This window comes from Doryrhamphus excisus, linkage group LG7 (assembly GCF_037039965.1).
Source record: "Doryrhamphus excisus strain RoL-2023G ecotype Guam linkage group LG7, RoL_Dexc_Guam_v1.1, whole genome shotgun sequence".
Taxonomy (NCBI): Eukaryota; Metazoa; Chordata; class Actinopteri; order Syngnathiformes; family Syngnathidae; genus Doryrhamphus; species Doryrhamphus excisus.
The window spans coordinates 9,285,020-9,573,377 of NC_136363.1; the positions used below are offsets into that span (position 1 = coordinate 9,285,020).

A 288,358-nucleotide genomic window follows, 5' to 3' on the forward strand; every position below is an offset into this window, starting at 1 on the left:
GTACAGCCGTCCCTTGACACATCACAGTTTGAATTTCCCAGCTTCACTTTTTCACAGTTTCTCAAAAATCTATAAATTAATAAATCAGGCTGTTTTGTGGTTGAATACAGTCACAATATATTCACATTTAAGCACAACACATGAGCATGATTTGTATTTATGGAATAAATTATTTATTTTCTGTGATTGCCTATTGTAGTAAGTAACACAGGTGTAAAGGTGACTATGGGGTGCTATTTCATGTTTAGAGGGCTCTAATGTGAAAAACTGTATTTAGAAGGTCATAAACAGGTTTTCTATGCTTTTAACTATGAAAATAAATTGTTTTATAAATAAGCAATCCTGCTTCATTCAAATGTAGTTATCACAGATCAGGTTTGTAATAAAATAACTATAATAAACGAGGGATTGTCGTAGTCAACAAAGCTACTAATATGTCACGTCTTGAAGCAACTTAGGCAAAATGGCGCAAACTCCTTGGCGGAAACCACAGGGGGCGCTGTTGATTCAGTCTGAACTTGTGTATTTTATTGATTAAAAGATCTCTGTTATCCAAAAGTGACTTTTTAATGGTCTTGTAACAGTCATATGTGCCCCGAGAGCCTGTTTATGAGCACCAACCATGTGAAGAATCTCCCTCGCTTGTTTGCGCCACTTTTTGAGACAAGAAGGTAGAAGGTGCTCAGTCACTTTTAAAGTTACGGAATTTCATGATGCCATAAAGGGAAAAACTTCCTTCCTTCTGAATATGATTCCACTTTTGGCCCAACGTATGTGTACGCCCACCGATTCACACTTTAGCGTTAAAAATAACAGGCTTCACTACACATCTTAAAATAAAGCTTGCATCTTATTCAAATTGTAAAATAATCTAAAGATGTTAGATTGCCTATCAACAATATGCATAACTACCATGAATTGTGTCAATGTAGGAATTTCTTTCTGATAGTGCTGGCACAAATGTCTTTTATGCATGAAAAGTAGCCCTCATTATTTGCCTGCTTAAAAACATGCATGCGCACGCCTCAACCAGCCGTTTAATGAAGAGGCTCCGTACTGAATTAAATGAGAAGCTTCACGTAATTGGCTCGAAAATTCATTGACATGCAGCACGTGTGTACCCAAGTCGCACGTGGGGTTCACGCAGATTGTTGCGGTCGGGACCAAAACACACACACTTAATTCTTTGCTCATATTGCAGCAACTCACACTTGAATCTTTAATGACATGGTGATGATGGAGTATTCTTCACCTCTCGGCTGGCGGACTCACACACTCACGCAGCTTAAATCACCGTCCAGTGCGTCTTTTAACTTCTGGGCGCTCCTACAGATTGGTAACTTCCCTGGTTGGGCTCGTGGACAATAGGCAGGACCTACCCGAGGCTGGGGAAAGCTGGGCCGCCATTGTCTGATCTGAAAGGCCAGTTATTCATTGGCCGTGAGTTAAAGAGCTGACCCCGGTGTAACACTGATGGAGCTGCCTAACAACACTGAGGTCCTTTGTCTTGCCCGGCCCGCTCTCTGATCACCCTGTAATGAACTGGGGGGCTCTGTTGAAAATTTACAGCACGGTCGTTGCCATCAGCCTTCCTTTCCCCTTTCTTCCAGCCTTTCTGCCGCGTCCTCATTTTTAGTGCTCTTTTCTCAACGGACATCATCTTAAAGGGTGGCCCTCCCTCCAGACACCCTCACACAATAACAATGCAGACAATGTCAATGGGTCATTAATTTCCTCTCAATAGGTGCCAGTTGTTTTGCACTATTCTGCTTGTATTCTCTCTCTTTCTGTGGCTGAGCTGTGCTTTGTGTACGCTCTTCAATGCTAAAAGGTGCATGCTGGGGTTGCTTCATCCTGTAGGGGTCCAATTGTCACACAAAGCGTCTCATAGGGTGAAAGGATGATGGGATGTCCACACCATAAAGGTGGGACGTGAAGACACAAACACAAGCGCATACACAGTTAGAGTATACGGTACCGCTCACAAGTTTGATTGCATTTTTGCAGCAGGTCCTTAAAAACAGCACGGTGCTCCTGTCGTATTGGAAATCTTTGACTAGTAGTAGGTCCTTAAAAGCAGTGGAACATTCCTGACTGTAGAGCATCTTTCACCAATGTTTTTGAAATAAGTCCAGAGCACTTAGAGGAGCTTTGAAGGACTATTTTTCAGTAGGTCCTTAAAAACAGCAGAGCACTGTTGTCGTATCAAGGATCTTTGACCAATGTTTTTGAAGTATGTCTAGAGCACTCCTGTCGTATAGAGAATCTTTGAATAGTGTTTTTGGTGGAGGTCCTTAAAAAGAGTAGAGCACTCCTGTCGTATAGATGATCTTTGAATAGTGTTATTGGTGGGGGTCCTTAAAAACAGCAGAGTACTCTTGTCGTATCAAGGATCTTTGACCAATGTTTTTGAAGTATGTCTAGAGCACTCCTGTCATATAGAGAATCTTTGAATAGTGTTTTTGGTGGAGGTCCTTAAAAACAGTAGAGCACTCCTGTCGTGTAGAGGATCTTTGAATAGTGTTATTGGTGGAGGTCCTTAAAAACAGCAGAGCACTCCTGTCGTATAGAGGATCTTTGAATAGTGTTATTGGTGGAGGCCCTTAAAAACAGCAGAGCACTCCTGTCGTATAGAGGATCTTTGACCAATGTTTTTGAAGTATGTCTACAGCACTCCTGTTGTATAGAGAATCTTTGAATAGTGTTTTTGGTGGATGTCCTTAAAAACAGTAGAGCACTCCTGTCGTATAGAGGATCTTTGAATAGTGTTATTGGTGGAGGTCCTTAAAAACAGCAGAGCACTCCTGTCGTATAGAGGATCTTTGACCAATGTTTTTGAAGTATGTCTACAGCACTCCTGTCGTATAGAGAATCTTTCAATAGTGTTATTGGTGGAGGTCCTTAAAAACAGCAAAGCACTCCAGTCGTATAGAGGATCTTTGACCAATGTTTTTGAAGTATGTCTAGCGCACTCCTGTCGTATAGAGGATCTTTGAATAGTGTTATTGGTGGAGGTCCTTAAAAACAGCAGAGCACTCCTATCAAATAGAGGATCTTTGACCAATGTTTTTGAAGTACGTATGTCTAGAGCACTCCTGTCATGTAGAGGATCTTTGAAAAGTGTTTTTGGTGGGGTTCCTAAAAAACAGCAGACCACTCCTGTCGTATAGAGGATCTTTGAATAGTGTTTTTTGGTGGGGGTCCTTAAAAACAGCATAACACTCCTGACATTGTAGAGGATATTTCACTAGAGTTTTTGCAGTATAGGTTTTTCAAACCAGCAGAGTAATTCTGTCATATGTGTAGAGGAAATTGACTGGTGTTTTTGCAGTAGCTCCAGAGCACCTCTGTTATATAAAGTATCTTTGACCGTAAATTGTGCCTATAATTTTTCTGGTCCTTAAAACCAGCTAACCATTCCTGTTATATAGATGATCGTTGATGAGGATGTATTACGTTACATTGCGTTGTAATGTAGTAGATCTAACCTACAGAGTCCATTGTGGAGAGACAAAGTCATCATAGTATTTTTCCTGTATGGTCAAGCCTTTAAGAAATGTCTCCATACATTAAAGGTGGGATGTCAAACAGCTGTGTCACAAGAGCACACACACAGAGTCCTAAATAAATCACTTCCAACTCTTCCTATAATGGGTAGTTAAACGCTTTAAATGTTTTATGACATGTAATCATCACTTTACACCCCCTCCTCTTCAGCTTTCACTCTCTCGCACACACACACACACACACACACACACACACACAAACTGTCTCCAACGCCTTATCTGTATAATACATTCACAATATATGCAAAACTATTCCGAGTTCTCAGCGCCTCACAAAATATTTCTTGGTTTTTCCTAACATCTTATTTTTCCTCCCTGAAATATTTTCTCAGTCTGAAATTGGTGATGGGTTTCTGTGAACTGCTGCTGTAATAAATCCGCTCCTTGAAGTTTGTGCGTGTGCGTGCTCGTGTGTGTGTGTGTGTGTGAGTGTGTGTGAGTGTGTGTGAGTGTGTGATATCCCGGGGTAAATTGTTTCCTCCAGGCTTTGAGAGGTGGGCATTCAGTAGCCTGCCAAAAGAGCTATAGGCAATAATTAAATGATTCCACGCTTGAAAGGAGAAAGAAAAAGAGGCAGGGAGAGAGAGAGGCGGGCGAGTGAAGGAGAGAGAGAGAGACCTGGATGGAAAGCAAGGATGTGAATGGGAAACAGAGAAAGACATATTTAGAAAGAGAGGGAGTGAGAATAGGCCAACATGCTGGAGTGTGTCAAGCCAGTGATGGTCATTAATCAACCATGTTGGATGCGTTTAAGCCATGATGGCTCCTATCAAATGCCAAATCATCACATTGGACACACTGAATTTTTACCTTTTTTTGTGCTGCACCGCTCTCAACATTACAATCAATTTTTAGACTAGCATTTCAGTGATATGTCCATCATTAGCAATTCCTCCAATAGCATGAATTGCTATTATTTACAAGGTCGGAGAGCAAAAATGCAGTACTCTCTCTTCATGTCTTAACCTGTTTTGACGTCACACAGAAAAAAAATCATGTGCAATTCATTCTTCAACTTCTTGGGTGAAATTTGAGTAAGGTAACCACAGCCACTTGTCAGTAGGGAAACCTCATAAGGCGCTAATAAGGCTAATAAACTATTGGCTTTTGTCTTATATTCGGGGTGAAGCACTTAATACATGCAAACAAACAGGTAGTCCCAAACATTTTTTTTAAAAAGTCAGAGCTTTTTTTCCTGTCACTCACACACACCAGTGACGTAGTGAACCGCTGCAAAAAAACTTTGGTCAGAGACGCATCAAACAACTGTTGAGCAGCTGATATCTTTTCAGTTCTTATAACACTGATTTTTTTTGTTCTGTGTCTTGTAGTCAGGGTCACCTCATATTCAGGCCAATACCATAATTGAGCCACATTCAGCACGTGTTGTTGGGCAGATTTAACAGGGCTCAATCATAACTACCCCAGTTGCCCAATAACAAAATGTCCAGATGTCCACTCTGCAAAATGGGGGCTGTATAAATCTGATTTATACACCTACATTACAGAGTTCAATCACTGCTTTGTATGGCTCTATTTACATAGCAGCTATAGGACACTTGTATTTGCATATATGTAAATACATGTGTCCTATAGCTTTGTCTATACCATTGTCTATACCATTGTCTGAAAGCTATAGCTTTGACAATGGTGCTTTAAAAGAAGTCGCAGGATGGGAAGCAATTAGAAGCAGAAGAAGTAAATGTGTTTAAAACATAATGCAATAATTCAACACAATGATAACTACTAGTTGTACTTAATCCAGCTATTTATTGTCTCAATGTAAACCGTAGACCTGCTTTTATAGCAATATTGCACACCCTGTGTGTAAAAGAACTGACTGATAAGATGATTGGCAAGAAGAATAAAGCGGTTTCATGCACAATTTGAATATAAATATGTAAATAAACCTATCAGACCTGCCACAGTCAAGCCTCTTTCTGAAGCTTTGGGGCTCCTTTCCCGGAGATTAAATTCCAGGTGCTGATGGACGCCTGCTAGATGATGATTAGCTACCTTTTACATGATGATATTTACAGGATAGCACTACCTTGTGTGTATTGTCGAGAAAGATAATACACTTTGTCTCCTGTATGCAAATCGCATCATGCACTCAGATGCACCTGAAGCATTTGACGGGCAGGTGCATGCACAAAAACAATTATTTGGAGATGATTGGAAATGGGGACACATACACACACAAGCAGCTGTCTGCAGGCTGGGTCAAACGATGGTTAATTAGTCCCGTCACCCGCTCAGGTCATCACACCTTCAGCTCTGCTCCAATGAATAATAATCCTGCAATATTAACACTGTCAGCCTGGCAGGGTTTGCTGGAGTGAACCTGTTGTTGGTATAATGCGTTACACCTCGCTCCCCTGACACACGCGCACGCACACACCGACTGAGAGGCCAGCCCAAGCTGTCACTTAGCGCTAATGACTGTCACAATGATATGTGTGGCAGGACTCCTTCCTCTTCATCCTCGCTTCGCAGCGTGCATGTGATTCCCATCGTATTAGTCGCCGCCGCCCTCTAAATGAAAAGTGTGAGTCCTCATTAGCTCAACCTGTCTGCCATGATTATATCCCCGTGTTGGGAAAGCTAAAATTCAACAGCACTGCCTGTGTGTGGAGTCTGTTTTGTGTTTGTTTCCAAGGGAGAGTTCCCCATCCTGGAAAACCGACAGGTGCTTCAGGGACAAGAGGGAAATGTGGGAATGATTTCCCCATCTGGTCGCTCCATGAAGAGCTACAGGGAATGTCCAGTCCGAGGTGGGATGCATATCCCTGCAAAAAGGAACATTTTAATGGAGCGGAAAACCTGATTTCCACTCTTGGAATTCTCATTTCCAGTGGTGCATCACTACCTGTGTTTCCGCAGTAGTTTTCCCATCGGACTGTACCAATCACAGCATTAATTTGCCTACCCATTTAACAAGGCTTTCTTTGTTAACGGTTATTTCTAAAGCAGGTAAATATAGTATTGACACACCGGGGGATGGAGGGATGGATAAATGCCAGCCAAGCCTCATTAGCTTCTCGCTGCTTTTTCTGGAAAGACAGGAGCAAGACAGGCCAGGGGAGGTAGGTGGGAGGTGGAAGGGAAAGTGGGAGGTTAGATAAGCAGAGGGGGGGTACTTGAAAGCAAGTGAAGGGGGGGGGGGATCCAGCCCCAGTATGGTGACCTGTTGGATTAAGACTATTAGAAACCCATCTGGGGCTGTTTGACCACTTCACTGGCTGATCCTCCCCCAGCAGCCGCTCAGATGACCCCCCACTCATTCACACACACACACTCCCTGATGGAAGAGAATTACATCCATCTTGAAATGCTGCATGTTAGCACCTATGACAGATGGAGGGTTGACCCACGAGTCAATCATGGCTCAATTTGCTATTCAACACTCAGGTCTTGTTGCAAAAAATCCAACCAAGAGGTCGAGTTCAACTCCTGCTTGATTAATTAACTGATTAGAACACGCGTCTATGTACTTTTGTCTATACAGTGTCTTAAAACGTGATACAATGCTATAGCAATTTAAATCCATTTTAGAGTAGTCAGTGTACAGCTTGTATAGCAGTGGAGATTTACTTAAAATTCATTCATTTTCTACCGCTTTTCCTCACGAGGGTTGCTGGGGTGCTGGACCCTCTCCCAGAGGCGGGGTACACCCTGGACTGGTGGCCAGCCAATCACAGGGCACATATAGACAAACAACCATTCACACTCACATTCATACCTATGGACAATTTGGACTCGCCAATTAACCTAGCATGTTTTTGGAATGTGGGAGGAAACCGGAGTACCCGGAGAAAACCCACGCATGCACGGGGAGAACATGCAAACTCCACACAGAGATGGCCGAGGGTGGAATTGAACCATGATCTCCTAGCTGTGAGGTCTGCGCGCTAGCCATTCAACCGCCGTGCCGCCCTACTTAAAATTACTCCTAAAAAAAAAAAAATTACTCAACAACCGCCATTGTCTACCGTAAGTAGTGATTACATCCCACAGTGTGAATGCACTACTTCAATCGTCTTGTGCATGGAACTCACCAGAGCTTTACGGGTAATAATTAGAATCATCTTCCACCTGTCAGTGACGATATCACTGGTGGGGCTGGTGGATGTTGGAAATCTTGTGCTCCTCCACCTTCCTTCTGTTTAAGTATGAACCACAGATGCTCAGTTTGGTTCGGGTCTATAGGTGGCTTGTCCACTCCATCACCTTCACCTTCAGCTTCCTCGGTGGGGTGTACAGGACAACTGCCACACAAATCAGTTTCCAGTCATCCAGTGTCTCCCAAATGAAAATAAGACCAGCGTGACACAAAACGAGTGCTCACACATCATTAGTCAGTGCACAAAAATGTAATACACACAATTGTTGTTCTTAACCCTGATTGGACATTAACAGATGCATTCAAAAAGGCAAAATATTTGGGGAAATGTGATATTCTTGCTGTAAAGACGTATAATAACAATCATGTTCTTTGAGTACTTAGAATTGTACTCAACACATTCGCTGAAAATCTAGAATATTTTCAAGTCATAAGGCTAAAGTTCGAGTCAAGTCCCGAGTCATTGATGTCAAAGTCCAAAACGAGTTAAAGTTCTTTGGTGATATTGTCAAGTCCTGTTCCAAAGTCATCAAAATTGTGATTCGAGGCTGACTCAAGTCCAATTCGCTTCACACCTCGGAATCAGTTGTCATCATTTTTGACTGTCAATTCTCAATTTGCATTCACCTCATTAGCTAATCATCCCTTGTTGTGAGTGGTTGAGCCAGTATGAGTGTGCTTTTCCTGGGCTCTAGAAATGACTTTGGCTCACTTCACCGCATTCTAAGAGAGCGAGAGAAGCTCAGCTCAGCTCAGTTCAGTGCAGACAGACGAGCTCCCAGCTGAATCATTTCACATCAAACCCTTCAATCACTCGCCATTTACCGGGCTAAGCACACATGAGAGGGCTTCCTGTTTCAGTATACAAAAAACACACACACAAAAAAAAAAAAACCCTCCCGCACAGCGTACTTCTGCACGAGTGCCAGATTTGGGCTACGTCCATGCGTGTGCAGACAAGGGGAACGAGCAGCTTGTTAAATATGCAGCATATCTTTGAAAAACAAAGGCAAAAGAGAAATATTTATTAGGTTTATATCACCGCTTCTGTGTGTGTGTGTGTCCCTATGGTGTCACCAATGAGGTGATTAGTGATTTATACAAGGCAAATCATTAGCATACGCCCCTTCCCCTCCCTTTCCCTCTCCTCTCATCTGCGTTGCTCGCCGGGTTGCTCCCAGGGCTCCTTAAGTGTTTTAACGTGTTAATAATCATCAGGCGCCGCGTCGCGTCGTCAAGTGGGAGAAGAATTGGGGAGGGGGCGGGCCTGATGAGAAGGGTGGGCTTGCACTGATCGACTCACCTCCGACCTCTGACCTTGGGCTCTCTTCCTTCTGTGTTTGAGCGGCCGGCCTCTCATCTCGGGGGTCCATCAGGGACCCATTAAGGGCTGTCTCACACTCTGCCACCTCACTTAACTCCGTCTTGTCAATATGTTACACTGTGTGTGTGTGTTTATATTCACTTCCCCGTCCATCATGCTTATTTTTTCCCATTTTCCTTTCTCTGTCTCTACACTTCTTACTGTCTCTCTCCCCTTCTTCTTCTCTCCCTCCATCCTGCTGGCTGGGTCTGTCTTTGGAGATGCTAATTCCCGGTCCGGGGAGACCACATGAAACAGAGCTGAGTTTCTCTCATTAGCTGACACAGATGCCGAGGCGTGTGGACCTGAATAACAACGCTCTTGGCAGGCGGCGCACTTCCTCCTCTTCCTCTTCCACACGCTCCAGTGACGAGCCCACATTCCGACCATATTCCTCACAAAGCCAGGCCGCGTGTGTCCTCTTCTTCTGGGCATTGCAACTTTTCCAGGATAGGTTGCATGTGTTGAAATGTCATTTTTCAAGGAGATCTTGGGAGATTCCTTCAGGGGGAACAAAGTCATTTTTTTGTGCACCTCGGGTCCACATCTCAGCATCAATCAGCATGTTTGTAGTTTTTTCCAATTGAGACATTCTTGGAAGATTGACAGGCTTAAGAGAGCGTGCAGTATTTTGTCTAGGCAAAAACAAAATATAATATCCACTATTGAGGTGTGTAATAATACAATTTAACTTGCAACCGTATTTCCATATTTTAGCCCTCCTGAGCTTCCATATTAAAGTCAACAAAGCATGAAACATCTACTCATTGGGAACCATGTGACACTGCAAGTCAGGTCAAACACAGCTTTTTTTTTTGCACCAGTTGTGACATCTGTCATTTGGAGCCTTTGACTTCAGCTCCAGAAGTACAAAAAGTACAATAAAAAAATAATACTATACAATACTATACAATAACAATATTAAACTTCAAAAATAGTTAACATTAAGGGAAATTGTGCATGTCTACATGTCCTTCCCCTTTAAATCTCTATAAATTGTATCCCTGATCCAGAGATTTATGACTATTAAATCCTCAAAATACACATTTGAAGTTAATTTTCTCATGCATGACTGGAGCTAAACACTTCAATTTTCATAAAGTGTTGGGGGGAAAACAATTTCCTTTATTTGGTTAGAAAGAAAAACTTTTAGATCAATCAGGAAATAAGTCCAAACGCCGTGTCGGGGCTCTGCGACAGACAGTAATCCCATTCTAAACCAGATCCACATGTTGACCACATGATGCTCTCTCTCAGTCAGACATGACTTCACCACGCCAGGCAGGATGTCACCGTGCACTTCTACACTCAATCATGCATGAAGGCCTACATCATGACTTCTATATTCACGCACACACTGAAAGACTGGTCAGAAGTGACAGTAATGTAATATTAATAGCCGGGGGGAGGATGACAGTCTGCCCACGTCACGTTGATACCCTCAGGCTTGACAGAGCTTTGGTCACACATGCCACTGGTGGAAATCTGCTAACATTTGCCGCAATTAGTCGCAGATCTCTCTCTAGCTGTCTGACTGGGCTCTCATTTGCCGGTTTGTTCCCATTCAGTGCATTTCAGTTTGCTTCTGATGGGTAGTAAACAATCACCAGGGTCTCCAATGAGTCAAATGTGGACATGGACATGTGGCTGTAGGCGACTTCCTGTTTGTTTGTGCTGCTTAACTGGCTCCTTACCGCTATTACAATATTGGTTCTGTTGCTGCTGTATTGTGAAGTGCGGCTGTCTCTTGCCACTTTTGCGGCTCATATTTTGTGGCTTCACTTTATCACCATGAAAATTCATTGCGTTTGTTTTTTTATTGATGTATTTTTGGTCTAAATCGAGCTTTGTCAAGCATAAAAATGGCAAAATGGACTCAAATCCGGCATTCAGAAGACGCATTCAAAGACATTGGGATGATATGTCCTATTTTACACTGGTCACTAGGTGTCAGTAATATTACATTGATGACACTCTAGTCACCGTATTGCAGTACTGTACAGAAGCCATCATATTATGTCTCCTAATTAAGAAATACAAGTGTGAAGGTGGCTGTAGGGGTGTTATTTCATGTCTAGAGGGCTCTAATAATGTTAATACTTGTATTTAGAAGGTCATAAACAGGTTTTCTATGTTCTAACTACAAAAATATTCAATTTATAAACAAGGAATCCTACTTTGCGGAAACCAATTAACCTCTGAAACCTTAAATTTGCCTTTATTGAGTTATTCTGAATTTTATATTAATATATGACATTTGCTGCTGACTTTTGCCAAGATGATGAACACACTTTATGTTAATAAGAGTGTCAGCTGCACTTTGACTTAAGAGTTTTGGTTTCTGAGCCATTTAGAGGCTTCAATCAAACAAGTGCCAGCCAGAAAGAAATCAAATATCCCCCAACTGAGTCACACAGGCAAGCAAAGATGGCGGGAGGTGGTTGTTGGCGGTGTATCGAGGGAGAGCAGCAGGGGAAGTCATTATCACTTCCCAACCTCACTCACTGTCTAATGTAGTCGAGGCCAAACAGTTGGATTTGCTCCCCTTTGGCTGCAAAATGCAAACAAATCGATTAGAATGGACGAGATACAAGGCGTTTATTGTGGCATCACTTTCTCGTGCTGTGTGTGTGTGTGTGTGTGTCATCAACATACACTGACATGTATGGAAACAACATTATGCACGCTCACTGTTTGTCTTTTTTGCCTTGACAGAAAGAGGACCTTATTCACAAGCTTATGACAAAAGTTCTGTTTTGAGACTGGTTTAATTGAAAGTTCCAACAGTCTCCTCTTTTGCGGAGGGAGATTATGGTCATGACTTGAGCGTGTGTGTGTGTGTGTGTGTGTGTGTGGGCCTTGTTGAGTGAAGGTTCAACAGCTCCAGGTAGACGGGGGGCTTTAGCAGTCAAACATCCGCACAGGGCGCCACTTGTCCCAATTTGATTTTGGACATATTTGGGGGGGCGATCGCTCTCTGAGCTGATGAAAGGAAAATATGGAGCTAATCCTTGTTAAATTTGGGAGGTATTGCAATACCCACACACCCTGTAGGACATGTGTAACCGAAGTCTGTTGTGATTCTTTTCCTGGGGAGGCCAGGAGGAGAAGTCTGGGAGAGGTTAAAGCAACAGCGTGCAGTGTGAAAACACATTGAGAGGCGTGCGACACACACACACACACACACACACACACACACACACATATATGAACACAGGGCTTTGATTAATTGGCTGTCTGTGTTTGCCATTGGAACAGTATTCATCCAGGTTTGGCTCAATGGGGCGGCCATTTTGGGGATTAATATTCAACGTGGCCTCACTCACTCTGCAGTTCAGAGGTGAGGGTTATGAACTCTGAAGGGAGGTTGGGGGGGTTCTTACAGCATGTTGTGTTTTATAAGTAATGATGAACAAATGACTCTGATAAGAGGAGGTATTAATGTAGCAATATGTTTACTGTCGTTTTTATTGCATTGCATCTAAATACACTGCACAAACTGAAGCTTAAATCAAAGCCGAAGATACTTATTTTTCATTTTAGACCAATGAATATTAGACCATCTTGTATATTTTAAATAATATATACTAAAATCTAAAATATGACTTCATATTAATAAACAATTTATTGCTTTTTTGTTTTGATAGCAGATTATTTAGCAGAAGTATATGTCACATTTTACAACAGTAAAAATTTGGTATAACATAGAAAGTGTCTGAAAATATCTTTTGAACGGAAAGTGTACTGTAAGTGTGTGTAGTGAGACAAGCTCCTATAATCTTTCAGAAAATCACACACGCTCACACTAGGATGGCTGCTGCAAATGTTACTTCTCAATTATTAATCCGCTTTAAATGGCAATCTGCGGGGCTGGAGGTGGGAACAGCAGACCTATTAGTGCACCATACCTTCATTATTATATATAGTCACACACACACACATAAAGAGAATAAAGACAGTTGACTCCTTTGCAGTAACACTATGAAACAATGTCATGTTACTGAGTGACAGTGAATGGCGCTCTTTAGCATGTGTATTCTTTTGTTCATGGCCACATGTTTGCTTAGCATGATACACAATACAAATCCAGCGAGCTGAATAGTGATGAGGTCAGGGTAAATATTGGACATGTGCTGATAGACGAGAGGGAATTAAGGCACACACACGCTGGCATTGAGTACAGTAGATTGTCCCCGCTAACTGTGGCGACACGTTTACATCATATAGTGTTTCATTTCATGTCTGAATTAAGACTTTTGTTTGGGAATCTTTTATATATTGAGTTTTCAAGTATCACCACCGTCATTATCATCATCATCATCTATGAGTTGTTTATGTCTACAAATCCCAACAAGAGTTTAATGGCGGATTTGGGCTGTGCAGGTTTAACTCAAAGTGCCGAAGTATACAACTGGTTTGCCGAGTGTGCCTGGGAAAAGATACATAATGATGTGTCATTGTGCATGAAAGGATATGAAATGGGGAAACGTTTACGTCTGTTGGAAAGCAGCATGGATGCTGTCTGACCGGCCCTTTTTTTTTTTATTTAATGCACTGGTGATGGCATCATCTTCCCACTTAAAGATGCCCCTTATCACATCCATATATATATATTTACACACACACATACATACATGTCGGGACATCTAAGGCCCGGGTCTGTGTGTTTGAGCTGCAATCTCACAGAAGCAGCTGTAGCCTACAGCCCATATGGAGATGGCGAGGACCCAGTCACCCTGACCCGGTCACCCTGCTCAGTTCTTGTAGACTGGTGTGGGGGTGTACTTCAAACAGTTCACTATTCGGGCTTAAATCATGCTATCTGATGGCAGTGGTGGTGAGATGGTGATGGCGAGGCAGGGAGGAGAATATGGTGGACGGTTTTTGATTCGGATTGGCTGTTGAACACATTTGATGCAGCAATGTGTTCGAATGAGGTGGCTTTTTAGCTCAGGAAAGCATGTCAGAATTCACATGCCATATTTATTTCATTTCTATTATGTGTGATTGCTCATTATTATTATTATTATTTCTCTTCTTCTGTCACATTCTGTTTTTGTGGCTCCATTTTACAGATGCACTGTTTTAATCCTTGCTTGTGTTTTAAATGCAGAGGTCAAATTATGGTATGTATTCAAGATTGTGATTTTTGTCATGTAAAAGCAAATAACCAAAGCTTCAAAATTAATTTGCACACCTATAAGAGCAGATCATTTTGAATAGTTTTGGCACTATGTACATATTTCTTCAAACCCCTGTAGTGCAATCTTACACAAAACATTAATTATGCCCAGTATGCAGTAGATATGCTTATTAATCCATTTAAGGCTACCAAATCACCCCAGGCGAGTGTGTGTGTGTGTGTGTGTGTGTGTGTGTGTGTGTGTGTATAAACACCCCCCACTTCCCATTATGCCTCATTATTTGCAAATTCATCAACCTTTTAGCCTCATTTATGAGCATAACATCACACTCTCGCTTATTGATGTGCAAATAATAGTCAGCATCCATAACTGAGGAACACTGAATGAATAATCACAGCAATTATTTCCATAATAAAGAGCAGAGAAGGAGGGGTGTCCTAATATGAGCAGAGGTTAGGTCTTTGCTGCCACCTACGGGCTGTGGTAGAAAATGACAGCTCTTTTAACCATAAAGCCTGGATGTAACTCTTGTAACTGTAAGTTGCAAGTACAACCAGAAGAGGTCGCTCACGTTGTATCTTTTAACTGAAATTGAATTCATTCTCAAGGGCATGTGACCATTCCAGCATTGTCTCTTCCAAGCAAATAGAAAAGACCTCAGATCAGTCACATCAGGGTATCATTGGCTCACCTTTTCCCGCTTTTCTTATCTATTTTTTCCGGCCCCTCATAAGACAGATAAAATCCTTGTCCACTCTCGAGTCAATATGACCTCTGGGGCTCAGTTGTTGATTTGATTTCGCTATGCAAACAGCTCCACGGAGTGTACACACGCAGGGAAGACTTCCTTTGTGTATACATGTGCACAATGGCCTGACAAATAGGCTGTTTACTTCTAATGACAACCTGTCACTGTGATTCTCCACACTCTTCCTCGTGGATTAGCATGCCGGCATGGACCTGGCGTCCTCATAACACGGCTGAAAATGACATGCCAGATAATGGCGGTGCAAGTCAGTTCCTGAATGATGAATGACGTCTGCATTAGCGCACACTTTTTTCCAAATATTCACACAATCATGCAGCGTAGGCAAAGTTTCCCCAGCCTAATCAAGCATGTCACAAAGGGGGGTTGTCCATCACCTGTCAAAGTCAAAACACCCACTGGGACATCACTGATTAGACAGCAGCCTGCTGCTTTATGTATATGTATTTTAATATTTCTAGCTGCACCTGAGTTCAAGTGTTATTCCTCCATGTCAAAGCAAGAGCCCTGCTAAAATAGCCAAAGGTTATGTTGGCTGTCTTCCTCTGCTAATACAGCTAATATGTCACACCGTGGCAATGGCAGAGGGCAAATGAGTTAATGTGTTCAACCCTTCAGAGTGCATTGTGGACCAGGGAACATCAGCTGAGACTCTAAGACCGTGATTCATGCCGAGCCTTTACCTCAAAGTGGCTCGCAATCCCTGCGCCCTTGGGCTCACTATTAATAAATGGGCCTGCAATGCATTATGGTCCGCAGAGATCAGGCTAACCTTCATTATGTGCTTGCCGCGGGGGCAGTCATCAAGGTTGGGAAGAGTACTAAGGTATTAAGGTGCAGGTTTCAAACACGCAGGTATCTATTATTGTACTATTGTTTGCTTCTTGATACTCACTCGTCGTGATTTTTAGTGCCACCAAAACTGTATTTTATCTACTCTTTTTTTTCATTTGCCAAACGCTGCGGTCATCCAAAGGTCAGTGAATCTTGAAATGAATACTCGGCTTGAAAGCTGAGAACCTCCTCATTCCATATCGGGTCAAGACATGGAGCTTCAAGGCTACACTTAACAAATATTCTTCCTTGGCAGTTCAAGCCACGTCGCCATGGCAGTGCAGGCAACTACAACATGGAGCATGGAGCATGTCTCCTTTCCATGCCGTCTCAACATTGCTTCTTCCTTTCCTTGGTCTCATCCTCCTTTGGGCTCCTTCTCCCAGACACGCCGCAGACACGAGTGTTGATCCCGTAGACATGGTAGATCAATGGCGCTGATAAGCACGCCCCATAAAGGAAATGACACGGCTGAGGCTGCACTGCCTGCAGATATTTTATTTCCGAAAGCCTCTCATCTCTCATCTAGGCACTCTGATTAGTGTCGCTGATGTTCACTTAAAAGCAAAACCAAAAGTGTTTATTCTCTTGTCTTTAAAGAGGCCTCCGCTGACTGAAAAGCCTGAAAAGTGCATCTTTTGATGAGTTGAGCAGCCATATTGTTGTAGCCTTACCCCGGGTGTGTGTGTGTGTGTTTTGGATGAGAGACAGAAGAGAGCATCTGTCACAGAAACACACGAGCAGCAGACAGCTCATGCATTATTCAGTAAATGAAGGTATCATACAAGCGAGAGGCGTATACATGCAGTACATACACGTGTGGTGGAGTGTGTGTGTGTGTGTGCTTTAGGCCGTATGTTTACACTTTGTAACTTAAATGGGATATGAGGCGTATGAATGAACCGGCAAGAATGATGCAAAATGGATGCTTTATGGCACTGCAGTCTATCATTCATCATGTTTTCTTCAGCATCCATCAGCCTTTGTGTTAAGGTCATAGTAACATTGTGACACTGCTCTTTGACCCCCCCAACCTGTCACCGAACACTCACCCTGTGCACCCAGTCTACTCACGGCCCCCTCCAAATCCAGCGTTTCCACTGGATTGTTTACGTGTACCTAATGTTACGGCCAATTTCCGCAGGAAATGTCCAGTTATGCTGTACAAATTTTAAGGTGACGGTTTCACGTCCAGTAACGATGGATGGATGGATTGACAGATAGATAGACTTTCTTTATTGTCATTGCACAATAACACAGCAGTGAAATTGCCAACGAAATGTTGTTGCCTGGCTCCCGTACAATAATAATAATAATAATAATAATAATGTGGTGAATAAATAGATGACATCAAATATGAACAACAATGTACAGCGTAAACGTAAAATGTAAAACGTAAAAATGCAGATGACAAATTGGTTTGATTTAGGTTGAGTCACGGTATGGATTCATTGACATCCAGGACGCTTATTGTTAAATGATTACCCAAAATGAAATAACCTGCCTGTGCAGAGGGTGTATTTAAATAGTTGTATTCCACTGGGCTTTGTCACACATGCTAATCACATTTTCCTTTCCCTGTTTTGTTAAGTAATCAATTCTTGCCTGTCCGCTACATGTAGTGGTAAACAACACAAGAGTGTAAATGTGCTCTGAGGGAAACTATATGCGAATCAGGGTAAACGTCCACAGAGCAGGGATTGTCAAACTGTGGTACAAGTACGACTGGTGGTACGCATACAAAATTTAGTGGTACACCAAAGTTTTTTTTCCCCCAATAAAACATACAAATAACAATTGTGATCACTCGTTTTCTATGCCACAAGCAAGTCACTTGTGAGTACAAACCACAGAGCTAAACTTGGTGTAAAATGTTTAATTACCATAGTAATTCTGTAACTGGCCTCCTACTGATTATTGGGGCGTTTCGGTCCTATTTGTCGCCTCACATACTGTTTAGGAGCAACATACATACGTGCGTGTGTTTAAACCCTGATCCAGTCGTGTGGAGCCATCTGAGTATCAGCAGGATAGAAGCTACAATACAAAGATGAGGCACACAGCCTGCAGAGAGCCATGTTAGATGACAGATAACAGCCCTTCCATCTCTTTGGAGGGATGTGAGAGGGGTCAAAGGGAGGGAGTCAAGGGAGACGAGCAAGATTGGAGGCAGGATGGAGGATGGAGATAGAGCGGGAGCATGAGAGAAAGAGATGTGGCCGCTTTGCCATGCTGCTGCTTTGACTATTGATCTGCTGTCAGATGCTGGAAGACGGATGGAGGAGCTTCCCGCTGTCTTCTTCTTTCCTCCATCCTCCACCCCCCCCCTCCCCACCCACCCGGCCTATTTGCTCTTTACAAGGCTGACAGCGGTAGTGTCGTTTGCCTATAGTCCCTGACCTCTTCAAATCACAACATCCATGTGATCCTTCTCTCCTTTTTTATATCACAACCCTGTGTGTCATCATTGCAAGCAATATGTGGCTTTTCTGTTGCCGCGACAACCCCATGGAACTCTGCTTTGATACACACAACAGTGCCTCTTAGTGGATGCATTTGCATCCTACCGCTTGTTATTTGTCAACGTTTTTCCAAAGTGCAGCCTGTGGCTAAAGTCACAATATTAAGAATATTAATGAAATATTTCAATATTTTTAGCCCCCCTCATTCTTGCCGTCCCTCCTGTGGCCCATAGCTAAAACCGCCACTGCACAGGATATCCTGTACCTCATTTTACGACAAGTGGCCTGCACACACAACCTCAAGAAAGGTGTTCACAATCGACTTTAAACGTGTGATCTATACGAATTGAAGCAAAGAACACTCATTTGCAATGTATACAGAATAAACACACTTTGACTGCAAATCAATAATGTGAAGTCAACCTGACCAAGTCTTGTATCCCACAGGGTGAGCGCCGCGGGAGGGCCAGCTCAGCTCCAGATGTCCCGTGGAGATGGATAGACGGATGGCAAATGGAAAGGTACTGCTCACGGTGACTTTCTATAGAGTATGATATATAAATGAATGCAAATCAGGCAGCATATGGCGTCACATTCACTAAACGCTGAAATGGCATGTCTATTTTTCAATGTAAAATGCTCCCTGGTACCTCACTGAGGATTCATTTCATATGGAAAATGCTTTTATCGGTCGATGCAAGTGATTTTACAAAGAATGGAGGCATTTGTTTCTCTCCCTCCTAATCGTCCTCATCCATCTTGCTCACATTAAGACAGGAAATTAATTATGAAGCCAACTTCCTGTTTAATGAAGCTCAAAAGACATAAACACACAGGAGCCACAGCACCGAAAATACAGCCTAATTTGGAGTGTCAGGCATAATGCATAAACAAAAACTTTAGTTATTACCGTTACTCGGTTGGGATTGATGGTGGCAGAGAGGTCATTCATTTTGATGTATTCATTAGAGAGGCATTTACAATACATATATGTTTGTCTATATGTGCCCTGTGATTGGCTGGGGACCCGTCCAGGGTGTACCCCGCCTCTCACCCAAAGACAGTTGGGATAGGCTTTAGCATGCCCGCTGCATAGAAAATGGATGCCATCTACTTCCTGTAGTAGTGACATTAGGGGTGTTATTTCACAGGGTCCGAAATGCTTTATGCTTTAACCACAAAAGATATTCAACTTATAAATAAGGAATCCTGCTTTATGGAAATTCACTTATAACGATTGGGTATAGAACCAATTAACGGCAAAAAAAAGATTACTGGATTTGTCGTCTCGGATTGACCATAGAAGTGACTGGTCATATGAAATAGTCCATAAAGCCCATCACCAATGCACAGAAATGCATGTTGGATCTTATTTATGAAAAAAAATTGTAGTTGGATGAGTTTGGTGCGGAAGAGCCTCACTGCATTGACTTTAACCCCATAAAACAACATTGGGATCTTTTCCTATAGGGATAATGGCGGGGTGTCCCAATAGTTTTGGCCACCTAGTGTAAATATGAAATGCACAGATGCTCAGCCGCCCACACACACAACAACAGACGTGCAAAAAAGACCACCGTAGGGGGGGGTTCATAAAAAAAAAGCAGAGTGCTGCTCATCCATCTGGGCCACAGACTGCTGCGTGTCAGAATTAATCACTAGAGGACGACACAGGCGCCCAGGGAGAGGCGGATCATCAGAACCTGCCGAAAAACAAAAACACAAGCGCAGAGGCGAGTAAGTGGATATGTTGTTTGTTTCAGAGCGGGTTTGATCTGCCCCTCGGCAGGTGCAAAAGGTAGAGTCCCATTTTGAATGCCTTTTGTTTTATTCCTGCTCTTCTTTTCCTTTGTTTTTACATTATTTCTCTCAAAGCAAAGACATTTCTCAAGCGTTATTTTGCTCCAGTCTGCTTCGGCAGCCGTTCCCTACCCGAAGGCGTGTGATGATGAGCTCAGCCATGCAAAGTAAAGCACACAAACAATGCATGACCTTTACGTGCCCCCCCCCCCCCCCCCCCCCACACCACCACCACCACCACCAAAACCCCTTCAATGACAGTGTGCAATGCAGATGGAGGTTCCTTATCATGGTGCATGGTGCACACTGGTTGTCCTCTCCATTCAAAATGTCCAGCTGAGAAATCACCATATGTCAACCAACCCCTCCCCCACCCTTGATAATGTACTTTAATAGTAAGAATAACATCAATAATGAACATGTCGCTGTACTGAAGCAACACCAAGTCATTTCCCCACTCGGCTTTCTCCAGCTGTTCCCAAATGTGGTGACATCATCTCCCCCCACTGCAACCTGACACGGCATGACTTCATTAGTGACCCAATTGCCTGGATGTCCTGTCTGCAGCCCTGGCACAAAAAAAAACAGATAAAAAGTCATGATGCTGTGACTCAGCAGCCCATGTAGTCATGCTTTTAGTCATGAAAGGAGGAGGTAGCACCAAATAAAGTACAGTGTACAGTTTCACTAAATTTCACTTTAACGATTTGTGTTCTCATTCTTGTAATATATAGTGGCTACCTCATCTATTCTATTTTATTTTTTCAGTATTATTTGGTTTATTTTTCCCATGCATAAAAATAAATCCTGATATTGTACTCAAATAGAAGCATACATTACAGTGGCAGTTGCATTATGACGTCACCAGACTTCATCATCATCATCATTTACAGCGGGTTATCAAACACCAAGTGTATTTCCCGCAGCGCATTCTCCCATGGCTGTGACTACTTCCACCTTTTTGTTGTGTTTTTTTTTTAAATCTTGATCCCCACTCCCCCCAACACACCTTATGGAGATTGGCGCTGCTAAAACAAAAAATGTTTGGGAACCACTGGGTTGATTAGACAGTCTAAATCAGGGGTCTCAAACCCACGGCCCGCTAGTTTGAGGCCCCCACCTTGATACCAAAGTTTAATGTTGAAATGACAGTTAAAAGCTGTGTGCACACCGGACACAATTAACATGATTTTGCCCCGCCCATACTGTTACCCTACCCTGTTACCCCGCCCTGTTTTGCTTTGGATTAGCAATGAAGCTAAAGGCTTATGACGCTAGGTACAAATAAATGCAGGAAATGATTTGGAATAAAAGGGAAAATACACGTCAAGATAAAGCATCTCATCAAACATGTTGTTAAAGTTACGACGCTGCTCCCAGATGGAACTGAGTACGATGCTAACTAAATTATTAAGTTTCATTAATGTTCATGTTAAAGGTTAAATAACTGTTAATACTGTACATTTGAATCTGGTTTCTTACGTTTTTCTTATTTGCTGTTTTATTATTATTTTACTTATTTATTACTGATTGATTGATTTATTATCTTTATTCTTAATTTGTTTATTTTTTTATCTTATTTTGTGTATAGAAAAATAAAAGATATTTGAGAACAGTGGAATGTTTTATCAGATATTTTGGTGTGGAAAACCGGAACCAAAGTACTGAAAAAGTGTAGGGTATAGCAGACGCAAAAGCATTGAAGATGTTTTTTTTTTAATTGATTTTTTTTCCAGTTTTTAATAAATGCGTTTTGGGTTCTTTTTGAAAACCTGATGCGGCCCGGCTTCACCCAGAACCTAGCTCTGGTGGCCCCCAGGTCAATTGAGTTTGAGACCCTTGGTCTAAATTGTCCATATAGTTATGAACGCTTGTTTGTCTATACTGTATCTGCCCTGTGATTGGCTGGTGACCATTCCATGGTGTGTCCCGCCTCTCCCCTCTAGAAGTCAGCTGGGTGATTTATTGTGATGCGGTGCCAGATAAACCAGCCTGTACAGAAACCTCTGATAGGTTAAAAATGACATCAGTGTGTCAGTCTTTTAGTCGTAAATGACATTGACGAGCTGCTACCACAAAACAAAAGGACAAAGCGGAGCTAAATGTGGGTTCATGATTTGTCATTCGAGAAGACCGTGGCTTTACGTTATAGAATAATAAAGTGCATGCCGATGAAAGTTAATGAATGAAGCACTTTTAATTATTTGGAAACAATTTTTGCAACAGAACCCTCATTATGGAGCACTTATTGCATCTTATTACAACACTGTCGCAGGATAATGAGAGCCCCAGGAGTTTTAATGAGATTGCCAGAGTAAATAGTATAAAACACAACATGAGGCTAAAAAACATCACATTTAATCTAAATATTGCCATTCTACCAGAAGATGTATTTTGCAGGAAATAGCCGTGAATGTACAAACAGGCAGACATTCGACAATACGGCAGTAAGAGCAACACTAGAATAATGCAATCACCAGAATCCCTGCATTGATGGGATGAGAGGTATTATAGAAAAGTACACACATGTCATTTGAAGACCTGTTTGGTAAGCTAATGGAAAAGGTTGTAGTAATTAAGCCAAGGATTGTGGAGTGTTCCGCTGATGAGGGCTGGAGTGAGCATTTAGGAGAAGAGGGCAGCTTCCAACTGGAGTGCCGTACTCGCTCTCATCCCTCTTTTGCTCCATTTATGAGCCACAATAGATTTCTTAGCATCACTATGGAAACAGAGAGGTTGTAATCAGCCAGCGACATTCTAAGTGGGGCTTGAACAAAACCCACCATAATGACGGTGGGAGCTGGTGGAAAAACATGTTGATTTGAGAACGACGGGAGGAAAAACAATGGATGATTTTAGCATTGTTCACATCGTTTAAGCCCTGTGATTGATGTTTCTCCATCATTAAGGAGGTATAATAAGAAAGTGGCCATCAGTCAACCATAATGGGGATGTGATTGGAGCACGCCACAAAAAAAGTTCAAACTCCTCGACAACGCTAATTGTACAGCCGAGGGTGGGTCTGTGATTGGAAACAGCTTGTCACTAAGAATCCCCTTGCCCGTGCACAAGAATATGTGAAGGGGAATTGTTTGTATGATTTAATGGTTAATGCTGAGTACACTCGCACATTTCAAGAGCAACTTACAGTCTGGAATATCTTCTCAAGCGGCTATGCTATAGAAATGAAACTTAGATATACTTCACAGTAGTCAATCCTTGTCTAAATGAAGGCATACATATTGAATTATATTAAATATAAATATGGAAGGATGGCTGTATTATAATTAGGGATGTCCGATATCGGTATAAAAATGAGATATCGGTCGATATCGGTATGCTGTATACAAGAGTGGTGTGTCGGTCATGAACAAACGGGTCAAAAGAACTAGTTCTTTTTTTGTGAATGCTATGAACGAGGTCACCGCACCTAAAATACCCGTTCAGTCAGTTCAGTTGCAAATGCTTTTTTTTGATTGGCTGGAGAGTCAGTTTACTGTTCCTTATGCAGGATGGGACTATCTGAGTGCTTGTCTCCATTATCCTATTGTCACGCCTCGCTCTGTGGATGGGTGGGGTTAGTCATCACGTGTTGTTGCGCTGTTCAGTCGGAACGAACGTGAACATAGAATGAATGAACTGTGAATGGGCTGACCGGGTCTATGCACAGGGGGCGATCACAGGCTAACGACCAATTGACCAAAATGAACGGATCTTTTTACTGGATGAACCGGAATGATCCGGTTCACTGAAATGAACGGTTTTGCCCACCACTAGTATACAACACATGTGTTTATTCCACCAAAGGAGATATGTCATCTTACACATATCGGTATCACTGTATGTATATTATTAAACTATGTATCATTACTGCATAAGATTTATGCATAACACTTTTGCAAATCACACTAAAAGCACTATTTAATGGGGGGAAAGACCCCGTAAAACATGTAATAAAATTGATTATACATAAATATTTTATTTACCACATCAAATCTTCAGCCCAAACTAAAAATGTAACATTTTGTATATTTTTTTCTTATTTTGTTCGCATTCCACATTTCCTCGTGCCCCTTTTTTAGTAATAAGAAAGTGGTGTCCAAAGTGCAGCCCGGGGTCCATTTGTGGCCCACAGTCTGTTTGTCATTGACCCACGGTACGCTGTAGAGATAAAATTATGGGGAAAGAAAATGGGAAAAACAGAGCAAAATGAAACACACAAGATATGTAATATTAGGTAATATATATACGTATATATATATATCCTTGGGAAAACATTATATGTCTGGATTACAGTAAATTATCCTCAATATGTGGTAAAATGGGACCAAATCAGTCTTAAGAGTAGAGAGTGTAGGCAAATATGAAAGTCTCCTCGTGGAGTTTTATTGAATAAGAAAAAATAATCCTGTAAATTCCATACAAATAGTCAGACTTTTGTATTGAGCATCAAAACAACCTCCAAGGTGCCTGAAGAGAACGAGAAGCTCCTAATCATTGTTGTTTGGATCAGGATGCGTCACATCTGCCGTTATAAGACACACTCAAGCCTTTAATACATCCTCCTTTCCTGTTGGACCTGGTTCAAATGAGAATGCATGTTAATTATTAATTAAGACAAAAGAGGTGGTAGTGGTGGTGGGGGGGGGGGGGGGGGGGTCACTACACTAACAAAAATGGCAACCGGGCCCACAGTAACCACAATTTCACCCCCTTTCAGATGAGTGGGCAGCATGATGAGATACAGACAGAAGCCCCCTCACCTTGGTGAGCAGATCGCTTCCACAGTGGGACAGTCTGATGCCTCACCGTCCCCTGGGGCGGTGTGTGGGTGTGTGTTGTAACATATACATATACTGTATCTGTGTGTGTGTGTGTGTGTGTGTGAGAGAGAGAGAGAGAGCTGAAGCTTTCCAGACTGGCAGCCTTCAGCCGCCCACAGAGAAGGAAAAGAAAAATAAAGGTGGGTGAGGGGCTTTTCTTTGTCCTACACTTCACTTGTGATGCACCTGAAGATGTAAGGAGGGGTGAAAATGGCGGCGGGAGGCGGAGGTGCGGGGGGGTGATCCTGGTAATCAAAGCCTGGAGTGGAAAAAAAAAATCCGAAAACATAATTAAGGCATAAGGTGAGAGATGAAAAAGAACTGATGGGGAGGGGGTGATGTGAGTAGATGGGGCATAATAGCCTAGCTTCTTGAAGATGACACCCCCTCCTCGCCCCATCTGTGTTATTTTACTGTGTTAAAGCACTAAAAAAAATCATAAAACCAGAACCAAAACTTCTCTTTCTCCAGGTTTCAATTCAGCATAGTCCTGATTTGTCACACAATAAAAACATTGCCAAAGTTGGGAATTGTGACACATTTTCTGGAAGACCGTTCCAGATTTTGGCAGCATAAAACTGAAATGCAGCCTCGCTGTGTTTAGAAGTGTCTCTGATGTTTATTTTCACACATAACAAGGATAGGATTGTCTTTGGCTTGGTAAAAATGTGCATTGGTTCTCCTTCAGTATGCAGGTGTACCTAATGATGTTGCCAGTTAGTCCCATCCTTCCCTTCCTAACGTTTAGCATTTTATGACGGCAGGGGAACATGGGTGTATTGTTACTCTCACTCACAACTCAAGGGCTCATGTTGACTTACAAACCGTGAAGGCCACTCCAAATACATCCACCCGCGTACATGTGGAATGATGGGATGACCTCACATTGCATGACAGCCCTTTTACTGCGCTTCCCCTTCTTCCCAAGCTCGCCTAATGGTCTTATCTAACAGAAATCACCACTGGGAAGAAGAAGAGGAGGTGGAGGAGCGAGGATGATGGAGCCACTCTGTGTGTGTGTGTGTGTGTGTGTGTGCTGTCGTCACAAGGTCGAGTCTGCTTTGACTGCTCTGATCAATAATGCAACAAGGAGGGAGGCAGTAGTGGGGGGGGGGGGTGCACAGAGAATGGTCTTTGATTCGGATGACTCACAGGGATACAGTGGAGCGGGCGGAGAGACGCAAAAGGAGGGCGAGATCAAACGGGAGAGGAGAGAGCAGACAGAAGATAGTCTCTTGTGTGGCCCGTGCAATGAAACACGGAGGGAAATCCGTACTATATAGGCTTCTTCATCAGCAATGTATACACGAGCCTAACGATGGGACATTTAGTGTACGCAGCTAGTATAGGGTGATGGGCACCCCCGGTCTATGTTGTGTACATCTACCTTTACAGCTTAATGTCTATAGGATTTGTACGCACTCTTCTAACCAGTTACGTCCATGTTCAAACAGCCAAAACTCTTGTGAGTCACGCTCCTCTTTCACTGTCTGCCTCTCAGCCTGACCCAGATACCCAAGTACAGCGGGAGGGGCCACACAAAAGCAAGTTGGGGAATCAGCATGTTTTTTTTATAATTAGCTACATTAATATTGCCATTGTCTGCATTTTATGATGTAATTAGGCAATGCCTTGTGTATACCGCATGTGTGTGTTTAGAAGCTCACGCCTTCCGCTATGTTAGCTCCTTAGTGAGGTTGAAACAACCAAATCGTGAGATTACCCGTCGAGTCACGATTACCCTCGCTATATCCGCATCCTCACTGGCCCCGGTGGTCAGAAGTCAGCGGTAAGCCGTAACGCCATCCTGACACCTCATTGCTCCTTCTCTCCCCCCCACATATTCTCTTGATGCCTGCTGCCTTCTCGCCAGGCTGGGTCGTCATGGCAACAACAGAATGCTTATCTGGATGCTGAGAGAATCCCTAGCGCGTGCAATGGAACATATGGTGTGGTGGCTCCTCTGCATCCCACAGTGATGGAGGTGTCCCGAATAATGATGCCAAAAATCAGTGCTCAGGTACTTCATCGTCATCTTGGAGGTGCGTTTAGGCTCCTCATCACGTAGGAAAACAACCATGCAGTCCAGTTTCCCCAGGGTGGTGCTTCACAATGTCACACAACACGTTGGAATTCATGTTTCCTCTCACTGAACCGCAGCGCTCATGCGTCCCATGACAATGAAGCTAGCACCGCTACCATACAGTTATCTTGCTACTCAGGCAATAATGGTGGCGTGTTTGAATCGTTTTAATTTAGTAGGACTGCTAAACAAACTGTACACTAATTACTCTAAAGTACATCCAAGTCATTTTGATAGCATTGTCTATTGAAAAATAAAAATGGCTGCTAAAATGCTCGGAGTGACTTGTAGAATACTGTATCTGTCATTAATGTTGTTGTTAATTGTTAATCAGTGTGAATTGTGCACTCATTGGACGAACTCTCACTATTTATGAAGCATTAGGTTTAAAAAAAAAAAACAAATTGATAAAGAAATATGAACTTGCAATGATTCTCTGTTCCGTTTTTGCCCGAAAAGCTCCAAGTTTTTATTTCCCAGTCTCCTCAAATGCATCACACAAAGGGATGGTTGTACAGGACACCCCATTTGCAAATGTTTGAGTTATCATGCTCAGGTATCACCCACTGGGCCTAAAAAGGGTCTTTCGGTGACCAATGCAATAAGTGTAATGTGATTAAATCTCCATTAGAGAACAGGATTTTATGAGACTAATTGAGTTGCCATGGATTTGTACCGTTCACTCAGCTATGACATGAATTTTGTTGTCTTTTTCGAAGAACATTCTGAGTCAAACACAATGCAATTTGGAGCCAATTACAAGGAAGCGAGTTGTGAAAAGGCGCAGCCTCACAATTGGATATGGATTGGTCAGAAAGTGTGAAAGACAGCTGTTGGTGCAACTTGTTGAAGTTGTGTTGGCATCAGTGGGTGCTGAGGTTGTTGTACTGCCGCTCACTGTGCAAAGTACAAAGATGTACAAAGTACAAAGACTGGTTGTAAAAGTACAATAATGATTTCTTTTCATGGCACGCTTATCCCAAAAGGTCACCTGCGATGTCAACAGCTTGGCGAGATAGAGATCTTTTATTAACCTTTCTTTTCTTTGCTGTACTACTTCGAGTGTACCTCAGTGGGGAAATGAAAGCAAACAAAGCAGATGAGAAGAGTTGTTTAGTTTTGCTTGGAGGTCAGCAGAGTGGTGCTGCTGAGTACAACAAATTGATGCATTTCATCTTCCTTTAGTTATGTCTGCACGGCGAATGGGCACTACAGCCATGTCTTTCCAAGGTCGGTGTCATTGGAAAGAAACCAAAAGGGGATGTACTCGTGGGTGCTGCGGCAAAGCATCTTAAATTGTTGATATGTTTTCAGTGTGCGAATCCATCACGGAGTGCGGCAAGGGCGGATGTCATTTGTTACTACACTCTCCCTTGATTTCCACAGAGGTTTGACTCATGCTCGGAAATAAACTTGGGGCTGTGTCCAGTGCAAGCTATGAAATATAAACTCTGATATATATATATATATATATATATATATATATATATATATATATATATATATACATATATAGGTTTAGAAGGGTCATATAATAACAATGCAGGTAATGCTTGGGTTACTATAGGGTGCACTCACTAACTTTAGTAAGAGAACCACACCAAGTCGCAGGTGTCCATATTGGAACATGGAATATTCATTCATTCATTCATTCATTCATTTTCTGCCGCTTATTCTCACAAGGGTCGCGGGGGTCTCCTAGCTATGAGGGCTGCATGCTAACCAGTCGGCCGCTGTTCAGCCCTGGAATATTTAGTACATAGAAATATACCAAACAGTTAATGTGAAATGGCAAGTAAAACAGGAAGAGTCGTTCATCGCTGTCCTCATCCTCCTCCTAGGAAGTAAAAGTCATCCTCTTCAAGTTTTGGAACTAAACATCCCCACAATGCCCTCAGCTTCCACGCTGACGGTGTCTGTCCTGCTTTCATTGTCGCTACTAGCATCACCCCCGCCCCCAGGCAAATCAGCCCCCAAGGTCGTGCTGTCCTCCACAACACACAGCGCATCAGAGGATTTCCCAACACAATTTCATGCTGTCATGATCCACCGGTAGACACGAGCAAAAGCGGCCCAAACTTCTACTTGAAAGCCGCTTCTGTGTTGAAATAAAAAAATGTCACCAAATGAAGAATTTGTTTTGGATCCATGCACCAACCACTGGAACCCACAAAAGTAGAGATAACGCTATTCTATGTGCAGTAGTAAAGACGACAGAACTAATCCACCTCCCCAGCTCACTTGTTCCATGTGCATGTGCAGCAGATGAGTAATGAATGAGTCAGTATTCTTGTTACGTCACCGCCTCAGCACAGAGGCGTGCGTTCATGTGCCGCTTTGTTTGAGACTGGGGTGTGCATGCATGTGTGATTAAAACTCAACGAGCAGAGAGTGGCATGCATTTGCTCCTGGTGGTCAGACTCAGATGTTTACCACCGAGATATATGACCTCTAATGTGGTATGATAGCGACTAATTGTTGTTTTATTTTTCAAAGTGTGATATAATGAGCCTCTGTTCAGAGAACACAAAATGCCCCCCCCCCTTCCGAAAAACTGACTTCACGGGGTCTATTTTGTGACTCTTTTTTTCTTCATTTTTTCAAGCCTTCATTTATGAAGTCTTCAGGTGCCTTTTTGTGTCCAACATGCATAATGGTGTTTCTGTTGGTCAACTTAATTGGATGATGTGAAATGATCCAGGGAAGTTTGAATTGGATTCAGAGTGAGGATCTAGTGTTTATGTAAACCAGGGGTCTCAAACACGCAGCCCGCGGGCCAAATGTGGCCCGCAGGACACTAGTTTGAGGCCCCCGCCTTGATATGAAAGTTTAATGTTAGTGCGGCCCGCGCAAGTTTGATATGGATGCTGTATGGTATCATGTACCCAGAAAAAATTATTACGTTTGATTAATGTTCATGTTAAAGGTTAAATAACTGTTAATAGCTATCCTCCCTATCCGTGTGGAAGTGGTAAGTTTTTGGCTATTTAAGTTTAAAGGAAATAACTTGAAGGCTACCGTTTAGGTCGCTAGCTCTCTAGTTTGCGAGTTAGCATGTGTCTCGAGACCCTGCAGTTGCGCAATATGTTGTAAATAAAAAAAGTATAAATGTGACTATAGTTGTCTACAGGGCTGTGACTATCATGTCTACAGGGCTCTAATAATGCTTTGTTAATTTTAATCTGAAAAAAATAATTTGTCTACCCACCAACTATATGTGGTTTCTTAAGTTTTTATTATTTGCCGTTTTATTATTATTACATTTATTTATTTATTACTGATTGATTTTCTTTATTCTTGATTTGTTTATTTATTTTTCATCTTATTTTGTGTAGAAAAATAAAAAGTAAGATATTTGAGAATAGTGGAATGTTTTATCAGAGCTTTTCTTGTAGAAAATTGGAACCAAAGCGAAATTTTTTTGGTTTTAATAAATGCGTTTTTTTGGTTTTTTTTTTTGGAAAACCTGATGCGGCCCAGTCTCACCCAGAGCCTAGCTCCAGTGGCCCCCCAAGTAAATTGAGTTTGAGCCCCCTGATGTAAACTGTAAAAAGTTTGAGAACCACTACTCCACAGCTTACATCTTTGAAGTTCATTCATAGAGAAAGAAATAGATTTTCTAGTAAGACTCCCCCAGAGTGCGGCATCGACCAAATTGACTACGTTGCAAGTGGCTAGTAGCGGGACTATGGTAATGCTATGCTAATGAGGTGTGAAACCGGGTTAAAAGTGAACACATGCGTCTGGCTGCGTAATCACTCAGGAGTCTGGCTGTTTGAGCCGATGTATGCTAATTCAAGAAATGTGTCGCATGGTAATTTGATAGCGTTCGACACTGTCTCAGCACCCCCCCGGACACCGCCATTTTCACCTTTCTTTTCGGCTTGCCTCAGCACCGCTGAGATGTGTGTGGTAGACTCAAGATTGTGCATTAAAACAAAGGTGATTGTCCTCTGTACGAATACATTATTTAGCATTACCGGGACATCTGACCATCATTCAGCCAACAGGAAGTACAGTCGAAGGTCACTGATGTTGGACAGGGCCTGTCCTCACAGGCATTATACTGTGATTATACTATTTTTCAACAAGTTTAGTCTCAGGGATCCCGTAATAGTGCACTGGAACTGTACTGGTTGGTGTATTATGTGTTTGTCCACACCATACCAACCCATGTAGATATGCTGAGATGTTTTTTTTTTAAGAAAACCCAGCCTGCATCTTAGTTTTGTGTTATTGGTGACGGGCATTTTTGTCACGGTTGCGCTTGGCGGTGTTGCGATACGACCCCAGGATGCAGAGAGCAGGACCAAAAGTGCAAATAAAAGGTAGTTTAATGCAAAAAATGGCAGCAGCAGGAAAACACAACAACCACTACAAAGCAAAGACAATTCCCAATGAAACCACAACAGAAAGAGCACGCAGCTGAACTAAATAGGGATAATGAAATTAGAAGCAGGTGTGTGAAAAGAGCAGGGGTAAGGAAAACGGAAGAGAACAACAAAGGAAGTGGTTAACAAAATAAGGGCATGGAAACCAGAACAGAGGCAAAGAAGGAAACTAAGAGAGCTGTCACGAGGGGGTGAAGCCCGCTCGTGACAGTACCCCCCCCTCAAGGACGGATCCCAGACGTCCCAAAAGTTCCACAGGCAAAGAGGGATGGGAGGCGGGGGGACCGGAGGTGGGTTGCTGGCCGGAGATCTCCGGAGGTCGGCCAGGGTGGCAGGGCCACGCAGGGGGGCGGCCTGAAGGGTGAGCAGCCCGAAGGGAACCGGGCTCCTCTGGAGGACGCCCATGACGGCAGGCCCAGCAGAAGCCATGGATGGACCCCTCTGGGGGGCGGCCAGGGTGGTGGGCCTGGCAGGGGAGGCCAGCCCGCCGTGGAAGAGGTGGCGCCGGAGGAGGTGGCGGTGGTGGCGTGGCGTCCCGCCGTGGAAGAGGTGGCACCGGAGGAGGCAGCGGCGGTGGCGTGGCGTCCCGCCGTGGAAGAGGTGGCACCGGAGGAGGCGGCGGCGGTGGCGTGGCGTCCCGCCGTGGAAGAGGTGGCACCGGAACATGAGGAATGGACCCTCGGTCTTGGCTGGACTGTGGAGCAGAGGAACAGCAAAGTGAGTCTTGGACGAGAGAGAACCTACCGGACAGCACATCCCGGTCAGCTGGCAGAACCGGTTGCGCTGGCGGTCCGGCGGGCTGTTCCTCCTCAGGCGACCAGCTGAGGGCATCATCCCCACACTCCTCGGACAGGGTGTGATGTGCGTCCTCCGACGCACTGCTGGTCGCACTAGCCCTCCCTTCTGAAGGCGGATTCCAGATGCCGTATGCCGCTGGACGTGGAACCGAGGAAGGGAGGAGGGGGACCTGGAGGAGGGTCTTTAGTTCCGCCTGCTCAGCTGCCCGGACCAGGTCTACAAGGGACCTCAGGCGGGGTTTGGGCACAGGAGGAATCCGGGCTGTTATGCTGCTTGGCACGGGAGCCAGGGTTTGGGAACCCTTGGGGCTGCGCGGTTTGGGCACAGGAGGAATCTGGGCCGTCACGCAGCTGGGCACGGGAGCCAGGGTTTGGGAACCCTTGAGGCTGCGCGGTTTGGGCACAGGAGGAATCTGGGCCGACACGCAGCTTGGCACGGGAGCCGGGGTTTGGGAACCCTTTAGGCTGCGTGGCTTGGGCACAGGAGGAATCTGGGCCGTCACGCAGCTTGGCACGGGAGCCGGGGTTTGGGAACCCTTGAGGCTGCGTGGCTTGGGCACAGGAGGGGAACGTGCGCCGCGGTCCTCTTTGTGTTGCATGGGAGGCAACGGGGATTCCGAAGAGGTGGGCAGCTGGGGCTCGGCGGGCAGTTGTGACGTGGGAGTCATCGGCAGCTGCGAGATGGGCCAGCTCTCAGTGTCGGCGTAGGCTGAGGGTTGCGCCCTGGCTTGGCATGGCGAGGAGGAAATGAGCGGCTTCACCTTTCGACGCCGTGGAGCCCTGGCTGGAGGCGGCCGAGACGTACGTCGTTGTCGCGGCCAGGCCGGTGTGTCGTCCACGGGGCCCGGATAAACCCACGCCATGGGTACGAGCGTACCATCCGGCCCCCACACCATGTCCTCCAGTTCCTCCGGAGTGAATCTTGTGCACTCCGCTTCCATTGCCTTCAGGATCTGCCAGGTCCAAAAGTCGCTCTCCGCGAGGTCGTCGTTTGGGTGGTTTCATTCTGTCACGGTTGCGCTTGGCGGTGTTGCGATACGACCCCAGGATGCAGAGAGCAGGACCAAAAGTGCAAATAAAAGGTAGTTTAATGCAAAAAATGGCAGCAGCAGGAAAACACAACAACCACTACAAAGCAAAGACAATTCACAATGAAACCACAACAGAAAGAGCACGCAGCTGAATTAAATAGGGATAATGAAATTAGAAGCAGGTGTGTGAAAAGAGCAGGGGTAAGGAAAACGGAAGAGAACAACAAAGGAAGTGGTTAACAAAATAAGGGCATGGAAACCAGAACAGAGGCAAAGAAGGAAACTAAGAGAGCTGAGAGAACTAAGAGACACATTTTGTTCTGAATATTCAAAATGTATTCTTTTCCAGTATTTGAGAGTGTGCCGAGGGCCAAACAAAAAACAGCCGTGAGCCTTAAATGGTCCCCGGGCCGCACTTTGGACACCCCTGTCTAGAGATGCATATTACTGTTCGAACATCATTAGATAAGTCTGTTTTGCAGAGCAGGGTAGCTATAAATGATGTTGTGCTATAATAGGTCTATATAAACAAGCAGCGTTTGTACCTGTGAATATATGCCAATCAACACATACGTACTGACTTCGCAGTGCCAAGTGTCATTCCAAAATAACCACGGCACTGACACGGCAGAGCCCGCTTCTGCTGAGTCATGCTCAGCCCTTTTTTTTTCCCCAAATAGCCGAGTCACCAAGCAGCTCATGTGGCCTGATAATGTCCCCTTATGTAAGAGCTGTCCTCGCCGAGACGGGTCATACAACAATTTAGTCTCTTTTGTGCAGACGACAACACTGTAATAGAATTAAATTGTGTGAAAGCTGTTTTATTGCCTTTGGATTACTTGGACACAACATGATGGTACTAAATCCTGAAGCGTTCATTCAGGCTTAGCTCCATTGAAAATGTGTGTGTAAGCCCCTTATTAGCTCTATTCCTGTCTGCGCCTACTGTAGTGCACAGGTGCTTACATAGACTTAAGGAGATGACTGACTTTGCGCCGTGTGTGTGTGTGTATGTGTGTGTGTCTTCTCACACAGTGACTGAAACACAGCAGATGACATGAGTGGCATCATGACCTCACACACGTCACACACACCATGCATACCTGCTCATTAGGTGATCATTATCCGATAGTAAAGGCTTCAAATGCGCAGATGGAGTGCCAAGTCAACACGGAATAATTATCAAGTTGAGCATGCTTGCCAATCAGCACGCAAATGGCCCCCCCGATGTCACATTTCCTGGAGGGAACGTGGGATTTACAGCACCACCACCACCACATATATAGCATATATCATCTTGTTCCCAGAGGTATAATTCTTTTTACCTCCATTAAAGAGCAAAATCCCAGTGGTGGGTTTATACACCAGTTGGTCCATAAACCTTGTTCTGAGTCCAGTCACGATCTCCCAAGCTGGTGGTAAATTTTTATCATATATGTATTCATTTAGGGCTGCACGGCGGTCGAGTGGTTAGCGCGCAGACCTCACAGCTAATAGACTAGGGTTCAATTCCACCCTCGGCCATCTCTGTGTGGAGTTTGCATGTTCTCCCCGTGCATGCGTGGGTTTTCTCCGGGTACTCTGATTTCTTCCCACATTCCAAAAACATGCTAGGTTAATTGGCGACTCCAAATTGTCCATAGGTATGAATGTGAGTGTGAATGGTTGAAAATGAATGAATGAATGAATGTATTCATTTATTTACCTTTTCTACAGAGAGTCTGTTGACTGTAGGACACACAAAGTAGCTTTCAATTCTCAGTTACTTCATGTGAACAAAATAACTGTTTTTTGGTGACTTTACATGTCATTTCCATTATTTTTCTACCGCATTATTACCGTGTTTTTTTGTTAGATTTGTTACTAGCATCAGGCACAAATGTGGATGAAATTTAGTGTGGAGCTGTAATCTAACATCTACAAAAAATGGTGTTACATTCAGGTTTGTCCTATATTTGGGTGAAATGGTAGTTTGGGCCCAGTTATGGTTTTCTATGAAATTTTACACCAAAATGTTTCCTGTTTTCTTACATTGTCACGGTTATTGCCCATATGTTTGCCCTGTACTGTATCAGTCTGTGAAATTGAGTGCCCCTGCATGTTCTTGACACACTGATTGTAGATTTTATATGAAGTGCAACTGCTATGTATCTGCATGGCCAGGATGTACGAGAAGTCCACATCGAGTTCCATCCGAAGACAGAGAAAGGAAGGATGCTAATGTTGTCAAGGGGGTCTTTTGTTGGGAAGTTGTTGTTAGTTAGGGCTAAAAACTGAATTTTGAGTGTCTGGGATGGATGACTTGGATTTACATTCACAATTAATAACAAAAAGTGTGCGACATAGTGAATGCTATCTAGCGCTGCAGCATCCTCTCCCATTCTAATCATGCTGTCATCATTCTTTATGCATGGAGGTGCCACATAAATGGGAAGTTGCATCAGTAGCCTGCAGTAAAAAAGGAGGCAGGAAATCGTTGTTTAAACTCCCCCGATACACTTTGCGAAAGTGAGGGGGGGGGGGTGAATAGTGGAATGACGCAATAGCGATACAGAGCTGCAAATGAGAGCCTGAGAGTAAATATGAGTATTCCTCTCTGGAGAGTTGTCCATCCTTGGCAAAGGAATCTGGTTCCTAACAACAACAACAACACAGCAGTGCTTATTTAGCTGCACTCAGCGCCAAAAGTGCTGGAATGAGATCATGCCAGATTTGGTTTAATTAAATTTCGATTAGTCCAATTTTCTTCTCACTGAGGTGTAATTCCTCTTCACTTTCATCCAGCTTGCCCTCGAAGCCGCTGTGACGCACACCTCAGCACAGGATGACATTTTCCTCCCGTGTAGATTCATGACATCACTCATGTAATCCATCTTTATCCCGCCCTCTTCTTGTCAGGTGAACGCCACAGTGCAAAAGAGTGAGGGTGACCTCGGCTTCTATATATAGACGCGGAACCTTTGGCAAGTCTTTACATAGACGCCTACGCTCTAATAGTCGCTTCGTCTTAACACCACTTGTCTGACGTTGTTTTCAGGGAAGGTGAATGATGGCGACGACCCATAAGGAACGGACCATAGCACCATTTAACACTCTTGCTGGGGGGAAAATCATCTGATGAGAACCAAAAATGGTTCCAGGAACACTGATGTTGAGCGTTTTCTTTGTGTGAAGGCAGGCAGGGGGTGAAAGTGGGTTCATGGAAAAGAATCAATGAGAAAGTAGAAGGGAGGGGGTGAAAGATAAAATGCAAAGCTGCTGCTGCAGTCTTTGAGAAGGGATTATGTCCTTCCTACGGCGGATGCTGTTTCTCTGTACTACTGTGTTGTGTATCTTATGGCTGGCTGTGACCTAATTTGCTTCACTTGGATGTCACCTAATGCTGTAAAAGGACATTATGTTTCTTTTTTTACTTACTATGTACCTGTAGCAAATACTCTCAATTGCTGGAGGGTTATTTTTGTGTATTTTTAGTATTATTGTAAATTGTCTTTTCCGTTTTACAGCGCAAATTCTCAGTGACAGACAAATGTCAAGTCGCATGCTGGCATTCTTAACTATCCTACAAGTGTAAAAACAAGTTAATTATTCTTCAATTCAACATTTTTGGTTAGAATTTTTTTTTATCCATCTAAATATTGGTCTTTTTTGCAGGAAACACGCATCAATCCGCCTGCTGCAGTCACCGGCTTCATAGTCTATAATCACAAATAACTGCTGTGGTCTGTAGGTAAAATACATAGCAAAACATTAACAACTGTGGCTGTAGGCAACCTCCGGATGTACACTAACGCACTTCCTCGTGCCATTTAATCAGGAAGTGTGTCCAAACTTGTCAATGGCAAATCATGATACTTCAAATGCTAGCTCCATTCAGCGTCCAGCAACTTTATCTACCTCTGTATGCGCTGGAAAATGTTTGTTGTTGGTGTGGAACTCGTGCATGCTACACTCCTTTGCATTTAATTGTTGCCCCCAAAATTTTTGTCTCTCTCCCATTTCATTTTTGTTCTAGGTGCCATACTTGTACATTCCGAACTACAATCCATCTAAATGACAAAAAAAATATCTTATTTATAAGGATGACTTGAGTGCGTTCTTGCACTTGAAAGGGGAAAATAGTCCAGCTCACATGCAAAAAAATATAATAATATATAATATAAATATTCCATGACCTTTTATTGTAGTCGTGTCTTCTCAGCTTGAATGACTTCACTGGTGAGTCACCCTAAACAGTCAGTGCCCAAAGGGGTTCCTTGAGGACACCATCGCTGGCTGAACATTCTCCAATTATCTCTGAAAAAGATGCTCATGGAGCCACCCAGCTGTGGGTGAGTTTAAAAGTCCACTTCTCCGCCGCTCCATGACGTAGTCTTACATAATGTCTAAGCCAGTGTTGCCACTGGTGGTCACTGATGGCTAAGCTGCTCAGACAGTGAACTCAACTTAACTGGGTCTGCATTGGACAGATACGTTGCACTGAGTGAGGGATGACTCCACTGTGTGTTTGTGGAGCAGCCAGGAATACGGAGAAAAAGAAGCATCCTTTTGGAGAAAAGGCATCATAAAAGCAGACAGAACGACACTTAAATTTAATATTTAATACAAAGTTGGCCTGTCTGTGCGGCTTCTGCTTTCCTAGTAAGATTTTGAGTCCCATTTATGATTGCTCATTCTTCCAGAAGAGCATTTGTGAGAACATTTTTCAGGGCTCTCATCCAACCTGTATAAGAACAGAACAAGGCCTTCTCAATGACAGGAAGTGTCATTGTGGGAGTTATCATAGTGAACCGCAATTCCGTGAATAAATAATAGGAACTTTTAACATTATTAACATTCATTCATTCATTTTCTACCGCTTTTCCTCACAAGGGTCGCGGGGGTGCTGGAGCCTATCCCAGCTGTCTTCGGGCGAGAGGCGGGGTACACCCTGGACTGGTGGCTAGCCAATCGCAGGGCACATATAGACAAACAACCATTCACACTCACATTCATACCTATGGACAATTTGGAGTCGCTAATTAACCTAGCATGTTTTTGGAATGTGGGAGGAAACCGGAGTACCCGGATTAAACCCACGCATGCACGGGGAGAACATGCAAACTCCACACAGGAATTGAACCCTGGTCTCCCAGCTGTGAGGTCTGCGCGCTAACCACTCGACCGCCGTGCCGCCCCATTATTAACATTGACCCCCAAAATCTGGTCATCCAACTCACTTGGGTTTAGTTAATTTAGGTAACGATTCATGGCATTTTCGGTGGATTGTAACGCTGACCAGGCTAAAATGTATGCAACATTTATTTATGTAGTATTGTCCCTTTGGGAAGTTGGTGTACTGTTGGTGTACTTGTGTTTGTGAAAGTAATCATTGCTTAGTGTGCACGGTTGCCATACTAGCATTATATTATCCTCACTTTCACTGCAGAGATGAATGTCATCCATTCAAGGCCGATCACGAAGACCTCCTCCGAGTCATTAGACAAAATGTGGGCAAACACGTTTTTTTGTGTTTCCTCCCACGCCTTCACTTCATTTTCTCAATAGGACAAACTTGACTCTTCCTGCAGATGAACACACAAGTTGTGTGCGGGACGGGTGGGCACCAAGGGGGAAGGGGGGAGGATGATTCAATGCTGCATTTGTCGATTTACTACTTTTGAGAAGGCAAGTGTAGGTTGGGTTTAGTCATCCTTTGGTGTTTGTGTGTGTGTGGTGGTGGGGGTGGGGGCGACTTCGCCAAACACCTACACAATCACACACAAACACACACACACACACACACACTGCATTTGACTGGAGTGAATAGCTCATACCATTTTTTTCCAAGATGGATGTCAACTCCTAAAAAGTTGGGTTCCTAGCTAGCAGCACAAACTGGAAGTCCTTAGCACTTGTGAGTGTGACCAACCACAGTGGAGTGGGTGTGCCTGGAGGCGGGCCGTGGTTGGCATACATTACCCATTAGATCGTTTTCACAGGAAGCACAAAATCCAAAGAAATACTGCTGAATTAGGTGCAGATTCTGGAAGGACTCGAAAGCTTTGTGTGCTGTTTATTGTGTGTAGCTGCTCTATAGAAGTCCACAACTCAATACAAAGGGCCAAAAATTAGCACTATAGGTCCCCTTTAAAATATAAGATAATAGAAGATTCCTGCAATTTGTGTCACCACTTGACATTGAGTGGCGATGGTGAGTCCTGGGGCCAACTCAGTTCAATATACTCCTCAATTCATTGCATTTCTGACCAGCGACAACATCTCTCAATCATTCTCAATTCTCAATAATCCTACACAGTTCATTTAGCATTTATGTTTATGATAGTGTTACCTTCTACACTGTTTTTATAATGAATGTGAATATTTGTCTGTGATTAATATACATGAGGAAAAGGCATTCATGCACACTGCACATAACACACAAGGAGAATCAGACAAACGTGTTGACGCAAAACCACCTGGCAGACTGTATTGCATACACACATAAACACACACACACACACACATCCTCCTTGACAGAGATTAATGAGCTTTTCTTGTTGTTGTTGCGGTGCGGCTCCACATCTGCCTCCGTGGGCGACCACGTCAGCACGAGCCACAAGCCGTATGGCCTGCATGGTCAATTATATCCAGTGACCACTCCATCTAAACACACTCTTACGTCTTATATTTGACCCCAAGCAGCATCCAGCACCCTTAAACCCGTTAAGAGTCCATCAGTCCCCCCGGTCCACAACAACATCCAAAATGTATGTATTTTTTTTTAGCTGGAACCTGGAAAAGAGTGGTTACCATGCATATGAAGTATGAGCAGCACTTAAATGGGGTCAAAGAATGAAAAGGGGGTAGGGAGCGGGTGTCGGCTTGGCATTTATGTGTTGACCTCTGCAGGGGGTCACGTAGGAAAGCAGAAGTTAAAGCCAAATGGTGAAACAAAGGCAGGGTGTGGTGGAGAGTTTTATAGTGTGTGTGTGTGTCTGTGCGTCCCCACTGGGATATAAGACATCTTGTGTGACAATGGGGGTTATGGGTAGCAGCTGACTATAGGCTAAAATATTCAACAAGCAAATTAACATTTGACTCCACCACTTGGGGCATCACCTATTAATGTCACACAGTCTTATTTAATTGGGATTTAAACTCCATCCGCAATTATATTTTGTATTTTGAGGGCATGTGGGGGAACATTCTGGACCTTTGTGGTCACATGATGGAAAGGATATGATTTACTGAATGGATGTATTTTGTGTATTTTGAGTGTCAAAAACCTTCTATTATTTTTTAGTTGCATTTGCATAGCTAGATACCGTTGGCCAAATAAACAACACTATAATCACACCTCTCTCATGGTGTTAATCACAACTAGGCATTATTATGTTTATAAGAATTGGCGCCCCCATTTGTGTTCATCTAAATCATTTGTTTAATATTGTACTTGTTAGCAGTGGGAATGGTGCTTTAATTAAGTTCCCCCGCTCAGCTCTAATACTCATTTCCCAGCAACCCCCTTTCAAAACGCCTCAAGCAAAAAAAAAAAACCCCTCTGGCAAAAACCGCGACATGACAATGACCACACTGTGAGAAGATCCACTTATGTTCTTCCCGTGCACCTTTTAAACGGATGCCATCACTGTCTTAGACGTTTTACAGTACATTAATATGGCGGCTAATTGGCTTTTTGGATCTTCTAGAGTTGACTAATGAGAGACGAGGGTTCAACTCGACAGCGAGACGACATCAGTCGCCGGGCTGTGTCAGAAATGTCACACTCAGGGCTCACAATGTCACCTTTTAACATCGCAGCACTTGAGGCACAGAATGTGCGGGCTTAATTAGAACCAAAGGGAAATGACGGCCTGTTTTGCTCTGCAAATTACACATTCAGTGATGCAGATGAGCAACAAAAGCATCAACGCAAACTGTTATTTTCTACCTATTCATGCCCATCTGTGGTGCTTTTTAAACAACGTCAGTCAATCGCCGCTATCGACGGGGTCCTTAGCGCTGGGCAGGTGCGAGCGAACATCAGGCGGCATATGCCGTCGCTCTGATTTATGGTTTTCATTTAACGCCTTCATCATCCCATTATTGGCACCCTCACGAGCACAGACGCACCCAATCTGTTCTTACTCCCGTTGCATCGATTGCTGACACTCGTGGGTCAGTGGCTCACTGCTTCAAAATATGACGCAGGAAGACAGTGGGGGAGATGATTGCGGGCAGATGGATTGTAAAGATGGCGCATGAAGTGTGCGTCAGTGACAAGCTACGGCTATTTCTCAGAAAGATGAATTACAATTAGAAAACCAGAATAGCAGTCAGTCGTCAAGTTTGGATAGGACCGCTAACGAGTGGGTTAGCATGTTGGCCACACAGTCAGGAGATCAGGAAAACCTGGGTTTGATTCTCCGTTTAGGAATCTCTGTGTGGAGTTTCCGTGTTCTCCCCGTGCATGCGTGGGTTTTCTCCGGGTACTCCGGTTTCCTCCCACATTCCAAAAACATGCTAGGTTAATTAGCGACTCCAAATTGTCCATAGGTATGAATGTGAGTGTGAATGGTTGTTTGTCTATATGTGCCCTGTGATTGGCTGGCCACCAGTCCAGGGTGTACAGTCAGCTTGGATAGGCTCCAGCATAGCCATGACGCACGCGACTGCATGTGAGGAAGGCTCCAGTGAAGAAGGCGGCATAATTTTGACTTTATATCTCACAATCTTGAGTTTTTATCTCCTAGTTATGACTGTCTTATCTCATAATTATGGGTTTTTATCTCATAATTATGGGTTTTTATCTCATAATTTTCAGTTCAATTATAAAAAAAAGAGAACAATATTCCGCAAACATAAGTAGAAAGGTTTGATGGAGTGATTGGATGTTATTAGGATACTTCAGGATGACATAAAATGTCAGCAAACTGTCAGCTACTGTATGGCCCAGATGCAAGTGGACTACAATTTGGACAAACGGCGAAGAAAAAGTCGACCGAGTTTACTTGTAAGTGATTACTTAGTTTATGGGTGAACCAACTAACCAAAACCACGCACACTATTAATGTAAAAAGGCATTCTAGTTGCATCATAGTTTGACTCGTTGATGTTCTGGCATCCATATGGATCAATGAACGTACCATAATGCCATAATTAAGATTCAGATATGCCTTTATTCGTCCCTCAGTGGGGAAATATGTAGGAATGCTGGTGTTACTCATCATTATCAGCAATATCATTCGTATTGTTTTATGTCTGTGTGCAGCCCCAATGAGCCCACTCAAAGAGCGACGTGGAATAGGGCGGAGTGTTGCCGTGGTGACGAATGCAACAGAAGGAAGATGGGGTTCCGCCTCCTGACCCTCACAGAGACGGTGAATGACAGCCACGGAGCCGAAGCGAGACGGGCGCTGGTCACAAAGCAAAGAAAAGACATGGGGGGTAGAGGTCGACCAGCACCCGTGCAAACAAATCGCGTGGGTTTCAGCGACTACTCTCAGCCATTTAGCATTAGCATCCAAAAGACATTATGCTAATCGCATCAAAGGCAGCTAAATGCTGCTTTTGTGTCCCTGGTAGCAAACCAAGGGTACAAGAAGGCCAGGAGGGGGAGATTCAAATAGTGGTTTCCCTGACCTGATGCTGCACCACACTCTTCCAATTTAGATCCAATCCCAAAAGTGGCTAATTTAGCAAAAATTAGAAAAAAGGAGAAAAGCGTGTGTTGGCTAAACTTGTGTCCTTCTGTGTGTTCAAGCACCCTTCAAGCTTGTGGGCGCTGGGGTACCTGCGCATCAATCATTCCAACGAGACGTCACATACAACGCTGACAAAAAGATGCGGAGGAAGAAGGACAGAAAGACGACCTTAACACATCACTGGCGACATCACGCATCCACACGCTGCCAAACAAACGTGTGCGCCACATAAAGTGGATACAAACAGCAGCTAATTCAATTTTGCATCGCTCGCTCTTATTGGATTGGAGGGGAAAAAAGCGTCCTTGACCGCCGTCGCCTGCGTCATTCGCCATAGTGCGAATACTTGTCTTCTCCGGAAGGACTCGCGGGGTCAAAGGGCGATTGTCTGATTTATGGTGCCTTTATGGGCTTATGAGGAAGCACAGGAATATTGATGGCACCGTTACTTAAACATTCGTAATATATATATACAGTGAAGAAAATAAGTATTTGAACACCCTGCTATTTTGCTATTTCTCCCACTTAGAAATCATGGAGGGGTCTGAAATTTTCATCGTAGGTGCATGTCCACTGTGAGAGAGATAAACTAAAAAGAAAAATCCAGAAATCACAATGCATGATTTTTTAACAATTTATTTGTGTGATACAGCTGCAAATAAGTATTTGAACACCTGTGTATCATCTAGAATTCTGACCCTGAAAGACCTGTTAGTCTGCCCATTAGAAGTCCACCTGCACTCCATGTATCATCCTGAATCAGATGCACCTGTTTGAGGTCGTTAGCTGCATAAAGACACCTGTCCACCCCATACAATCAGTAAGACTTTAACTTGTAACATGGCGAAGACCAAAGAGCTGTCCAAAGACACCAGAGACAAAATTGTACACCTCCACAAGGCTGGAAAGGGCTACGGAGCAATTACCAAGCAGCTTGGTGAAAAAAGGTCCACTGTTGGAGCTATCATTAGAAAATGGAAGAAGCTAAACATGACGGTCAATCTCAATCGGAGTGGAGCCCCATGCAAGATATCACCTCGTGGGGTCTCAATGATTCTAAGAAAGGTGAGGAATCAGCCCAGAACTACACGACAGGACTTGGTCAATGACCTGAAAAGAGCTGGGACCACCGTTTCCAAGGTTACTGTAGGTAATACACTAAGACGTCATGATGTGAAATCATGCATGGCACGAAAGGTTCCCCTGCTTAAACCAGCACATGTCAAGGCCCGTCTTAAGTTTGCATATGACCATTTGGATGATACAGAGGAGTCATGGGAGAAAGTTTTATGGTCAGATGAGACCAAAATAGAACTTTTTGGTCATAATTCCAATAAGCGTGTTTGGAGGAAGAAGAATGAAGAGTACAATCCGAAGAACACCATCCCTACTGTGAAGCATGGGGGTGGTAGCATCATGCTTTGGGGGTGTTTTTCTGCACATGGGACAGGACGAGTGCACTGCATTAAAGAGAGGATGACTGGGGCCGTGTATTGTGAGATTTTGGGGAACAACCTCCTTCCCTCTGTCAGAGCATTGAAGATGGGTCGTGGCTGGGTCTTCCAACACGACAACGACCCGAAGCACACAGCCAGGAAAACCAAGGAGTGGCTCCGTAAGAAGCATATCAAGGTTCTAGCATGGCCCAGCCAGTCTCCAGACCTGAACCCAATCGAAAATCTTTGGAGGGAGCTCAAACTCCGTGTTTCTCAGCGACAGCCCAGAAACCTGACTGATCTAGAGAAGATCTGTGTGGAGGAGTGGGCCAAGATCCCTCCTGCAGTGTGTGCAAACCTGGTGAAAAACTACAGGAAACGTTTGACCTCTGTAATAGCAAACAAAGGCTACTGTACCAAATATTAACATTCATTTTCTCAGGTGTTCAAATACTTATTTGCAGCTGTATCACACAAATAAATTGTTAAAAAATCATGCATTGTGATTTCTGGATTTTTCTTTTTAGTTTATCTCTCTCACAGTGGACATGCACCTACGATGAAAATTTCAGACCCCTCCATGATTTCTAAGTGGGAGAAATAGCAAAATAGCAGGGTGTTCAAATACTTATTTTCTTCACTGTATATATACGTATATATATATATATATATATATATATATATATATATATACATATATATACGTATATACGTGTATATATATATATATATATATATATATATATATATATATATATATATATATATGCATGTTGATGTATTACATGCACTCAAAGGACACTTCTTTAAGTACGCCTAATATAATACAGCTGTTTGGTTGTGTCGCTGGGGCTGCTGGCCGCAACATTAGGTACACCGTATACAAAATATTGTGGATGCAGTTAAAAAAAACGCCACACTATCACATGTATTGCTAAATATCTGCAGGAACTAAAATCTAATGTCTTTGGCCTTTAAACATAACTAAAGTCTACATATCAGGTTTGAAAAGGGTGTTTTTCTCAGACAGGAAAGAGTCAGCATCGCTCTGAGCTGTCTTGATGTGACAGGAGACACCTAAGATCACCGCTGCTTGGGATTGATGGCGCTCCCGCTCTAGTTGCATCTCACCACCAACCAGAGAAGTGTCACACAAGCTGCTGTGCATACATATATATGATGCTTAAAGTGTTTACTACCAATAATGTATCACAGTAACAGTGGAAGTCATCTTCAGACTGGAGGAGTACACCGCTATTGTCTTCATGAAACATCACTCAGCCTGCCGAGGCCAAACAAGGTGTGTCCAGGGGTCCTCAAAAGGGCTGCCTTGATTACCAGCCTGCATATAATCACAAACCAATAACAAGCCTGTCTTCTTCCTCCAGCGGAGAGGCGGGCACGATATGGTGGTGAACCCTCAGCGGGAGGATCCATGCCAGGTGTTATGATGGTGGCGGTCCTCCACAGCATCACAGTCCCCAGTTGGCACATCAGGTCAGATTTAGTTACCGTTCAAGTCGTGCGACACTGGAGCCGGATGATGCGATGTGACCCATGCAGGTGTCCTACTAACACACGTACTCATGTTACTGTCTTTACTTCTTTACATCCTAATATTTTGCTCCTTTTATATAGCAACACTATGTAACCAAAATAACTCAGCATGACAGCATTGAGTAGTGCAATACATTACCAAAAGGCATAATCAAAAAACTAATAAATGAGTCCATCGTTTACTTACAAAACTTTTAATACAAACTGGATACAAATGCAGAGCACAGGTCAGAACAAACAACGCCTGCATTCATAGGGTTACAATGGCTGTCAGAAACCTGAGCAATAATGTACTGTAAAAGGTGTAGGAATCGGTACAAAAGATATAAATAAATACAACCGCTTCATGGCAAATCAGGAAAGACCTGCTGCTAATACACGTCCATGCAACTCTGCAACAATTATGTGCATACATTTTCCTAGCCATTTAAATAAACTCGTAGGAGAAAGAACAAGAATGTTGGCTCAGTTAGGTTGCAATCACGGGAGGATCCTCCTTGGGCCAACCTCTTTAAGCAAGGCTTAAAATTGTAAAGGTCACAAGTGTGGAAGGGTCAGGAGTCACTAAGAAGGGCCGTCATCGCCGTGTATGGCCTTGTATTTAGCCATCTCCTCCGGAAAGACTTTACCAAGCTCAGAGATGAGAAGACTCTTGAATTTCTGTCATGGGACAAAAACGAATAAATACTTGGCATCATTATATCGTCATAAAAGACACACAGCATCATTTCTTACCGTCAGGGTGTCGATCTTTCCTTTAACCTGCTCGTTCCTTGCCAAGGCTCTCTCCAAACACTCCTTCGTGTACAGCTGAGGGTTTTTGCCCTGGTCGATATATCTGCAGAAAAATCAAATGTTTTAGACTTGACGCAAATAATGTAAACAACAAGCATGCCTTGTATTGCATACTGTGTTGTGTACAGATGGTAAACAATGTTTTGTTTATGCTGAAAAGAAACCGGAAGCTAAAGTATGATCCGGTTTGATTTCACAATGGGGTCTGATATAAGTATAGCTGTGCTTAAACTATAAGAAGAATAAACGTAACAAGGTATATATGCATGAACGAAAGACAAGTAGACGTTCGTTGTCCGGACTCACTCGAAGACCTCAAGGGGCACGTTGATCTCATGAAGCTGTTGGCGACATTTCTCGATGTCTTGCAGTCCGGTTATCATTAAATTTCTGCAAATCAACAAACCACATCGTTATAACTTCTATTCGTTGGTAAAATACTTTGTTTTCAAGGTGCAACATCGAATATGACTCACAGCTTTTGGTTAAGTCCCGCCTGGCTGCTCGACTGGAAGTCGCTGACAATAATCCCAAGCTGTCGTATATTTTCCACAAACTTCTCCAAATGTTCCTCCAGGTTTTCATTTTTCTCTGCCATTTTCAGCTGAATGTTATTCCGAAGCGGTGAATGGCTTAAAGTGGTCCAGAACGTCACAAATAATCGCCGGCTCAGCGTTAGCCACCGATGCTACAAAAGCTAAAGTGCAATGGTGCTTTACGGCAACGAACCAGCCAATCGCTGCTGTTTTAGGGTTGTTACCATGGTGATGCCCGACTGGAGGATGTCGTTTCCTGTCGTATTAAGCGATAAAATGTCGTTCTGTCCAAAAGAAAATTGTTTCTTTGCAAGAGCACAATTTAAAGCAAATGCGTACACTTTTGCACAATAGCTATTGTGATCATTAGCCATTTGTCAGAATTTAGAAAAGGTTATTTATAATCGGTAAATGTATTTAAGCATCATCATTAGAAACGTTCCAAAAGGTATCAAAATACCACTTTCGACACTGTTTACGCGTTTTTCTGTGAATAATACAAATTGTTGCGTAAATAAGGTAAATCATATGTGTAATTCATCTGAATTATAAATGCCCATAATACAGAATTGCAATCAATACATCACCCACTTGACACTCACGATACTATTATCACTAAACACCTCTCTGCAAGGAAAAATAAATAATTTCCGTAGATAAAAGGAAAGAAAAGCAATTTCCCATTGTCAATCATTTTGTCAAAAGACGGGAAATTACACCACTTTCATTTCGCAATAAAAGCAGAACATTGTACGTGTCAATAAAGACATGAAACACTAACGTGCCACTATACACATTTTTAGGTTTTAATTTTAAGATACTTAAGATACTCGTTTGTGTGATCTCTTTTTTATATCGTGTGTTTTTTTAATATATTGGCATATTTGTTGGCCATTTTGATGAATCTTTTGTTTTTTTTATAATTCTTCTAAATGGCATGGCCTACTTTTGCTACGCTGCGAAAAAAAGTGAAAAAAAACGTCGCTCGATGCAAAGACCTTTACTTTGAAATGTCTGCAGCGTTCCTCTGGTTGGCGTAGGACTGGCTGAGCCTTTAACTGGGGCTGCTTGCTGGTCCTCCCCTGCATTAATACTGGAGCTGCTGCAGCTGTACACACATACAAAGACACGCACACACAAACTAAGGCGCTCCTGCAGCTCACATCGGTGCTGGATCTCCTGGATCTGCTGGATTGTGTCCTCATTTTTACGCACAAGGGATCGCTATTAGAGGACAACACGCTGGATTTTGCACATTTGGTAAGTGTTGAATCTTTGTTTTTGGTATCACTTGTGCTTTGAGCCAGGGAAAATAATGCAGGTAGAAAATATGACCTCTCCATCTTTTATGACAAGAGCGTTGATGATGTCATTATCGCAATTTCGTGGCATTCTTCACAAATTCGCAAGGCATTTCGATGTAATGGCGTACATTGCACGTTTATTCCAACAACCTCAACTCCTGTATGTGACAACTTTGAAAGGGTTTCTCCTTAATGTTGTTTGATCGCTGTTTTCTCGCGTAGTGACAACGTTCTGGGATGATGCAGTGAGGAAAAAGGCGCACAGCATCGTGGGCTGTGATCATCCCTCAAAGCTGCAGTGAAGGAGAGATTGTGGTGCAGCAACACGAATCAGTATCATCAGGGAAACCCATTTTGAAAGGGTGAAGAATCTCGACCCTCTACGTGGGGGGATCGGTGGAGAGAGAGAGAAAAAAATAGAGCTGCAAACTAAATTATGGCCACTTTACTGCGGAAGATCGGTCTAATCCGTCTGCACGACCGAGACACCGAGGACCCCAAACACCATCAAGGCTCTTTAAAAGGAACCAAAGGGAACCAGAAAAACAACAAACACTGTCAGACGGCCAACGAAGCCAACATCCTCAGCACCCCGGAGATTAAAGCGAGGAAGCTGGACCAGAACGCCAAGGACAAAACGCCCGGGAAGGAGAAGCCGAGCAAGGATGCGAGCAAGGAGAAGCAGCAGCAGCAGCAGCAGACCGGCGGAGGCGGAAATAAAAGCACCGGAGCCTCCTCCATACCTCCACTGGCGCCCCACCGGCAACACTGCACCCAAGTGCGGACGCGGAGGCTGATGAAGGAGCTGCAGGAGATCCGGAGGTTAGGGGACAACTTCATCACGGTGGAGCTGGTGGAGGACAACCTGTACGACTGGAACGTCAAGCTGCACCAAGTGGACAAGGACTCTGCGCTGTGGCAGGACATGAAGGAGACGAGCACCGAGTTCATACTCCTCAACGTTACCTTCCCCGATAATTTCCCCTTCTCGCCGCCGTTCATGCGGGTGCTGACGCCCCGCTTGGAGAACGGCTACGTGCTGGACGGCGGCGCCATTTGCATGGAGCTGCTGACCCCCCGCGGATGGTCCAGTGCCTACACGGTGGAGGCGGTCATGAGGCAGTTTGCGGCCAGCCTCGTAAAAGGACAGGTGAGGTGGAGGCGGGGTTTTTTTTCCGGATGGGGATGTCGCCAACCACATCCATTACGCATTAACGCATTGACGCATTAATGTGCGTATATACATATCTTCCCCGCCCCCTGTAGCAATTTTATTAATCTTTGCATCCTTTGACAACAATGAAGGTCACGCCGGCTTCCGTGACCCCCCCCCCTTCCCATATTGGGGAAAATCATCATAATTACACCATCAGGGGGTGGAAAATCAAGCAGTGGGGAGCCACTATTGCAGGCCTCTCTGTTTTAGATCGACTGGATTATGTAATCCTGTCAAATCCCAACTTCCGATGGAAATGGATGCATCCTCAAATGCACTCCAGGATATAATCTGGGGAGAGAGGAAAGGGAATTGGGGGGGGGGGGGTTGCTTTAGGTTAAAAATACTCTCTGACGTCAGCAGGATGACAGATGTGATCAAAAGTTGACCCACATATGACCCCATATTGTTGCAAAGTTATGGGAAATGCAGATTAAGAGCTGTATTGCTAACTAATAATGGTGCAGTGTCTTATTGTGTCTAATAGAAACAGTATTGATCGTAGTGGATGTACAGTGTGTGTGTGTGTGTGTGTGTGTGTGTGTCCTACATCCTAGACACTCACAATGTATTCACGCATCCTCGTCTGGATGGTGTTCTGTGACAGCAGTGTAGTGATGTGCCTTGTTTAGAAGCTCTATTTTTAGCGTGAGGCGGGATACATGGGCTGAGATGAAAGTCAGTAGACATTACCTGCTGAGATGAGCGTACACGGTATGTGGGTCACAGGTTTGATCCTCACGTGTGATGGTTTTATGTGAAAATGCATAGCAGGGGAAAAAAAAACTACGGACACAGAAAAACTACAGCAATTTCTCCTCTAAGGGCCATTGTTATCATGCATTCACAAGTCAAATTAGGACGATTATTTTTATAGGCAATTGATCTGAAGCTTGTTTTGATTAATCAAGTAATCAGTTAGGCCCTAGATGAGCTAAAATAAGAACCAAAGACTAACATTTAGCGGTTTGGTTCTGTGCATGGCTGTTTTCCACTGATGTGAATATCTTGTTTTGCCTAAAACAAAGACGACAGGTCTGCTTTCATAAATGACAACAATGTAACAATACACATTTGAGAGGCTCAAAGCAAAACATATATACATTTTTAAATTAAAAAAATAATAAAATACCAAAAAAGATGTTGATTAATTGATCAACATCTATCATCAGTCATCGATTAATCATTGCAGGTATAGTTAAGATTTGCTAATTAGTTAAATGTATTTAAAGAAAAAAGATTGTCGACTGCAAATAGCCCGACTTTAACTTAAGACATCGTTTGTTTATGTCAGGCGTATCCAAGCTTTTTCCACCGTGGGCCTTTTTGCGGCGTTTCCCTTTTTTGTTGCTTATCTTCATTTCTCCAGTGTGCCGTGGGTCAATAGACATCGTGCCGCAAATGGCCGCCGACATGGCCCCCTTCAACCTAAAGACTGAAATACATGTCATTGTTGCCCAGCCGCATCGATCAACAGACTGGCTAGTGTTCGTTTTCCCGCTCTCGTTATGCGTGTGCACATCCTCTTGTTGCTAGGCAGGATTGGTTGAGTACATTTATTTGCACGGCCAATGCTCGCTCGGTTGTTTCTTTGCATCACGCAGCATTGAAAGCACAGGCAAGTCGAGACACGGAAGTATAGTTAAGTTTATATGCAGCCATTTTGCGTTTGCATCACTACTATGTTGCGTATGAAATCTATGTTTGGAAGAACAACAAGTTTTGTTCCTCCTCTACTGCCCAGAATCAGTTTACTCTGTCAACATTGCGACAAAAAAACAGTTTAGGAAATAAATGTTAGTCAGCTGACAGTCGAACAGAATCAATCGCTTGTTTGCGTGGCACAGTTCCACCGTTGTCTGACTTCCCATTCCTGCCAGCTCTCCCTGTCCTTTAGTTGCTGTGGAAGTGATGTACCTAAGAAATGTACCCCGGTATTGTGGTATTCCACTAAGATTGATGTGAGTGATTGCATTATCACACACATCACCACAAGCCCACATTGTATCTTTAAACCGACACGCTGCTGTGATGCAGTTTGATTCAGTTCATAAGTCGCGTTCAGTCTGACCTTTTTCGAGATACGTCGACCTTTTTGCTTCTTACTATGTCAATATCTGGTGACATTTATATCCCATAGTGCATCAAATCACATATTCTCCTGTTTTTTTATGATGGCAGGCAGATTCCAAACAAGGATGTTGATATCACTTTTGTGTTTTAAGTGATGAATTGTACCTTTCATCCTTTCTGTGGCGTAGGAGCCAATTTCTCCACTGATTCTAAATGAATGCTGACCAATGCGATTGAAATGATGGCTAACCTCCCTTAAATTATGTTTTATCCTTTGGTGACCCTGCTGTCAGTCCCAGAGGGGCTCGGTGATCTGCTGCCATCGATCTCATGTTTGTTTATCCCAAACTCCTGAAGCACATGTGTTATGCAACACAACACACACACACACACACACACACACACACTGCTCCCTAGAGCTGATTCCCAGCATGCACCACAGCCCTGCATTTACTTCCTTGTCCTGTTCTGTCCATTGACTGATTCCCATTCATGCAATTAGCCAGCAGCCACTCTGCAAGTAAAACAGATAAACACCAACATGGGACTGAATAAGCCTCTGGTGCTCACTTAGGAAGACTCCTCTTTCACTTTTTATTTCTTTTGCTTTGCATCCTTTTACCAAGACAAATGCATGCATAATTTACCCCCCACCCCCATATCAGGGTTGTAAAACAGTTTAATCTCTATAGTCTTTTGCACACACATGTGACCACTAAGGGGGTGACAACAGAGGTATGTTCCTTGACCACGGTGATCGCCATGGCAGCAAAGTCTTTAACAATAGCTGATAACAACAAGGCAGCAGGCTGTCTGGCAAGCAGGCGCCATTTTGAGGTGTCGAGAGCAACCGTATGTGGTGTGGAAGATATGCATGGCTAATAAGAGGCGATGTGACGGGGAGCCGAGCTAGCGAGCAACTCGACAACTCGGTGACATAACAGGCCGTTAGATCATTGTCCTCTCACAAGCGATGGGTGGAAAAACTCAATACGAGTTTGAATGGCGGTCAGGGTGGACAGTGGTTGTGAGCGATTGATTTCACATTAACTGGAAAGAGGAGGACAAAACCATTTGAAAATGGTTGAAATAGGGCGGCCTGCATGGAAAGAGCAAAACACAGTTGGACTAGAATCCTTCATTTACAACTGATTCAAGACTTTATTTGATGCATAGAACTTTGTGGGAAAAGTTAAGGATCCAACTCCTGTTATGGCTGCGGGCCCATTACAAAATGTCAAATGTCACAAATACCCCCCAGGCCACACTTTGGACACCCTGTCCTCGATGGACCATATCAATGAACCAAGCACAGGCAGTGGTTCATATTGGCATATGTACAACATATCAAAATATCATATATGAGTCAATATCTCGTTTTGCCTAATAGGTCTGTTTTCATTGATGACTGAGGAAGGTACAAAAAAATCACTTTTGAGAGGCTGAAATCAGAGGATATTTCATTTTTTTGTGTTAATTAAGTAATCCATAGATTAATTGTTGCATCTCTTAATGGTAGCTAACATAAACAAGGTCCCTCAAGGCATGCTTGTACGAGTTTAGTGTGTAAGAACTAGATTATGGAACAAACTAAATCAACTTCCTATGCCTCACTGGAAATGGCTTCCAAATTGGGAATTAGGACAGCGCTTTGATTGGGTGCGTATTCATATTCTCTACGTGCCATGAGATGAGATTTGGTCTACGAGATAACAAAAGTACAATGAAAAAAAATCAGGCAATATATTACCTTACGATCTGCACTCTGTATGCTAGCAGTCCCGCCTCCACAAAGAGACTATATGACTGACAAAAGGGTGCACTCCTTTCATGCTGTTGTGCACGGAGTGAACCTTCTTCCTGCTTATTTTGAAGACAGGAGACGAGGAAAACAAACACGCGAGCAGATGGCAATATATGAAGGCCAGCAAAATGATCCATTTCATTTAATCATGCGGTTAATTCATTTATTATTATGACAAGGTCGAACATGAATCGCTGAGATTAAAACAAAACACTGTTGCATTGAATCATTCTTATTTTCTGTGTGCCGTAGCTCTGCTGTGGGAATTAACGCTTGAAAAGAAATGAATAATATTGCAGCCTGCTGGTATACGATGGATTGAAACTAATAAATGTACGTAAGTTACGGTAAGGGCGGCACGGCGGACGAGTGGTTAGCGCGCAGACCTCACAGCTAGGAGACCAGGGTTCAATTCCACCCTCGGCCATCTCTGTGGAGTTTGCATGTTCTCCCCGTGCATGCGTGGGTTTTCTCCGGGTACTCCGGTTTCCTCCCACATTCCAAAAACATGCTAGGTTAATTTGCCACTCCAAATTGTCCATAGGTATGAATGTGAGTGTGAATGGTTGTTTGTCTATATGTGCCCTGTGATTGGCTGGCCACCAGTCCAGGGTGTACCCCACCTCTCGCTGGGATAGGCTCCAGCACCCCCGCGACCCTCATGAGGAAAAAGCGGTAGAAAATGAATGAATGAATGAAGTTACGGTAACATAACATACCGCAACAGTAATGGAATAAAACAATAACAAAAGGGTTGTTGGAAGATTTGTTGTTTGCACGAAGGATGATAATAAATAAAATAAATTACACAATAAATGGAAATAAACTGGCTAATTTTGCCGGCATCGGTATATTGCCATGTGCATGTGTCTGTTTTCCTCCTCCAAACAGCCAGGAGGTTTCAGACCTGGGTGTGTTAGTTCCATAGAACAATGGCATGAACAGAGTGAGCCCTTCTGTCAGTCATGCTAGGACAATAGCATACATGCAAGGTATCATGTCATTCTCGTTGACCCGTCTCCGTGTCACAGCACTTCCAAATAGTTTGTTCCCTTGCTCTGCTGTACCAGAACAAACGAGTACAGAAGCTGTAGCATGTGACTTGGGGGTGGGGGGGCAACACATTAATAAGATTACTGTAGAGCCTGAATCTAAATGACTTTTTCCATTTTTAATTTCACTTCCTATCTGTTTTTTTTTAATCTTGGCAATAATGAACTTTTGTCGTTCGTCCTTGTGTCCTTCATGCAGGGGCGTATATGTCGGAAAGCCGGCAAGTCCAAGAAGGCCTTCAGCCGCAAAGAAGCCGAGGCCACCTTCAAGTCTTTGGTGAAGACCCACGAGAAGTACGGCTGGGTGTCTCCGCCCGTGTCGGACGGCTGAGCTCTGACTGGACGACCCGTCCCCCCTAGTGCTGGCCATCCGGGACTAGCCTCGACACGCAAAATGACACACCACGCTAACTCAACAATCTTGTCACGCTCACCTTTTTTTGCTGTAGCTTTCTTTTCTACGTGTGTGTGTGTTATTTAATTTTATTTTTTTAATACGCAGACAAGTCATCATCATCATGGCTCCTCCGCCAGGAAGTGACTTTTTGTTGTCCTCGCTCTCACCCAGGGAGGTTCGTTGCCCCGTTTTGGGACATGCCCGAGAGTGAGGAGTGTGTGCATTCGAGAATGCATTTGTTGCCCCCCCCCCCTAAAAAAAAAAAAGCAGTTGGACGCAGTGTGCAGCCACGTGAAAGACTAACTCCTGTTTCCTCACCATCTCCATGCTTTCCCGCCTTCATCGTCTGCGTGGCTGTGGGTTCATTTACATATAAATGAAGCTGTTAATGTTTAATAGATGGGGCAGCGCACCGACTCCTTCACTCCTGTCATTTCAGCCATTTTTTTTCCCTGCGCTCACACTTGGATGCAACATGACGATTGTATTGTACATGGAGTTCGCTCGTTCACACTCTCTCTCTTTTTCGTCTCCCGTGGCTATATTTAGAGCTCTCGCGTAGATGGCTATGATTTCTAATGACGAAAAAAGCAGTCACGTGTTGCATTATGCAGAGACTTTGTATCATATGTAGAATTGTCTGTGTGTGTATGTGTGTGAGAGGAAGACTAGATGTAGATGAAGGCCAAGTGTTTGTGTGTGTGTGTGTGTGTGTGTGTGTTTGTATGCGTGAAAGGGTGCACAACCCTTTAAAACAGAAAAATATGATTAACTGTGAATGACACAAAGGCCTAAAGGAGTTACTGTAAACACCAGTGTGTGTTCTTAAAAGGAAAATGTGTGTAAAAGAACTAAAGCAGAAAAAAATCCACTGTGCTAGTACGCACACCTTCTGTACCTGCATGGCTTGACAGGAGCACGCAATTTCCAAATGAATGTACGCTCCAGAGCACCACATGATTGCCCAGGAAGAGACAGGAATGGGTTCTTGGAAATGTCAGCCATGGCCGTGAAATGGTAGGAACCCGCTTTGGCTTCTTAATGGATGCAGAAGGATGAAATGCGGTTATAAAGGCAGAAAAATGGTGGACTTTGGCAGCTGTGACACCTTCCACTCTTCTGGGAAGACTTTCCAGAGATTTTCCAAACGAAAACACGCTGCTTTGGACAAAAGCATTGGGACACCAGGTCGTTACACAATGTTCATTTTGCACTTGCAGGTGGCAGTTCAGTGCAAAAGTAAACATGGCAGAATATTCTTCCTTCTGGAGTAGCAGCAGAGGCGGAGTGGTGCCCGTGTCAAAGGGAATGCCGGAAAACTGGGGGAGTTTTCTGCCGGAAAACCTGTAGTGTTGGAAGCCATTGTCACGAAGACAAGATTAGTTTTTTTTAGAAGGTTCCAAAATCAGTTGTTTTCAATGACTTAGTATGATGATTTGTGTGTGACAGGAAGAAAAGCTCTGACTCCCGCCCCCTTTTGCTGCTATTAATGGGAAGACTTTGTAGAAGACGTGCAACGTAACCTAACTACTGCACCATGTCTGCATACAAATACCCCCACAAAGTACACCCATATAGTCCTGCCGCAATGGATGCTGGGTAGCCTATGGTACATTTTGCTGCATTTTTGCTTATGTTGAGGTCAACATTGGTTAACATACTTTTATAGCAAATGTCTTATGACTGGGCGGCACGGCGGCGGTCGAGTGGACCTCACAGCTAGAAGACCAGGGTTCAATTCCACCCTCGGCCATCTCTGTGTGGAGTTTGCATGTTCTTCCCGTGCATGCATGGGTGGCGACCAGGCCAGGGTGTACCCCGCCTCTCGCCCGAAGACAGCGGGGATAGGCTCCAGCACCCCCCGCGACCCTCATGAGGAAAGCGGTAGAAAATGAATGAATGAATGTCTTATGACTCGTGTTGCTGATGGACTACCCAGCATGCCGTGCGGCACTTGCTAATAACTTATAACACTTAGCTGTTATCACCCAAGTAGAAGCAGCAGTTGATTTACATGATGTGGTAAACTTTGTGTTTTCATTTTGTTGCACCGTGAGTACGTTTTAATTTAACAAGTGGACCCCATTGTGTGGCATCCATTTCTCATCCCATTCCCACACCAAATTCATACAAGAATAGGTGATGTAAAAACTAAGCCTAATGGAGAGGAATTGTCCCAATACTTTTATCCCACGGTGTTACGTCAGGCATGTCCGCCCTGTCTGCGTGCGTGTAACTTCTGCTACCTGCCAGTTAAATGTCACGAGCAAAGCTGCTAATTGCTCTGACATTTCCGCCAAGCGTCATTATAGCGGTGAGAGCAGAAGGATGGAGGATGTCAAAGCGCTGACATTTGGTCCACGTTGCCTGCTGTGTTGTTTTATGAGTGAAGGGCAGAAGACGAGGTGTGTGTTGTGTGTGTGTTTGTGTGTGTGAGTGTGTTTGGAGCACCGTGACCACAAAAGACGAGATGTAACAACAGTGTCATTTCAGGGTTGATTGTATAGTCCTCTCTCGAGTGCAGAAATACTGTAAATTCATATTATACCACAAGATATCTCCAAGCTGAGTGTTTGCTGGGTTCAAGCCAATCATTTTGTGATGTATAGTTTTAGACTGGTAGTTTGCAGACACTAACTGAGCTGGTTATGTTGTATTATATTTGCATGTCAACTGTGATTGGTAGCTAGCTACTGTATATCTTTTTTTTTTTTCAAGAAAAGTGAGAAAAACACGGAGGAAAAACAAAAATGCAAACGCTTCTCTTGTTTTTGTTTGCTTTTTGGGGGGGTTTAAGGGAGCGTCTGTGCTTTTCTTTTTACACGTTCTCAAAAGTCATATTGTCTATGAATGTGTGTGTTTTAATTTATTTGTGTTTTGCCAAAATGACGATTTGAAGCATGATGCAGGTATTGTCACAAGAAAGTTACGAAGAATGATCTTTATTTGGAGGACTGAAGAAGTTGCAAAGCCTCAACACTTTAAAGGGAGTTTTCCCTTGAACACCTTTCATGAAGTCACACCATCCCCCATTGGTCCTGCAGTGATTAGGATTTGTGCAATTAACACCACAATATGGATAGTTCCCCCCTATAGGATCAGTATGACCTCCCTGCAGTGTTTCATAGTGGGCATGTGCACATCTGACCTGAGATCAGCTACTGCGGGTTATTCCACTCTCCCCTCCTCCTGACTTGAGTGTTTGGTCAAAAAAATAAATAAGCGAAGAGGAGTCCATTGCAAGACCAAACAAGAATGTGCAATAAAAGTTCCAGCATATTCAAAGTGATTGGATTGTGGTGTTTTTTTATTTCTATGTAATGTGAACCAGCCTGCACACATTTGGGAAACTCGTTTCAGGAAGTGTCCGCCCTCTGACCCCTGTTCCAATCAAGACCAACACCAGGACGCATGTGAGTATACAAAACGTAAGAATATTTAAAGCAATTTTGCATAATTCGATTATTTAATTTGTTTTCTTTTGATGAAAGGTTTTTTTTGTGGTATCTTTCTGTATTCTAATGTTAAGCAATCAGCAGACCGCATTGTGTCGCCACCTTCTAAGTCCCACAGCCCGCTGAGATGTAGCAATAACAGCCAAGTGCCAACAAGTGCTACAGTTGGGATTTGCTTCATTCACCTTCACAGTTTTTGATGCTTGACTCCGATCTGTGGGGTAATGGAAGAAAACTAGTAGTACTCGCTACTTTGGAACCTTTGACCATTTTTGACAATAGTGACAAAACGTACTAGCATAAGCATGTGTTTGGGCAGTGTTGCAACTCATTCATTTTCTACCGCTTTTCCTCACGAGGGTCGCGGGGGTTGCTGGAGCCTATCCCAGCTGTCTTTGGGCGAGAGGCGGGGTACACCCTGGACTGGTGGCCAGCCAATCACAGGGCACATATAGACAAACAACCATTCACACTCGCATTCATTCCTATGGACAATTTGGAGTCACCAATTAACCTAGCATGTTTTTGGAATGTGGAAGGAAACCGGAGGACCCGGATTAAACCCACGCATGCACGGGAAGAACATGCAAACTCCACACAGACAGATGGGCGAGGGTGGCTGTGAGGTCTGCGCGCTAACCACTCAACTACCGTGCCGCCAGTGTTGCAACTATTAAATGTTAATAGTGTTAATGCATGCATATCAAACCTTGCAAGAGGGCTTCATAGTCGAAATAGGTATGGATAGGTGTAATGCACAGAAAAGGGAAATAAATATGTGTTCATGTTTCTTATAATGATTGTGAATGATGGGCAAAATTCCCCTTTAAGGTAACTTAGGCAACTCACGTCATTTTTGCACCATGTAACATGTTCCATTTCTTATAGTGGAACTGCACGACTGGAGTCTTATCGTCAACTCCGGGTTTTAATGGTAAACTGTCTTTAAATTTCATTGATATAAAATATCATTTAAAAAATATATGAATCATTCATTTTCCTTGCTGCTTCATCCTCATCAGGGTCACCAGGGTAAAGCCCATCCAAGTTGACTTTGGCCAAGAGGCGGGGTTCACCCTTGACTGGTCACCAACCAATCACAGGACACGTGGAGACAACCATTCACACTCACATTCATACCTGTATGGTAGGACAAACACGGAATCAGATTTATTTTTAAAAATAACTTGTTTATCACGGCATTGTTAAGACTAACTAAGTACACAACTTGGTGTACACTTTGCACATTTTGTGCAAAGGTTTACAAAAATACACCCCCACCATCACCAGTAAAAAAAAACAAAAAACTATTCCATCCTAGTCAGCACATGATCAGCAGGTTCGAACACTGCTGCAGTATACAAATTTGCAAGTGCTAAATGACACGCCACCACCTTTATAAACACACACACACACACAGGCACGCGTCCTAATTAATGGATCCCCCAAGCGCTCCTTGTTTTTGTGTTGCTGATGATGTTCCTCACTGCTCATTAGTGCAGGACAGCCCAAGCAGCGTATGGATCAGTGAGTTAGTCAGCCAAATATTCATAACAACACCGAACGGACGCCTGGAGGTGGAAAGCTGCAAAATATTAGTCAATAGAGTAAAATTAAAAAATGAGCAGATAAGATTTCACATCATTAATCACTTTTTGATTAGGATATAGATGAGATGTATCGTTATTATTAGGTCCAATATCGGCTTTTTTGCAGAACTCTTAATTTCCGATATGTGTAACATGTTGTGTCTTCTGTGGTGGAATGACCACATCGGTTTTCATGATATCAACCGATATGGCATTTTTATGCTGATATCGGGCCGATTATTATCGTACATCCCTAGTTGTTACGTATGTATTGTGATCTAATATTTTGTATTCAACTATTTTATTTTATTCCATCCTTTTAAATTGTATATTTTGTACTTTTGCATGAAAAGTTTGTTGATTTTAACACATTTTTATATACATTTATTCATATATGAGCCACAGTATATAGGCTAATGTATTGGACTAAATATTTTTGATGTGTGTTCAGGACTAATTATCATGGCTATTATAATTATTATTAATCATATTATTAAATCATAAATATTTAATTTTATTGTCAAACATAAATATTTCTTTCATCATTATTTAATAAATACTAAATTAATATGTGCGTTTTTAATAAATATGACTACTATTTTATTTAGACCAATTTTTGACATTATTGTTTATTAATAATATGTCTGTAAAATTATTTAATGTTGTGTTTCTTAAGGACTAATTATAATTAATTGTTATAACTGTTATTATTCGTTATTAAATTGTAATAAATTCACAAATACTCTATTTTTTATTTGTCAAACATAACGTATAAGGACATAATATTATAATCCTTACAAAATAAATACTTTAATAAATATTTGACTTGAATAGTATTGACATTTTCAATGAAATAGTTATAACTTTGTGATGAAATACATTTGATTGTATTTGATTTAACGTTGATTTAACATACTAGGGATAATAGGGAGCATTCAACAAACCAAAATAGGAAGTGACATTGACTTATAAGGCCACAAAGCTTACAGTATTAGCTCATCTCCATCCGAATAATATGAATATTATTAGATAAGATATGGGATTTGTGCCTGTAATATTTCCTCTTTCTAATACGCACACACACACACACACACAGGAGATTTGCCACACTGACACACGCATGCATCCAAATCTCACCCACAAACACTTCCTGATCCATGGAGACAAAATGCGGCCATAAAAGGTGCGTAGCTGCGACATGTCCTGTATGTTACTATATGATCCCCTCCAGTGTGGTATACCGTGGTTTAGCGTGGTGCTTTACGGTGAAGGCAGATTCAATTCTATGCAGTCGCATGTATAATGCAGCCATGGATCAGTTTACTTGGAAACGTTAAATAATGGATTTGCTTTTCCCCTGCCTGATATTTCAATGTATGGAATGAGACAGATTGCTCATAGATAATGAATGGTTTGGCTGTTCCTTGTGTTCCCACCCTCCACCCGGTCACTGTCGTCGTGTCCCTGGGCGAGACACTTCACCCATCTCCAGTACCGCCCACACTGGTGTGTGAATCTTTGCGGGTATACGGATGGGCTGTAGGTGTGAATTAGAAACAGACAGCTGTTTCTACAGATATAGATAACCACCATTGCGAAGCGCTTTGAGTGCCTCGAAAATCGCGATATAAAATCTACCCGGTTATTATATTCAACTAAAGGACCTGATAGTTGACTCTGAGGTGTCCATCTTTGCAGTTTTGCTAAAAAAATGTGTATACTGAAGACAACACTGATGCCTGGTTGCTATTGGGGTTGAGTGTGTGTTAACTGCAGTTGCAGTGTGTCAAGCTGCACTTAGCTCTTATGTAAGCGCTGGCACTGGGATGGAGGCTTCAGTCAGCTTTGGCAGGCCACCCCCGCCGTCCCCTCCCCGCCTTTTCAGCTTCAGCATCCATGCCATTCTTAGCCGACTAAAGCTCACTATAAATATTGGATATGGCACAGTGCACGTGGGAAAAAAGTATTTTTAGACACCATGCAGAGCTGCCATGCATCGGAATGGTTTTGTTTAGGATGTTTTATTATGGGGCTTGTGGGAATGTGGGAATAACTGAACAGCAACAGAGGAAAAAAAAGGCCACTGAAGACATCTGTAAGCAAAGGTTGAGTCATTAAAATGCAAAGCACACGCCCGAGGCCTGCTAGGAAATGTATGCATGACTATAAGCGACACAGTGGGATGGAAAAAAAACTAAACAAAAACAGGATATTTAGAATGAAATCATCCTTCTTTCTGGTACATTGTGTATTTGTTCCACTCCCACACACCAAGTGCCCTCCATCTCACCTTGATCAGCGGTGTGGAGGACCACATGATTGCATGTGAGATCCATTAAGCTGATTTATTGAGCCCCCTCTCTCGTAAGAGCCGTAACATGCGCAGGTATCTTTTAACGATTCAATAGCGGCTAAGTGTAACGAAGCAACAAACGCTATGGCAACAACCTCTGCGGATGTTGTTCTCCCTCCCTCTTGCCCTCCTTTCCTTGTCTCCTCTCCTGGCTGGCTGCATGCAGGATGGCAACCATGCTGACTGCTAATGAGGAATGGTCCCTCCTGCTGCCAAATATGTGTGAGAATGAGAGTGCGGGTCTCGATTTGTGTGTCGGCATGACTTTGCAGTTTTTTTTGGGGGGGGAAGGAAAAATAAGGCCAGGAGTGGAGAAGAAAAAGGTTGCTAAGTGGCGGGAGGGATAAAGAGAGGGATGTTCTTCAGCTTCTCTTCTCTCACTTTCTGTTACTAGGCAACACCTGCAGGCATGCACTAAATAAAGCCTTGTGTCCGCCGCTCGCCCCCCCTTCCTCATTCCCAACCTCCAACTTTTCATTCACCTAATCCATCTTTTTTCCCCTCTGGTAAGCCATTGCTGAGAACATTTGAAAATAATGACTTTGGGACGCACATTTCACCCATGACATTTCTGCAAACTTTTTATTCTATTCTTTAATGGGACAGCACTAAAGGAAGTGGACCAGCACAAAATATGCTGGTCATGCTGGCAGCTGGTCTCCACACCAGCATACTAGCACTAAAACACAACATATGCAGGTCCTCCAGACCAGCATAGACCAGCTACCAGCACTAAAACACAACATAAGCAGGTCCTCCAGACCAGCTACCAGCACGAAAACACAACATATGCAGGTCCTCCAGACCAGCATAGACCAGCTACCAGCACAAAAACACAACATATGCAGGTCCTCCACACCAGCATAGACCAGCTACCAGCACAAAAACACAACATATGCAGGTCCTCCAGACCAGCATAGACCAGCTACCAGCACTAAAACACAACATAAGCAGGTCCTCCAGACCAGTTACCAGCACGAAAACACAACATATGCAGGTCCTCCACACCAGCATAGACCAGCTACCAGCACAAAAACACAACATATGCAGGTCCTCCACACCAGCATAGACCAGCTACCACCACAAAATATGCTGGTCATGGTGGCAGCTAGTCTGCATACCAGCATACCAGCACAAAAACACAACATATGCAGGTCCTCCAGACCAGCATAGACCAGCTACCAGCACAAAATATGCTGGTCATGCTGGCAGCTGGTCTCCACACCAGCATACTAGCACTTAAACACAACATATGCAGGTCCTCCACACCAGCATAGACCAGCTACCAGCACGAAAACACAACATATGCAGGTCCTCCACACCAGCATAGACCAGCTACCAGCACGAAAACACAACATATGCAGGTCCTCCAGACCAGCATAGACCAGCTACCAGCACAAAATATGCTGGTCATGCTGGCAGCTGGTCTCCACACCAGCATACTAGCACTTAAACACAACATATGCAGGTCCTCCACACCAGCATAGACCAGCTACCAGCACGAAAACACAACATATGCAGGTCCTCCACACCAGCATAGACCAGCTACCAGCACGAAAACACAACATATGCAGGTCCTCCACACCAGCATAGACCAGCTACCAGCACAAAATATGCTGGTCATGCTGGCAGCTGGTCTCCACACCAGCATACTAGCACTTAAACACAACATATGCAGGTCCTCCACACCAACATAGACCAGCTACCAGCACGAAAACACAACATATGCAGGTCCTCCACACCAGCATAGACCAGCTACCAGCACGAAAACACAACATATGCAGGTCCTCCAGACCAGCATAGACCAGCTACCAGCACAAAATATGCTGGTCATGCTGGCAGCTGGTCTCCACACCAGCATACTAGCACTTAAACACAACATATGCAGGTCCTCCACACCAGCATAGACCAGCTACCAGCACGAAAACACAACATATGCAGGTCCTCCACACCAGCATAGACCAGCTACCAGCACGAAAACACAACATATGCAGGTCCTCCACACCAGCATAGACCAGCTACCAGCACAAAATATGCTGGTCATGCTGGCAGCTGGTCTCCACACCAGCATACTAGCACTTAAACACAACATATGCAGGTCCTCCACACCAACATAGACCAGCTACCAGCACGAAAACACAACATATGCAGGTCCTCCACACCAGCATAGACCAGCTACCAGCACGAAAACACAACATATGCAGGTCCTCCAGACCAGCATAGACCAGCTACCAGCACAAAATATGCTGGTCATGCTGGCAGCTGGTCTCCACACCAGCATACTAGCACTTAAACACAACATATGCAGGTCCTCCACACCAGCATAGACCAGCTACCAGCACGAAAACACAACATATGCAGGTCCTCCACACCAGCATAGACCAGCTACCAGCACGAAAACACAACATATGCAGGTCCTCCACACCAGCATAGACCAGCTACCAGCACGAAAACACAACATGTTGGCAACTGGTCACCAGACCAGCATACCAGCACAAACCACAACGTATACTGGCCTATGCTGGTCATGATAGAACAGTAGCTGGTCTATGCTGGTTTTTCTAGCAGGGTAAAGCTGTTTTTCTGCTATTGTGATAGGTCTGCAGTTGTCTAAATGCGGGGTTTTTAAATTGTAGCACGTGAGCCTCCCCTTAGAGAATGTAACACACTCCCCGAAAAACGTTTTCTGTTCACGCTATTCTTTACTCAGTCACTGTAGGAACTACAAATCTGTTCATTTTGCCCTTAAAAAGAACTGAAACTGGCTTAGCATGTTTTTTTATGTTTTTTCTTTCAGTCCATACGCCCTAGGCTTTACTACACGTCTTGAAATAGCCTGAAGTTTTGCCAACCCTCCGCAGGGAGTACAGTGGTCCACTGGCGGAATCAAACACAGACCAGCCCACACATCCCCGCTGACTGAGAGGTAAATCGAGCAGCGCTAGCCGGCGAGCCAAAATCCCCCAGCAGTCAATCCACTGCCCAGCACAGCTCTTAAGGCATCAGGGAGTGAAGTTGTACACAGCAAACTACCAAACAGCCACACAAGCTGGCATGTTGTTACAGCAGACAAGCACTGCATGGGAAAACACTGTTTGTGCTATTATGGGATGCAGCGATGATGATTAATAAGAGAACAGGCGGTGGCAGATGGCAGCCATGGCATCAATGATGATGCATTATTGTTATTTCACGCCATTAGTATTTGCCGTGAAATCCTAATTGTGATTCATATTCAACTTCTGATGCCATTTGGTGACGTTCGTAGTGAACGTGTCCAAAGGAATAATGTGGGATAACGGCTTGTCCACTCTTGTCCTTTTCTTCAAAGACATCAAGATGAGTCTTTGCACTCCCAGACAGGTGAAAGTGACCCCAAACTGTCTGCGTCTTTCCCTCGACGTGTGCCGAGCGACATAAATCTTTGAAGTGTGCAATCAGTCAAAGTGACAGGCAGCCATTCCTACACGTTGTAAGCAATGACCCTGCTGCACTTTTTTATGCTTTGTGCCCTGCAATGCTGGCGTTTCTACTCGAGTTTATAGGCTTCTGTTATTGTCATGACCAGCAAGGAAAGGAAACTAATTACATCATGTAAAATGTTACATTAGTAAATATATTCATATTGATTTTATATTCATAATTAAATACATTCAATTCATTTATATATTTTATTAGGATTTTGAAAAATATTTTCTATAAAATAACAAATATTATTACTACAATTAAAATTTTCAACAAAAATACAGCTGTTAAAATACGGACATGTCAGATGTTAAGGACAAATTATAACTAATAATTATTATAAATCATTATAAAATTTTAATAAATCAACAAGTAATTATTAAAATTAATTCTAATTATTATCATAATTTTTATTTCTCAAACATAAATACATATTTTGTCATTATTTAAATGAATACATGCATTTTTAATAATACTTTTGTAAAAATATTTTATTTTGTCAATCAATCATAAAGACCTATTTTCTATGTTATTGTTTTTAAGTACAAATATTAATAATAATAATAAATTATTAAAACTGTTATTCATTCTTAAACTATAATGAATTCACAAATACTATAATAATTCATTTTTTAGTTGTCAAACATAACTTAAATCCTCCAAAATAAGGACCTGCCATTGCCATTTTTAATTAGAAAATATTAATGATGTAATCAAAATATATTGTATTTTCGGGCTCGTCTAAACAAAGGAAAATAATACTGTCATACATAAAAACCTGTCACACAAAATAAAAGCAATAATACGGCAGTCCACCTCTTGGCTAACCGAGTGTACACATGTTCAGATTCAATAGAGGAGGGGAGAGAAAAGGATGAAATGCTGGACAAGCTGCAGCTTCACTAGCTAAAGCACATTGATGGGTGGGGGGGTAGGGGTGGGGGGGCTGGTGTCTGCATCCTTGGCATTGTTTTACTTTGCAGGAGGAGGAGTGCACACAGGATGAGAGAAGAGGCTTTGCGCCATTATCAGACAAAGCCTGCAGCCATAGCCAGAGATTTAACAACAGATTTTAAAGGCCTTGCAGTGATTGGTTTAATCCAAACATTCTCCATCCTGTGTGTGTGTGTGTGTGCGAGAGAGAGAATTTGCCTCACTCAGTCTCTTCTAGCGTTGCGTAACTGCTTGATTACATAATCCCCAAACATATATGCAAGTGGACGAGGCTTAGCAGGCGAGTGGGCATAAAGTGTCTCATCGACAGGACGAGGAGGAAGGAAAAGGAGGAAGGAAGGTTCTGGTTCACTTTATGTTGAACTCTTCCAGAGGCAAGAAGTACATGTTAATACTGTTAAACCATATATTCTCTTGATATTATTACATACATCTGGTCACTGCACCCATGCAGAAGTAGTTTTTCAAGCACAGGTTACATGAATGTGCCATAGCAAACAGCAGAGGAGGTGTTATGATGCAGATTTTAGGATAATTGGCATCAATGAGTCTTCTTCCAAAAAAAAAAAAGATGGACATTGAACTTTGCATCACCTTGCTGTCTATCTCATGTAGGATGCTGAGGTGCCTCTGTCCAATGTTTCCTGCCACCAACGGAGCAAACAGGTAAGATTCCTTGTTGTCATAACAGCGGTTGTCGTGGTAACGCCAACAGGGCAGTAAACACTGTCCATCCATTCATTAGTTCAGCCGGTGCTGTGATGCTGACACCGCCGATATAGCACTGCCCTCAGCATACGCTCGTTGTCATGTTGTGTTTGGATGTATGGACTTCACCCCACACCCACCCCCACCCCTCTGTAATCTTCTAGACCAAAACCTGCACGTATGCTTTAACAGTTCACACCTCAAAACCATGGCATAACCACAAGAGTAGTTTGGAAGTGTATGTAATAAATATAAATATGAATCATAATCATCATACTGTACATAGGTGCCTGCTGTAGCATTCTTAAAATATATATAAGATTAAGATATGCCTTTATTCGTCCCTCAGTGGGGAAATTTGTATTGCACAGCAGCAAGAGTACAGAGTACAAATACAAATTAAAACTGCAAGCAGTGATGAGCGGGCTCGAGCACCCCGACGCGCTCGGGGGTACGCGGGGGTCGGGGGTACGCGCGGGTCGGGGTCGCGCGCGCGACCGGACGGGCGCGCGGACGCGCCGCACGAAAAACCGCGGCGAGCGGATAAGCGGTAAGGGAGTCACGGCACTTGCAATTTTCCGCCAGGAGGGGGCGACAGCGGCGGCGAGGCGGGTGCGCGGTCACGTCCCGTCCGACGCCGCGAACCGCCATAAAAAAATTCACGACGATCGGACCGCGCGGTAGGTCCTTGCGGCGGATATACATTTCCGCCTGTGGGTGGCGCTATAGAGTGGTTGGCCCACACGGTAACGGACCGGAGGGTACCCCGAACCAACAGAAAAAATTAGGGGCCGATCCGACCGTGCGTAAGGAAGTTACGGCAGATATACCTTTCCACCAGTTGGTGGCGCTATAGCGTATGTACACACACTGTCATAGACCAGAGGGTACCCCAGACCACCAGAAAAAATTTGGGCCTGATCCGACCATGTGGAAGGAAGTTACGGCTAAATACATTTCCACCAGTTGGTGGCGCTATACAGTCGATGTACACACACAGTCATAGACCAGAGGGTACCCCAGACCACCCGAAAAAATTTGGGCCTGATCCGACCATGTGGAAGGAAGTTACGGCTATATACATTTCCACCAGTTGGTGGCGCTATACAGTCTATGTACACACACAGTCATAGACCAGAGGGTACCCCAAACCACTAGAAAAAATTTGGGCTTGATCCGACCATGTGGAAGGAAGTTACGGCTATATACATTTCCACCAGTTGGTGGCGCTATAGAGTCTATGTACACACACAGTCATAGACCAGAGGGTACCCCAGACCACCAGAAAAATTTGTGGCCTGATCCGACCATGTGGAAGGAAGTTACGGCTATATACATTTCCACCAGTTGGTGGCGCTATACAGTGTATGTACACACACAGTCATAGACCAGAGGGTACCCCAAACCACCAGAAAAAAATTGGGCTTGATCCGACCATGTGGAAGGAAGTTACGGCTATATACATTTCCACCAGTTGGTGGCGCTATACAGTCTATGTACACACAGCATAACAGACCAGAGATTGACCCAACACACCAAAAAAAAATTTCAAGACAATCTGACCATGAATCAGGAAGTTACGGCAGATATACATTTCCACCAGTTGGTGGCGCTGTGTTTTGAACATGGCTTCTGGAGCGTTAGGTGCGTCCTGTCATGATAGACGTCTCCACCGAAAATCATAGTGATACGTGTAACGGGTGGCGAGGGATAATGAATTGAAACTTCTAGGTGGCGCTAGTGTGTCAATTTAGATTGGTGTCACATGGGAGCACCACCAGGGCGCTCAGGCCTGGATTAAGGCCTGACGTGTAAGATTTCAGCAGCATGTGACCTTCTGCGGGCAAAATATGAGCCTTCGATGGTCAATGGCGAAGGATGACCATTCGCCGTGGCCACGCCCCCACATGTGCTTTCCACACATCACAGTCCATCGACTGACTTCATCAGTCTGTCAGTCAAACTGTGTATTGACTTTGATGTACATTGCTTCAAGGCAAGGCCAGACACCAGGCAGGGCCAGATATGAAAAAGGTAAAAGTTTGATGGCGTGCCACGCCCACATCCTAAGGAGCAGCCCAAAATCCTTCGCAATTTAACGTGGGCCATCCGTCTAGTGTTCGTTGATGCAACAACGGACTCATTCGGTCAAACCCCCTAGGAGGAGTTCGTCGAGATACGACCCCTACATCCTCCCCCAAATGGCCGCCGCCACCTAAAATGGCCGACTTCCTGTTGGTTTTTGAACATGGGTTCTTGAGACTTTTTTGTGCGTCCTGTCACGAGTGATGTCTCCTCCGAAAATCATGCCGATACGTGCAACGGGAGGCGAGGGATAATTATTTTAAAACTTCTAGGTGGCGCTAGTGAGTCAATTTGGCTTGGTTTCATATGGGGGCCACACCAGGCCGCTCAGGCCTGGATTCTGACCCCCCCTATGAGTTTTCAAGCCCATGCGACCTTTTGCGGGCGAATGATGACCTTTTCTATGTAAATGGCGAGGCCTGAGCATTCGCCGCCAGGCCACGCCCACCACGTGCGCTTTTCCTGCATCATGGTCCATCAACAGGCTTCACCAGGCTGTCAGGCAGTGACCTTGTGACCCTGATGTTCATCTGATGAATCTCCTGGCAGAAAAGGCCTCATGTAGATGACACGCCTTTAGCCTGTCGCCAATAGGTGGCGCTGCGACGAAATCAGGAAGTGACCTACGGGGACCTTCGGGGCGGGGCCATGATCACATGTACCAAGTATGATGAAGATCTGACCACGTGGAGCCAAGTTATTCACGTCTACAGTTACGCTCAGCGTGCAAGGCCGGGGCAGATGAACAAGGGCAAAATTTGGGGGCGTGCCACGCCCACATCGTATGGAATATCCCAAAATCCTTCGCAATTTAACGTCGGCCATCCGTCTAGTGTCCGTTGATGCAACAACGGACTCATTTGGTCAAACCCCCTAGGAGGAGTTCGTCGAGATACGACCCCAACTTCTGGCCCAAAAACGGCCGCCGCCATCCAAAATGGCTGACTTCCTGTTCGTTTTCCAATATGGGTTCTTGAGACTTTTTGGTCCGTCCTGTCACGACAGACGTCTCCACCAAGTTTCGTGACGATAGGTGAAACTGGTGGCGGGGGCCAATTTTTTCAAAAATTAAAGGTGGCGCTAGAGAGTCAATTTTGGAACATTGTTTTCGGGACCCCCACCAGATCGAAATTTTCGGCAGACCTGACGCGCTTGGAAAATTTGGTGAGTTTTCGGGCATGTTCAGGCCCTCAAAATGGCCGTCCTTTCGTCAGAATAATAATAATAATAATAATAATAATTAAAACTGCAAGCAGTGATGAGCGGGCTCGAGCACCCCGACGCGCTCGGGGGTACGCGCGGGTCGGGGTCGCGCGCGCGACCGGACGGGCGCGCGGACGCGCCGTACGAAAAACCGCGGCGAGCGGATAAGCGGTAAGGGAGTCACGGCACTTGCAATTTTCCGCCAGGAGGGGGCGACAGCGGCGGCGAGGCGGGTGCGCGGTCACGTCCCGTCCGACACCGCGAACCGCCATAAAAAAATTCACGACGATCGGACCACGCGGTAGGTCCTTGCGGCGGATATACGTTTCCGCCTGTGGGTGGCGCTATAGAGTGGTTGGCCCACACGGTAACGGACCGGAGGGTACCCCGAACCAACAGAAAAAATTAGGGGCCGATCCGACCGTGCGTAAGGAAGTTCCGGCAGATATACATTTCCACCAGTTGGTGGCGCTATAGCGTATGTACACACACAGTCATAGACCAGAGGGTACCCCAGACCACCAGAAAAAATTTGGGCCTGATCCGACCATGTGGAAGGAAGTTACGGCTATATACATTTCCACCAGTTGGTGGCGCTATACAGTCGATGTACACACACAGTCATAGACCAGAGGGTACCCCAGACCACCAGAAAAAATTTGGGCCTGATCCGACCATGTGGAAGGAAGTTACGGCTATATACATTTCCACCAGTTGGTGGCGCTATACAGTCTATGTACACACACAGACATAGACCAGAGGGTACCCCAAACCACCAGAAAAAATTTGGGCTTGATCCAACCATGTGGATGGAAGTTACGGCTATATACATTTCCACCAGTTGGTGGCGCTATACAGTGTATGTACACACACAGTCATAGACCAGAGGGTACCCCAGACCACCAGAAAAAATTTGGGCCTGATCCGACCATGTGGAAGGAAGTTACGGCTATATACATTTCCACCAGTTGGTGGCGCTATACAGTCTATGTACACACACAGTCATAGACCAGAGGGTACCCCAAACCACCAGAAAAAATTTGGGCTTGATCCGACCATGTGGAAGGAAGTTACGGCTATATACATTTCCACCAGTTGGTGGCGCTATAGAGTCTATGTACACACAGTATAACAGACCAGAGATTGACCCAACACACCAAAAAAAATTTCAAGACAATCTGACCATGAATCAGGAAGTTACGGCAGATATACATTTCCACCAGTTGGTGGCGCTGTGTTTTGAACATGGCTTCTGGAGCATTAGGTGCGTCCTGTCATGATAGACGTCTCCACCAAAAATCATAGTGATACGTGTAACGGGTGGCGAGGGATAATGAATTGAAACTTCTAGGTGGCGCTAGTGTGTCAATTTAGATTGGTGTCACATGGGAGCACCACCAGGGCGCTCAGGCCTGGATTAAGGCCTCACGTTTAAGATTTCAGCAGCCTGTGACCTTCTGCAGGCAAATGATGACCTTTTGATGGTCAATGGCGAAGGCTGACCATTCGCCGTGGCCACGCCCCCCACATGTGCTTTACACACATCATAGTCCATCGACTGACATCATCAGTCTGTCAGTCAAACTGTGTATTGACTTTGATGTACATTGCTTCAAGGCAAGGCCAGACACCAGGCAGGGCCAGATATGAAATGGTCAAAGTTTGGTGGCGTGCCACGCCCACATCCTATGGAGCGGCCCAAAATCCTTCGCAATTTAACGTGGGCCATCCGTCTAGTGTCCGTTGATGCAACAACGGACTCATTCGGTCAAACCCCCTAGGAGGAGTTCGTCAAGATACGACCCATACATCCGCCCCCAAATGGCCGCCGCCACCTAAAATGGCCGACTTCCTGTTGGTTTTAGAACATGGGTTATTGAGACTTTTTTGTGCGTCCTGTCACGAGTGATGTCTCCTCCGAAAATCATGCCGATACGTGCAACGGGAGGCGAGGGATAATTATTTTAAAACTTCTAGGTGGCGCTAGTGAGTCAATTTGGCTTGGTTTCATATGGGGGCCACACCAGGCCGCTCAGGCCTGGATTCTGACCCCCCCTATGAGTTTTCAAGCCCATGCGACCTTTTGCGGGCGAATGATGACCTTTTCTATGTAAATGGCGAGGCCTGAGCATTCGCCGCCAGGCCACGCCCACCACGTGCGCTTTTCCTGCATCATGGTCCATCAACAGGCTTCACCAGGCTGTCAGGCAGTGACCTTGTGACCCCGATGTTCATCTGATGAATCTCCTGGCAGAAAAGGCCTCATGTAGATGACACGCCTTTAGCCTGTCGCCAATAGGTGGCGCTGCGACGAAATCAGGAAGTGACCTACGGGGACCTTCGGGGCGGGGCCATGATCACATGTACCAAGTATGATGAAGATCTGACCACGTGGAGCCAAGTTATTCACGTCTACAGTTACGCTCAGCGTGCAAGGCCCGGACATATGAAAATGGGCAAAATTTGGGGGCGTGCCACGCCCACATCGTATGGAATATCCCAAAATCCTTCGCAATTTAACGTCGGCCATCCGTCTAGTGTCCGTTGATGCAACAACGGACTCATTTGGTCAAACCCCCTAGGAGGAGTTCGTCGAGATACGACCCCAACTTCTGGCACGAAAAAGGCCGCCGCCATCCAAAATGGCCGACTTCCTGTTCGTTTTCCAATATGGGTTCTTGAGACTTTTTGGTCCGTCCTGTCACGATAGACGTCTCCACCAAGTTTCGTGACGATAGGTGAAACTGGTGGCGGGGGCCAATTTTTTCAAAAATTAAAGGTGGCGCTAGAGAGTCAATTTTGGAACATTGTTTTCGGGACCCCCACCAGATCGAAATTTTCGCCAGACCTGACGCGCTTGCAAAATTTGGTGAGTTTTCGGGCATGTTAAGGCCCTCAAAATGGCCGTCCTTTTGTCAGAATAAAAAACGGAACGATTACAATAGGGCTTTCGCACTGGTCAGTGCTCGAGCCCTAATAATTAAAACTGCAAGCAGTGATGAGCGGGCTCGAGCACCCCGACGCGCTCGGGGGTACGCGCGGGTCGGGGGTACGCGCGGGTCGGGGTCGCGCGCGCGACCGGACGGGCGCGCGGACGCGCCGTACGAAAAACCGCGGCGAGCGGATAAGCGGTAAGGGAGTCACGGCACTTGCAATTTTCCGCCAGGAGGGGGTGACAGCGGCGGCGAGGCGGGTGCGCGGTCACGTCCCGTCCGACGCCGCGAACCGCCATAAAAAAATTCACGACGATCGGACCGCGCGGTAGGTCCTTGCGGCGGATATACGTTTCCGCCTGTGGGTGGCGCTATAGAGTGGTTGGCCCACACGGTAACGGACCGGAGGGTACCCCGAACCAACAGAAAAAATTAGGGGCCGATCCGACCGTGCGTAAGGAAGTTACGGCAGATATACATTTCCACCAGTTGGTGGCGCTATAGCGTATGTACACACACAGTCATAGACCAGAGGGTACCCCAGACCACCAGAAAAAATTTGGGCCTGATCCGACCATGTGGAAGGAAGTTACGGCTATATACATTTCCACCAGTTGGTGGCGCTATACAGTCGATGTACACACACAGTCATAGACCAGAGGGTACCCCAGACCACCAGAAAAAATTTGGGCCTGATCCGACCATGTGGAAGGAAGTTACGGCTATACACATTTCCACCAGTTGGTGGCGCTATACAGTCTATGTACACACACAGTCATAGACCAGAGGGTACCCCAAACCACCAGAAAAAATTTGGGCTTGATCCGACCATGTGGATGGAAGTTACGGCTATATACATTTCCACCAGTTGGTGGCGCTATACAGTGTATGTACACACACAGTCATAGACCAGAGGGTACCCCAGACCACCAGAAAAAATTTGGGCCTGATCCGACTATGTGGAAGGAAGTTACGGCTATATACATTTCCACCAGTTGGTGGCGCTATACAGTCTATGTACACACACAGTCATAGACCAGAGGGTACCCCAAACCACCAGAAAAAATTTGGGCTTGATCCGACCATGTGGAAGGAAGTTAAGGCTATATACATTTCCACCAGTTGGTGGCGCTATACTGTCTATGTACACACACAGACATATACCAGAGGGTACCCCAGACCAGCAGAAAATTTTGTGGCCTGATCCGACCATGTGGAAGGAAGTTACGGCTATATACATTTCCACCAGTTGGTGGCGCTATAGAGTCTATGTACACACACAGTCATAGACCAGAGGGTACCCCAAACCACCAGAAAAAATTTGGGCTTGATCCGACCATGTGGAAGGAAGTTACGGCTATATACCTTTCCACCAGTTGGTGGCGCTATAGAGTCTATGTACACACACAGTCATAGACCAGAGGGTACCCCAAACCACCAGAAAAAATTTGGGCTTGATCCGACCATGTGGAAGGAAGTTACGGCTATATACCTTTCCACCAGTTGGTGGCGCTATAGAGTCTATGTACACACACAGTCATAGACCAGAGGGTACCCCAAACCACCAGAAAAAATTTGGGCTTGATCCGACCATGTGGAAGGAAGTTACAGCTATATACATTTCCACCAGTTGGTGGCGCTATAGAGTCTATGTACACACACAGTCATAGACCAGAGGGTACCCCAAACCACCAGAAAAAATTTGGGCTTGATCCGACCATGTGGAAGGAAGTTACGGCTATATACATTTCCACCAGTTGGTGGCGCTATAGAGTCTATGTACACCCAGTATAACAAACCAGAGATTGACCCAACACACCAAAAAAAATTCCAAGACAATCTGACCATGAATCAGGAAGTTACGGCAGATATACATTTCCACCAGTTGGTGGCGCTGTGTTTTGAACATGGCTTCTGGAGCGTTAAGTGCGTCCTGTCATGATAGACGTCTCCACCGAAAATCATAGTGATACGTGTAACGGGTGGCGAGGGATAATGAATTGAAACTTCTAGGTGGCGCTAGTGTGTCAATTTAGATTGGTGTCACATGGGAGCACCACCAGGGCGCTCAGGCCTGGATTAAGGCCTCACGTTTAAGATTTCAGCAGCCTGTGACCTTCTGCAGGCAAATGATGACCTTTTGATGGTCAATGGCGAAGGCTGACCATTCGCCGTGGCCACGCCCCCCACATGTGCTTTACACACATCATAGTCCATCAACTGACATCATCAGTCTGTCAGTCAAACTGTGTATTGACTTTGATGTACATTGCTTCAAGGCAAGGCCAGACACCAGGCAGGGCCAGATATGAAATGGTCAAAGTTTGGTGGCGTGCCACGCCCACATCCTATGGAGCGGCCCAAAATCCTTCGCAATTTAACGTGGGCCATCCGTCTAGTGTCCGTTGATGCAACAACGGACTCATTCAGTCAAACCCCCTAGGAGGAGTTCGTCGAGATACGACCCCTACATCCTCCCCCAAATGGCCGCCGCCACCTAAAATGGCCGACTTCCTGTTGGTTTTTGAACATGGGTTCTTGAGACTTTTTTGTGCGTCCTGTCACGAGTGATGTCTCCTCCGAAAATCATGCCGATACGTGCAACGGGAGGCGAGGGATAATTATTTTAAAACTTCTAGGTGGCGCTAGTGAGTCAATTTGGCTTGGTTTCATATGGGGGCCACACCAGGCCGCTCAGGCCTGGATTCTGACCCCCCCTATGAGTTTTCAAGCCCATGCGACCTTTTGCGGGCGAATGATGAGCTTTTCTATGTAAATGGCGAGGCCTGAGCATTCGCCGCCAGGCCACGCCCACCACGTGCGCTTTTCCTGCATCATGGTCCATCAACAGGCTTCACCAGGCTGTCAGGCAGTGACCTTGTGACCCTGATGTTCATCTGATGAATCTCCTGGCAGAAAAGGCCTCATGTAGATGACACGCCTTTAGCCTGTCGCCAATAGGTGGCGCTGCGACGAAATCAGGAAGTGACCTACGGGGACCTTCGGGGCGGGGCCATGATCACATGTACCAAGTATGATGAAGGTCTGACCACGTGGAGCCAAGTTATTCACGTCTACAGTTACGCTCAGCGTGCAAGGCCCGGACATATGAAAATGGGCAAAATTTGGGGGCGTGCCACGCCCACATCGTATGGAATATCCCAAAATCCTTCGCAATTTAACGTCGGCCATCCGTCTAGTGTCCGTTGATGCAACAACGGACTCATTTGGTCAAACCCCCTAGGAGGAGTTCGTCGAGATACGACCCCAACTTCTGGCACGAAAAAGGCCGCCGCCATCCAAAATGGCCGACTTCCTGTTCGTTTTCCAATATGGGTTCTTGAGACTTTTTGGTCCGTCCTGTCACGATAGACGTCTCCACCAAGTTTCGTGACGATAGGTGAAACTGGTGGCGGGGGCCAATTTTTTCAAAAATTAAAGGTGGCGCTAGAGAGTCAATTTTGGAACATTGTTTTCGGGACCCCCACCAGATCGAAATTTTCGCCAGACCTGACGCGCTTGCAAAATTTGGTGAGTTTTCGGGCATGTTAAGGCCCTCAAAATGGCCGTCCTTTCGTCGGAATAATAATAATAATAATTAAAACTGCAAGCAGTGATGAGCGGGCTCGAGCACCCCGACGCGCTCGGGGGTATGCGCGGGTCGGGGGTACGCGCGGGTCGGGGTTGCGCGCGCGACCGGACGGGCGCGCGGACGCGCCGTACGAAAAACCGCGGCGAGCGGATAAGCGGTAAGGGAGTCACGGCACTTGCAATTTTCCGCCAAGAGGGGGCGACAGCGGCGGCGAGGCGGGTGCGCGGTCACGTCCCGTCCGACGCCGCGAACCGCCATAAAAAAATTCACGACGATCGGACCGCACGGTAGGTCCTTGCGGCGGATATACGTTTCCGCCTGTGGGTGGCGCTATAGAGTGTATGCGCCCACACGGTAACGGACCGGAGGGTACCCCGAACCAACAGAAAAAATTAGGGGCCGATCCGACCGTGCGTAAGGAAGTTACGGCAGATATACATTTCCACCAGTTGGTGGCGCTATAGCGTATGTACACACACTGTCATAGACCAGAGGGTACCCCAGACCACCAGAAAAAATTTGGGCCTGATCCGACCATGTGGAAGGAAGTTACGGCTATATACATTTCCACCAGTTGGTGGCGCTATACAGTCTATGTACACACACAGTCATAGACCAGAGGGTACCCCAAACCACTAGAAAAAATTTGGGCTTGATCCGACCATGTGGAAGGAAGTTACGGCTATATACATTTCCACCAGTTGGTGGCGCTATAGAGTCTATGTACACACACAGTCATAGACCAGAGGGTACCCCAGACCACCAGAAAAATTTGTGGCCTGATCCGACCATGTGGAAGGAAGTTACGGCTATATACATTTCCACCAGTTGGTGGCGCTATACTGTCTATGTACACACACAGACATAGACCAGAGGGTACCCCAGACCAGCAGAAAATTTTGTGGCCTGATCCGACCATGTGGAAGGAAGTTACGGCTATATACATTTCCACCAGTTGGTGGCGCTATAGAGTCTATGTACACACACAGTCATAGACCAGAGGGTACCCCAAACCACCAGAAAAAATTTGGGCTTGATCCGACCATGTGGAAGGAAGTTACGGCTATATACATTTCCACCAGTTGGTGGCGCTATACTGTCTATGTACACACACAGACATAGACCAGAGGGTACCCCAGACCACCAGAAAATTTTGTGGGCTGATCCGACCATGTGGAAGGAAGTTACGGCTATATACATTTCCACCAGTTGGTGGCGCTATAGAGTCTATGTACACACACAGTCATAGACCAGAGGGTACCCCAGACCACCAGAAAAAATTTGGGCTTGATCCGACCATGTGGAAGGAAGTTACAGCTATATACATTTCCACCAGTTGGTGGCGCTATACAGTCTATGTACACACACAGTCATAGACCAGAGGGTACCCCAAACCACCAGAAAAAATTTGGGCTTGATCCGACCATGTGGAAGGAAGTTTCGGCTATATACATTTCCGCCAGTTGGTGGCGCTATAGAGTCTATGTACACACACAGTCATAGACCAGAGGGTACCCCAAACCACCAGAAAAAATTTGGGCTTGATCCGACCATGTGGAAGGAAGTTATGGCTATATACATTTCCACCAGTTGGTGGCGCTATAGAGTCTATGTACACACACAGTCATAAACCAGAGGGTACCCCAAACCACCAGAAAAAATTTGGGCTTGATCCGACCATGTGGAAGGAAGTTTCGGCTATATACATTTCCGCCAGTTGGTGGCGCTATAGAGTCTATGTACACACACAGTCATAGACCAGAGGGTACCCCAAACCACCAGAAAAAATTTGGGCTTGATCCGACCATGTGGAAGGAAGTTACGGCTATATACATTTCCACCAGTTGGTGGCGCTATAGAGTCTATGTACACCCAGTATAACAAACCAGAGATTGACCCAACACACCAAAAAATATTTCAAGACAATCTGACCATGAATCAGGAAGTTACGGCAGATATACATTTCCACCAGTTGGTGGCGCTGTGTTTTGAACATGGCTTCTGGAGCGTTAAGTGCGTCCTGTCATGATAGACGTCTCCACCAAAAATCATAGTCATACGTGTAACGGGTGGCGAGGGATAATGAATTGAAACTTCTAGGTGGCGCTAGTGTGTCAATTTAGATTGGTGTCACATGGGAGCACCACCAGGGCGCTCAGGCCTGGATTAAGGCCTCACGTTTAAGATTTCAGCAGCCTGTGACCTTCTGCAGGCAAATGATGACCTTTTGATGGTCAATGGCGAAGGCTGACCATTCGCCGTGGCCACGCCCCCCACATGTGCTTTACACACATCATAGTCCATCAACTGACTTCAGCAGTCTGTCAGTCAAACTGTGTATTGACTTTGATGTACATTGCTTCAAGGCAAGGCCAGACACCAGGCAGGGCCAGATATGAAATGGTCAAAGTTTGGTGGCGTGCCACGCCCACATCCTATGGAGCGGCCCAAAATCCTTCGCAATTTAACGTGGGCCATCCGTCTAGTGTCCGTTGATGCAACAACGGACTCATTCAGTCAAACCCCCTAGGAGGAGTTCGTCGAGATACGACCCCTACATCCTCCCCCAAATGGCCGCCGCCACCTAAAATGGCCGACTTCCTGTTGGTTTTTGAACATGGGTTCTTGAGACTTTTTTGTGCGTCCTGTCACGAGCGATGTCTCCTCCGAAAATCATGCCGATACGTGCAACGGGAGGCGAGGGATAATTATTTTAAAACTTGTAGGTGGCGCTAGTGAGTCAATTTGGCTTGGTTTCATATGGGGGCCACACCAGGCCGCTCAGGCCTGGATTCTGACCCCCCCTATGAGTTTTCAAGCCCATGCGACCTTTTGCGGGCGAATGATGAGCTTTTCTATGTAAATGGCGAGGCCTGAGCATTCGCCGCCAGGCCACGCCCACCACGTGCGCTTTTCCTGCATCATGGTCCATCAACAGGCTTCACCAGGCTGTCAGGCAGTGACCTTGTGACCCTGATGTTCATCTGATGAATCTCCTGGCAGAAAAGGCCTCATGTAGATGACACGCCTTTAGCCTGTCGCCAATAGGTGGCGCTGCAACGAAATCAGGAAGTGACCTACGGGGACCTTCGGGGCGGGGCCATGATCACATGTACCAAGTATGATGAAGATCTGACCACGTGGAGCCAAGTTATTCACGTCTACAGTTACGCTCAGCGTGCAAGGCCCGGACATATGAAAATGGGCAAAATTTGGGGGCGTGCCACGCCCACATCGTATGGAATATCCCAAAATCCTTCGCAATTTAACGTCGGCCATCCGTCTAGTGTCCGTTGATGCAACAACGGACTCATTTGGTCAAACCCCCTAGGAGGAGTTCGTCGAGATACGACCCCAACTTCTGGCACGAAAAAGGCCGCCGCCATCCAAAATGGCCGACTTCCTGTTCGTTTTCCAATATGGGTTCTTGAGACTTTTTGGTCCGTCCTGTCACGATAGACGTCTCCACCAAGTTTCGTGACGATAGGTGAAACTGGTGGCGGGGGCCAATTTTTTCAAAAATTAAAGGTGGCGCTAGAGAGTCAATTTTGGAACATTGTTTTCGGGACCCCCACCAGATCGAAATTTTCGCCAGACCTGACGCGCTTGCAAAATTTGGTGAGTTTTCGGGCATGTTAAGGCCCTCAAAATGGCCGTCCTTTCGTCAGAATAATAATAAAAAAAAAAATAATAATAATAATAAAAAACGGAACGATTACAATAGGGCTTTCGCACTGGTCAGTGCTCGAGCCCTAATAAAAAACGGAACGATTACAATAGGGCTTTCGCACTGGTCAGTGCTCGAGCCCTAATAATAAACATTACGATTACAATAGGGCTTTCGCACTGGTCAGTGCTCGAGCCCTAAATATTATAATTTAAAGACTAGCAGTTCTAACATAAGGACCTGCTTGACATTATTTACGATTATACTTTTAAAAAATAGTAATTTAGTCTCACAAATGACCTACAGTATTATCACAACTGGCTTTTAAAAATAATGTAGTATCGTAATAATTACTGTATTTCAATGCATCTACTATAAATCCTGTATATTATATTATTTATAATAGTATATAACAGTATATATGTATATAATATACTGTACTATATATGTATACATTTCTCTAGCATGTGTTATTGCAAGTCAATACAATTCAATTAAGTCTTAATTATAAAAATATTTCCTTTCAACACTAATACTAAAATAAATTCTATAATAAACATTATATATTTTCTTAAATTTAGTACTAGTTAATCAACAGACCCATTATATTGGACTCAAATATGACAAGTGAATATTTGTCACACCTTTATTGATTTCTCCATTTCTGATCATACAGGTGTAGAAAATGAGATAAGACTGATATAAAACTTTTTAAAAAATGCACAACTGAAGGAAATGTTATGCCGCTGTGTGGTAATACCAAGACTAAAGAAAATAACAGAAGCCATTTCATGAACTCAAAACATCATCCTCCTAGAGGAATCAAAACCAGAATTTCCAGCTCGGTGCTGGTCTGGCAGGGATTGCTTCTGTAAACAAAGTCCTCTCCTGCAGATTGTGTTTTTTTTAATCCAGCTGCTTTGAGCTTCAATGCACTTTCATCGAGTCCTCCTCCTCTCAGCCGCTCGTCCCATCCATCTTTGTTTGTGATGATGCATTCTCACTTCCATTGTCCAAGTCCCTCTCATCCTCCACTGCTGCCTCTTCTCCATCTTCCTTTCTTTTGTTCTCCTGTTCTGTTGCTTTCTGACCCACGCCCTGCTTGTCCCTAAAGACCTCCACACCCAGCATACGCAGGTAGTGGTACCGCTCGTTTCGGGCGACGAAGGCTCGAATGGACGTCTTTCCTCGCCAGCCGCACAGCTGGATGGGACACTGAGGCTCTTTGGGCTTGCTGTCAAATAGAAGGTAAACACATTAAAACAAAAAAAATATTTTAAACCAGCTGGAAGACACTTACTCTGGGTTGGGAATGTACTTCAACACAATGCTGCCCATTTCTATAAACAAAATGTAAATCAAGATATTAGCTCATTTCTAAAGCTTGATAACATTTAATAAAGTGCACTGTACCTATTTTATTGGCTTGAGCTTGGGCGTCGTCCTCCAGTTTGCTGAGGAAGGGGTTCTCCTGGGTGAGCAGCACCTTGATGTCCTCCACACTCACCGTGATGATCCTGGAGCGAATGTATGGCTGCAGAGTGTAGATACCCTGAAGAGGAGGAGGCACAGTTAGAAGGGTGTTGACTTAAATACATGTACATGCTTTTTAAAATATCCCAAAAATACATAAAACCTCCTAACACTCACCTCTTGAGCCACTCTAAAGGCACACCCAAACTCCTCACCATCACTGTTGCGAGACCACACTTTCACCCCTGTGTTTATGACCTAGAATGGAGATGAAAAGACAAAAAAAATCACAGTAGTCAGCACATCTCTGTAGAAGTCTGCTATTTTTAACATGACCGGCGTCTTTCATGAATTCTAACAAGGGATTCCACTATAAATTAGGCTGTTTGACTTGAACAAGGGCGCAGTGTGTTTTTTTCCCCCTCTCCTCCTTGCTTAAGGCTGTGTAAACAAAAGTGAAGCCGCTCTCTTGAGTCCCAGCAGGAGTGGGAGGCATCGCTTTGTGCTTGGCAGAGTCCACATCACAACAGGAGGTAAATAGTCGCATTTACAATTAGGATGTACCTGGCTTAACATGACACAAGAATTACAAATCACAAATTGTGTTGTTGGGCAAACCAGGGGAGCCTTTTTGGTCCGCAAATTTTTTTATTTTTTTTTTATCTCCGAAAGCAAAGCTAAAATGGTAATGTTTTCTACATGTAGCTTAGCATACGCTGTCCAACATTGGCCACTTCAATTGTTCTAGAGAGAGTTTGGATGGCAGGGGTTTGGGATTGAGGACAAAAAGAAGGCATTACGCAGACACGCACCTTCATGCGTTCGCTGTTGTTGATCAGCACGTTCCGCAGCTCTTTGGACACCATGTATAAGTGTCTCTTCTTGCCCTCGTGGGTTCTGGTCAGGACGTTCAGTTTGGGGAAGTTTGGGGACAAATCATAGAAGGATCTGGCGAGTAGAGCACGTAATATGATGTAATGGAATGTGGAAACGGCGCCACAAATAGTTCTCTCGCTCACTGCATGGTGGTGAAGATGGGGTCATCTTCACTGAGAAAGACAAAGGGATCTTCCTTATAGCCAAACAGTTTCAACTTCTTTGAAGGTGGAGGCCTAGAGAAGAAGGGAAGGGAAGGTAATTAGTATTACCTTAGTAATCAGTATATTCGGTGAGAGTGACTCACCCACACACGCCATCTTGTTTGTTACTCTTCTCCTGATCTCCTTTGGGTTCTCCATCCAGGGCCTCCCCATCAACTGCGCCGTCAGCACCATCCTCCTGCCTCTCCTCTGCCTCTACAGCGCCGCTCTCAGGGAGACGGGAAGTCTCTGCAGGGGCCACTGGAGAGCTCTGTGTTTTGGCTTCCATGCCAGATGTGGCCTCTCTCCTCAGCTAGAGGCAATCAGGGCAAGTAAATGTGATTAGTTACCAGCTGTGATAAGAAAAACCCAACGGATGAGAGACTTAGTATCTAATGATGCATGTTTAGCATGAGATGTATGAGAACGTACTTTGGGATACCGTCTGTTCCAGGGCATGGTGGATTTCTTCATCAACACGGCCACAAAGAAACCTCCAGTGTTCTGGTGATGTGGCAAAATTCTCATACTGAAAAGAAAGAGCTTAAAATCAAGTCCCTGCATTTACAGAATCAAACACATGGCTAACGGTGCCACCGAGAAATGAAAACTTGTTCCAGGGTTCTATGAGCTGAAGCACGTGACAACAGCGCCCTCTGCTGGACAACAGTTATACTCGCCCTTCCATGTACATTCAATTCATTCATTCATTCATTCATTCACTACCGCTTTTTCCTCACGAGGGTCGCGGGGGGTGCTGGAGCCTATCCCAGCTGTCTTCGGGCGAGAGGCAGGGTACACCCTGGACTGGTCGCCAGCCAATCACAGGGCACATATAGACAAACAACCATTCACACTCACATTCATAACAATGGACAATTTGGAGTCGCCAATTAACCTAGCATGTTTTTGGAATGTGGGAGAAAACCGACGCATGCACGGGGAGATCATGCAAACTCCACACAGAGATGGCCGAGGGTGGAACTGAACCCTGGTCTCCTCGCTGTGAGGTCTGCGCGCTAACCACTTGACCGCCATGCCGCCCACATTCAATTCAACAACTATCAAATAATAATGACAAGCTTTATTTTTTTGACGTGTATACGTACCATCTCTCCAGATGCATGCCAGCCAGTTTCTCCGCGTCATCCGGCGGGAACATGGTGGGTCGGATTTGAGTGTGACGGCTGCTCGGAACAGACGACCAGTCAGGATACCACTTGCCTTCTTTGGTCATCAGCTACACAGAAACAAGAATAGTGTTTCACATCCAAATGATGTATATCATGAGATTTATGTTGCATTACCTTCCAGGAAGTGACCCCAGGCATCCACTTCAAGCCAGGCAGGTCAGAAGAACAGTCAACAAGCTCCAGTGCTCCTAGATGGGGAAAAAGAAAGTAAGACCGCACTTATACTATATACTAAATACTATAAAGATGACACTTGGATATACTTTAGAGTAGTCAGCTTGTGCAGCATTTGTTAGTGTAAATAGTTGGGTAGTGCACCAGTCCAAACTGTGGGAAGTGTGTTTGCGAGCACCATTTTTTTATCTGGCCTCACTGTGTTGGCTACCTTCACTCTTCTCCAGCAGCGCCGCGATGACAGCTTCATCTTCAATAGGGTTAAGCGAACAGGTGGAGTAGACCATCCTCCCACCCACAGATAGCTGCTCAACACCATGCACAGCTATACGCAGCTGCAGGCTGGTAGGCGGGCACACACAAAATATCACCAACTTTATAAGCACTAAAGGCCACTTCTTCATTGCTACTTCAGCCAAAAATTTATTCTCCACAAAGACTACTTAGGTGGCTCCTTAAAGCACACAATCACTACTTCTGCTCACCCGTGAAGGTGCAGGCTGTTGCTCGTCGTCCACTTCTTCCACACGTCAATGTTCTTCCTCATGGTGCCATCCCCGCTGTGTGCCGACAGCAGCAGTTACATTCAAGCACACTGGGAAACTTGGCCAACAGTAATCTGATTATTATGAAGGTGCCTTGTCCTTAGATATTCCACTGTTGATGTAAATAGCAAAGCGGAAGGCATAAAAGGCATCATCTGACCTGCAGGGCACGTCACACAAGATACGATCATAGAAGAGGATGTCCTTCTTTCCATCAGCCTGGATCTGCAGCGTGGGGATGCAGGAGGCGTCATGGTTGACCACGACAATGCAGGGGCTATTGAGACGCTTGGTCTGGTGCACCAGCAGGTAGCAGCGTTTGTTGTCCACATCGTTTGCGATGACGAAGCCCTCTGAAAGGAAATTAGATGGCAGTACATCAGCTATGTATATTGTATACAGTATGGAATCTCTCATGCATCAGCTCGTGTTATTCTTACCTGGAAAAGGCACTTCCATGTCAGCGTGCAGCATCTCAATAAGCTGGGCTGTCTTGGACCCAGGGGCTGCACACATGTCCAATATCTAAAACACACACAGCTGTTTTATTATTTTCACAAAAATAGATACCCCCAAACTAAAAGGACTGCTCTCTGACTTTGTGATGAGGCTCAATCTTCAGTAGAAGAGGAGGGATCATACTGACTGCTTCCTGGCGGCTGATGTTACCCTGTAAAGGTAAACACAAGAAGGGAGTTCATCTCCCTTCCACAGAATTCCTGCAGGGATCTTCCAGGGATTTTCCAATGCGTGGCACAGTCAGGCTTCCTTCAGAGAACATAATACGGCAGTTCCACTCTCTTGCATATTTGTTTGTATCCACTCACAGATTCTGTCTCGCTCACAAGAAACTGGTGGAATTTCTCCAGCAGAGGGGACTTCCTAATGATCTTCCGGCTCAGGTTGGTGTGCCAGGCTTGCTCATCGGGATACCTGGAAAAGTGGGCAAAGCGAGTGAGGAATTCCTTATGTGGTGTGACTTTACATGCATTCTCATATTTGGTTTACCAGCTGAGAGGCTGTGGCGCCTCAATCTTCTGCCCATCAATCTCCAACTCCTTAAAGTATTTGTCCTTCAGACAGTGAAGGATCTCTTTGGCGTGGCTGGAAGCAGAAATGTAGGAGGAGGACATATTTACTTGGTCATACACAACATGCTGTGCCAACCTTACCTCTTGTACCCAGTGATACGTATAGTTACTGGCAATGGTTCCCTCATTGCGTCCATAAACTGTTCAAACTCTCCCTCTGGAACTAAGCCTTGCTCCTTGTAGTAGTGCTCAAACAACTTGTTTTCTTTAACAATGTCAGCATAACCAGCACCCCAGCCCTGTAACATATTGAATTCACTTCAATTAATCACATTTAGTTTATTTAGTTATTCTGTGAGTTCGACAACTGGTATGGCTTTGACAATAGCTCTTTCAGGACTATACAACACTGCAGATGTTGTCTCGGTCATTGTTAGCATGTTAAAAACACTACAAAACCTTCAAGTACAAAAGTGACTCTTACAGGGATATCTCTGTGGTCTCTGCCTGCTGCCGGCTGGTTTTTCTGTCTTTGTCTGCTTCTTTTCCCCATTTTGAAGACCAGTGAACCTCTGGAGGAACTTAAACGGGTGATCGTGTTTCGAGGACACAACATAAAGTGTTGTAGAACTCGGCTAAAACGTTAGCAGTGAGCCGCTATCCTATGTTGTATCCCTGAAGCATGTAGCCGCACTTACGCGTGTAAATTAAGACCCTTGTAAGCTGCCCCTGCGTTTGCCTGTAAGAAATACAGTGCAGACATTGTGAGGAAAAAAAGCATTATTTTTACCCAAATAAATGTCTGGTGTTGGGACAAGACGCTAAACGATTGGCTCAGTTCGTGAAGTATTTCTATTTAACACGGGGTATTGATTGGTATTTATGGACAGGCAGATCCTTGGACACACGGCACTCGCAGAACTACAGTTTATTGAACGTTTTCAGAAGTGTTTTCTCCTGCCATTATGAAACGTAACACGAGTCCCTTAATTGATTTAATTAAGTGTAACAACATAATCTGATTAGCTAATAAAATTGGTAGTAATTGGTAGTACCACTGATTTTCTTTTGATACACCCATCCATCCATTTCTATCCCACTTAGCCTCATGAGGGTCGCGGAGGTAGGCTGGAAACTACTACAGCTGACCTCCGGCGAGAGGCTTAGTACATCCTGTCTGGTCGCCAGCCAATCGCAGGCAAACATGCTGACAAACAACCATACCTATGGACTAGAGTCATGCATGTTTTTGTCAAGCTAACATAAAACAAGAGGGAAAAAACTAAATCATATAAAATCAAAATTGTGTTTTAAACAATAAAAAAGACAGCCAGTAAAGTAATAAAACCATTCCAACACATGAATAACTACTATACAAATTAAAACGTATTTAAAATATATTTATTTCAATATTTACATACGCCCATGTGCTCCTTGTCAAAGATGTACATTCCTCAAATAACTAAAGTATGAAAGTAGCGATATTTTAATTACAGAACTCTAAAGCGTAAATGACCGGTATCAGAAATATCGAAGTATCAATTTCCGTATCGACCCACACATCACTTGGCATTTGGCACCGTGTGGCCAAGTGATTTCCCATTTACCCAGCGCAACACCACCCTGTCCGACAATGAGGCTTCTCTCGACTTCAAACTTCCATTACACCGTACTTTCAGCTTGAGGTTCTATTGTCATTGTTCGCCTCCCCTCGCCGTCAAAATGGACATTCTTCTTTCGGCGATCTTTTCTTCCGAAGAGGAAGAGCAGTATGTCTTGGACTGCATGGCGTACTTGATGTTATTAATGGCAGCATGGACATTTTTTTGTTTGCTGTCTACCAATGTACCCTACGGCCGATATGCCATGTATGGACACGGATTTCCAGTGAATGCGAAGTTCGCTTGGTGCGTCCAGGAGCTGCCCGCGTTTCTGGTGCCCGTGGGTCTGCTAGTGTGGACTTCTGCGGCCAAAACATCACTGCTCACTAATCAGTTGATCATTGCTATGTATCTCTTCCACTACGCACAGAGGTAGGTCTTATTCCCCATTCGTGCTTGTACACGTGAATGCACCATAGTTGAGTTGTGTACAGTGGACACTATCAGGTGATGCTTTTTTTTGTGTGTTACAGATCGCTTGTTTATCCATTGTTAATTCGTGGAGGGAAACCAACACCGTTCATGTCGTTTGCTTTGGCGACTCTTTTCTGCCTCTACAATGGCTTCATGCAGATCAGATACCTGAGCCACTATGCCCAGTACCCTGCAGACTGGATTACACGACCGTGCTTCATCACAGGTAAGTGCACTGTTTTTTCTTCCAGATGGCCATTAAATGCATTAACATGAGACTTACAGTACACTCAAAGAAATCATTTATTGGGTGAACGTAATAAAATTATGGAAAGAATTTCCACCCAGGGCAGAACGGCGGTCTCGTGATTAGCGCGCAGACCTCACAGCTAGGAGACCAGGGTTCAATTCCACCCTCAGCCATCTCTGTGTGGAGTTTGCATGCGTGGGTTTTCTCCGGGTACTCCGGTTTCCTCCCACATTCCAAAAACATGCTAGGTTAATTGGCCACTCCAAATTGTCCATAGGTATGAATGTGAGTGTGAATGGTTGTTTGTCTATATGTGCCCTGTGATTGGCCGGCGACCAGTCCAGGGTGTATACCCCACCTCTCGCCCGAAGACAGCTGGGATAGGCTCCAGCACCCCTGCGACCCTCGAGAGGAAAAGCGGTAGAAAATGAATGAATGAATGAATTTCCACCCAATTAAAATGCTGTCATTTAATGAGATACAATTTTGTTAAACCAACTAATTGCAAATATGTTGAGTGAACATGTCTGTATTAAGTATTGGTGTCACCATTACAATGTTTAAATCCAACTTAATTTGTATGGGTTGTTTTAACATATTTACTAAGGTAGAAGCTGACTTATTTTCCTTTGGTTCCATTAATTTCTATATGATTATGGGGTATTTTACAGGGTAGGTACAGCTACAATTTTAAAAGGTAAAATATCACTGGACTTGACAAAACTTCAGTCAAACAGCCAGTCAAACTCTTTGGTTTGATGAAGCTGAAGAACCAGTCCCTTTCAGGTTCTTCAGATGTGCAGATGTAGGCGAACTTGAACAGGAGACCCTTTTAGTTTGTGACACAGGACATCTTCATAGTATCAAGTTCCTGGGATAAATTGAGACAAGAGTGAGAAGGACAGGTCAGCTTAGTTTAGTGACTAACAATCAAAGCAACACGTCAAAGGTTAATAAAAAGCTGAATTAATACATAATCATGCGTTTTTTATTAGTTATGAACTTTTCCTCACAGTTTGACATATTTCTTAAATAAAAACATGAACGCTGTTCTATAAAAATTTAAATATAAATGTTAAGTAACAGTACTTGAAAAATGAGCTTTGAGCTGCTTTGAAAAATATCATATTTGTTGCAATAATTGGGATTATACAAATAACTGCCTAAAGAAAGATCACCATAAAATTATTTGTTCAGAAAATACATAGAGGAACACACCATTCATACACCCACACAAATTAACATTAATATTTGATGACACATTTTTGGGGATGAAAAAAACCTTATAAGGACCTGGGATTGTCTTAATTTTGTATATCTGGCTTGCTGCTCTATCAAGAAAATTGTGATGTATGTCCCGCTTTGTGAAATAATATCAATAAATATGTCCATAAACTACTATTTTATCATATACCTGCACATACGTTTGGGAGGACAAAATGATCATCTCTGTGCACTTCAGCCTAACATGACCACCACATACTTTTTTTATTTACAACATATTGCACAACTGCAGGGTCTGGAGACACATGCTAACTCGCAAACTAGAGAGCTAGCGACTTATTTCCTTTAAACTTAAATAGCCAAAAACTAGGGAGGATAACTATTAACAGTTATTTAAGCTTTAACATGAACATTAATCAAATGTAATAATTTTTTCTGGGTACACGATACCATACAGCATCCATATCAAACTTGCGCGGGCCGCACTAACATTAAACTTTCATATAAAGGCGGGGGCCTCAAACTAGTGTTTGAGACCCCTGCATTAGGTTGTGCTGACATAAAGCGATGAAGTAGTTTTAAGGATTTTGCTTGTCATGTTAAAACTACATGATTGAAAAATGTCCAACCACTAAACATGAATAAATATAGCAGAAACTACATGTTAAATTTTTGTTGATAAAGCAGACACCCATGTTGCTTTTTTTGAGTGTACATGCAAAGGTCAATACGGTGAAAAGCTCAGCGTTCCAGCTTTTTATCATGCCTGTGTTTTATTGAAGCAACTATTGGTTTATCTCTTTCTAGGATCAGCGCTGTGGTTCCTTGGTTTGCTGGTGAATTTGCATTCTGACCACATTCTGAGGAACCTGAGGAAGCCTGGAGAGACTGGTTATAAAATCCCTAAAGGTTTGGCATGGAATATGATCTTTCATCAGCTAATAACATGCAGGCGGCAGACAACAACATGGACTTGATTGCAATTGCAGGTGGAATGTTTGAGTACGTGTCTGGTGCCAACTTTTTAGGGGAGATAACCGAATGGGTGGGCTTCGCTGTGGCAAGCCAATCTGTACACAGCGCAGCCTTTGCCGTCTTCACCATCGTGATTCTCAGGAGCAGGGCTGTGGGCCACCACAAGTAAGGAGATAAGCACTCCATGGTTTCCATTCAGTAGCAGTAATAATTCATGGATTGTATCTTTGCTCTATGCAGGTGGTACCTTGCTAAATTTGAAGACTACCCCAAAACACGGAAGGCATTAATCCCGTTTTTGTATTAGAATATACTGCCGTTTTTTCCCTACAGGCAGGTTATTTTTTTAATTCCAAAACTATCCTATATACTTTTTTAGGAGGATTTTAAAAAACTATAGGGCTGCACAAAAAATGGGAAAAATTCCATCGGCAACACAAACATGCAAACTAATGTGGAAATTGTTTTAGAAAACACAAACTTCCTTCTCTCTCGCCCCTATTTGCCATCTTGAAGGACATTACATTCATTCATTTGTTGGGAAACGACTTTGTTAGCGCCACCTTCAGGACATGAATCAATCTTCGGCAACAGCAACATAGGGTTTTTTTGTTTTTTGGTTTGTTTTTAATATTCCAAGAGTTCCACTGCTGCACTACCTTTGTTTGTTATAGTTATAGGTCATCACTGGTAGAGTTTTTTTTAGGGCTTTTTCTTATTATGCATGAATATTTACTCAATATTTTTGATAAACAGACTCTGAGTTTGAAGTGGAAGCAAAGCCAACATGCTTTGCTCTCTAAAGAACCATAAAAAAGAATTGCAAAGCAGGCTTTTCATATTTTTGTATCTCAAGAGTCATCAGTTCTATTTAACAACCACTTGACTGGAATGGATAAGTAAGGGACCTCCTGTTCATTTTTTTTCCACCTCATCCTCTCAAATGCAGTACATAAAAAGACATAAAATGTAACCGCACCTCCAGCCTGTAACTGTAGCAGGGCTGTCCTTGACATTTGGACCTGCTTGGAGCAAGTATGGCGCTCAATCATACTCAGCTATGTCTGAAATGGCCGGTGTCCCCTGAACACATCACTACTGTCAGGATCTAAAGAGACCGGATCCCTGGATGAGACTACAGAATAAGAAATATTCATTTATATCATGACTAGAGTATTTACAATCAAAAGCCATCAAACGTCCAACGCTAGGCTGTTTGTTCCTGTGTGTGTCGTCTGCATACCACATTCTTGTGAAATCCAATATTCATATTTCTACAGGGTTGAATGGGAAAGCTTCTACCGCTTTTGCTTGATGAGGTTTTACACTGCATGGGAACCATCCAAACAATTGTGTCTTCTTCGTAGCTGGCGTTCTTATCTTGCATCTTTGCATAAATGAAACATTTTAACATTCCTGTTATACATGTTTAAAGAGGAGGGGAGCACGGTATAATACAACTAAAATAACATGTGTCATTTACGAGTGGTAATACAATGGTTAGCGCGCAGACCTCACAGCTAGGAGACCCAAGTTCAATCCCACCCTCGGCCATCTTTGTGTGGAGTTTGCATGTTCTCCCCGGGTTTTCTCCGGGGACTCCGGTTTCCTCCCACATTCCAAAAAACATGCTAGGTTAATTGGCCACTCCAAATTGTCCATAGGTATGAATGTGAGTGTGAATGGTTGTTTGTCTATATGTGCCCTGTGATTGGCTGGCCACCAGTCCAGGGTGTAACCCGCCTCTTGCCCGAAGACAGCTGGGATAGGCTCCAGCACCCTGTGCGACCCTCGTGAGGATAAGCTGGAGAAAATGAATGATGAATTGAATGAATAGTATGAATTTTTGCTAGTCCAACTCAAGCTTGTTCATACTCTCCTGGACTCGACAAGAGACTGAGCATTTTTCTGCATTTTTGGGTTATTTCTTGACGGCAGTGGGAAAAAATCAGTGTTTTATACGTCTCAATTAAAGATGTCCCAAGTCGGGCCAAGTCTGAAGTCCATGGGCTTGAAATTTTTGAGTCCTTACAAGTCATAAGCAGCGTGTCCAATGTCACGGTCTTTTAAATCCAATTGATTGTGTTTTTCTAATAAAATAAGACATGTGACAAGACTTGGTCACAGAAAAAGATGTCTGACACAACATTCAGGATTTAGTCTGTTAACAGAAAATTCAGTGAGGCAGATTCTGTTGGACAATATACTGGAAATGACATATTCATGATTGGTTAAATACTTTGAACAGACACATTTTATTAACATCACTAAAAGGTCATTGGACCAGGCGGCACGGCGGTCGAGTGCTTAGCGCGCAGATCCTCACAACTAGGAGACCAGGGTTCAATTCCACCCTCGGCCATCTCTGTGTGGAGTTTGCATGTTTTGCAAACATGGGTTTTCCCCAGGTACTCCGGTTTCCTCCCACATTCCAAAAACATGCTAGGTTAATTGGCGACTCCAAATTGTCCATAGGTATGAATGTGAGTGTGAATTTGTCTATATGTGCCCTGTGATTGGCTGGCAACCAGTTTAGGGTGTACCCTGCCTCTCGCCCGAAGACAGCTGGGATAGGCTCCAGCACCCCCGCGACCCTCATGAGGAAAAGCGGTAGAAAATGAATGAATGAATGAATGGACTAAAGTCCGAATCAAGTCGGAATTCACCAAAATTGTGACTCCAGTCCACACCTGTTTGTTGAATGGACTATCTACCCACGTGCAAAAACAACAGAAGTACTGAATGCAGCATTTCGCTCTGGCTTCACTTGACACCAAGCTGCTAATAGACTTGTTTGCCCCTCATCTGCTTGACTACAACCTGACGCCACGTCATGTTACTCACAGCAATAGTCCGGTGTCGTGGGTGGGCGGGATTGTGTTCCAATGTGTGTAATCACATAAACGATGACAGTGAGGCAAAGCAGCCATGAAAACGCACGCTACAAAGCCTCATAACCTGCTGTTGTTGTTGTGCGTGTGCTTGCAGCGTGTGCCAAGCTGATGCTTATGTTTCCTGCACTGAGAGATGAAGATAAGGATACGGCTTGGATTTTTTTTTTACACAGGCAGTGGGAGTGAGCAGCTGTGTGCATGTCTGCATGGGTGTTTTGTGAGGGAGAGGGAGCTGCATATCCTTTTCTGACACATAGTTTGCTCTGGGGGGCTTTCCTTGACTCTGTCACATGCTACACGTGAGCAGCCGGGGGTCGGGGCAAAGCATTATGCAAGAGGCGTTCCCCCTCCCTCACTCTCTTTTATAATGTATACTCATCCCACAAGGTGCTGGTTATGTCGTAGCCTGTCTTCCTCTGCTTCATGATGGATGCATAATGGGCAGGCTGGGATATGGCCGCCACTGATGCAGAACACCACCTGCTGTTATGTGGGAAACTGCAAATACAGTATTACAAATACTATATAGAAAGGGTATGGTTCAGTATGTGAGAAGCATGAAAAGATGTTTGCCTTGTGAGTATTTTATATGGCAGATGATCTCTACTGGGTTATAATTCATGTTTTGCTGGATAGATAGCACATTCTGCACACATGTTTTCAGTCCTTATTCCCCCACCAATACAGTAATAGAAGAGACAAAGTTACGTATCAGTATATGTACAGGTGATAATATGATGTGGGAAATGAATGACATTGACAATTGTTTGGTTTATTTTAAACATGCTTACCAAAGTTACAATAGTAAACATGAACATAATCAGAACCTATTTGTGAGTTTCATTTTTGTTAAATAAAAAGTCAACAAATGTGGATGCAGTACCTCAGCCGACCGCTAGAGCGGTATTGAAGAAGTGGGCGGGGTGAGGGGGCGTAGTCGTTCTTTCAGGATCCCCTCGTTAGCGCGCATGCGCTAGGATTTGACGAGACTCCGCCATATTGAATCCCCGTAGAAAACGGCTAGCGTTTTCTCCCCATCTAGCGGCGTAGAGGGGGCCGCTTTATCCATGGTCCCAAGTCGTTCTAACGGTTAAATATTTGCCCTCTCGTCTCCCTGTACGTCTCTCTGGTCCCGGGGATCCGTACGGCATCACGACGGACTCGTTGGCGTTAGTTCGATACTTAACAGGGGGGTGACCGGAGAAAGAAGTTGAATGGATCCGAGGGTAGCTTGGATTCAGCCCGAACAGAAAGGACCTGCTAACGCCTTATGGATGCACGTCTGGGAAACCTCTCAGGGAGTACGGACACTCTCCGCTCAGCAGCTCCACAACCAGAACCACAACCAGTGTGTGAGTTACGCCGCGTTTGACGTTTTGAAAAATGCGAGCAAGAGCTTTACGGGCAGCCATCACAGCATCATGAACGCTTGCGGTAAGGACGCCACTGCGTCCTCCTCGCTGGGGATGACGCTGTCCAACTGGAACGTACAAAGCCTTTTCACCTCCGAGACAGATGTGGGGAAGGGAATAACGCCCCCCAAATCGGGATCTATCGCTTCTTCGTCGCCGTCGCAGGAAACCGGGGCGGACAGTCCCCCAGCCGTCTGCTCAAAGGAGAGAACTGGTTATGTATCTGTCAATAAAAACGTCGGCGGTGCCAGCTTGCTCTTCAGTTTGGGGGACACCATGGACAACAACCGCTACCACCATCTTCATCACAACCTACAGGACATGCAGCACATTTTTACTTTGCAGCAGCTGTGCGCTAAACGTCAGCAGGTCCCCCCCTCGGTACCTTCAGTGAACCACTCTCACCATCACCACCACCCTGGCCGAAGGAAAAGTGACAACAAGGCCAGCACTTTTGGGGTGAATTACTTGCTTTCTAACTGCACTAATGGCAACTTTGCGAGCACTTGGACGCCCTGGAAGACGAGGAATTACAATCCCGGTGTCCTCGGGTGAGTGTTAAATAATGTGTTTTGGGGGGGGGCTGTTACAAAATTTACGTTACAAGCGTGGACATGTACTGCTTTCCAGTTTGAATACACCCGTACGTATGTAAAGTGGCGTAAGGCCCTTCCCTGAATAGCATCTGTGTCTTACGTAAAAGCACCAATCCACTGTCTGAGTAGGAGTTTTTAACATTTAAAAGTATATAAAATATTTTTTTCCCAACACACAAACTTTATATTTTAAGCTCTAATTTCTAAATAGTATTGTCTTGAAATTGTTTGCTAGTTTCCACCGGAAGTGGAGCTATCGCTCTCTAGCGAGCTTGACTAAGGAGCTAACTCGCACTCAAGTTATTTTCACATTGCGGTTATTTAATTAGTTAAATATTTTCGACATTTCATGCAAGTCATCATCATGTTAACTCTGATATACTTATGGTAACTTTCCTCAAACTACTGGAATTTTAAGTAAGTCACGGTTCTCCTTGAACACATTTTTGAAAATTTTTGCACTGAAAATAACTGCAAAAAATAGTGTTGTGCTTTTGTTTTGAGGTGCAGTGGGACTACGTTAGTGGGTGTTCCAGCGATACTTGTGGTTCTTTGACTACTGGCATGGACGTGTGTCTTGCAGGCTATCTGGCTGGCTGGCAGAGGGCTTTCACCAAGGCGTGGGCACATGGGCTGACTGAATAGTCCCGCAGGCCTTTAGTAATTGATTGTGACAGTCCCCCTGTTCTGTATTTCACACTGACACCATAGCATGCATTCCTCGAAAAATGAGCGGCCACAGGGTTGAACAGAGCGCCACTGTTCTTTGGCATTTGACAGCTAAGAAATATTCTCGTTATATGTAATAATGTAAGGGTTTTCTCGGGGTCACCTACACTATATACCATCTGCACGCATAAAGATATATGCAACAAGGCTCTCATTCTCCTTAAAGTAATTTTTTTGCTCGTCATCCATCGATGACTTCAAAATTCATAAAACAAACTGTCAAATGTCAGACAAGATTACTTTTCAGTTCAATGTCCCCGGTTCAACTCACACGGCTGCAACAGTACATGCAGATCAAATGTTAGTATTACACGGTCTGCAACGCTGACATCATGCCTAAACACATAAACATTAGCCTTTAAGCGTGGTTACACTCGAGGAATCACGTTTCACAGTGCATACCGACTGGTTTTGCTTGCCAATGTTTGGGATTTAAACCCACTTTACGAACATGTGTCAAGCATTTGAGTTGTGATATAACTGGAAATGTATTTGCATTATACCTCTTGCGTTTTGCAAGCATGTAAATGTATCATTTGGATCCAGAACATGTGTGCACAGGGCTTGGGCTATGAAATGAGTCACTGCTGCACAGCGTGACCATCAAGGTGCAATATGCCGGGGGTAAAAATGATGTAAAATGCATATGAGCTGGCTATGAATCTATGTTAATGCGCACATTTCATGCAGGCAGAAAATTTATTGTCCTTGCATTGTTCCCGTCTTGCTCAGGCTCCATGAGGAGGTGATGGACTTCTACAACTTTATGTCTCCACGGCCGGAAGAGGCCGCTATGAGGAAGGAGGTGGTCAACCGAATAGAGAGGATCATCAAGGAACTGTGGCCCACTGCAGATGTAAGTTTGGTTCTATTTCATTGTAAAGCGCACATTCACATACTTAGCTGTGTCAGGCAAAGCTCTTCATCAATCGCACGCTGTCTTTTGTGCCATTATCGCCTGGTCGTATTTCCCAGACGCAAAAGGACCACCTCCACTCCAGTCTCCCATTTGGAGAGCCGTTTCTTGCAGCCCTGAAACACGCAGCGTTCTCTATTTGGCAGTCGGCCCGCTCTGAAGTGGAACCCGGAAATGCATTGTCCAGCAGTGTGTGGATGCTTCAATTCAATATTATAGACTGTAAATCACTGACGCATATGGGATGTTATGCAACTTAGGAGTTGAAACGTGGAGTCGTAGTAGTGTGTTTGAATGGTATTGGCCAAAATCTAGCCTTGAAGCTGGAATTTAAACACGTTTAAAAGTGCTTTTAGTTACTCCTGGGAGCACGTCGTTTTGTGCATCCGCAGCTTTAATGCTAATGAACTGTTGTCCTCGTCTGTCACATACAACAAGGTAACATCAGGTACAAGTAGGTACAAGGTAACATTAAGAAGTAGGATAGGAGGATACAAATGTTAGGAACACTAGCATAGCTGGGAACACATATTACTGTTATAACATCAATAAAATGTCAATTTTAGGCTATGAAAGTTGCATGTTCTCCGTATGCTTTGCTGTGTTTTCTTGCAGGTTAGATTAATGCAGTGCTTCTCAGATAGTGGGGCATGTTCTGTTGAGGTGTCGGGGGCTGCATAAGAGGGAGGAGCATCGGTGGCATCATGCATTGCTTGCATGCATGGTATTTATTCTTGAACAATACACACAGGCCTCCGGCTAGGTAGCAGCAGTGTTCAAACTAATCAACAGGCTGCCTGTTCAACCCAGTAGAAGTGTGCCGAGCTGACAGAGGAGGAGTGATGGAGTGGTTTCTGACAGAAATGCAAAGAAAAACAAAGGAGACGTCAGATGAAAGGAAAGCAAGTGACGATAACTGGAATTAAAAGACCAGGAAATAGGAGGAATCATGCATAGACCTTGGGTTTACTGTGGAAACGGTTGGGAATGAAGTGTGTGTGTGTGTGTGTGTGTGTGTGTGTGTGCATGTGTTGATGCAGATGTTATTCCAGCTCTGATTTGACAATCAGGTGACTATATGCAGAATTCTGCTGCCAGCAAATCATTCAGTGGTTTGTACAGATGTATAAACACATATCAGGTTGTCAATAGTATTTCTATTTGGGTTTCTGTCCCTTAGCGGCTGCTTGACAGAAAATACGTGGGAACCTTTGGATTAATGATGCACTAATCCATGACGCATCTGTTGTCCTACCGTCTGAATGTGTGCGGCGACAACCGTGTTCGTCGATACTCTTCTTGCTGCATCCTTTTGCCATGGTTGCGGCCGAAACTAACCTGTTTTGTTCAATAAAGCAATTGTTGATTGACCCCCGTCCTCTTCATTGTTATAATAGCATCAGTGGATGCTACAACAATAACTGTAATATTGAAGCAAAAAGAGCTCCAGTAGGACAATAGGATCGGGAGTGGCAAAAATGTGAAATGTGCATCCTGGTACGTGACCAGTGGAATAAATGTTTCTTGGTTTTGCTTTTCTAGGTCCAAATATTTGGCAGCTTCAGCACAGGACTGTACCTTCCAACAAGGCAAGAGGCCAACGACTCAATCAATGAGCTGTGTATACTTTGTGATTTGCCAGACATTATTTTGACGTGATATTTGTGTGCCCCCCCCCCCCCCTTACAGTGACATTGACCTGGTGGTGTTTGGAAAATGGGAGCGGCCCCCGCTGCAAGAGTTGGAGCAGGCTCTTCGCAAGCACAACGTTGCAGAGCCGTTTTCCATCAAAGTGCTGGACAAAGCTACTGTGAGTATTCTGTGATTTGGCTATTATTCCCATGATCATGTGATTCAAATTTGATCCTGAAATCAACTTATTTGATGGCATCGTTGAAGTGTGAGAAGCTCCCTTAATGAGAAACAGTGCAGGGAACTGGATGAAGCTCTGCCAAATCACAACTTGGCAGCACTATTTAAGCAATGGGGGGGGGGCGTTTTTTAGACTTCAAGTGGTCAGCCAGAAATCTAAAGCTTTGGCTCACTTTATCTTTTTAAGAGAAGCTAGTGGAGAAGAGGTGCACTAAACTATCAAACACAATTAGCATCATCCATCTGTTTGCGGATATCTTTGAGAGTGTCTGCAAAGCTGGGCCACTGGTGTCAAGACTGCCTTGGAAGAAGTGTGAGAAGAAGGAAGTGACCCTCACCTAACACTAAAGTGCCGAGTGCTCTCGATTTTGTCGCTCCCCAGGTGCCAATCATCAAGCTTACTGACCAGGAGACTGAGGTGAAAGTGGACATCAGCTTCAACGTAGAGACTGGTGTCAAGGCAGCCAGCTTCATCAAAGATTATGTTCAGGTGAGACACACATCATAGGAAGACAGAACGGGAGAGAGAGTGACAAAAAAGGGTCATGAGACATACTTAACTAAAACTGCCCTCTAGAAGAGTCGCATAATTACTGTTTTACAGTGGCATCCAAATATAGAACTTTGGAAATTCCCTCTGTGAATTGTGGCCGGCCAGCATTTCAAAGCATTACTTGCTTTGCCCCATCCCAAGATGGAAGCATGCTGGCGATGCTGCTACTCGATTACACTAGCAATGCCTCTCCCGCCGATGCTGAAGTTATGCTTGTTTTAACTTTAACACAGCACAGGAATTCCAGGCGCTAATCTTCCGGTAAGATGTCATCATTTGGGTTTTGTCCTTTTGTTTATGTTGCGTCGTGGTTCTCTGGGGCTGCATGCCACGGCTTGACAGCCCACTGCTGACAACCACACTCAGTCAACCCCGGTGTAAGTGTCAGTGTTGTTAATGTGTGAGAGAGCAACACTGTGGTGCAGTCTTGTCATTGGGAGGATAGTGTGTCTTCTTTTCACCTCTTTGAAGCCTCTTTGAAAAGTCAGCCAAGCCTTCCAGCACCGATTGTGCTTACCCATTTTCCACTGCTGAGCTTTTCCATTGTCAAGGCCCCCACAGGGGTGCTGAACTGGAGGTGTTTTTTGGGTTCACACCTGGCTCCAAAAGCTTTTGAACTGTTTGCATAATGAAGTGGGGGAGGTTTTACCTCAAGTAAATACCCCCTGTTACCTCCATTTATATATCACAGTTAAAGCAGACTTCATGTTAGTCAGCAAATCTCATGGGCCAACCAAGAGGCTCAACCACCGAGGGGCCAGAGCTCAAATCAGCCACAGGTAGGGAACATGGCCCACTCGGACGCTGTGTCTGCCTCAGATGGATCATGGTTGAAGCTCTCCCAGGGTTTGGAGTCGAAACGCCTTCTGATCAGAGACTCTGCCAGACGTTCCTAGCAGACCCTCACAATGTATTTGGCCCTGGCACCTCCCCCCACCTTTGGAGCCAACTCACCCCCAAGTGAGAATGGTTGACAGTTCCGCCCCTCTCTTCAGCTAAGTGTCCAAAGCCATGATGACACAACCTCAAAGTCCACCATTGAATTGCGGCCCAAGGTGTGCTGGTGCCAAGTGTACATGTGGACTCCCTTATGCTTGAACATCCTATGTACAATCTATTACCCAGCTGCCATCCATCTCATACTGTACTAGACCCCCTTTGGGCCTGAAAATGTAGCCCCCAGAACAACTTAAGTGCCATACACTCACGCCATATGTGCTGTATCGCCTTGCCTGCTTTCAGAAGTATCCAGTGCTGCCTTACCTGATCTTTGTGCTGAAGCAGTTTCTGCTGCAGAGAGATCTGAATGAAGTCTTCACAGGGGGAATCAGTTCCTACAGCCTCATCCTCATGGTCATCAGCTTCTTGCAGGTGTGTATGCATCATTTTTTTTTAAGGAAGTTGCCCCAGTACAGACTTTGCGGTAACAGTTGTCTATCATTATTTGTTAATTCCCCTTCCTTTCACTCTCCGTCCTCAGCTTCATCCTCGTATCGACACCAGAAACCCCAACGAGAACCTAGGTGTCTTGCTGATCGAGTTTTTTGAGCTGTACGGCCGCCATTTTAACTACTTGAAAACAGGGATACGCATAAAAAATGGAGGTGCCTACATTGCCAAAGACGAGATGGCCATGACCAACGGTTACAGGCCGTCCACGCTCTGCATCGAAGATCCACTGCTTCCAGGTATGTCCCCCTTTTATTCTGGCTTCTATATACAGTGCATCCGGAAAGTATTCACAGCGCTTCACTTTTTCTACATTTTGTCATGTTACAGCCTCATTCCAAACTGTATTAAATTAATCTCTTACCTCAAAATTCTACACAAAATACTCCATTATGACAATGTGAAAAAAGTTTTTTTTGACATGTTTTGAATTTATTAAAAATAGAAAACAAAAAAATGACATTTACATAAGTATTCACAGCCTTTGCTTAATACTTTGTTGATCCACCTTTGGCAGCAATTACAGCCTCAAGTCTTTTTGAATATGATCCCACAAGTTTAGCACACCTATCTTTAGGCAGTTTTGCCCATTCTTCTTTGCAATAAGTCTCAAGCTCCATCAGGTTGGATGGGAGACGTCTGTGCACAGCCATTTTCAGATCTCTCCAGAGATGTTCGATCGGATTCAAGTCTGGACTCTGGCTGGACCACTGCAGGACATTCACGGAGTGGTTCTGAAGCCAATCTTTTGAGATCTTGGCTGTGTGCTTCGGGTCGTTGACCTCAGGCTGGGGCGAAGGTTCATTTTTCAGCAGGACAAGAGTGCTCTGGAGCAGGTTTTCATCCAGGATATCTCTATATATTGCTGCATTCATTTTTCCTTCTATCCTGACTAGTCTGCCAGTTCCTGCTGCTGAAAAACATCCCCACAGCATGATGCTGCCACCATCATGCTTCACTGTAGGGATGGTATTGGCCTGGTGATGAGCAGTGCCTGGTTTCCTCCAAACATGGCGCCTGGCATTCACACCAAAAAGTTCAATCTTTGTCTCATCAGACCAGAGAATTTTGTTTCTCATGGTCTGAGAGTCATTCAGGTGCTTTTTGGCATATTCCAGACGGGCTGCCATGTTCCTTTTACTAAGGAGTGGCTTTCGTCTGGCCACTCTACCATACAGGCCTGATTGGTGGATTGCTGCAGAGATGGTTGTCCTTCTGGAAGGCTCTCCTCTCTCCACAGAGGAACGCTGGAGCTCTGACAGAGTGACCATCGGGGCCTTGGTCACCTCCCTGACTAAGGCCCTTCTTCCCCGATCGCTCAGTTTAGAAGGCCGGCCAGCTCTAGGAAGAGTCCTGGTGGTTCCAAACGTCTTCCATTTACGAATAATGGAGGCCACTGTGCTCATTGGGACCTTCAAAGCAGCAGAAATTTTTCTGTATCCTTCCCCAGATTTGTGCCTCAAGACAATCCTGTCTCGCAGGTCTACAGACAGTTCTTTTGACTTCATGCTTGGTGTTTGTGCTCTGACATGCACAGTCAACTGTGGGACCTTATATAGACAGTTATTATATTTCCAAATCATGTCCAATCAGCTGAATTTACTGCAGGTGGACTCCAATTAAGCTGTAGAAAGATCTCAAGGATGATCAGAGGAAAAAAGATGCACCTGAGCTCAATTTTGAGCTTCATGGCAAAGGCTGTGAATACTTATGTAAATGTGATTTTTTTTGTTTTCTATTTTTAATAAATTCAAAAAAAGTAAAAAAAAAAACTTTTTCACATTGTCATAATGGAGTATTTTGTGTAGAATTTTGAGGTAAGAGATTAAATTAATACAATTTGGAATGAGGCTGTAACATGACAAAATGTGGAAAAAGTGAAGCGCTGTGAATACTTTCCGGATGCACTGTAGGGATCTCTGTGCTGTCCACATACATTTGAACACTTAGAGAGGAAGCTCAGACCAAACACTAAAGCATTAGGATAACTGTTCTCTGGCTGACGTTCATTTTTGTGCAGGTAACGACGTCGGCAGGGGTTCTTATGGCGCCATGCGTGTCAGAGAGGTGTTTGACTACGCCTACACGGTTCTCAGTCATGCCGTATCGCCGCTTGCTCGCTCGTATCCCAACAAAGACTCTGAAAGGTTAGAACACAGAAGAGAGTCTGGATTAAAACGGTACTCAACTGAGACTGAATTTCTTTCCTCCTCGCAGCACCTTAGGAAGAATAATCAGGTTGACCCAGAAAGTGATCAACTACAGAGAGTGGATCATCAAAAAGTGGGGGGTCAGGGATCTGGCACGAACTGATAACAGAGGTACAAATCTTTTATTTATTCTTATTCTTATTTATTTTGTCTTCATACTTCAGCAGCTAAAGTCTTTGCGGTAAATCACCGTGCATTATTAAATTCTGACGGACATGTCTAGTGCCAACACCCAAGGGGGTGGTGTCTGAGGAGGATCCCAGCTGCGTGCTCGACAGCGGCGTGTCCTCAGAGGAGCAGCAGAGGGACTCGGTATCCCCCCAGAGCGCAGACTCCCCTATGTCCATCTCTAGTCCCCAGCAGCACTCGTCCTCCTCCTCTGTCTCCTCGCTCTCCGGTTCAGATAATGTCAGTAAAATTACTAAACTTTATTTATTAATTTTGATTAGAAAACACATTCTGGATACTACAACTTTTACCACAGCGCCCCTGCTTCAGTCCCCTACTTCATCTTTTCTTTTGGGTGTCTTTTTGTCAGGATTCTGATTCAGCACCACCATGTCCTGTGCCTCCACCTCCTCTGCCACCATACCCGTCATTCCCGCCACTGGGCCTCGCTTTTCCACCGGGATTTAGTCTCGGCACCGGCAAGCCCGCAATGGGAGGGCCCCAACTGCTGTTGCCTCCTGGCTCACAGGTAAACACGCTGCAACACCATGAACACATTTCCAGTGTTTCCCACAGGACTGCAGTCTGTCTGAGGGGATGGCATAGTCATATAACTTGCACAATTGGTCATCTCTGTACTAATCTTTTAAATCACATTTTTGTATGTGTTTTGGCCTCTCGTCCACACATGAAAAAACTTAGCTTGGGGGAAAAAACATTTGTGTCGGGCCACCACAAAATGAATATATGTAAATGTACTATTTTATTCTCCTGTTTGCCAGACTCGTGTCCCACTTCCTGGGGGTTTGACAATGCACTCCATACATGGCAGACAGGTGTGTATCGACACCGGTCTCCCTGCCTTCTTCCACATGCACCACTCAGCCCATGCCCCCACCCCTTCCAGTCCCCAGCCTCCGCCTAGCCCCCACTCCAGCCACACTCACAAGGTAGGACTCTCTCACACACACACACACACACACACACCCGTTTTCTCCATCACATACCACCTATTTCTTATTATCTGTTTCTTTTTATCACCCTTATTGTCTTCAGACTAGATATGGAGTCAATATAAATGCCACCAGTAATCAGTTACATATCTCAGTGTTGACGGGGAACAAAGATCCATCACAAGTTAATACTCACTTGGCAGCTACGTGACCCGGTTATTTATCTTTGGACTTCAGTGTTTCCTTAGTGGGTTTGAAGCTGTCCTCAACGCCAGTTCACAGGGAGACCCTTGAGTGGAAATGTTTGCCTTGTTTTACATGCAGGAAACTATGCAAAAGAATTAGAAATGACAAATAGATCGAACTTCTTGTTGATGCAGACTTCCCGTTTATCGGACAGGGTCAAATTCAATAGTGTTTTTCACCATCTTTATCAAATCGGTGGCACTCTGAACTTTATTTGGCCGCATAGGGGGTTATTTAGCCGTCACTGTCATTTATCGCAGTTGGGTCTGGAGCCAAGTAACCGCTGTAAACGAAGGAAGGCTGGACTCGCTTTGTTCACCACTGGCATTTTCATGCTGGTTTGCATTCACGTCGTTAATTCCATGTTGAATACACTGACTCCCCCATTGTCTAATAATGAGGAGATAAAATATGAGAAGACGAATTTGAAGTCACTTGCGTCAAAGTTTTCTGGGGTTCACCTTCCGGCTTCAGTCCCTCGCGCGCGGCAACTGGGATCAATCAGTTGACATGTATTAGAAAGGTGCCATTTCAGATGGAATGCAAATGTCTCTATCCTTAAAACGCACTGACCCATCCATTCTCTCCATCCAACCAATCGTCTACCCCTTGTCCTCTTCAGAATGGACCCAAGTTCAACGTGAAGGCCTTCCACAACCCGCCACTCATCACCAACCAAGTTGTGACCAACCGCGGACACATGCACACGCACACGCACACACAGTACCACCGCAACACTTGGCGGCGCAGAAAGAGGGACAGCCTCCCGGTTAGCCCCAGCAGATAGAGACGACTCCCTCCCTTCTATTATCGCCCTTCCCCCTCACAGAGACCAGCAGTTTTCACTCGACTGGGGCAACCGCTACATGGAGCAGCCGACAGCTCTGCTTGACTTTTGTTCACTGCCTTGTAGCTTTTCAGTATTATGTTGCTGTCAGTATTTTGTCTTCCCTCAGTTACGGCTCTTCTCGGTGTTCTCTCTCTCTCTCTCTCTTTCTCTCTCTCTCTCTCTCTCTCTCTGTGTTTTGTTTGACTGGTGCTGCTGGGAGCTTCCATTCACCTCTCCAACCTTGTTGTGACCCGAGCAGCAAAGCTGTTCAAGGCTCAGCGCTACAGTTTATTCACTTACTTTATTTTGTGCAATATTTTTGGGGGGAGGGGGAGACTAAACTAAATGCTTATTTAATTTTGTGTGTTTATACGGTATGTCAAAAGCATTTTTATACAGTTTATTTTATTTTTGTAGTAGAGTTTAAATTTTTTTTTTTTTACGGAGCCTTTGGGCATCATCTCTGGATAGGAACCAAGAGATGGAGATCCCGCCTCTGCCCTTCGGAAAGGGATAAGGAGCGCTTATCTTAAATAATCCTCACGCTTTCCCTCCTCCAGCCGTCTCGTGAACGTCGACAAGGGGAGCCCGAGGATGTCGGGTTCCCCCCTCGCTCCGAGGCATCCGGGAGGGAAGAGGCAGGAAAACTGCAGGCTGCGATATCCCGCTGGGAAGTGAGGCGAGAAGTTGCAATTGTATTTTGCCATTTGCAACCACAAGATTGTTGCCATATTTCATTCGTCACTGCCTTTTTTTTGTCTTTCTCCACACTGGAGGTGTCAGCATTGTGGAAAGAGTCACTTGGGTTTTATGCTCAGTGTTTGGAAAGAGGCCAGCGATGACTTGCTTGCACTAAATCTGAGCGCAACTGTGCCGTGAAGCTGTAAATCAGCATAGGCCAACACTATAAGGTGCTCAGCGATAAGGGGCTTCCCTTTATGGGTGGGGGTGGGAAGGTTGTACTCCTAAACCAAGGACTTGAGTCAAAGGGATTTATATTTTTTGATTCTATTCAGGAATCTTGTGTATATTTGATTGCCAGGTACTTCCGCTAATTGTTTGCGATGCCTTTCTTTGTGTTTACTTGGTGTGTGTGTGTTGTTTCCCACCACACAGCGCTCACACACTTGTGACTGTGACGCGCCAACAACACTACCATGCACCCCAGTGTTATTTCTATGCAAGTGGGTTACTCTTGATTGTCTCTGGTTGGTTCTTTTTTTTTCCTTCTCCCACCCCCACACCCAAATGACGACAGACTTTGCTCCTTTGGAAAGGACTGGACTCATTCTACCTGTGTTTGTGTGTGTGAATGAACCACAGCCCTGCCCATCAGTCCTCTTATATTAGTATGAAGCCGGTGACTAGTTTTTTACATCTATCCGCCAAATGTAAGGAGTTGGGGATTTTATCGTCCATGGTTGGGGTCAGAGTTTGTGTAGTGTGTGTGTCTGTGTGTGCGAGACATAGTCAGGAAAAGCTTTGGAATCAGACAGGCTGCACCCAGAGAGCGTCTTGCACTCGTGCACCTCCCCCAGACAAGCTTCTTTACATAATGTTCAATGCTGTTACACTATTTATCTTTTTTTTTTTTGTTTGCCCCCCCACCCCTCACCCCCTGGTCATAAACTACATGCAACTCTGACTCAGTCTGTAAAAAAAAAAGCAGCAGCGAAGGTAGATCATGAGCTAATCGCCACCATTGACGCCATAAAATGACTGGAATCATTCTACTCAAACCGTCACCTTTTTAATCTTGATGATTGTATTAGCAGATCGTACTCTTGATGTCTTCATGGGACATGAAATGCTCCATTCCAAGCTCCAAAAATGGATTAGGCAATGTAAAAGAAAAACACAACGCATCCTTCAAATGACAATGAAATTGCTGATGGGCTGGGTCAGAGTTACCAGACGTGTTCGTACGGTGTCTTACCACCTCCAACGTCGCTCGCTCCTTGCTTCATTCTTCATTCTCATTGGTATTTTTAGTCATGCTCTGCCTTCAATACATTACAAGTGAAGCAACAAGAGAGCACCACAGTGTCGTTGAGGTGCAATGTAGTATCCTGTCCCCCCACACCCCCTTGTGATGATGAGGGCTTTTAAACTGTGGCTGCTGTTTTGTGAAAGGTGCCCCCCCCCCTTTTTTTTTTTTGTCCTCTTCGGCTGATTCATGTGAGCGAATGGCCAGAGGGAAACCATTTGGCCAGCTTTTGTTTCGGGGCTGTTTTTTTATGTCTTTTTTTCTATTTTATTTTTTAATAAACATTTTAAAACTGTCACTCACAGTGTACATTTTTAAAGGTCACCTATCATGCAAAATGTGTCCCGCAGCAACCATGTCAAAAATCTCTCATCTCCGGATGATACGAGACATTACTTTGAAGAAAAGTATAATGAAAAAATATTTAAAAATACATTGCAATCTACTAATTCATACTATGTCACACTCTTCTGCAGTCTGTGTGTATGCTATCCACCACTCACCAAGACAGACAGTATGATTGACAATGGGGCTCACTCCGTTCATGCCATTGTTCTATGCATGTGGCAATATTAAGGCAGATAAAGCTATCAAGTTCATTTTCACTTATCGTGTGGTTAATTAATTTATTTTCATTATCCCAGGCCTAGTACCCACAAGACATTTTTCATTCTGAACAAGAATCTTAACATGTTTTAATCTTGTGACACCCCTAGTTGCTGATTTTCATGACCCCATATGTGGGGCGGAAAAAACTAATATCTTCCTGCAGGGACCTGATGATTGAGCCAGGTTTGGGGAAAATATACTACTACAGTGCAGGCTTTGCTGCACATCTTAAAATGCAGCCTGAAGATGTCCCAACCATCCGGCAGCTGTAAGCTGTACCATTTTGTTTTCCTTCAGCATTAGGCTAAACTAGCATGTTTTTTTAAGGTAGCATGTTAAAATGTAATAGTAATGTTATGCTACTTTTGCTAATGCTTGTTTCCTCCTGTTCCTGTTCCTCTTCAATGTTATTTGTGATATATGGCATCGATTACATTAAAATATTAGTTTAAGTGGATAACGCTTATAATAGCATCATTAGCATTCAAGCTAAAGCTAGCCAAACTGCTGTTCCCGGTATCAATTACCAAGAACACTTACACTGTAGACATTCCAGTTCCAAAGCAGAATTTGGGATAACGCTCTTTCAATAGTCTGTTGGGGGACCGATGAGACTTATTTAAAATAGTTTGAAAACAATAACATATAGGATGTACGTACTCCTTACAGCAACTCGGTTGCACGTGTGTACAGAAAACCGACATTGGAGACGAATACGAAGATGGCTACTGAGGGGTATGTGTTACGAATATAAACTGTATGTGTTGCTACTTCAGTACTGCAAAAGTCAAACAACTTGTAAACGGGTTACCATTTCCGCTGTCTTTTAACCAATTTTCCTAGGTTTTTATTTTGTTTGTACTGTACTGACATTGTCAGAAAGCAGATGCACTGCAAATGATCATCAAATGTAGTCCCCATATAAACCACTAGATGGGGCACTTGCACTTGTTTGACTCTGGGCCATTGGCTGCCTACACATGGATTTTACCCCTATAGCTGGTGTACAGTGTATTGTAGATTACACTTAAAAGCACAACGTGCAGGTCTTATCTAGAATGCAAATAAATAAAAATGCATTGCTTTGAACCAATAGTAAATATGTTATATTATGGTTCATGCATTGCATGTGAATGACGCTGTACCTATGTAGGGAAGTTGGTCAAGACACTGATTTTGAGGAGCTCTATTATCTTTCCCTCCCTGAATATTTCCCATGCAAGAAGGGGCGGGTTAGAAGAAGCTTATGTAAGAGCCAAGCAAAATTGGCCTGAACATACCGTACAGTTTATATCATTACATTCAGTGGAGGATACTATCAGTTTGTTATCCGTTAATGATTTCCTGAGTGTCAATTGGTAACTGCGCCTTGTCTTGATTGCTGCATATTTAGGTCACCTCCGTGTGCTTTTAATCACCGAGATGGAGGCACATTTTGCCCTCATCAAGGTGGGCTTGTTTTCGAGCTCATCAGTCATTCCGTATTCAACAAGTTGCCTTGCAAAGATCACCATATCTTAGGACCATTTTGTTATGACCCTTTGTATTGATATGGATTTGTCAATTATAGTACATATTGTGTATTATATATATATATATATATATATATATATATATATATAGTGTACCTCTGAGCCTTATTATTCTTGTGTTGTTGGTTTATGACAACTTTCCAATTGGATGAGTTACGTAATTAGTTACCCTTTTTTGTGTTGGGAACCAGTATACCATTGTTCTTTTGGAGATAATTGTGTGTTTCAAAGCTTTTAGTTCATCTTATTGCTCTTGTGCAAACACCACTCTCCCTCATCAGTTTCAGTGCTTACCAAAAAAACAAAAAAAACAAGCCTTAATAGGCCTGCCGCATGTCTAGTCCGGTTATTAACTAGCATAGAGAGCAAAGCGGAGCAACGGGGCAGCTTAAGAGTCCGTTATTGGACTCAGGAACAGGAATAATAATAGGAGGTAAAATTGGTGTGCAATTTCACATTGATCAGACTGTCAGTATAATTCATGTTTCTGGGAAATCTGAGAGGTTGCTGATGCATTCTTGAAATTGTATGCAATTACTGTATAAAAAACCTGTAGAGATTCAATTTGTCAGCATGGAAAAGAGTGGGTGGATGAGTGTGGCACTTTCTGGTTTAAAGATAGTTATTCATATAATAATAAAAAGGTTTTGTACATCATTAATGGGCATTTAACAGTACACGGGGCCCCACAAGACATATACAGTATCGGTCTCTAAACCTTTGACTGGGGCTGTACTGTATATATTAAGTACAAATAAAAAATAAAAAGTTTGGATTATTAGATTATTTGTATTATTTTTAATGTTTTTTATGACCTTCCCAAAAATGCATGAGAGTCAAGTGCATGTGTCCTAATACTTTTGTCCACATTATGTTGCAGCCGTCGTCAAATTGTACACTGTGAAGTACTCGTCAAAAGTTTAGACACACTTTGCCATGCTATTGAATGAGCCAGTGTCTCTAAACTTTTGAAACTAGAGTTAATATATAATAAAAAGTTTGGGGAATTATATACATATATCTATTTTAACATTATATTTCATAACCCCTCCCGATAAAACCTTTTTAAAAATGTTTTTCAATGAGCTTCATGTGTATGTGTCCCAATACTTTTGTGCATATAATGCAGCAAACACACATTGAAATTATGCAACAATAATCCATATAAGATGTATGGACAACGTGTTACTGGCCACCACTTGAGTATCCCAATTTCCCACTGTACTGGAAGGCAACATGGTCCTTTCCCTGGCCCCTCCATAGGGCCGCGTCCACCATCCTGACGCAGTGAACATTGAGGCTGTTGGTTCAGGATTAGTGTGTTAAGACCACTCTTCCTCCATGTGCTCCCATTCTGTCACCGCTTTGTCTGTGTGTGCGTGTGTGTGTGTGTGTGTGTGTGTCTGCGGGGGAAGGGGGAAGGGGGTCGGCTAGCCCACACCTGTTTTTGAATGTGACAGGGTTTCCGAAGCTTATATAGTCTTCTCGGGTCCGTTTATAGCAACAACGCACATTCAGTACCTCGGAGAAATGTAGTGCACATCATCACCTCCCCCAAGGAGAATGTTTACAATCTTGGAAGAGGTTTGCCGAGCTAGTTTGTTCCTCTCCTTTGCTGGGGCGATGATTTTCGAGCGGTACCTTTCCGGATACCTCCAAAAGTCTAATTCGGGGGTCCTGCCTTTTTACCTGTGTGTGTGTTTCATTTGAGTAAGATGGCTCAATGGCCCATGAAAGGAGACAAGGAATAAAGGAACACGAGTCACAGTTCAATGTCTCACACTTGCACTCGCTGACACGTTCACCTATGAACTGTTACTGCGTGTGCGTCGGAGTGCGCCCACTGGAGGAAACCAGTTCATTAACGTGGTCTCTGTTGCATCAAGGCAGGTCTAATTAGATTGCCTCACATGTGCCTAGTCAAGTAAATCCAGCAGGGAGAGTATGATATGTTCCAATATGGCATGTATGCAGACGGGAACTCGTTTAATTAGATTCAAACAAGACTCACACTGCTTTTTTTTTCTGGGAGAATCCATCAGCACGCTCTCACTGTCACAAAATGCCGAATGAGCAACAGTGAGATGCTGTGAACGCATCGCACTTCCGTGCAGCACGTCCACAGATTCTGCTTTTCGTATGTTGCTTGTTGTCTTTCCAAGTTATTGATATTAAATATATTATTTTTTTTTATACATGTACAATATAGTGTCTGAGATTTTGAGAAAAGAGTTCTAGATAGGGATGTCCAATATTGGCTTTTTTTTTCAGAAAACCAATGTGCCAATATTGTCCAACTCTCAATATCCGATAACGATATCAGCTGATACCGATATGTGTAACATGACATATCCCCTGTGGTGGAATGAACACATATGTGTTGTATATAGCATTTTTTTTAGTATTGTTTTTTTATGATCTGGAAAAAAATCTGATCCCGATATTGCATTTTTATGCTAATATCAGGTCCATAATTATTGGTACCGCTAATTATCAGACATCCCTAGTTCTAGAATAAATTCATGACCTTGTAAATTTACCACTTCATTCTTGCAAATTTACGACTAAGTGAATTTATGACAAAAAGACATTAATCTCAGAGGGAAAAAAAGCACAAATTTACGAGAATAAAGTCGGAATATCACTAGAATAAAGTTGAAAATTTACAAACATAGAATTTCCGACTTTGTTTTACATATATTTTATGAAAATGCTTGTTCAGTGTACGACCGAGTATTGGGGCAAATTGACAAAATATATCATTTGAGATTTTGAGAATAAAGTTGTAAATTCCTGAGAATTAAGTCATAAATTTAGAGAATGAAGTGTTTAATTTACATAAAAAGCTGTAAATTTACAAGAAAAAAAAGTAATAAATTTACAAGAATAAAGTCAGAATATTACGTGTCAGAGGGAAAATAGATTATAAATATAGTATTGGGGTCACATCGGGGTATACTTTTTTGTTTCATGAGTTATACAACTTTTTAGCCTAAGTCTATTTGTGTGTGGCCCTCAGAAGTTAACAGGGTAGCAAATAGGCAATTAGATATTAGTAGCCCGACTTGCAGCCCTGCACCGTATGCACACAGGCATGCTGTGAAAGTAATCAAGGCGGGGTTAAATGAATTTGGTGTGATCCCGTGGCGTCACAGTGTCCTCTGCGCCGTGGAGAAGTAGGACAACATCTGTCTTTTTCAGTCAAATCAGCACAAATAGATTATAGGCCATTATGGTCATTTGAAGGCCCAGCTGGGTGAAGATCACTTAAAGGACCACAAACTCAGACCATTATTGAAGTTCGTTCAGGTTAAACATGCATGTATTATTCATGTCATCTTTGAAAGCCTAAAGATACTAAATAGGATGTCATACGTGCCATCAAGCAATAGCCAATAACGCCATGTCGTCATTTTTCCTGTTGACGTTAAAATCTCCTGATTCCTCCGCCACCACCCCCAGCCGTTTGACATTTTTGTTTCCAGTGTTTCAACATCTATTGGATGGATTACCATGGAATTTGATATAGATATCCTCAGCACCCCCCTCCACCCCCACCCCAGCCAAGGCAATGGATGCTAATTACTTTAGCAAATGCCAGACTTTTCATCAGCCTCAGAAGGTCAAAGTTTTTATGTTTCCAGTGAAATATTTGATTGTGGATTGGCATGAAAATAATTGCCCTACAAAATTTGGATTGATCCGATTCAAAACAAAATGAATATGGTTTTACTAGCTGTGATGTACTAATTTTAGGTTGTTTTTTGCTAATGCTAGAGTTCACTGTGGCCAGTCCTAACATGAACCCACGTCATTCTTCATGAACTCGTAGGTTCAGACCAACACATACAGTAACAGTATACAGTACAGTGGAAACTTGGTTAAGATCCGCCCCACTTGGCCTCAAAAATGTATGCTACGTTTCTGCCTCGGTGTGCATGCATTCGCTGGTTAGCGTACAATATGGCGTCCATCTTGTGCCAATACACAGTGTGAGTCTGTGTGCTGTGTTTGCATCCGCTGGTTTAGCGTACAATATGGCGTCCATCTTGTGTCATTAATACACAGTGTGAGTCTGTGTGCTGTGTTTGTAATGTATTTTTTTTAATCGCAAAATGGCCTTACGTGTTAGCATCCTATTAGTTAGCTAATCAATATGGCCACCGAAACCGTGAGCTATGTTATGTTGCCCGTCTATGAGCGGTTGACTGGCAAAAATGATTGCACAAAACACGTTTTTATAGCTTTACAATTAGTTCCTTCCATCCTCCATTATGACCCCTCGCTTGAGTCCAGCTTTTTTTTACCTTTTTTCAGATAAAATTGTGGTACAATCCACTTCATGTTGTTTTCTGCTTGAACTAGGAGCCTAGTTAGCTTTTCCAACTTCATTTGACCTTTTTGCCGCTTGAGTGACGATAGAAGGGTTCCTCTCACCCCATAGTCCAAAATGGTACGACCCAATCCATTTTATTAAATCATTCATTCAAAAATACAAATAGTAAAGCCCCGTCTTTGTGAATCAGGAAGTGGCCTGCTGTGCTAGCTAACGATTGGGCAAACAGATACAACGCTTCAAAGTTTTGTTTAGATTAATTCCTTTGATGGAGCCCTTCCCTCCTGCCTAAGAATGCAAATGGTTGAGTGCTGTCAGTTTATACCTAACCTCATTCTCCACGAACCAGAGAGTAGCCTGCTATGCTAGTTAACACACAAGCATTTATTATTTATTACAAGCATTTACAATGGGATTATTTTAATCCCATTCTAGTTTTTGACACAAGCTATCATTGCATGCTTAACTTTTTCTTCATTATCAGCGTCTAAAGCTCTCTCTCCCAAAGGCTTTTTTTTTGGTTTAACCTTCCTGACTTTGTTTCCCCTTCCTTTTCCTCCCCATTCTCCCCCTTAAACCCCCACTCACTCTTAACCCACCTGTTTAATCTTATCCCAGACTGCTATTAGTTGACATTTTATTCCCTTTTCTCGCCACACTAGTCCTGCTGCTACAACCCTTCTCACACACCAGTCACTTTCAATGGGCTTTTTACACACACAGTCATTTTTCTATTCCCTCCTCTTCCAACTTCACACCATCTTCTGTTTCTGTGCCCCCCCCCCCACACACACACACACACTATCTCTCCCCAGCACATTTGTACACACCCTCTCTCCTTTCACACACTCCCTCCCCGCTCTACACATTCACTGCCTCCCAGTCCTCATCTGCACTTCGTCCGATCGGCATGCTGCCTCCCAGAGCTGAGCCACTTTAGACGCAAAACAACCCCCGCCCCCCCCTCTCCAAAAAAAAGACCCTTATGATGCTGACCTGAGAAGATGTGAGGTGAGCCTGCATGGGGAGGAAGTGCTGGCATCTTCCACTCAGCCATCCATCCGTCACATTTCAGCAAACTTTTTCTGGAAGGAGAGCAGTCTACCCATGTGGGAGGAGGCTCTGTGGACCCGCGGACGCTACCTGCTGGAGAAGAGCGATGGAGGTGAGAGCGGCGAGGGGCCGGACAGCCTCGGGGGAGAGGGCTGCCCGGGCTTCCAAGGGGAGGCATGCATGGAAGGGGAGAAGCCCCAGGACTGGCTGTACGAGTCCTACTACAGGATGAGCCAGCAGCATCCGCTCATCGTCTTCCTGCTGCTCATCGTCATGGGAACCTGCCTGGCGCTGCTGGTGGTCTTCTTCGCCTCGGGACTGGTGAGTGAGCGTGGCTGCTGGCGCCAGACAGGAAATGTTTTGGCATGCATACTTTTCATTTGGAAGTCTTAGTGGCAACTTTTCACTATTCCTGCCTCCACTTGGTTGCCTTCACCATCGCCAGTTAATTTCATTTTTGTTGGATTGTTTGTTCTTCTTGATGTTTACTGTTGATGACTTTCAGCTATTTCAAATATCAGCAATTTAAAAAATATGTTTCTTACACTTGATTGTTGTGCTTTGAGACTTGCACAAACAAAAAACATGATAATTTATTTTTAAATTAATGAAGTACAACAAAAATAATGTAAAATAAAATATTTGCTGTATGGATTATATAATAATATAATACATCTAATGTTTTCTTTTCCCCACTTCCGCTGTTTCCCTGTCAGGGGAGCGAGGCTTAGGCTCAGGAATTGCATCCTGACGCAAGCCTAAGCCTGGCCCGGAATCAAACCCGTGCCCTGAAGAGCGCACTACATTGTTTTAATTATTGATTTCTTACTCAGTTATTTATTATTCAGTGATATTTCAGTGACAATAATATGGGTTCTCTCTTTTTGAGCAAGAATGTTTTGAAGGAAACGCTGTATTGTATATATTTGTAGTATATACTTAATACAGAGCAGAGTAGTGCCCTGTGATTGGCGGGCGATCCGTCCAGGGTGTACCCCGCCTTTTGCTCAAAGTCAGCTGGGATAGACTCCAGCATACCCAAATGAGGACAAGCGGCATAGAAAATAGATGGTTGGATGAATGAATATTTATGAATGCAATATTTTTGGAGTTACAGCACAGAAAACCTTTATAACCTTTGACATATATATATTTAACATTATTAGAGCCCACTAGACATGAAATAACACCCCTATAGTCACCTTTACAGTCACATTACCCAATATAGTAGACATAAGAGAGAATACGATATATTAGCATTGAGTGAGCTCCTTGTTGTTTTTTCATTTCCTGTCGTAACTATTGTCATCATTAATGTAACATTACTGAAACCTTGTGACCAAAGTACAATACTACATATCATCACATGTTTTCTTAATGCCTTGTATTTTTATTTTAGTTCATTTAGCCTTTTTGGGGGTTTTGAAAATGCTGACTCTAGGCAAGAAATATGTATAATTTGCTTAAATATTCACATTTCTTGACTAAAAGGCTGTAGTCAACCATGAAAATTTGATGATTATTCATTAATATATTTTGTAAAACCACAATATTTGAAGCGCCAAGTGGCAAGAGATGACTATAATCGTGCTTGGCAGTCCCCTGAAGGTGTGTGCCAAACTTTGTGGTGATTGGCCGAAACGGCATCAAGTTACAGTGGCTGCTTTGTAGAGTGCACTGTGCTGTGTGAGAAATTTCAAGTCAAGACGACATCTGGGGTGGAACTTTGGAAATCGGCGCCACCATGTGGTGTATTTGAAAAGAAAAATAACAGCACCGGCAACACAGTTAGTGTGCACGTTTTCACAAATTTGCACCTTTTAGTGTGGAGCCGTTCAGGAGTAGCAGCGATAGGATAGCTTACACAAACACATCCCTTAATTACATTCAGTTCATTAAAAGCCCATTAAAAACAAGAAAAAAACAGCAGCAAAATGTATAAGAATAAAGATACTCTCCAGATGTGGGCAAGCTCTCTGTATGCACATAGCCTACATAGGCGATTCATGTTCTATTGTTTTTCTTTGTAATGTTATTTTTTGCGTTTAATTATATGCGGCAACATAAGAGGGTGTGAAGCGCCACTTTAAAAATCACAACGGTGGGTTCGCCAAGTGGATCAAGAGCGGGATGAGAGTGCAGTTCAGGGTTGCGCAGGCGGCGGTGCTTTTGTCAAGTGAAGACTATTGTTTGGACCATAAACACACGCCATTGTAAGTGAAGTGCTGCTGTTTTTTGATTTCATAAATGGCACACAAAGGCATGTGTACTTGTTATTATTTATGATCATTTGGTTTCTTCAGCGTCATCATGGAGGTATTCTTCCTTTCATTTCGCCATAATCGTTGTGTTCCTTGAAAGCCGCAATCAATCACCTTGCTTGTATTTAAGACCAATCAATAGATTCCATGGCCTCCCCTTGTCAGTCAATTTATTTCCCCTGCACGTGTACAGGGTTACTCATTACTTTTCCAATTTGTTGCCATCCAAAGACATATGCAAGAACCATATGCAAGTGTCGCCAGCCAGGCGTGTATTTTATTGGGACAAAGAAGAATAGCAGGAATAAATGCAGTGGCGCATTGGAGGGGACGAGGATGTTGTTGTAAGCGTTGGGCTCACCAAAGCAGCACTAAGGCTCCTAAAATGAAGGAACGCCTTTATCTTTCCCAGCAGATTAGAGCTGTGAGTGACTGAATGTGGACTTGATGGTGATGGAGGGTCCTCCACCCACACTGTACAAAGTCTTGTACGGGTTTGTTACTGTTTGGGTGTGTTTGTCTGAGGAAGTCTCTCGTTTCCTTCTTAAGCTTATCTACAGTTTTCAGGGGGGGTAAAAATGGAATTTAGATTTCTTTAGGTGGGGTTAAGCAAGCTTATTTACGCTTGTGGCTTCTATAGCAGACTTCATGGAGATCAATATATGATTCAATACAACACTGCAACGCTGCATTTTCACCATTGATTATTACAGCACGATGTTGCGTTATTGGCTGCAGGTTCATATTTCAAATGGTTTGCGATCATTAGCAAGCTTAAAGATTTTGTTAATATTGATTTACAGCATCCACATATGATTTCATTCCATCTTGGCGACATTTTCATGAACACAGTGAATAAAATGACATTTGTGGCGTCCCCTATCCTTTGGGAGACATCCATGTGATCACAGATATCCGAAGCATCTTAGAATCGTACACATGTGCTTGTCAGTCCCCAAAAGGTGTGTACCAAATTTCCATGATAGTTTTGTGTGAGGTATACAGTATAATATATATTTTTAAAATTTTGTATTTTTATTAGTATTAACATTTCAGCTTCTTCTCCTGACAGTTTGTCTTTTTATTCAATTTTTCCCATTTGTCGTTTTGCTGTATTTCTGTGCCGCTTGCCAATAATGCCGCAAATGGCCCCTGGTCAGCACTTTGGACCCGCCCTGTCCTAGGTTGTCTTTGTTGGTGGTACCTTATTTCACTTCTCTGACAATACATGCAATCAACGTCATAGAAAACCAGAACAGTACCCTTACTATACTAGTTACTGTAACCTGGGACCCCTGCAGCCTAATAATGATGGCATGCCTAGATTTTCACACATTGTGTTCATAATATCATCATTTTGTCTTATTGCCGCTCTTGGAACTGATGTACAAGTCTGATGTCCCAGTTGAAATGATCCCCTGAGGTGGTGCCGGCATAGCATTTGCAGAAAAACAAAAAGCGAGCACTGTCACAAAGACGTTGTTGTCCATTTTGGTGACATTTGGGGACGAAGTCGCTAGAGGATAGTTCATGCAGCCATCAACACTGGTACTTGATAGTGATGGTCTTTCAACCTCTTTCGCAATTGTCAACAAAAGCACTCAAGTTAACACCAAGGAGATTTTGGTATTAAAGTTTGTTTTTAATGCTTTCAAAGCCTGTTCACAAAACCAAAATTTCAAAAGTGCAAAGATGGCGCCTTCTGACACAGCGCATTTGCTATATTTGTGTGGACTAACTGTGAATAATAATCGCATTAGTCGCACATCTTTTCATCCCATCATGCGGCTGCAGTATAATAGCTGCATAAGGCAGAGTGGGTTAAAAAGGGAGTTAATTGTTCTGGCTGGGAACACAATATATTATAACAGACAGGCAATTTCATCCCTCTCTGCCACACTGGGAAGGAAAATGGCTTTTTAAAAGCTCCTATTGGCTTGAGTGTGAAACATACAAAGTGAACATGTTACCACAAATAGCTGATTTTTTTGTGCAAGCATGCAGCCTTACTTACATCCTTATCAGGGCTCTATTGTGCACTGCTGTGGCGTCGGCCGTCGTATCCCACAGGACCCCCGTGCCAGACCGTGACTCACACTACCTCAGCTACACTTTATACTCTCTCTTTGGCCCAGGATGCTCTGCTTTTCTCAACAAGCCGGTCCATTCTCAAATGAGTCATTAGAGGCGTACCAGACGTCTCCTTGACCGAGACCTTCTAATTGCGGACATGCAATTGCTTATTTTAAGGGACGATTCAGTGCATTAATTGGACGCGTGTGCATGTGTGCCTGTGTGTGTGTGTGTGTGTGTGTGTGTGTGTGTGTGTTGACAGTGTCAAAACGCTGACTTTGACCATGCCAGCGTAGAAGTGATGCTGTAGCACATTCTCTAGGCTCAGACGCTCTGTGTGTTTGCCGATCTGCACGCCGTCTGTTCATCTGTTTGTGTCATATTGTGCCTCCGTCCCTGCGAGGACCGACTGTCCTCGTTAGCATGCAAAGATAGCGAGCGCTGCCCCACTAAAGTATATGGATAAGGCTTTTAGTTCGGCATTGGTTGTCAGGATTAAGGTGAACAAGCTGCAGTGAAAGTGTGTGGAAAGACAATTTAGTGGGATGGAGTTTGAACGCCGTCTGTTTTTGAACACCCAATAGGATGTACCGGCATCCCACTGAATTGAATGAGAACAAAAGTCATAACATGCCAACTGTAGTACACAGATTTAAAAAAAACTTTTCATTTAATAAAAGCATTTTTCCAATCAGCAGCAAACAGTCCATGTAACATGACTAGCTAAACAGTAGTCTACCAGAAACATATTAATCGCCATCCTCTTCACAATTGGCTCATAATTCCTTCATCACACACCTTGTCGGTCTCTCTCCTGATTTGTTGTTGTCTCTATCGACGTCACGTCTGAGCTGTAGGGCATCTGAAGTCACTCTTGGACGACACAAAAACTTCAGTCATACGTAACACCTGCTCCTTCTTTCGGAATAAGCCAAAGAAAAAGCAGAACACTCTAGCATGTTATGCATGTTGATGAGGCTTCAGGAGGTAAATGAAGCTTGTTTGCATATGGGTCATCTTTGGTGGTGAAGGGGAACAAAAATCAAATGAATGTTATGATTGAAAAGCATTCAACCTGTAACCTTTGCCATCCTTCTCAGAATACGGAGGACCACCTGACCTTTCTCATCACCGTGCCCACGGCCCTTTTCCTCTTCCTGTCCATCTTCATCCTGGTCTGCATCGAGTCTGTCTTCAAGCGGATGCTCCGACTCTTCTCTCTCCTAATATGGGCGTGTCTGGTCACCATGGGTTACCTGTTCATGTTCTCAGGAGGGATACTCAGCCCCTGGGACCAGGTACGCACACAACAAGAGCAATTTCAATACATGACCGATAAGAGCAACAGCAAAGGCAAGTTGCGATAAAACTGTCAGCTGTCATTATATAGACATCTTTATGCTTCTTAGACACCTGCCTACTAAATAAGCCCATCACACACGTCACGCTTTTTACGCAGCAGTCTGATGCCACATGTGTGTGTGTTGGTCGACGTAAATAAATTACACACGTGACAAGTGTTAATTAGGTCTGATGCACGCAGTCAGACACATTTGTCCTCAGTGCCTGACTCCTCCTCGCTCCACGTCTCAGGAATCCTATTTTCTCCATGTAGCGCCTTGTCTCCACGTATTCATCAAATCCCATTCTCTCCCCACCTGCCTCGTCCTCGCGAGTCGCCCACCACCCCGACAGCCCCGCCCTTCCTCCCCTCCCCACATGACAATTCCTTCCTCCCTCCCTCTTAGACGGGGGATATTTTTGTCATCAGCCACCTGTGAGAGCATAATCAATTTGAATTATTAAGCACCCCATAGCTGCTTCATACCTCTCTCTCTCGCTCTCTCTCTCTCTCGCTCTCTCTCTCCCCCACGATCCATTGATATTGCATGAGCAAAAGTATCGGGACACCTGGTCGGCGTGAGAATATGGAGCGTCCACTTTTCTGGGAAGCCAAATGTCACTGCCGATCATCCGATGAAAAAAAGAAAAAGGACTGGAGTGAGGGAGTACAGAAAGTGAAATTGCAGCTCCCTCTCAGCGGTTTGCCAGGATTGTGATGAGTGGAGCCCACAGAGCTAATAACAGCAAAGGTTTGAAGGGGGTGGGGGAGTAAAAGAGAGCCTTACCATCCCATACACACACATGCAGACAAGCCTGTCAGACTCAGGAGTCAGAGGAATGCCAGAGTTCGTCATTGTCCACTTGCAAGCCCCCATTGAGATGCGTTAACCTTTTAGCCTGGGCTTTATTCAATTTCTCCAAAGGCCCTGTGTCTCTCTCAAAGGAGCGTGACTCCATGTTGTCACAATTACCTGGCCCGATTTTAAATGTAGCCTCACTCCCACGCAAGTTTGGAAAGCACACAGAATTATTAATTGGTTTATGCCGTACCACTGGCAACCCTCTGTTTTGGGTACCATCTACGAAATAATCCATAATGCCCACTTGTGTGGGTTACTGGCTCGGGATATGTAGATACTTTACTCATCTCCAAGAGAAGGTCCGTTTTAGACCGTAAGTCCAGTATTGGTGGAAGTTGGACTCAAGTCATTCATTCATTTTCTACCGCTTTTTCCTCACGAGGGTCGCGGGGGTGCTGGAGCCTATCCCAGCTGTCTTTGGGCAAGAGGCGGGGTACACCCTGGACTGGTGGCCAGCCAATCACAGGGCACATATAGACAAACAACCATTCACACTCACATTCATACCTATGGACAATTTGGAGTGGCCAGTTAACCTAGCATGTTTTTGGAATGTGGGAGGAAACCGGAGTACCCGGAGAAAACCCACGCATGCACGGGGAGAACATGCAAACTCCACACAGAGATGGCCGAGGGTGGAATTGAACCCTGGTCTCCTAGCTGTGAGGTCTGCGCGCTAACCACTCGACTGCCGTGCCGCCCGGAAGTTGGACTTTATATTTAAATTAAATTAATAACATTTGTTGAGGGTGCTACCTGCAATGTGATCCATACCCTGTGATGTTCTGAGTTGTTATAAGGTTCTCCATTGTTGTTCTTTTGTGACCCTTATAAATACCAAATTTACCATCCCAAGCATGCCACTTTGTGGAAACAGGGTTTTAGTAAGGGAATTTGTTCCCACATCATTCTGTTTGTGCATATCCCTGTTGTGGAGGTAGGAGAGCAGTACTGAATGAATGAAACCTCAGCCCGGGTTTGTGTGATCAGAGGAGTTGAGAGCGGAGGCGGTAGTAATCAAGGCAGCTGAAGCCAGGTGATGGCTGCTGCAGCTCCCATCTCGAGGTGTTTGAGGGAGTATTAGCATTCAGGTCGGGTGTGCGGCAGAGATGAAGTACGCCTGGCTAGCCAGCGCGGCTGACGGAGGCAGGTGACGCACCTGAAATTGGCCTGCCAATGTCAATTCCACTGAAATGACTGGACACCACACTCTCAATCTGCAGGAACCCCCCCACCCTCCCCACCCCAAACACCACCGCTGCTCTCATGTCAGCCTTCTCAGCGGTGCCGGTTCCCTTGGTAACAAAGTCTGAGCCTGCACGTAACACCGCTTTCTCTCGATATGTGTTGGAGAAGCAGTTCAGTCAATCAAACACTTATCTTTGGTATCGGAGGATTGATAAAACACAACACAGTCAAAGTAGGAGCAATCACTTCTACTCCCTTTCACAGACAAAAATACTTCAGAGGGATGCAACAACGGGGGTCCTGCCCTGTCGCTCTTCAGCAAGACTCTTTTTTTCTGAGATGCTGAAAGACACAGGAAAGCAACAGACAGGCAGGAAGGTCGGAGTTCATCTGGTGTGCACAGTTGAAACTGTCATGTTTGGGTGTGCAACCAGCACAACAGGAAGTGTCGAGGTCACGACAGAGGAAGTCGGCAAGGACAATGTCACAAGTCACACTTTGATAGCACGCCCCAAATATTTACACAATCCGAGATTTGAATGCAACAAATATTTCAGAAATGTATTTAGTTTAATTTAAGACATTTCATAATCATTATCCTGATGATTTATTGACTTGATTTGTATTGTGAATCTATTTGATATGTATTGCATTGTATTAATTTTAGACTGAATTTATCAATTAATCAATCTCTCTATTCTCAGGTCTCCTTCTTCCTCTTCATCGTTTTCGTGGTGTACACCATGCTGCCCTTCTCCATGAGAGCGGCCATTATCGCCAGTGCCATCACCTGCTTGTCACACACTGTCACCCTCAGCGTCTGCTTGGCCTCGGCCGCCACGGACTTGGAGCCTCTGGTCTGGCAGGTGAGATGCTAATTGCACACGCTGACCCTCCCGTGCAGGTCAATTGGAGATGATGCGATTATAAAGGCCATTTTCAGTTGAACGTGTTTGCAAGACTGAGGATGAAGTCAGGACTCTAAACCACACCTTAATTGAATAATTAATGAGTGTGACATTTTGGACTGTACGTATTGTGCAGCTTCAGGCACTTTGTATAACATAGTTGCAAATTATGTCCGCTTCAGCTTCGCCACAGACAAAGGGCGTGCGGGTAAATGGTGTAATTGTCCCTATAAATACACGACATGCCACATAAAGGATCTGAAGTTAGACGTCACGCACGGAAAGACTTGCACAATGATGCTCACACACTCACAATAAAACATGTCCAAAGAAGCCTTTGGGTAGAGAAGCAAAAGACAAGCTATTGATATGCAAGGCCACATTTTAAAGAGCCTGAGGTTGACACAGTGGTGGAAAAGCACGGCTGAAGTGCACGCTCTTATCTGGTTTTACAAGGTAATAATGTAGGCGTAAATGGCAGGCGCTCGATAGCGGGAAAACACGCGTCACCTTCGTACGCATTTTTAAATGCCATGTTCTCCATGTGGGCAATATACTGGATGCAGATCCTCGCCAATGTGATCATCTTCACCTGTGGTAATCTCGCGGGGGCGTACCACAAGCACCTGATGGACCTGGCCCTCAGGCAGACCTACCAGGACACCTGTAACTGCATCAAGTCCCCCATTAAACTGGAATTTGAGAAGCACCAACAGGTAAAAAAACACACTTCTCCACACTTTCTTACACATATAATTTAGAGTAGTATAGATTATGCCACTGTTGTGTCCAAAGTGTCATTAAATACTGCATGTCAATATATACTCTTGGGCATGGGCTCCACCAGATGCACAGGTTGTTAGTGAAATCCTCTTCCATCCTCCATGATGATCGCCGGTGGATGTTAGACATGTTGCGCACCTGTGCGGCCACACAGCTGCTCATTTGGGTTCAAATCTGGAGATGTACTTGGTCGCTCCATCAACTTCACCTCCTCAGAGTGTCAGCTCTCGTCTGGGCTCGTGATGATGTTACAAAACTGCCATGCAGCCCAGTTTTTCCCAAGAGAGGGTATCAACAATTCAGAATCTCAATGAACCGCAGCTCCACATTACTGGCAGCACTCACGTATTATTGCTATTATTGCTATCATGCTATTTCTGTGTGTTGTGTATACTGCTACACAGGCTCCCATGTACTGTACACTGACCACTCTAAAGTCTATCCAAGTTTCATCCCCGAGAAGACATAATGAAACGGCGACTGAAATGGTGGGGGGGGGGGTACTGTTTAATTCTAACCCATTCTGCTTCATTTCTAAAATATTTCCCAGCTCCCGGCTGCTGAGTTGGCAACACATAGTCTGTGCATTATGCAGTGACATTTGCTTGACATTAATATCTTGACATTCGCCATTCATTTCAGCCCGGGAAATAACAAATAACAGCTTGGATTATTAATTGAGTCTTCAGTCAATTGGGATTAGCTATGAATATTTGTATGAATGCTGTTTGAGTATTTATCTGTTGGGGTGATGATAATCGGTCGTGAATATTGCAAATGAATGAAATCAGTGAAGGAGGTGAGCCCTGAGACTGAATAAATACCACTTGGCTTCATTTATCAAACGTGTTGGGCACTCAGCGGAGTGGAGTGGAGCAGGGTGCTGAAGTTTTCTATTTTTGGTGCAGCCCAGCGCCCCACGACCTCTCCATCTTGTTAATTTTCTGCTGTGTTTTAGGAAATGAGTCCACAGTGTGTGAACAGTGTAATGACCCTCTGTGCTCTGAGCTGCATTTATGAGTCACACCCCCTCAGGCGGCTACTCCGTCTCTGTAACACACACACACACACACACTCCCACACGTGTTGGAAAATCAGCCTGAAACACCTAATGTGCATGGAAAAAAATAGCGCTTTTAGTGATTACACAATAGGTATGAGGCAGTGTCCCCCTCCCAAAAAAGTGCAAAGTGGGGTGTTGGATGCCTGTAATTTAGCTAAGCTTGTCCAAACTGTAAAACACAATTATGTGATATGCTTTCCCTTCCTTACTCACTGTTCCTCTCCAGGAGCGTTTGCTCTTGTCTCTGTTACCGTCTCACATCGCCCGAGTCATGAAAGCCGAGATCATCCAGCGTCTCCAGGGACCAAACTTTGGTCGAACGGAGAGCACCAACAACTTCCACAACCTCTACGTGCAGCGGCACACCAACGTCAGGTGACTTTCTTTTTGTGACGTTCTACCTCCCCCTCATTGCTCCTCATCCTCAACCTCCTCTCATCTTCTATGGTGTCGTTTATTTCTTCTCTTTCTGCCTCTCTTCCCTGCACTCCCCGCATCCAATCTTCTTATTTCTATTGTTGGCGTGGGCAATTTCAATTCAGAGTTAATCCTTCTCCGTTGTACTCTGAGGTCACTTTGTAAAATGACACCCCCCTACCTCCTCATCACCGGTCGATGGAAGAAAGCCGAGCCGAGTACAGTAATTTGTTTGGGCTTATCACGAGTGGCACTCCAAGGAATGTCCTCTAGAAACCTGATGTTCAAAACAATAAGACAATATCCTGAAGTGGTCTTCAAGTCAGGTTAGATGTGCAGTGTCTTGGGGAAAAAAACAAAACATTCAAAACAGCCTTTTACAACCACAGTTGCATAAGGCATAGCAGTTGTAGTGTGATAATTTGAGGCTACATGAGTGCTACCCGCACTGGGGACCTGCAGTTCATTGAGGGGAAACATTAATTTTAAATGTTACTGTGATGTTCTGAATCAGAGCATGATGCCCTCCCTTGTTAACTTGTTAACTTTGGTGCTTATTCCCGCAGTATTCTGTACGCTGACATCGTGGGCTTCACCAGGCTGGCCAGCGACTGTGCTCCAGGGGAGCTTGTGCACATGCTGAATGAACTCTTTGGCAAGTTTGACCAGATAGCAAAGGTAAAGTCATAAAAATCATGCTCGCCGATCCTTATGGATCTTTGCACTATTTTTCTCAATTTTTTTATTTTTTTTGACGAACACAGTCATTCAGATGGGTAGGTAGTCTTTTATACAAAATAGAGGCCACCACATACATTTTAAATTATGTTCTGGCAATGCAGGCCATTTTTTAAAACTAGCTGTAAACCAAGAAAACAACACAAATTCCCCCAGGTCAGACATTGTACACCACTGATTGATGTCCAAATCAAGTTTTACCCAAAGTGAACATATGTATATATTTCTGTTCAATCTTGTCAAATCAGGTTTTCATGTATTTTAGAATTAAAAGGAAGTAGAAATGTTCTCCAAAGGCACATCGCATTTACTATGTTGCTCCCCGTGTGCCCTTGTTAGGAAATAAAACACCAGTAAGGCAAGAAGTTCTGTGTTGCTGTTCCTGTGAGAACAATCTGGGTAATTATAAATAACAAGGAGAATGTCTGTCTTGCGCTGTCCATCAAATGAAGGTCAATCAATAACTCTTCACCCTGTCCTGCGGTCTTTCTCGGACCCCCAAAGACTCGAAGTTTGGCAGCGTATCCGCTGGTTCTTGTGGCTCTTTTTTACTCTCAAGTCCGGCTTTGTGCCCGCTGGTGGACGGAGCTGTGCTGTTATATAAACCAGTCCAGCCACGAGCTGTTACACATCCCACATGTGGAACGCGGACTAATGTGTTATGTGAGTGGGTGCATGATGTTGGCCTTGATGCTGTACTTGTGTCCAGAGGAGGAGAAAAATAATCGACATTTACTGTATCTCGAACAAACCATTCTTACATATTCTCTCTCTCCTCTAGGAAAACGAGTGCATGCGAATTAAGATCCTGGGAGATTGTTATTATTGTGTGTCGGGCCTGCCGGAATCACTGCCTCACCACGCCAGGAACTGTGTGAAGATGGGCCTGGATATGTGTGAGGCAATCAAGTAAAATACCAAATCTCTCTCTCATCAGTTTCTCTCTCTCTCGCTTCCTCTCTGACACACACACACACACAAACACACACAAACACATGCTCGTCAGAGTAGGAAGAAAGCCAAAGTTAGTTTTAGTTGTGTTTGAACTCTCCAGTAAACAAAATGTGAATACATTATGATAAGCCTCACTGCTCTAAACAATTTAGAAACAACAACTTAGAAAACATTCTGTGGCATTCACGCACACACACACACACACACAAACAAGTGTTTTTGACCACAATCTGATTACCCAAATCATGCCTTACATACAGCACAAAATGCTTGGGGAAACATGCAAGCATGCAAAAGTTTTATAACGATCAGACAATTCATCACTGATTTATGGCAAATTGCTCAGCCGGTTTTGCTTAATGGCGGCCATGATTTTCCCAATTGATCTTGCTCAAATTCTACATGCATGTGCTTGTCGGTCTCCTACAGATGTGTAAAAAATTTTGTGGCGGTTCAGCTAAACATCCTAAAGTTACAGTAGGTGTTTGGGGAGCCGTGGCTCAGAGGGTTCAATAACAGCGCCATCACCATCCGTGGGAAAAGCAATAGCACAGGCAACACAGTTGCAGGTGCATGTTTTGGGAAATGTTCACCCTTTTGTGTTTAGCGGTTCATGAGTAGACAACTTTTCACATGACTTTAAATGAAACGCATCAATCATGAAGTTGAACTGTACCTTTTAAATGTGTTTCTTGCTTTGTACAGGAAGGTTCGAGACGCCACAGGCGTTGACATTAACATGCGCGTCGGCGTTCACTCTGGGAACGTCCTGTGTGGTGTGATCGGCCTCCGCAAGTGGCAATATGATGTGTGGTCACATGACGTGACACTGGCCAATCACATGGAGGCGGGAGGTGTTCCAGGGTGAGGCGCTTAGGCATATGGAAGAACTTGGTTCTGTAGTTAAACACAGACATGCTACCATTATACACCCAGTGCCAGCCTATTGTCTCACTGGGCCCCGCTGTCAGGAGTTTGAAAAATATCAGCTGGAATAGCATTGGCATCACCATCCATCATTGTTTTAAGGAAAACAATACCACAACATGTGCTTACATAAGCTAGAAATTACAATTCTATGCGAGCTAAAGTGTGCTTTCTCTTCCACAGGAGGGTCCACATCTCATCAGTCACTCTGGAGCATTTGAAGGGCTCCTATAAGGTGGAGCCTGGAGACGGACAGAGTCGAGATTCTTACTTGAAAGAACATGGAGTGGTTACCTACCTGGTCGTCAACCCCAAGGTAGGATCCCTGCAGGTGTCATCAACTGGATGTCTCTAACCTGACCTGACCTGAGCTGCTGGGGACGACAATACCCAATTCTTATTGCATATCATCTCCTTACATAATGTGACGAGCCTTCTACTTTGCACTCCTTCATTCACATTTATGAGGATCGCCTTTCAATATCCTGTCAGATATTACCAAAAAAGGCCGGGGGTGTTTGATGACATTTTCAAGAAGCTCTGAATGGATAAAGGCTATATATGCGGGGCACTGGCTGTCAGGATGTGTCGTCTCCACAGTCATTGTTATCGAATGTCACTGTCAATGCGCCCTGCTGGCATTAGCGCAACCATTTCCATTCCTATAGGAATGTGTTTCATAGTAGGCCTGTCACACCAACCATTTATCTTCTGTCAAAATAAACCACCAGGGACCCTCCAGGAAGGCTTCTCTGATTCTATTATTAAGTAGGACAAACTAAACCACAAGGCTTTAATTTTTATCTTTTATAGGAATTTTTTGTATGGCAGTTGAGCTCTCTGTCACAAACAGCAGGTGAAGGACAGGGAGATGCGACTAAGCATAGACAAAGCCAGATACAGAGAAGAATATAACGGGTGCCAGCCATTATGGATGCGTGGAGGTAAGGCGGTAAAACCTCGCTCCCTGACACCTTAGGAGTCGCACTGGCGATTGAGTTGACATCTCCGGCTTTTTAGGCTCATTATGAAGACCCTGGTTTGAGAACGAGGGGCTGGTAGGACCAGTAGGGTTACACAAGCAATTTCAGGATTTTGTTGTTTATATACACTGATTTTCTACTTTGTTTTAATCTTTTTAATCAATCTTTTGGTGCTTTTTTTGTTGCTCAGACTGAGAGACACAGCCCACTGCTGGGTTTGCGCTCTCGCCCGTCTCTGGATGGCGGCAAGATGAGGGCGTCGGTGAGGATGACTCGCTACCTGGAGTCCTGGGGCGCCGCCAAGCCATTCGCCAACCTCCACCACCGCGACAGCATGAGCACAGACAACGGCAAGATCACCACTACCGTCAGTACAGTGCGGCCCACCGCTACTATTAAATACCATAAATGCTCTAATGAACGCCCCATACTAATTGTCATTAACATCTGTGGCTGTAGGAAACCTCCTGATGTTTTTATTCCAATTCATACAAATAAAGGCCGCAGCGATAATTTGAGCATTTATGATACTCTGTATAAGACTGATTCAGATGTTAGCAGTGAACGTATTATTCCTGTTGTCAGGATGTTCCGATGGGGCACTACCACTTTCAGCGACGGGAGAGGTGAGCTACAATCTTCGGTGCGCTCTTTTCAGTTTCTACGTCTAACCGAGCCCCCCCCTTTTTTCCAGGTCCAAGTCCCAGCGGAGGAGGTTTGAGGAAGAACTGAATGAGCGGATGATTCGCACCATCGATGGCATCAACTCACAGAAGTAAGCGCCTTCTTACATCATCATCATTTAAAATAAATACCACCCGCTTACCTGCATATTGCGGTTGATTCCAAAATTGGTTTGAAAACTGCATCACTAGATGTTATATAAGCATGTTGATATGCCAACCTGCAGAAGTTTCTGTGCAGTGGCTCTCGTAAGAACTCTTCTGCTCTCCAGACAGTGGCTGAAGTCAGAGGACATCCAGAGGATCTCGTTGTTTTTTCACAACAAAGCTCTGGAGACCGAGGTAAGGCCAGTGCATATAAAACAGCCTTTGTCATTGTTTTCAGGGGGAGCCAATCAATTGCAATGCATTGGTAGCTGCGTAAGTCATGAAAGAGGCTGTTCAGTGTGGCACTCTCTCGTATGTGTGGGACCATATTTGGTCACTGAAATGTAATGGGTTTTGATTGAACTGTAGAATTTCAATGAGGTCCCCTGGAAATGGTTTGGCCTCATGTTTCACATTTACGTCCCTGTTCACGGTCACATGAATGCAACAGCTGTGCGGAAAATTAAAACCAAAAGAAGCAATTGATGTTGAATCTGTTTTCGGGTGATGTGGCAGATGTGCCCAGTTGTAATTAAATGGACAGAAGAATTGGGAGCGAAATTGTCACAGAACTCAAGTGATGTATGCGAATATGACCCAGTCATAATAGCATAATAATACATGAGATTTTACATTCATTGATAGAGTTTTTAAGTATCGTACATGAGTCAAGGTCTAGTTTTGCTTCACATGCCGTCTGGGTTTTATTCAGTCCTTAATTTACAATCTTGGTCTTCTCCCCACAGTACAGATCCACCACCTTACCAGCCTTCAAGTACTACATCACGTGTGCCTGCCTCATATTCTCCTGCATATTCATAGTGCAAGTCCTCGTCTTGCCCAAGTGAGTTCACGCCCCATCACCGCCGTCGCCATAGTGTCGCCAAGCTTCAGCTGTGGCAGCAGATTGATGTGAGAAAGCTATTTGACGCCAGTCGACTCATTAAAGAGCATTAGGCAGGATGTTCAAATACAGACCCCAGGATGAAATGACTCCATGCCTGCTGGTGATTATAGATCAGGTGAATCAAAGTGTGGCAGGGCTGTAACGGCACAGGAGAGGGAGTCATGCTAATTTGCTGCCTGGGCGGGCCAAAGGGGTAATTCAGCATCTGAGAGTCTATTGATTTTCTAATTCAGCCCTCCTTCGCTCTTATTTTTTGAAACCTCTGGTCTGTTTGTGGCAGGATGGAGCCGTGACATCATCCACTTTATGACAGACATCCTTAAATCAGGCTCGCTGATGCGTTCAAGTAAATCCATTATAGAAACACAGAGCGCTCCCCAATACATTCTGATAAATGCTTACTTACATCGATTGCAGGACTCAGGCAGAATACATTAGGAATCTTCATTACATTTATTGCTGTGTGTGTGTGTTGCAGAACTGCAGTGCTGGGGATATCCTTTGGCTTGGCCTTCTTGCTGTTGGCTCTGATCCTGGTGCTTTGTTTTGCTGGTCACGTTCTGGTGGGTGAGCATGGATTTATCCGCAAAACGCACACAATCGTACTTAAACAGAGAATGTAAAGTGACCACGCTGCTATTTTCCTGTCTTGTTTGTGGCGCCTCCTGTGGGCTGTGGTTAAAATTTTAACATGCATGTCCAATAAATGCCCAATGACAGATGGAGTTAGTTGCTAAGACATTCCTAAATGGCCGCCATTGTTTGTGAAACTGTATGTATTATACTGTATATAATTACAGCTATTAAAATAAATGAAATAGGAGAGTTCAACATTTATGACATATGTAGCCAAATATATCTGAAGCATCAGTTTACACTGATATTATAATGATGCTTATTTACCTAATATTTTGTTTGTTAAACACTTTTTACATGTATATACGTTTTAGAGGTATAACAGCCTCCAAATTGTCCATAGGTATGAATGTGAGTGTGAATGATTATTTATCTATATGTGCCCTGTGATTGGCTGGAGACCAGTCCAGGGTGTACCCTGCTATTTTATCAGATGTCCTACCATGTTTTACATGCTGGTTTAATCTTGACCATCTCATTCTCATTATCCCGATTTGGTCATTTGAAGTTCCAAGCTGGTACCTGTCTTGCATGTTTTATGACCAATCCAAACACCCTCTTCCCCCTTAAGACCTCATCACTCTTCTGGCTGCTTCTCCGAAGAGCCGATAGTCCACCTGTAAGTGGGTCGCTCTCGAATCCACAAATGGTTATCAATAACCTTGGGGTTTGACCTAGATGTCACTATGAATGAGTGTCGAGAGCAGGCGAGAGGGATCGTTTTTAATGGGTTTGCAAAGGGCATTGATTCAACACCTGGCGTGTTTCTCAATAAAAGCAGTGCTCGTTGAGCTTGCAGTAGAAGTAACCGATGCATCGTTGTTGATTTTTATGTGTCCCTAGCAAGGAAGGAAGGGATCGGCGTGCTCTTTCCCCTGGTTGAACACTTCCTCCCGCATCATCGTCACCAACAATCCCTGGCTGCGCCTGGTCCTCACCATGACGACCACCGCTCTAATTCTGGTGATGGCTGTCTTCAATATGGTGAGACGTCCTTCACAAGTACAAATCTGACCGATCTCAGCCATTTTCCATGATTTTGACAGATTTTTCAAGGCACACAGAATATTGTGTTCTTGGGCTATATAGACATCGTTTATACACCAAAAGAAAGATTAGACGCTGATCAGAAAAAAAAGTTTGTTTCTACCTTTTTTCATTGTTTAGTAATCAGCAGTAGAACATAAGTAAGTCCAATAAGTAAGAAAAAAAAACGGTGAAAAGATACACAAGCATAACTTTCACTTTGATACAAATTTTGCCAAAATGTCAATGATGCCACAACATTAACAAAATTTTTCTGTTAGTTGTATTTCCACAATGTGCCACAAATGGCCCCGGGACCACAGTTCTTCTGTATGCATCCCTAAGTGAAATGTTGGACATCCTTCCTCCTATAATGTGTCCAGTTAGTGTGTGTTGTATACAATAAGTGCAATTAATGACAAAATATTTACTAATATTTGTATACATCAGTCCCTGGACTCATTATTTATTCTAATTGCTTCTAGTTCTTTGTGGAGGAGCCTGGGAGATCCATTCAGGAAGCCTTGCCGTCAGCCGCACCTGAACTGAACATGACCAATGACACCATGCTGGACTTCCAGGTTGAACCCACAGGAGAAAGGCGGTTTTATCTCCCAGTGAGTTCACCATAGATTCCATACATGGATAACGTCGAGTGATGTTCTCCACAAAAGGTCATCAGGACACCAAGTTCTCTGTATAGTATGCTGGCAGGCATGTGCCTCACATGCAGGGGAATTCTTATAGTTCAAAGCTTTGGTTTCAATGACTGATGAATTTTAAATGTGCACACAAGAGGCCTTCTCCCTTGAATCACGTCTTTGTTGCTTACAAAGTTGCATCCGTGTCAACAGATAGCTTTGATGATTACTTGATTGACAGTTGATTTATAGAGCTATTTTGGTCATTTCCACTTCAGCATTATTTTTGCTTGCTTTTTATAGCTACTGTATATGAAAGAGCTCTCAGTATCATGCATAGCAGTTCTACACCACTGCAAACTACAAACACCATAAAAGGTTTTGTCTGTCTGGTCGTCTTATATGTTGTCAGAATGGCAATCCACATTGGCATAGATACCGTGTTTGTGTACTTTACAGTACTTTATCTACTGCTGTATCCTGGGCCTTGTGTCGTGCTCTGTGTTCCTGAGGATCAACTACGAGCTCAAGATGGTGGTGATGCTGGTTGCCGTGGTGATCTACAACATCATCATCCTCCAGACGCACGCCTCCCTGCTGGACGGCTTTAGCAAAGCTCTTTACCCCACGGAAACACTGGATAGGTAACATGCAACCGACCCGCGTGCAAAGCCAATACTCAATGATGACTTTTGCATCTAAGTAACTTCCGCACGTAAGTCTGCTCAACGTGATTTTCTCTGGCTGCCTGACTAGACCCGGAGTCCTGAAGGACCTGAAGACAATGGGCTCTGTGTCTCTCTTCATCTTCTTCATCACACTTCTGGTGTTAGCCAGACAGGTCAGCAGTTCTTTGTAGTCCTTTGACATCATAAAGGTATCTAGAGGGGCTGAGGGAACGTCCAACCCAAACTTTCATCAAGTTGCACATCCCCGGTTGATTAATGGGATGAAAAAAACTGTTGTTCATAGAGTGCATTGTGTATTGCTTGACTGGCAGATCATCTTACTACTAAATGTGCCAGTGTGGCGTGCCTTCCTCCATCTTTGGCGAGGGAAAGATTCTCATCTGACACAGATTTACATGCGCATGTTTTATTTATCCTTTATTTTGGGCATACTATCCATCAGCTCTGGCCACAGAGCAGATGTTACAGATGGAGAGGACTCCCTCCAGAGGATCCGTAACCAGAAATGTACGCTCTCTCCGGAGAGCTGCAGTTGGTCCAAACAGCTTTGAATGTCCTCATTTTGGGTCACTATGAACAGATGGGAGGGGGAAGGTTTTGTCTTTTTGTTTGTCCTACCTGGAATTGAGGTGAAATACACTGTGGGAATAGATGACAAACAGCCATTCCGGATGGTGCTAGATTGCTTTTTGTTAGCTTAGCACAGGTGTGTCCAAACAACAGCCCGCGGGCAAATTTAAGCCAGTCATCCATTTTTAACTTGCCCATATCAAACTGTAAAATATGATTTACTATGGCCTACACACAATATGTGCTTAACTGTTTTGTACGTCTTAGATTAAACACTAGGTGGAGCTAATTAGCACAGTAAGCTTATGTTTCCATGTCAGTCTGAACAGTACAATTAGGAATTTTTAAAATGCGAGCCATATCTTATTTGTATGTGTATGACATCATGTGTATGACATGGGTGTGTTTTACTGGGATGGGTCCTCGTAGGTGTAGACAACAGTGTCATTCAGAAATTATTTTTAAATTCTGTCAGTCGCACGGCTCACGTCAATGTCCCAGCACTCCTGGCTCCGACATCCACCCACATGTTCCTCGGAACAGACGTCGCAGCCAGTTTCATTATGAACTTCTAAATCAAACGTTGACTCCGGTTGCACAAAAATCCTGACAGGAGAATCCTGTGATTGTATTCTCTTCATTGATGACGAAGGCTTGTAAAGCTTGATGCTCCATGAATGCACCCCCCTTGTGCCAAATAGACCCCAACATTCCCCAGTATTCCGGGCCCCTACGCACAGCACGTGTTGTGTGTCTAGCAAGTTAATTACCGTAGTTACCAAGGTAGAGCATAAATAAAAAAAGAAATAAAAGGCTGTCAATCGGCCCATTATTGATCGTCCCAGTGGGAAAACTCCTGGTACTCCCGATGGCCAATCTGCCCGTGTTGGACAAATGGTCGATGCCTTACGGACAGTTGGTTAACTTAGACCGCTAAGTTCCACCTTCTTCACAACACATGGATTGTGCTTGTCAGACCCCAGTCAAGTTACAGTGGATCTTTTGTCGAGCACATTGAGCTGTGCGAGAAATTTCAAGTCAATCCATTGACAAGGTCACAATTTGGGGTTTACTAACCGCGTCATCATGTGGTGTATTTTTGTAACACAGTCGGGCTGCATGTTTTGACAAATGTGCGTGTAGCGGTTCAGAGGTAGTAGAGTGACTTCATGGGCTGTCATCATTTTTTCACTGTTTATAGCGATATATGAAACTGGCGCCATTCGCCAAACCCAAGGGAAAAATATGCTCTGCTCACATATATCATGTTGGCTTTTAACACACACACACACACACTGCGGAGACCTGCCCACAGGTAGCCTGGAGCTCTCAGAGATGTGAGGAAAATGATGGTGGGGGTTGAGGAACCCAGCACAAACACTCCAGAGAGGTTTTGATCCGGATAGGCGACGCTTGCTGACATGCACAAATGTGTTCAAAACTCCCCCAAGCATGAAGGAGACCAAGAAATCTTTGCTGTCGTTTATGCAAAATAGTTTCCGTTTCCATGAGCAGTGAAAGCGGCGCCTCTGTATCCTTTCTCTTTGGGGCGTTGGTTTTAATCATGAATATTTATTTTCATCCTGGTGTGTAGCTGTTTGGGAATGACGCAGGTGTCTCTTTACTCTGTGTCCTCCTGTAACAGAATGAATATTACTGTAGGTTGGACTTCCTGTGGAGGGACAAGTTCAAGCGGGAGTGTGAGGAGATCGAAACCATGGAGAACCTCAACAGGGTCCTACTGGAGAACGTGCTGCCCGCCCACGTGGCCGAACACTTTCTGGGACGCAACTGGAAGAATGAGGTCTTCTTCTATGAGGCCGTCTTCTAGATTGAAAGCACCCGTGTCTTACCTTCCGATCTGTCATCAGGATCTTTACCACCAGTCGTACGACTCTGTGTGCGTGATGTTCGCTTCCATCCCGGACTTCAAAGAGTTCTACACCGAATCGGACGTCAACAAGGAAGGACTGGAATGCCTCCGTCTTCTCAATGAGATCATAGCGGATTTTGATGAAGTAACCTGGCAACTGCTGTGACTTCCTGTTTCTGTTCATGTCACGTAATACCCTTTGCTCCCCCTCGCCGTCTGTCCTTGCCAGTTGCTGTCCAAGCCAAAGTTCAGTGGAGTGGAGAAGATTAAGACCATCGGGAGCACCTACATGGCGGCCACCGGACTCAACGTGACACCAGGACCAGAGTGCACACAGGTGTTTTTTTTTACACATGTGCACATGGAAAATTATAGCTTCACACATGGATGTATGGCTCAAATCACTTTGGAAGCCCCCCCTTGTCAATCAAATAAAATAGGATTTTATTAATCTAAACTGTGAACTGTACAAATAAATACATAAAATTAACATACTGGGAATAAGGCTGCACAGCGTCGTGTGGTTAGCGCGCAGACCTCACAGCTAGGAGACCCGGGTTCAATTCCACCCTTGGCCATCTCTGTGTGGACTTTGCATGTTCTCCCCGTGCATGCATGGGTTTTCTCCGGGTACTCCGGTTTCTTCCCACATTCCAGAAACATGCTAGGTTAATTGCAGACTCCAAATTGTTCATAGGTATGAATGTGAGTGTGAATGGTTGTTTGTCTATATGTGCCCTGTGATTGGCTGGCCACCAGTCCAGGGTGTACGCCTTGGGATAGGCTCCAGCACCCCCCGCAACCCTCGTGAGGATAAGCGGTGGAAAATGAATGAATGAATGAATACTTGGAATAAATCTTTTATTCGGTCGGTGCTGTACTGTAAAATGTATTTACTGTATTTTGTATCCCTATAGGAACATGACAGGCAGTACATGCACATAGGCACTATGGTGGAGTTTGCCTTTGCACTAGTTGGCAAGTTAGACGTCATCAACAAACATTCCTTCAATGACTTCCGACTGAGAATCGGTGAGGACACTTTGTCTGTGCATTTTCCATTTCCTCAAATCTGACTTGTGTGTTTTTTTTTCTTGAGGGATAAATCATGGACCAGTCATTGCGGGGGTCATTGGGGCCCAGAAGCCTCAGTACGACATCTGGGGGAACAGCGTGAACGTGGCCAGCAGGATGGAGACGACAGGCGTTCTCGGGAAAATCCAGGTTAGGAAATATAAGCGGGTGTCACAGACCCCTTCTGGGGGGTGGTCAACAAGGCAAAAAAATATATTAAAAAGGTAGTTGAAAGTGGGGGTGCATGATTATTATCAGAATTATGACCCATTAATCTGATAACATTAAAAATAGCTCAGATAATGAAAATGAAGGGCTCCTTTTTTGGCCTGTCTATGATGTTAACGGCCTGTTGTAACTTCCTCTGACCTCACTTATAAACAAACATTTACATTTTGCGTGGTAGTTGTACCAAAATCACACACCTTATCAGCCGCCTGAAATGCCAGCGCCGCAGTGTTTGGAAGGGACAAAAGGTTTTGCAGAGACCTCTGTGGCGTCACACCGGCTGCTCAGAGCGTGTGCCTGAATACAGTGCACCTTGCTGGGGCACATCAGGTGCTTTCCTCCACTCTATACTCTGGTTCTCCGGATAGTAGTGCTGCTGTAGTAGTAATGCCATGATGTTTGATTAGCAGGTACAGTTTGTTCAAGTCCTTCTTAAATCCAGGTGCTGTTTAACTACAGTTAAATCTAAATTTAAAGGGTAGATATCAAAAAAAGATTGATACCTTATCGATTCGGTTTGAGACAAAGATAGGGTACATCTCCTGTTCCGTGCCTGCTTTGCCGTCCATCCAGGTGACAGAGGAGACCAGTGAGATCTTATCCATGCTGGGCTATATGTGCTCGTGTCGAGGCATCATCAACGTAAAGGGCAAAGGGGAGCTGAAGACCTACTTTGTTCACACCGAGATGACCCGATCGCTGTCACAAGGGACCGTCATGCCTTGAGAGAAAAAAAAAAAACAGACTCAAGTGTGAATACACAAAAGTGGCATCAGCACTGATTGGTCATGCTCTGTATGTTGAAGTCATTACCAGAGGCCACATCGGACTGTGAAGACACACAGTAAACCCCAGCCAGGCGGACACCGGATCTTGCTCTGTGGGTGTTTTTTTTCACCTCTCAAGTGTAAAAGACCTGCTGAGGAGTGTCGAGTGCCTAACCAGAGAGTTGTTGGCTAAATGGCTGCAGCTCTCAAGGAGCGCAGTCAAGCGTTTGTACAGAAGTGCACAGCTAATTAGCCGAGTCAGTCTTGCAGTGCTTCGGAGCAGACTGTAGATATACACTATATGGACAAAAGTAAGGAGACTCACTTCTTTATCCTTTTTCTATCTAGCTTCACATCCTTAAGTTGAGCGAATGAGATGGAGCCGGGATACACCCTGGAGCCGATGCCAGCCAACCACAGGGCACATACAGTATAGATGAAAGAGTCTCCGATTTAGCCGAATATGCATGGGAGATGTTCCAACAGAGATTCAAACCCAAATCTTCAGTCTGTGAGGCAGACATGTTAACCACTATCTAAGCTCCCTGACTGGTACGTTTTCATCTAAGCAGGACGTTTTGGACTATGAAGACACAGTTGGGTGAGTTTGCTGTGGAAGAGCTGACTTTGTGTGTCCAGCATCACAATTGCTCTGTCAAGCCGTATTTGGTACTGCAGATGACAACGGTGACAGTATCTCCAAGGACAATGGTGCAGTGCATTGGCTGTAATTTCAGCCTGCTTTAATTCATTTTGGAATGTAATTTATTTACTGAAATGCATTACATTTACTCGACTAAGCTGCTGGACACGTCTATGTCGCAATAAGTTCAATTTCTGGTTCTATGGTTATCATCACACTTTTTCCTCTTTGCAATCAGGGGCGATCCTGACAGAAGGATCGGGTTCTGTGCGGAAATTGTGCTGCTTTTGGCGTGTTTGACATTGGAGGTTTCACAAATGCACAAATAGGTGAGAACCAACCGTTTTCTCTCATCCTGCCCCCCCACCTCACCCCCAATACTTTTGTCTATATCCTGTATATGCATATATACATATATACAGTATATTTGCCTAGTTGGCGCTGTGGGACACTTTGCTCCTGTTTATTCCAAGCAGATGTTGAAATAAGAGTGACAAAGGACAGTTAGTGCCAACAACTACCTAGCTTGATAGGTAGTTTTGAATGTGAATTGTATTAATAGAAGCTTTTAAAGCAGCATTCCTCTGGAGAGCAGATGGATCATGTCGATGATTGCTTTCTACCTGGAAACTAGCCAACTGCAGTATGTATTTAAATGTGCCCCTTGCTACCATCCTTTTTGCTATTCATTAAACATTCGTATATAACTTGACATGCTTGGTAGCTGTGTGTGTGTGTGTGTGTGTGTGTGTGTGTGTGTGTGTGTGTGTGTGTGTGTGTGTGTGTGTGTGTGTGTGCGCGCGTGCGCGTGCGCGTGCGCGTGTGCGTGTGCGTGTGCGTGTGTTCTAATTTCACCATTGAAGTGCTATTTATGATAACATGGTGGCCTATTTTAGATCTGGAAGTCTGGAAGAGTCATGCAAGCATTCTTTATGGCACATTTGATGACAATAAAAACAAATAAATATGCAATTTCTCCAATTAACATCACTTACAGTCACCAGGTTTTTGTGTCACACTGATCCTTGTTTATCGTGGTTCTAGGTATAGTTCTAGGCCCGACCACGATAAGCGAAGTTTTGCCAAGTAGGATTCAATATTAATAAATGGAATATGTTCCTACAGAAAAGCCATTTATGACTTTCCAAATACAATTTTACCATAATTAGAGATCTGCAGACATAAAATAACACCCCTATAGTCACCTTTACATTCCTATTCTTTGTTTACACCACTGCGGGGATCACTGCAGGGACACAGATGGCCACCACTTCAAGCATAGCAAGCTAGTTCGCTTCATTCATTTTCTACCGCTTTTCCTCACGAGGGTCACGAGGGGGCTGGAGCCTATCCCAGCTGTCCCGAGAGGCGGGGTACATCCTGGACTGGTCGCCAGCCAATCACAGGGCACATATAGACAAACAACCATTCAAACTCACATTCATACTTATGGACAATTTGGAGTGGCCAATTAACCTAGCATGTTTTTGGAATGTGGGAGGAAACCGGAGTACCCGGAGAAAACCGCGCGCTAACCACTTTTCACCATGCAGCCGCTACTTAGCTTCCAATTAGTTTATTCTAAACTTAAGAAAGTGTTTCAAACGGAGTGGGGAAGAAGGACAAAGAAAAAACAAAAACATACCACTTCCACACGGAAGACCTTTTTTGCACTATGTTGGACATGCCATGGCTGACTTCATGCAGCGTTAAGGTAATGTACTGGGAGGTAACGTCTCAACACTGTAACATTACTGATACCTAGTGGCCAGAATACTACATAGAAGTTGTCTTTCAATGTCTATAATATCCATCCATCATCCTGATCAAGGATCAAGAAGAAGTAAACAGCGCATTCCTCTCCTACTCTTCACCTCAGCTTTCATTTACTGTCTTCACTTGCAAAGGTTGTGTTGTGTGTGTGTGTGTGTGTGTGTGTGTGTGTGTGTGTGTGTGTTTGCAGCTGTTGCGTTCAAAAGCAACAGTTGTGGACAATAGACAAAATATGTTGTTGTATGTTTGTTAAAGCCATGAGCAGCAGCATTGTGCGTCTGTAGAACAGACTGTGCCTGTGCCTGGCAGTGACACATTCACAGGTGGGTTTATTTACCATGGCTATTTTCCAGGAACAAAAATAACACATTGTGGCTGTTGTCCTGCATGGGTACACTTTATGCAACCAAATTAAAAATAAAAAATCTAATTCCCGATTAAAATGTGTGGCGAAAGAAAGATGCTAATTTGATTAATTCCTTCTCTGTGTGTGTGTGTGTGTGTGTGTGTGTGTGTGTGTGTGTGTGTGTGTGTGTGTGTGTGTGTGTGTGTGTGTGTGTGTGTGTGTGTGTGTGTGTCTGTGTGTGTGTGTGTGTGTGACCCAGAAAGTCAGTATGAGCTACTTTTCTTGATGTGAAGAATCACCCCAAGGGGACTACTCGTCTTCAGAAGGAGGTACAAACAAGCTCACAGAAAAATAGACTTCAATAAAGTAAAAAGGTTTAATGTCTCACTCTTTAAAATGTTTGACTGTCGTGTTGAGGCAATTCCAATAATTAACTGTGCACTTAGGCGGCACAGCGGTCGAGCGGTTAGCGCGCAGACCTCACAGCTAGGAGACTAGGGTTCAATTCCACCCTCGGTGGAGTTTGCATGTTCTCCCCGTGCATGCATGGGTTTTCTCCGGGTACTCCGGTTTCCTCCCACATTCCAAAAACATGCTAGCTTAATTGGCGACTCCAAATTGTCCATAGGTATGAATGTGAGTGTGAATGGTTGTTTGTCTGTATGTGCCCTGTGTACCCTGACTCTTGCCCGAAGACAGCTGGGCTAGGCTCCAGCAGTAGAAAATGAATGAATGAACTGTGCACTTCCACTGGCTCAGAAGCAAGTAAAATGCATATGCGGATATTTTACAATATTCCATTTTGATATGATTCACAAGCAACTTTATTGCCTGGAATTTTGCATGAATGCTGTTTTGAGGCCTTGGAGTTGGGATATACACATGAGTTGCCTCTGAATCTTACTCATTTATGGCAACAAGACATTTTGGATCATTGCAGGCCCATAAAGCCATGCTTGGGTGGGTTTGGTGTGCAGGTCCTATCAGGTCCCATATCAGTGATCTCTGACCTTACAAAAAATATCAAAATCTTGTTGAAAGTCTTCCCAGAAGAGCATTTCTCTTTCTTTTTTGCTTCCTGCGGGTATAATGGACAAGTGTCCTAATGCTTTCAGGCATATAAAAGCAAAATCTCATTATTTTTCATGAGCCACAATAAAGTAAAACTACACCATTGAAAGTATTGCCGAGATATCAAAATTGTGGATATTGGGGGGGAAAAGTGTCTTTACTGTCATGTGAAAACACTTATCCCATGGAGGCCTTTCCTGCCTGGTCTCTCGCCGCTATATCTTGTCGTGCAACACTGGCAACGGAATCAATTTAGAACACTAGACAGAGTGTGCCTGCCCGGAGCGCTGTGAGGAATATGTGCTTCAGTAATGGGCGACAAGAAAGTCCAAATTGCCTCGGCTTGGGATATAAATAACCTCCCAGTTCGTCACTGGGCTAAAAACGGTGCACCTGGGTCTCGGCAAATTGAGTCCAATGGGGGGGACAAACGGCCCAGAAGAATAGAAGATTTCAAATAACAGACAAAGCTCAGTGGAAAGTAAATACAACAGGCCGTGCACAAAATGTCAGTCAGATTGTGATCGGGTCAGATTTTTCCCACCCCTATTCTCAATGTGGGATTATTATTATTACATGAACACAAACATTTGAGAGAATAATCTAAAATATATATATATATAAAATCAATCACATAAAATGTAAATATCTAATAATTTTTAAAATAAATAATTATTTTCTAAAATAGTTTTTGTAGCATGAAAGTCACTATTGTAAACAAACTACAAACTATTTTAGAAAGTAGTTTTTTATTTTTTATATTTAAATTAATCTGTCAAATGTTTGACTTGTGATGTTGCTTTTAGTATATGAAGACAAATAATTGCAAAAAGAACATTTGTGTAGTGTATATACACACATACACACATACACACATACACACACACAATTTGATTTTTTTTTAAAAAAAAAACGAGAAGTCTGTGTTTGTAAAGTGAATCGGCTTCCCTCTAGTGTCAATGTAATGAAGTGCAACAACATGATATTCGTAAACAGGGCAATTACGAAATATATTGTCCACAATAAAAACATTTCCAAATTATTACTGTGACTTGAAAAATATTAATTTCCTAGTTAGAAGTGTGTCCCGATACTGTTGTTTTTCGAGCACACGTAATCAGTCTCTATTGGGAGACTTGCAATCGTTAGTAGTTCCATATGCAACCAGCAGATGGCAGCAAAAGCCCACATGACATTAAAAATGCAGCGAGAAAGAATACCAACATAGACAAATGTGAGTCAAAACATTTGACCTTTATCCTCCCTCGTTGTGTTTTTCAAAACATATACTTTTCCCATAAATGGCGTTTCATTTTACTGTCAATATGACCAATTCGTATATAATGTATTGTCCAGTTGACATTTGAATGTCACGGTAACCGTCGATCCTGGATGAGCCACCACCGGCCGGCCCCTCCCGTTCCCTCTTTCCATCCTCCGCGACTCTCCGCTCTTCACTCCGTAGGAGAACCCGGTGCCACCCGTACCGGTTCATGTATGATTCTATGCTAAGATGGAGGCTCTCCGATGGCAAGATTAGCGTTTAAAATACAACTACACCTTCCGCGTGTCTTCGATGACGCCTTGGTTGGCAGCAGGAGGGATTTAGAGACATCTTTTTGTCGATTTTGAGGGGATCTAATCATCGGGAGCTGTTTGGGTAGTGTGCAGCCATGAGCTCCGGGGAAGGAGCAGAGGAGACGACGAAGGACGCCGGCGACATAGCGGCGTTTTTTAAGACAGGTAAGCCCTACAATGACGGAGATGGTCGGCTAAATCATGATGGATACTTTGTACCACTGTGTTGTTGCGTTTGGGGGGTGGTGGACTCTGAACGACTGGGGCATAGAGGCTACAGTGTTTTTCATTATGATTTCACCTCATTACTATTGTTTAAATTGCTTACATTATAAAACATTGCTTTTAATGGATAATACACAGCAGTGTGTTAGCACGCTGTGTGGCTAGGCGACGTTAGCTTGAATGCTAGTGTTTCCAATCTTTTCCCAGATGTGCAACCATTTGTCAATAAATATACATTATAATACACTCGTTAACGTTTTTGCCGTAACTCCAACCACATGCACACCGTTTGCAAATGTAAAATAGACGTCATGCAATATAAGTTTTAACCCCAGCTGAAGTTGGAAGGCGTACACCAACCGCGTGTAGACATCTTCCAACACCACAATTTAAAGGAAAAAGAGCACCTGCACTAAATATTAGGTTTAGATTTACATATTTTGAGCTTTAAACCCTGTCAACTGTACAAGCAGCGACCAGACAGAGCGATAATATACTGAGCCTGCAACATTAGCTTCCCGTAATAAGCTGCCTTGCTTGCTAACAAATGCTAAAGTAGCACCGCTAGCATCGCCGCTGAGTTGACAAAAGCCTGTGTGTTTGTCAATCCGTGTGTGCGTGTATCTCAAAAAGATCACATCGAGGACAACCGTGGATAAAATGTTTAATTAGGTCAATTCAACGCGACGCGAACCAAACACAGTATGTGGTGTTTTGTGTGCGATCGTGTGAAGTATGTAAACAATACATGGCGTGGCACATCTCGCCAGCCTGGGTGTGCACGGTTTTAAGCTAAGCTAAGTGTGCTACAAAAAATAACCAGGGCTGGGTCCTGATGATATCACAATTTTTATTTTTTATATTCACTGGCTGTATTAATGAGTATTGACACCACCGGTAAGTTTGACAGGACTACAGTGATAGAAAAGACAACAACAAAGGGTCATAAACTGCCAATTCCAGCATGTCTTATTATTTTACACATGCAGTTTTTTGGTAGCAAGGTTTTCCCCTGCCCCACCTATCCTCCCTACACACTCTATAGGATGCTATTGTGAATTTGTGCCTGTGGGCTCCCTTTGGCACATACAGTATGTGCCAAGTCACCCTCTGGATCCGTGCACTCTGCAGGCATCCACTTGCACCTGATGTCATATCTGCTTGTGTCATCATCCTCAAAGCGATTGTAAAATCACTATCATGGCACTAACAAGCACTAGAAAGCTGACCTTAAAAGCAGCTTCCTGTAGTTTCATGTCTCTCGTGTGATTAGAAACCACACCAGCGTCCCTATTATCTGATGGCTTCCTCTTTAAGAGAGCTCACATCCTGAAAGTCACAGCAAACCACACACTGGTTTGATGCCGCACAGCTGCTGCCATTCTATTGCCTTGTCAAACAGATCCCTTGCTAATTTGTCTTATAATTAGACATTGTCACACGTGGGTGGCTACTTTTAAGAAAACTACACTGACAAATTATAGGACTGGACAAACAGACTTTTATTTAACTGAATCAAAGAACAGTGCACGTACATTTTGAAATGCATGCATGCATGCATGACCTAAGCATCGCGCTTTAAGTTGCACTGCTTTCCACAAACAAAAACAAAAACAGAAACAAGTAGCTTTACTACTAATCATTTATGTTTGTGTATAGATGTAAATATCATGTAATATAAAGTTTATGTAGTTTATGTTTACCCTGGGAACGCCGAGTGTAGGGAGCATTGCAAGATTTACAGTGTGGTACTTCCAATCCTGTGTCATTCACAGTAACATTGCCGTAGTTTACAGTCTGTGTGGTTGCTTGGCCAGCCTATATGGATGCCTATGGCTTTCTACACTTAGCACAAAGCTACATGGAAGAGCATAGACTGTCACATACAAGCTCTCCTACTGCAACTCCTTCCTCCATACTTGGAATCTTGTTCGGACATGCACACTTTGAGTGTCTCGCCGCAGGCTTTCCCCACCCCCGCCCCCACCTCCTCTACATCGCCATGTTCATACTCTTGTTTTCGTTTGTCAGTGCAAACTTTTCATGTGTTTCCTTTCCTCTCTCGTTCTTGTTGCATCGTGTCGTGGCCATTCCATGCTGATGCACAGTGACAATTAGAAAACACTGCCTCCTCACCTCGTCTTGCCCGCCCCCCCACTTCCTCTGTCTTCCAGACTGGAATTAATACCTTGGCTTTGCAGCACAGAGACGAGGAGGTTTGTTGTGGCATGTTGTCAATCATCAACTTATTCCACACCACAAACGTCTCTCTCTGTGAAGACGACATTGTGCATTGATTCCAAGCACATATTACACATTGCTAATGCGTTTACAGTTAAAGGTCGGACTTTGTGAATGAACATTTTCTAGCTCGTATGTTTGAATGAGCATGGCTGCGTGTGTGTGTGTGTGCGCCCCTGCAAGACATGGTAATTTGATCTTGAGCTTACATTTATGACTCAGGCCGATTCACCCAGGAAGAGGTTTGCTCAGCCAGACGCACAAACACACAACTCATGCATGCACGCCCGCACTCGCAACACTAATGGATATTGATCCCCAAGATGGAGACTGATTGAGGTTTCCCTTCAGGCTCAACCTTGTCAGGAAAAAAACAGACATGGAATTACGCAATTAGTCAAGCTTCCTTGTGCAAGTTCTGGTTAAAAAGTATCTCTGCTAGGCCTGATATGACACAATGGATGGTCACCAAGGGGTCAAGTTTACTCTGCAGTGACGTATTTCAGTGTCTATATTTGTTTGCTCAGCTTTGGGAATATTCTGTGAGTTTAATGTTGAAATGGCTTTTAGGGGCCATCCATACTTTTCAACATTTTCACGAACGTACAAACCGTACTCTTTTGAGCAACCCCCCCCCCCCCCCCCCTAAAAAGAGTACAATCCCAAATGAAAAATGTTGATAGGTCCATGACCAACTGACCCAATACAGCCAGGAAATTCGAACATATCCAATCCAATAGTGTTCTCTGTATTTTGGGATTCTGGTCAATCAGTCACTGCCCATCAACATTGTATTGAACATGAACAAGATAAAAAATTATATCAAATGCCTCTTTTTTTGTACAGTAAACCTCAGATATATCGGACTCGGATATATCAGAAATTCACTCACAACGGACAGATAAAAAAGAACCAATTTTTCTGTAATGCATTTCCAATAAAAATTCATTGCATATATCGGATTTTTTATAACGGATTTCGCCTATTTCGGACAAAATCTCCAGTCTCGTTCCAATTTCCCTCGCATAGTATATCGGATGGCCTTTGATCCATCTTTGATCCATGTTCACAGCCAAAGCTGAAGATTTTAACATCTTTTATATGTAGCTTTGGCTGTGAACATGGATCAAAGAAAGTTCCCCCATGGCATTGCGCATCCGTGTAATGAATGTGGCGGACATTTTCCGGTATACGCTTATAACGGATTTCGCTTATATCGGACAAAACCAGTGGGAACAATTGAATCCGATATATCCGAGGTTTACTGTATTTTTCGTTCAAGAAAATACAAATGTATTACAAATTTGGTCTTTTTGTATTGTTCTTTCTATCAAATGATACATGTAGAAAAGTCCCAACAGTTGCATCAGGATTAGGATCTTGGGAATCAAGGGAATACTTCTTGTATACACACATGATTACTCAAGGAGCAGAAGAGTTGCCCCTGGTTTCCAAAAGCCTGCGGAGATAAAATCTTCTTTGAAATGATGGACACAACCCTTGAACTCAACTCTATGCGAAGTATGCAATAAAGATGCCACAACTGTTTTGAAAAGGCTTAACAATCACACCTATAGTCTAGTCAGTGTATCACAGAAAGTGAAAATCACATTGATTGTTACTGCACTGTCCACAAAGTCAAATTCACCACCACAGCCAGGTCCATGCCCAAATATAGAAAATAAACACAGAGCTGGCGAATAGATTCAGGATGGTCGGTTTAGTTTTGATCTTCTCCATTTTCGCAACGGCACTTCGGAACAAATCCGCCCTGCTCGATTCCTTCGATTTGGAACCTTTCCCAGCCGCGACAGCGTCCTTCCACTTTCTTTCCGAACGCACAAAGTAGTAAACATTGATGTATTGTTCATATGCATTGCTCGGTGAGCGATGAATGGCAGCAATTCTCTTTTTGATGAACGAAAATAGGTAATCGAAATCACCGGGGTCGGCCATTGTCTGATTGTTGTGTTGGAATGCGAAGCACGCAGAGCTACGTGGAGTATCGCGTGGACTGGTACGCTCTCGCGCGAGCATGCGAAGACAGGGGACCAGTCTATTCGCGCTAAAATTTGACTGCGTCCCGCGGTTCGAACATACAGACATCGACATTTTCTGGTTTTCAAAAAAGCGTACGTTGATGTCTTAACCCCCTCCCCCCCTCGTACGGTTTGTACGCTCGTGAAAATGTTGAAAATTATGGATGGCCCCTTAGGACATCCTAGTCTTAGGACATGCCTTCCAATTAATCAGAGTTTGGGTTACAAAGGAGCTTTCCCTGTTCCTGTTAACTGTGACAAGCCCAAAAGCTTCTGTCCATAGAGCGTACGTCATAAGGTAAACCAAGAGATGCCTTTCTAATCTCTACAGCAGCCCAGTAATAGTTTCCTGTGTGAAGAAGCACTCAACATTTTAGTGGTTGGAGCCAATCTGGCAGGAAATTGTATTGGGTCCTGTGAAGATGATAAGCAGTGTTGAATTATGTCTGTCTGTAAATGGTGACATTGTCATTGTATGCGCATGTATGATGGTGATGCAAAGACTTAGTGCCGTGGTAACCGGCAAGCAAATAGGGGAAATATGTTGTGACCTCACAGATTGGGTTCCACTGCAACAAGAAAAAAAAACTGTTGGAAAATCTTGTCCCACATGCTTTGGCAGCGCTGAACACTGTAATTATTCAATAGGAACACGACGAGCGGAGAAGAACGGGCAGTGGAGTTACAGTCGTTCACATGACGTCAGCGTGAATCTTTAGCAGCACCACAACAATACACCCCGAAAGTAGAACAAGGGATTAAATTACAGAGCTCACGTTCTCCACATTCACATGCCTGCTAACAATTCTGTCTTTGTTGGGTGTTGAAAGATGTGTGATCAAGACAGTGGAGGAGTGTTGGGCCTGTTAAGGTGAGAGTTCACTGGATTACACGCTAACCCAATCCAGACTGTGTTGTGTTTTGTTTTGCTTTGCTTGTGTTTTTCTGGTTTGAAGGAACAAAGCGCACAAGGTTTGTTGTAGCTTTTGGGGAAGTAGAAATCCGTGACTGCTTTTCTGGATGTGTTTCTCAATAAAAACTTCCATATTTGGGAATATGTGCTTTGTTGCCACAAGTATTTCACTGCAACATGTAAAGACTTCTTTCCGGTACAACTAGCTGTACCTTACACATTTTATTGTGTTTCCATTGTTAAGGGCCCCAAAATATTTGGCAGACACAGTCCCACTTAGCAGCACCAGCCCGCCTTCACAGCCTGATCAGGGTTTGCCTCTTCCATTGTTTGGCTTTTTGGCTACATCTTGGCTTTTGTAACAGTTGAGAAAATAAAGAACATAGAAAAAACTGTCTACATTACAAGAAGCCAACGATTTCCAGACAAGCTATTTGTAGGATTATTTCTTGTCCAATGACTTTGTAGGTCTATCGTAGTAGACTGTGGCCCGATTATACCACATCCATAATACTACATGTCCACGTTGGACGTTGTAGTCATACTACAAGAAACGGTAGCTTCTAGTAGCTTCTAGCTTCCTAGTACAATTACGTGTATACTTAAGAGACTAAAAAGGTTTTTTCCGACTCAAAACCCACTTTAGTGCTGACATTTAAAAATGTGACGACCCTGAAGTTCACAACCATGACATTCTAAAACATACCTGAGTGCCATTATCAGCGTACTAACTGACTGTTTTACTAACCAGTCAATAGTACAAACCAGGTCAGTAAAACGTCTGTGCACTCAGAAACACATCAGAGGTTAGGCGCGGACCAGATAAGTCTAAAGGTCAGCTGATAAAGATGTTTAGCAAACAGTGCTTGTGTCATTCTGTGCCAGTGGGTTTAGGATTAGGTCAACTGGACATATTTATATACAAGTCTCATACACAAGAAACTAGATATCACTCCACTATTGTACAAACCTCTTGTCTCTCTGTGGGTTTATTAGGAGCTGTCCCACTTTTGTCCCCCCCACCCCCTCCTCATATGCCGTGCTCTCGTTCAGTAATGTCTTCGGCGTGATATCTAATTGTAGCAACCTCGGGGTAAAATGATTTGCTGCCAAAAGCTGTTGCCTTCTGGGAATGAGAGAGGGAACGGTGTCAATGCGCTAAAGAGCAAACAGGACAGGAGTCGGGGACGGAGTGGACAGGAGTCGGGGACGGAGTGGACAGGAGTCGGGGACGGAGTGGGCAGGAGTCGGGGACGGAGTGGGCAGGAGTCGGGGACGGAGTGGACAGGAGTCGGGGACGGAGTGGACAGGAGTCGGGGACGGAGTGGACATGAGTCGGGGACGGAGTGGACATGAGTCGGGGACGGAGTGGACATGAGTCGGGGACGGAGTGGACATGAGTCGGGGACGGAGTGGACAGGAGTCGGGGACGGAGAGGACAGGAGTCGGGGACGGAGAGGACAGGAGTCGGGGACGGAGAGGACAGGAGTCGGGGACGGAGAGGACAGGAGACAGTTTGTGGGCGATGGTGGCCGCTGTTCGGGAGAGGGCGACTGGAGATGATCATCTGTCAGTGCATCTGGAGGACCTAAAAGGCTCTTCAGTGGAAGTAGAAAGTGGCAGTCTTAGGTGTTTAATTTTCCTTGGATCTAACTGGACGGGTCTTTGTTCCGGTTTCCAGGGTAGAAAAAGACAGTGAGGCAGTTAACCAAACTAGGACAGGTCCTGAAAGACCATTGTACTCCTTTTTCTTGTGCTCTCTAGAGCATTCAAAACTGCTATCTCACTGTTGCCCTTCCTTTTTTTCTGACTTTCACTTTTTATCTCTCGCACTGACTACCTCTACACTTGATTTATCTTCAGCTTTGGGCTGGACGTATGAAGTCTGATGTACCCAAATAGAAATTCTGGTACCAAAGGATACAAGCTAAATTATCCATTCTGCATTACTTTTTGGCACCCCTCCATTTGGGTATCATCTACAGTGGTAGGGCACCTAAAGGGTGGAATAATCAGCACTGCAGCACTACAATAGAAAGAAAACAAGGTGCTACTTTTCATACCTAGGCAGTCGAGTCTATGCCATATGGGTGACGTGAACCACAACAGCAAACAGGAAAATTAGCTCACTGTGTTGCTGTGCTTTAGCTCTGAATGCTACAGTGTTATACTCCATAGTCTCATCTTCGCTGCAGTGCTCAGTTTTCTTACTGCTCCAACCATGCTGCGAAGTAAACACAGGACACCCTCGTCGTCGTCCATTGTTGTTGCCATGTCTCATTCCGACTGTTGCATTCGACACCCGAATGGGCTCGGAGTCAATAAAATGAAAGTTCAACACTTCTAATTTAGTTGAGCGTTTATTTGCTTGTAAACACGCACAGCAACATATTTAATGTTGGAAGCATGCTTGCGATGAGGAAGGACTAGCTTGCTAGATAGCTAGTAGTAGAATGATTCATCTGTTTATGTGGCTGACAGCGACCTTCGGAAATGCTGTAATTATAACCGCGGTGTTCATTCACCTGCACCACAAAGAGGAAAGTAGGGCTAACTGGAGAGAGATTGTTCTCTCTGAAATTTGAAAAAAATGTACGTCACCCAATGTGTCTTGTGTGTTTTTAGTGACGTTACAAAAGTTAAATATGAACTAGTTTTTTCACACCATGATGCATGTTAAAACTTCACTTGACACCTTTGCATCCCAATTCCATGGCCCTAGTGTGTGCTATGCATACAATATATACATACAATATACCACCATGTCATACCCAGCTCTGCAAGGCTGCCTCTACTTGCCTCATTTGAATCAGTGTGACCAAGACAATAGGTATTCTTAAATGAGGGAGGCCGCTCTTGTCTGCCAATGAGTCAAGCGATGAGTGTGTCTGCCGAGAAGGGGCCCCATAGCAAGGGTGGTCTCGAGTTCATGTGGGCCGAGAAGCAGAAACTAGCGAGCACTGGGGCAACAGGGGAGCTGTTTTTATTTTTTTGCACAGGTCTATGTGAGTTGACTGTATCTATAAAGTACATATCACAGACGAAACGTCCGGTCGTTTTATGGGATCCAGCCTGGTTGGATTTTTATTTCTGCCCTGTCATTTCCTCAGTAGTTCTTATAGTGTGTCTATGCGTGTGTGTGTGTGTGATCTGTTACATTTTTTCCAAGCAGTTGGCTCGGTGTTAATGCATGTAACGTGCGTGTGTGTGTGTGCGTGCGGCTGAGTTCCACTTTAACTGCTGCAGGGAAAGTTTCAATACTTGAGTCTTTGTGCGCACTCTATATGTTTGATCTAGCTTCTGTCTAGCTTACAAGTCATTGTTTATACAGTCATTCAATTTGGGAAGCTGTATTATGTTTTGCACGCTGTGGCATTACAAATATTTCAAGTATGTTTGGTCTGTTCTCCTGCGTGCCGTCCCATTAATTCTCTGAAGTTAACCTGAGAACCATTTGCCCATCTTGACTGCTTCCCATACAGCGGACACCATGTGCTGTTTAGCTTTAAGGTAAACCAGCAGGAGCCGAATGCTGAGCTGCTTGTCGGATTACTCAAGCAGGAAGAAAATCCCTGCAGATATACATGTGTTGTAGAGATAAATTATGCTGTTTGGAACGGGAAACCGCTGGAAACTTGCCACGGGGATCAGAGGTCATGCATTGTTATTACATAAGAGATCGTTATATTGGTCTTTTGGCTGAATAAATACATGGGTTTTTAGTGGGTTTGTTGGTTTTCCATGATGTATGCTAAGCATATTGTCACTGTCAAATGCTTACCGCGCTTTTGTGCATCATATAACTGTTATATACTACAGCAAAATATATATGTATGGCTTGTAATGAGCCAAAAATCATAATCATTGTATTAAATGACCATACAATGTAATCTATCATTGTGGCTAACTTTTAGTGTGTGTAGCAAAGCATTTTAATATTTTACAATCTACTATCATTTGTGCTATGGTGCACTCTTCTGCACTCTGTATGCTTGCGGTCCCGCCTCCTCCCACCAAGATCTTGTGACACCCTATTATTTACTTAGACAATTGCAACGATACACCTCATTAGTAAAAGTCAAAGTTGCCAATGAGAACTGAAACTCTTAAGAGTCTCCGATTTGCATCCCTGTATGTACTTATCACATGATGATCATAAGTGGTGTATGTCTCATGTTGACTTGATGTTTACGTATGTAAGAAACCAGATCCTACTCTCCAAAGCCAAACAGGAAGCAGTCAGGCTGAGTCACCTCGGCCGGAGAGCGTGTGTGCGTGTCACTGAGTCAACCAGTTGACCCGTTGACCATTCACCATGTTTACATTTAGATGGCGCGTGACTTTTCGGCGTGTCTTTGCTTCGGTCGCAGCAGCAACAGCGCGCTTTTAATAAACTGCATGAATGGGGTGATTGTAGCACTCTGTCATGAGTTATAATGTAGGAAAAGTACATGATCTAAGAGGCAGGGATGGGTGTAATAAATCAGTTGTGCAGCTTGATGGGTCCAATGTTTATCAACAAGGCTAGCTTGTTTTGCTGCTTCGTCGTGGTAGTAAATTGATGTGGCTACTTAGCAGCAACCAGCAGAGGGCCCCCATCATGTTGTTTGCTGCCTAAACGGGTTGTAGTTGAATTTGACACAAGATTTGGTGCCGTCTGTGTTCAAGTATATTTAGCTGCCGGTTGCTCATTTATCTTTTCTTGTGTCTTTCCTACAGATGGAGCCCTCCCGAAAGAGCCCAGAGGAGATGTATCAAGTCAGATTGCAGGTAAAAAAAATGGTTTTATGATGGTTCCCACTGCCATCCATCAATTTGTCTGGGTGTGTGCTGTAAGAGTGTGTATTTTATTAGTCTACTGGATGAGGTCACAGCAATTTCTCACCATCACACTCACCTTGACTCTCTCTCGCTCCACTTATTGTCGCATCCTTCTACTGATTGGTTGTCCTGCGCCTGTCTCCGTAGAGACGGCAGCCTCTCTGGGTTGATTTGAGATGGATGTGTGTCACCTTCGCTCATTTTCCTGTCTGTGTGTTTGCCATTGGGTATAAACAATAGGGTTTGCTTACAAGGGTTACTTTAATATCTTTTGGGAATACAGGTCATCTCTCGTTTATTCCAGTTAATTGGTTCCAGACCCGATTGCAAAAAGTGAATTTCTGCGAAACAGACTTTCTGAATATGGTTGTTAGCATTATTAGAGCCCTCTAGACATGAAATAACACCCCTATAGTCACCTTCACACTCGTATTACCTAATACAGTTGACTCACACATCAGCATTGTCAGGATACTCGGTGGCTATTATCGCATAGATGGATGGATAGATAGACTTCCTTTATTGTCATTGTACAAAAACAGAGCAGTGAAATTGCCAACAAAATGTCGTTGCCTGGCCTCATCTATCTAATATCCTGGACACCTAGTGGCCAATGTAGTAGAATGCTACTGCAATGGCGCAGTAAAAATTCACACAGGAGCTGCTGTCAGCCACAACTCACGCCAGTCGCTGACATACTGCACACTGCCAATCATGCTAACGCTCAGCAACTGCACAGTAGCTAGCTGACGTCACAGACACTTCCAAGGCCCCACCTCTTAAGATATTAAGATATTACACTACATATTTCAAATTTCTTATTTGTATTTCTGTTCATTTTGCCATTTGTATGATTGAAAATGTGCCAAGAATGTATGCAATTTACTTATGCTGTATGTGCATATGTTTTGACTAATAATAGGCCTTATTCAACCACGAAAAATGTATCATTTATTCATTTTTGAAATATCGCAATAGAGTGAGGGGGCAATGTTCTAACAGCGTAGAATGTAGCAAGGAACAGCTGTACAGTAATCATCAACATTAGGTTATTATGCTCTGGGTAGGGTCAGGCTTTGTAGTCCTTCAAGGAGGATCACGTAGTCACTGTTAAGTGATGGTACATTTTGACGAAATCCGCTCCCCCTAAAACCTACATATAAAGGAGGACAGTGACTTGGCAGGTTGCACCAAGGCCTGAGGGGACAATGCTGGAAACGACTCCCATTGAAAAGAAAAAGTCAATTGAGACACAGCACCGCTAACTACATAGTATTTTTCTTAAGACTTTGTGCTTTCTAGTCATTACTAGAGATTTGTCGGGGATTAAAATGGCCCCATCTGTTGGCTTCCTCGGCCACTGGTCTGACTGGGCCAGGAGTGGGGGGGCAGAAAGTTTATGTAATAGCGTTTTAGTTGGACATTCAAATCTTACAAGATGTGATGAGAATCACTCTCTCTTGATTAGGAACAGTAGAGCTGCTCTAAAATGGAATCCATAGAATAGGATTAGAGTGCATGTACTGTAAGTCTCATTTCAGTGGTAATGCCAACTCCACCTCCAGGTGGCGTATGTGTGCGTCTTACAGCAGAGGGACGCTGCATTGACTCTCGAGCAGTCGTTAAAAGGGAGAAACCCGCCACATTTAAAGATGCAGTGAGAGCATATGTATTGTAGAATGACAGTGTTAAAAGTGATGTCTTATTATAGTCTGCTAAATGTTTACCTCCCTCAATAAGATACGCACTTTAGCCATCCTTTCTCACTGTCCCCATTTTCTTTCTTCTCCTGGTCACTGGAGCAACCTTGGCCTGCTTCTTGCTCAGTAATCCTACCCTGCTATTAGAGGTCTGGACGAATGGGAGAACTGAAAGAGAGGCGTCTCTTGTCCTTTCTGCATCAAAGGCCAAATATTCAGATTTGGGGCCAAAGAGTGGATTGGAAGTGAGATTCGGTACTGTCGAGTGCATGCTAATTGGTCAAACTTTGTGCTTGCCGTTTCCAGACGTAAATGCATTCTTGCAGCATGATTTGTCGACACTTTCTCTGATCTGAGGGAAATTATTATAAAGATGTCCAGGGACTTTAAGTGTCTCATCATACCCATAGCAGAACAGCTCTGAAGTGATAAATGAATCAGTTTGGAGGAGAACTAGGTCCTTTTGTCCCATTTTAGTCTTAAATCTAGTGCTTCAATATAAATTTTATGCCTCAGTTCCAGCATGATGGTGACATCAACGTAAGGTCCATATGGGGCATGCTTGGATGAGTTAAGTGTAGGAGAGCCTGCACACAGCCCTGATCTCAGCCTTATCAAACACCTCCTGGTTCTGCAGGATTCATTTAGTTCTGGAAAGTCCCACCGACTCACTCCAAAGTATTGCTGAAAGTCTTCCCAGAGAGTGGAAGCAATTTCCATGTTATAGCCAAGCGTCCAATCGCTTTTGTCCATTAGTAAAAATAGTGGGTGCATATTATTTATGTTCTTTGAATTGCCAGTATTGTCCCATTGTGTTTCACATCCCAACAACCAATCAGAGAAGCTCTTCCTGTGAACGGCCCAATCCAGTCGTCTCTGAGAGGGGAATGGAATGGATGCAGTCATTGGAATCTGGAGTTTTAATGCAAACCATATTTCTGTAGCATACATGGACAATCTGTGAACTCTATAAATGACTTGGAAAAAGACATTGGGTAGTATACTCTATCTGTCCAGTGTTCTAAAGACTCAATGACCTTAAAGGCAGCGGTCAATGATAGACTACTACCCTGCAGTGTTTACAACATGACCATTGGCCTTTCCTAAACATGTTTTAAACCGGATTTACAGACCCCTTGCTGTACAATAGGAGTAGAAACGTCACAGTCAACATTGGATTATGCATTTCCCATTGAGTCAATCAGGATGTAGGTTAGGGTTCCAGGTCATGGACGCCCTATTCCTGGCCACTCAACCCCACCTCAAAGAATTCCTGCTATTCCCCACGCATCACTTGGCCCAGGAATTTCTGGCACGTGTTCAATGCGGTAAGTTCGCAGCTACAGTATGTGGCGACACACATGTGCATGGTTCTGGTTTCCCTTGCCCTGCAACAGCTGGCCTGTAGACGCTGCACTCCAATTTGATAACGATGCCAGACTAGACAGGAGTGTTTGTTTTGTGGTATGATGGGAACTGTGACCCTCCCTCTACTGACCCGGCCCATCTGTCCCGGCCCAGGCAGCCGTCGCCTTCTGTCTTTCTCCCATCAAGGCAAAAAACACTTAGGAGGTATTTGTCACACAGTCTTTGTGTTGTGGTGTTGTTGACTAATCTGCTTTGTTGTATCAAGCCTGTCTAATGCCCACTTGACCTCCACAAGCCTTTGAAGTGCGTGTCGGCAGCTGATGTTTCTCGACACACGACTCCATGACACTCCTGGCCTGGAATGGTCACTGACTTTTGGAAAAGATGTCTCTAGAATTTCACTCCTACATCCTTTTGCCCTTCTCCATGAGGGGTGTAGTCGCATATTATCCGCAGCTCCATTTCGCCACCACCCACTTTGTGCATTCACTCAGGAGATAAATCAATTCAAGGATAGGATGGACACACACGCACACACATATGTCCCAAGGAACATTTGTGGAATAACTAATGGATCTGCCTTCAAATCTCTGCAACAATGTCACAATAAATCTAGTCAGGTGTGTTATTTACTGTAAATTAGATTACTTACCCCTTACTATACTGGAAAGAATGAATAAAATATCAATCCTTTCAATCGTAATGATGACAACATTCATTCATTCATTCATTTTCTACCGCTTTTTCCTCACGAGGGTCGCGGGGGGTGCTGGAGCCTATCCCAGCTTTCTTCGGGCGAGAGGCGGGGTACACCCTGGACTGGTCGCCAGCCAATCACAGGGCATGATGACAACATATTTTAATGAATTATTTTCTAATGGTGTGATGATTATATCCTGCTCTTAAGAAATCACATTAGTCTCTATGGATAATTTAGCCTCATATTCCTGTCATATTCAGTTGCTAGGCAGTTCTTTACAATAATCTAGGGCTCACCACAGCTGCTGGTCGCCTCGCATGTGCAGGGTTTGCTATGCGTTGGCGATGAGTTCCTCCAAATCCCGTCGTTTGTCACCTCCTTGTGTGACGCCCATTAGTTGACACTGAATCAACAGCACCTCTGCTGGTTGCAGCTAAGTAGTGCGCTCTGCCGGGGGTTTGTATAACAGCGTATTGACGCAAATCCATGTGTCCGCCATAGTCTGTTGACTTTTGAGTGCATGGGAGGAATGTTTTCCAAGCTCCCATATATAGGTTTTCCCTGTCAGCCTCAAATCTTCATGCTAAGCAGCTTGTCAAGAAGTATAAATGCAGTGCAGGCATATTATAATTGCACCCCCTCCCACACGGCCAGGATTACCTCCCTCAACCTGGGCTGGTGTATCCGACACCTAACAGCTCTGCGTCTGCGTTGGAAATGTTTGCCCCGGCTTTTCCATAGGAATGGTAGACAAAGTAACAGCAAAGGGTGTACTTTTCTCCCGGATTGGAATATCAACACCAAGGAATGCCAGGATTAGGCGCTGCTGCTTGCGGCTCTGCCGGCAGCTGGAATGGAATGGGCCCTTCATCGGAACCTAATTTGAAGTGTTTCTGGATGAATTGATGAAGATGGCTTGCTGGGCAGCTAATCACATGTGGTTGGATGCCCCAAAAGGCTCCACAGTGATTTGTCTTACAGGTACAAACTTAATTTACCACCACTTCATTCCCAATTAGCCTCTGCGTGCTTTTGTGCATGCGTATGTGTGACTGTGACCAGGCCACTCTATATTTAGCTGCTGTGCCACTTTCTCACATCCCACAGCACCTTAAACACACATAAGTGGCATGTATGGGTGTCTGTAAATGTTTCGGAAGTCTTCTGCATCCCATACCGTTCTTTTTCCACTGATATTGGCCGATACTGTGACCGATGGATCGGAGCACCCCTGGTTGAAACAATAATTCATCAAGTGCCCTAAATACAGGAGATAGAAGATCTTGAATAGTGCTGTAGTCAACTTAGTGTTTGTCCTTTAGCAATAGAGGGGGATGTGTGTGTGTGTGTGTGTGTGTGTGTGTGCGCTGAAAAAAGCGAGGCCTGTAAACGCTCTGTTTACGCTCGCACACCGTGTTTTACCGCTTGTCATCTTGTCAGTAGTGAACGTCTCACTGACCTTTCGATAATACCCGTGCTTGGTGGCAGGCTGCCAGTCAGACCACACATCAAAGATGCTCTTTCTTCAGAAGATGAGTCACTCGGCGCGGAAAAGACGCTGACGTTGGTTACATCCATCGATGCCCTTTACCCTTATTATGCGTTACTTCACCCCCCCCCCACCCCCCTTAATATGTGTGCCTCTTAACTGCTGCCAATTTAGCTTTACTCAGCAATGGAGAAAGTAGTTGGCTTTCAGGGACGTTAATGACTTCATGACGTCAGTTAATGGATCGACTTCTGTCATCAGTAAAGGAACTTATCTGGGCCGTTATCTGCTGTTGACTCTCTGTCACAGTCATGAGATGATGATCAGAGGGGCTGCTTGTGTAAGTTGTTGCCGTCGGAGGGCATTTGCAGCACATTGCTTCTAAATAAAGCAACATGTGATACGCATCGTTCCTTGTATGGGTTTCTTTGAAGACCAGAAGAAGACATTTACAATGCCTGCACATTATTTATGTATTCTGTCACTGATCTCATAGTATGTTATGTATGCCGGTCTCAAATTGACTTAACTGTGAATGAAGCAGACGGAAAGAGGCACCGGATTGTCTGTTTAAAAGACGTCGCCTTCATTTTGTCTTTCCTTTCTTCTTTTTCTCTCCAGGTTTTAGGAGAAATGAGGACATGAGAGCGATGGAGGTGCTTCCCATCCTGAAAGAAAAAGTAGCGTTTTTGTCAGGTAATGCTTTATAAGGCAACTTATCTTGCACAAATGTTTCAAGACGTGCTCCTCACGCCACTCAAGATGTGTACCAAATTTCATGGTGACTGTGCTAAAGTTACAGTGGGCCACCATAGTGAGCTCACATAAATAAATACATCCAGATGTATGTATCTGATGAGACAATATGTATGTATAGTTCTCTGACATTATAATAAGGTTGAGCCACTTGTCTCTGCAGGGCTGCACGGTGTATTTGCAACACACACAAGCACATACTCAACTCTCACCAGGGTAAAATGGCAGCAGCCTTTAGCTGACTGTTCACATTCATCTCACCCTATCAAATAAGTAACACATAGAAATTGGGGGTATGGGGGGAGCTTTGGGAAGGTCAAACAGAATAGCAATGACAGTCGTGATGACTCAGGCAAACACATTTACATCAGGAGACAGAGAGACAGGGTGGTGTTTCCATAGCGACAATGCATTGTCAGAAACGGCATCCCCGAGTCGTCGCTGGCTGAGTAATTGGCTTTGAATTGAAGAAAGCAAGGCTGGTGAGACAAACAAGGGGAAACGGGGTGCACGAGCAAAGCCTATTACTTTGAGCATGCACATAATAATAAACAAGCTTTGTTCGTCTTTCCCCTTGTTAGTCACATTTAGTATTTTCATTTTCGCCCTCAAGAGCCGGCGGGGCGAGCCTACGTGCTCGCTGCAAGCCCTCTCATCTGACTAATTTGTGGGCTGAGCACATTGAGCATGTGTTTACGAGCGTGTACACCAGCACAGCAGCACTTCTCGCTGGCGAAATGCTCATCATCGTAGCTGAAATACAGAAGCCATGCATTTGACTGAGATCTTTAATTATTGTGATGTAATAGCATCAAAGACACAGCTTCTGCTTCCGAGTGGTTTTAACATGCTGCATATGGCGTAAGACTGAAAGCAGCGGGAAGTCCGTTACCACACTGAGAAGTTACAGCCGGTTGACCGCAGCTCAGTGTGATGGCTCTTGTTGTTTTATTACTCCCAGCAAAACTCATTTACTGTCAACAGCAATGCAAGCACCATTTATCAAATAGATGCTACCTGAAATGCTGTCATGGACGCCTGGAATGAATTAACTGCAGATGGTGCCGGGATGGACAAAAGCTTCATGATGACACTACCTGCAACAGCTGTGTGACTAAAGTGTAAAAAAGTATTAATTTTGGATTTGTTTTTAAGCGTGAAGACAGATGTGCACGAGTGTCATTAAACGTAGATTACCGTGTCCGAAATGCAACACATGAGTCCCACTGCTGCAATAAACCACTTCCGAATGATCGCCACACATTTTATTGCAGCATACAAGCATTTCCTTCTGTGATACATCTGTGTGTTTTGTCTTAGGCGGCAGGGACCGACGCGGCGGTCCAGTGTTGACCTTCCCGTCACGCAGCAACCACGACCGAATACGAACGGACGACCTGAGGAGACTGATCGCCTACCTGGCCGGCATCCCCAGGTTAGATGTTATTTCATAGCCCCCTCTTGTAAAAATACATGAGAGTGAAGCATGCAGTCCAAGCACGTGAAAGTGCTGAGTGGAGCATGTGATGGGCGAGAGAGGCAAGAGGGAGAGGGAATTATTCAAGAGCAGTTAGCTTGCCGCAGCCTTTTTTTTTGGCTGGCAAAAATCACTTCTCGAGTGACGAAAAGGGACGTGAGGGAAAGCCTGGATGAATAACGGAGAACAAGTGAGGAACGGAAAGCGGGATCCACAGGGAAGAGATAAGGGGGCGGGGGGGCGGAAGATTAAAACCCACAGAGATGAAGCGCGCATGTGTGAGCTTGCGCGCATGTGTGTGTGTGCATGTATGTGTGTGAGGAAGCAAAACAAAACGTCGCAGTAGCTGAGGCAGTGCAGCAGCAGCGGTACTAGTTATTGTGGACTGCTTGGCTTCTCACCTCGCAGGTAAATTCTCCACCTTCTCCATGCTTGTCTCCATCCATCTCTTATTTCATCACTGCAAGATTTCATATCAGACATTTCCTGTAAATCCCATCTGGTATTCTATAAGCAGTCCTGTTATGATTTTGCATGATATACTGTATATACATATATATCATTTTGTGTGCACTTTGTGGGGATCTATTTTAGGAAAGCACATTTGTCAGTTTCTGACAGGCTCCTGTGATGGAAGGATTTAAAAATGTCAAATTGCAAGGAAAGTGTTCAGAAATAGTTTGGAGGATGATAATCCTAGAGAGCTGCTGCCCAAATGTGCTGATTTATAATTTTGTGTGTGTGTGTATTTCAACATTTGTTAGTCATTGTCACAGGTTTTTGAGTGCGTGGTCGGCTGTTTGAGTGTGTGGGCGTGTGGGATCCATGTTTGCTGCGTAGGCTTCTGACGCTATAGAAAAATGCGTCATCTCACAGATTTTTTATTCTTTTCTGTTTTTTTAACCCCCCTCCCTCTTCCACTCTTTCCCATGTCTGTCATCCATCCCCTCTTTTCTGGATTATCTCCAATCTCCCCCGCCTTTCTCTCTACATCCCTCCCTCCATCCATCCCTCCCTCACCCTCCCTCTAGCGAGGAGGTTTGTAAACATGGCTTCACTGTCATCGTTGACATGCGTGGCTCCAAGTGGGACAGCATCAAGCCTCTGCTGAAGATCCTGCAGGAGTCGTTCCCGTCGTGCATCCACGTCGCGCTCATCATCAAACCTGACAACTTCTGGCAAAAGCAGAGGACCAATTTCGGAAGCTCCAAGTTTGAGTTTGAGGTAACAATTTGGGTTGATGGAAGTCGTGGTTGCGTGCTTCATCTTTTTACCCTGACGGCCTACTTCCGCTTCCATACTGGATGTGCTGCTGGTTTAGAGATGCATTAGCCATCATCTCAATGCATTCATTAGCTTGATTGATTGTTTGCTGGGTTACGCTACAGGTAAATGAAGATGCACAATTTGGTGCAGTTCGGAATTATAATTGTTAGGCCTTGGCGGAGACCTGTGATTAGAATGTCCTCATTTTTTTACAGGCATTCTGTAATTCGGTAATTCCGTGTTTAAAAATGAGCCGTTTGCTTTCCAAAGTTATGCCTCTTATTATTCACAGCCATACTCCCCATTTGTCACTGTTGCTGCACATCCGTATTGATTATTTGGGCAGAACACAAGCTTTGTCACACTGATTGACTTCATGTACTGCTAGCTGACCTTCTTGCATGTGCATATCAAAGTGAACTGTTTATAAATTAATTGCATGCGTCTGCGTACACAACATATGCTGAATTTCTCCCTGACATGCATGCAAATCAATGAGCCAACACAATAGCATCAGCATTCCTTTCACCCTATGCAGTGTGTTGTGCTGCGTTGGTCGGGTCGGCCTTCAGCGAGCTTCTTCTCTGGCCATGTGTGTGGGGGTGTTTTGCGGAGGAGGCTGCGTGGAAAACGGCGCTGAGATGCCGAAGGCTTCTCCATCGCTCAACAAATTTGATATTGTCAGATGCGATTGTTGCATGCTATGCTGTTATATTGTATTTGTCATCGGTGCTAAGTGGAGGGTGCACTGTGCCGCCTGACATGATTGGAGGAAGCGGAAACGTGTTCACTACTAAATGCTGCAGAGATTAGTCGAGAAGCTCAGCTATTTGGCTCCATTAAGGTCTCATGTCGGTTGTTTTAGGGAAGTAAAGAATGAGCTGGATTGCGCTAATTAAAAACTTCTCAACAGAGAAAATTAGAGGAAGCAATTTATACCCATTTGACGGAAAGCGTTGTAAAGCCACACACACTCTGCTTCAATCCCTTAATGCTTTTTTCCTCCAGACCACCATGGTGTCATTAGAAGGCCTGACCAAGGTGGTGGACCCCTCCCAGCTGACAGCAGACTTTGATGGCAGTCTGGACTACAACCACGAAGAATGGATAGAGGTGAGATGACCTGTCTTATAAAAGCCTCCAGTGACTTTTCAAGAAGGCTTTCGCTGCTTCAGACCGGTATTCTTCATTTCCCCCCCAGGTCCGAGTGGCCTTCGAGGAGTTCTCTGGTCATGCTACACAGATGCTGGCCCGACTAGAAGAGATGCAGGAGACTGTTTCACGTAAAGACTTCCCCCAAGACCTGGAGGGAGCCCGGAGAATGATAGACGAACACGCCACATTAAAGAAGAAGGTCATCAAAGCACCGATAGAAGAGCTGGACACTGAGGGACAAAGGTAACAACACAAAGCCAGTTGGGAGGCCATCCATCCACTTGCACCAGATGCATTGTGTTTGTATACAATGACAACCATGCATTTCTAATTTCTACAAGTCTTCTACTCCTGAACCGCTGCACACGAAAGGACATAAATTTGCCAGAACATGCACTCCTACTGTGTTGCCTGTGCTGTTGTTTTTCTGACAAATACACCACATGGTGGCGCTGTTATAAACCCAACAAGTTGGCTTGGCACGTAACTTTGTGTTATGCAGAATCACCACAAAATTGGGTACACACCTTTTAGGGATTAGTGTAAAATTTCAGAAAGATTGGTAGCAAGACTGACCGCCACAATTTCAAGCATTTTGGGCACAAGGAATGTCATATCATGTAATTTACATCTGATACCAAACTCCTTCCAGGTTATTACAGAGGATCCAGAGCAGCGAGTCCTCCTCCAACCGCAATGGCGGCAGTAGCGGAGGCAGCGGCGGGAGCAGCACGAGCAGCAACGCCGACACCCAGGGCCTGGTGCCGCGCATCACCCAGCTGCTTGACAAGCTGCACTCCACCCGCCAGCACCTCCACCAGGCATGGCACGTCCGCAAGCTCCAGCTTGACCAATGCTTCCAGCTCCGCCTCTTCGAGCAGGACGCGGAGAAGGTCGGTGGCCGTGGGGAGTCCGTGGGGTGGGGGTGCTGTCACTCAGTGAGGGCGGTGATGCGATGGTAATCTGTAACAACAGTGGCTGATCCACTTCGGGGCATGCAATATAAACACAACCTAATTATGGCCACAGAGAAACATTGATCTGGGCTGTGTGTGCAGAGCTCATCAATCCATGCCCATCTTCTTTTGGCTGGCAAACTTTTTTTCCCCCCCTGCACATATTGTTTGCACTTGAGTTGCACATGATAAGACAGAATGAGGCAAAATTTAGAGATTCATCTCAGAGTGAGCGGAATGAAATAGCAGGTTGCTGCAACACAGATCGCTGCTGTCTTGGATACACTGCAGTAGCAGGAGCTTGTTGCTAGGACACCACAGGCCACCAGTTGTTCTCTGGAAGAGAGCAAGAGGCTACATTTAATGGATTCATTTCTCTGCATGCTGACCTGGAAAAATGACAGCTCCGCACACTGCAGCAGTTTGCAAAAAAAAACACCACCTGCACGGCTTGTTTGCACCTTGCTTCACAATGTCGCGTCCATTGAGTTGATGATGAATTTGGATTGGTTTGCTCTCTACCTCAGATGTTTGACTGGATCATGCACAACAAGGGCTTGTTCCTGGCAGGCTACACTGAGATCGGCAACAACCATCCGCACGCCGTGGAGCTTCAAACACAGCACAACCACTTCGCCATGAACTGCATGGTAAGACGCACATGCACGCTGAGCCAAGTACAATCACCTATTAAAGAAGCCTGGGTGTCAAAACCGAGCTGCTAACACACTCCTTGTCTTATCCACACTCTGCATTATATAACTGCCCAAGGAAGGAAGCCTCAAGAGATTCTCTCCTCTCATGCAAAAAAACGCTTGGTTTCACCTCACAGAATGTCTACGTGAACATCAACCGCATCATGTCGGTGGGCAATCGGCTCCTGGAGTCGGGTCACTACGCCTCCCATCAGATCAAGCAGATCTCAGGCCAGTTGGAGCAGGAGTGGAAAGCCTTTGCCGCCGCATTGGATGAACGCAGCACACTGCTAGAGATGTCGGCCAGCTTCCACCAGAAGTGTGACCAGGTTGGTGCTATTATAGACAGATTATATTCTGTTTTTTTGTTGTTGTTTTGTGTGTTTTTTTTACTCGGGCAGGCAAAGTAGTCTTGCAACACTACATGCTTTATATAAATGTGAGGGTGGCATCTTTTTGTTCTCCTCTAACTCAAAGACAGTGTGAACCAGGGCATCTCCCTACTGGTTAGATTCAGCACCTTGGGTTTAAAAAAAAAAACATTAGTCTTTATTAAACCTACAAAGCCTAACATCTTTGCCACATTTGCATGCATTTACATACAATCAATGCACTCTTTATGTTATCTGCCATTGTTTCTGCTCATTCGTTGGACACTACAGAATGATGCATGGCCCAAATGGGAACATGCATATTTCAGCTTCACCGACAGGGAACACCGTTGTAATGCTTCATGTTTATTAGTGGAAATAGAGGCATTTCCCCCGTTTGAAGATTCACTCATGCACCTTAACATACTTATCATGGAAATGAGTGCATTGCACTAATGAGGTCACTTGTTGGTATTTATTGTTGTTTTCATCCGCTCTCACATGATGCTTTAAGCTCTTAGAAGTCACCACAAGCCATCCCCAAATGATTGATAAGCATACTGTTTTTTAGTCCAGTAAACGAAAAGCATTACTGTGTGACCAGCATGTGACTGCAAGTATGTGCTCCTCTTTCCTTGCAGTACATGAGTAATGTGGACACATGGTGTAAGGCGTGCGGCGAGGTGGACTTACCCTCTGAACTTCAGGACCTTGAAGACGGCATTCACCATCACCAAGGCTTATACGAACACATCACCTCTGCCTACTCGGAGGTAATGTCATCCTTTTCCAAGTATCTTTTTAACTCTTGGGGTTATTAATAGAATATTACAAAATCGTCTTCAACACCCAGGTAAGCCAGGATGGCAAAGCCCTCTTGGACAAACTGCAACGACCTCTGACCCCAGGCAGTGCTGACTCGCTGACGGCTTCAGCCAACTACTCCAAGGCGGTCCATCACGTCTTGGACATCATCCACGAGGTGCTGCATCACCAAAGGCAGCTGGAGAACATCTGGCAGCACCGTAAGGTCCGGCTGCACCAACGTCTGCAGCTCTGCGTCTTTCAACAGGATGTCCAGCAGGTACACACGCACACACACACACGCCACAATGTAGCGTTACATTTGGCCTCTGCATTATAATGAGCATGATAATATCAAAAGGTCCAGTATGATAATGTGGGTACACACTGTCCAAAAAGGGGCATTTTCGATGGTGTTGACATGGCAACTGTTGCCATGGAGAGTGCATGCAGATGCTGAGGAAGTCTTGAGAGAGAGATAGAGAGGCTAAGAAGATAACATTGATTCGAGTCGCCATCATGTGTCTTCTTTTTGCGCTTTTTACCACCGTAGCCCCCCTACCCCCCATGGTAAATCTGGTCCTGATTGTGTCCGTCTGTCGTGTCAGGTTCTAGACTGGATAGAAAACCACGGTGAGGCCTTCCTCAGCAAGCACACGGGGGTGGGCAAGTCCCTCCACCGAGCCCGAGCCCTCCAGAAACGACATGAAGACTTTGAGGAGGTGGCCCAGGTATACTTGATTGTTTCTGACGCCCTTCATAGGCCCTGCTTGTAGTTAGCTATGTTAGCATATGATAACTACAGCTCTGACTGCGATTACTGTATGTGCATATTTCAGCTTTTAATTTCAACCCTTTAATAATAACATTTATTTTGTTATATAGTAATACAGTATGTACTCTACTATAATTAAGACATATATAATATAGTATTTTTATTTGTTATTTGTTATAGTGTGATACAGTGGTGATTTCTTTCTTTCTTAATTTTTTTTATTTAATACATTTTGATGGACAGTAACATACCAAATATGCTTCCTTGCTTTGTAGCAGGGGTCCCAAATGAAATGGCTTCAGTGGCTTGTTATTAGGCTGTGGCACACTTTGTAAAAATACAATTCAACCAAAGAAACTTACAAAAACAGAGCAAAAATGCATAACAAGAAAAACTGAAATGTTGATTCTCTGTGGAAAAAAACTTATTACAATATTGCTGTTTTTGTTGTAACAGCGCTACCAAATAAGATTTTTATTTTGCAAGCATTTGCTTCCGGTATATATTATATGAGCTCTGAAAATGGCGTTGGTATGATCCAATGCTCATATATTGAATTGACAATAACATCCCTGTCCTGTCTGTGTTGAAATGGTTTATCAATATTCCAATCTTTGAGGATTCATCCTCCTCTTTCTGCTCCCATCCTGTGTAGAACACTTACACCAATGCAGACAAGCTGCTGGAGGCGGCCGAGCAGCTGGCCCAGACGGGAGAGTGCGACCCGGAGGAGATCTACCAGGCCGCCCACCAGCTGGAAGACAGGATCCAAGACTTTGTCCGGCGCGTGGAACAGCGCAAAGTCCTGCTGGACATGTCTGTCGCCTTCCACACGCACGTCAAAGAGGTGGGCCGAGGATGACGTAACACTGAAGTGGTTGGTGGGCTGCCTGTTGAGAGCCTTTACAGTGCAGAGGCAAATGATTAATACGTTTTATCTCCAAATTAGTCACAGAGGGAGCAGCACCAACATTTTACAAAGCATAAGCACTTTGTCAGAGGTCATTACATAAACAATACCTGTACACTTGTGTAGCTGTGGACATGGCTGGAGGAGCTCCAGAAAGAGCTGCTGGACGACGTGTACGCCGAGTCGGTGGAAGCGGTCCAGGATCTGATTAAACGCTTCGGCCAGCAACAGCAGACCACGCTGCAGGTCACCGTCAACGTCATCAAGGAGGGAGAGGATCTCATCCAACAGCTCAGGTAGCAAACCTGAACCAATCTTCCTTATGTTTACGGTCACTCCAAGCCATAAATATTTAAGAAAACGATTTAGGGGACAACTCAAAATGTGGTGTGCTCTTGAAAAGAATGAATTGGAGGAGTAGAGGCGTTTGCATCTCTCCATCTCTGGTGTGTTGGCTCCAGCATGTATTACATAATGCTGCTTTTATAAGTGCACGTCTAATTGTGTGGCAGTCTCCTCCACACACCTCCTGTGTGTGTGTGTGTGTGTGCACGCCCTTGTGTGCGTTTTTGCTTTAAGTATGCATGTTTATCCTGCAGCTTTGATGAGGAAGCTGTGCATTGTTTCTAGGTCTTCATTTACAATGCAATAATCAAGTAAAAGCACCCAGTGTGTTTTATAACAAGGACAGAAAGATTTAATGCTGTAATGACTCATTTTGATGTAACTGCTGCGTGCATATATCTGCATACATCTTGACGCATCTTGTGCCTTTCTGTCCAGGGACTCGGCCATCTCCAGCAACAAAACGCCGCACAACAGCTCCATCAACCACATCGAGAGCGTGCTACAGCAACTGGATGAGGCTCAAGCCCAAATGGAGGAGCTCTTCCAGGAGAGAAAAATCAAACTGGAGCTTTTCCTCCAGCTCCGCATCTTCGAGAGGGACGCCATTGAGGTGAGTCTTGTTTATGTGTGTATTGTTGCTGGACTCGTCTTCAGTTAAATGTCACGTTCCTCTCCCTCAGATTATCTCTGACCTGGAGTCGTGGAACGAGGAGCTGACGGGTCAGATGAATGATTTTGACACCGAGGACCTGACGCTGGCCGAGCAGAGGCTGCAGCATCACGCCGACAAGGCCTTGACCATGAACAACCTTACCTTCGATGTCATCCACCAGGGCCAGGAGCTACTTCAATATGTTAATGAAGTCCAGGCGTCTGGTGAGTCTTCTCACCTTCATATAATTCACCAAACACGCTCCTTTCTAGGAATCCTGAACACTTATTATTATTCCATAACGAGTTGTTTTGTCACATCCAAGCTGAGGGTTGAAGTAGGAGCTGCAGCTGAGCACATTCACCCTGTGTTGGAGTTTAGTATTGACGCTGCGGAGGTGTTTTGAGGGTCTGATTCGGTCAGTGTTTGGGATGAGAGTCGCCCACTCACAAAGCATAAATATTCACCTGTGAGCTTGCATGTTAATGTTAACTTTTTCTGTGTGCTTCATACATACACTTACTGTTATTAATGGTAACAGAAGTCCAAATAACTAATATTACTTCATCCACTGTTGTACTTTGATGGTATAAAAAACTATTGGGATACACTGTAGTCATCTAGGACATCGCATGTCTAGTTCCTGACCTGTAGACATCCACATGTCCTTCCCGCTAGGTGTCGAGCTACTGTGCGACCGCGATGTCGACATGGCGACCCGTGTTCAGGACTTGCTGGAGTTCCTCCACGAGAAGCAGCAGGAGCTGGACCTGGCGGCAGAGCAGCACCGCAGGCACCTGGAGCAGTGCGTCCAGCTCAGACATCTGCAGGCCGAGGTCAAACAGGTAAGCAAAGGACATCTCCACCTCTGTCACCGCTTTCAGGCACCTGTTTATTTCATTTCGTATTTGTTTTTGCAGGTTCTGGGTTGGATCCGCAACGGCGAGTCCATGCTGAATGCGGGTCTGATCACAGCCAGCTCCCTGCAAGAAGCAGAGCAGCTACAGAGGGAACATGAACAGTTTCAGCACGCCATCGAGGTTTGTCATTCAGCCATTTCCTGTCTGCATCATTGCTTACTCATTCACTTTGTTTATCCCGACGCTCTACTTCCCGCCTGCAGAAGACCCACCAGAGTGCTCTGCAGGTTCAGCAGAAGGCCGAGGCTCTGCTCCAGGCCAATCACTATGACATGGACCTGATCAGAGATTGTGCAGAGAGCGTGGCGTCCCACTGGCAGCAGCTCATGTTGAAGATGGAGGACAGGCTCAAGCTGGTCAACGCCTCTGTGGCCTTCTACAAGACCTCAGAACAAGTAGGACATGCATTAGATGTTGACTGGCCATGAAATACAGACTATGGTTGTCTCTAGGAAGAAATACTTGTTTCCCATGAATGATACATCCATGCAGCGCATGAATGCACCAAAAATGCAATCCAACGTTATGTTCCCTGCAGGTCTGCAGTGTGTTGGAAAGCCTGGAGCAGGAGTATAAGAGGGAGGAGGACTGGTGTGGCGGTGCAGACAAACTCGGTCCCAACTGTGAAACTGATCACGTGACCCCCATGATCAGTAAGCACCTGGAGCAGAAGGAGGCATTCCTCAAGGTTTGCACCACACAATATCAGACGCCATTACATATAAACAAAGTTCCAATCATCATGTTAACATTTTTCCCCCCCAATCAGGCGTGCACTCTGGCCAGAAGAAATGCTGACGTCTTCCTCAAATACATGCACAGGAACAGCGTCAACATGCCGGGAATGCTGAGTCACGTCAAAGCACCCGAGCAGCAAGTTAAAAGTGAGTTTGGGGGGGCATTTCAATGACGGCAGTGTGCATCTAGTGAGCAAAGTAAGATGAGGTGTTTGTCGGTGTGCACAGACATCCTCAATGAGCTGCTGCAGAGAGAAAATCGTGTGCTGCACTTCTGGACCATGAGAAAGCGGCGTCTGGACCAGTGTCAGCAGTACGTGGTGTTTGAACGCAGTGCCAAACAGGTGAAAGCACACATTTGCACTTCCTGTGGGGATCTTGTGATCTGATGACAGCCAAATCTGATTTGCAGGCCCTGGAGTGGATTCACGACACTGGCGAGTTTTACCTGTCCACACACACCTCCACTGGCTCGACTATCCACCACACGCAGGAGCTGCTTAAGGAGCACGAGGACTTCCACATCACCGCCAAGGTTGGTTGCACAGTTACACACTGGCATCAAGCGTGTCGCTGCTTGTGTGCACACATGCAACGCTTCCGCTCTCTGTTCAATGCAGCAAACCAAAGAGCGCGTGAAGCTGCTCATCCAGCTGGCGGACGGCTTCTGCGACAAAGGTCACAGTCATGCGGGAGAGATCAAAAAGTGGGTTACGGCCGTGGACAAACGCTACAGAGACTTCTCCCTGCGAATGGACAAGTACCGCTGCAGTTTGGAGAAAGCCTTGGGCATCTCCTCGGACTCCAACAAGGCTGTACGTGTGCCGTCATCCTTCACCCTCATCATAGCAACTTTTGGAGAATAAATCACGTCACTGTTTTCTCACTTTCAGAGTAAGGATCTCCAATTGGACATCATTCCAGCCACAGCGCCAGGGTCAGAGGTCAAGCTGAGGGATGCTGCCCATGAGCTCAACGAGGAGAAACGCAAGTCTGCACGCAGAAAGGAGTATGTGACTAATTCTTATTGGGGCAGTTAAATGCATTGTATTGATAAATGTAAATACAAAGGTAAAGCTACCACAGTGGATCATGGTTTCCTGATTAGCTTGTTGAGCAAGTGGTGCTGAATCGGAGGTGAAGTCAGTGCAAAGGCACATCCATAATGCATTTGCATGATTTAAGTGTCCTGCCTGGCCTCTGCGTTGCTTGGTCAGCACAAGAGCAGCACAAACGCCAGTCAAGCACCATCAGCTCACAAATGACTCTCGCTGTAGACACAGGAAAAGGAAGTGTGTGTCATTTTACGAGCCGCACAAATCACCATCATGATGTCCATCATCTACAGCTGCTTTACGACCGTGTTTTATAGCCTCTGAAAGTCTTATATTAAAATGAAAACTTCTATGATCCATTAGAATAAATGGGGGGGATCTTAGAGATTTAAGGTTATGGGCACTCATGTGTTGTTTATGCTTTTGTTAAGGTTCATCATGGCAGAGCTGATTCAGACAGAAAAGGCCTACGTACGCGACCTACGGGAGTGCATGGATGTAAGTTTGGCTATTCTTTCCATGCATTTGTAAAAGAACGCAGCTCAATATTTTTCTATTGCAGACTTACCTGTGGGAGATGACCAGTGGGGTGGAAGAGATCCCTCCAGGAATCATCAATAAGGAGCTCATCATCTTTGGGAACATGCAGGACCTTTATGAATTCCACCATAAGTGAGCATCAGAAGTTCAGCTCTCAGCTCTTATTGCTGTTGTTCTAGCCCCCCCTAGCGGTTCACAGGCTTTATGAAACTCTTAACAGTATTTACACATGAGCATTGGAAAGCTGTCATATTTATGTTTTGCTTTTATACTTTTATCCTTTATCCTTTATTCATAGTGTTTAACAATGTGACGTTCTCTCTTTCATCAGCATCTTTCTCAAAGAGCTGGAGAAATATGAACAGCTGCCAGAGGATGTCGGCCATTGCTTTGTTACATGGGTATGTATCACTGTCCCTTAACTCAATACTGATCCATTACCCTGCGAATCATAAAGAATCTATTTTTTTCCTTTCTAGGCTGATAAGTTCCAGATGTACGTGAATTACTGCAAGAACAAGCCCGACTCCACTCAGCTCATCTTGGAGCATGCTGGGAACTATTTTGATGTAAGTAAAACATCGCAAAGGTCACAATGAAACTACATTACGTAACATTGTATTAAATCATTTCTCTCCCTGGGGGAATTAACAGGAAATTCAGCAGAGGCACCGACTGGCCAACTCAATCTCTTCCTACCTGATTAAGCCCGTGCAGAGAATCACTAAATATCAGCTTCTGCTAAAGGTAACCTAAAAACATCTCAGGGCTGATGTGAGCATGATGTTGTTTAAGCTTTTGGACATTATTTCAGGAGCTGCTGACGTGCTGCGAAGAAGGCAAAGGCGAGATCAAGGACGGCCTGGAGGTGATGCTCAGTGTTCCCAAAAAAGCCAACGACGCCATGCACCTCTCCATGCTGGAAGGTGACCGACAGAGACCACTAATTCATTCATTTATTCGCCAGGTGTAAATTAGCATGTCTTTCCTCTAGGTTTTGATGAAAACATCGAGTCGCAAGGGGAGCTGATCCTCCAGGACTCCTTCCAAGTGTGGGATCCAAAGACGCTGATCCGCAAGGGCCGAGACCGCCACCTCTTCCTCTTTGAGATGTCCCTGGTCTTCAGCAAGGAGGTCAAGGACTCCAACGGCAGGAGCAAATACATCTACAAGAGCAAACTCTTTGTAAGTGGGGCTTAATTAAATGTCTTTTTTTTATTCTACTATATATAATGATTGTTATCTGCCGCTCTGTGTAGACCTCAGAGTTGGGGGTGACGGAGCATGTCGAGGGAGACCCATGCAAGTTTGCACTTTGGGTGGGACGCACTCCCACGTCAGACAATAAGATCGTGCTTAAGGTAATTTTCTCCTTTTGTTCTTTTTTCCCTGAAAATACCTTGAAGGTTCGACTGATATGGCTTGGCAAACACTGTACAAACATCAAGTCCAATTTTGGAGTGTGTTTACATGATTAGAATCTAGGAAAAGCCAACATCAGTCTAGCCGAGGTTTTCCTCCTGTCACTCTATGCTTTGGTTGCATGAGCAGCTTCAAGATGGGCCATCACTTCTCTGTAGTCACGATTCACACCTGAGTTGTCCTTTTTGCTCTCCCAGCCAGCCCCTGGTTTGATTCTGCTTTGTTAGCACGCACGTCCCGGCTTGTCTGTATATCTGGGGCTGTGTTTTCTGTGGATGTTTGTCTCCAAAGTCTCTCTGTGGCCTGACATGCTTCCGCCAACGCTGCTGACACTTTTTCAACTTCTCTCCGCCCACCATCCTGGCTGCACGCCGTTGTTTTGCTCACTCAACTTTTTAATGATTTGACATCCATATTCTCAAACCCCCTTCCTCCTGTTTCCGAAGTGGCAGAAGGTTGAGATTTGTGTCAGCATTTGGAAGGACACAAAGCTAAAAAATCTGACCACGTCCAGTGAATAATACATGATAATTGCTGAGCTAACAGTCCTGCGCCCTGTGCATTGTAAAGAAAATGTGTGTCATCACTAATTACACATGTTCACATCCATTACACTCTCATAATTGGGCTATATGGGCTGTCCAGGCAGAGTATTGGTGTTGTGTGCCCGTTTATCGTGACAATCCATGACAAAATGACAAAAATGTCCTTTACCTCTTCTCCAAACAAACCAGTGAAATTGTCTTATCTCATATTTCAAATTTAAAGCTAAGTCAGGGATCCAAACACGGAGCGATGGTGAGTACAAAATGTCCCACAACACAGCCCTCAGCAGCTTCTCACAAGTCTGAAACTCAACGCATTTCTTATAATGTGGATTTTTACTATTTCACCAAATAGCCGCTTAATACTCAAAGCTCCAAGTATAGTGTATTCTAATAATTGGAGAGACGCTGTTATTTCCCAAATTTGAAAACCCGTTCTTTACAAAAACATACTCTGAAGTGCATGGGAAAGTGGAAAAACTCAGCTTTCTTTGACAACATGATGATTTATTTACAAGTGTATAGCAAATGCAGCATGATAGCCGATGCCACTGCTGAGTTAGTTGGAAAGAGCATGCAGAGGTAGGGAAAGCTGACATATGCTGACCACATATGCTGGAGGTGTCACAAGTTCTCACCTGACTAAAACGTTAGAACAGAATAATATATCAATATAATAATATCCTCCCAGATAAGAGATGCTAACTTGGTTGATTCGGACTTGTGGGAAGAAACGCCAAGTAAAACAATATTTCCAAAATGTCATATCTAAATGACCTCATGATTAAGCTATTATTATTAACAGGCGTCCAACATTGAGAACAAGCAGGACTGGATCAAGCACATCAGGGAGGTGATCCAGGAGCGTACCATCCACCTGAGGGGGGCGCTCAAGGAGCCCATTCATATTCCCAAAGCCAGCACAGCCAAGCACCACAAGGGCCGCAGGTAACTTTTGTCATGAAGGAGCCATGGAAACTACACCAATCCATAACATAACATGTGAACATAAACGTAGATGAACAGAAGCGGTGGTTGTGTTTCAGGGACGGGGAGGACCTTGACAGTCAAGGTGAAGGCAGCAGCCAACCAGACACAATCTCCCTTGCCTCTCGCACCTCCCAGAACACACTGGACAGCGACAAGGTGGCCATGCTCATCTAAGCACATGCAAACTGCTCATGTTTCAACTCTTCCATCACTCACCTCCTTCCTCCTCCCCACGCAGCTCTCCGGCGGCTGCGAGCTGACGGTGGTGATTCACGACTTCATGGCGAGCAACAGCAATGAGCTGACGGTGCGCCGCGGCCAGACGGTAGAGGTTCTGGAGCGCTGCCATGACAAGCCCGACTGGTGCTTGGTGAGGACCACGGACCGCTCCCCCGCTCTGGAGGGCTTGGTGCCTTGCTCCATGCTCTGCATTGCACACTCTCGCTCCTCCATGGAGATGGAGGGCATCTTCAACCACAAAGGTAGGAAGCACGCTAATAAACACATATATAAATATCATATATTTTGTGTGTGTGTATTTGATGCATATCTCATGATCTCTTGCCACATAATGTGTTATAAATAAATGTTGATTTCTATTCCAGACACTTTGTCAGTATGCAGCAATGACTCCATCATGCCTGGCTCCTCTGCTACACTTCAGCCTGGTCATGGAATGGGCTCCCATGCTTCACCAGGGCCAAAGCGACCAGGTAGAGACGCAGCAGCTATACATATTTAAGAACAAGACAATAGCATCAGATGCTTGTGTTTTTGCAGGCAACACCTTACGAAAGTGGCTCACCAGCCCCGTCCGCCGACTCAGCAGCGGCAAGGCGGACGGCCACGTGAAGAAGCTGGCCCACAAGCACAAGAAGAACCGCGAGGTGAGGAAGAGCGGCGAAATGACCATGGGGTCCCAGAAGGACTCTGACGACAGCGCCGCCACGCCTCAGGACGAGACTGTAGAGGAGGTTGGAGAGTCGTGGCCGCATTCCGTCGAGTCGTGGTGCGGGTCGGACTTGAATGGTTTCGCTGTGTTGCAGAGGGTCCGCAACGAGGGGCTGTCAAGCGGCACTCTGTCCAAGTCCAGTTCTTCGGGCATGCAGAGCTGCGGCGAGGAGGAGGGCGAGGAGGGTCCTGATGCGGTCCCCCTGCCTCCACCTATGGCCATCCAGCAGCACAGCCTGCTGCAGGCGGACTCACAGGACGATAAGGTAAAGACGCAGGTGCTGCAGCCATGGAGAAAGAAAGTCATAATTATTGTCATATCTTTGCATCCTCTATGCTAATTACACATCATTGCTCTTCATATTTTTAATTTGTCCAGGTTTTTAGTCGTAATCTCTGATAGTTTGTGTTGGAGCATTTTACCTTCCTGTGTTGCATCATATTCTTTCCTCTCTTGAGACGTTGTAGGCAGCAGAGACTCTTCTTCTGACACTAATTTCTGTTTCTCTTTTTGTTTTGTTTCTGGTTGTATCGTTTGCCACAATGTAGCATTATCTTGATTTATGTCCTGTCTTTGCTTTGTCTCAGTTTCCATACCTGTCCATCTGAAATGCCCCATCTTCCTCCCCTCTTTCTTCCCTCAGTTCTCCTTTTACCCCCCCTCCCCGGCACTCTTCAGCTTCAAATGATTGCTCCTTCTTCTTCTTCTTTCTTGCTTTATTGAACAAAGTACATGAACAAATCCCTCCCTTTTTCTGACGTAACAGACTTTTCTCTTTCTATCCTCCTTTTTGTATTTTTTCTAAACAATCCTGATTTTCTCAGCTAGAATTTCCCTGCAGTCCATCTTTTTTTTTTTTTTTTAACTCCATGTTTCTTCAACAGACAAAGCCTTATTTGTGCCAAAGTGCTGCAAAGCTCTCCTTCAGCCGGTTTCAATATTACTACGGCTTTTTTCTGCATGTGCTAAAACTGAGAGTCTCTTAGTTGTCAGTGAAGCCCTAACACGCCCCCCCCCCCGCACCGAGGTGAAAAAAACCCCAACAACAACAATCTCCCCCTTGTTACCATCACCACTCCCTCCCTCACCCCGCTCGTTCTCATCCCCGTTTTACCCTCTGTGCGTTTAATCTCATGACCCATGCGAGTAATTGGCATCTCTATAAACGCTGGCGAGGCCACGAGCACACAGGCTCACCCAGAAAACCCAGCAGAGCAAGGGTGAGAGTCTACTGGAATGTATTTTATATTACATCCACATAAAACTCCTCCATTCCCTTTTTTTCCATTTGAAAGACCACTCATCACCTCGTCCATGTACAGCAAGAACACACTTCACGTCTTTTCTTTTTGTTGCTTTTTATCTCACACGACCCTTTTTTTCTTTGACCATCCCATTCTTTCAACCTCATTTTTTTAAACCTTTCATCTTCTTTTTAATCTTTAACGGATGCATCACATTAGCCGCATACGACAGTTACCCGCCTCACTGAAACAAATACGCTCATCTTATAATCAGTAAACAGGTTCATACCATAACATTTAGGCATTCGAATGTGCATTCCATTGAAAAAATGCTGGTTCATTGAAGTTCTCCTTGGAAAAGATTTCCTGTAGAGATGAAGGGCTCCAGGGTCTGTGTTCACCAATTATGTTTACCTCACACTATCCCATGTTATTACCACATTTATCCACACTACCGCTGGTGGACACAGGCCCTAAAGAAGACAATCCAGTGAGAAGGCAAGGGGATCTCATGTTTGTTTCCTGCCCATCTACAGAACTCCTCTCGTCTGTCGGTCCGCCCATCCAGTTCAGAGACGCCCAGTGCTGCCGAGCTGGTGAGCGCCATCGAGGAGCTGGTCAAAAGCAAGATGGTAGGACAATAACCTCAAGCACTCGCATGTCATGTATACTTTTCCATCAGCTATTGAATTTCTCTCATCTCAGGCTCTGGAGGATCGGCCCAGCTCGCTGTCAGTGGAGCAAGGCGACAGCAGCTCTCCTTCCTTCAACCCCTCAGACAACTCCCTCCTCTCCTCGTCCTCCCCCATGGAGGAGATGGATGAACGGCGGGCCAGCATCCTTAAGAAGCGACAGTAAGTCACGTGACTTTGACACCGTTAACTCTTTGGTTCTCTGCTGCATCATTTTTTGTTTTTGCTTCAGTTACGTTCTGCTAGAATTGGTGGAAACGGAGCGAGATTATGTGAAAGACCTGGGCCAGGTGGTGGAGGTGAGTGGTAGTCACATGCTTCTTGTCAAATGTCAGAATCGTGATGGGCATGGCCGTGTCATGTGGCCACTTGGTGGCAATGTTGGCTAACCTTTGATTGATTGATGATGAGCTTTTCCCCACCAATCGGAAGGTGATGTCATGTTTCATTGCTGCTTCCAAAGCAGGTGCCTTCCTGTGTTGATAGTACACACACATTACATATAAAATCGACGACACAACCACAAAATGATGGTGAATATTATTGATTGTAGCGCTGGTTTTACTTGGCCCATCTCCACCATTTAAAGACTTGTATGTTGGGTGTCTCTGCTTAAAAAGGATGTATTTGTGTGGATCGGTCATCATGCTAAACGGTCATTTTTTGTGAATAATGGCGGCGTGTCGGTGCTCAGGGTTACATGAGTCGGATGAAGGAGGAGGGCGTCCCCGATGACATGAAAGGCAAAGACAAAATCGTGTTTGGCAACATCCATCAAATCTTTGACTGGCACAAAGAGTAAGGAGCAAAATAACAATAACACAGTGTTCTCTGCTACTAGCTTGCCATTATATCTCTCTCTTTTGCTCAGTTTCTTCCTTGGTGAGTTGGAGAAATGTTTGGAGGACCCAGACAGACTGGGACCACTCTTTCTCAAACAGGTTTGTCAGGAATAAAAGCCTATCAATGTCTATTTTTCCCCTTTTTAATAATTTTTTCCCCTATTGTGTAGGAGCGGCGGTTAAACATGTATGTGGTGTATTGTCAAAACAAGCCCAAGTCTGAGCACATCGTCTCAGAGTACCTTGACACCTATTTTGAGGTAAGATTTAAAAAAAAAAAAAAGCTGAAATGCTTGGCAACGATCCTCCTTTTAATTTACCTTTGACCTTTTGTGCAGGATTTGAAGCAGCGGCTTGGCCATCGGCTGCAGATCACAGACCTGCTCATCAAGCCAGTCCAGAGGATCATGAAGTACCAACTGCTGCTGAAGGTTGGTGTGCTGTGGTCCATATCTTATTACACATGTGCACATATTAATGCCACATTATTACATCTACTTTGTTTCAGGACTTGTTGAAACACTCTAAAAAGGCAGGGCTGGACTCTGTGGACCTGGAGGTAAGACAAGAGATGCACTTTCTCAACAATCGTTCAACAATTGTACCAAAAAATGATTTGTGTCCATTTCTTGCAGAAAGCAGTGGAGGTCATGTGCATCGTGCCTAAAAGGTGCAATGATATGATGAATGTGGGCCGGCTTCAGGGGTTTGATGTAAGTACAATTTGAAAAATTATTTACAGGATATGGGGGGTGGCCCGCTGCTGCTGCTATTTTTTTTTGCAAAGGCATAATAATAAGTTCATAATAATAATATGCTTTTTCACCTATGTCACAAAGCTGCGATGCGCACACACACACACACACACACTTAATTTATGCTTATAATTTTCCTTGAATTATTTGTCTATTTGTCTTAACTATCAGCTATATACTATCAGCTGTATTTTCCCATGTCCCTTTTTCAGGAGCACTTTAAACATCAGACCACATCAAACTATGTCATTTATTTTACAATTTACAGTTTGTTTGTTTTTTTACTAAATAAGACATCAAACTTGCAAGTCATGTTGCCAGTTTGTATGTTAAAAGTTGAAATACCTAGAAAACAACTGGCGGGCCGGATTCAAACGCTTAGTGGGCTGCATGAGGCCCCCGGGACGTAGTTTGCCCACCCCTGTTGTACATATTAGGCACAGCCCGATATCACTGTTTCATGTTCCATACCCTGCTTTTTATTTCAACTTTAAACACAAATAGCATTTGTGATCGGTTGCCAGATGCAGCAGCACCTTTTGAAAGGACCAGTGTGACATATTTCTCTTCTTCCTCTCCAGGGGAAGATCGTAGCCCAGGGCCGCCTTCTGCTGCAGGACACGTTCATGGTGTCTGACGCAGAAAGCAGTGTGCTGGGTCGCATGAAGGAGAGGAGAGTCTTCCTCTTTGAGCAGCTCATCATCTTCAGCGAGCCGCTGGACAAGAAGAAAGGCTTCTCCCTGCCTGGCTTCCTGTACAAGAACAGCATCAAGGTAAGAGATCACATGATCTGCTGAAGCAGCCGGTCTTTCATGCATCTCCATCTACAGGTCAGCAGTTTGGGTCTAGAAGACAACGTAGAGGGCGACCCCTGCAAGTTCATGCTAACTTCTCGCTCGACCAATGGCACTGTGGAGTCGTTCGTGCTGCATTCTTCTCACCCGGGGGTACGTGAGGTGTGGACGCTTCAGATCGGCCAAATACTGGAGAGCCAACGCAATTTTCTCAATGGTGAGCTGACATGAAAACATTTTCCAGGATGAGTTGGAGCTCACCGTGTTTTCTTACGTATTGTAGCTCTGACCTCACCGATAGACTACCAGAGGAATCATGTTGGGGCCAGTGGGGGGTCCAGCATGGGAGCTGCAGGTGGAGGCAGTAGTGGGTCTAACGTAACAGGAAGTTCCCAAGCTGGCACCGCCATCCCTCCCCAAGGTGGCTGCCGTCGACCCTCCAGGATCCCCCAGCCGTCTCGCCTGCCACAACCCCTCCGCCAACACCCCGGGGCCGACCCCGACAGCCCCAACAAGATGTCAGGTATGACTTACTCAGGGCGATCTCTGTGGCCCATCTGTACTATCAAAGATGTGTTTGAGGTTTGAGTTGTGCTCGCTTATGATCCAGGTCCAAGTCCCCGTCCCGTTCCTCGCCCCCTACTCCCTTCGGGGGGCAGCCCACAGGGTAAGCGCCCCGGCGTCCAGGCCCTAGAGGACCAAACACTGACCCCTACAAATGCAGTAGCCCCTATAGTCCGTGCCACAGTTGGCCCGTTGCCCTCCACTCCTGTATCCAAACAACGGCCTGGAGCCGTGCCCCCTCTTGTGCCCCCCACTTTTACCAAGGACGTCCTCCCTCCTCCCCCTGCCAGCCCCAGTCAGAAGTCTGGGTCTGGATTCTGGAGCTCCATGCCAGGCTCTCCAGCGAGCCGGCCGGGTTCGTTCACCTTTCCAGGGGAAGCTGGGGAGAGTCCGGCACGTCAGAACTCTAGCCAGGTCCAGACCGGCTCTGGGAACCCAAATCAAAGCCACAGACACTCCACGCACAGCAAGGACGCTGACCGCATGAGTACCTGCTCATCCACCAGCGAGCAGTCCATCCAGTCCACTCAGAGTAACGGGGTAAGACCTAAGACCTGCTAAGACCTGCTGCCTGGCGCTGATCCGACTAACACAGAGGCAGAGGGAGGCCCGGTCTGTCCCGACTCCTGCAGACAGCACTACTAATCTGTCCACTACTACGCATCATCCTCTTTAGCTCTGACAGTCTCTGAAGACTCTAGCAGTACTTTCCTCCTGGTTCTCAACTCCTCAGGTGGACCAACCGTCAGGGCTGCCTCTTGATTTCCAAACTCTAACCAAGCTTTACTAACACCTGACCTTCTCCTCCTAATCCTCCTGGTTGTCCCTCACCCCCCCCACGGTACTTAAATACCCTCTTACTTGCAACTAACCTCTGACGTTTGTAGGCCTGCTTACAAACGACTCTCATCTTTGCCTGGAGCCGCAGAGCCAAAGAACTCTCTTCCCGTTCCACCTTTCTTGGTCCACTTCTTGTTTTCCTCAATGAATTCCAACGTTCTTCATTTCAATCCTTTGTCAAGCACCAAAGTGACACCATGGCCATGCGCCGAGACCATTCATGGATGAAGTTACTGAGATAGGCTGTGTTTGTTCCCTGTGACAGAGTGAAACTAGCAGCAGCAGTAGCGTATCCACCATGTTGGTCACCCAGGACTACATGGCGGTGAAGGAGGATGAGATCAGCGTAATGCAAGGCGAGGTGGTCCAGATTTTGGCCAGCAACCAGCAAAACATGTTCCTGGTGTTCCGGGCGGCAACCGAGCAAGGCCCCGCCGCTGAAGGCTGGATCCCAGGATTCGTCCTCGGACACACCTCCGCCATTGCACCCGACTGCCCCGAGGGATCAGTCAAGTAAGAGTTGGATTGTATGAAATGTTGGAGGATGGATCCTCCAACAGTGAAGTGTATACACGGCTACTCCTCCAGTGTTGCTGTTTGGTTTAGATCTTTCTCCTCTTCTGCCCCAGTAGGAAGTCTTCTTCCTGGCATACAACTTTGCGCATCCGTAAGAAATCTGAGAAAAAGGACAAAGAGGCCAAGAAAGATCCAAAGCTGGAGAACGGCTACAGGAAGTCCAGAGATGGCAGTAAAGTTTCTGTAAAGGTGCGTTGTTGTCAGGAAACAACTCATTTCCACATATCTTCTAACTCTTCTGTCTGCCTTTTCCAGCTTCTAAATCCAAATTACATCTACGATGGTGAGTGTGTTCTTGCTGCGAGATCTAACCGCCTGTCTTCGAAAAGTGAAACAAAAAAAACAACCCTTTGCTTACCCCCACTTTCAGTTCCGCCCGAGTTCCTTGTCCCTCTGAGCGACGTCACGTGTGACAACAGAGAGAGCGTCACCTTGAGGTGTAAGGTGTGTGGTCGACCCCGTGCCACCGTCGCCTGGAGGGGACCCAACCAGAGCAACCTCACCAACAATGGCCGCTTCTCCATCACCTATAGGTACAACACACTTGTTTGTATAGGATCATATGGTATCACATAGAACTGGATATGCAGTATAGTGACATCATGTGTGTGTGTGTGTGTGTGTGTATATGTATATATATATATATATATGTGTGTGTGTATATATATACTATGTGTGTGTGTGTGTGTGTATATATATATACACTATATATATGTGTGTGTGTGTGTGTGTGTGTGTATGTGTGTGTATATATGTGTATGTATACATACAGTGCATCCGGAAAGTATTCACAGCGCTTCACTTTTTCTACATTTTGTCATGTTACAGCCTCATTCCAAACTGTATTAAATTAATTTCTTACCTCAAAATTCTACACAAAATACTCCATTATGACAATGTGAAAAAGTTTTTTTTTTTTTACTTTTTTTGAATTTATTAAAAATAGAAAACTAAGAAATCACATTTACATAAGTATTCACAGCCTTTGCCATGAAGCTCAAAATTGAGCTCAGGTGCATCTTTTTTCCACTGATCATCCTTGAGATCTTTCTACAGCTTAATTGGAGTCCACCTGCAGTAAATTCAGTTGATTGGACATGATTTGGAAATATAATAACTGTCTATATAAGGTCCCACAGTTGACTGTGCATGTCAGAGCACAAACACCAAGCATGAAGTCAAAAGAACTGTCTGTAGACCTGCGAGACAGGATTGTCTTGAGGCACAAATCTGGGGAAGGATACAGAAACATTTCTGCTGCTTTGAAGGTCCCAATGAGCACAGTGGCCTCCATTATTCGTAAATGGAAGACGTTTGGAACCACCAGGACTCTTCCTAGAGCTGGCCGGCCTTCTAAACTGAGCGATCGGGGAAGAAGGGCCTTAGTCAGGGAGGTGACCAAGGCCCCGATGGTCACTCTGTCAGAGCTCCAGCTCCTTAGTAAAAGGAACATGGCAGCCTGTCTGGAATTTGCCAAAAAGCACCTGAATGACTCTCAGACCATGAGAAACAAAATTCTCTGGTCTGATGGCTTTCGTCTGGCCACTCTACCATACAGGCCTGATTGGTGGATTGCTGCAGAGATGGTTGTCCTTCTAGAAGGCTCTCCTCTCTCCACAGAGGAACGCTGGAGCTCTGACAGAGTGACCATCATGTAAATGTGATTTTTTTGTTTTCTATTTTTAATAAATTCAAAAAATAAAAAAAAAAACTTTTTCACATGGTCATAATGGAGTATTTTGTGTAGAATTTTGAGGTAAAAGATTAATTTAATTCAGTTTGGAATGAGGCTGTAACATGACAAAATGTAGAAAAAGTGAAGCGCTGTGAATACTTTCCGGATGCACTGTATGTATGTATACATACATATAGTATACACATACATATATACACGTGTGTGTATATATGTGTGTATATGTATATGTACATGTATGTATACATATATGTATACACTTTAATGAAGAACTAAAGCTCCCTTTGTTTGGACAAAATGAGCTCATAGCAGTTGAAGCTATTGATGGAAGAAGTTAACCAGGAAGTTGATGGATTTTCTTATCACGCCCAACAAAACGGCCAAACAAACGTACCTTTAGATGTAGCAGGCATTCAAACGGATGACTAAACTGAATAATCAAGTGATATAATCCTTTGTTCCATGAGCGTACACCTCCAGGCATATGCGGCATCTAAAAGTCATGTTTGCATTTCAGCGATACCGGCGAGGCAACCCTGCGAATCATCGGCGTGTCGTCGGACGATGACGGCGTTTACACGTGCATCGCCACCAATGAGCTAGGCAGCGTCACGTCGTCGGCTAGCCTCAGAGTGCTTGGTGGGTGCTAAGGTGTGGAGACGCGTGTTGGCGCTGCTGCTACATGATGTGATGTGAAACCGTCTTTCAGATGTATCCATTGACGGCATGCGAGTGAGCTGGAAAGACAACTTCGACTCTCACTTCAGCGAGGTGCTTGAACTGGGCAGGTAACACACAATCCTTTCTTTGCCCCCTCCACCCCGCCCCCATGAAAAATATGCCCACTGCACACTTACCTGTGATGTCCACCAGGGGACGTTTCTCCGTCGTCAAGCGCTGTGACCACCTCGCCACCAAGCGAACAGTTGCGGTCAAACAGGTGAACAAGAAGCTGATGCGGCGGGACCGGGTCACGCAGGAAGTCAACCTGCTGCAGAGGCTCCAACATCCCAACATCATCAGCCTGGTGGACACCTACGAAACCCCCAGCAGCTTTGTTTTGGTCCTGGAGATGTGTGTACACGCGTCCATAATAAAGCACCTGAGAAGAATCCTCCATATGAATCCTCCATGGTATGAATCCTGTCTTTGTTGCCGTGTCAGGGCTGACCAAGGCCGTCTGCTGGACTACATCATCAGCTGGGGCAACCTGACGGAGGAGAAGGTGGCCGGCTACCTGCGTGACCTTTTAGATGCTTTACACTACTTGCACAACAGCAGAATAGTACATCTGGACATCAAGGTAGACCTCCAAATGATACAATAACAACACTAATTTAAATTTTTGTATATTAATAAAGCGTAGAAGGACTTACACTGTTTTTTTTTCCTGTCATCAGCCTGAGAACCTGCTGGTGGCTCATTGCTCCATCGGCCAGCCGTCAGTCAAACTGGCAGACCTGGGTGACGCCGTGCAGCTCAACAGCACCCCCTACGTGCACCCCTTGCTGGGCAGCCCCGAGTTCGCATCCCCGGAGCTGGTGCTGGGCGACCCCGTGTCGCTGACGTCAGACGTGTGGAGCGCGGGAGTTGTGGCCTACGTGCTGCTGAGCGGCGCCTCGCCCTTCCTGGACGAGAGCGCCGAGGAGACGTGCCTGAACATCTGTCGCCAGGACTTCAGCTTCCCCAGGGATTACTTCCACGGCGTCAGCCAGGCGGCGCGGGACTTTGTGTGCCTGCTCCTGAGGGCCGACCCCGCCAGGAGGCCTCCGTCCGGGCTGTGCCTGCAGGAGGTGTGGCTGCAGGCGGCCGACATCCGCTCCACGGCCGAGTGCTGCTTGGACACGTCTCGTCTCGTCTCCTTCATCGACCGCAGGAAACACCAGACGGACGCGCGGCCCATCGGAGGGGTGCGGAGCCTCACCCAGAGCCGCCTTCAGCACCGGGTCTGAATCCACAGCAGAAGGAACTTGGATAAAAAGTACAGTAGAAGGCTGAGCTCATCCTCACTGACGGAATGTCCTGTTGTCCCACATGGGGGCCCTCGTCTACTGCTGCTTGCTGCTTTACACTCACATTTTATACTTAAGACAATACAAATGTACAAAACATAAAAAATATATATATAGTTGAAGTAATTTATTTTCCTTAGCAAGGGTTCAGATGGAGAGCTTTTCAAGAAAGAGTGACAGCTGAGGGAGAAGCTTTTGCTTTGCTCTTTTACACTCCACTCCAACTTTCTTACATTTATAGAAGGCCTAAAGGAACGCTCCACATGTCAAATATGGAGACATGCAGGCGTTCTTTTTCCTAGAACAAAAGCTGTGTATGCGTGCGTATGTATGTATGTGTGGCGCTGATATGTATGTCTAAGCCTTACCTTGTACATAAGACTTGTACTGCCTTGGTGGGCCCCGACTTTGGAGGTCTGCACCTGCGGAGGAAAAGAAGCAAAGTGTAAATGATGCACTCGTGGTACGTCGTGTTTTTCTCATGTGCAATGTTGCAGCTTTAACGTTTTATGCAACTATTTATGAAGACATCCGTGGTTGTGTGTCATAAAAACCATGTAGAGGAAGGCGTGTACTTGGTACTGCGAGCACTGCTGGTCGTTTGTGTTCACCGGCTACAATCATTACGATCAAAAATATGTTTTATTTGTACTGTACGTCCGCGTACCAAAGTCGCAAGCGTTACCGAACGTTACAAAAAAAAGGTTTTATTGTTAAGTTTCACAGTTGCTATGTGAAATGATTGTTTACACGAGTCAAAGTGATGTTAAAAGAACAAAATGTGCCCCCCTGCCCCCCAAACAGCAAGGTTGAAGTTTAATTTTGTACATTTTGTCAAAAACGGTCTTTGTGTACAGATGTTTTTTTTGTTGTTGTTGCCAAACTCAGCATTGTTTAACAAAGCACCCTTTGCATTAAGCTCAAGACGTCTAACATTTTATTTATTTTTGGTGTGCTGAGGCCATGAAAAGAACTGGATACCTCAGTTTGAGGGTTTTTTTGTTACCTGCTCATATTTCACTAGTTTGCTATTTGATTTTATCTTGTACCTTTTTTGCATGTATATTTTTTGTATAGATCGTACTTCTCTTGTAAATATTGTCATTTTCATCAGTTATTTGAAGATTAAACATATTGGACACAGAGATCCACTTTAGGCTCAACATTTCGTTTTTCTATTAATGCAATTTTATTGATAAAAAATAAGCGCCTGTTCAAATGATATCCCATAGTAACTTGTTTATATGTACGTACATGTATGTATATTTGAATGTGTGCACACATACATACATGTATGTGTGCATATGTGTATAAACATACATACATGTACGTACATACATATTTGTCCTTACTATGTCGTTTGAGTATGTCGTTTTTTTCCACTTGCTTCTAATGCACTTTTCTGGCCAAAAAAACAAGGGAAACCTCACACACGCTCACCAGGGGGCCCAGAGGCACCCAAAAACGGCATAAAATGCAAATGTTTGAGGGCGGCAATTTTTGACAAAAAACATAAGGGGTTAGTATGTCGTTTTTTTTTGTTTTTCTCAACTTGCTTCTAATGCACTTTTCTGGTCAAAAAAACAAGGGAAACCTCACACACGCTCATCAGGGGGCCCAGAGGCACCCAAAAAGGTCATAAAACGCCAATCTTTGAGGGGGTGATTTTTGACAAAAAACGTAAGGGGTTAGTATGTTGTTTTTTTTTCTGTTTTTTCAAAATGCTTCAAATACACTTTTCTGGTCAAAAAAGCAGGGGAAACCTCACACACGCCAAACAGGGGGCCCAGAAGCACCCAAAAAGGTCATAAAACGCCAATGTTCGAGCGGGTGATTTTTGACAAAAAACGTAAGTCGTACGTATGTCGTTTTTCAACTTGCTTCTAATGCACTTTTCTGGTCAAAAAAACAAGGGAAACCTCACACACGCTCATCAGGGGGCCCAGAAGCACCCAAAACCGGCATATATATGTATATATATATATATATATATATATGTATATATATATATATGTATATATACATATATGTATATGTATATATATATATATATGTATATGTATGTATATGTGTATATATATATATATATATATACATACATATACACACACACACATACATATATGTACACATACACACATTATACGTATATATACACATATATACACGTATATACATATATATACACATATGCATCAGGTCTGTCAAAAATAACGAGTTATTGGCTGTAAGTAATTTATTTCATTAATTACGTGAAATTTATTTGCTAAATTAACACATGCGCAGTGTATATGCGTGTGTGTGTGTGTATGTATGTATGTTTATATGAACATGTGTATGCATGTACATATGTTTATTTGAACATGTACGTATATTTGTATGCATGTATGTATTTTTAAATAATACATTTGCATTTAATTGCATGAAATAAGTATTTGATCACCTACCCACCAGTCAAAATTTCGGGTCTCATAGACCTGGTAGTCTCGTGGACCTGGTCGTCTCGTGGACCTGGTCGTCTCGTGGACCTGGTCGTCCCGTGGACCTGGTAGTCTCGTGGACCTGGTAGTCTCATGGACCTTTTCTCCACTCATCACCTGTCTCAACTGTACCAGTTTGAACTTGTTACCTGTGTATAAAACACCTTTCCACACGCTCAAGCAAACAAAGTCCAACTTCTCCACAACGGCCAAGACCAAAGAGCCGTGTACGGACATCAGGGATAAAATTGTAGACCTGCACAAGCTGGGATGGGCTACAGGAAAATAAGCAAGCAGCTTGGTGAGAAGGTAACAACTGTTGGAGAGATGATTGGAAAATGGAAGAGGTTCAAGAGGACGGTCAATGTCCCTCGTTCTGGGGCTCTATGCAAGATCTCACCGCGTGGGGCATCAAAGATCATGAGGAAAGTGAGGGATCAGTCCAGAACTACACAGCAGGACCTGGTCAATGACCTGAAGAGAGCTGGACGATCCAGAGGAGGAATGGAAGAAGGTCATGTGGTCGGATGACATAACAATTTCACTTTTTGGTCTAAACTCGACTTGCCGTGTTTGGGGGAAGAAGAAGAATGAGTAATAACCCAAGAACACCAACCCAACCGTGAAACACAGAGGTGGAAAGGCTTTTCTTCCAAGGGGACAGGACGACTGCAGCATATCAAGGGGAGGATGGAGGGGGCCACGTATTGCCATATCTTGGCCGACAACCTCCTTCCTCCAGTAAGAACCCTGAAGATGGGTGGTGGTCTGGTCTTCCAGAACAACAACGACCAAAAGCACACAGCCAAGGCCACTAAGGAGTGGCTCTGAAGAAGCATCTCAAGGTCCTGGAGTGGCCTAGTGAGTCTCCAGATTTGAACTCAATAGAAAACTATGGAAGAAGCTGAAAGTCTGTGTTGCCCCCAAACCTGAAGGCTCTGGAGAAGATCGGTATGGAGGAGTGGGCCAAACCCCTGCTGCAGTGTGTGCAAACCTTGTCAAGAACTACAGGAAGCGTCTGATATCTGTAATTGCAAACAAAGGTTTCTGTACCAAATAATAAGTTTGATTTTTCTAACGTATCAAATACTTATTTCATGCACTTAAATGCAACTTTATTTAAAAATCATACAAAATGATTTTCTGGATTTTTACAGACCTCTAAAGTGTATCAAATACTTGTTCTCCCCACTGTATGTATGTTTATATATAGTATATATGAACATGTTCATATGAACATACATACATTTATACATAAACACAAATGCACAGCAACACATCTCAGCAATAAGCAGTACACTAAACACAGAAATAGCATGTCACAATATCAAATAGTGGCAACGCTGAAGAGGCTAACTTAGCTCAGCAGTTAGCGACCAGCTCAGTGGCTGAATCACACACACTCCAATATCACAATTCAAACAGCGTCGAGTATTAAAGGAATAAGAAATAACCGGCTTACTCACGTTTATAGAGGCGTGCTGTTTGTTGAACATCTAATGTTACGACAACTCTCAACACCTGCGTCGCTGCCCTGGTGCATTCAGGTGGCCATCCAGTGTCGTAAAGGGGAGCCGCGTTTAATCACATGTTAGCTTAAAGCAGCAAAAGCACGGACACTAGTGAAACAGTCTTTGTATGAATATTTACAGTATTCATTTGTGATTTAAACAACAATAACAACGAAAATATATGTAGCTAGCAGGTAAGTGGTGCTATTTGGACTATTTTTTTTAGAACTGGCTGGCGGGAGACTCATGTTGAGGAGCGACCTGGTGCAAGAGGGCGCACCTCAACGTGGCTGGAACATCGAGGGAGCGTTTGATTTACATTAAACCACCACTAGAGGGCGGTGTTTAGACTTAAAGCGAGCCTCAACATGGCTGGAACATGTAATTATTTGGTTTACATTAATCTACCGCTAGAGGGCGGCGTTTACACTAAAGTGAGCCTCAACAATGGCTGGAACATGTAACATTTGGTTTACATTAAACTACCACTAGAGGGTGGTGTTCACACTAAAGCGAGCCTCAACATCGCTGGAACATCTATGGTAGCTAACGTTCAGTTGACTTCATCTAGGTCGGTAAATATCAGAACAGAATGTGAAAAATGATATACATATTACAGTTTGTCTCTTTTTCTGTAGAGCAACAGGAAGGTTAAGAAGATGAAATCAACATGCTGCACCAAACAATCATTTGGTTTATAGCAACGTTGTAGTTTATTCTAATTTCCAATAAACAGAGAATATACCAGTCCCTTATTTGTACAAAAATACCTGAACAGGATACAATGTAGATCCAGGAGCTGTGTAGACAGAATATGAAGCAAAAAGCACATGGATGAAACATAATGAGCGTGTTTGTATTTTTGCCGAATTGTCCTTTTTCCCTGATGTGTGTTGACTGATGGAGCTTATCATGACTCAGCTTATGGAAAAAGAGCAACACTGTCACCATTGTGAAAACATAAAAATAAAAAATAAAGAGTGGACGGCAAAAATGAGGAAAGGACAAATAAGAGGCACCTGCTGCAATAAGCTCCATTATGGAACGCACCTTCAAGTGGGAGGAAATTAACAATGGTTGGAGATGCTACAGATTACCATGGAAAAACACTCTTACTCCATGTGTGTGTGTGCATACTGGATGGGTTACTGTATGTATGTATGTCCATCAACTAACTGAATGGACAGATTTTTTTTTTTAAAGAAATGTGGCTTTAAATGACTGACGTCATATACTTTTCATGTTAAGTACAAAGTAGTAGTAGGGCCAACACTGAAAAAATACATACATGAAGGAAGCTGTAATATTGCAAGACAAAGTCAGTCTAGTGAAGATTTTTTTTGTTAAATGTGCCAGAATTAGCATCCTCATTTTACCAGAAAAAAAAAGACTAAAGTACCTTATTGGTTTTGGGAAAACCAAGTCCTCGATTGACATGAATAATGTCAGAAAATTTAGAGGGGAAAAAAACATTTATACATGTGGAGTGTAACGTTCTACTTTCACAAGAAAAAAAAAAAAGTGTAAATTTTAAGGGGGAAAATGTAGATTTTGTGAAAATTAACAACTTGCTGCACAAGTAAATTTTGCATTTTGTGACAATTATTTGAGCTCAAGTCATATTTTCTGCCAGAAAAAAACAAGAGAAAAAAATAATGAGCAATTTTGTCACAATATTACAGGGGCTAAATTTGTTTATGTTGTCAAGATTAAATCACGAACTTCTTGATTTGATTTTAATTTAATTTTATGACAATAATTTCAGCAGGAGCCCAATTTATTGTGTCAGGAAAAAGTCATAATTTTAGAATGAAATTATTTTTTTCCCCCCAGAATTATGTTCTTTTGCAAGGAAAGGGTCACAAATACAAGAGTATTACAAAATTTGGAAAAATGAACGTCCTAATTTTAGCAGAACAAAAGAAGTACCTTACAAGTACAAGAATGATGTGGAAAACACATGTATAACAATAAGTGTAACATTCGAATTTTACTAGAAATAAGTCACAATTTCAGCAGAAAAAGTCTAAATTTAGTGGTAAGAATTCTACATCTAAAAATTCAATGTTTGTAAGAATTAAGTCACGAATGTCTTATTTTTTATGAATGTAATTTGTCAGCAAAACCTTTAAATTTTAAAAATATTTTTTGAATGGTGCAAAAAGTATATGACATTGTTCTTAACTTTATATGGTTTTTCTAAAAATAAAAAAATGCAATTTATTCTTGTAATACTAAGACTTTTATCTCATAACTTAGCAACTTTGTTCTTGTCAAACCACAACTTTTCACAAAAAATTGTAAAAAAATAACATTTTCTTTTCAGTGCATGACCCTAACACCCCTTGATAGTAAAGTATTTGGACACTTAGAAGGGAAAAAAAACCCATCCAGTTTGATCTCTTGAAGGAAACTTTGGGGGGGAAAAAGCTTAATTTAATACTGTATATAGCTTGGTATATTATTTCATATATATATATATTTATAAGGTCATTTTGTGGCAAAAAAAAAGAAAATACACAATAATGTCAATGTACACATCATGAAATAATAAGGAATTAAGGATAAAATAAATCATTCTTCATTTTACACGGAGTTATGAGCACAGCATAACGCCCACACGTAGTGATCTGTGACCTAGGTACAGTGTTTGTTAGAGCTTCACATATTCACTCATTCAACATCTAGACTGCTCTTTAACCTTGGACTTGAACAAGCACAGTGATTAAAAAAAAGGAGGGTGGGGGTGGGGGAATAGTGCCTACTGGTCTCTAGTATTGTAGTTCAAACCCGCCCCCCTCCTAATAAAATCTAGATCTAAGGCATCACGTCACCTTTCCTCTGGCTTTGCTCTGTAAAAAGGCAAATATGACAACCAGAAGTTAGCAATGAAGAGTGAATATAACAGTCGAGCCACACGCACACACACACACACACACACACACACACTCATAGCTTACTGGCTGGAAACAGGTGGGAGAAGGGCCGGGGGAGGTGGGTGGGGGCGAGGGGGCTTCAAGCATTAACCAATCCCTGGAGAGAGAGAGTCTGCCCTGGTGGGCCTGATGGGGGCAAAGTCACATGGTGTCGTGGGCGAGCGGGCGGAGGCGGTGTGCCTTGTGCTAACCGTGCTAACCGTGTTCTGGCACAGAATAGATTTTCTGGGGATGGAGGGGCAGGGAAAGCCTTCTTTTCCGGGAGATAATGGATTACCACTCGGGCACTGTTTATCGTTGGTACTCGTGTATGTCCACGCCCCCTCGACATAAGCGGGGGTCGCCATTGCGGTGCACATTCACTACGACTTTCATCCAAACAAGCATTTTCCTCCATTTGTGCGTATTTTTAATTCCTTTTGTGTTGAAATAGTACATACTCTAATCTGACAGATCTGCTGTGGTCATTTCGCTGACCATATCATCTTCCTCATCCACTTTCACTGCAGTTTCCCATCAGTCCCTGTTTACCCCCCAAATTGTGTAAATTTGACTCCAGTTTTGGTCCAAACACCCAAGCTAAGCTATAAACACCTCCTCACTTATTGAAAGACTGCAAGCAGCTAGTAATAGCCTAATGTAGTACAAAGCCTTACCTGTTTTGCATTATATGTCAATCTTAACGGCAGACAGTGTTGTTTGCTGCTAATACCCACATGACTGCCTATATTTTGGTCAGATATACCCAGATAAATCTTAAATAGTAAGGAATATTTGCTTCTAGCCAAAAGTTAGCCACCAGCTAGCAGTCTTTAGCCTAGCGCACTAAAACGCAGCCAGCAACAAGTATTTCAGCAGATTAGGAAAAATGTTTTGATTTGATTAAATAAATAATGACTTGTTAAGAGCGTTCTTAGGTGGCTTTTGTTAGCACTGCTGGCGTTTAATGCAAAGTTGCTCCATAGTAAGCGTATAGTCATGACAGTGGCGGCCATCTTGCTGGGAATTGTTAGAAACCAAAGGATTTTGAGTGCTAATGGAGTTTGACGTTCTATATATTTGTTCCACATTTGAGCACAAAAGTAAACCTCTATTCATTTGTGTGTGCATGCAGTGAGGAATAGTGACCTGATAGACGGTCTTTCGGGTGAATTTTGTTGAAGTCTCATAACAGTGGCGGCCATCTTGTTGTGACTTTTTCCATATTAAAACTACAATTGACAAAAAAGGTCTAACTGTTAGGTGATTGGTTAGGATATTTTTTTTTTAAATAATGAAGTTGGATTCCACATTTCCGCGTTTCTTGCCACCATTAGCTTAGCGCACTAAAACAGCCAGCAATTGTGCCAAAAAAGAAAAAAAAAATATGATGTTCATAATTTGATAAAATGAAGAATATTATCTGTTAGAGGGGCGTTTGGGTGGATGTTAGCGAGTCAAGCTGTTTTTTTTCTTAGACCAGCAAGTTGTTATCCACAGTTAGCATGTAGTCATGACAGTGGCGGCCATCTTGTTGCTAATTGTTCCTTTGCCATGTGTGCATCTTCATATATAATTTTCAATGGAATATATACAAGTCTCATTATTTTCACCTAAGGCAAGTGAAGCTCATTTGATTCTATGTTTGAGTTCACACTTCAAGTCTTTTTGTTCATTTAAAACAAAGCAAAACAAAAACAAAACAATGATGGGAGTGCTTATCTTTGATTTGTCTCTTCTGAGCGGGCATGGGGGCGTGGGGCATGGGGGGGGGGAGTGGTCAGGATGGCTCCAACCTTTCACTATCACATCAGGATCACTGGAAATGTGCAAGCAGCAAGCTCAGAAAAGAAAACGACATTCAAAAAGCCGACAAATGACCCTTTTAGATAGAAAATGGTTCCTCCTCCTTGTCTTTGAGCCACTTCCAGAGCACATTCTTTCTCCTTGTTGTTCTAACAGTAGTGTGGCCGTGATGGTATGAGCTACACAACATGTTCCCAAAGCTTCCGGGAAGGCACTGCATCGTCAGCCGTGACTCTATTTGCCCCTCATGTAATCCAATCATCGTCAATCTCACAATGTAAGAGAAGAGGAGGATGGCAGGCCGCTTCATTGGGATAGAGAGTACCCCCACCCCCAACCCCCCGCCCCCGCGAGTGCAAACTAGTTCTGCATTGAATCAACAGTAATAAAACAGCATTAAAATGACATCAAGTAATCCAAGTCTAAAAGAGAGGCTCATTCCGGCCTTCCTGATAAACATTCCTTTGTCCTTTCTGATAAGCCTCGCCTTGTTTAGAAGAGAAGGAGGAGATGAAGGGTTGCACCACCTGGACACAGCAGTAGAGCCACACATGGGGTGGGGGTGGGGGATGAGGGGGTGCTTTGTGAAGTGGGCGGTGTCATCATGGTGTCAGCTTATCCAGACTGGACTGCACAGGTTGAGAAAACCCTCTTGGATCCAAAAAAAAAAGTTTGCTTGAGATCCAGAGGGATTCCCGTCCATCCCTGATGATCAATGAAGAAGGGGTGGCGCTTCCTGCACCACAGCTTATCAGGCCTGGAGGAAAGGTGAGGGGAAGGAGAGCCATATGAGAGACCTGCACCTTAAACAAACAAACGTTCTGGTCTCCTTGGCAACAAGTCCACAATCCGCCACGCGTCGCGTCAAACATCCAAACAGCAATAAGGCGGAGAAAAGCTTGTTTGTTCACATCACCCCCGAAATTGGACTCACCCGACTGGTACGAGAGAAGGGCGGATAGGTCAGGTGGGATCTCAGGGGTATAAGGGTGTGCAAAAATGTACATTTAAAAAAACTGGTGCAGAAGAAGGGGAAGAGGAGTGTCACAAGGCCACGGCGGTGCACGGGTGTTTGAGCTTGCAGGGCAGCACTCCTCTGTTGAGCTGGTAGAACTCCACCAGGTGAATCAGGTCGGTGAACTTGGTGGCGCCGTCATCCAGGCTGAAGAACACCTGACCGTCTTCCTCGCACTTCACAGAGGAGGAGGAGGACAGTTAGCATTTAGCTTTTTTCACTTGGAAAATTGTTACATCAAAATGACTAAGAAGCACCTTTGCAAATGGTAATGGTACATTAGAGTCCTGCCTATTTGCTATTAGCATTTGTGGTTCTAGATACTCATGGATGTCTTATCCAAAAACAGATATCGTAATTTTCGGTGTATAAGCAGTTACTTTTTTGCCATGCTTTGAACTTGCTGGCTTGTACACTGACACAGCTAATTTATGGCTAAAGAACACATTCCCAATGATGCCTACAGTGCAGTTTCAGGAAGTAGCAGCACGGATAAATGAAGTGCATGCTAGTATCATCACAACATGACGTCTTGGCTGCATTAGCACTTGCTTTGAATAGCCAACTTGGTTAGAATCCACTCTCAAGGGGTGAATACAAGTTATATATCAGGGGCCCCAAACACGCGGCCCATGGGCCAAATGTGGCCCGCAGGACACTAGTTTCAGGCCCCCGCCTTGATATGAAAGTTTAATGTTAGTGCGGCCCGCGCAAGTTTGATATGGATGCTGTATGGTATCATGTACCCAGAAAAAATTATAACCTTTGATTAATGTTCATGTTAAAGGTTAAATAACTTAATAGTTGTCCTCCCTATCCGTGTGGAAGTGGTAAGTTTTTGGCTATTTAAGTTTAAAGGAAATAACTTGAAGGCTACCGTTTAGGTCGCTAGCTCTCTAGTTTGCGAGTTAGCATGTGTCTCAAGACCCTGCAGTTGCGCAATATGTTGTCAATAAAAAGAGTATAAATGTTTTGTCATGTCTACAGGGCTCTAATAATGCTTTGTTAATTTTAATCAGAAAAAAAATGTCTACCCACCAACTATATGTGGTTTCTTAAGTTTTTATTATTATTATTATTATTATTATTATTATTATTATTATTATTATTATTATATTTATTTATTACTGATTGATTGATTTTCTTTATTCTTGATTTGTTTATTTATTTTTCATCTTATTTTGTGTAGAAAAATAAAAACAGTGGAATGTTTTATCTGAGCTTTTTCTAGAAAATCGGAACCAAAGCAAATGTATTCATTTTTCTGTTTATAATAAATGCATTTTTTGACCTGATGCGGCCCAGTCTCACCCAGACCCTAGCTCCAGTGGCCCCGAAGTAAATTGAGTTTGAGTCCCCTGTTATATATGATCCTAAATCTGGAACAGCCGACATGTATACATGTCAAAATTATTTTCTGGGGTTAAACTAAATGTTTCCATTCCATTGCATTTCAATGATACTCTTGCATTTAACTCACAGGATTTATTTCGGTTTTATCTTATCAGTGAGGCAAATTGTGTTGGAAAAAAGAGCTTCAGGAGCATATAATTGTACTCTGCAGAAATGGGGAAAAAAAGGTCATGTGGCCTGATGAGTCCAAACTGACCCTGTTCCAGCGTAATGGGCACATCAGTATATGAGAAGAGAATCCACTGCAGACCTTTAATCCCATAAGAATCTTTGGGATATGTCAGAGACGATTTCGCAAAGCGGTCCAACTGCCTTATCTTTAATAGACATTTTTTGCTCACAGAATGCAACTCTGCATGGTAATGATTGCTAGGAGATTGCATAAGATTAGCGAAATGCTGCCAAAAAGGAAATGCTCACTGTAATGAAAGCTAAAGGCGCTTCAGTGGAATATTAGACAGTGAATTTTCTTGGCCGGCTGGTGCATTTTCCATTGCTGCATTATGCAATACTGTATAATGAAGCAGTATTAACTTTGACTTAGTTCTAAATGTACTGACCCACTTCTACAGAGCAAAAGTATGACTATATCCAGCATTATACTCCTTCACAAAGTAGAATTCTTTGTTAACTTGTGTCACTTACCGGGAGAATTTGGAAGTGCTTGATCTTCTGGTGGTGGCACATGGTGAGCACAAAGGCCTTGGGGTTACTCTGACTATCCCGCAACAGAAATAACCTGCACAAAACACAAAAGAGTGCTATAGAACAAGTGCAAAGAACATATGTAGGTAGAAAAAATAGGCAGCTATATGTTAGCCTTGAGACAATAACAGCACTGTTCATGGAATAAAGTAGTACAAGAGCTGCATCAATGTATCCCAATGGCTATGTTCCAGACAGAAAAGGACAAATTCGGTGTGCCGTCTGTTATTGTATGACGTGAACGTACATATGAATTACAAAATGACTTGGCAAGATGAAGTAACAGAGGTGTCTTTTGTCCAAATAGTGTATTTTAGTGTGTTTACTGCATGTCTTCTTACCCATCTACTTGGCCTTGTTGTATGATCATTTTGTGGGCGTCTTCTCTCATGATGCGACCATGAAACCAAACCTGCGTCCTGTGGATGACTTGAAAGCACACACACATGCATTAAAAGGGCTATCACATGCTGCAAGTACACACTTGTACCATGCGGTGTCTACCTGTGCTCAAAGAGGACGGATGCAAGGGTGACGGGCTGCCCAGGACATTCATACGCTGGCTCCGTTTCTGTGGGAAATTACCAGTATGGGACAGTCAGATTATAAGAAATCACACACCAAGACATTCTAAGTCTTCCTCATCTTACCCGCCATGTCTGTCCCTCCTCTAGGGCGGCGCTCTGAGCCTCAACCGGGTTGTCGATGACCCGGCCGGTCCGTCCTGAGAAGTCCATCGCTACCAAAGAGTTTTCAGACACACTCCGCTGTTAAGTGGGCGACAAGGTAGGGAGGAGTGGGGGTTTGGGGTCGGCGGAGGGTGACGGAAGGTGGGGGAGTGGGGTGAGGGGAGTACAAGGAGCAGGGTGGTGGAGGGAGGGCGGGAGGGGGTTGGTGGACAAAGGTCAGAGGTCTAACAAGCCAGACACACTCACTGGGGCATGACAAATCCTGTCTGCACAGAGACCCACTTCAGTCCACTCACAAATCACACATGTCCTCCTTGGCTTGCTGCTGGAATCATTTTCATCAAGGACAAATCCTTTTTGAAAAACCTTCTGATATTCAATTAGAAGAACTAACCTACTTGTACAACAGATGCCCCAAATCAATCACTTGATAATGACCTTATAAACCTCTGTATGCCCTTTGAAAAGGTTGGTTTACAATAAACCCATTACAACATTGGCTCTGTAGCTGCTTTGGTGTGCAGTATACCTTTTCATAAATGATCACATGGTCACTCTCATATAATGGACTTAAAATTTTTGAAAAATGTGCCCCATTTCCAATTAATGCCCTGTCTGCCTTGCAGTTAAGGTAAATAAACACCCTGGCTATAATTTGCAGATTGCTGTATGTATGTACATTATATGGGGGAGCATCCACATAGCAAAAAGCGAGGCACGTGAGGCACGTGAAATGAAGTGAACCGCTCTCCAATTCATCAGCTAATTAATGGCTCAATGTGGATGGGTGCTGGCTGAGCGGAGGCATTAGCATTAGCGCCGTAAGAAGATGATGTCACAGACGCAGATCCTTACCACAGGTGTGGAGAAATGTGACAGGTTTGGCTTCCTGTGCTGGGGCACGCTGTAACTCTTATACAGGATGATGCCATACTAGAAGATGAAAGGGGGCAATGTTAATGTTTCTTGGATCCAGCAATGAACTTACTAATAAAGACGGTTTAGCATAGCTGGGTACCTTAAGAAGTCTGAAAGCAGTCATCCAGCAGGTCCTACTCTGCTCGTCTTCAGCACACAGCATCTTCATCTCTTTACAGTCACCCCTCGCTTTACTGGGCTGTGAAAAAGAACAGTGCCAACACATCACTTTAACAGACACTTTGACAGAGCGCAGACTTCCAGTGAGGCCAAACAATACCTAACTGGATCAGATACAGTACATGCCCGATGCCAAGCAGTGAAATACTTAACCCAATTCTGGATACCTTGAAAATGAGTAAGTCTGTAAACTATTACACTGTGTGTATCTGTTTAAAATTATATGCACATGTATTTCAAATACTATATTGTAGATAATAATTTTACATGTAATATACAGTATCAATAGGTTGGGGTGTCACAAGATCATGAAGGACTTCTTGTTCAGAAAAAAAACTGTCTCATAGGCAAGCGTGACAATTTATAAATAAGACATTTATCATACACTAAAGGAACATGAAATTGATTACTATATTGTCATATGCATGCATCTTTTCCTCATCTGCCGCCTTCAAACAGGCAGGAAGAGAGTTCACTCTGTGCATTGGTTTCAGCACCCATAACACAACAGCACCAGCATACACACAGTGTAGTGTAGAAGAGAGTGGAGTAATCCAGGGTAATGAAGTAGGAATTACATTGTCAGAACGTTTTGATATTTTTTTCATTGTACTTATTAAAAGTAATGTTAAAATAAGTAGTAAGTATTCATGTTTTATACACTGTATCACAAATTATATTTCAGTTTAATTAAATGTATTTATTCATAATAATATATACATATGTATATGTATATATACATATATATTCATTCATATTCATATACACATACATACATACATATACACATATATAACATTTATATAATATATATATATATATATAATATATATATATATATATATATATATAACAAAATGGTATTCTTCTTATGCGGTATGAAAAAAATGCGGAAGGAATGTGGTAGGAATAAAATTCTTATTTTATCAAGTGTTTATTTTCCACTGACCTTGGCTTTACAAGTGCCCTTCCAGTTTCAAGTTAGCTGAACCATCTGTGGCTGTACGTCATTCTTTATTTAGCTGCCACAAAATATGCTTTTTACATGCAACAACCGTAAGCGTCCCATACTGATTTTAACTTATTTTAAGACTCTGCTTTGGGGTGCATTCGTGTAAGGTTAGAAGCTCGCAAACTTTCTCAGGCGGCAGTTGTCACCTTTAGAGAGTTCACAAGGGGAGTGAAGGAGATTTGGTTACACTCTGAAGCATTTCTTGTACGAATGCTTTACACTCATATAGCAGGCTTTGTCCTCTTCCCCCACCACCACGATAAGGACCCGCCAGCCCCTGACGTTTAATTAATTCATGTAACCATAGCAACAATCCAGCCACCACCCGTCAAGTAAAATCCCTAACCCAATTCTGCACTGTCACCCCCGCTGACAGCATCTGACATGACGGTCGCCTAGCACGCGCATGTGTGTGCATATATGTGTGCGTGTGCGTGAGTGTAAGTGAGCTGAGGGGGCGGGGAGAGGAGGGGGGTTGATGGGGCAGATTCTCTGTACCATCCTGGCTTATCCCACTGGGCTTATCCCAGATCAGCAGGTGACCCACCACAGATAACTCTTCGAGTGGGACACAGTGCTGAGTGTGTGTTTGAACCCCTGCTGGGTGGTTTTAACCCCGGTGTCCTCTGACACACACACGCATAACACACACACACACACAATGCACAGTAGACACAGGTGCATCTGTTACAAAGCGGTTTTACTCAAGTGTCAGAAGCTCATATGAGGTGATCAAGTTAGTGGCGCCACAGTACCTGCACACTACAGTAGCACACAAAAAAAATACTTGCAGTATTTGTCTGGTGTGTGTGTGTGTGCGTTACCTTGATGCAGAACTGGAAGTCTGTGGGGGCGTTGTGCAGTTTTCTGCCAGTGATAATGGTGAAGATGTTGCTGTCGTCCAAATCGGACAAAAGCTGCAGGTGTCGGGGCTCCTGTTCAGTCAGAAGCAGGCAATGCTCGCTTATAATCTCTTTCATATTATTCTATTGATCTACACATTCCCTGGCCAGCTGTTCAGTTGAATGATACCCAGTATAAGAACTGCCTTTACATAGATAATAATGCCAGTTGTTAAAGTTAAACAATACTTTAGTGCTTTTACTTTTGCTCCTCTCCTACAGTACACAAAATATTACAAGCACCTCACAGTATGATACAGCGCACATCTACACTAGCACCATTGTTGAACTAGTCGATAACCACCATGTATCCCATGAGACATGGATTTCTAATATGCAAGTGGACACAATGGCACACAATGACCACATTTACAACATAAATGCTATAATTAACGCAGCTATTAAGTTTACTGCCGAGTCTCATCTATTGGGCAGATGCTTGGTCTACTACAGCAAATAAACGCCGTCTCTATTAAAAAAAACATCGTCTTTAACAGTTGTAACAAGCTGGCATTATCTGTATTTGAAGTACGGGTGGTCAGCATCCAGCAACTTTACTTTACCTCTGGATGCGCTACTAAACTGTTACACTTGCCACACTGTCATGTACAATGAATCCATCAGCTGTATTAATGCCAGCTGAGAGGTTTGTTCCTTCATGGTGTTGCAGCATTGGTTCTATTGCTGCTGTGTTGTGCAATATACCTGTTGATAAATGACCAAGAGATATGTTTCCTCTTTCTGATGTGCACCATACCATTAAGTTAAAACCTTAACCTGCTATCTATGACAGATACACTGTCATATATAGTTCTCAATACAATGTTTTGAACATGACACTTGTGTTGGATCTCACTAGATCAGCGTGTAAATCACCTTGGATGTTCCTTTAGTGGAGAAGTAGAGTCCGGAGCGTCGCAAGAACATGTAGAGCTTCTTCCAGGACTTGCGCCCAGGTTCCTTCATGTACAGGTAGCCCTGAATCTCTGGACAGCTGCTTGAGTTGAGAAAGTTCTGAAAAGGAACCACAAAATAAGGCTGTAATAAAACGGTTTGGTTTCATGTTCCGTGTTCATAAATGTGCAGCAGTAGCGGGCAAATGTAATTAGCAGATTGCACTGACTCTTGTGTGTATGTTCATGCATATTTTTAGACAACAGATGTCCTTGTCACAGCCTCCAGGATGAGACATTTCGTTCTGGTTTCACTCCTTTCAAGGGCAGCTCATGTGGGGTTTTAGGTTTTCAGATTAAAGGAAGGGTTAGATAACGATTCACTTGCACGTGCAGCACTCTGAGTCATCCCTCCTTACCTGCAAGAGCTGCGATTGAGGGATTGTGCCATCAGACTCCTGACACCAAGCCACCATCTGCTCTGGAAAAAAGTTCTGCATGGAAAAATACAGAGAGAGGTGGTGACAATGAGTGCTGGACTGAGAGCGAGCAACTGGAAACCACTTAGTGTATGCACAAGCTGGGGTTATGCTTCTCTACGTGGAATACTGTTGTTGTGTGTGTGTGCAACGAGCACAAGGACTCAGAGACGAGTGGCTTGGGCGATAAAGAGAGGCAGATAAAGAAAGAGAGAGAGGCACTTGAGCCTGGGAGTAGATGCAGTATGATCTCACCCGCTGATGTAATCCCCTTTAGCCAGCAGCGCCACTCTTAGTGTGATTGACAGGCTGTGGCCAGCACTCTGGTGTTTTAGTGCACTCATTACCCACAGAGCTGAGGTCACCTGCTGGCTCTGACACACACCTAAATCACCACGGCAATAATGTCACTGTAAAGCCGGCACGTCACGTAGCGGCCCAGTGAGGCGCGGGCCCCATGCTGAGTCCACATCAGCAAAAGATGCCACGCCAAAATGTCCGCTGTGCAAGTTTGAGGTTTTGTGTCCTTAAAAGGACCAAGAGCTTTGTGCCCGATATGTTTAAGCTCACCGCATGAAATGGTCCAACACATAAAAGATTAAAATAGCCTTGACTGAGGTGCAAATTGTATGTAAGTTAGTTATACTATGATGCATGGGTGTGGAGCATAAGTCATGTGCAAGTACCCTTTAAAATAAGCTTACATCTTTCCATTTTAACCCTTAAAGCCTGTTTGTTCAGCTGAACTAAGCAACCTAACACTGGATATATCAACGTGAAACTGACAAATTCTATATACATGAGTGCCAGTTAATCATTTTTATTTCAAGTACAATGCAAAAAAAAATTCGATCTTACTTTACAGAGGTCTGTGCGGCCGTCACCTACACTATCAATGAGGATGTATTGCATGAGGACGCATTGAAGCTTGGAGGCAAGTGAGCTTTATATTAAATGTTTGGCTGAATAGCAATAATAGTTTCACCCATCATGGCGTCATCCACCATATTTAGCTAGCAAGCGAGCCAACAGCACTTTCTGAAATGAATGCTGCTACTTATGGCTTACAAAAAGGGCGTAGCAATTGAAAACACACAAACAGAAACTCCAAAGGACCCTCATGGTTATTTAGCATCAATGCTAACTGTATTTTTCACAAGTTTTATCATTCATTTTTTTTATTCGGACCATCAACTCATAAGAAAAATATTGACTATATTGAGAGATTACCAAGTTATTTCTGGTAGCAAGCCGAGATTCATCTTGCAGGAAAGGTGGTGAAGCTTGACAGTGTGTGGTGTCAGTGTGGGTGTGTGCAGGGCTGCGTGCTTAAAGCAAAGCAGTCACCGAAAGGTCAACACTGGGATGCAAGCGACTCACCAGGGGGTTCCTGAAGAATTCATATTTGGCATAGTTCTTCCTGAAGAGGAATTTGCTGTCGCTGCTCATGGAAGCTTGAACCTGAACCACCAGCTCGTGGTCCTCCAGGCATCTCTCTGCGATGGGGAACACACAGGCAGCTTAACTTGGTATCATCCTCAGGGGAGTTTTCAAAGCAAAGACATGAATCAAAAATGTGTTCACAGTCTGGTATGATTTATGACTTTGGAGCCATGCTTGCACATTTCCTACCCAGAGCAATTCTACTTGGAATTATATGCTCCAGAGCCCAACCATCATCAAAAACTAAATGTACAATCAAGGCTGTAAGTAACATTTTCATATGCTTAACTACCAGTTTAATATCCAGCTGTCAAAATCAATAAAACACTCATAAAGCACACAAAAGACATACACAACTAGTTGGCTAGCAGAGGAAGCTAACACAGGAGCCTACAGCTGCATTAACAAACTTGAGACTTAAATGCACAACAACCAGTCACAGAAGATCCAAATCAAAAATCTTATGTGCGCAAAAAGTTGCTTGAGTTCTACCAAAGACAACTGGAATGAGAACAAAACAAACTGCCAGACCAGTATAATCAGACGTTAACCAGTCTAATATCACACGCTAGATGCACAACCAGTCACAGAATACAAGGTGTGTATGTATGCATGTACGTATGTATGTATGTATATAACTCTTCAAACTCATAAAACTTGATAATAGACACAAGAGGAAAATGTTCCAAATTGTACAACTTTTGGCTCGTTCAAACACAACAGGACCATGGCATAGTGCTTCACAGTGTGCGCAGCTAATAAGATCGCTCTCACCTACCACAATGATATAATACTGTAGGAGTAAAAAGAGTATAAAGTGCAGTTAAAAGAAAAGAGGCACTGTGAGGTAGGCAAGCAGGGAGGAAAGTGAAGGTGGAGGGGAGGGAAGAAGTGGCAAAAGATGGCGAGGGGTAGGGAAGGAAGGAAGGAAGGAAGGACGGAAGGATAGATGGAAGGAAGGAGTGAAGGAGTGCGGGAGGGAGGGGTGGCGGTGGTGTGAGCATTGCAGGAAGATGATGTCATCTATTTAGGCTGATTGCCGAGAGCAGAGGAGCCATAAGCAAAGTGCAGCAAGCCCGCAGACGAGCGCACATTAGGAGATCACACAGGCCTAACGTGATCACCGCAGTGCACATACAGTATATGCGTGTTAACGTGCGTAGGTGTGTACATATGATCTAAAGCAGATAGGGAATTGATAGTGACAGGGTATACACAAGCAGGACATCATTCTTTCATGCAGTCTTATTTTCAAACTGCTGCATGCTAAAAAAGAACATGGCTGGAATGCATGAGCGGAAATGTTTGACCTCCCTTTTTGAGAGTGTGTGTGTGTGTGTGTGTGTGTGTGTGTGCAAGCGGGGGGAATTTCCTATGGCGGGTTAAGTAAAGACTGATTGGCCAGTCGCACTAGGGGCTCGTCCGACAGAGATACACGATTGGTTCCTTGCGACTCTGGTATGACGCTTTAGTCCAGGCCCTCTCCACATGCACACCCACACCCCTCCTCCCTCCTGTTCCCTCTTTTTCTCTCCCTCTTTTTGCTTGCCTTTTTCCCCTCCCTCCCTCCCTCCTTCCCTCCCTCGACAGCTCACCTCACATTCCATTTCTTCAGTGCCCTTTTTTTTCCAGCAAACGCAGATGAGGCAGCAAAGCACAAAGCGATCCTTTGACTCTAAAAATACAACTGTGGGAGTGGGAAAGCCTCACGGTGGACAAAGACAGACCCGTAAAAAGGAGCTAAGGAAAGCTTCAAAAGGGTAGACTGAGAAAATAAAATGTCTTAGATATGTTTGAAGTCTATTATTGGCAGAGGGAACAACCGTGCGTGCCTGCTGGGAGCCGAAAAACGCTTAATCCTGCCAGCGCGACCACCTCCTCGAGATGTACAGAAGGCATAGGAACCCTGGTGCCATGCTTAAGTGAAGATACACTCTAACACAAGAGTATCCACACCTACAGCATTTTATTAACGTGTGTTGGGTGGGCTTGCTGTGGGTCAATTGTAGATCGATTAAATAAAAAGGGATTGCACTGTAATTGGCTGTAGTGTTAGCTAAACTGTTGTGTAAATGTGACAGTGACGTAATAAAGTTGACCGTCTTGTGCACTACCCTACTCGGTGTTTGCTTACCAAGGCCAAGGATGGGGTGGTGCTCCACCAGCGTCCATGCATTGTCGTCCACACAGTGGCTCTTGTAGACCAGGAGTTGGCACACATCTCTGGCAGTCATGTCCGCCGGGATCTCCACCACTTTACCGGCCCCATCCTCGCTCCACACCTTCACTATCTGAAAAACACACATGGCCAAGGTCACGTTCACCGCAAGGAGTCTCGCAACAGTAGGCTGGCGCGACACGGCATAAGCCGCTTTTGAGGAAATTGACATGTAGGGAATAAAGAAGACAGGATAGTTCATTTACCTCCGTCATCACATGCTTTGTCAAGTCCATCCTTTAAAGTGCAGCTCACATCACTCTCAAACACGAGAGTTTCTTTACAAAAAAAAAAAACAAAAAACAGGGCAAAGTCCCGGAAACTGGCGCCTGCACGCTGGGTTCAGCCCTTTTGTCCACGGCTCAACCAAACTCCCTCACAAGCACATCCCCGGATATTCATGTAAACGTGCTTGCGCACATCGCACGGTGACGTGTTTTCTGTCGCGCCGACACCGAGGCCGAGAAGGAAAATATTCACACTTGGACGACATTTTGATTATGTCCTTAAATATGCCACCACTGGGAGCAGCAAGCGGGCACAGTTCAAAGCACCTCCCATTGTTGCGCCATTTTGAACCAGTTCAGCCAAGTGCCCAAAGCGACATTTAAACTGGCTCTAATTTTGCCTGCTAGTGTGTTTGCTGCACAGATAACCACAGAGCAGCTGCTTCACACCACTCCATGTGCACAGTCACACACAAAAAGCACACGCTCTCCTCTCGCATGCAGCACGGAACACGAACACATGCAATAAATATGAGCGAATGAACACCAGAAAGTGCTTTAAAACCACAGCTACGACGTACATTAGGTCAGAGAGAAGGCGTTACATGTTTGCATGGTTCTGTGTGTGAGTGTGTGTGTGTGCATGCTCGCACACCTACGTACTTCACATCCTGCGCCTAGAGCAGGCGTTCTTGCTCGAAAACTCTGCTGCCCTGTGTTTCACACAAAGCAAGCGGGAGCAACTGTTGAAAATTGCATGAAACAAGACGCGAAAAGAGCTAACGGACGACTCAAGTCGAACAATTCGGAAAACGCACAGGACGACGACAAGCGACAGTGGCCTAGAAATGGCACAAAACACCAGAAGCCCCATCACAGCGACGCTCGAGAGCGAGGGGGGAAAAAAACGTCACAGCGCTCCCTGCCCCTTCTGAAGCCAGAAGACTCTCCTCCCACCCGCCTCCCTGCCACCCCCCCCTCAATAAAAAAAGTGATTTCATGACGAGTGACTTTTGTTTGAGAAAAGTTTGTGAAACATCGGCATGCAAGGCAAGCGGACCTCAGTGAAGGGCTCAATCACTGCCAACCACACACACACACATGTACACACACACACACATATACACTCTCTGCCTGCTCATCCACAAAAAGAAGGAAACGCATGCAAAGTCTCTTACCTCCACAGCCTGAAAGAGGCAACAGTCTGGAGAGCAGGATGGCATTTTCACACTGAGACGCTCTCCAGTGACACAGAGAGAGAGGAGAGGCAGAGCGAGAGAGGAGAGGAGAGGGGGGAGGAAAAGAAGTCAGGAAGAGGCGAGGGAGGGAGGGAGGGGCTGACTGGCAAGGAGAACACAAGAGAGGTAAGAGCGAAAAGAGGAGTGAGGCGGGGGGAGAAGAGGAGGGAGGAAGTGACAGAGAGGAAAGAGCACAGAGCAGAGAGACTCACACGGGGGCTGAAAAGACAGACGGCTAGGCCCGGTTAACTCGCGGTGGGCAGCATCGAGGCTGGGCTAGCGACGAGTGGTATGAGCCTCCTCCTCCTCCTCACACTGGATTATCGCAGTGTGGGATTTTTAAAACAGTGAGCTCCTTCCTACCTGTCACGTAGCCGCCCGTCATTTTAATGAAAACACACACACACTTACACGTTTCCACATTTACAGTATATAGAGGTCATTGTAATGAGCTACAAAGCCAATCACTGTATGCGCATCCCTGGTGGGTTTTAATTTCCACCCCCACCCCTCCTCCCGCTCATATCCTCTTCCCTCTCAACAGCTGTGTGTGAAATATTGTGCGTTGAGGTGAGCAGCAGAGCAACATGTGTAACGTCCACTCGTGCAAGGTAGTTCCATTGGAAGCAACAGTGGCTCAAGCGTTGCACAGGCCTCGCAAAGGGGGGTCAAGGGAGGGGTAAAAGAGGGAGGAGGGAGAGGAGGCGGAGGAGGGGAGGCGGTTGCTCAGCAAATCTGCCCAGCCTGAGGATAGAGAGGGAGGGAGGCGAGGGGAAGAAAAGAGGGAGTACAGAAAAGAGGGCTATGGCGGAATGTCAGTAATGCAATACTGAGTCATAATCAGGCTCATGTGTAGTGTGCGGGCCAACACAGCTGGCCCCTAATACGCTGTGCATGAGAACTGGGAGCCAAATGAGGAAAAGCGAATGTAAACCAAAACGATCCGCCGCAGCGCTGCTCCCTCCCTCCAACCCCCAACCCTCATGTTGCAGGTTTGCAGTCATCAGAGTTGCGGAACACAGCTCACGTGTTCATGTTTATGTATGTTTGTGCGTGTGGGTGGATCACGCATGTTCAAGCATGAGAGGAGGACATGCACTTTTTATTTAACAATAAAGACACTTAATAGGTCCACAATTGTGCAAAATGGACTTTTTTTATGATGCTGTAACAGTATGCGTCACAAGCCGCTGTTTATGTGCACCATATGTGGGAGAAATCACTTCCCTCACTTGGTTACAACTCTGGAGAGCGAAGGCACTCAGATGGTCACTGGAAGTTTTTTTTAAAAGGAAAAAAACTTCATGGCGCCTTTGTAAAACAGCAGGCTTTGCTACATATCTTAAAATAAAACTTGGAGCTCTGCCAACTATGTGTCAGTCAGCTACAGATGTAGGAGCTATAAATTGTTTTTCCTTCAGCAAATAGGCGAACCTGACATGATTAACATGATTAATAGTGTAGCACTTTAGCACTAGCAATGTAATGTTAGCATTGTAGCTCACATGTGAGCTACAATGCTAACATTACATTGCTAGTGCTAAAGTTTGTGTGCTCCAGTTGCAGTCCTTAATGTTACACTTTTATATTGGTTAAATTGAATGTTACAGTGTACATGCTAACCATCGCTGTGAAAGTTCCACCATCAACGCTAAGTTGAAATACACTATTGTGTGTACAATATTTGGAGTGATGAAAATACTTTTGTTTTTTTCCTTTAACATGATGATGTGAACTAGCCATATCCTCTTCCCTTCCCCCACTGCCTTCTATACCTCCCCACCAGAAGAGTGTTATTGGCTAGCTTATAGGCCAGATCGTCAACGCACACAAACACACAAAGCGGGCTTGGAACATATTGGATTGAAGGGTCACGGACGGACAGACACCTGCAAACATGAAAACAAAAGACCACAAGAACAGTATGTACAGGGTCAGAGGTCATAGTGAATAATCTGCACCAGGGTCAGGACTACTTGACCGAAAAGGTTTATGGGCCCCTAAACCTATCAGGCTATTTGCGCACACAAACACACACACACACAGTAAAGTGGTTGTTCTAAACCAGAGCAGATTTCATCCACAGTGATAATAAAAGCTCAGATTGTATAAGAAATCTCAATTCGGTTGCAGCCGAGACAGCAGGGGAGGGCCTTTATCTGCAGATTGAATCTTTTTACATAACATATAAAGAGGAGCATAATGATGGATTCTCTTCTCCCTGCATAGCATTAGAAAATCTACAAAAGCACATCTATGATGCTATTACAGACACAGAGTCAGCTGACGGCCCATCAGTCGCTGGCCTCGGGTTTATTTCCAAATGTATTGGAATCTTTGGTTCAAAAGGAAAACTTTGAAAGGAGAATTAGATTTTTTTTGGAACACTATAAATATCATAGTAATTGTAAATACACAACACATTAATATCTAAGAATAAACTTGTGCATAACCCTCATACTCTTGCATATCTGTGCTTAAATACTAACTTCAGTAGGCACACATAAGCAGCTGCCATGTAAACGATTGGCCAAAATGACAGTTTTATCATTAAAGGCGAGCCCACAAAGCCAAATGATCATCGCACTGACATATGACCAATTACCCTGCAGTTGTTTCAGTCCCAGCCAGCATTATTAGCTTGTCTGAGCATATGGGGTGAGCTACCACACCCTTCTCTAATGTGAGCATCAGTGGAGCAGCCCTCCTTCTGACGCCTTTCATGTCTGCCAGTGGTCGGGTTTCAAGGCAGACAGAGCTTATTAGCTCCACAGACAGGCCAAACTTAATTTCACCTCCACAGAGGGCCAACGCAAAGCCTAACTGAGTGTCTCACCACTCCACGACCTGCCAATGACACGACACACATATTCATAATCATGTGCGCAAGTGTCACTTCTTGAAACCCTTTATGTGCAAGAATCTGCACAGAGGTTTACCTCATTACAAGTCACGTGATTGGTGTAATTTGATATGAGAAAACAGGTGAAATCTGGAGCCCCGGCTGGCAACATGGTGCCTGGGAGACAGTATCAGACCTGTAATAGACACACAGATGGGAAAGACTTAACTCAATTCTCCTGCCCTGTTGTGTTGAAAGTGATTGTCACTGTCCAAATAGTAGAAAAATATTGATTTTCAACTGGTGACGCAATGAAAAAAATAAGCTCTACCAAAGCTCCTAAAATGCCCCCTTTTCATTGAACCCATAACATGATTGTCTCAATGAGCACTAGATATATATTTGTGAGCAGGACAACACTAATACCACTAAAATGGTTTCTTTGAGACTTTGTGGAGGGGATTTCAGGTGGTTTGGCTGATTCATGCTGTATGAAGTGGCTTGTGTTTGATAACCTCCCTTCTGTCTTAGAGACATGTTAATAAAACTGACTTCACATGATGGCTGAGAATCAGGAGTCACATTGGGTCAATCTTTCTGACCAAATACCAAATTCCACGAAGGCATACACTCATGCACTTTGCCAAATCCTACCCGGGTAGGTGACTGAATTCCCATTTGTGGTAAAGCACCTTGATCCACATTAGAATCGACAGTGACATGCTATCTCACTAACAATAGCGCTTATATGTCCGTGTCATTATGAGCTTATGCTGTAGAGCAGGCTCTCTCTGCCATCATTGCACGCACACATACACACACACACACACACACACACACACACACACACACAATCATGCACCTGATCTGACTGCAGCGGGTCAGCAGACCTTTGCGTGCAGAGGAACATCAGCTGACTGCAGACAAAAGCAGGGGAAGAAGTCCTCACCGCAAGGAGAGAATGACTCAGCATTCTAGTTACTAATTAGGTGCCACAATATTGTTGCAATAAATAATGACATTATAGCAGGGGGGTGATAAATCATAGCATATAGCTTTGTGCTGCTGCATGATAAAGAGAAGCAACAATTAAAATAGGATTACCTTTCTTTAAAATCAAGCCCATCTTTTTTGCTTTGATTCTATTGCTTTGTCATGTGTTTTTGTCTGTACAAAGCTTTGCCTTTTTGCATGAATCGAGCCACACAAGTTCGTCCACCGAGCCACTCCTATTCACCCGTGCAACAATAGCAGTGAGGAAGATCTAATTTCCTGCCGGACAAAAGATCCACAACTCCAATGTGGCGTCAGCCAGCAACTGGGAAAGACTTTACAAGGGGGCCTAACTATGGCTCATGTTGGAGTCCCTATTTGCACCTATTGATGAAGACTTAATCACTTGTACCATGTTCTGGCACAGGTCTAGTCAACTGCTGAATCAGACCCACAGATGACTTCAGAGGCGCCCACAAGTTCAACTCAAAACATTTTTGTAGCAGTTTTCTCAAAAACATTTTGCATGGTGTTTAACCAGCTTTTCTGCTGCATACTTGGAGTGCTTCTGCCATATACAGGACCGCACATAAACATAATGTTTGTGTTTTAATTCATGACTATATTAGCCATTCAGTGGTAGAATTTACAAGTATTATACAGTGCATCCGGAAAGTATTCACAGCGCTTCACTTTTTCTTCATTTTGTCATGTTACAGCCTCATTCCAAACTGAATTAAATTAATCTCTTACCTCAAAATTCTACACAAAATACTCCATTATGACAATGTGAAAAAAGTTTTTTTTTGACAGGTTTTGAATTTATTAAAAATAGAAAACAAAAAAATCACATTTACATAAGTATTCACAGCCTTTGCCATGAAGCTCAAAATTGAGCTCAGGTGCATCTTTTTTCCTCTGATCATCCTTGAGATCTTTCTACAGCTTAATTGGAGTCCACCTGCAGTAAATTCAGTTGATTGGACATGATTTGGAAATATAATAACTGTCTATATAAGGTCCCACAGTTGACTGTGCATGTCAGACCACAAACACCATCAGAAAGCCATCAGACCAGAGAATTTTGTTTCTCATGGTCTGAGAGTCATTCAGGTGCTTTTTGGCAAATTCCAGACGGGCTGCCATGTTCCTTTTACTAAGGAGTGGCTTTCGTCTGGCCACTCTACCATACAGGCCTGATTGGTGGATTGCTGCAGAGATGGTTGTCCTTCTAGAAGGCTCTCCTCTCTCCACAGAGGAACGCTGGAGCTCTGACAGAGTGACCATCGGGGCCTTGATCACCTCCCTGACTAAGGCCCTTCTTCCCCGATCGCTCAGTTTAGAAGGCCGGCCAGCTCTAGGAAGAGTCCTGGTGGTTCCAAACGTCTTCCATTTACGAATAATGGAGGCCACTGTACTCATTGGGACCTTCAAAGCAGCAGAATTTTTTCTGTATCCTTCCCCAGATTTGTGCCTCAAGACAATCCTGTCTCGCAGGTCTACAGACAGTTCTTTTGACTTCATGCTTGGTGTTTGTGCTCTGACATGCACAGTCAACTGTGGGACCTTATATAGACAGTTATTATATTTCCAAATCATGTCCAATCAACTGAATTTACTGCAGGTGGACTCCAATTAAGCTGTAGAAAGATCTCAAGGATGATCAGTGGAAAAAAGATGCACCTGAGCTCAATTTTGAGCTTCATGGCAAAGGCTGTGAATACTTATGTAAATGTGATTTTTTTGTTTTCTATTTTTAATAAATTCAAAACCTGTCAAAAAAACCTTTTTTCACATTGTCATAATGGAGTATTTTGTGTAGAATTTTGAGGTAAGAGATTAATTTAATACAGTTTGGAATGAGGCTGTAACATGACAAAATGTAGAAAAAGTGAAGCGCTGTGAATACTTTCCGGATGCACTGTATATGAACCTTGATAGTAGGGGCTTTTTCAAACTGCCTTTGAGAGGTCAGCAGCAGGATGCTTGTAATACTGTGTCCCTCCCTGCTCACAAATGAAAGTTTGGTGTTACATGCGGGCAACATGATGCCGAATTTACCAGTTCTACCATTCTGTGGTGGCATCTGATCCCATTCCCGTGAATGAGCTAGAAAACTGATTATTTACAGGGTAACTTGTATGTGAGATGGCTGACTACTGTACTTGATTGTAGGGTTCGATAACATTGAAGTATATCTTCAAAAATCTGAGATGTCATGTTATATTTTTCATGGTGGCCTGCTCATAATACCCAGAGGAGAAATCCATTTATGTTATTAGCCATAATGCAGACCATAAACCTGTCATGTCACGCATACACTCTGCCATACTTATAGTATAATAACATAAGCTGCTAATATGAGCTGTGTATCCCAGTGAGAAAGACTGAAGATTAGTGAAGAATGTTCAGATTTCAGCAGAATAGCTGGAGGGGAGCGACTGAGTGATCCTGTGATGAAAACCATGCCAATGTAAATACAATGCAACTAGCACAGCATGTCTCTGATTGTCATTTATGCTGTTGCATAAGACGTACTGGACTCATCTCTGGAGTCTTCCTTGGATCATATATCCTCACAGATGTGTATACATCCACGCATCCTAAACGCAACCTACTTGGCTCAGAGAGGACGTTACACAACATGGCATGCAAGCAGAAGCAACAATGTCTAGAGTTCAAGCGCTTGCTGTTGTGAGTGATTTGATCAGTTAAGGCCCATATTCAAAAGCTTGTTTTATGCATTAACTCTGATGAGAACACAATGGTTCCACTGAATGAGGTCGGGGGGATGAGATCACATTTTTTAATCACTCAAAAAAAACAAAAAAAACAACCCATGATGCAAAAGTGGGTTATTGGGTGTCTTCTTTCACTGCATCATTTTTAACCCCTTCCACTGGCTACAATCTCAAACACTCTGTATTTTGGGGTGTGTACACAACAATGCAGGAAGCCGATGCTTAATATTTAAAGGAGCCCAAACCTGCTCATTTCAGAATGCATATTTACTGAGCAAATATGCATTCTTCTCTTGGCCTACATGATCCGATTCCACAAACTCCTCACCGACAACATCCACTCTTGCTGCGCTTGGGCAAGGGTCACCTCGCCTCGTCCCACCCCAGTCCAAGTCCAATCCACGTGCCCCTCAAACAATGCTAATAGTCAGAAGAACTGGATATCGAATATATTTAAAACAGCTGTTTATGGTATTCCAAAAACATGCTAGGTTAATTGCTAACTCCAAATTGTCCATAGGTATGAATGTGAGTGTGAATGGTTGTTTGTCTATATGTGCCCTGTGATTGGCTGGCGACCAGTCTAGGGTGTACCCCGCCTCTCGCTCGGCTCCAGCACCCCCCGCGACCCGAGTGAGGAAAAGCGGTAGAAAATGAATGAATGAACAGCTGTTTGTGAAGTGGTGAGAACAGAGAAGCAGTGACCACAAGGTAGGTCTTTAGCTCCCCGGAAAACAAAAAAACTCTTCCAATTGTTGCCTTACTCTGGTTTGTATTCCCGCAAAAAACACTTTCTCGGAGCAATATTGTAAAAAGCAAACAAAACAAAGAATGAACATAGGAACTTTAGGTGTCGGTAAAAACTTATATGTGGCACCCACATTCTTTGATTTTTCAGCATGTGGACACCCTTGATTTGCATTTGCAATTTCAAACATATGCATAAGCCTGGAAAGTTGGAAATGTATGATAGGGCCCTTTTAATCATACACAATATGCACACACAAAACCCTAAACAACGACAATTGCAAACAGAACGCACATTTGTCCCATTTTGAGGGGACAGACTGCAAGTTAAATGAGCTGAACTAGACAAAATCAAGATGTTTGGGGAAAGGACACACAACAGGCCCTTTGTGCAAAGTGCAAGCTTGCTCTCTGACTCCAGATCTTGTGAGATGATGTCAAGGAGATTGAACAAATGAGCACAATGCACCTGTGAACTGTACAATAAAGCTTGTGTGTGTGTGTCTAAAAAGAGGGTGTTTTTTTAAATAATTCTCATTATTCAGGGAGGGCATCCTGAAAAGGATGGAAAATTCCTGGGACAGGAGGCTCTGCCGGGGGAAGGAAGGGCAAGGCTATGACACACACACACACATGCGCACACACACACACACACACAGGCGTGCTTTCACACACTCACACGGTGACGCCAAGAGCCATCTTGCAAGCGTGTGAACCGGAAACGGACGCTTGTCTTGCCGGAGACGGCAGATGGATTCACTAGGTTCAGAGAGAGCCAACCTGCAGACGTTCCCAGCCCGTATTCCCAGTTCTGCAACGGAAGTCTGCACACGGCCTCCAACATCCTGGAGACATTGTTCACCTCCTTCTACAGCAAAACATATCTACCACTGTACCACTGAGTGTAGTATATTTGATAGTATTGCTTCCACCACACACGCTAAAAGAAAGTGTTAGATAACCCATAGTAACTCTTTCCTGGCAGGGAAAGACAACACATGCTGCTCTGACATGAACAAAAGTGAGTGCAGAGCAATTAAACATGTAGTAACGGATGCTGTTAGCAGATGATTGAATAGTCTATTAAATGAAATATGTTATGATTTGAATATTGTAGTCAGATATAACTCGGTGAAGTGGATCGTGTGCACCTACGTGCTTGTCAGAAGCCTCGATGGGGCTGAGAACCGGCGAGCCAGCTGGACTGCAGAGCTCAGGGAAAGGGTTGGGGATGGCAGGGAGTGAAGCAGGACGCAGATGCTGCTCTTCCCGCAGGCACCTGCAGGGGGAGACATACACACACTGACACTCATGTCCCAGTTGAGGGATCAAACACAAGGTCATGGGGTGGCAATAAGACTTTAATGATCATCTCTACCTGTTCCATACCATGCATGTGGTAAATAGCCAATTGTCTTATGATCTAATTATCTTAAGTTCTGCAGGTTGTGCATCTTTATACCTGGCGGCCTGAATGTGCATTGGTTGAGAGTGCCGCAGCCTCTCCCTGGATGGGGGCACAGCAGGGGGAGTGTGGCGACGGAGGGCCTGGCCGTGTCTGACACAGGGGGCGTGCATATGGTGATGGTGCCCGTGCCCGTTGAGGATGAGCGCCGTGTCTGCCTGGTTAGAGTACACACTCTCCATGGAGGAGTTCATCTCGTTGACCAGCTTCTCCAGATCCACATCGTCATCTGGGGCAAGATGGAGAGCGGGACAGAGTGAGTAACTACTAGATGTTGTGAAGTGAGTTTCAAAGCTCCAAATATTATTTTGCCAATGAAGCAATAAACATGAAAGCCAATGTGCTTCTGGATCTATGAAGGGAAAGCATGCTTGTATGACAGCATTCTCCATAAAGTTGCCACCATGCTTGACTGTACACAGAATTTACATATTACGTATTAAAGTAGCAGCAGTGTTGTGTGTATGAAGGCATCCTCAAGCCAAAGGCTGGTCTAACATCCATCAGCTCCAACCAGTGATGTCATAGAGGAGTGGAAGCGGATTCCATATCAACCTGTGCAGTCCAGGTTTAAGACAATACTAGATAACAATGTCACTCACACTAAATACTGACACTTGAACAATATAAAAAAAAAAATACTGAACAATATTTATTGGACAGCAATGGCTCTGTGTTGAATCGTTGTCAGTGGTTGGTAATGCTTTCCAAACTGTGCTCCGACTACTCTTAACTTTCATTTCTTTAATTTCTTTTACATTGTCCCCTTGAGGTGATAAAATGGTTTCTGATATGTAAAGAATGTAGTCGTTTTTGTGAGATACTGCAGACATAGAATACAAAAGTCTTTAGTTGGACAGTATGCTCCAGTATGTTCCAGTGTCCGAGGCCCTTTTGACCAAGGAGTGTCCCAAACCAACACCGCACAGAATTCCTGACATTCCATTTTGGAGAGGAAAAAATTACAGCAATCTGGGAACGCTCACCAGCCTGTTCATGGGTACAGACACACACACACACACACACACGTGCACGCACACACACACACACACACACACACATCGGTGAGCTGAGGACAGAGTGTACAATATCCAGCCCTGATGTGCATGTAATTATACAGGCGAATAAAAAAGTACAACATCTGCAGGCCAAGCAAGTGTACACACCGAGGATTAAAAAAAAAGCTGCTCTATACTCTAAACAGTGGGGAGTTGGCTCAGCTCAGATCACAAAGAGGTATGCATGAGAAAAGGGGGGTAGTTGAGGACACAAGGTCATGTGATGTTGAAGAGTGGGACAGAGGTTCTGTGGTGTTGGGCCGCAGAAGAGAGCAGATGAGGACAGTACGATATTATGTAAAGCTCAGGAGTGATGATTGAGTTTGGTATCCCAGCTTACCATTTATGTGCCAGTCACACTACCAACACATACTTTTATTTAATACACTAGAACCTCCACACTTGAACAGGAGGCTTAAGTTGACATTTTAACATTCTTCAAGTGTCAAATAAATTAACCACTCTACAATAAAACTAAAATAATGAAAAATCCTACAGTAGAAAATGGATGGATAATGAAACTTAGCTTGAACCTTACATTCTCACTGAGCTGAGGTTGAATCTTATTTTCAAGATGCCGACATTTCTTTGACTTTTGAGGCACAATTGTCCACAAATGTGGCTTGGTCTGTATAAGATTGCTCTGCATCTTTCATTGGAGCAAGCAAGAAACTCTTTCTGGCACGCTCAGGCTAAATTTCAAATATCTTCTGCAATTTAAATTGTTCACTCTGACAGCTGATCAGTTGCAACATCACTTTCAGATTTGACCTGATGAGCCAGCAGCAATTTGAAATTAAATTTAGCCCATCATGCAGCTTTAGGGGGATAATGATAGTATCGCTGGCATTCCCCTCCCTCCCCCCATTACTGGCTTGGCCCACACTACACCACACTTGGCTACAGCCAGGGAACATATAGCATAAAAATGTCTTCTCCTCGCGTCTTTTTTTCCTGGATGTTTAGGAACAGCGGTGTCCGTCTGGACAGCATCTGGCTACAAAATCTCTCGTCCGCACGCGGGCCAGGACATTCCAGTCAGATCCCAGGATACACTGAATGAGTGCTCTCTGTCCCTGGCCGAGACACCCTGCAATCATTGATGGGCAGCTCGGAGGTCAGAGAAGTACCGACCTTTAACCTCAGCTACCTCGGCCAACTCGTGTCAGATAAGATTGAATAGCCGTACTTGCAGTGCTTTGCTTTTTGCTTTGACATTAACATTTAGAGAATGAAGCACGGGTAACCTTTTTATAGCAGAAAACAATGTTTATATACTTAAGGGAGTTGTTTAATGGTTTAAGGGAGCGGGATCTTTTGGCTTGGTTCCCTAAAAAGAGCCAGTTCTTTCAGATCGGATTTATCACTGAAATAGTTTTTCCTTTTTTTATGCTAAGATGGCAATTAGACAGAAAGGTTCAATGTGATTGTGTGTATTATATGTAAATTACTATTTGAAATAAACAATACAACATTAAGAAAACATGACAACAAAATATAAATCAAAATGAAAACTAAACGGTCGAGTGGTTAGGGTGCAGACCTCACAGCTAGGAGACCAGGGTTCAATTCCACCCTCGGCCATCTCTGTGTGGAGTTTGCATGTTCTCCCCGTGCATGCGTGGGTTTTCTCTGGGTACTCCAGGTTCCTCCCACATTCCAAAAACATGCTAGGTTAATTGGCCACTCCAAATTGTCCATAGGTATGAATGTGAGTGTGAATGGTTGTTTGTCTATATGTGCCCTGTGATTGGCTGGCGACCAGTCCAGGGTGTACCCCGCCTCTTGCCCGAAGACAGCTGGGATAGGCTCCAGCACCCCCGCGACCCTCGTGAGGAAAAGAGGTAGAAAATGAATGAATGAAAACTAAATGACAACAGCATCCAGGGAACAGTCAAAGACCGGCCTTCAGAAACATAAAGTGCCTCAGCTTTTGTTTTCCTACTGCTCATTTTCCTCACCTTTCCAGCCTGCAGTCTCTAATTATGTAGCAAGGTTCTCTCACTCCCTCCTGCTTGTGTGCTCACGACTGTGATGTGTCTGTAACCCCTCCCTTCCCCCTCAGGCTCAGTGTAAAGACATACAGCACCACACATTTTGACCAATCGCGTGCAGCTTCACTTCAAAGAGCCAGCTCTTAGAGCAATCGCAAACAACCCATCACTAACTTTTATGTGGAAAATCACATTGTTTCTTTGAACAAGGTTACAGACACAAAAGACAAACTCAAGAGTATACTTTTTTCTTTGTATATTCCTAAAAGGCATTACACTGCAGCCACTAAACATTTAATATGCTGAACAAATGGCAGCAGAGTTTAATGCTGTGAGATAACTACAGTATTCAACAAACCATCCTATAGTCTCCTATAGTTGCCAGATGTGTGGTCTACAAAAGCATGTAGCCTCTAATTAGCACCAGGTCTAAAAAAAACAAACAAAGGTGAACGACTGTGGCTATAGGCAACCTCCCGATGTTGTCTCTTAAAGCCCCAAGACGATAGTGGCTATATTTAAAGTAGCATGAGTGTTCAGCACCCAGTAGCTCCATCTCCCCATGCACTTTGAAATGTTGGCTGTGATTCGGCTGTTGTTGTGAAGCTGCACTTGCCGTGCTGTTTACACTGAACTCATCAGCGGTATTCATGCTGGCTGAGATGTTACAATAATGGTTTTGTTGCTGCTGTGTTGTGCAATATACTGGTTAATAAATAACCATGTGGTCAAAGAAAGCTGTTTTCTTTGCCACTTTCTCAATTACTCCAAAAATAAAAAGTGTCCCTACAGTCTAAGCACATAGGAAATAGTGTTATTGCATCAAAGCAAATCAATCTTACTGAAGATTTATTAATATTCTACACTCTCAGGACACCTTGTATGAAGTGCTTTCAAGATTCCACTCTTAATGCCACCTTCCAACGCCTAGTCCTTTCCGCAGTCTATATGAATGAACGCCCCAGCTATGATTAGAGTATTTATGGTACACACAGCTAAGTCAAAAAGAAAAAAGGCTGCTTTTGCTAAGATTTATGAGCATGTCAGTATGGTTGGAGGGTAAGAAATGAGCAACATACAGCCAGCTTTGAGGTTTTGGCTAACTTTGCCAAACTCCACAGAGTGTCAACCATTGGGACTTCCTGCATTCGATTATGAACCCTCTTACCCCTTACTTGTATTATCAGCACCTCTGTCCCACAGACCTCTGCCCTACTTTCTCCAATAACTCCCATTCTGATCCGATGACCTACAGGCCTACATATATAAACAGTCTACCTAGTCACGGTTCTCTCTTTAAGGCATGTTTACAACACACTTGCACTAGCATGACCGGCATATAACTGCAAGGGAGAAAGAGAAGGATGTCGGCAGAGGAGGACGATTTACAACATCTTCACTGCTTCCAAGAATTTCCACGATGGCTGAAAGGATTTCTGAGAACGTACTGGGAGCTCAGCAGGTTTTAACACATGGTCGTTAGTTAGCAAAGATGGAAGGGCGGTTAGAAGGCTGGACAGAATTTAATATTTGTCTAAACATCTGGAAGGCAGAAGGAAGACAATGTCCTAGATGGAGATAAAGATAACAAAGGGAGGGTAGAGTTGATGAGCCTTTTGAAGAAAGTTTGGCAGTAGAAAGATTCCATGAATTAAGATATGGAGAAATGGAAAGCCATCATTTACAGCATAAAGACAGCAATGGTCAATTACTGCCATACTTGATGTGTCATTTCAGTTCTGGAACAGACAGGATTGGAGAGTTACCATGGTGATGTGGCAAGTTTGGGGGGGCCGGGCGCTGAAAGCCCGGAACGATCAGCTCCTCAGGCCTGTGAGAGGAACTGCGGTCCATGCCTTCCTGCCAAAAAAAACAAAACAGGCAGAACAAAAAAGAAAGATGTTTTTGAACTGACCATGTGACAAGAAAGCCGTGCGGCGGTGTTGGATGTCAGATATTTAAGTGAAGCAAAACACAGTGGGTTATTTTCACAGCGCTCAAGACAAAAGATGGGTTCACGCCTCTGCTCTCGAGGAACACTGAGTGACACACAAGCGATACTTTGACCCTGTAGCACTGTGACTTCATGACCCCGTGGCCTTTCTTTTTCTCTCAGTCTGCCTGTCACACACCTGCTCCAAAGCGTCACATATGAAACTGGCTTCAGGCACATCAATCACTCACAAAGCACACTTCAACCATCACTCACGGCCAAGTTCCTTGTGCATTGTGTAATTCAACACAGCCTCCAGCCTTAAAAGCTGCAGAGTGAAGGGAGGGAAGGGGGCCAAAACAAAAAATCGAGACTTTTCCTGGAAAATGCAGAACGTGGAAGCATTGCTTCCAGGAACTGCGCACAGCCAGATGTCCTGGTGCGCATGCACGCACACACACGCAAATGCGGGATGCTTCGAAAACATCCATAAATGCCCAAAGTACAAATTATTGCTCCGAGAAGCGGCAGCCAAAAGCTTTCCAAGGAAGGCAACTTGATTTGGCTACACAGTCTGTGGGATGACAGAGAATGCCTGCAGGCTTAAGAAAGCTCTGACTATATAAGATCCAAATCAGGGCTTCTCAAGTTCTTAGAATTTACAGAAGATTTAACTTACTACGTAAGTGTCCAAGCATGGCATTGGAAGCATGCTTGCTGGTGGAACCCTGTATAAACTTCCTCCATTAAATAAACTGTGCAAATACATAAAATGGTTATTTTAAATTCTAATATAAATCCCAAAGCTGTGCATGGGCCAGGTAAAAAGGCTGCAGCTACCAAACAGTAACACCATTGTGGAAAACGATATTCAATTGGTGAATTTGTGCAGTGTACATAATATGATGTTTGGTTTCGTCAAGAGTCATTCAAAATGTACGTTTTTGGGAGTTGGTTGGAAAACTGGAACAGCCATTATTGTGTTAAAAGAAATTAAAGAACATGAGATCTTCTACTCCTGAATGGCCATACACAAAAGGTTGAAAATTTGACAAAACATGCACCCCTACTGTGTTGCCTGCGCATCATTTTTCTGACAAAAACACCACAAGGTAGAACTGTTTTTAAACCCCAAAGTTGGACTGACTTGAAATTTCTCACACAGTTCAATGCACTCTACAAAACACCAACTGTAACTTTAAACCGTTTAACTGAATCACCGCAACATTTGGTGCACACCTTTAGGGGCTGACAAGACAATATGTCTGTTGAAACACATGGCGGCCATCAATTGGCCATAAGTCATGCTAGCGTGTCTTCCAAAGCATTTTCAGCACAACCAACAGGGGGCGCCACAAAGCTCATATTAGACTGTATCGATCAATAAAGAGTGACGACTATGTACTTTATTGTTGTTCCAAATTTTTTTAATCTTCCTTTTAAGAGCCGTTTTACAGTAAAAAGGTGGACTTCAACAGCTTTAGCATGATTGTAGAACCACCTCACACCTGCTGGGCTGGCCAGAAAATGGTTTGAATCCGTATTTTGCTTCATTGACAGAAGGGGGCGACTTAAAATGAAATGCAACATATAGGAGTCTCTGATAAAATGGCCTACTTGGCAGCTGAGTAGGAGCACATACACAAGCTGCATAAAAGTTCACGGCGTCCAACTGCTACACTGACTTGGAAGCACAACCACAAAACTGAGCGCTAACGGTTGCCGAGGCAACCAATGCACACAGCCACTGACCCTTGACCTCAGAGGAGAGGAAGAAAGAGGGAATTGTAGTCCCAGCTCTGAGACACATCACACATGTTCCGAAGTGTTGCCTTCGCTGGCACTCAAGCCAGACTTTTAAGGGAGACTACACGCTGCCGTGCTTCTTTCCACCCTTCAGACCCGTTCAGGCCATAACTCAGCCAAGCTTCCAGCATGAGGGCTGCGGTTTTGTCGTGTGTCCACATTTACAAGCACATTTGTACACAGGAGAGAGGAGAGACAGACAGCAGTTGCCTGGTTCCAAAGTCTATGACAGACCTTAAGGAAGACACGCCTGGAGTGCTGCCCAGATTCCCAAACAGGCCTGCAGTAATGTTCTTTATTGTGTTATGTAAGTATGTTGGGGGAAAAAAAGTGGTTTATCAAAACATACCAAACCTGCAGTCACTGCCTACTCAGAGACTCCATGGGGTGGACTCGATGTGTGCCATGCTGTGTCATGTCAGGCTTTACATAACACACACACACAAGCACACACACAAGCACACACACAAGCACACACACAAGCACACACACAAGCACACACACACAGCAATGTTGTTAGCCACTTCTCTGCCTCTGACTACCAAACTTTGTTTTCTTCCTCTCACTAGATGCAGGCTGGAGGAATGTTGCTCTGTATGGGGGATTCAATTCACTATTCACTGCAGTCTTACTGGTGCAAAACCCTTTCCTGGAAGCTAACGTGAACCAATCCAATTTAATGTCGGCTTAACAAGTAGCAGAAGGTTGCCTTTTTGAAAGCAGTAATAAAGCTCTCTGATCGGTCCCTCCGTGAGACATCAGGACTACCGTTCACGTGTTTGCAGGCCTGTCGCACGACAAAGCTGCACGATTGTTATTGTTGTCGAATCTATTTATAGACTCCAGCTCCTTAGCGAAATTCTTTGCGTTACTGGCGGTTGAATAGGGGGAAATCTGGGATCCAGAAACAAAAGGCTCATTTTGCAGGAATTTTGCAGGGCATTGTAAAGTGGGTCTGATGTGGGTCAATGTATGCATTGATTATTATATTTATACATGCGAGTTTCACTTTGCATGATGTCATTTGATAGGCACCAAAACCCCTGCTATAGAAGACAGCGGTCATATTTCTACCATTGGCAGTTGTCCTGCAAAAATCAACTACGCTGACAGATTTTGACCAGATTTGGAACACATATACTACACACTGGCTAAGATGGATTGTGAAAACATTTTCTCAGTGGGTGTAGGCACAGCGTGGTGGCAAAGTTTGAAGAATTACAATTCATTGGTACCCATTGGTATGCTGGCAACAGGTCCTCAATTCTAACTTATAGTATGAAAACTCATGAGATACTCACCTGATAGTTGGAGTGACGCAGGAAGTAATCAGGGCCTCCCGCTAAGGCCATTTTGTTGGTTCAATGCCCGCCTCTGAAGAGAATGGCACCCTAGACATGAAGGAAGCACATAAGACAAGAGAAACATTACATTTAAATCACAGCTGAAGGGGGGTGGTGACAATGTGAGAATGAGGCAATTTAAAATAGTCTCGCCTTCCCAGGTGAGGGATTTTGTGCTTTTGTCTGTTTGGTATACATGTAAAGAAAGACGGCGAGAACCAAACCCCCAAACCCAACACCCTGCTTGCGCCCGCAGAGAAAACAAAGTCTGCATGTGCGAGTGAATGGGCATGCATGGATGAACATGTGCACACCAAATCCAAAGTAAACACAAGCATTGTGTGCAACACACACACACACAAGTCAGTTCCCAAACAATGCCTGGGGCTTAAGACTAAATAAGAACCACCACCACCCCCTTTCACTCCTCAACCCTCCACCTCCACAGCAACACATGACCACTCACCACCTGCAGACTGCATGGGCAAAGTGACGGGAGGCGGGGGGGGGGGGGGGGGGGGGGTTTGTACAAAAAGGGGGGTCTTGAAATGGGAGAGGGCTCTTCTAACTGCAACGTGCAGCACTTTCTGTAGTTTTGAGTAATGGAAAGAGCATATACGTACTGTGAATCCACGTACAGTCCACACACTTGCATACAAAGAAGCATTTTTTAATGTTGGTAGCATTTGGTTGATATAATAAGGTTTATAGTTCTGATGTACCGAGGAATATTTGGACCATGTGGAAAAAAATACTAACCCGTTTGTACTATTAGGAAAAAAGTGTCAGCTTTACATAAACTTTCATTAATGAGAAAAAAGTTGCAACCTAAAAGTGTACTTTTACTAAAATAATCAGAATATTGCAACAAAAATTTGCAATTCTACAGGAATAAAGTTGTAATTTTATGTGAATTCCTTTGTAATATTATAAAAGGAAAACAGTTAATAAAGTTAGTTTACAGTTTTAAGTGAATCTAGTCTTACTAATGTAATATTACTTCATTCAATATGGCAGGTCGCTACAGAAAGTTGGAAATTATAACATTTCTAGGAAGACATACAAAAAAAAATACACCTCCATTCCCAACACAAGTCTAGTCGTTGTAATGATGTCTTCATAATGGCAGCTGAGGGAATCTGTTCCCTCCCACAAGTCCTATCTGGCGTCCCAATTTATTGCAATGCTTTAAGGGTATCCACCTCATAAACAAGATTTTCCCCGAATTCAAGAGAACAAGAACGGTTATTTCTGCTGCCTGCATAACTAATCTGGAGAGGAAACAGCATCTGCACACCGAACTCCTCTCACTAGCTTGGCACGGCTGCTTCTGCTTGCTCTTCTCTTACTCTCCCAGTGGGTCTCCATTGTACGTATCATTATATAACAGATATCAGATGGTGCAAACAATATCTCCTCCTCCTTAGCCTCTCGTTGCACCCCACCAATTACTCTTTCCACTGGGGCTCTGCTGCTATCTTTAGGTCGCTCTGCTGACTGGGAATGCGTGTGCGATTTGCATATAGCATGTTGATAATTGTATTTTTTTTATCTCCTTATTTGTTTTGTTTTTTTTACCCAGTTGCACAATGACAAATCAAAACTTGAACACTTATTTGCTCGTATAATTTGGAAAAATATACCTCTAATGCCCTAAAAACTGAAGTTCTCAAGAGACTACTGCGGACTACTTCATCTTTTGATCATTGCTCACTTAATTTGTTTTCTTTGTTTTGTTTTTTTTTTCTTTTGGTTACACAACAGACTCTCAATATTTGAACAGCCCTAAAGCCGAAGCCGTAAACTTGACAGATACACACCTAAAGTTGCACAAAAACTGAGGCCTGACCGAGCATGAGGTCTCAGGGGACTTCAGCTCAGTGAGTATAAGGATTAACTCCACATGTTTTGGGGTTTTCTTTGTCAAGCCATGACAGAGGGGTATCAAATACAAAAAGAAGAACGAAATGCACACCACAAAGTCTTGGCTGTATTTTCTCTTATAGGGAAGAGACTCACTTCATCAAATGGCTTATTTTCTCTGATTATATTGATTAATATGAGTGTAAAGGTGACTATAGGGGTGTTGTTTTATGACGAGAGTGCTCTAATGGTAGAAAGCTATAAACAGGTTTTCTATTCACCAGGTCCAGAAATCTTCCATTAGTTAATATTGAATGGTACTTTACGGGAATTCATTTATCACGGTGGGGTCTGCAACCATTTAACTGCGATAAACGGGGGATTACTGTACTGTTAACATATTTGTTTTTTTTCCACTTGTTGCTTTGTGATGTTGACAGTAGGACTCTGGAACAGATTACTTCCATCGCCATTGTCTCCTATGTGAAAATCTCTTCAGGTAGCATCCAGGAACGGACTTCGTTCAACCTTTAAGGCTCCACTGTATATCTCACATGTTGCAGAGCAGAGGAGGCTTATGAGTCTGTTGACACCAATCAAGCGGCTGCCCAAAAGGGCAAGCCGCACTGCTAATAGGCTTTGAAAGTGAAGCCAAAGCTCAGAGTGCTTGACATTTGCTGACATTTGTGGTTCCTTGTGCGGAGAATGGGAGTAATTCAGCTTTACTGGGCATAACGGAAGGGACGGAGGGCGATCCAGAGAATTAAATGGGCCGAGGGGGCGAGTTAATAATGCCACACGTGTGGGTTAGTGGATATCAACACACACCAGCTGAGAAAGGTTGTTATTGTTTCACCTGCTGATTTTTTTTCCAGCAGTATGACGCAAAATCTCATGGCATGACATTTTTACAGGAAAAAAAGTGATGAGTATTACACTTCCTGTAAACTATGAACCACCGTCATGCTGGCATTGGTCCCCGGGTTACAACCGGGATACAAGTTGCAACATCCATTTGCACCTGCGCAACACAAGCCACCATCCTTTCAGCGCCTCATGTTAAGCATTAATGTCACCTGATCTCAAACATACTTTAATGCAACGTACAAGGATCAACCTACTTTGCTTTCCCGGAAAAAGAAATCATTGTACCATTAGGAACTCTACATTTTCCAGGGAAGTTTGTCCACTTTTTAACACTGGAAAATTTCCAAAGAGACCATTAGGCATAAATCAGGCGTTACAGGCAATATTAAATGAAAATGGTTTGATGACAACGTGATCATCTCTGGTCTAAACACAGAAAAACCGTTGCAACCACAATGACCCACTTTTTTTTGTTTGTTTTTTATGTCACTTCCTGAGTGTACAGACTCAATAGAGCTCTGCACTGATTTGAAGGGTTTGGATTATTTTGGCACTTTTTGCATAGACAGATCTGGACCATAATTACAGACCTGTTTGCTGACACCACTGGCTTGGATACCGTTGAGCATGAGGAACTAACTAATCAAAAAAAAAAGTAAAAACGATAGTCACCAGCAAGACAAGCTAACCGCCCCTAACATCCAAACTTCAAAAGCTGCTGACTACCAAGGGTTGGAATGAGCAGAAAAAGGGCTTCTACGGCTGCGAATGTTGGGGAGGAAGACACGGAGGAGGGCCGCTGATGCTGAATTACACATGGAAGGACAACTCAGAGGTTAGTAAGGTGATTAATGATATGAGGAAAGAGGGATCTGGGCTACACAACAAAATTGATGAATAGCATGACAAAAAATATACGTCAAAATACTTGTTTTTGCTGAAGTGCAACATCCAACCTATCGCTCTCAAATATCGGCTAAATCTGTGTTAACCCATACTTTATGCACCTCACAGGTGTGGCATATCAAGATATGACGATTAGACAGCATGATTATCGCTCAGGTGTGCTTTAGGTTGGCCCAAAAAAAGGCCTTCTTTTATTGACGGAATATCGTAAGCACTTGGTGGCATCATATCCGGTGTTGTGGTCCGTTGGTGCGGTTGGCGTTCACACTCATCTCTGGAGTCCAAATGTTTGGTCCTGGTCTGCGTTCACACTTGATTAAATGTAAAAGTACTTGAAAAGCAAAAGGGACTATTCAGTTTTAATCAGACCAAAAATGGCAAGTGTTTCTATGGCTTTCATGCATGTGCAAATGTAGGGTGTTTGTCCTTTTAAAAACGGACCTTTTGTAAAAAGAAACACAGCAGAACTCTCTGTTGGAGAACCTTGACATATGATTGTAGTTTAAGGTAGAAGACTCCATTTAATGTTGTTGCTCAGGTACTGCTGTGTGGTAATGTCCATCGTTAAAAGATTCATATACAGGAGAATAAATATAGACAGATCAAGTTTGATTGAATTATCTTTTTAACGCCATCCTGTGATGAAGACCTAGCTTGCTTTGGAAATGTAAACATTTCCACCAGAATCATTTAAACAAGCACGTCATTTAGCTTAGCGTCTCACTTGCTAAACTATCTACACTTGTAGGTTGTTTGGTTTTTTTTTTACCTCCGTCTAAAATGGTTAAGACGCCCCTTTAAGAGTCTAGCGCCTAGCTGGATTGTTGCATGTCAAATAAAGAAGTTCTTACGGTAAGGAAAGGGTATGCAGCGGCGATGCAGTCCAGGAAGAGCGTCGAAGGAGCCGGCGAGCTTCGAATGTCCTCCTACGGATCTCCACACAGTTTGCTTGCCCCCCACCCCAACCCAGAAAAAGTCTTCACCTTGTCCGCCTTCCTCCCTCTCGCCTGCCCCCCCGCCCAGAGGCGCTCGCCTCTACCGGGCGCACGCACAACCGCGCGCTCGCGCCTTCAGACATCCGCGCACGCGCACTGACCTCACTCGCAGCTGACGCTTGGAACGCGCGCGCACCTATTTCTCCCTCTCCCTTCTCTCTCGTGCGCGCGCGCCCTATAAAACATACATTCTCCTGTCTTAGCCCCACCCTTCTGACGAAATATTTCAGGCTTATAGTTTATTAATGCAAGCTTTTACGAATTAATTATTATGGAAATTGACTTAATGATGTTGTATGCGTCCCGAGAGCCTGTTGATGAGCACCAAACATGCCAAAAATTTAATATATCTCCCTCATGTTTGCTCCACATGAACAAAAACCCTCCATCTTCAGGCATCTTGTATCCTCTGCTAGCTAGATAAGCTCACTCCTACCAGATATTTGTTCAATTCACATTTGCAATGTAAGAGATATAATTGGAAGTATTACAAAATACAGGAAAGGTCTAAAGTTACTGTTCATAACTCCATTCACAAAATGGACATTTTAGTTTGTTGACACATGTATATATTTGGGCACTGGTGACCTTTATCAACCTCTGTGGTGCCACACTGGAAGCTACTGTACAAATGCTCTTTTTGGCAGGTAACGTAAAAGCAATGTGTGTATACTGTACTTAAATATAGCTATACTTAAGCACTAATCACCTCCACAAACCAGAGATACAGCATTAGTCAGTGCATCAAGTCAGCCTGTCATGGAGCACCATACAGTATCTTGTGCAGGCCTTAAATTGTTTAGACAAAACGGTGATAGATAATCCCTGACAACTCCTCCCCGTGCAGCCATCCATCATCCAGTGGTCACACATGAACTCTGCTTTCGGCCAATCACAAGTCATCTGAACCCTCCACCCTCAACTGGCTGTAAAGGGAATGCTGTGTTGGGAGTCAGTTCTGTAGCTAATGATTCTCAAAATGTGCTCAACTAGGGACAATAACATGCCAAAAAAATATAATTACGAAACGTTAAAAGAAATGAGACCACTTTAAAACACAGCATTCTAGGAAAGCGCTCCCCATCCCCAAATAACCCCCCCCCCCCACACGCTCAGATGACCGGAGCATCCCACTGCTGTTTGTTTGCATTCATAGGTCATGTGTAATAAAGTTACGCAATGACAGAAACAGCCTGATCATTCCCACCAAAATGGGTCAGTCCACAAACACATGGGCCACGCGCTGTGTTTTCAAAACACAGGAGAAGCGTGACTGTTACATAAAAATACGACTGACCCCTTGTTGGGAAATAGATAAGCAGCCCAGATGTGTGATGTGACGCTGAGGGCTTTCTCAAGGTCACGGGAGGTCCACTCAACACACAAAAACACACACACTAACGAGTGTCTTGTGACATTACCACGTCTGAGCATACGGTTTGGATGTGTGAGACATAAAACACCGTAAATGATTGGGTTTTATTCAGTCAACCCTCAAAGTCGATCCATATGTACCTGGGTCATGCTGATATTATATCTGTGAGACTGTGTGCGCACGTGCGTGTGCATGCGTGGTGTTTGTGTTAGTTGTTGTTAACTTGCAATGATTATTTCAACATTTGCTTTTAAATTAAATTAAATTAAATTAAATTTAATTTAATTTAATTTAATTTAATTTAATTTAATTTAATTTAATTTAATTTAATTTAATTTAATTTAATTTAATTTAATTTAATTTAATTTAATTTAATTCGTGGCTATAATACATAACATAGGTTACAATGTGGCTTACATGTTATTTTTCTTTAAAAAATATATACTTTTCACATGTTAGGTGCATTGATGTAGGGGTGTCAAACTCGTCCCGAGAGTCACTGCAGGTTTCCTTTCAGCTGGTCACTAAAGCAGGTGATTTTATGATCAATGCCTCCTTCAATTTGAGAAAACTTGCAGTGTCTCGGTCCTCCATTGACGACTAATTCCACTGAAATCTGAATGATTTCATAGGCTCAGTGGGAGTTGCATGTCATCTTGATTTTGGTAAGTGAAATGAGGTCTTTATTAAATGAGTGAGCTGGAGACGTGAGGTAGTTTTTTCCAGATCAAACACAGAAATTATTACTAATAGTATATATTTCAACTGTGGGCTCCGCCGTTGCCAGGTAGATATTTGGGTTGGACGGACATATAGGGTGGAACGCCACTCATTCCATCTGGCCCCGGACACCCGGATTGAGGAAAGCATGAGCAATGTTTCCCTAGCACCTGCAAGTCTTTTCTTTTTATGAGCATGTACAGGAAGCGGGGGAAAATTTAAGCTATAATCATATGAGGAATTTAATTTCTCCTCAGCTTAATCACTCGGTGTTCCAACTGAGAGAGAAAAAAGGCAAGGAGTGTATAAAGTATAAGCTATCAGCATGCAAAATGGTCACTAATCAAAACAGCACACACACTACCATGTTTCACTGTTCAAAATGTGGCCAAAACACCCCACGTTTCCTTCAAACGGTATTTTAAAACTATTTTGACTCAATATCTGAGGTGCCACAATAGCGTCGTTGAATTGCATTGCCCAAAATCTTGTCTTGATGCTGGAATTTTAATTAAAAGTGCTTTTCGTAAACCCCACTGAGAGCATGCTGTTTTGTGTGTCTGTAGCTTTAATGCGAATGACCTTGGTTTGTCTGTGGCTCCTAGCACTGTTCCACACTTTATCCCATGTAAATATACACTGTCATAGCCGAGTCATAAGATATCATGTCATAAGATATGATATATATCACATATGTAGCATTAAAGTATAGGAGTTGCAAACCTCATTATCGAGAATACGTATAGGTCAGAAAAGTGGAAAAAGCATAATAGGTCGCCTTTAAGCTGTGTAGCGAGGCCTGATTTTTTTTTTTACCCCATAAAGTGGTGAGCTTCTAGCCAGCTCTGGGTGAGTCAGAGAGGGTATCAAGTCCATCATAATGTCATAAACCCCCAACTTCTAATGTGACTGATAAAGTGTCTCCTCTCTCAAAAGTGGAGCAAACAAGTGATGGAGATGATAACATATAAGATTATTACTGTTAAAACATTGGGAGGCTTAAATCTATGTGAAAATTCCTGATGTATCCAGCTCCTGACTCAAGGTTCCCTCGCCATCATGCCCATAGACCTCTCTGGGTATCAGCTATCTCCTGCCAAAAAGACTAGCCTATTTATAGCAACTCTCCGCGGATCCAAACCACATTTGTTTAGGTCAAGGCTGAGCTCACCGTCCATTAAAACAATCTGGGGGAATAGCGGAGGACTCTTGCCGCATGAGGAGGAGGAATTTGAGATAAACCAAACAGATCTCTGCTATCCCTCCTGATGGAAACCAAATAAAGGGCACAGCTGATGGATGAAGGATTCTCATTTAAAGTTGTTAAGGGAAAGAGGAGAGTGCATGCAGCAACTCGGAGCCTCGCTGCTGGACGCCAGCCAAGCGGGAGCGAGGGTGATTAATGGACGCTGGAGCACAAATGTCAATGCAAAAGCTCCTTTTTATATGCAACTTAACCCACTTGTGGTTAGAAACACCTTGACTGTGCGGGATTCATACTGCAGAGTAACACAAGTGCAGAAAGGTCAAAGGGGATGTAACCTGGGCATGAAGGACTGGCTGTGATTTTGGCCCGGTCGATGTACTTTGGCCAGCTTGATTGGTCCCAAACGCCGCTGACAAGGTCCAGAACATTCCATTTCCAAAGTCGTGACTCGTTTTTCTGAGAACAGCGAGAACAAAATCCAACAGGAAGTGGTGGGGGAGAAAGGAGGAGAGGTGTGTGCACTTGTGTGTGTGTGCGCAAGAAGAGAGTGTCTATTGTATAACTTTGGTATCTCTAAGGACTGGCGATGACCCAAAACTTGATGCATCTGGTCGTTATTTGAAGATGAAGAAGGGAATAATGTGGACGAGAAGTTGCACAAAGTGTCAAAAGAATAGATTATGTATTTGCAGTAAACAGTAGAGCCTCATAAGAGTACAATGTACATGTATTGCCTCACAGGCAATTTGTACTGTCTATCAAAGGTTTGGAGCTTTTCTTGAAATGCTGGCTTTTCAACTGTATTAAAGAGCAGCATTTCTTTTGCATGTATTAAAGTACACCATATTGTCCTGCTGCGTACTTACTTTGACAATCAACTGTTTCAGTGAATTTTTTTTCTCCAGATAGGAAAACCGGGTCGGGTGGATATGTTTGAGGTGGGAAAGTTTTGTTGCCTTTTATGTTGTCGCCATTTTCAGACAAATGCGATATGCGATATTGTGGGCTCCAAATTAAAGCTTTGGCATTTGGTATCTTTTTTCCTCCTAATTTTTACTGTTACCTTGCATTGCTCCTCACAAGGGCCCACTCTTTTGCTGTGTGCGTGCTATAGCAGTGGGATACTACTTAAAGTAGTTCATTCATTCATTTTCTACCGCTTTTTCCTCACGAGGGTCGCGGGGGTGCTTCGGGGGTACACCCTGGACTGGTCGCCAGCCAATCACAGGGCATATATAGACAAACAACCATTCACACTCACATTCATACCTATGAGTCGCCAATTAACCTAGCATGTTTTTGGAATGTGGGAGGAAACCATAGTACCCGGAGAAAACCCACGCATGCACGGGGAGAACATGCAAACTCCACACAGAGATGGCCGAGGGTGGAATTGAACCCTGGTCTCCTAGCTGTGAGGTCTGCACGCTAACCACTAGACCGCCGTGCTGCCCTACTTTAGTAGTCTCGTACATAAATATAATGTATGAGATGTTGAAATGTTGCTTTTGTGAGGTACTGTCTGCTCAACCTCTATTATGTGTCAGTATGTTCAACTTCCCTTGTTTATCTTCTATGACAGTTAATAAAGTTTCACTTCTGATTATTAGTTTTCATGACGTTATTCTCATTAATGCTGCGTGTCATTTAAGCCTCTGCAATTTTCTCATTATGCTTACCAAGCAGGTCCAACGCCTGAAGCTAAACAAGACAGCACGCACATGCACATGCAGCAGTTGTCAGGAGGCTTTTTGTGTTAGGTCACATGATCAACGTGCGGCCGCTTGCAGTTGTTGCCTTTGTGGTTTTGCCTGTAGACCTCCAATAATGTCATTTTTACCCCCCCCCCCTGCTTATCACTGTAGTCTCACCGGCTTCAAGCCCTTGGCTGGTGCTTTTATTTGACCCAGTACATCCAGCATAAACCACTCCCTAAATGGACTTTGTCACTCCCTGGCAAGCTTCTTGAGGACAAAGTGTTCACACAGTAACCACATATAGCATTCATATTATTTTGGTCATATAGTAACAATCAACTACAAAGAGAAAATTCAGCAAAAATAACCTACAAGGATATTAAATGAATAACTCTCTGATGGGAGTATCTTTGTGGATATATAATTGTGCAGCTCAGGTATTGTGCAGGTATGCAGTATATAGCGAGAACATGTGGCGACCAGGGTTGGGTAAACAGCCGCACTGATAACCTTGAGGGCAACTTGGCCATGTTGATGGACTTATTTCTTCATGTTTGGCTGCTAGCCAATAAAAACAGGACATGAAATTACTGAAGGTCTTTTCTTTCTGTATTTGTGGTGGTTAGGAGCGCTGGAACTGCGGCTGTAAGGCAACTTTTTCATGCTATTTCAACACAGAAGGGTAATATACAAGTCAAGTGCAGTACAACTAAAAATATTTGCATCACCGCAAATAATAAAAATGCTTTGGGGGGACACACTAGCATACATAAAATCATCACAATAATAATGGATTAGCACTTTGGATGTCAAAAAAATGCAATATCGGTTGATATGAAAACCAATATGGGCGGCAAGGCGGTCGAGTGGTTAGCGCACAGACCTCACAGCTAGGAGACCAGGGTTCAGTTCCACTCTCGGGCATCTCTGTGTGGAGTTTGCATGTTCTCCCCATGCATGCGTGGGTTTTCTCCGGGTACTCCGGTTTCCGCCCACATTCCAAAAACATGCTAGGTTAATTGGCGACTCCAAATTGTCCATAGGTATGAATGTGAGTGTGAATGGTTGTTTGTCTATATGCGCCCTGTGATTGGCTGGCGACCAGTCCAGGGTGTACCCCGCCTCTCGCCCGAAGACAGCTGGGATAGGTTCCAGCACCCCCGTGACCCTCGTGAGGAAAAAGCGGTAGAAAATGAATGAATGAATGAAAACCAATATTTAAAAAGTATGGTATAGAACAGATGTGTTCATTCCACCACAGGAAATACGTATGTCATGTTACACATATCGATATCAGTGTCGGCTGGCATTGGTATCAGAAATTGAGAGTTGGACAATATTGACATTAATATCGGACATCCCTACTTATTATCTCTGAAGGGCTAGAATTTTTAATCCAGCTCTTTCCATTTGTTGCTTCCAACAAACACACACGTCTATGGGTGACATCACGTTGACATACGTCCAATAGGGCTCTTGTCCCTGAACCAGCCTTTCACCTTACATTGTCTTCCAAAGACAGGCGAGGCGGCACAATGGGAGCATGTAAACAGATTTATGTCCCCACAAAATGTTACAAGAACACATTGCACGCATGTACACATAAGCGCCGGGCAATTTTGCCAAAGCGAGCCTCTAAATATAGCCGTCCCACAGTGTTATTATCACAGCAGGGGCCGTGCTCTGTTATCTCTCACCCTTCACTCCCATTGTTTTACAATTGCAGCAGATGACAGCTTCACTAAGCCCAGGCCCTGTTATATAAGACCTGCGACTGACTCTGGCTGCCTTGCACTGTTTTCCAGGAGCAACACTTTATAAATTATTTTGGGGTTGGTTTAATGTGCCAGTGGTGGAACAAATCCCTACTATTTGCTGGAATCATACCTCAGAATTCTCCCATGCTCTTTTCGGCTGTGTGATAGGAAATTGAATTAAAATTGCATGTTGCCCTTAGGTGACGTTTTCAAATAGGAAATAATCTGCATTCATCGTTAATGGGACAAAAACAACATGTTTGGTATCTTGGAAGGGAGTTTGAACAGTAACCTCTACTACTCGTGATAATAACATTCATTCATTCATTTTCTACCGCTTTTTCCTCACAAGGGTCGCAGGTGTGCTAGAGCCTATCCCAGCTGTCTTTGGGCGAGAGGCGGGGTACACCCTGGACTGGTGGCCAGCCAATCACAGGGCACATATAGACAAACAACCATTCACACTCACATTCATACCTATGGACAATTTGGAGTCGCCAATTAACCTAGCATGTTTTTGGAATGTGGGAGGAAACCGGAGTACCCGGAAAAAAACCCACGCATGCACGGGGAGAACATGCAAACTCCACACAGAGATGGCCGAGGGTGGAATTGAACCCTGGTTTCCTAGCTGTGAGGTTTGCACGCTAACCACTAGACCGCTGTGCTGCCCGTGGTAATAACACATCACAAATAATTAAAAAGCTGTCAATGAAATACATTTTTCTGGTGGCTAACTAATCCTCCATTTCTTAGCCAATTTAAACGATCCAACATCAAAATGTTCAGCTGACTTAGGACAGGTGCGCTACCCATTCAGTTTTTTCAAAATATTCCCACATTTTGTGTAATTTCATATTTTCTGTGAAGATTTTCCCACTACAAATGAATGGCAAATTTAAATGGCGCTTTCTGCTGGTCAAAAGTCACTTTAAATGGTCTATGGAATCACTTAGTGGCTTCAACAGTGATGGTGTGGACTTATAAAGTATGTGCTTCCCAACCCATTGATTGATATTATTATTAAGGCCAGTTATATACATAATAAAATACATTGGCATAATAATGACCAATAATTAAAACATTGTGTAAATATTCGCAGTATTCACAAATCCAGTTGTACCTTTTTTGGACTAATAGCTACTCCAACATGGAGCCATTTTAAGTTTAAAGGGTTGGGGTAAATGCACTTCCATCTGTTCCATGTACAAGCTTGTTTTAATACTTCATAGTGTGATTAAACAAAGCCTACACTACATCAGAGATGATTTGTCAAACACGCATTAGTCAGATTTTCCAGACATGAAACGCCAGTGTCAGCTTCAGTAGAAATATTACTTTCTAACTGCAACCATCTGTGTGTGTGTGTGTTTGTGTTCACTCACAACTCATTTGTGTGTATTTGTGTGCTCTCACTGTGAATAATGCTCGCGTGTCCTTCCAGAGATGCTTCCAGGTACATTCATTGGATCTGCGTGAGGCGCTGCTCAAACAAAGATTAGAGTTATGCAAAGGTTCACATAAAAAATGAACCGTCCACCTCCTGGACGTCATTAAGCACCGATGTTCTCATCGGGGCAGGCTGAAAGGTCAGACAGGATTTCCCTCACCGGTAACACGTGCTTACACAAATATCAACCCGGGAACAAACATGTTTTTTTGGGAGAGGGCCACAGGAAAGGCCCGGGCGAAGTGTATGTGATGGAACGTAATCACATTTCCTATCGCTCATCAGGTGGGAAGGTTTTCTTACAGAATGGCATTTTGTTTGGTTTAACAGACCTTAACCGCGGAACAACACAACAGTGTTGGGTTTTTTTTTGGGGGGGGGGTGGAGAGGGGGTATTATGTAAGCTCATCAGACTCTTCATTCGATACACTGGCGAAAGCTAAAAGCAGAGCAAGCCAACTGGCGGCCGGCTGGCCAAATCTTGCCCATGAATGACATCAGAACGACACACTGATTCACTAGAAAACCTTTTGATACTAAAATATACTAAAAACACCAGGCACTCTAAGTAAGTCATATAAGTAAGTCATATGAAGGATCTTTGACTATATAAAAGGTCTTCTTTGCGGTTTGTAACCATGACTTCAAAGGTTCATATCTCCACCTATGACACCAAAGTATGCAACGTGGGCCATGGAACTTGACAATAGTGTTTTTGTAGTCTGTCTTTAAAGACAGCAGAGTGATCCTGTCAAATAGATGATCTTTAACACCGCACTGATGTATGCAACACGGCCCATGTAACTTGACTAAAGATGACTAAAGTGATTCTGTCATTTAGTGTTTTTGCAGTATGTCCAGGGCTCTCACGTTCTTTTGTTGTTAAGTAAGTGACCAAGATATCAACCTCTCATTATGCTACACTAAAAATAATATAGTAGGGTGAAAGGGTACTTTCAGAGCCAGTGGACACAACAGCGAGGGGTAATGCGGTATTTCAATGTTTGACATGAATAAAAATGGGCTGACCATGCATGGTAGACAAGGGGATGCTGCCATCTAGCGATCATCGGTATAGACAAACAAAAGCGTTACAACCACAAATTGTAGCAACAAATACACATTTATTACATAAAGTTAGACTAATAAAACAAAAATAAGCTTGACCTCAGCACAACTACTGCATAAAATAATGTAGTGGGCGAAGTCGCTCTTTTAGGAGAAAAAAATCAGGAATTCAGGACAATTGACGCCAACACAACAACTCGCCCAAAAAATGCCAGCCTTTTTTTTTTTTTACCACTGTCGCATTTCCTTGACGTCATACGTGCGCCCACTCTCCAGGCATGACCTATCAATTTACACCAAATTAAACTGTTACAATAACAAAAATAAACATGAAAAGGAACAAAACAACAAAAATAACAATATTTTGATGAGATAAAAGCTAAACAAACTCGTACCTACTCGTACCTACTGCGCATGCGTACTTGGTAAGCGGAAGTGGTATCTGCTTCTACCGGAAGTCGGGTCTTTCTTTCTGCTCCCCGGCTGCCATCATGGTAGGTGCGCCATGACTGATTTAGCATTTACAGTACGCGATGTTTTTTCGGAAATGTGTCCTCTAAACTGCCACAAAGTTCACCACGTGTACGCTCAAACACACTCGTATTTACTGATCAAAGAGTTTTAAACTAGCATCAAAGTTTTATCGACGTATTTGCTTGACGGTAAAATGTCGGCTACCAAGCGCACTACAACGTGGTCCTCGACTGCAGAAAAGGCCGTTGGCCATGCTAAACTTCCATGTTGGTATATGTCTCAATAATTGTTGCTTAAACCATATTCATATTCGTATGAACACATGGCTCGTTGAAATGTCATTTAGTTCGGCTCACACTTACTTTAGGCATGGTTTGGAGGAGTAGCTCGGCTAGTGCTAATGGCTAGTTTAGTTGTCGAGTGTTGTCAGAGATTTAAAACAGTCCTTGCATTTGACACAAATTTCTGTAGCTAAAGTGTACCTACCACTGCAAAGTGAGGAACATAAATATACTTATATACTTATATTCTGACAGTGCCAGTGCAACTAAGTTATTCAATAGTTACAATCCATAAATGTGTAATACTTGTGTTAGCTAATACAATTTGTCATAGTTTCTGTTTTATATTTTGTTTCACGTATATGTATTTTGAAATGCTGAATCACAATCTCAAATGTCTTTCTGTAGTTTGCTATTGTAATCAATAAATACATTTATGAATACCATCTATTAGTATTGCTGGAATGTATACTTACTATTAACACGTCACTGTGTAAATTTCAGGTGTTCAAGCGCTTTGTCGAGATTGGCCGCGTCGCCTACATCTCTTTTGGACCTTGTGCCGGCAAGCTTGTGGCCATTGTTGATGTTATCGACCAAAATAGGGTGAGTGCTAAAAGGCAGGCCCCATGATAGGTGTGAAATTTCAATTGGGCTTTTTTTTGTTTTTGGATTGTTATATGTATGCTTGGTGAATTTGCAGGCTCTTGTTGACGGTCCCTGCTCAGGTGTGAAGAGGCAAGCTATGCCCTTCAAGGTCATGCAGCTCACAAACTATGTCATCAAAGTTCCTCACAGGTGAGAGCAAGCGCTTAAAAGTCTGTCACTGGTCACACAGCGTTTCTGAACATTACTGTGCATCCACAGTGCCCGCCAGAAGTTTGTGAGGAAAGCCTGGGAGAAGGCCCAAGTCAATGAGAAGTGGGAACAGAGCAGCTGGGCCAAGAAGATCGAGGCAAGACAGAAGGTAAATATTCCATTACTTATCAAAGGTAAATGCATTATTGCCATTGAGAAATTTAAACACATTACAACCCTACAGGTGCACCCACTTAGATCAAGTTCATAATAGGAAAGTGTAGCGCCTTTCACACAGCTATCTGGCAAAATTACTACTTGTACACAATCCAACACAGCAGGATATATTGACAACTGTGTGCAACCAGCAATTATATTTCAAGTGATGCCATCGTCTGGTGCGAAGCATAACATAAACGACTAGACATACAGCATCAATTGCTTCCAACACGTCACACCCTTGTCCCTGTCGCTTTCCCTACACCCAACTGGTGCCCTGCCTCTGTTGCGACTCATATACTCAATATCTCTGAAGGTGGAAAGTTATCTCTTTCCATTGATTTCTTTTGTGTTGTTACAGAAGATAAAAAGGCGGAAAGTAGTCATTTTTATATTTGCCTCTTACTGTGGCGTGTTACAATTGATGACATTCAAGAATTCCATCCCAGGTTTGCGATGTGAACAGAACATGACTGGCTTTTCTTCATTTCTTTGCAGAGGGCCAAAATGTCTGACTTTGACCGCTATAAGGTGATGAAGGCCAAGAGGATGGTAAGTGATCCAGTAGGGTTTTTTGTACAGCCGAAACGGGTAGCAGCAAGACAAGATGGTGCCATTTATTTATTTCTTTTTTACATTAGCCAAAAATATGTTAACCAGGGCACACGCTAACAGAGTGTTCAATAACATCGCTTGAACTTTACGCTGTCATTTAAATTCAGGGTAAAAAAAAACACATTGTAATGTAATTGTTATTGTTTGCATGTGGGGTCAGTTGAAATGTTTTGCTAATGCTGCAGAAAGATATTTACCTGTTGGTTAGCAAATGAGCTTAGAACTGCTGTTAACTATTAGTGTAATTCCTATTGTACCTGTGTGGTGTGATTTTTCCTTGGTGTGAACCGGCATTTACTCAACAACTTTACTGTATCGCTTTCTAATTATAAACTTTTCTTAACCTTGCAGAGGAACAGGATCATCAAGCAAGAGGTGAAGAAGCTGCAGAAGGCGGAAGCAAAGAAAGTGGAGGCAAAAAAATGAAATGGTTTTCAAAATAAAAGTTCAGATTGATTCTTCACCTTTTTTCTGTGGATGTTTGTTAGTGACAAGGTGTTAAGATAAGTTATGCCTTTATTCGTCCCGCCGTGGGGAAATTTGCATTGCACAGCAGCAAGAGAACAGAATCAGTTAAGTAGTACAAAATACACAATATTTAAAAAAAAAAACAGGTATTAACAATTTGACCCAGAGTTATATACATATACAGTTTGCAAGATAATATGAGATTAAATATATGACCAGTCGATAAACTGAGATCTTGCTAGTAAGTTAAATATGAGGCATTATAAAAATACTGCGCTTAGAACTTAATATATTGCACTTAGAGCTTGATATTGCACAGTGAATGGAGTCCGGAATAACTATACTGAATATAAAAACAAAATATTGCACATATGCTTTGTAGTGAAAGACAAAATACATATGCATGTCTTGTTATTGCAGATGACACTGTTTTTAAATCACTGATGTGCCTCAAGCAGTTGGGACATAAACTTGAAAGCTTTACGGTTATTAAATGTGCCAAATATTGAGTGCATCATGAAATTAGCTGCTGTGACTCAATGTACTTGATGCAATTTAGGGTACATATTTAAAATATCCTGTGCAAATTAACAGTATAAACAGTGGATTTTAATCAGCTGCCTCTCCTGTTGACCATATTGTCTACACTGACATCTAGCTGTAAGTTTTGTTTTAGCGTTTCACATTTGACAATATGTGAACAAACTCATTTACTAAGTTAATACATTACTAAAGATAATGTTTTACGTGTTAAATAAAGCCAAAGAACCGGCGAATTCTATGCCCGAAAGTGAACGATCACATGACGCTAATCACATGATATATATTTCGGAGGGCGGGGGGAAGCCCGTCTTCTCTCATGTGATTGGACAACCTACTTCCGGACCTGATTGTGATTTGTCGAAAGCACATAACTCGTGTTCACCGCAGCTGTTTTGTTTGCGTCTTTTCACGCAGTCGTAGTTTTTGCAATCACGGTGAATGTTTGTTTCAATGTAGCTCGACTGGTTCGTTTTTTAATGTTGTATTTCACTATTTAAGGTAAAAATGACGCAGTGTTGGGTCTTTGCTGCTCTTCTTTTGAGCACTTCTGTTTTAAGTGGTAAGTGGAAACGGTCAATAATTTAGCTTGTGCTATGAAACAAGCTAGCATTGTCATTTTAATCGAATGCCTTCTAATTATTCGAAGGCATTCGATTAACGAGGCCTATCCTGCCTATTTTTGTTTCCAGATTCGGAAGCAAAAGCATTCCCTTCGCTTCCAGATTTCGGCACTACTTATCATGTCAGAGGTAAGACAGATGATTAATTTATCTTTTTTTGTGCGTGTGTGTGTCCTCTGAGTGATGTTTGTATTACAGGAGTGATTTCTTTACCTTATGCTGAGATCAGGGAGCCATTCGAAGCCTGGTTTGACCTGAAGGCACAGTCCAGCCGCATAGATTACTACAATGGTAAGAAGTCTTCATGTGACCTGAATCAGCTCTTCTCTCTGCTGTGTGGGATGAGAAAGTGAGAAGTGTTGTATCAAATCCAAGTGACTGGAGCGGAGCATAAACAGCCATTCAGGCACTCATGTGACATCTTCTATATGACAAAATCCTGAGCAGTTTTTAGGAATGTGCTGCAAAAACGTTTAGGACTCAACTCATCCACTCTGATTCTCTCACACGGGACACATTTGCCGCCAGTTAAACAGCCCCGCTTTATATGCATTCATTTCACCTCCAATACATTTCTATCACCACCATGCCACAGCCACAAATAGATTGCAGTCTTTTTGTTTCTTGCCAAACACATCCATTAGTTTTACTGGTATTCATTTCACAATATGATGATGCCATCAGGACAAGTGTCAACATACCAGTTGGGGGCGGAGCAGTCCTGGGGGGCTTCCTACAAGATCTCCCCGGAGACCACAGAGGAAGTGCTGAACGTGATGAAGTGCTTCCAGGTCAACGGAACTAAAGATGAAGTGGTCACGCCACAGTCGTGTCTGCCTGATGTGCAGGGCTTCCAGGTCATTATCATTCATTCATTCAATTTCTACCGCTTTTTCCTCACAAGGGTCGCGGGGGTGCTGGAGCCTATCCCAGCTGTCTTTTGGGTGAGAGGCGGGGTACACCCTGGACTGGTCGCCAGCCAATCACAGGGCACATATAGACAAACAACCATTCACACTCACATTCATACCTATGGACAATTTGGAGTCGCCAATTAACCTAGCATGTTTTTGGAATGTGGGAGGAAACCGGAGTACCCGGAGAAAACCCACGCATGCACGGGGAGAACATGCAAACTCCACACAGAGATGGCCGAGGGTGGAATTGAACCCTGGTCTCCTAGCTGTGAGGTCTGCGCGCTAACCACTCGACTGCCATGCCACCCTCATTATCATTTGTATTATTATTATTATTATTATTATTATTATTGCTGTTATAGTTAATTTCTCTCCATTTAATTTGTAGTTCTTAAGGATGGAGGACTACGGAGGCTCTCTGTGTGAAGTATGGCAGAACGTGACCACTGTGGGCTACAAGAAGAACACGTATACGCTGTGGGTGACCCATACTGAGAAGCGTGCCCACGATGTCGAAGATACTGCCACGCCGCTCCACTATGAGATGATGGGATACAACACCCTGCTGGGCTCCCACTTTGACAAATACCTGGTGGACTACAAGGAGTTCAGCTCCTACGTGGACCCAAAAGTCTTCATGCTTCCCGAAGGTTTGCTTGCATTGCGGTGAATCCACAGCATGAATTACACGACACAAAGATGTGTTTTCCTGCAGGTATGAGCTGTGGAGGCTTCCCTGGTCCGGGTGTGGAGCATCACATGTTGGCCAATCCCATGAAGGATCTCATCCACTCCGCGTCTTCAGGCCACTCGCAGCGCATCTTCGCTCATTTCAAAGACAAGTTTCAGCGGCGCTACAGCGACGAACAGGAGCACGAGGAGCGAGAGCATGCTTTTGTACACAATCTCAGGTGGGAGAACTGGCGATAACTGGAGGGAGGCTGACCACAAATTGGCCAAAACATTACATGGAATCATGATTAATTTGTTTGAAAACTGGTAAATCAGATGAAAAATGGTAATCATTTGACAGCACTAATAACTTTGATAATGATTGGGAGTGCATGAGAAAGTAGAAAGCCTAACTCTTTTTCACCACATGGTACTTACTCACCTCTACTCTCCATTGATGCGGTTCCATTGGTCAAAGCAGGTACTACAAGGTGCTATTTCTAGTACCCATGTGGGTGGGTCCACTGCTGGGTCCTGAATGTGTTCCATCTCCACTCCCAGATATATCCACTCAAAGAACCGAGCGGGTCTTCCCTTCACGCTGGCGCTCAACTCCCTGTCGGACCGCACCATGTCCGAGTTGGCCGTCATGAGGGGTCACAAGCGTGGAAAGACTCCCAACCGAGGACGCCCCTTCCCTTCTATGATGTACCAAGGAGTCAAAGTTCCCAAGACGCTGGACTGGCGGCTCTACGGTGCGTGGATATCATTTCAATTGTGTTAATTGTTTTTTTTTTTGCTAAGGTGTGGTGTCTTCCAGGCGCTGTGACCCCCGTGAAGGACCAAGCCATCTGTGGCTCCTGCTGGAGCTTTGCCACCACTGGAGCGCTAGAGGGCGCCCTCTTCCTGAAGGTGAGAGAGGGGCAGTCCGCCTTCAAAGACATTCCTCCTCCTATGTTGCCTGGTAACTTGATCCAAACCTTGAAGCCGTATATTATGGGCTCTGATGGCACCCCATTGAGCTTCTGGCTCTTTCTCACAGGCACACATGCATACTTATTGTATGGCTCGCTCTTGGCTGTTGGTTTGCCCATTTGGAAGATTTTACACTCATTGAACACTTCATTAGGTACACCCAACCCTATCTACCGAATATTGCCTTCATACAGATATTAATACTCAATGAGTTCTTTATGAAAGTAAAATACGATAGGAAGTCAAGTTGTACTTTTGTCAAAAATAAGTGAGTTAAAAATACATCTCATGCAAAAGTAATGAAACTTTTAGTCTGGATTATGAATATATTGATAAGTGATACAGAAACTATGGCTGGATGATTATGATGCATCATTCCCATATTTTCCATGAGTGAAGTGTGCGTGATCTGTCTTGCAGACGGGATCCCTGCAGGTTCTCTCCCAGCAGATGTTGATGGACTGCAGCTGGGGCTTTGGTAACAACGCCTGTGATGGCGGTGAGGAGTGGAGGGCGTACGAGTGGATCATGAAACATGGAGGCATCGCCACCACTGAGACGTACGGACCTTACATGGGAATGGTGAGAATGTTGACATAAATATTATTTATATTAAAAAGTATCACTAAGTAATACATGTATTACTCTTAACAGAACGGTTTTTGCCATGTGAACGCGTCCCAGCTGACGGCACGCGTCCAGAGCTACACCAATGTCACGTCTGGTGACGCGGAGGCTCTTAAGGTGGCGCTGTTTAAAAACGGCCCGGTGGCTGTGAGCATCGACGCCTCACATCGATCCTTTGTCTTCTACAGCCACGGCGTCTACTACGAGCCTGCGTGCGGTAGGTCCTCCGCTGCATTAACGCTTCATTTGACATTTTAAGCATCCATCCGTTCATTCTGTCAGGTAACACCACCAATGACTTGGATCACGCTGTGCTGGCGGTAGGATACGGCACCTTGGATGGAGAACCCTACTGGTTAATTAAGAACTCATGGTCCACCTATTGGGGCAACGACGGCTACATCCTCATGTCCACCAAAGACAACAACTGTGGCGTCACCACGGATGCTACATACGTCACCTTAGCATAAAAAGTGCACATTTTCTGTCCGAGTGAATCGATACATTGATGTTCTATTGCAGGATGTTTTAAACAGGTCTTTTTGGCTTTTTTAAATACCACTGTTTGAGTGCCTGAGGGTCAGTGAAGTAGATGGATGGGCTGTCTGAATTATTAAAAAAAAAAGTTAATGACTTTTTGGACGACTTTATTCCTGGTGTACATTTATAGACGGTCCTTTTCATACGGAAAGACAATTCAACTTGAAAAGCAAGTATAGTAATAATACAAACGAAGAACAGGCTAAATAGGCATCGAGTTGGTATGTTAACGTAACATGTAAGCAGTTATGTCTGTGTGTGGGGGGGTACTGTCTAATCAATACACAGTAGACCTTATATAGTGATGTAAGATACATATAAGTATATGTTACATGAGTAGTAGTCACCTTGGACTTGTACCTGCATGGACACGTAAACATGGTCAGTGCTGATCCGGGCTGGGGGCTTCACGTGTAGCAAGAAGCTCCTGGGTGGGAGGCGGCCGCCTGACAAAATAATATGAAATGTTCAGAACCCCCCCCAAGGAAGAAATGGAAACTAGCGATACCTTGTGTCCCAGTTCTCTGCATCCTCCACCAAGTCGGGAAGGGGTCTGTTTGCCGTTTCGGGCAGCGCCAAGGCCAGGGCGGCACCCAGGAGTTGGGATGCCCCGAAGATGAGCAGTGGTATGGTGGGGGTGACATTGTGGAGCATGTTGATAACGGGGGCCAAGACTCCCCCCATCCTTGCAAACATACTGGACACACCTAAACCTGTTTGCCTGACAGGTCACATGACAGCATGTCACTTATATATAGGATACATATTAGTATTGTACAGCCATGAAAATAATCCCACCGTAGCACAGTTGGGAATATCTCAGCAGTGTACACGTAGATGATCGCTAAGGAGGCCGTTATTCCAAATTTCCCCGCCATCGCCATTGCAGTCAGGACGTTGGGATGATCTGATACATATTTTAAAATAAAAAATAAACTGAGCTGGTACATGATGATAAAAGATGTCAACCTCACCTGCGGGGACAGCCAACATAAGCAGACAGGCCAACCCCCCCAAGGCCATGAAAACACTCTGAGAGAGCCGGCGGCTGAACGGCAGGGTGATCAGCACCAGAGAACGCGCCGGAATCTCCACCAAGCCGAACACGAACTGGGTCATGTAGAGGTCGGTGCCCAAGCGGGACACGCCCAGCGAGAGGCAGTAATACACCAACATGTTCACAAACCTAGCAAAGGTACAACGTGACTGGATACCAGACCCAATGGCGCCGGGAGTCGTCGCCAGATTGATAGTGCTGATACTTTACCAAAGGTAGAACAAAATCAGGGTCCGCTTCCTCATCTGAGGAGTTTGGATGAGATCCACTACTTTGGATGTTCTCATCTCTCCACGCGCCATGCAACACTTCTCCACCTGCACACGCAAACACACCATAAAGTGGAACACAAGTTTAAAAAAAATATATATATATATATATATATATATAAATTATATAATTTGAGGTAAGAGATAGGGTGAGGAGCTCAGAATAGAGCCGCTTCTCCTTCACATCGAAAGGAGTCAGTTGAGGTGGCTCGGGCATCTAGTCCGGATGCCTCCCAGACACCTCCCCGGTGAGGTGTTCCGGGCATGTCCAGCCAGGAAAAGGCCCCGGGGCAGACCTAGGACACGCTGGAGGGATTATGTCTCACAGCTGGCCTGGGAACGCCTTGGTGTCCTTCCGGTGGAGCTGGAGGAGGTGGCCGAGGACCGGGAAGTCTGGGCTTCCCTACTAAAACTGCTGCCCCATGCGACCCGGACCCGGATAAGCGGAGGAAAAATGGATGGATGGGTAATTTGAGGTGGTGATTTTTGACAAAAGTGGTAAGGGGGACCATTATGTAATTTTTTGATTTCAAAACGTTAGAGAAGGCGGCACGGCTGTCAAGTGGTTAGCACGCAGACCTCACAGCTAGGAGACCAGGGTTCAATTCCACCCTCTGCCATCTCTGTGTGGAGTTTGCATGTTCTCCCCGTGCATGCGTGGGTTTTTTCCAGGTACTCCGGTTTCCTCCCACATTCCAAAAACATGCTAGGTTAATTGGCGACTCCAAATTGTCCATAGGTATGAATGTGAGTGTGAATGGTTGTTTGTCTATATGTGCCCTGTGATTGGCTGGCCACCAGTCCGGGGTGTACCCCGCCTCTCGCCCAGAGACATCTGGGATAGGCTCCAGCACCCCCCGTGAGGAAAAAGCGGTAGAAAATGAATGAATGAATGAAAACGTTAGAGAAACATATTTCCTTCCAATCGTGGTGTGGGCGGGGCCTTACTTGAACAGCGGGAGGCAAGACACGCCCGTTGACAAGCGCTGCCTTGCGGAGGAGCGCAATGGCCTCCGCCCGTCTGTCGTTGGCCAGCAGCCACCTGGCAGAGTGAGGAACAACCCTGGCGAGACCAGAGAGAAGATGTATGATGCATTTAAGTGCACGTGGTGTGGTTTCTTAGATGTTGTCCCCAACCATATATAGAAGATGAGCAGGAAGCCGGGGGCTGATATAGCCACCTGTAACTTCCTCCAATCACGTATCAGGTAGGCAACACCCGACAGCAGCATGTAGCCCGCACCAAAGGCGAAGTCTGTGATGATGCCGACCAACATACGCCTCTTGGTGCACGTCCACTCTGTGCCTGAAGGGGAACCGTGGAATACGACTTCATTTTAGTAGCACACAGTATCACAATATTAGAAACCAAAAAACTATGGATAAAGTTGGACATTTTGGAAAATTTGGCTGTGGAAATAAAGTCCAAATATTATGGGACAGGATAGGTAGGATTGTATGATGTTTACCTAGTACGAATGCGTTCATGATGACTCCAGATATGGTGGTGCCAATGATGAAACGAAGCATCACATAAACGATGAAGTTGGGCGAAAAGGCCGCCGCGACTCCAAACACCGTCTGCAGAGCGATGGACAGCAGCAGCACGAACCTCCTGCCATATCTAGGAAAACATGAGCTTCCATTGCCACTGTGTGGTCCATCATAATAAAAGTTTTATCAAGTTTTATCGTGTTGTACAAGATACGACTAGCGGCCATTTTCAGCCTTGTTCAGTGATCCGTGTATTCTACTTCTACATGGTCACCGTACACCGAGGACTCCAGCTGGCTCCGCCTCGCCAGCCATGCTTTGATGCCAAGCTGTGGCTGTGTGTTGGCGCCGTGCACTCAAGAGGCGACGCCTACCTGTCAGCCATGGATCCAAAGGCCACCGACCCCACCAGCAGTCCAAACATGTAGATAGATGATCCCAGGGTGTTCAGTCCCGCTCGGTCGCACACAAGGTCCCACTGGGGGATGATGGAAGACGATGTTAGTGAAATACAACACTAAGTATTTAGACAATCCCAATGGATTTGACTCCAACATCCTTCTAAATACCTCACTTTAAAGCAGTCCTAACACTTTGGTCACTGGTTAACGCCTTTTACACTAGTGTGACCGCAAATCTATGGATCCGCTCACATACATACATACATACATACATACATACAGCAGCATACATACATACACTGATGTATCCACAGACATACATACATACATACATACATACATACATACATACATACACTGATGTATCCATCGACATACATACATACATACACTGATGTATCCATCGACATACATACATATACATACATACACTGATGTATCCACCGACATACATACATACATACACTGATGTATCCACAGACATACATACATACATACATACACTGATGTATCCACCGACATACATACATACATACATACATACACTGATGTATCCACCGACATACATATATACACTGATGTATCCACAGACATATATACATACATACATCCATACATACGCCGATGTATCCACCGACATACATACATACACTGATGTAGCCACACACATACATACATACACTGATGTATCCACCGACATACATACATACACTGATGTATCCACCGACATACATACATACACTGATGTATCCATCGACATACATACATACACTGATGTATCCACCGACATACATACGTACATTCATACACTGACGTATCCATCGACATACATACATACATACACTGACGTATCCATCGACATACATACAACCATACACTGATGTATCCATCGACATACATACATACACTGATGTATCCACCAACATACATACATATACATACATACACTGATGTATCCACCGACATACATACATACATACATACATACATACATACACCGATGTATCCACAGACACACATACATACATCCATACACTGATGTATCCGCCAACATACATACATACGTACATACATACACTGATGTATCCATAAACATACATCCATACATACACTGATGTATCCACCGACATGTTAATGTACAATATGGGGAGCTGTTCTTGTTGTACTGTTAATGCACAGCATGAGTCCAACTGTTCTTAGGCTACGGCTACTACTACTACTACTACTACTACTACTACTACTGCTACTGCTACTGCTACTGCTACTGCTACTGCTACTGCTACTGCTACTGCTGCAGTCTGAGGGGTCCCGCCGCATACTGTGTGTTAGCCAAGTCCTATCCAGGTCTCCCTACGCATGCTTGATGGTGCTTGTATGGAGTGTGTATGCATCACCTCTGTGACTGTGGTGCTCTGGAAGGTGTCCTGCTTGTACACCCATCCCTGACCACAGGGGATCAGCCCAGTGTGGTTGGCGTCTGAAGAGAAGCAGGCAGACTCCGCCAGACTGAAGTTAGGACTGACGTGAGCGTCAAACAGCGACCGATTCCAAACTTCAGAGCTGCGGCTTTCCCGGCATCGATGCGGCGGTGTGGCTCCAGTGAAGATGCTCACCATCATGTGGAAGGCCAGCAGGACTTGGGGTAAACATATCCAAATGTACAAAATCTTCTGGAATTTCCCAAAGCCGCCGATGGCAGAAAGAATTTGGTCGAAATTCATTTTTTTAGGGAACTTGAAAGTAATGACCTGAAGATAGAGAATAAGATTTCTCATTATCCTGCAGAAAGCTCAAAGTACAAAGTACAGTCGTGTCACGTGGTACAGCAATGTTTTACGTAGGTCATTTTAATGCAGCCTACATTTGAATTCATTGATTTTATTGCTCTTTAATGTAAACTATTAAGCATGCCTGAAACAAACTAACTTTTTTTTTCTTACATAACACTCAAGGAAAAAATGTAGATTTCAGAAATGATGGGGGTACACGTTGGTTACAGATGGGGAGGGGGCAACACACGCACGCGCACACAGGCACAGACACAAATGTTGTGTTCAATGAGGTTAAAAACGTGAAGCAAGCTAAATAAACATCCACCATTTTATCAACTTACGATGGAAGGTGAACCAAAATGGGCTCTGGTGGACTTACAAGTTCTGGCGCTCGTGGAGTGACAGCGGCGACGGCCAATCAACTGCGTCAATTGATGAGTTTGTGGGCGATCTAAGGGGAAACAGGATTCAGCTTCGGCGGCCCTTTTCAGCTTTGACGATAAAAAACAACAGGGGACCGAAACTTCCTTTTGAAAAAGTGCATTGGACATGCCCCCCCCCGTATTACGTCCGTCTGTTTCTATAGGGTGCACCTAAACTATACAGTAACGTGGTTTGAACGCTGGCTCAATGATGCCACCTGCTGCTCAATTTAAGAACCACACCTGAGCTTGAACCCCTTTTATTATTTTTAAAAAAACATTTTATCTATCTTTTTATTGTAGAGTATTTACAGTAGTATCGAACAAACCAAAACCCATTAAGAAAATTGACATGGCCCACCACCGCCAAAAAACAAGTGAGCCACGCCAGCTAAGCATTCACTCACCTGGTAATTAGGCTCCCTGTTACCTATTACCTGTCTGGGGATGAAGGAATCCGCTTTGGACGCTGATGCATCGACTGAATGGAATACGATGGTGCGGCATCAAACGTCATGCTGTGGAAGCACAGAGCAGTATCGGTAGTCAATCAAACCACAAGGCCACACACACACCTGGCATGACACAACAATTACCTGGTCCTCTTGGGCTCCAATACCTTCTCCAAATCTCGACACCGTGGACTCCCACACGGCACCAAAATGTGCAACCAGAAAATGACAGCATACTGGACATTATTAGAAAACAAAATTAAATTACATCCATGCAATGTTTGCTCTGCCAAAACGTGAAATCCCAGTATTTGATGAAACATCACGCCATCAGAGCATTTGAAAGTGTATTTGAACACAATACAAATACTAGCTCCGATCAATTATACTTTCTGGAGTAATTAGGAATTTGCATGACTCTTTCGCCAACGCGGTACATCGTCTGCCTTTTATTTTGAAATGTACACCCGGAAGTATAATTGTGTCATGCATATGGTACTTGACGCTGTCAAGGGAGGCTCCATAGAGAATGGGAGACAGTAACAAGAGATGGCTGCAGGGGAATATGACAGGCCCGGCTTGGTAGCGATTTTGGAAAACCTTCCGAACGTGACCTCGACTGTCACGAGCTGCCAGTACCCGGAAGTAGCGGATAACACGGATAACACCGCCCTCCACCCTGGCCTGCGAACACTGTGAGGCGGCGAGCATCACCCAAAAGGATCTGCTTTGTCTACCCCGTTCAAGCCGGTCACCAGTGAGCGTAAGTACTTTTTTAAACAAATCATTTCAAGTCGTGATGTAATGCATCGTGCAGTGAGCTGATGATGGTCATGTGCTGTTTATTGTGTCCTCGTAAGGACACGGAGCCGCATCCGTGACGTCACATGGTGATGAGGGTGAAGCCACACCCTCAAATAACACTGCCACATGAATGAACCCCTGACCCACTTCATCAGTGTCTGCACTTGCTCGTTAATAAACTGGGTTATTATCAGTCACTACAATATGCCAACAAAGGACTTTTCATAATGGAACACTCCAGATGCTAATGCTAATATGCCGCCTAGTGGTTTTGAACAAATGATTTCTTATTTCCATCTAGTGTATTAATAGTGTTGATGTCAAATCCCCCTTTGTACACTATGTTCTGTTTCAGTCCTTGGAGGACTCAGAGGGAAGTGCTGCAAGGTCACTCACTCTATATGCTGTTATATGCCGTTACATGAGGACGCATGATAACCAAATCAGTTAGCATGCTATAAAATGGTAATGAAGAGACACTTTTGAAAGATTTAAGTTCATCGTTGGCAAGCATCCCAATGCAGACTCAGCAGCACTCAAGTTAAAGGCCGGACTTGGACTGTCTTTCTGTTAGAGGTCAATGGCCGCCGCTTCCCTTCTCTACTGATTGCCGAGCCAAGCTGGCCTCCCCGGTCGCCTCCCTCCCCCCCGCCCCAGACCCGGACCCCGACCCAGATCCGGATCCCGACCACACTGACGAGGAGCACTATGTAGGGGAGGGCGAGTCCACGCAGCTTGAAGCACACCGGGCGCCCTCGGACTACAAGGACGCCGAGACCATCACAGGTCCGAGTACTACCTGACATATATTTGACTTTGCTTCCTCTGTGAAATTGATTTTCTATTTTTAGAATGCGGTCCAAACCACAGTTAGAGAATTAGCGTGCTAGTCTATGACAGCAAGTGTTGGTTCTGTGTGTGTTCAGATGTGTGCAACAGCACCGACCTGCCAGAGTTTGAGATCATCAGCCTCTTAGAGGAGCAGCTGCCGGTTTATCGCCTACGGGCGGACACCGTCTACGGCTACGACAACGATGACTGGCTGCACACACCCCTGGTGGCCTCCGACACCCCGCTGGACCTGACCACCGAGCAGATAGAAGAGACGCTTAAATACTTCTGTAAGTCTGCACTGATTTGGAAATCCAATTCCAATACAGTTGGAATAGGTAAAGATTGTGGAAGATCTAGAAAGCTTTCTGTTCGGGTTATTGTATGTAGCTACTCTATAGGAGTCCACATCTGAATACAAATCTTTTTGTGAGGAATCTTCTACAGTCTGCCGAGGTTACGTGACTGGAGATGGACTCTGCGTGTGTTAACCTCCACTTCCTGTTTCCACAGTGCTCTGTGCGGACAGAGTGGGCCAGATGACGAAGACCTACAATGACATTGACGCCGTCACACGTCTTCTGGAGGAGGTGCTATTTCCATCACCCGGATCTTTGTGTTTGAACATGTAAATGTACCTCCTCTTCATGCATTAGAAAGAGAGAGATCTGGAGTTGGCAGCAAGGATCGGTCAGTCCCTCCTGAAGAAGAACCGAGTTCTGACGGAGCAGAATGACTATCTGGAGGAGCAAGTGGGACAAATCACTGAGGAGGTCCACACACAGAGGTGTAAGCTAGCATTCAGCATGCCAGGATTCTCTCTGACGTGTCCTCTTCCAGGTGGCACAGCTGCACCATGAACTCAACCTGAAGGACGAGCTGCTGCAGTTTTACACCAGCGCGGCCGAGGAGAGCGAGGAGGAGTCGGGCGCTTCCCCAACGTCAGCATTTAAATCACTCGCATGAATTAGAGGGCTTAAGATCAGGAATGTGTGTTGGGGAGGCTGACCTTGTGTTGATGTTTCCAAAAGGGGCAAGAAGAGTCGCATTGAAGGCGCCTGTGGAAGCTTCCTGAGCGACACGCTGCAGAAGAAACTCAAAGAGCTGGAGGAAGAGAACCTGTCGCTCCGGTCTGAGGTGCTTCGAAGAGATACGTGCCACCGCGGAAGCAAAATATATCATCCTCATCGTCTTTTCTGTGCAGGCTAGCCATCTCAAGTCAGAGACTGAAACGTACGAGGAAAAGGAGCAGCAGCTTGTCAATGACTGTGTGAAGGAACTCAGTAGGTTTTTTATTGGGTTTCACAAAAAAAAAACGCTCATCCAATCAGAATGCAGCATTAGAAAACAATGCCACCCATGACTTTCTACAACAAAATGGTGTATCTCGAGTTGTAGAAAGTCCTGGTTGGCGTCGTTGGAAAGCTTGTCCTGCCTTATTGGAGGGTAGGACTTGGTTCCAAGTCAAAAGGACCTACCCTTTGGGAGTTAATCACGAAAAAACGCTCGTCCAATCAGAATGCAGCATTAGAAAACAATGCCACCCATGACTTTCTACAACAAAATGGTGTATCTCGAGTTGTAGAAAGTCCTGGTTGGCGTTGTTGGAAAGCTCGTCCTGCCTTATTGGAGGGTAGGACTTGGTTCCAAGTCAAAAGGACCTACCCTTTGGGAGTTAATCACGAAAAAACGCTCGTCCGATCAGAATGCAGCATTAGAAAAAAATGCCACCCACTACTTTCTACAACAAAATGGTGTCCCGAGTTGTATAAAGTCCTGGTTGCCGTTGTTGGAAAGCTCGTCCTGCCTTATTGGAGGGTAGGACTTGGTTCCAAGTCGATAGGAACTACCCTTCAGGAGTTAATCGCGAAAAAAATGCTCGTCCAATCAGAATGCAGCATTAGAAAACAATGCCAGCCACTACTTTCTACAACAAAATGGTGTCTGGAGTTGTAGAAAGTCCTGGTTGGCATCTTTGGAAAGCTCATCCTGCCTTATTGGAGGGTAGGACTTGGTTCCAAGTTGATAGGAACTACCCTTTTGGAGTTAATCGTGAAAAAACGCTTGTCCAATCAGAATGCAGCATTAGAAAACAATGCCATCCATGGCTTACTACAAAAAATGGTGTATCTCGAGTTGTAGAAAGTCCTGGTTGGCGTCTTGGAAAGCTCGTCCTGCCTCATTGGAGGGTAGGACTTGGTTCCAAGTCAATAGGACCTACCCTTTGGAAGTTAATCGCAAAAAAACTTGTCCAATCAGAATGCAGCAATAGAAAACAGGAAATAACTAAAGAACGATGAACGGTGCTATCGATATCGATATATTGGTACCAAGTGCTGCCCCACGGGCTTTCCAACCATGCTACCCTTGACTGGACTTGCCAACTGTTATAAATCCCTTCCACGTAGTCAAAAGTCCCCCAAATGTTTTGTGGTGGGATAGATCATCTGTACTGTAATACTGTATGCTAAAATTGTGCTTGAGACAGCCCAGTTTTTTTCAAACCAGGAATAATGGCGCCGACTCTCATGAATGAGTAGCGTGGAGGTGCAAGGCGCCATGCAACCCTGCTTGTATTTGTTTTTTGTTGCCTTTCTTTGCACCCCAAACTAACTCTTCACCTCGCAGGGTTGTCCAGTCTGCAGATTTCTACCATCGCAGAGGAACTGGCCCGTAAGACCGATGATGCCTCCCGACAACAGGAAGAGATTACACACCTCCTCTCCCAAATTGTAGACCTGCAAAAGAAAGCCAAATCCGTGGGTGAAGACACACAGGTACCCACGTTGCATTGCTTCCTCTGCTTATTTCGTATACCTGTGTGCAGTTGGCGGTGGAGAATGAAGAGCTCTCCCAGCATCTCATCGCAGCCAAGGATGCTCAAAGGCAACTCACCGCAGAGGTGAGGCCACGCCCACTACACACTGTAAAAGATCTTTTACATATCGAATGTCATAACAGCTGCAAGAGTTGGAGGAGAAGTACTCCGAGTGTATAGAGATGCTGCACGAGGCCCAGGAGGAGCTGAAAAACCTGAGGAACAGAAACTACGCTGTGGGAACACCCAGACGCTACCATCCTCTGGGACTGTACCCCATGGTGAGGGAGAACCGTGTGTGTGTGTGTGTGTGTGTGTGTGTGTGTTCAAGTTTTTTGATTGACATGTGTTTTACAGGACTCATTGGCTGCAGAGATTGAGGGAACAATGAGGAAGGAGTTAAGTCTGGATGACCCAGAGTGTGAACAGCAAAAGTATGTACATATAAAGTATATTATACTACATTCATAAACATATGTACCACATGAAACCATATTACATATACACCTACCAACGGCAAAATGACTTAACAATGAGTTATTGCACAACAAAGCAGCAACAGAACCGATGTTGTAATTGAGAGTGGAGGTCGCTGTATGAGATTTATAGGTTATCACGTGGTTTGTCTGGTATCAGGCCAGGTATCATGCCCCCAAGTTTTGATCGAGGGCTGATACTGGCACGCGGGGGCATGATACTGGGCTGATACCAGACAAACCATGTGATGATCTTATTATCACATACTATTTAATCATGAGCTTGTATTTGCATTTTTAGTTTTTTCGATCATTTCAAGAGTGTCCTCCTCATTAATGGTGATAAAACGTTCCATTTCTAATATTCTGTTTGCTATTTTCCCTATTTGTCTTTCGCCGGGAGTGTCAACCGCTGACATGTTGACAGAGCACAGACGGCAGCAAAACAAACGCTGTGTGTTCACGCTCGTGTGCTGTTCTCTGATTGGTTGTTTCACGGGCACGATACCAGAGCAGCACGCTCTGAGTGGACAGCTACGGGGGCTGATACTGGACATGGTTAAACTCTATATTTTATCAGTATCACTGCCCTGGGCTTTGACACAGTATTATTTCGGCCTTTTCCCGTATCATTCATGGGCGGTTTCTAGGGTAGAGGGCCAATTAATATTGTAGTATGTGATAATGTACTTTATCACATACTACAGTATTAATTGGCCCTTCGGTCTCGGGCTGATACTGACACTTGGGGGCATGATACCTGGCCTGATACCAGACAAACCATGTGATAACCTATAAGCATCAAAGGACTACAATTCCTATTCATTCATTCAGTCTTAACTAAGCTGCTGTGCATCCAATAATGCTGCCTTTTTAGAATCCATCGCAAGCGTGTTTTCGAGACAGTCAAGAACGTCAACCAGACGGTCCGTCAGCGCTCTCTGACCCCAACCGGCGCCAACATCCCGGGCTCCAACCAGTCCCTGTCCTCATCCCGCACGTCGCCGCAGTCCAGCGGTCTTACCAGTCCTCACTCCAGTGTGTGCGGGGTAGACCTCGCTGGGGACGGCGTCACTCTTGACAACCGCACGCAGAGCATCCTCATGGAGACGGCGTCTAATCAGGAGAGGTGAGGACAAATGGGATATATGGGGGGGGATTTAACGCTGTTAAAATGTGACTTCTAATTCTGCAAGGATGACAGAAGGCCAAGAGAAGAAGGCAAGTGGAGCTGAGGATTTGCGTCTGGCCCTGCGTCGCTTGTCTCTACGCCGTCAAAACAACCTGAGCGAGAGGCGCTTCTTTGAGGAAGAGAGGGAGCGCAAGCGAGGAGGAGGTCACCCAGACACTCTGGGCCACGGGGGCATGATCACCCCTTCCGAAAGCATCATGTCACTGGGAAGTCTCCACTTGTGGGCCTCTAGGGGGCCATACCTCCCTGATAAACTCCAGATTGTCAAGCCGCTTGAAGGTGAGGTAGTGGAAGAAGGCGGGGTGCGTTGGGTGGGGGGGTGCTAGAGGGAGAAAAAGGGAGAGGATGGGTGTGGAAAACCGGGGCTGGGGATGGACGAGGCTGGCAGCAGGAAGAGGAAGGCGGCAACCAAGAAGACGGACACGCCTCCCTCCCAATGCTCTTTGCTTCTGTGGCTGTGGCTGTAAACGTATCGATGCATGTACACTATGTATAAGTGGATGCAGAGGTTCCCCATTTAGATGCAAAAACGCCGTTTACTGCCCTCTGTTGGTCATAAGTAGTATCGTATATTCTCATTGGCCACAATGTGAACTCTAACTCTAACTAACATAATTTAATAACATTTAAAAAGTTCTAGAACTGCTCTGCTTCATACTGGGATGTGTTTTTCTAATATTTAGGTTGCCTAATACAGGCCAAAATATAAGAAAACGTCTTAGTATGATGCAGTATTAAATTGTGCAAGCGTTTTTTAATATTGTGGCAAATTGTGTGTCTGCTTGTGTTTTCATGCTCACAGTTCATTTTTCTTTCCTTTCATCTGCTTTCTATTCTCATTCTGTCCATGTCTATTCAGTTGTGTATTTTCCTCCAATAAAATACATTTTTCTCCTTCATTTCTTCCTCTCACGTATTTTCGTTGTTTAGCTCACCCTAATCCGCTGTCATCTGTTCCTCATTAATATGCACCATTTTTGGAGTATAGCACCCCAGTGGTCACTCGTGTGTTTCCACCAGGTTCGGCCACCCTGCACCACTGGCAGCAATTAGCCCAGCCGCACCTCGGGGTCATCCTGGACGCAAGGCCGGGAGTGGTGTCGAAAGGCTACAGACCCCTCGAACTGGAGCTTGACCAGGTCTGTGGGTCCACTGTCCATGTATGTTAATATATTCTGAGCCCTTCATCTTCCATGGTGTTATTCATGGGAACATACACACGATAATGGTCTTCTTATGGCTTCTTATGTGTGCAGGTGTATTCATGGGGCAGCTTTGAGGAGGATGAAGCAGCAGATCGCTACTTTCAGAATTTACCCACCTCCTCATCCACCGCCTCTCCAGCTACCTGCACGACCACTACGACCGCCGGCACCTCCAGTCTGCCCCCGGCTCACCTGGGTCCACCCTCTCCGCCTTCGCCGTCCCCTTCGCCACATCTCAGCAACACAGATGCTCTAGGTAAGGGAGAAGTACACATGTTCATCCAGTGGCTGATTGACATGACAGTTGATTCTGCTGGCAGCCGCGTACTACCCGGGTAAATGCATGGCCCACACCAGCGCCACCTACACCTTCACGACATGCCGCATCCTGCATCCTACTGATGAGCAGACGCGGGTCACGCCCAGGTAAGCAACATCAACAACATTTTTCACCATCTTATCCACATCCATCACCTTGTTTTGCAGTCTCAATGCCATCCCCGCGTCGTCCTCCTGTGTGATGACCAGCTCCCTACTGGGAACGCCAGCGGCAACACCCTGCACGCCTCGCAGGCTCAGTCTGAGACCTTCTGAATCATCAACTAACCTCAGGCAAGGCTCCTGAAACACAAGAAAATGTATCCAAATCTTCCTAGAATAAGATGCATATGTTTGTGTGTGACGCTGGTCCCCAGAGATGCCACCCGCACCACCAGCACCTCCCTGGGCTTAGTACGCCTCCTTCAGGAGAGAGGGATCTCTGCAGCCATGTATCACCAGAGTCAGGGTCTGGATGCCGCTCAAGGCAGTGAAGGCGTCTTATTCAGCACCTCCGTCGCTCCCAACAGACCCCCTGACCCGGACCCCCTGCGTCCCACCACCCCTCCAAACTCCCCCACAGGACAGGGGGCTTCATCGGTAGCCACCTCCATGGGCTTCGACTTCAAGAGCCCCTCCTATGACAACTTCCTGGCCTCCAAACCGGCTCGTTCCATCCTGAAGGAGGTGACGGCCGGCATGAGGGGCCGCCAGAGGGGCCGGGACTGCGAGAGTCAGACTGACGTGAGCGTGACCGTGCACAACCTCAACCTGCTGGATAAGGTGAAGCGGCTGGGTGTGGCCGGGGCACCTGGGGCCAGAGCGGTGAGTCCAAGCCCAATGCTGGGGCCTCTGGGCGGGCTGCGTCGATCGGGCTCCCCCTTTGGACCTGATGGGCTAAGACGGAACAGGAGTTATCCGGCTAGCATGGCCATGAAAGCTCCAGGTCCTCCTGAGTAGTCTGGAGTAGGGAAGGAGGAGGAGGAGACAATCAGTGAGGAGGACTGGCTGCTGGGCAGTCACATGATATCTGGACACTGCATTAACAACAACGTACAGCAATGACACACTAATGCAGGATAAATCATCCGTAGAAGAACTTGCATCTCCTTGGGTGGTGCAGATGTAGCTAACGCTGTGTCCTGTGAGTATGTAGCCATTTTTGTAACATTGTTGCTTCCTTTGAAACGTCTGCCTCCCTTTCACACTGCAATGAATTGAACACTTTTTGCTAATTTGGATATAAACCAGTATAAAAATAATATTATTTTAAATATATATACATACTATATTAGCCACTGCTTCAAATATAGCACGCTTCCCACAGACTTTGCTGCCACCCCATAACAAAGTATGTGTCACTAATATGAAGACTACAAATTGACACAATCGATTTCTTTGGTTTGGATGCTTGGGCAAGGCAAACGGAAATTGGCTGCCACACAGCGAAAGTTTATGATGTTGCTGTAAAGTGGACCTTGTGGGAGGGGAGGAAGCTTTGATTGATGTTTGACATGAGCGAGGGACAAAATGAGGGTCACACTGCTTCATTTTTAACCCATCACTGAAATGTCCATCATAGCTTGTTATGTGCATAAGCACATTTCACTATGGCGTCAGGGACATTATGCAAATCAGCCAGGGCTTTTGCAATAAAACGAAATTAACCATCTAAGCTTTTTTTTTTCTATTAATCACAGTAACTCATTACGCCAGCAGGTGGTGCTCATGAGTAACTTAGCAGCACTTCAACTATCATCCATCATACTCTACTCCCATTTTGTCATCCTTATCTCTAATGCAGTGATCTAAGGAGGGTGCCTTATTTAAATGATGTTAAGCCAAAGGAACCACAATATCAGCCAGAGAGCTTCCTTTAGCCCTTTATCAAACTCACATGGCATCACAAGCACACTTTTAGATGGGTTTAAATTGCGGTGGTGGTATGTTACATCTGTAAACACAGCTGCCCCGGGTCAGACAAGTGGAAACATGGCTGCAAATTCACACCCATAGCCTGTACGACCACAAACCAAACATTCATTCCCAGTGTGGGCAGTAGTGGGGGGGCAAGGTGGCTGAAGTTCTTGCCCACTAGTTTATTCATTCAGTGATTCATTTTCTACCACTTATCCTCACGAGGGTCGTGGGGGGTGCTGGAGCCTATCCCAGCTGTCTTCAGGCGAGAGGCAGGGTACACCATGGACTGGTCGCCTAGCATGTTTTGTGGGAATGTGGGAGGAAACCGGAGTACCTGGAGAAAACCCACGCATGCACGGGGAGAACATGCAAACTCCACACAGAGATGGGCAAGGGTGGGATTGAACCCAGTTTTCCTAGCTGAGAGGTCTGCTAACCACACGACCGCCGTGCAGTCCCCCACTAGTTTATTCATTCATTCATTCATTCATTTTCTACCGCTTTTTACTCACGAGGGTCGTGGGGGTGCTGGAGCCTATCCCAGCTGTCTTCGGGCGAGAGGCGGGGTACACCCTGGACTGGTGGCCAGCCAATCACAGGGCACATATAGACAAACAACCATTCACACTCACATTCATACCTATGGACAATTTGGAGTCGCCAATTAACCTAGCATGTTTTTGGAATGTGGGAGGAAACCGGAGTACCCGGAGAAAACCCACGCATGCACGTGGAGAACATGCAAACTCCACACAGAGATAGCCGGGGGTGGGATTGAACCCAGGTCTCCTAGCTGTGAGGTCTGCTAACCACACGACCGCCGTGCAGCCCCCCCACTAGTATGGTTTATTAAAAGCAACAAAATATCCTTCCTGTTTTCCTCATCTTTGCTCTCAGCACATCTGATGAGGTGATGGTTGCTAACGCTCCTCCTTTGACCTTGACATCAAGTCATAAATGTGTCCATGTGTCACCTATCCCGAGATTATGATCCCTTCCATTTGGGTGTCCTTGTGTTGGAGCAGGGTTCCCCCATGAGGTGACCGTTCTGATTCCTGACACCGCAGTTCTCTTCTCGGCGCCCTGTCGCGTTTTGTGTTGCTGCTTCCCATCTCGGGAAATTTTAAATTTCTTCTCTACTCCTTCCCTGTGTTGCTGGTCATTATTCCCGGAGTACAGCCCTGTTGTGCTTGGAAGTCTCCCTAATCAGGGTGTGTTTACTCCGAGTATACTCATATCACTAGTTAGCCTGCATCATACATTGTCCTGGTGGTTGGTGTTCACAACTTCCACCTTCCTGCCACTGGCTTCCTTTCAGCTTCGACCAATGGCATTCATCCGAGCCTCTGGCAATATCCCTGGAAGTCCATCACACCGAGGAGTCATTCCTTCCGTTGCAAGCCCTGTGCTCAATCCCCAACCTGCTCTTTGTCTGGCCTCCTTCAACCAGTCCAGCATGAGAAGTCCTACCAGGAGATGAATGTGGCTGCTAGTATACTCCAGGGGTCCATACCCGACCACTACAAGGTTGCAGTTCACACTTCCTGTGAAACAATAGAAACTCCCCACACTCTGAAGTATCTCAGTGTCACCTCTTCAAACACAAAGTTTCACTCAAGTCCCTGGTGGCCACTTGGGATTGTCACATCTCCGCCGATTCCTCATTTTAACGCCAGGCCAAGCTGTGAGTGGCTGACACACACACACACACACATATATGAGAAATCCCATCCTTCCCCAAAGGCATCCCCAGCCACTTCTCTGAATAATTCACAGACTGCTTTGTTCATCGATCCCTCTCGGTTCATGCTTCTGACACGCACACACACACACACACATCTTTCACTTAACACACAAGCAGAATAATAGGCAGCTTCATCACAATTCACCCCCATGCTCACTTTTAGCTTCACTAAGACCTTTGTAGCACTGCCGATGTTGTCAGCTTCTTTACATCTCCATCTATTACATGGACGTTTCATGCCAACATGCTCTTTCAATATTAAGCACACACACACACACATACACACACACACACACACACACACACACCGTATTGCTCTTAATGATCCCGCTGTCCCTTTGAAGATATTCCTGAACATCCTGCAGCCCCGAAACACCGACTTTCATCTCTGTGACCTTTTTCTCCAGCATCATTATTGCCTTCTCAAAACAGAGTGGCCCCGAGTCCACCGGGATCTTTTTTACTTGAGTTAGTGTCAAGTGACACAACAAGAAAACACTTTCAGTTGCCCCTCACTTCCTGTTTTACAACAACAAAGCAACAGGGACATCTATTTTGGAATGACTGGTGACATGCACAGCAGGAAGGGACTACACTTGACCTCCACCAAGGACATTTTGTCATGCATAAGTCTCCAAAAAAGTTAGGAAAATTGTTCAAAACAAATCACAAAATATTGTCGGAGCAAATAAATAGTTTTGGAATAGTCATTTTGTCCAAACACGTTCATTTTGGATTATCCAGCAGATAAAGTACGCTCAATCATTTGTAGCAACCCTTTCAAGCCCATCAAAATGGAGGCAATAAGCAGTAAAACAGGCAATGATGATATTAGACAAATCAAATATACTGAACTGCCATATCATTTTGGAAACGTTATGCTGTTCATTAAAAATTGGGTAATGGTAGTAGTCCTATTGCGGTACATCACACTATAAATGAGGTAACCTGATCACCTAAACGGACTCAACATCAGCAACAAATTGGCACTGTAATGTTAAATATCAACACAATGAAAGAAATCAAATATGAACTCCTATGATTTTTTAAAAGTGAAGTCAATGATTAAAAATTGTGAAAAATTGACTGAAATGGAAAAAAAATGTTAGAAAAACATGACATATTTTAAAGGTTAACACACACACACACACGTGATGGAAAATAATGAAATGCAGCTGTAGTTCCAGTATTATTTTGATGTTCATCATATTAAAAGGTTATCATAAGAGACTTTTTCTATGGATCGGGAATGAATGAGGGAAGAAAGGAAAGAAAAGTTCACGGCACGGAGCCATGACAAAGTCTGGGGAGGCCATCTGCCTCGACCAGATGCACTGAAACTGTGAGAAAAAATAAATTAAATAAATGACAAGCAAGTCATATATCAGTTTTATTTTTTATTCATCTATAATTCTCAAAGTACCCAGACACCACATTTCCCCTTTCCATTCTAAATGACAAACACAGTGGTGACCGAGTGGCAAAAAAGTGGCATATTATGTATATTGCATTTAACAGTACATTAACAAACAAATTCCTCACACACTAAGTACACTCTTACTGAGAAGGGAACAGTTCCTTTCCTGTCTGTTTGTTGGTTCTTGCTTTTACGAGGAGTACTCATACTCCTCTGCGCTGCGCTTGCCAAAATCCATCCAGCCCAAGTAGTCCCTGTCCGCTATCCGGTGGTTGGCGCTGCTCAGGCCTCCGCCTCTGCTGTTTGCTGCTGACGAGTTTCTGCGCACGGAAGCTAAAAGGAAGAAGACGTGGTGAAGGTTGTGTGACGGATGAGCTTGTTGAAGACATATTTGTTTTAATTCCTAAGCTTATGAGAACATGGCATGTGTGGTCATACTGTATACAGTACAGCTTTTATTGGCCTGCCGCACTTGGAAGAGATTAATATAGCAATACGTGTATTTTCATGGATATGGATCCATGGTAGGTGCGGAACGTGAAAATGTGTGCCGCAAACAACACACGACACGCATTCACCACATACATGTACTTCTAAAAACCCTGCTTTGCGCCGCTAAAAGGGATTAAAACAGGGGTGGGCAAACTACGGCTTGAGGGCCACATCCGTTCTGCCAAGTGTTTAAATACGGCCCCCCCGTTCTTTCCAAAGTATTTCATTGAAATTTAACATACAACCTGGCATCATGGCTTGAGCCACCCTTTTAGATGGTTTAGGTAGCTTTTTTTTTAATCAATTTGGTGATTTGATGTGGTCTGCTGTTTACAAAGTGCTCCTAAAAAAGGACACAAGCACCATATAGCAGATTGCATGACACTTTCACAGATACAATAATTCCAGGCGGACTGATCAAATTATATGTATAAAATATATAGCCTGGCCCACGATCAATTTTGTTAAATCAATGCGGCCCGCGAGTCAAAAAACCCACCCCTGTCTTAAAAAGCTGTTTCATAATGCCAGTCCCCATCGTAGCACTCCTACTGCAGTTGACGTGAATGCACTAATGCATGCACAAGTCAATCATGTTAATGTCATTATGGAAACGTGACACTTTCTGATGGTTGACTGATGCATTGTTACAGTTCTGTTACAGATATGACCACAACATTAGGTACACATACACAGGATTAATGACATGCCATATAAGAGGATAGTGTCCAGATAATGGACTGCACTATTTCCAATACAGTACTCAACATGCAATTTGACTCTCCATTTTGTTGCATTTTCCTGGTATCAGTTTCAGGTTTGGTCAGACTGACTAAGAATGACATAAATGACTAGATATGATCAGTTTTTCTCGTATTTTAAATACAATATTACACCTCATGTTGTTGCCTTTTCCAAAAAGTTTCAGATTCTAGTCTCCTAATCTTTATGTTTTGTTTTTTTTTTACCCTGAGAGAAGCAGCATTTCTGCGCGCGGAGATGCTGCTTTCACCCCACCCACATCCTCCCACGCAACACACACACACACACACACACACACACTGAGTTCCCCGGTGTTGCTGAGAAGATTGGCTGCAGAAGACTCGACAACGACACCTCCCACACTGAAACATGCAAAGCGAACAGCGAGGAACACGACTCCCTCCACACACACACACACGCACACACACACAGAAGCCTGAGGAGACGCATATCAATGTGACCTTTGACATTTTATGCTCCGTTTGATACAAGTATTGCCAAGTCTGCTTATTCTGTGCCTGGAGTTGACATAATGAAATAATAGAATAGAAAAACTTTGAGTGTGTGTTTTGCGTGAAGCCGCTACGTTCCTCACAACGCTGTGAGAACCCAAGAGTGTCAAAGTGATGAGGAAAAAATCTGCAATTTTTCATCAAGTGAGAATGACAGAGAAGGCCGTAAAACAACGGCAATGCACTTACTTTGTTGCTGCATCATTGCTTTCGGGTTTGACGCTGTCCAACCTCCAAATTCAATATCAAAATTTGCAATAAAAAAAAAGAACAGAAAAATAATTTCCGGTGTGGAGTTAAAACCATGTACCTTCACAGTAACTGTTTTTTTTTTATATAAACAAAATAAAATATGACTTTTCTTGTCATATTTCTATGTCAGTTCTCCAAATTGTGCAACTTTTTTTTCTTAGAAAGAATAGAAGAATAAATGTAAAGGATGATGTCAAGAGTACATATTTTTTCTTTTGGTCAGAAGAATACTGAATGTACTTTACAACAAGAGAGCATCAAATGCTCTTTTTTTGGGTGGCAAAGCAGCAAAAAACTCTTGACTTTTCATCAAGTAGGAGTGAGAAAGAAGATGAGAAATTGTCCGGAAGACATTAATACACTTTGAAACCACAAAAGCTTTCCGGAGCCACTAATTCATTTTGCAAAGCTGCCTGGGCACTGGTGCCAGTAATTAGGGAGACTGATGTTGAGTGTGAGGGCTGGGGGGGAGGGGGGTGTCAGAGAAGAGCACTTGTCTCCTTTAATGAGAGCATGTGACAAACATTGTTGCTTCATATCTAACAAATAAATACACACACACACATGCACACACACACCTTTCCTGGAGGAGATGAGTCTTGCCAGGAGCTCGCTGAGGTTAGCCCGAGACTCTGCATCCTCCTGGGCCAGAGAGAGCTGGGGGGCAGAGCGGCTGTGTCGCAGGTGAGGCTTCACTGAAGTGTCGGCTTCAAGGAGGGCTGCTCCACACACACACACACACACACACACACGTGTACACAAACACACACATAAAAGGCAGATGTGAGATATGGAAGCTCCCGCTAAGGGAATATCAAGGTACCTTCTTGAGAGGGGGTACGCTGGTCCTCGCCTTGGAGTTGGAAGGAGAAGGGGATCCCCAAAGAGCTTGTACATAAGACCACCAGCACTACACACACACTCAGCCCTACAGTCATCTGGAACACACACACAAGTTCACTCCAGTCTGCATAAGCTTGATGAGCATCTTCCCCATTCTAATAACTATAATTCATTCATTTATGAATTAAAAGTGCATTATTATTGGCATGCAAAGTACATGAACAATACCTATTATGCCATAATATAACCCATACATATATTATTATACAATATTGCTCTGTAGGTTTAAAATAATGCCAAAAATTATTAAACAAAATATTTTTTCTACAATTTCTTTAAATATAAAAAAATACAAATAAAATAGAAATCAAATATATATTTAAAATATACAAAAATGATAAATAGTAAATAAGTAAATAAGTAATAATAAGTAAATAATAGAAGAAGTAGGATGGTTTTCCTACCTTGAGAAAATAGGTTTGGTGCGTTCAAGGGAGCGTGTGAGGAGTGAGGAGAGAGCACTTCTCCGCCGAGTGGAAAGGATGCCCCTTTTATACTCTCCCTCCGCTCTGCCTTGCGTGTGTGTCTACGTGTGTGTGTGTGTGACCATAAACTGTACTATGTATTCCCCAATGTGTGTATGTGTGTGTGTGTGTGTTGCCACTAAGGCTAATATGGTTGTGCATGTTGCAACGTCAACAATACAACCAATGGTTTTTATTGTCTGTTTGCGCATCATAAACGCAACACAAGGAGTCACCAGGTTGGTGTGTGTGTGTAGTGTTGTAAAATTAATCATCTGCATGAAAAGTACAAGTGTGTGTGTGTATATATATATATATATATATATATACACACACACACACACACACAGGATGAAAAAGTTCTTGGTTGACATAACAGCTCAGACGCCATCTTCCCAATGTCCACCTCCCACCTTATCACCCCCCCACGCTGTCTCTCTCCAGCCATGCAGGAAAAAGCCACCCCCCACCCCCCGCCCATCGATCACCCTCTCACAGCAAATCATTCAGCCCTAATCGATGGCTATTGATCAGCTGGAGCCACTTCATGTTTTTATTAACAAAGCAGACAACCTGTTGATGGGATTAGCCGCTTGTCTCCTCTTGAACTAACACATACCTGGAAGTGTTTGTACGCCATATTTTTCCGCTAGGAACGGTCACCCTGACGACCTTGTCAGGCAAGGTCATGCACACACAAGGATCATAAGCTCAGTGACGTAGAGGGAAATCAGACTGGATGAGAAAGAAATGAGAAATGCAAGAAAAGAACAGGTGTTAATTAGTCATACAATACTGTAGAAGTAGGCCCCCTAGTGGCTCTGAGAAGAATAAACATCTGATTGGGCCTTCACTAAATCCGTTTGAGGTGGTGTCATGACATCATTGATGCATTTCCACATGTTGGTTCTTAAGCCAAAGAAAAAATACTTATTAGAGCCTTATTAGAGCCCTCTAGGCAGGAACTAACACCCCTATAGTCACCTTTACACTCATATACCTGTGTATATATATATATATATATATATATATATATACACAGAGCATCCGGAAAGTATTCACAGCGTTTCACTTTTTCTACATTTTGTCATGTTACAGCCTCATTCCAAACTGTATTAAATTAATCTCTTACCTCAAAATTCTACACAAAATACTCCATTATGACAATGTGAAAAAAGTTTTTTTTGACATGTTTTGAATTTATTAAAAATAGAAAACAAAAAAATCACATTTACATAAGTATTCACAGCCTTTGCCATGAAGCTCAAAATTGAGCTCAGGTGCATCTTTTTTCCTCTGATCATCCTTGACATCTTTCTACAGCTTAATTGGAGTCCACCTGCAGTAAATTCAGTTGATTGGACATGATTTGGAAATATAATAACTGTCTATATAAGGTCCCACAGTTGACTGTGCATGTCAGAGCACAAACACCAAGCATGAAGTCAAAAGAACTGTCTGTAGACCTGCGAGACAGGATTGTCTTGAGGCACAAATCTGGGGAAGGATACAGAAAAATTTCTGCTGCTTTGAAGGTCCCAATGAGCACAGTGGCCCCGATGGTCACTCTGTCAGAGCTCCAGCTCCTTAGTAAAAGGAACATGGCAGCCCATCTGGAATTTGCCAAAAAGCACCTGAATGACTCTCAGACCATGAGAAACAAAATTCTCTGGTCTGATGGCTTTCGTCTGGCCACTCTACCATACAGGCCTGATTGGTGGATTGCTGCAGAGATGGTTGTCCTTCTGGAAGGCTCTCCTCTCTCCACAGAGGAACGCTGGAGCTCTGACAGAGTGACCATCGGGGCCTCGGCCACCTCCCTGACTAAGGCCCTTCTTCCCCGATCGCTCAGTTTAGAAGGCCGGCCAGCTCTAGGAAGAGTCCTGGTGGTTCCAAACGTCTTCCATTTACGAATAATGGAGGCCACTGTGCTCATTGGGACCTTCAAAGCAGCAGAATTTTTTCTGTATCCTTCCCCAGATTTGTGCCTCAAGACAATCCTGTCTCGCAGGTCTACAGACAGTTCTTTTGACTTCATGCTTGGTGTTTGTGGTCTGACATGCACAGTCAACTGTGGGACCTTATATAGACAGTTATTATATTTCCAAATCATGTCCAATCAACTGAATTTACTGCAGGTGGACTCCAATTAAGCTGTAGAAAGATCTCAAGGATGATCAGTGGAAAAAAGATGCACCTGAGCTCAATTTTGAGCTTCATGGCAAAGGCTGTGAATACTTATGTAAATGTGATTTTTTTTTGTTTTCTATTTTTAATAAATTCAAAACATGTCAAAAAAAACCTTTTTTCACATTGTCATAATGGAGTATTTTGTGTAGAATTTTGAGGTAAGAAATTAATTTAATACAGTTTGGAATGAGGCTGTAACATGACAAAATGTAGAAAAAGTGAAGCGCTGTGAATACTTTCCGGATGCACTGTATATATATATATATATATATATATATATATATATATATATATATATATATATATATATATATATATATATATACACACACACACTATGGCTCAAAAGTTTGGGCTCACTTGGAAATTTTTTGGCCACTCTGAGATATGGCTTTTTCTTGGCAGTCCTGCCATGAAGTCCTGCATCCTGAAGTCGCCGCTTCACTGTTGATACTGACACTGGTGTTTGACGGGTACTATTTAGTGCAGCTGCCAGGTTGTCTTAAACTACACACTCTCAGATATTTGTCTTCTTGCACAGTTGTGCATTGTTTTTCTGTCCTTGTTAGACCCAGTTTGTGCTGCTCACTGAAGGGAGTAGTTAACAGCATGCTAAGAGATTTTAGTTTAGATTTTTAGACAGGTTTTCTAATAATCTATTAGCCTTATAAAATGACGAACTTGGATTAGCAGCCATACCAGGAGATTGATGCAGAGGACTGACAGTTGTTGATTGTAGGCCTCTATGCAAAAATGTACATCCTTCTTTGAAAATCATCTGATTCATTTTAATTGTTTGTCAAATGAAAAACACTGTTTGTGAAAATGCAGGAAAATGTGTTTCTTTTTGGAAAACAAAGAAATTAGCAGGTGATCCCAAACTTTTGAGCGGTAGTATATATACATATATATATATATATATATATATATAGTAGACATAAGAGGAAATAACACATACTTAGCTATCAATGTAACATTACTGACATCTAGTGACAAGTAAAGACTACTACATACAATATCTACTGCATATCGAACAGGCCGGTTGAAGCACATAGTCTCGCCAACGTGTCCACCGACCGGTCAGACATGCCCTGACCACGCCCCCAGGTAAGCATCTGGGAGGCAACCAGACCAGATGCCTGAGCCACCTCATCTGGCTCCTCCCAATATGGAGGAGCAGCGGTTATACGACGACTTTCTCCCGGATGAAAGAGGTTCTCACCTTACATAACTCAAAGGGCGAGAGGCCATTTGCCCTACGGAGAAAAGCATGCATTTGTGGCCCAAAAAAACCTCAACAAATATGAATTTGGAAAAAAAACATACAATTTAGAGATTTGTCGGACGTACAAAAAATATAGAAGTATTTGGTTTTACTTTAGTTTAGTCATCTGAGATGAGTCATGAAAGTGAGATTGTGATCAGCCCAAGTAACATAGCGCAAAGAACAGACATTAAGATAAAAAAAAAATCTCTTTCATCATCTGTGCAGCTGACGATGACGGCGGGAACGCCCGCAGGACTTCCTTTCATTCACTTTTTATTTGCTTTACATGCATGCCTTTGCTTCAGCAGCGCAGCCATTCCAGACACGCTCCATGCAGTGTGGGAGGTGAGGCCACGGTCGTTTTTGATCAGAATTAATTAAGCGTGCGGTGTAGGAGGGCTTGCCTTTTTGACTTGATGTTGGATTTATACGCTCAGCACGCTCTTCAATAGGCACACCAGCAGAGTTCAACGAGATGACATCGCAGACATATAGCGTAGACATATGCTTGAATGACGACCTCCCTGACCATGTGCATCAGTGAGTGTATTTAGATTGTGTGTGACTTATTAAACAGCTCTCCAAGGGCTTGCAGCACACAGCAGGACTCGGAGGTTTAAGGTTGAATGCTCATTAAAAGCGTCTAATTGACTGGAGTGGCAAAAAAAAGTGTCGCTATAAACGTAGTCATTGCCCCAACTGGAGTTTAGAGTGGGTGTCAACATACTAAATAATGCAAACATCTATTAAGATATTTGTCACAGCAGCGGCATCTCATAGGAGCGTTTGAGTGGAAAGTCTAGTGTATGGGAAGGGGCCTTTTAATAAACGAGTCGTTCGCTCATGCAGGACATGTGTCGTGTTTCAGCGTGCTCAGCGTGAACATGTTGCAGAGAACACCGAATACAGCACCCCCCATCTGTTAGCAAGCTATAGGAATAGCAGTGTGTGAATTCTACAGGACCCACAGCATGTTTACTTCGCATAAGATCTTTGCTAAACCATATATTCAACTTTTGTTGTTAAGTTTTAATGACACTTAGTCACACAAGTCAGAAAGTTAGAAGGATTACATAAAAAAAAAATACTCAAATGTTTGTAGAGAGGTACTGCATTGGCTAATGTAATTCAATTTTGGTGCAGATCTGGATAAATGTGCACATGTTTTTTTTTTACTTTAACTTTATTCACTCTTTGCTCACAATAAAATATTCCGCATTATTTTGCAATACCAAAATATTTGTTAAAAACACTCAAATATTATACCTTTTGTCTAGTTTTCTTATTTCTAACCCATTTTCACACAAATACAACTTTATTTTGGATTATTATGGCAATCATAATATTAATCCCTTTTTTGCACAAAAATATGAATTATGTATGACAATTTCTTCCACAAAACTTGTTTTCTACAACTTTAAGCACCATTATGCAACTATTTTTCTTATAACTTTTTACAATTTGTAAAATTATGACTTTTTATAGCTTTAATGGTGTTATACTGGATGTAGATATTTATTATCAAAATATTTACTCCCATATTAGGTTTTTTGTATTATCGCAACATTTTCTTTACTCTGTTAATATCCTGTCTCTTTTTGTTTTCAGATTTTTCACATAAATCATTTTCATTATTACATGTAATAATAAATAATACCTACAATTGGGTGTACCCGGCCTCTCACCTAAAGTTAGGTGGGATAGGCTCCAGCGTACCCTCGCGACTCTAGTGAGTATAAGCTGCATATAAGCTGAAAATGGATGGATAAATAATACAAGCTTGCTTAAAGCAAGGTCCATGAAGGTCTGCTATGATTGGTTTGATGTGGAAGAGCATCATATACACCCAAGCAAGCACTTTTGGGATTTGAGCCAACATCAGTGATGTATGACCTTGCAAGTATTCTGGGCAACAATCCTCACAGAAAGGCGGAAATGATCATGCTAAGTCAATAAGTTTGCTGTATAGATGTGATGGCCATATGTTTCTACTTCCTTCCTCCAACGATGCATCAATAAAACACCTCCACGGCAATTGAACACTCTCAGTGCACGCAGACCTTGTGACGATTAATGCCAACAAGATGGAGCGCTGCTGCTGTGAGGACTCCCTGAGATGGTCCGACAGCTCTCGAAGTGCAATGAATTCACTCTCAAGTGCTTTAAGCAGAAGACGCCACGCGGCATGCAGAAGAGCGAGTCATCTGCATGCAGACTCGTGTGACAAAACTGTCGCATGGCCGGGAATGATAACAACGGATTACAGCGTATCTTTAAGCAGATTGATATCCTGCCATCTAATCCTTCCTTATCATCTTGTCATGACCATCCCTGTAAAACTCCATCTCCACGTAGCGAAAATGTATTCATTCATTCATTTTCTACCACTTTTTCCTCACGAGGGTCGCGGGGGTGCTGGAGCCTATCCCAGCTGTCTTCGGGCGAGAGGCGGGGTACACCCTGGACTGGTCGCCAGCCAATCACAGGGCATATATATACAGGGCATATATAGACAAACAACCATTCACACTCACATTCATACCTATGGACAATTTGAAGTCGCCAATTAGCCTAGCATGTTTTTGGAATGTGGGAGGAAACCCGGAGAAAACCCACGCATGCACGGGGAGAACATGCAAACTCCACACAGAGATGGCCGAGGGTGGAGTTGAACCCTGGTCTCCTAGCTGTGAGGTCTGCGCGCTAACCACTAGACCGCCATGCCGCAGTGAAATTAAAGTGGAATATATTATTAAAAAAGCGCGCAGGGAATGCATCAGTCGGGCGCATTTGCTTCAAAGCCACGGTAAGGCCACACATTTTATCCATGAGGAGACTAAGGGCACAAGAATGTCTTCAAACACTCGAAAAATCTAATGACAATGAATCTGCTGGAGCGATGAACAAGCAGCACGGCCCAAATGCTTGCGGCTACATCCACTCTGGATGAAAACAAGAGCAGTAGAAGAATGTTTTTGTGGACAAGAGACGTCCCTGGGCTCAGTGGAGAGCAATCACTTAGTAATTAAGCCAGAAACTTTAGCTCTGCTGGAATCAAAAGGTTCTGCTGAGGGTCAATACTATTGATTAGCATTAATGAAGCCATTGTCTCGGAAGCTTTTTGCTCCACGTTGGCCTCCTGGTGTCTCCTTTCCTCAGGTATTCTACTACATGAGGTCAAGCAGCGGGAGGGGTTCAGACAGAAGACTGGGTGACGCGTGCAGGAGCCACAAAAGGAGTGGGGAATCCATCACGCCAGTAGTAGAATCATGGCCTAGCACGCCAACAAGCTGTTAATCACCTATTACCTACACATGCACAATCAAAACAGTGTCCAAAAAATATTATTGTCGTCTCCCACGTTCATATTCCTCCAGTGTGATTTTTATGATGTTGTGTGTGCAATGCAATTGGAGTTTAAGGGTTAAATAGATATAAAAGAAAATACAGCACACGTGGGAGGGAAGAGGGAGCGGGACTATAAAAACATATTGATCATATATAAACTGGGGGTGATGTTTGCACCGATGTAAAAGCAAATAACCGCCTTGTAGCGTGCATCTCTGGAGGTCTTTGCTTGCATGCTGACAACAGCTTCCCTGCAGCTTCCAACAGCGCCGAAACTGCCTTTTTAGGTGACATACGACACTCCAAGACACCATCTAATCAATGCTTGTTTGACAGCTAGTTACAGTAAGATGTATTACCGCATCCGGGTTGCACACAGAACGCCGCCAATTAGGAACCCGGGACACCTGAACGCAACTCGATGCATGTCTTATACTGTCATCGTGACAGATGCACGCTCACTCTATTAGATACACCCGCGCAGCCCAATGCAATCAGGTTCATATATACAGTAAGCAGAATTGTATATAGCAGTTCAAATGTGGAAGTGTTAGTGATATAACCGTTTCATTTCGTGGTGCTCACCTCGTCTGCCGTAGGTCTTGGAGAATCACAGTCAAGTTATTCACAGTGATAAAGAAAACCCTCCAGGAAAGGGATCTAAGGGAAACAAAAGTGGAGACAATGTTAAAGAAAAATAACAAAAATAGTCAAGTATAAAAAAATATCGATCTGATACCATATTAAAGACAATGACAAAATATTACCAATAATAAAATATACCCACTAAATAAGTTGAAAATATGGAAAAATGATATTAATTTAATTATTGGAAAAATATAAATATATTTTACTAATATTATAATTCGGAATGTCCGATAATTATCGGTCCGATATCAACATAAACATGTAATATCGGTATTGGGTTTTTATCCCGATCATGAAAACCATGTTCATTCCACCACAGGAGATATGTTATGTTACACATATTGTTATCAGCTGATATCGGTAACACAAACTAAGAGTTGGTCAATATTGGTTTTCATCAAAAAAAATTAACCCCATGTAAAGATCAAACCCAGACATCAATAAATACATGATAATACACCAATCAAGAGGTTGATATATGGTTCAAAAAATGAGACATTCTGTATTTCTCTTGTAGCTAACTAAGGTTAACCACAATTCAAAACACTACAGCCATGCTAATAAACATACAGTACTGTTAAAGTCATACCACCCAAATTAAAACAGGATTATTTTCAGAAAGACACTAAATGAATTTTGTGTACCTAATGTTGCGTCCTAATTTAAACGATGTGAGCGGAGTGAGCAGCTCTATTCAACGTGTGTGTGTGAATATTTTTTGCATCCAATTAATCTGATGAGGGTTCATTAAATCGCTATGCCTCCCAATTAAAGCAGCTTTTGATGAGAGTACGGCATGAAGAAGGGAGGCCTTGCCAGACACACAACAATCACCACCGTGTTAGAAAAACTTGGCCAAGAAACACACCCTTCATGTGCTTTTAAAATGGATGTGGAAGGGGTCCGGAGAGAAAACTTAGCACCTCTCATACAGCACCTTGTGGACATTTCCTCACCTGTGTGTGTGTGTGTATGTGTGTATAAAACACACAGACTTAGCTTGTTGCAGCCCGGTGCAGCCTCTATAGGTGGTATCAGATGTGAATTATAAATGACACTGTGGTGTGCATGCGGTCCTCTCACTGAGCAAACAGCAGCAAAAATCACACAAAGTGTCAAAAAAAATGTGTGCCAACTTTATGGTGTCTTATTCTATCTGCAGGGGTTGACACTGAGAGAAGAATTTCTCTGCTTTTATAGCCTAGACGTAACGATGAATCACTGCAGCCCAGCACAGAAAACCATGCTTTTGCTTTATACGCGTATTTATGAGCTCTCATCTCCCTTGATTGTTTGCTCCAGATGCTCCTGTTTGAAGTTCTGTTTTTGAGTGTAGTATGAGTTTTTGCATAGTAAGTGCCAAGCGAAGGTGTGAGTGTGGCAAGCTGTGACTGTGATGTTACATCACTGCTGGTCTCTTTAGCCTCATTTGAATAAGCGACGTTTTTTTAATAACGTCTCACACCAGGGTTAGCGCAGAAAATGAATGCCAGTCATCTTTCGGCCTGGTTTCATGAACACTTGTGGAACGCTCGGCGCAGAGGTCTGTGCATTTAATGACTTTGAACGTCGCTCTCCCTTTGCCAGGGGATAATTCATTAGCTCAGTGAGAGGAGTCATGTGATATGAATTTGGCAATTAAAGGATGAGACTCCTGCAGCACACTGTCTACTGGGAGAAAGCTGAAGGGACTCACAGAGCAACACTAACTGACACAGGAGACTATTCATTAGCATACTTAAGTGGTCATTTATCATAATAAAAGCAATTCTTTAGACACGAAATCCTAATAATAGTTAAGAAATCAATACCATTATGTGTCACTTTTAACTGTGGCTTACTGTTAGCGTCAAATACGCTTCCATTCTGCGGTTTTTTTTTTGTTCACGTTAGCTTGTTGGCTATTCCCGGGATCATGGAGGATAACACATATACAGTAGATGGACTGGACTCTACCATTTGGTTCAGGGGTCGGGTGAGAGGGAACAGTTCCACAGTGAATCAGATAGAAAATTAACACCATTATTCACATTTTTATCTGCCTTTGCACCAAATTGTGATATGTTATATTGTTATCTTTGTAAGAAATAGCGAACAAAACAATAAGTCTCTCCTTCATATTCCCGGGATCACGGCGGATGACATAACATACAGTACAGTAGATCGACAGGACTCCACCATTTGATTCAGGGGTAAGGTGAGGGAGAACAGTTCTACACTGAATCAAATAGAAAATAAACACCATTATTCAATTTTTTATCCGTCTTTGCACCAAATTGTAAAGAAATAAATACAATTATATGTCGATTTGAACCGTGCATTACTGTATGTATCAGACAGGCTTCCATTTTGAGTTTGTTTGTTCGTCTGTTAGCTAGTCGGACTCTACCATTTGATTCAGGGGTAGGATGAGGGAGAACAGTTCTACACTGAATCAAATCGAAAATAAACACCATTATTCGTTTTTTTATTTGTCTTTGCACCAAATTGTAAAGAAATGAATACAATTATGTGTCGATTTGAACCGTGCATAACTGTATGTGTCAGACGACCATTTTGAGTTTGTTCGTCTGTTAGCTAGTTGGCTATTCCCGGGATCACGGCCGACTCTACCATTTGATTCAGGGGTAGGATGAGGGAGAAGAATCAAATCAAATCAAACAAACATCATTATTCACATTTTTTATCTGCCTTTGCACCAAATTGTGATATGTTATATTGTAATCCCGGTTAAAAAACTGCAATCAAAAAATACGTCTCTCCTTCATGCACAACTAATTGAGGCTAATCAGTGCCGACACAAATGTTACTCACACTGCTGTGACAACACTAGGGCTGCCTTACACACAAACACACACATTTGCAGCAATATGACTATTGAATGTGTGTGTGCATTAAGATGAATATATCTTATTTCTGTCTGGATAAGCAGATGGTACCTGTTGAGTGAGCACCTGCTCTCATATTAGTCCTTTAAGAAGGTCTGCACAAGTCTGATTAGTTTGCTCTGTCATGACATCAACTGCCGTTATCATCCGACTAGCCAAATAATCCACATAAGACGGAACCTCGCCTTAGAGCTCAGTAAATAAAGTATGACGCACTCTCTCCGTTTAGAATTGAAGATGATGAGAACATTTTACTTACTTTTTTTTTAAGTAGAGTCATGCTTTTGGTAGTCCTACCTCGCTGGGAATGTGAATTAAAATACCAGACTTGACGTCAAAAGTAGGAAAAAAGAGGAGAATGCATTCTTAGGATTAATTCTATTTACTAATATAAACAGACTAGACACTAGAAGCAAGCATACTTTTATCATTCTGTTAAGCAGTGGTGAAAGCTTTGAAGTGCTCATCAACGCCCCCTATGGGACCGGAGGACAATGGCTATGCATCTGTTGTTTTCTTTTAATTAGAGGTCTGTTAGAATTTGATATATTATTATTTTTGGTTCTATCTGTTGCATATAACCGTCTTGAATTTGGGCTGTTATATTTCTTTGAAATTACATGTTTTGCCTTTTATTTTTAATTATTACTTGGTTGAATTTTCCATTTTCTTTATCCACCTCTGCATGCGCTTGAAAATGTTGAATCTGTATAAGTAGAACTCATGCGCAATGAACTCATCAATGAAGTCATCGGCCGTATTCATGCTGGCTGAGCAGTTTGCTCCCTGGTGCCATTACAACTGGTTGCCATGTTGTGCCATATACTTGCTCCTGAAAAGCCAAGCGGTCAACTTTCTCATGCACTCCAAGTCATCAAAGTTTAAAAGAACAATAAATAGTTATCTTTAATGTAAGCTATCTTACCGAAGAACAATAAATAGTTATCTTTAATGTAAGCTATCTTACCGTATGCACATTTGAGTAGGAAAACAAGTACTTTTATGAATATTATACTGCTATTATTACTACTAACTACAATAAATGTACTAACTTTCCTTCATTTAGTCAAATACTATCCACCTCTTTCCCAGTGGCGGCTGTCACTCAGCCTCCATTTATGCCGGCCTGTGAAGTCTCTATGGTCTTCATTAAGCACATTTCAACCCGAGGCCCGAGACGAAGATGCTGGGAATAAAGGGAGCGGAAATGAAGTGGGATCAGGTCATTACATTGCTGAGTGAGGACATATCGGAAAAAGACGACGTGCTGCACTGGCAGGGTGCAATGAATGAATGCAGTGAAGTGAAATGTCTCAAACCAGCATAAAAGCAGGGGTGTTTACTGTCTACGAGACGACATTAAAGCTGTTCCAATCAGATCATCGCTGTGATGATCCAGTGTCAGCCGCCTCCCGTCTGGCCTCCTTAAAGACGATCCGTCACTGGAAGGATCAGAGACATAACAGAGGACAGTCTGTGCATTTTTAACGCCGGGCGTCCTCAATATTTGATAGTGGCGAGAAGAAACGTCTCACATAGCACATGACGGTTTTGGAGGGACAATCTCAGAACTGTGCATCCAGAATTTGGCCTTTTACAGATGATACCGCACCCGTTTGTGGAGATATTATGATGTTAATTTAGCACCTCAAGATGGTGACGGTTGTCCATAATGGGGTGCAAAAATGTCATCAACGCTCATTCATTAAGAGAAGCAATTAAAATGACAATTGACTCACTCAAACTAAACACCCCACGACATTTGTTTCACTAACCGCCTGCTTGTCACTTAATCGATGAGCGATCTCCAAGACCGATAAGCGCCTGTTTGCTGTTCTTAATTGATATTGATGGAATCATTATCCCAGCAGGGATACGGCACACTTTATCTCATTATTAGATCATGCTTTATGATGATGATGATGCTTTCAGTGGCGTATTTAGCCAACGGTGCCAGGATGCGGGACACAATATTAGGTACAGAGAGAGCATGGGGTTCTGGAGGACAACCCTGGTTTTAATGGAATGATATTATTGCGGCTGGAGTTGTGTTTCTAGCATTCTGACCTTCTCCTGCATCACTCACTGACATTATGTGTTGAGATGCATTACACAAAACTGATATGATGTCTGGTGGAATAAGTTGTGGTCATCTACGACCACACGACCACACGTTTGTAATTATCTTGTCAAAAAGGCACATTTTAATTGTTTTTTTTATACATAGGGCTCTGCTATATTGCTGCTTTTAACATTTTTGATATCGGCTCATATCTTCCTCATATGGGGGAATGTCTGGTAGAAAATTAATGAATTAATTCATGAAGGAATGTTGACTAACTACATTTAAAAATAATAAAATACAATTAGTATATATTATATAAAATACGATTAGTATATATTATATATTTTTATGTATCTAAAATATTGTGGAGATATTACAAAATATGTAACCGTGTATACAATTACTTTTATGTATTTGTTTGATTTTATAAAATATATTATATATATCAGGCATCTCAAACACTAATTTGAGGCCCCGCCTTGATATGAAAGTTTAATGTTAGTGTGGCCCGCGCAAGTTTGATATGGATGCTGTATGGTATCATGTACCCAGAAAAAATTATTACGTTTGATTAATGTTCATGTTAAAGGTTAAATAATAGTGTAATAGTGTTAATAGTTATCCTCCCTATCCGTGTGGAAGTGGTAAGTTTTTGGCTATTTAAGTTTAAAGGAAATAACTTGAAGGCTACCGTTTAGGTCGCTAGCTCTCTAGTTTGCGAGTTAGCATGTGTCTCAAGACCCTGCAGTTGCGCAATATGTTGTAAATAAAAAGAGTATAAATGTGACTATAGTCGTGTTTTGTCATGTCTACAGGGCTCTAATAATGCTTTGTTCATTTTAATCTGAAAAAATAATTTGTCTACCCACCAACTATATGTGGTTTCTTAAGTTTGTATTACTTGCTATTTTATTATTATTATTATATTTATTTATTACTGATTGATTGATTTTCTTTATTCTTGATTTGTTTATTTTTCATCTTATTTTGTGCAGAAAAAATAAAAATTAAGATATTTGAGAACAGTGGAATGTTTTATCAGAGCTTTTATTGTAGAAAATCGGAACCAAAGCACTGAAAAAGTTTGTATATTTTTCTGTTTTTAATAAATGCGTTTTTTTTTTTGGAAAACCTGATACGGCCCAGCCTTGCCCAGACCCTAGCTCCAGTGGCCCCCAGGTAAATTGAGTTTGAGACCCCTAATCTATATACTCCGGTTTCCTCCCACATTCCAAAAACATGCTAGGTTAATTGGCCACTCCAAATTGTCCATAGGTATGAATGTGAGTGTGAATGGTTGTTTGTCTATATGTGCCCTGTGATTGGCTGGCCACCAGTCCAGGGTGTACCCCGCCTCACGCCCGAAGACAGCTGGGATAGGCTCCAGCACCCCCTGTGAAGAAAAAGCTGTAGAAAAGGAATGAATTAATATTATCTATATGACAAATATGATTAAATGTCCTTGTCGTTTAGTTTAAGACTAAAACTAAACCATTTTATTTGTGCATGATGCATCACTAGACGATATCATCATTCCTCGTGTTTGAAAATGTATGAAGTAAAGTAAATGGGTACCTTTAAGAGGCGGCTGTGACTCAGTGAACCTGTTGGGGCAGATGAGTGGATCTCTGTGACGTCCGAGCGATGAAGATATGAAACCAAGGTGGAAACCAGCAGCTCTGCGCTGTCGTCACACGTTTGCTCAAACAGAAAATTCTATCAATGAGTGGAAGATAAAGGCTGCTATAGGAACACAAGCAGCACATATATAAACGGGGAGCATTGGAGTGTGTTTGTGCGATCACCTCTTCCACCCTGCAGTAACTTGGGAAATCTGCTTTTCTTTTTTGCTCTACGTTACGAAGAGTCCAAGTCCCTGCAGCCGTTTCCATTGGAGAGAGAAGAGTAAATAAGATTATCATATTGACAGCAAGCAGCCCGGCCGTTACGCGCCGCTGACTTTTTAGGAGAGAAGAGAGACTTGGGGAATGACAAATTGGTTGCTTAAATGAGGAGCGAAAACATGCGGATATTAAACTACTCTCCATAGGGAATGCAGCTACTATTTAGGAAAACAAATACAACCGCCGTTTATTCATTCCTTTTTCAAGGATACAACTTGTTGAAATGATTACAACCAACATATTGTCTCTTTGTATTGTTTGTGTAAGATCACATAAACTGAACTCATCCTTAAAATGATATGAAGTGATGTGTTTCAATATTTTTATCACCGTACATTATGTAACACTATGTTATGCAATACTTTGCTAATGATTAGCAAATTAGTTTAATTTGTTATGCTGTGCTATGTGATGCTAGGCTATGCTATCATACGTTGAGATGATGTGTTCTCATGCTATGCTATCATATGCTACATTAGGCCATGTTCTTGTAATGCTATGCTATCATACATTGTTATTCTATGTGCTCATGCTATCATATGTTATGTTATTCTATGTTCTTATGCTACACTATCATATGCTATGTTTGGCCATGTTCTTGTAATGCTATGCTATCATACATTGTTATTCTATGTACTCATGCTATGCTATCATATGTTATGTTATATGTTCTTATGCTACGCTATCCTATGCTACATTAGGCCACGTTCTTGTAATGCTATGCTATCATACATTGTTATTCTATGCACTCATGCTATCATGTTATGTTATATGTTCTTATGCTATGCTATCCTATGCTACGTTAAGCCATGTTCTTGTAATGCTATGCTATCATACATTGTTATTCTATGTACACATGCTATGCTATCATATGTTGTTATTCTATGTTCTTATGCTATGCTATCCTATGCTACGTTAGGCCACATTCTTGTAATGCTATGCTATCAAACATTGTTATTCTATGTACTCATACTATGCTATCATATGTTGTTATTCTATGTTCTTATGCTATGCTATCCTATGCTACGTTAGGCCACATTCTTGTAATGCTATGCTATCAAACATTGTTATTCTATGTGCTCATACTATGCTATCATATGTTGTTATTCTATGTTCTTATGCTATGCTATCCTATGCTACGTTAGGCCACATTCTTGTAATGCTATGCTATCAAACATTGTTATTCTATGTACTCATACTATGCTATCATATGTTATGTTATTCTGTGTTCTTATACTACGCTATCATATGCTACGTTAGGCTACATTCTTGTAATGCTATGCTATCGTATATTGCCATTCTATGTTCTTGTGCTATTATGCGTTATGCTATCATATGTTACGTGATGTCGTTACTCCATGCTATTGTAACAAATCCCTGCTGAATGAGTTAAGTTGCACTAGCCAACAAGCTCAGACCCCATATGTTACGTTACATGTCATAATCCCTTTTCTTGCTCATATACAAACATATGAAACTTTGTAAAATACAAAAGGTAAAATGTCTTTGGATTTCATAGTGCTATTTTTGTCTCCCATACTTCGTTTCTGCTACGCATGGGCGCACCGTATTTTATGTATTTTGTCCCTTGCATTGAACGGATGATGCACAAAGCGGGGAGCAAGAGGTCAAGGAGCTCCTCCATCGCTCCCATCATGCATCTGTCGCTTTTTATCAATCTGCTCGTTGGCTACATCGGCGTCAGCGTTCAGCTACGTGTGTCTAATAGACTTGTCTGATGCATCGTGATGACAAGGTCAGCCAACACAACATTGGAGGGTTAAAGGGCCACCATGAAGATAGTAGAGATATGATTGGTTGGTTGCCATGACTCCCTGACAGGAAGACGACAGATGTCATGATGGAATTCATCGATAGAGGATCATGTAGAGCATCATAACAACTATGTATCACCACCCTCTTGCACTATAGAGAACTACATAGTTTTTAAACACCCTACTTTTTGTATGATTCATATTTCTTCAAAATTTTGATGTTCTAAAGGGTAAAATACGGTAAACTTAGAGTGGGAAAAACATGACTCTATAGACAAGACAGAAGCAATCAATACTTCTCTTCTATCTGCTCCTCTCCTCCAGAGTAGGAAATGGATCATGTTCTTGTATCTTTTGTGTCATCTATAGAGGCCTACACATCACCACTTCCTTCGTCTGAACCACATAAGCCACCCGCCTGAGGACCAAGGCACACGTCCTACTGTGGTGGTTTTCACCTCCTAGATTAGATTGTCACTTCCTGTTGAGGAAAAAGCAAACAATTAAGTAGAGGACTACAAACATGTATCCAGCAGCCAGTCTGCTTCTGCTAATTAGTTCCTCTGAGAGCTATGCATGTATATATATATATATATATATATATATATATATATATATATATACACACACACACACACAGCATGACATCTGCACACCTCGACACTATCATGATGTATGTAGTTGGCACAATGATGTTTAACATGGCATTCCACTGCTCAATGTAGCAACACTGACATCCAGCGGTAGAGGCTGGGAACTACAACCAAGGTCAATCAGCTCAATCTCTGAGTTAGCATAGTTTGAGGTGGGACACTTAAAAAAAACCTATGTTCCATTTTGAGGATTGTTCCATAAACAACACCAGAGAGACACGTTGAAGTCAAAGAAATACAACTTTATTGAAGTGTAAACAAAAACCAACCAAAACTGCATAGGAAATGTTTAAAGTCTAAAAGAGTACAGCGCGAGCAGCAAGTGGCTAAAAAATATTATAGTCTCCTTTGCCTTATTTAGACTGAAGACGTGACATCTGCACTTCCACTAAGCACAATCTGTGTGTTGAAGAGGGAGAGGCAAACACGCGTACGCATACACACAAACACACACACAGAGGCCCTGATGAGGAAGCGCCAAGCAGCACTCATCTAAACTCAGCCGGCCACAGCCACTCGCGCCGCCTCCTGGACTGTTGAGGGAGTTTTACATTCAGTGGATGTCTGTTTGGACGCACAAACACGACCTCCGCCCCATGCCGCCCGCTGCTGGACCAACACAGACGCTGGTTTATGAGCATGACGCCCAATGCTCGCTAAATATTGCTGGCGTGACGACATTTACACGGAGATACAACAGTGTGTGTTGTGTTGTGTTGTGTCCGGCAGCAGGGTGTTTGAGAGCGAGCATCAACAAGACGCCGCGTGACCCTTTTCTTCACAAAATACATTCTAAAAGAGTCAACGAGCGTCAAGCGGTGTGTCGTATTTGTCAATTTTTTTGTAGATGAAAGCTAACCAAAAGCAGATTTGTCTAAATATGTAAAATGGACACACAAAAAGATCAGACTATCACTGGAATTTAAAGGGGAAGGAGTGGGGAACTACTTTAATTCTAAGGGACACATTAGGACGAGACACCAGCAGGACAGGCCCGCCGACAACTACCTGAGATAACTTTTTTTTTTTTTTCTAAATTTTCACCAACCATATATTTTTTTGTTTTTTTAGAGTATACAATCATTAAAAAGGAGGTCTACGACCTTGCACACATCACCCGGTGCAGCTTGACTTTTTTTTTCCTCTTATAAGCCGCGAGAGGCCAGAAATGAAACACAAGGGTCAAAGGGCCGGTCACATGATCTACAGCAGTCGCCTGACTTCCTGGATTCTTGCAAAGATTTGGAAGTGGACTTCTGCAGCTGCTTTGTGCTGGGAGTGGGGGTGTGGGGTCGGGTGGGGGCTTGTCACATGATAGTGACAGGGTCGGGTTGAGGTCTGACAGGGGTGTCCAAACTGTTTCCACCGAGGGCCGCAAAAAAACTGGTAAGAGGTGGGGGCTATTTTGTGCATCAAAGACCATGCTAAGCTAGCTGAAGAGAAGTACACCTTAGCTTTGTGTTATGGGTGAGAACGTAAATTAGTGTAATATCTTAAGATACTGTGGAGCCCTTATCGACACCCCGCGGAGTAGCAGCTAGCAGCTAGACTAGCCAAAAACCAAACTAATCATTGTTTACTTTGTGACTTGGAACAGAAACCTGCCTGTAATCAACAAGTTCTGTCTATTCG

At 43.9% G+C, this 288,358-nt stretch overlaps 14 protein-coding genes and 4 long non-coding RNA genes across 41 annotated transcripts in view; 11 read left to right on the top strand and 7 right to left on the bottom strand.

The window, feature by feature from the left end:
* The first annotated feature begins 18,703 nt into the window (after positions 1–18,703).
* LOC144899522 (uncharacterized) lies at positions 18,704–45,575 on the top strand. Its single transcript, XR_013627695.1, has 3 exons — positions 18,704–18,779; positions 42,437–42,545; positions 45,336–45,575. It is a non-coding gene; the product is annotated as an uncharacterized LOC144899522 (long non-coding RNA).
* A 461-nt stretch (positions 45,576–46,036) lies between these two features.
* med10 (mediator complex subunit 10) lies at positions 46,037–47,612 on the bottom strand. Its single transcript, XM_058048068.2, has 4 exons — positions 47,134–47,612; positions 46,964–47,047; positions 46,598–46,700; positions 46,037–46,522 (listed from the first exon to the last, which is right to left on the bottom strand). The coding sequence occupies exons 1-4, from the start codon at positions 47,253–47,255 to the stop codon at positions 46,427–46,429; spliced, it is 405 nt and encodes a 134-aa protein (XP_057904051.1). The 5' UTR covers positions 47,256–47,612; the 3' UTR covers positions 46,037–46,426.
* Positions 47,613–48,146: 534 nt separating this feature from the next.
* On the top strand, positions 48,147–57,752 carry ube2ql1 (ubiquitin conjugating enzyme E2 QL1). Its single transcript, XM_058048061.2, has 3 exons — positions 48,147–48,453; positions 48,720–49,647; positions 54,842–57,752. Exons 2-3 carry the CDS (start codon positions 48,934–48,936, stop codon positions 54,971–54,973), a joined length of 846 nt encoding a protein of 281 aa, XP_057904044.2. The 5' UTR covers positions 48,147–48,453; positions 48,720–48,933; the 3' UTR covers positions 54,974–57,752.
* Positions 57,753–59,530: 1,778 nt separating this feature from the next.
* On the top strand, positions 59,531–67,905 carry LOC144899479 (uncharacterized). Its single transcript, XR_013627605.1, has 3 exons — positions 59,531–59,641; positions 65,234–65,362; positions 67,471–67,905. It is a non-coding gene; the product is annotated as an uncharacterized LOC144899479 (long non-coding RNA).
* A 13,343-nt stretch (positions 67,906–81,248) lies between these two features.
* LOC144899523 (uncharacterized) lies at positions 81,249–87,668 on the top strand. Its single transcript, XR_013627696.1, has 5 exons — positions 81,249–83,049; positions 83,759–84,995; positions 85,190–85,307; positions 85,456–85,596; positions 85,674–87,668. It is a non-coding gene; the product is annotated as an uncharacterized LOC144899523 (long non-coding RNA).
* On the bottom strand, positions 81,676–87,244 carry nsun2 (NOP2/Sun RNA methyltransferase 2). Its single transcript, XM_058046409.2, has 19 exons — positions 87,023–87,244; positions 86,680–86,837; positions 86,516–86,611; positions 86,335–86,440; positions 86,106–86,177; positions 85,948–86,032; positions 85,668–85,860; positions 85,448–85,522; positions 85,174–85,304; positions 84,903–84,976; positions 84,705–84,835; positions 84,028–84,124; positions 83,700–83,908; positions 83,536–83,628; positions 83,329–83,464; positions 82,694–82,774; positions 82,457–82,595; positions 82,344–82,383; positions 81,676–82,277 (listed from the first exon to the last, which is right to left on the bottom strand). The coding sequence occupies exons 1-19, from the start codon at positions 87,152–87,154 to the stop codon at positions 82,001–82,003; spliced, it is 2,325 nt and encodes a 774-aa protein (XP_057902392.2). The 5' UTR covers positions 87,155–87,244; the 3' UTR covers positions 81,676–82,000.
* A 482-nt stretch (positions 87,669–88,150) lies between the features above and the next one.
* srd5a1 (steroid-5-alpha-reductase, alpha polypeptide 1 (3-oxo-5 alpha-steroid delta 4-dehydrogenase alpha 1)) lies at positions 88,151–93,329 on the top strand. The gene is made up of 5 exons (XM_058046410.2): positions 88,151–88,571; positions 88,673–88,839; positions 90,895–90,996; positions 91,077–91,227; positions 91,303–93,329. The coding sequence occupies exons 1-5, from the start codon at positions 88,261–88,263 to the stop codon at positions 91,367–91,369; spliced, it is 798 nt and encodes a 265-aa protein (XP_057902393.2). The 5' UTR covers positions 88,151–88,260; the 3' UTR covers positions 91,370–93,329.
* Positions 93,330–93,340: 11 nt separating this feature from the next.
* On the top strand, positions 93,341–108,174 carry tent4a (terminal nucleotidyltransferase 4A). Its single transcript, XM_058046405.2, has 13 exons — positions 93,341–95,919; positions 97,426–97,549; positions 99,152–99,198; positions 99,299–99,419; positions 99,864–99,971; positions 101,277–101,405; positions 101,515–101,722; positions 103,504–103,630; positions 103,701–103,804; positions 103,917–104,101; positions 104,232–104,390; positions 104,644–104,811; positions 105,683–108,174. The coding sequence occupies exons 1-13, from the start codon at positions 95,171–95,173 to the stop codon at positions 105,845–105,847; spliced, it is 2,394 nt and encodes a 797-aa protein (XP_057902388.2). The 5' UTR covers positions 93,341–95,170; the 3' UTR covers positions 105,848–108,174.
* A 6,804-nt stretch (positions 108,175–114,978) lies between these two features.
* On the top strand, positions 114,979–140,501 carry adcy2b (adenylate cyclase 2b (brain)). The gene is made up of 25 exons (XM_058046403.2): positions 114,979–115,727; positions 120,841–121,038; positions 123,837–123,998; positions 124,607–124,756; positions 126,113–126,261; positions 126,870–126,981; positions 127,823–127,950; positions 128,701–128,859; positions 129,106–129,238; positions 130,096–130,272; positions 130,491–130,531; positions 130,600–130,680; positions 130,861–130,930; positions 131,482–131,579; positions 132,121–132,205; positions 133,122–133,262; positions 133,790–133,921; positions 134,405–134,589; positions 134,702–134,786; positions 136,850–137,008; positions 137,076–137,222; positions 137,307–137,414; positions 137,995–138,109; positions 138,177–138,301; positions 138,953–140,501. The coding sequence occupies exons 1-25, from the start codon at positions 115,461–115,463 to the stop codon at positions 139,103–139,105; spliced, it is 3,360 nt and encodes a 1,119-aa protein (XP_057902386.2). The 5' UTR covers positions 114,979–115,460; the 3' UTR covers positions 139,106–140,501.
* Positions 140,502–144,233: 3,732 nt separating this feature from the next.
* LOC131101446 (triple functional domain protein) lies at positions 144,234–188,542 on the top strand. Of its 12 annotated transcripts, none has more exons than XM_058046618.2 (63): positions 144,235–144,722; positions 154,695–154,745; positions 160,675–160,749; positions 162,130–162,244; positions 163,318–163,510; positions 164,561–164,665; positions 164,754–164,950; positions 165,360–165,600; positions 166,191–166,313; positions 166,496–166,687; positions 167,371–167,502; positions 167,583–167,813; positions 168,142–168,264; positions 168,964–169,155; positions 169,345–169,514; positions 170,002–170,176; positions 170,247–170,442; positions 170,897–171,063; positions 171,139–171,258; positions 171,342–171,533; positions 171,677–171,826; positions 171,908–172,022; positions 172,104–172,219; positions 172,288–172,410; positions 172,496–172,690; positions 172,769–172,884; positions 173,362–173,428; positions 173,493–173,602; positions 173,802–173,871; positions 173,950–174,039; positions 174,125–174,217; positions 174,285–174,396; positions 174,465–174,655; positions 174,730–174,831; positions 175,661–175,690; positions 176,243–176,385; positions 176,484–176,583; positions 176,666–176,909; positions 177,033–177,140; positions 177,208–177,401; positions 177,474–177,644; positions 179,160–179,255; positions 179,329–179,477; positions 179,548–179,614; positions 180,010–180,113; positions 180,187–180,256; positions 180,328–180,417; positions 180,496–180,588; positions 180,666–180,716; positions 180,793–180,870; positions 181,494–181,685; positions 181,743–181,923; positions 181,990–182,229; positions 182,317–182,810; positions 183,376–183,623; positions 183,740–183,875; positions 183,942–183,969; positions 184,057–184,219; positions 185,897–186,018; positions 186,089–186,167; positions 186,253–186,453; positions 186,544–186,682; positions 186,780–188,542. In XM_058046618.2, the coding sequence occupies exons 1-63, from the start codon at positions 144,653–144,655 to the stop codon at positions 187,329–187,331; spliced, it is 9,273 nt and encodes a 3,090-aa protein (XP_057902601.2). In that variant the 5' UTR covers positions 144,235–144,652; the 3' UTR covers positions 187,332–188,542. The 12 variants fall into 12 exon arrangements, with proteins under 12 accessions (XP_078648170.1, XP_078648166.1, XP_078648171.1 ...); XM_058046620.2 differs by having other exon boundaries at positions 183,743–183,875; XM_078792044.1 differs by having other exon boundaries at positions 144,234–144,722; positions 183,743–183,969.
* Positions 188,543–192,071: 3,529 nt separating this feature from the next.
* On the bottom strand, positions 192,072–231,009 carry LOC131101367 (growth factor receptor-bound protein 10-like). Of its 9 annotated transcripts, XR_009119191.2 has the most exons (18): positions 230,845–231,009; positions 226,316–226,405; positions 223,042–223,135; positions 218,221–218,452; positions 217,914–218,037; positions 207,887–208,043; positions 205,690–205,805; positions 204,250–204,324; positions 203,814–203,951; positions 202,860–202,970; positions 200,944–201,042; positions 200,781–200,858; positions 199,887–200,003; positions 199,741–199,807; positions 199,578–199,665; positions 199,177–199,270; positions 197,038–197,294; positions 192,072–196,860 (listed from the first exon to the last, which is right to left on the bottom strand). XR_009119191.2 is itself a non-coding variant. In XM_058046411.2 (17 exons), the coding sequence occupies exons 2-17, from the start codon at positions 226,364–226,366 to the stop codon at positions 197,148–197,150; spliced, it is 1,788 nt and encodes a 595-aa protein (XP_057902394.2). In that variant the 5' UTR covers positions 226,367–226,405; positions 230,845–231,009; the 3' UTR covers positions 192,072–197,147. The 9 variants fall into 9 exon arrangements, 8 of the variants coding, with proteins under 8 accessions (XP_057902394.2, XP_057902395.2, XP_057902398.2 ...); XM_058046411.2 differs by having other exon boundaries at positions 192,072–197,294; XM_058046412.2 differs by having other exon boundaries at positions 192,072–197,294; positions 226,316–226,388; positions 230,845–231,008.
* Positions 231,010–240,699: 9,690 nt separating this feature from the next.
* Positions 240,700–243,112, top strand: rpl14 (ribosomal protein L14). 2 transcript variants are annotated; one of them, XM_058047097.2, is made up of 6 exons: positions 240,700–240,756; positions 241,522–241,623; positions 241,721–241,815; positions 241,885–241,984; positions 242,533–242,586; positions 243,001–243,112. In XM_058047097.2, exons 1-6 carry the CDS (start codon positions 240,754–240,756, stop codon positions 243,073–243,075), a joined length of 429 nt encoding a protein of 142 aa, XP_057903080.1. In that variant the 5' UTR covers positions 240,700–240,753; the 3' UTR covers positions 243,076–243,112. The 2 variants fall into 2 exon arrangements, with proteins under 2 accessions (XP_057903080.1, XP_078647877.1); XM_078791751.1 differs by lacking the exon at positions 240,700–240,756 and adding an exon at positions 240,973–241,002.
* A 922-nt stretch (positions 243,113–244,034) lies between these two features.
* Positions 244,035–248,089, top strand: LOC131101610 (digestive cysteine proteinase 1). Its single transcript, XM_058046905.2, has 11 exons — positions 244,035–244,219; positions 244,350–244,409; positions 244,479–244,571; positions 244,965–245,137; positions 245,586–245,847; positions 245,913–246,108; positions 246,431–246,624; positions 246,690–246,781; positions 247,265–247,426; positions 247,499–247,688; positions 247,754–248,089. Exons 1-11 carry the CDS (start codon positions 244,165–244,167, stop codon positions 247,939–247,941), a joined length of 1,665 nt encoding a protein of 554 aa, XP_057902888.2. The 5' UTR covers positions 244,035–244,164; the 3' UTR covers positions 247,942–248,089.
* A 180-nt stretch (positions 248,090–248,269) lies between these two features.
* Positions 248,270–254,532, bottom strand: LOC131101611 (solute carrier family 22 member 6-B). The gene is made up of 13 exons (XM_078792048.1): positions 254,023–254,532; positions 253,834–253,944; positions 253,384–253,455; positions 252,627–252,980; positions 251,206–251,309; positions 250,807–250,961; positions 250,475–250,643; positions 250,286–250,400; positions 249,279–249,385; positions 248,986–249,197; positions 248,810–248,918; positions 248,520–248,732; positions 248,270–248,457 (listed from the first exon to the last, which is right to left on the bottom strand). The coding sequence occupies exons 4-13, from the start codon at positions 252,951–252,953 to the stop codon at positions 248,394–248,396; spliced, it is 1,575 nt and encodes a 524-aa protein (XP_078648174.1). The 5' UTR covers positions 252,954–252,980; positions 253,384–253,455; positions 253,834–253,944; positions 254,023–254,532; the 3' UTR covers positions 248,270–248,393.
* A 730-nt stretch (positions 254,533–255,262) lies between these two features.
* Positions 255,263–263,395, top strand: trak1b (trafficking protein, kinesin binding 1b). Its single transcript, XM_058046904.2, has 18 exons — positions 255,263–255,468; positions 255,609–255,803; positions 256,027–256,103; positions 256,170–256,286; positions 256,354–256,454; positions 256,545–256,650; positions 256,718–256,796; positions 258,142–258,272; positions 258,341–258,415; positions 258,475–258,612; positions 258,689–258,765; positions 259,685–259,936; positions 260,004–260,278; positions 261,020–261,138; positions 261,256–261,460; positions 261,525–261,630; positions 261,691–261,816; positions 261,900–263,395. Exons 3-18 carry the CDS (start codon positions 256,053–256,055, stop codon positions 262,480–262,482), a joined length of 2,541 nt encoding a protein of 846 aa, XP_057902887.2. The 5' UTR covers positions 255,263–255,468; positions 255,609–255,803; positions 256,027–256,052; the 3' UTR covers positions 262,483–263,395.
* Positions 256,672–258,443, bottom strand: LOC144899524 (uncharacterized). The gene is made up of 3 exons (XR_013627697.1): positions 258,331–258,443; positions 258,135–258,251; positions 256,672–256,739 (listed from the first exon to the last, which is right to left on the bottom strand). It is a non-coding gene; the product is annotated as an uncharacterized LOC144899524 (long non-coding RNA).
* A 3,181-nt stretch (positions 263,396–266,576) lies between the features above and the next one.
* LOC131101612 (cholecystokinin-like) lies at positions 266,577–280,768 on the bottom strand. Of its 4 annotated transcripts, none has more exons than XM_078792049.1 (6): positions 280,589–280,768; positions 277,379–277,453; positions 269,445–269,559; positions 269,200–269,340; positions 268,559–268,600; positions 266,577–266,936 (listed from the first exon to the last, which is right to left on the bottom strand). In XM_078792049.1, the coding sequence occupies exons 3-6, from the start codon at positions 269,557–269,559 to the stop codon at positions 266,794–266,796; spliced, it is 441 nt and encodes a 146-aa protein (XP_078648175.1). In that variant the 5' UTR covers positions 277,379–277,453; positions 280,589–280,768; the 3' UTR covers positions 266,577–266,793. The 4 variants fall into 4 exon arrangements, with proteins under 4 accessions (XP_078648175.1, XP_057902891.2, XP_057902892.2 ...); XM_058046908.2 differs by lacking the exon at positions 280,589–280,768 and adding an exon at positions 279,330–279,349; XM_058046909.2 differs by lacking the exons at positions 277,379–277,453; positions 280,589–280,768 and adding an exon at positions 269,929–270,257.
* A 6,179-nt stretch (positions 280,769–286,947) lies between these two features.
* trim71 (tripartite motif containing 71, E3 ubiquitin protein ligase) overlaps positions 286,948–288,358 on the bottom strand; it is a 24,814-nt gene continuing 23,403 nt past the window's right edge. Inside the window, exon 7 of the mRNA XM_058047213.2 lies at positions 286,948–288,358. This exon is cut by the window's right edge and continues 4,596 nt beyond it. The gene's annotated coding sequence lies outside the window, so the exon portion shown is untranslated.

Coding starts and splice junctions, on each gene's coding strand:
- med10 (XM_058048068.2), bottom strand. CDS start 47,255: ATGGCAGAGAAAAATGAAAACCTGGAGGAACATTTGGAGAAGTTTGTG. Junction 46,701..46,963: donor GTGCCCCTTGAGGTCTTCGA/GTGAGTCCGGAC, acceptor ATTTTTCTGCAG/ATATATCGACCAGGGCAAAA. Junction 46,523..46,597: donor GAAAGATCGACACCCTGACG/GTAAGAAATGAT, acceptor GTCCCATGACAG/AAATTCAAGAGTCTTCTCAT.
- ube2ql1 (XM_058048061.2), top strand. CDS start 48,934: ATGGCCACTTTACTGCGGAAGATCGGTCTAATCCGTCTGCACGACCGA. Junction 49,648..54,841: donor CCAGCCTCGTAAAAGGACAG/GTGAGGTGGAGG, acceptor TCCTTCATGCAG/GGGCGTATATGTCGGAAAGC.
- nsun2 (XM_058046409.2), bottom strand. CDS start 87,154: ATGTTGTGTCCTCGAAACACGATCACCCGTTTAAGTTCCTCCAGAGGT. Junction 83,465..83,535: donor CCCATCTTCACCACCATGCA/GTGAGCGAGAGA, acceptor TCTACTCGCCAG/ATCCTTCTATGATTTGTCCC. Junction 82,278..82,343: donor AAGTACATTCCCAACCCAGA/GTAAGTGTCTTC, acceptor TCTATTTGACAG/CAAGCCCAAAGAGCCTCAGT.
- srd5a1 (XM_058046410.2), top strand. CDS start 88,261: ATGGACATTCTTCTTTCGGCGATCTTTTCTTCCGAAGAGGAAGAGCAG. Junction 88,572..88,672: donor CTCTTCCACTACGCACAGAG/GTAGGTCTTATT, acceptor TGTGTGTTACAG/ATCGCTTGTTTATCCATTGT. Junction 88,840..90,894: donor ACGACCGTGCTTCATCACAG/GTAAGTGCACTG, acceptor ATCTCTTTCTAG/GATCAGCGCTGTGGTTCCTT.
- tent4a (XM_058046405.2), top strand. CDS start 95,171: ATGGATCCGAGGGTAGCTTGGATTCAGCCCGAACAGAAAGGACCTGCT. Junction 99,972..101,276: donor TCATCAAAGATTATGTTCAG/GTGAGACACACA, acceptor GCCTGCTTTCAG/AAGTATCCAGTGCTGCCTTA. Junction 104,812..105,682: donor ACTCCAGCCACACTCACAAG/GTAGGACTCTCT, acceptor TGTCCTCTTCAG/AATGGACCCAAGTTCAACGT.
- adcy2b (XM_058046403.2), top strand. CDS start 115,461: ATGTGGGAGGAGGCTCTGTGGACCCGCGGACGCTACCTGCTGGAGAAG. Junction 126,262..126,869: donor CAGCGGCACACCAACGTCAG/GTGACTTTCTTT, acceptor TTATTCCCGCAG/TATTCTGTACGCTGACATCG. Junction 133,922..134,404: donor AAAGGCGGTTTTATCTCCCA/GTGAGTTCACCA, acceptor TGTACTTTACAG/TACTTTATCTACTGCTGTAT.
- LOC131101446 (XM_078792040.1), top strand. CDS start 144,653: ATGAGCTCCGGGGAAGGAGCAGAGGAGACGACGAAGGACGCCGGCGAC. Junction 171,259..171,341: donor AGTTTCAGCACGCCATCGAG/GTTTGTCATTCA, acceptor TCCCGCCTGCAG/AAGACCCACCAGAGTGCTCT. Junction 172,411..172,495: donor ACTTCCACATCACCGCCAAG/GTTGGTTGCACA, acceptor TGTTCAATGCAG/CAAACCAAAGAGCGCGTGAA.
- LOC131101367 (XM_058046411.2), bottom strand. CDS start 226,366: ATGGCCTTAGCGGGAGGCCCTGATTACTTCCTGCGTCACTCCAACTAT. Junction 208,044..217,913: donor TCGAGGCTTCTGACAAGCAC/GTAGGTGCACAC, acceptor TGTGTTTTTCAG/ATAGTGAAGGTGTGGAGCGA. Junction 204,325..205,689: donor AATTCTTCAGGAACCCCCTG/GTGAGTCGCTTG, acceptor TTTTCCATGCAG/AACTTTTTTCCAGAGCAGAT.
- rpl14 (XM_078791751.1), top strand. Junction 241,624..241,720: donor ATGTTATCGACCAAAATAGG/GTGAGTGCTAAA, acceptor GTGAATTTGCAG/GCTCTTGTTGACGGTCCCTG. Junction 241,985..242,532: donor AGATCGAGGCAAGACAGAAG/GTAAATATTCCA, acceptor ATTTCTTTGCAG/AGGGCCAAAATGTCTGACTT.
- LOC131101610 (XM_058046905.2), top strand. CDS start 244,165: ATGACGCAGTGTTGGGTCTTTGCTGCTCTTCTTTTGAGCACTTCTGTT. Junction 244,220..244,349: donor GAGCACTTCTGTTTTAAGTG/GTAAGTGGAAAC, acceptor TTTTGTTTCCAG/ATTCGGAAGCAAAAGCATTC. Junction 244,410..244,478: donor CACTACTTATCATGTCAGAG/GTAAGACAGATG, acceptor TTTGTATTACAG/GAGTGATTTCTTTACCTTAT.
- LOC131101611 (XM_078792048.1), bottom strand. CDS start 252,953: ATGAATTTCGACCAAATTCTTTCTGCCATCGGCGGCTTTGGGAAATTC. Junction 250,962..251,205: donor TTTGGATCCATGGCTGACAG/GTAGGCGTCGCC, acceptor ATGTTTTCCTAG/ATATGGCAGGAGGTTCGTGC. Junction 250,644..250,806: donor CATGAACGCATTCGTACTAG/GTAAACATCATA, acceptor GTTCCCCTTCAG/GCACAGAGTGGACGTGCACC.
- trak1b (XM_058046904.2), top strand. CDS start 256,053: ATGACGAAGACCTACAATGACATTGACGCCGTCACACGTCTTCTGGAG. Junction 258,613..258,688: donor CTCTGGGACTGTACCCCATG/GTGAGGGAGAAC, acceptor TGTGTTTTACAG/GACTCATTGGCTGCAGAGAT. Junction 259,937..260,003: donor ACGGCGTCTAATCAGGAGAG/GTGAGGACAAAT, acceptor TAATTCTGCAAG/GATGACAGAAGGCCAAGAGA.
- LOC131101612 (XM_078792049.1), bottom strand. CDS start 269,559: ATGACTGTAGGGCTGAGTGTGTGTGTAGTGCTGGTGGTCTTATGTACA. Junction 268,601..269,199: donor ACTCATCTCCTCCAGGAAAG/GTGTGTGTGTGC, acceptor TTGAATTTGGAG/GTTGGACAGCGTCAAACCCG. Junction 266,937..268,558: donor AGCAATGATGCAGCAACAAA/GTAAGTGCATTG, acceptor TCTTCCTTTTAG/CTTCCGTGCGCAGAAACTCG.